At 44.1% G+C, this 288,358-nt stretch overlaps 3 protein-coding genes across 8 annotated transcripts; 2 read left to right on the plus strand and 1 right to left on the minus strand.

Annotated features, from left to right (window-relative positions):
• The first annotated feature begins 42,550 nt into the window (after window positions 1-42,550).
• Window positions 42,551-160,156, plus strand: ARHGEF4 (Rho guanine nucleotide exchange factor 4). 2 transcript variants are annotated; one of them, XM_084212488.1, is made up of 11 exons: window positions 42,551-42,585; window positions 107,643-107,782; window positions 145,193-145,372; window positions 148,896-149,078; window positions 150,021-150,200; window positions 150,758-150,990; window positions 154,024-154,153; window positions 154,982-155,113; window positions 156,028-156,271; window positions 156,865-156,942; window positions 158,590-160,156. In XM_084212488.1, exons 3-11 carry the CDS (start codon window positions 145,247-145,249, stop codon window positions 158,745-158,747), a joined length of 1,464 nt encoding a protein of 487 aa, XP_084068614.1. In that variant the 5' UTR covers window positions 42,551-42,585; window positions 107,643-107,782; window positions 145,193-145,246; the 3' UTR covers window positions 158,748-160,156. The 2 variants fall into 2 exon arrangements, with proteins under 2 accessions (XP_084068614.1, XP_084068613.1); XM_084212487.1 differs by lacking the exon at window positions 42,551-42,585 and adding an exon at window positions 50,357-50,634.
• Window positions 160,157-166,770: 6,614 nt separating this feature from the next.
• Window positions 166,771-191,800, minus strand: FAM168B (family with sequence similarity 168 member B). Its single transcript, XM_084212645.1, has 7 exons — window positions 191,656-191,800; window positions 185,079-185,159; window positions 181,058-181,141; window positions 175,910-176,052; window positions 174,801-174,978; window positions 172,957-173,086; window positions 166,771-171,709 (listed from the first exon to the last, which is right to left on the minus strand). Exons 2-6 carry the CDS (start codon window positions 185,146-185,148, stop codon window positions 172,974-172,976), a joined length of 588 nt encoding a protein of 195 aa, XP_084068771.1. The 5' UTR covers window positions 185,149-185,159; window positions 191,656-191,800; the 3' UTR covers window positions 166,771-171,709; window positions 172,957-172,973.
• A 25,777-nt stretch (window positions 191,801-217,577) lies between these two features.
• On the plus strand, window positions 217,578-231,306 carry PLEKHB2 (pleckstrin homology domain containing B2). Of its 5 annotated transcripts, none has more exons than XM_084212641.1 (8): window positions 217,578-217,638; window positions 220,820-220,867; window positions 221,487-221,639; window positions 222,356-222,458; window positions 223,343-223,382; window positions 225,499-225,588; window positions 226,679-226,793; window positions 228,804-231,306. In XM_084212641.1, the coding sequence occupies exons 2-8, from the start codon at window positions 220,831-220,833 to the stop codon at window positions 228,938-228,940; spliced, it is 675 nt and encodes a 224-aa protein (XP_084068767.1). In that variant the 5' UTR covers window positions 217,578-217,638; window positions 220,820-220,830; the 3' UTR covers window positions 228,941-231,306. The 5 variants fall into 5 exon arrangements, with proteins under 5 accessions (XP_084068767.1, XP_084068769.1, XP_084068768.1 ...); XM_084212643.1 differs by lacking the exon at window positions 217,578-217,638 and adding an exon at window positions 220,481-220,521; XM_084212642.1 differs by lacking the exon at window positions 217,578-217,638 and adding an exon at window positions 220,542-220,726.
• The last annotated feature ends 57,052 nt before the right edge of the window (window positions 231,307-288,358 follow it).

Raw genomic sequence — 288,358 nt, forward strand, 5'->3', positions numbered from 1 at the left:
GCTGAGTTCAGTTTATTTTGAAGCATCAGTGGTTTTAATTAGTGTTGTTAAATAGCGTTGGTCTTAATACTGCTGTAGTTCATTGCAAGTATTCTTCAGAAGTGCTCATAAAACACTTGGTTTTATGAGCACTTCTGAGCAAGGGACACCCTAAAGAGAAAAACAGGTAAAACCAATCATTCTTTTGCTAGCATGAATTTGCCAAGAAGGAAAAATGTCCTTAAATGTTAACTATTACTCCTTCTTAGGGAACTCAATGAAGCTTGCATTACAGTTCAGGCTTTGTGCCCACTCACATGAGATGGGCTTTCCATTTTGATTTCTTATCAACTTTTTCTTTTTCTGCTGTCTCTGCATGGAGTATCAGGACTCTGGATTATGAGAGTCTGGAAGCTACATAAACTAGATTGATGCATTGAGCAATAAATGCTATTTCAGACCACAAAGTGGCAGCAAAACCAATTTTATTCTCTCCCTCCCTTATTCAGTTTTCTTTATTATGCTACATTGTGCTTTTAATCATAATCAGAGTACTTAATGGTGGCAGACTGGGCTGTACACACCAGATCAGGTGCAGGCTGGACTGCTCACACGTAGCTCACGACTGAAATATTTTCAAAGCACTCACACTTGTTCTTCCAGTTCTGGGACTTGTTTGGGCAGAAATTTCTGCTTCAGTGCAGTTTTGGGTTCCTTTTTTTGAGGGCTGCAAGTGAACAGGATGAAATGCTCACATTTAGTTTTCTTTGAGAGGGACTTGGGCTTTGAATCCAGCTTTTAAGAAAGGAAGAGCTGGTGCATAAAACTCTTAAGTACACAACATCCTCAAATATTGTTTTTGAAGTGGAACATCCCCTCTCTTCCCCTCCACTCCCAAAACAGAGGATATGTGAAGTGGGAAAGGCTGAATCTACTTATCAATGGAGTTGACTTAGGTTCCTTTGCCTCATGCATTTTGTACCCACCAAATAACACATTCCAAAGCTGAGAATTAGGATATGACAGGTAGAATGGCAAACCATAAACATTCTTGTTTTCTTACTACTATCTGCTCCCAGTCCCCTTTTTATTTTTCTGCTTTCTGAAGTATGAGCTACTTGTCCCTTGTTAAAGGACTTTTCCTGTGTCTCCTGTGCTTTCACAGTGCATTCCAGTCTCTGCTGTGACCAAGTGCTACAGTGAAAGCTGTCCCTGGAGCTGAGGAGAGCCTGAGATGAATGAGTGGTTCTGGTTGTGAAGGGCATCAATCCCACCCCTAAGCTTAATCTCTATTTGCTGTTGAGAATTTTCCTTTCTCTCTTTTATCTTTTGATGCTTCAGCATATCCTCTTCAGGCCTTCTCATTATGTCCTGAAATTGCAGAGCTCAGACAGATAATCTTATTCCTTGTCCATGTCTCCAAGAGGAAAGGGAGCTCTGGGGCAGCCTGAACACTGTAGCACCCTGTTGGGAATGGTGGTGCAGCTGATCAAACACTACCACAGAAGGAATTTGGTTTTCTTTCCTGCTGCACTCATCTTACATTTCCATTTCTCAGCTGAATCTCTACACTTTATTTTATATTCTCCAGTCCAAACAAATATTTCAATTCAAGTGGTTTTAAAGTTTGGTTTCATTCCCTGAATAAATGAATATGGACAATTAATTATTATCATTTTAAAATAAACCACAGTTGGGGCTAGGATTGCTTTTTGTCCTTGACCAGCAAAACTGTGTTTCTATTAATTTTGAGCCCTTGCCAGTGTAATTCTGTCACCTAAGGAAACCTGACTTTCAGAAACCTGGCTTTGCATAAAGAAGTTATGCAAAGAGCAGCTTTGCAAAAACCCCATGTTAGGAGTTTATTAACCACAGGAATTATGAGTTATTGTTGCATTTTCATACAATCTCAAACTTGTGAAGCTTCTAAGGAACTGGGAAAATACCTTTAGGTACATACCTTTAGCTCAGCTCAAAAGTAAAATCACAGCTGCAGTTGTGGAGGATGAGAGCTGAAGGATGGCTGCACTTTGCTTCAGTTCAGTTCCTAGTTAGGAACAAAGGGGTGGCCAAGAGCAAAGAGTAACAAAGAGAGCAGTCCATAAAGGTGGAGAGCACAGTGTCCTTCTCACCAGCCTTGAGAACTTGCAAAAGCCCCATTTGGAGACAAACTTTCCATGGAAGCTGCTGCTGTGAATAGAGCAGATGACTCTGCTGTTTCTTGAGGATGTGTATCTGTACTAAGTGGGGTAAATCAGACTGAGGGGTGTTGGCCTTACTTGTTCAGTTGGATTCATGTAGATCTGGTCTGTGGGTACAGTTCTCCAGGGCCAAAAATAGTTCCTGGCCGGCCTCATTCCAGAGGGATGGGAGCAGGAAAATGCCATGAGCCTCCTCCAGGGGTGCCAGCTCACTGACAGCCCCGTGGGGCAAAGCAGGGCTGAGTTCAGAGCATGTCACCTCTTGTACCATGCCAAGTGATGAGTCTGTGTCTAAGCAGTTTCCTCTGATTCATCACTGCTTTTTGTTGTGGGCTAAAGATAGTCCTTCATATAGAAGCTCAATTTGAAGATAAAAAGTTGTTTGCCTTTCTCTCTGGTTCCTTTTTAGCTACTGCTGTTCATCTTCTAGCAGTTGTCACCAGTTGCTAGTTTCTCTCTTCTCCCCACCCTTATCACTTTTCCTCCTTGCCTTCTGAAGGGTTCCCCTGGGAGGACCTCCCTCAATTTCCTAGTGCTGATTACCCAGTGCTACTCACTGCCAAACACACCCCATACCTACTTGAAAATTACCATAGAGCACCCCCTCTGCATGTAAACATGAGGTACAAATGCAGGATTTTCTCTTTTAGCATTAAATCTCCCATTAATCATAGGTCTTCCTATGAAGAATCCCTGGTTCAGAGGTTCTGTTGTTCATGACTGGAAAGTGCATGATGAAACTCCTGAAGGGCACTTTCTGTGATTCAGGGCTGTGTGCATGAGTGATTGAGAGGCAGAGGCTTTGGGGAGAGCATTTGTGGGCTCCATGCATTTGTGTTGTGTTGTAAGAAATGGGTGGCTGTGCACATGGAATGTGGATAAAGCTGCTTAAAGGCAAGGGACAGGACACAGCTTTAGATGTTCAGGTTCCAGAGAAGCTATGGAAATTTGTAGTAGCAAAAAAATATGGCTTAGTGTGCCTTTATTTAAAGCAGTGGCAGCAAGCATGCAGAGGAACTTTTAGGAGAAATGTTGTTTGCCAGAAAGATGCACTCCAAGCCTTCCACATTTGTGCTCAGGATTGAATTATAATCTGAGGTTTCTTGAAACTGTTTCTGTCTGACAACAACCATTGTGTCTGAAGATCCTTTAAAAAATTCTGTCTTATGCAGTAAGGGTAAATCACTGTTCTAGTAGAAGAGAAACCAAGATGTAATAAATGCGCTCAAGCTCATTTTTCAATGATTCTATCAAAATTGGAAGCTGCATTTTGCATTGCAGACTTCAACCTGAAAAGTCTAAAATACAAGGACTTTACACAAAAACAAAAAATTAAGGACAGCTAACAAAGACTCATCAAGCATCTTTTGAAAAGGGGAAGTTATTTCAATTTTTTTTTGACAGGGATTCAAATCTTAGCATCCATGTTGGGATAAAATGCTTTTGAAGAGATTGAGGAGTAACTGTTGTGCCAATATCTGTAAACAAATCCTTAAGTAAATATATACTTAATATTGATTTAAGTAAATTTCTATAAGTGAATATGTCTAAAAGTGTACTGTGGCATGATTTATAAAGTTCATGTTGTGTTTGGTTAGCATTGTGGATTCATTGTGGTAATTCACCTTGGATTACTATACAAGGGCTATAAATAAGATGTGCTTCCCTCAATGAGCTGTCCTGATTAATTATTAGTAGGGCAGTAATTGATTTGGCAATGTTTCCTGTTATTGCTGACTACTATCCAGTTTTCCTTGTCTTTGCATTGTTGAGGCTTAAAATTTGTATGACACAGCTAGATGCCAAGTCAGCACATGCTTTCAGTCTGCCTTTATAAAGTTGTGCCAGGCTTCCTTTGCTTTTATAGGAAAGAAAAGAAATAATAGTTACATGGTTACTCACTGGGGTGGGAAGGTTCTCACACTCCTGTTTCTCAAGGGCTTTTTTCCCAAGGAGACACAACTTAAGGCACAATCCTGTCTTGCAATACTGATTTTGGTGGAGTTTTTAAGGCTGCTTGTGGAAGATAATTTTGTTCAGCTCCCAGTCTGTGAGGGTCCAATTTTCTCCTCTTCCTGTGCCGTGCCCTCCCCAGCAGCAGGAAACATTTCATCACTTACCAATGGATCCACTAAGCTTTCTGCAAGATTTTAGTCTTCTCAATACTCTGGAAGCAGAGATGTTCTTGAAGCCTTTCTAGCCTTGCCCCAGCCAGAGAAGTTAACCAGGTCCTCAAGTGTGGTGATTGAAGGAGTGAGCATTAATCCCTGGGCTTCTCTTGCACAATGGCATCGTTAGCCATGAAGAGGGAAAAGAAAGGTATCAGTCTCTGATCACTTTGGAGACACAAATCCCCATGCACACATCCATCATCAGCCTTTTCCAAGCCTGAACACTGCCCCTGGCCTCTGACTGCTCCTGGTTTGGGAATAGAAGGAATGTACTTGGATCTGGTGCTCTACAGGAAATGTGTTTCATCTCTCCAACTGTTGGCTTGGTGCACAGCTAAGATTTTTTTTTCCCCCTCAAATGAAAAGAATGACCCTATACATTTCAGATATGTGAAACTTCTGATACCAGAATTTTGAGAAGAAATGTTGCAGGGTACATGTCATATCTTCTTATCTTCTGTGAGTTCTAGCAAGAACTTTACAGCCAAGGACTTGTTAAAAAATCCAACATCTGTGGAAAAGAACTCTTTCAAGTTTCAGTTTTATCTTAATTCCTCATGCTTGTTTTACACCACATTAGATAAAGCTGACAGCACAAATTCTGCAGTTATATCTTAGATAGGGTGGGAGTCCAATGTACACTTGACCACACTGATCTCAGAATCAGCCCTGCACTAGGGACCAGCTGGGTTCAAGTGGCTGCTGATCTTGCCCTCAATCTGGTTACTTTTTATATTAATTTCTATGTTAATATAATTCTATTTTTGGGTTGAACTTATCTGTCACACACTACAACCTAGAGAATATCTCCTAGCTATACCTTACCCTCTCCCTCTTATCTTTTTTCATTTTTCTCATTCTCTTTTTCTTTCTCTCTCTTTTGACAATGGGAAAACATTTAATAAATTTTTGGCCTATAGAGTGTGAAAACAATACTGGTTTTTCTGTTTTCTATGATGGGACACCCAATAAGGCTGAACAGTGAAGCTCTTTTGTCTTTTTTTTACCTAATGAAAAAAACCAAACACTAAGATCTTCAGGTTTGCTCCCAAACCATTACCATTCATCAAAATACCAGCACAAGCACATCTAAAACATTTCCCTTCTATGAGCACCTTTTGCACTTGAATGTTAAAATCTTATCCCTTAATATACCAGTATTGCAGCCTTACTACAGCTGCTCTGAGGGCACCTACCATTCCTTCATGGTCAGGTTTTTTTTCAGCTTCTTGACACTTTGAGTCATACAGGAGAAACATGTACCTATGTACAGTGGAAGAAAGAGACAAGGATATCCAGGAGATCCTGGGAGCTCATCCAGTAATGGTGATGTCTTTATAAAAGCAATTCTATTTCTGCTGTCCTCTTATTTCAATGGATTACCAATGGATTTGCACTCACCCTGTGTTTGTGTTACAGATAGAAGCATTGTGTAGCAAGCCAAGGTAATGCAGGAAATCTGGCCAAGTCCAGCTGAATTTGTGTTCTTTAAATTGCCTTGGGTCCCAGAGGAGAGGTTAAATCAGAACATTGTTTATCTCAGCTTGGTACACAGAGTTGAGCAGTGAAGCAGACAGAGCATTCTGCTTTGGAAATAAGCCATATATTCCAGTGACTAATGAAAACCAAAGAGGGCAGGGGTAAAAGTAGCAATTAGGACATGGGAAAATGTGAGGCTTGTTTCAGAGTGTGAGGCTTCACTTGTACCTAGTTCAGTGCTGCAAGCTTGGTGCAAATTTCACTGTATAGTAACAAACATTTGCCTTACCTGAATTTGTGATCATATTCCTAACACCATACACATTTCAATTGACCTCCATAAAATTGTGCAAGGATCCTTGGTAAAAACAGGCCTCAAGCAATTTCCTCACACTTCTTTTTTGGTTTGTAGAAGTAAAAGAAGGGTCTTCTCCCAACCCAGGAGGTCTTTCAGCAGTGCCCAGCGCTGCAGACTCACACTTCTTGTAAGGTGTACTCACTTCAGAAACTGAGAAGCTCCTGATGAGTAATGAGCAGGATTTTCTCAAAGCTTCTAGGCAGGACTGTTGGAGCCACAATCTGCCTGCCTCATCAAAGAGCCTTTCTAGTGAGCAGCATGCTCATGGTGACAGCTCAGTGAAACCCAGCTGGTGACTGAGGAGTGCTTCTCTGGGGTACTCATTTGCATCCAGTGTGCCATTCTGTCTGTCTCTCTGAGGTGTCTAATGAGCACTTGGCACACTGGGCCCAGCAGCCACTGAAGAACTGGGACAATAATCTTCTTTATCAAGGAGGTAGGTAGAAATAGAATTAATACAACTCCTCCTCAGCAGTAATTAGTGGTATCAGCTCTCATGCTGCCTGGGCCTGATCCTTTATTTGCTTACTGTTAGCAAGGAGCAAAAGGAAGGTGCATTGCATGTGAAGGGTGGCTCCTGTCCCCTTTGTCTGATGCAGTGACACCAGGCTGAATTACTGCATTAGGTAAATAAGTCATTTAACAGATACAGATCTTCACAGCAATGTAACATTCCTGGGAGCCAGCTCCATGTATTTACAGCCTTAAAACTGAAGGAATTCTTGCAATTACAAATTAGGGGAGGCAGGTTTCCAGTTCAGACTGTTGAATTGATATGGTGCTGTAGCAGCTCCTGCATTTATAGCAAGGTAGGCATTTCTGAGGTGCAACCAACAGAACTGACCTCCTCTTGTGCTGTGCTTGGTTGCCAGCTGGGGTGAAACCATGACAGCTGTGAATGTGGGAATTGCTCTTTTCAGGAGGTTTAGATAATTAATATTAAATGCTTTGATATCTTACAAGAAAAGCTTTATGGGACTGCACTAACACATCCTACTGATGTCATGTTCTTAGTGGTACTGCTCCTCTAGTGAATCATTTTGTGATGAAAATAATTTTGTGATAAAAAAATAATTTTGAATAAAATTAACAAGAGCACATTTAGAGAAGGCTGCCATTGGACCTGGATCTAAATAAACACTGGGATCTGGAATAAACACCTGTCAAGCTCACAGAGACCAACTCCATGGTTTGCATTTTACCGATCCCTCCTATTGGTGACTACAGCTCACTAGGGACAAAGTTCAGCTCCTCCTGATAACACTGGGTTTAAAAAGGGAGGTCCTGACAAGATCTAGAGTGATATATGTGTACCTATAGAGAGTTATATGTATATTTCTAATTTAAAAACATAAATTGTGCATCTCAGCAAAGCAGGACTTGTTCTTCAAGCATACTGGGCATTGAAAACAATCTACAATCCCCTTGAGTTTGTCTGGTTTTTGGGCTAATCTGAGTGTTCTTGACTTTAAGTCATTGGTTTTTCCGGCTTATATTCCAATGCCACTGAGGTTTCACAGTTTACACCTGATTGAGGGTCTGTCTTTCTGTAGGAAACCTGCAGGTAGACTGCATATGTCATGGCTGGCTCAGGTAACCCAGTTCCTCTGTACCTTATTAAACCTGAAAGGACTGGATAAATGTTGCATTCTCAAAGTCTGGCAAGTACTTCACTCCTTGACTGCTGAATTCAGACATGCAATAAATGGGAAAAGCAGACAGTGAAAAATTAGTCTGTGCCATGAGCAGAGGAGTTACATACCTCAGAGATATTTTTTTATACTATTTAAAATGAAGAAAACCTTGATATTAGTCTGTAGATACTGTGTCATCCTTTCACCACAGAGACTGCAGTGCTTCTCAGAGAATTAAGTAATTTGGTAGGAGAGATCTGCTTGCTGAGAACCTTGGAATGAGCATCTCTGAAAACCAGCAGCTCTATTTCTGAAGGCTTAAATCTGTCACAAGGGAATATTTGTAATAATTTTGGTATGGAATCCAAAAGAAGCCTTATGCATTTTTCCACATCCCACAAATACAAGGGAGTTTTTGTCAAGCTGTGAAAGTAGCCAATATAGAAACAAACTTTGGGCTGGGCAGAACTTTTTTTGGTGCTCTCAAAGTACTTGGTCTCAAAGTTGCACTGATAGAAAAAGTTTATCTAATTGTAGATCCTGGTATAAATTGATACAACAGGCTGCCCAGCTCTCTGCCATCTGGAATGTTACTGGGAGCCACAATAAACTGCAGGGCAGTAATTCTTTCAGCTAATGTCCAATCAAGAGGGGATTTGGCCTCATGGCAAATCAGACTCTTAATTTTAGTCTGAGACTTCTTGACTGAGAAAGCTCTGCTGCTATTACAAGTCACATGGAATCCTAACACTATTTACAGCAATGATCTTTTTAATTCCTGAGCAGGAATACATGATATCAACAGGGTTGGTTGGGAATGGATCATAAGGGCAATGATCTTGCAAATGCTACTCATGTGCTGTGTCTTGGGACAAAAACCCATGAGAGCACAATCCCTTTCTCCATTGCTCTGAAATGTGCATGAGTTCTGGCTGGATGTGATGGCATTTGGTACCAAATCTGTCTTCCCTGAGGCTACCCAACACTGGGAGCAGAGGCACAGAGACATTTCTTAAAATAATAGGCTTAGCTGATGTGAAACCCATATTCTGGCTTCTATAATTATTGAGAGGCTGATGCAGCAAGCTAAGATGGGAAATGGCTCAGAGCCTGTCCTGCAGAAGACAAAAAGCCAGGGGGATGTGGTCAGGATTGTTTCAGTGGTGCATTGCTAAGCCATTGAGATCCAAATGTCCTTTGGTTGTTGGCAAAGTGAAGAGCATTCTCCACAGCCAAGCTGCTTGAGGGACAGGCTTCTGCAGTGGTGAGGCTGCATGAAATACCTGGGATTACTTGGCCAGAAGTGGAGAAATGCTGCTAACGCTACTGCCAGCCTGTGGAAATGTGCAATTTACAACCAAAGGGACTGCAGATACATCCTGGGACAACTCCAAATGGCCTTTAAATCCACCTCCCAAAATGAATTGGCTGAAATGGGAAAAGCAGGTGAAATAAAGAGGACAATGAAAGAGGACAAAATCAGATTGATTAAAAAATAAGTGCAGATTTTTTTGTGAAATGTGCTGTGATTAACCAATCCATGTGGAAATGTCCATGTCCAGGAAGTCCTGTTGATGCACAGTCTAGTGCAGGATTTTCAGCTAATATGACATCCAGTCAGTATGACTTGCCCTTGCCTGATCATGTTATAGTCATGTGCCTTGTTTAGTAAGGTGAGACACCATAGACCTGGAAATCTTTAAAAGGAAAGGTGTTCTTCAATTGTCTTTCACAAACTTATAAAATCCTAGCACCTTATTTCCAGGGAGGGCAAAGAACACTTCTGTGTGTTTCTGTTTTCTCTAGTCCAAGTGTGATGTCTGCTGGTAGGTGAGCAAGTGTGGAGTCACTCTTGGAAAAGGAACAGAACTGGGTCAGCAATGACAGAGAAAATACCTCTTTATGCAGGGCAGCTGTAATTAGTGTTGAAAACTTCATGTTCAGTCACCCCAGTGCAGGGCAAAGTAATGGTTACAGAAAGAAACTTGACTAAAATACCATGTTTGTCATTCAAGATGGGTTTTTTCCTTCTTTGTAATGTGTTTGTTTATATTGCCAAGCCAACAAGGGTAAGATGGAAAGCAGGAACATCTCATCTGCTTGCTTGGGTTTGTCATGTGGCATCCTGGTTTGTAGAGGAAAAGTATGAGAAAGGCAGCAGTGCAGTGTTTCTAATCTTACCCAAAGCTTTTTGCACGTGTCTGTCCATCAGGCTTGTTCCCATGCAGAGGCATGAGGTGGTTTAGCCACGTCTTAACAGTGAGGTCAGAGTCACTGAGGCTGAGAATGCAGCCAGCCCTTTGTACTTGGCCAGAGCTGTACTGCCTGTGAGCCCGTGTCCCAATGCCAGTGCCATCCCTCCTGGCTCCCAGAGCTGCTCCTGACACTGGGGAGCTCTTGGCAGTGGCAGCCTGTGTGAACTGTGGGCACTGTTGGCACTTGTTTCAGTGGTGTTGATCACATCACCAGGATGATCACATCACCAGGAGTCACACCCAGGGCAGGTGGCACATGACCCACTACAGTGCAGAGGGTGAGAACTCTTGGTTTGAAAAGCTGACACAAGGTCCCCCTGCAATGTCTTTATTTCCTCTTAACCCTGATTACTTTGCTTGACCTCCCATAGTTCACAGGGAAAAATTTTGAATATTCATATTTATAGGCAAGTTTTCCAAAGGAGGCAGCAAGCTTCAGGTCTCCATGTTTAAAAATCTTAAATTTCATAAAGAAAGTTGCTTTTTGGCATCATCCTATTTGAACTTATTTCCTCCTTTGTGAAGTTAGAAAAAAGCAGCTGCAGTGGACAGATGGATATGTATTGTGTTCCAGTTAGCTCAATATCCTGTCCAGGAAAAGGTACAAAATTATGGCAAGCATATTGTGAAGTTTCTCCTGAGCATTCTGTCTGCTCCTCTCCAGTCAGAGAGGCCTTTTAAATATGATTGTTATTAAATGTAGGGCTGGCTGTCAAGAGTTGACCTGGCAAGAGATTTGGGTTGCCTTTGGGCTGGAATTGTTTTCAGAAGCAGAGCTGAGGGAAGGCAATTGGGTTGACGAACTGCTGAAGAAAGGGGCAGGGGATGCTGAATCCCTAATTTCCTATCCTGGCTTTGTCTCATTAATTGTCAAAAGCAGATCCCATGGTGTCTCTGAGCTCCTTTTCTCTGTGTGAAATGGGGAGTACTGACCTAGGGTGGAAAGAAGCATGGTGTGAAGATGCTTTATATGTTAAAGAACATCTTGTTCAGTTCAGAAATGCATCTGTAACAGTAGAATTCAGAGTCCATCCCCTCTGCCTCCCCTCTACAGGATTATTCTTCTAGGCAATCTAATCTTTTAGGAAAGGAAACTTGTCTTCATATTCCTCCAATTGGCATGAACAGCAGTTTCCACTGAAAGAAAATCCTTAAAAATGTATCATGTTGTTAAAACTTCAAAATACTATTATTAATAGTATATTTTACTATTAATATACTATTAATAATATAATATTCATTATTATTACTGTTGAATATTAGTATTATAGAATAATATCAATGTATTTCACTGATAGTTTTATCCAGCTCTAATAAAGAGCTATTAAGAGTTCCACTTCACAGCATTTCAGACAAAAATCTTGTGACTACAACACAACTGTACACTGGAGTGTTCTGAGCAAAGCCATTAAGGCACTCTGGTATTTTAAATTTTGTGTAGCTTTTGGGGATGTTTACTTTCATCTCCTTTTTTTCATTTAGCTTACTACCTTCAAGTCACCTGACACCATAAAAACAGAGGCCACTGAAAATTCTGAGTGGCAGAGTTATGTCCATGGGGTAAAGTTTAGGGTTCTCTTATGAAAGTAACCAAAATCTGTGTAATTACAGAATCACAAAACAAGCTGAGTTTGAAGGGACCCTCAAGGGTCATTGGGTCCAACTCCTGGCCCTGCATAGCACCATCCCCCAGTCACAATTAATCTCTGTACAGTAAATCTTATTGCTAAAAATGGGTCTGAGACTCTCCAGATTAATTTGAACTTAAATCCTCCCATAATAAATTGCTGGGACTATACTTTTTAAACCTCTTAAAGTTCAAGTCTTTGAAAAATGCAAAAGCTTTTAAGTATTTCAGCATTCCACCTCCACCTAAGCTTGTTGTGTGACCAAGACTTTACTGGAAAAGTTAGTATGTTCCTGCTAAAGGGCATGGTGAGGCACTGGGCACATATAAATGGAGTTGGCTGGTTTGTTGAGAAAGGGTATCTTAAAGCTGTGATCAGCTTGGTCTGTGCAGGGATTTTCTGCAGAGAACCATTTATTCTCCCTGATTGCAGGATGGGGTGCATAGACCCCTCAGGTCTTTTTGGCTGGGATACACCAGGCACCCACAAAAATATGAAAGAAACCTAAAAATAGTTTCTTACTATCACACATATTCACAAACATGCAGGGCAACAAAGCCATCTTTCTCTTTCTCATTATCTGTTCTGAAATACATACTTAACAGTTGCAGTGTTTCCAGTTGTACCTCCTGTGTGATTTCTGAAATGAGCTGCAAAATGTAGGCAGCTGCAGACTCCATCCTGAGAAAGAATGGCTTTTTCAAAGGTCCTTCTAGGGTGGTGCTGCTCTTCCACACTGTGGGTCTGCTCTCATTGCTGCTCTGGTCCTGCACACTCCCCACCATGTCCTGGTGACATGAGGGATTGATTTGCTGTGAACATTGTGCTGTAAATTATTGCAAGCAATGTGTGTAAAACCATTAAACTGGGGTATATGTTTGATTTCCAGTAAATGTTTGACAAGCTTTAATTTTAGAGCATTCAGCAAACACTTCCTAGCAGGGGAGACAGTCTTTCCATATCATCTTCTTACTTCCTTCCCATTTAATTTTCTCTTTTACTCACCTGCCCCTACCCTTGCTGTCTACATGGGAGGAGCACTGTATTTCCTGCCCTGCCAGACAACCTGGGCTGGAAGGCAGGAGTCTTCTGCGTGGCCAGTTCAGAGGCAGTGGCAATACCAGTGGAACTTACACAGCTGTGGCATTGCAGACTGGGGAGTTCCCATTGCATCTTGCTGGCAGTTTTAAGTCCTGGAGCTGTGAGATCTCTCAGGTTCCCCATGTCAGTGGCTGATACAGAAGTCTGAAACCTGAAGGTTGTCCAAGAACTGTTCTTTCACTTTGGATGTAAAAGCTCAGAAGATTTTTTTACACCTTGATTTCAGCTACCTCCTTTGAAGAAAAAATGAAGAAGATTTCAGGGCACATTAAGCCCAGAGAGAGTGTGGTTTCACAGAGGTTCCAGTTCAGGCAGAGGGAACAAATGCCAGGTGAAACTCTCACAACCTTTGCTTCAGCACTGCAAGAATTGGCATCAGCCTGTGCTTTTGGCTGCTGGCAGGAAGAGCTGATCCTGCATCAGCTGATTGACAAAGCAGCAGACCAGCGAATTCAGGAGCAGCTCTTGATGGAACTTGATACATTGACTCTGACCCAGGCAGTGGAGAGAGTGTTGCAGAAAAATTGCCCTGGGTTTATTCCAGTTCTGACAAAGCAGTGGGAAAACTGCAGCAGCACTAGTAAAATTTGGAAGATAAGAAATTATAATTGCTGTAGTCAGTGGTACTGCTGGAGACAGAGAAAACCTCTTGCCCTCACAACAAAATACGATCAAGAGAAGCAAAATCACTTCATCCCATTTTGTCACAGCCCAATGCCACCTGCACCAGTTATGAGGAGGCAGCACCTGGCCTGGCAAGTGAGATGTCCTGCCACTACAAAAAGAACCCCCAGGAGAGTCAGGAGCACGCAGGTAGGCTGCTGATTGCAAAGGGCCTGGGACAGAGTGACAGAAAACTTAAATCCTGGGCACCTGGACAGAAAACTGTACCTGGGCACCTGGGAGCTGGCCATTCAACCTGTGGGTCTGCTGTTTGTGCAGAACCCAACTCTCAGCTAAGCTGCAGTCCTCCAGGTTATACTGCAGTACTTGAACACTTGTACATGCTTGACTTTTGCCTTTTCTCTTTTGCAAGACTTAAATCTTGCATGAAGGCTTTTGGTGGGGTGTTAGCAATTGTAAGAGCAGTGTCTGCTCTGGGTTTGGTGTATTGATGTGTTGGCTGGAGGCTTCTGCTAAAGGACCTGGCAGAGAAGTAATGTTATAAATGGAGTTTTCAGATTGGCTCTCCACTGCCTGAAGAAAATCTTCTTAACCTTTTATAACACGTAGGAATAGCACTCACTCCTGTAAAAGCTTAGATTGTAGAAACTTCCATTGCTCCATAGGCATTGCTCATAGCCATTTGAAATGGTTGTGTAATGGAGCATCAGATTTATACAGATATCTGTAAATAAAGATCAGAAAGACTGACATATAAGGAGGGGACAGGCCAGTGAACATCATAGAGTTGTATCTATATCTGAGGTACCTGTCAAATAAGATTGAGCCCAAACAAACTCTGCTGTAACATCTCTCTCTATACAGTATTCTGCTCTATTTTAATCTAAACTTCCTACCTCGATATAGTGGCAGAGGAAAGCAAGATCAGTTCCTATTTCTCTTTTTTCCTTTTAAAATCTCTTTTTTAAAATATGTGTTTGGCTTGGTTGGTTTTCTTTCTTTCTTTTTCATTAAAGAAATTATTTCATCATCTTTGATTCTGATAATCACACTCTATTTGGTTTCTCTTTGGTAGACCAGTGGAACTAACCATTTGTGTAAGATAATGTAACAGGGTTAGGAAGAAAGGAAACAATGAGAAGGAAACTTGATAGAGCCAGATCCAGTAAAAGACAAATGTGAGCAGAAATTATTGTAAAATAAGAGAATAAAAAGCACAGTCGATGTGGAATTAGGCTTTTTTAAAACAAGGTGATAATCTCTGGGCTGCACAGGAGCAAGACTAAGAGGAAATGTTTATGATTGGTTTGAAGACATTTCTCCCAGTCCTCACTTTGTCCTTGCTGAATTCTGCCAGGAGCTGAACAAACAAACTGCATCCCCTCACAGCTGCCCTGCCTTCCCTAAGGCAATTATTTGTGATTAGCTACCGTAATGTAATTAAATGTTTAGATTGTCCTGTACAATTGAATGTTGTGCCTCTAATGCATGTTATTAGTGCTATTCCTGACAGGTAATGAAAACATTATTGAGGCTAAAAATGTCTGGTACTCTTTGTGTATTCAGCACTGAAGCAGTGAAAAGGCTGACTGCAGGGAAATGAGCTGCAGTGAGAAGTACTCTGACCTGAGGCAGTGCCAGCAGGATCTTCAAAGACTTTAAAATGTATGATTTGCATCTTTTTGTTTCCTTTTAAATGTCACTTGATCTTTGTGGTTAAAAGCAAAACCGAGCTCTGTTTTGTTAACCAAAGTTTACAGCTTTTTGGATGTTCATGCAGGTCTGTGTGCCATTTCTCTTGGACTGGCCTTAAGAGAGTATGAAATGAGACACAACTTCTGCAAGACTTTTTGTGATCTTGTGATAGTTTTAAGCCAGTGCTGTGCCAAGCAAAATCATTAAGTAGGAGGCCATAGTTACTGTATTCCTGATTCTATGGTGCTGAAAGCTGAGTTTTGGCTTAAAAAGCATATTTCTCTGATCTGATAAGCTTTCAGATCTTTCTGTGCATTCATGTTGGCACTGGCTAGGTGAAGAATTGTGGTGTGGATTGAGTGACTGGATCTTGCTCACATCTCACTCTGCATTCCTTGCCCTGTGAAGTAATTTGCTGATTCCTGGGGAGATACCGGGGCAGTTTGGGGGCCTGGGGACAGCCAAGGAAGGAACAACTTGGTGTAACCATACCCACTCTGCTCATGATCTTGCTGCCCTGGATTTTCTTCTGCAAGAGCTTTTTCTCCTTTCTAAATGTTGCCAAGTTGGAGAAATTCTGTGTCACAATTTATAAGAGCTCCCCTCACATCCTCCAGCTGTCTCTCTAACCTTACAATGTGGGAAGCCAGGTCCTTCCCACTGACCCAAGGAATGACATGCTCTTGTAGTTAACCTTTCCAGGGCTGCATTTCTGCTGCTTGCATTTCAAAAAAATAAATTACTGCTTCATTGATAAAGTGTAGGGAAGCCAAAATGAACACTTGCTGCAATCCTAGAACCTCCATTGGTGGTACATGGGCCAAGGAGCAGTTTCTGCCTCCTGAGGAACAGGAGGACTAAAGGAACTAAATGGACATAATTTGTGTTACTGAGGGATGTGAAATGCTTTCTGTTAGTGGAACAATTTCCATCACAACATACATTTTCTGGGACCCAGAGACACAACTCCGAGTGTAAGGCAGATGTACCTAGGTGGATTGTGCCAAAGAATTTAGGAGATGGACAATTTCTGTCCCTTTGGATACCTTTTTTTTATCATCCTGCAGTTCCAACCCTTGAAATAAACACCTTAAGTTATGAGGACTGGGTGGGATGTGCCATTTTGCACTGTGAAGTTTTCTCTTGGCTTAGCGACAGGGGTTGCTAAGTCTTTTCTCATGTCACCTTTTCTAGACCTTTCCTCTCATCAGTGGACACTCTTGGGCCCTTTCTGAGCTCTGCACCTGATACAAGGGTTGCCTGTAAATCTGGATTGCTGCAGGAGTTCCTTTCTCAGGCCTGCTCTTCCATGTCATGTCTGTTACAGCAGTGTATCCCTGCCTGGTCTGTGTATCATGGTAAAATAGATTAATAAGCACGTACAAGACACTAATTACTGGATTAGAAGGTTACAAGGAGCCGAAAAAGGTCTTCTCACCTGTCCTGCCACTGGAGATCAGCTCTCTCTGAGTCACTCCTGTCAGGTGTGTCTAATCTGTTCTTAAAGACAAAAAGTGATGGTTCCATGCTATCCTCTAGGCAACCTGTCCCAGTTTTTCATTATCCATACTGTTGGTGGTTTATTGATTTTGTTTAATTTCGGTCTTGTCTACTTCAATTTAAATCCATTGAATCTTGTTTTATTTGTCATACACTCAGAGAGAAGATTGCTTCCTTGTATCAGCAGTTAGAGACTGTTTTCACACTGCACTCCCTCTCTCTGGGATGCACACTGTACTTTCAGGCTTTCCCCATGATTCATCCTAAATAATCCTTGTTCTTATTTTGACTATTGCCACTTGCTCCACCTATCCTGATGTAGGATGCACATCTTGAAGGTTCCAGCTGAGACCTCACCTGTGCCAAGCTCAGGTTCCCCATGCCCCTGTAACTACTCTAGCTATTGTTTCAGCCACCTGCACTGTTGGAAGTGCTGGAAGAGTCCTTACATGAATGAGACAGGAGCCTTGTGGCAAAAGCACAGCTGGAGTCACTATATCCAACCTAAATCAAACCAAGGGACATCACGTGAAGTCAGCAAAAGGATAAAGGGTTCCTGAGAAAAGGCGGGATCTTGTAGAGAGAAGGGGGCATTTTGGTCACAGATTCATACAACTCCTGTGGATTTTGAGAAATAAGGTCAAGCTTATGTGACCTCAGTTCATCTCATGAGTCAGGAGATTTCATTCCCCTGTGCCTTGTCACTTAATCTGGTATTAGAGTGCAGCTCAGAGGTCTGGAGGTGTTGCCATTGTTACAGAGAGAAGGAACAGGGGTGAAATCAGGTACCCAAGATCAAAGGAGAAGTAAGGCAGTAAGCTGGATACTGAGCAGCTGCACCTGAAAAAGGCACAGGAGCCACTCCCTGAGCCCCAGCAGCAGAAGGGCTTGATGCCACATGCACAGTGTGCAGCACACTTCAGCCTCAGTGTGTGTGTGCCTGCCACCCTGGCACCAAAGGCTTCCTCTGCCCTGTGCCACGTGGGCATGGAAAGCACTTCACCCTGCACAGGACCAGGGCACCCTGACCCCACAGACATCAGCTGCAGACCAGGCCTGGTGCTGATGCAGCTCTTGTGCCTCATTAAAATCCCTGTAAACAGCCCTTTTACTTCCTGTCATGGGAGAGGTGGAAACAGTGGACAAAAAAGGTCTTTGCAAATGGCACAGCTTCAGGCAGCTGAATGCATCTCTGCAACAGTGTTGCCAGATGAGTTTCCTTGAAAGTTGTTATTTTATATAAGCTGGCACGTTATTTGATCTCCTGCTTTGAAAAGCTCATTGAGAAGAATTTTCTATCACTCTGGAGAGAGGAGGAAGGGAGTGAGCAGACTGTTGCCACTGGAATATCCCCTGTCACCCAGCTAGGCTAAACTCAAATAAGGTGTGAGAATGCAAAGTTGTGCTGGATTCAATTCACTCCCTGAACTCATGAGCAGGACCTAGCCTGTCCTTGTCCCATGTCTGAAAATCATCCTTCTTCCCATGTTCCCCATTTTTTTGCTGGCTCCAGATCCCATGTTGTCAGTTTTTAGGAGCTGCCTTTGGCTGCTCAGCCTGTCCTCTGAGTTTCTGTTTGTGTAACACTTGCAGGAGGCCAGAGCCAAATGCAGGGCAAATGTGTAAGAAACAACCACTGAAGGTCAGTGGGGGCAGCTGAAGAGGGGAAGCTCTGTGTGTTTTATGGACACAGAGTGATTCAGACCAGGAGTCAACCTGAAGATGAAGCACATGACACCAAAAGGGGGAAAAAATCTTATCTGACTATCAAATCCCAGGCTGACTTTGTTAGCAAAGCTCTTACTTAAAGCTATCAAGACCATGCAGTAATGGAATATGTCTTAGATTGAGACATAAGAAAAAATAATGCTGCTGTTATTGATAGCTCATGGTAGGGTGCATGTTTCACTGAGGATCACTTGAAGCCCTGCTAAAATCACCTCAACAATGCAAAATATGGTACTATACTTCTCCTCCCTATTTGTTCTTTCTTTCTACCTTATTTTTCCCCATTCTCTGCTGCCTCCCTTTTGACATCATGCCTCCTTAAAATGCCATAGGGAAGTCTACAATTGTGTTAGAGGCATTTCTGTGCTGGCAATCCAGAGAGGCTCCAGCTGATGTGTATATGCACAGCTTTTAGCCACATCTCTTTCCTTATTGTCCTTGAGGTTTTCTCCCCTGTTTACACAGTATTCTGTGTGGGGAGATCTCAAACCTTCAGAGAGTGATTAGACCCAACAGAGAAATTAAAAGATACAATTAATGAGCAGGGACTGAGGTGGTTGAACGTCTGGCTCTGCTGCAAGTGCTCTGGTATGACTAGAGCAAATCATTTCCCCTGAACCAGTTAATGAACATAGTACTTCCTTCCTCTCCCCATTTCCCTCCCTCTATCTTACATAATTAAGCACCATGGGGCAGAAACTCTCGCCATGTTTATCCAGCACTATTGCTCATGGGCCTGGCAGCATCTAGGAGCTCAGCAGGATGTGCCAGAGGAAGGCTGTTTGGAGTAATCATAGTGCAGCAGGGCTGGTAAAAAGGACAAACACCACCACAGAAACATTATTTTAAAAGCAAACAACATAATGAAGAGGGAGCTGCTGTGGCTGAGTGTATTGGGCAATTTGTGGTGGTGTTTCCAGTGATGGCAGGAAAAAGTCAAGAAAGGCAGGATTTTGTATCAATCACAGCCTTGCATTTCCTGAGCTTCATGTAGGCCCTTTCCCTCTGAGTCCTCTTTAATTAACCCTCTGATTTATAATTCTGCAGATTGAAATCTTGACTAAACAAAGAAAGACTGGTTCTAAAAGTGGACTGAGTGGTTAGAGTGGTTATAAGGTAAACAAGCCATATATCTCATGACCTTCAGCTTCCAATTTCACTGCAGTCCCATTACTGAACACTGAACTGATGATAACTAAGGGAATATCAGTGGATGTCTTGTGGCTACTTCTGTATGCACATATACACTTGGGATTTCTTGAGCCATTGTCTTCAGTGGGGTCTTTTTTCTTTAGAGGAGTTTGCCCTGTCTATAAAATACTTGCTGTCTTTATATTCCTTTAAGTCAGTAATCTTTCTATAATTTCTCAACAGCACTCTGAAAAAAACCAAAAACCTAATTGAGTTTGAAAAAGGTAAATATGTCTGTTCTAAAGTGTAATCACAAAAATGTAGTTGCAGCAGAGTTACCATGGAAGGACACACCATCACAGTACTTGCTGTCTGGTCTTCTAGAGCAGGTGTCTCCATTTCTTTTCACCAGGAATCCTTAGGATTCCCACTCAGCTAAGGGGTCAAGCCTTTAAGCACTGTGAAGGGAAGCTAACTGTGGATGTTGTGCTCATTCAGTGCAGAGTAGCAGGCCAGAATGACCTTTCAGAGGGTATACAAACTTCCAGTGCTTGATGCATGTCAGTACTCGAGGCTCCTGAGCTGCAGAACACAAGAACTGAGCAGGGGCCCTGTCTTTGGAGGAGGATTCACACAGTTTCTAGGCAGGACTTCTGGTCTGTGCACAGCTGAGTGGTGCCTCTGCCAGACAGCTTCAATCTCCTGTAAGAGCACCTGCCTTGCAGAAATGTTCATGGTAAAATTCACAGAGACAGATGGACACTTGCTCCATGACTCTGAGGCAGGACTTTCCCTGTGGCCAGGTGTGTGAGATTTCCTTTTTAGTACAAAAAGTGAGGCTTAGTCCCCCATTTCATGGGAGCAGCCATGTTATCTGCTCATATCTTTATACTATCTCCTACATAAACTTGTGCTTATCTTTTGCTGGGACAGAACTGAGCTTTTCCCCATTAAAATAAAAATAGAGAAAGGGTGTGAGTGAGGAGGAATACTGCCCTGGTTTTATAAGGCAAGCAAAATAAGTCCCAATTTTCATGAAAAGATAACCAGCCATCTAACAGTATAAGCTTTCCATGTGTTGAAGGCAGAAGCACAATGAGGCAATAAGCAATATCTTCCCTTGAGATTTGCCAGCAGAGGGAGTGTTGCAGCAATGCCTGCAGATTGTGTCCTGGAGCAGGGAAATTGCTGGAGTCTGAATTTTAGCTGTGTTCCAAATTTTATTTGACATATTAGATTGCCATACTGACAAAAAAAGGATCTCTTAGTATTTCAGAATAGAAACAATATTAATTATTGATGCAGTCAATACATTTCAAGAGTGAAATGACACTACAGAGCTAGTGCCATGGCTAAAATGTGGGATTTCATTTGGTACAGATCAGCTGTCAATTTGTGAAAATAAATCTCCAAATAAATTCATAATAATTATGTCTCATATTGCTGCACTGATGAAAAAAAATGTATTTTTCTGATGCAAACAGCAGCTTGTAAACTGAATGGAAGAGATAAACCACAGATAAAAGACACAGAGAGCCATGAACTTTTCAGTGTTGTGCAATCATTTTGTACAAATAACCAATCTTGCACACTTCTGCTTAACACAGGAAAACTTTATGCTTCCTCACTGCCTCACCTTTTATCTGCTGGGCAGTTCCACAAGTCTGGAGCTAAAGCTGAGGGATTTGGTGATGAGGCACTGGAATGCAGTCTGTGTTTATCAGGGCAGTGTGTATTCGGCTGTGCAAAGTGCTCTGCCCAGGCGCCTCTGCACCTCTAGATGGCTCCCAGATCCCACACTCTGGAATCCCCCACATCTTGGCCAACATTTCTGCTAAGCTCTTGTGGCAGCAGGAGTGGCAGTGTCAAAGGGGAGGTGCTGGTTTTGGCTTTGGTTGGTTTGGGCTGTAAAAGTGATTTTTTAATAAAAACACTATAAAAATGGTTTTATAGTTTTCTCAACTTGTCATGGATAATGAGATGATTGGCTCTCACAATAAGAAGATAACTATTGTGTGAATATTCAGAAAACCTTTAGTGATGTACAGTTATGTTATTGTGGTTTAGATGTCCTCTGCTCTCCCCACAGTTCCCTTCCCCCTGTACTGCTGCCATCAGACAGCCTGGGCTGTCCAGGACAGGTAAAAGAAGCTGCACAGGTGTCCCTTGCCTGGGGCAGGTGGGAATGGAAAAGCTCAGGGGTGAGGCATGACAACACCTGCCCTCCAGTGCAGTGACAAGAAAGCAGTGTGCACTGATAAATGGCACAGCAGAGCTGCCTGACAGACTTTGGGAAGGGCCAGGGCTGGCTGATGCAGCCCCAGGGGTACAAAAGCCTGAGCATCCCCCTTGAAGGGAACTGGCCATGTGGTGTGCACGAGGGACAGCTCCCAGCGCTGCAGCTTCTTCCTTATGGAGTCCTTTGTTCTATTTTTGTTAAGGTTTAATAAACCTCTTTAAATTTTCAAAGTGAGCAGTTGTTTCTCACAGCTTTAAGTTGGGATTGGCTGTTGACAGAACTGGAGAAGCTGTGGAGTGCAGCAGATCCGCTGCTGGGGTGTTTGTTTGCTCTTGCACTCCTGCACTGATCAGGTGTCATACAACACCCCCATGGTGGAGGCCTAGGTCCCCTCTGGGGCCAGGATAATCAGGGCTCTGAGCAGAAACAGAGCACTCCAGCTGGTGGTGGGTGGGGGGAACACATTCACATTTGGAAATCATGGTGCTGTTATGGTGTTGAGATATTTCACTGATTCTGTGCCATGTTTTGCTATTGGATCCAAGCCCTCCCCCCTGCCTTCACCTGGCCCCACCACCTCGAGTGATGGTAGCTGCCAGAGCCTTGCTCACCTAGTCCTGCTGATTTTGGACTTGTTTAACCATTTGGAGGCTTCCCAGAGAAGGCACTAACTACAACTAGAGCAGGACATGCAGTGGATGTCCACGTGTTGTTTCCTCATGCCAAGAGTCATTAGCACAGTACAAGTTCTCACAAATCTACACAACTGGCTTTGAGAGATTTTTTTAACTGCACCTCTTGGGAACAATGAAAAATCCATCTTTTGTGGAAAAGGGAGATATGTTTTTTCATTGACTTCATGTATAAATGGTTCTGTATATAAAAATGTTGCCACTTTAGATTGAGAGCCCTGCAAACAGTGCTATTGCTGTGCATAGATGATTAACAAAACATCTGTGTCACCCAACTGCTTAGTGCCAAAATTACTTTTGGGTGCCTATACATATCTGCACTGGAGGAAGAACCTCCTGGGAAGTTGCTTTTCTCATCCATCTGTGAATTTTGTTTCCTCTTGTGCAGTTAAGATGCAAATGTTCCTGTCCCGCATCAAAAACTGAATATGTTTTGCAAGGAAAATGCCATCACTCAGTGGTTATAGAGCACTTTCCCCAGTACCTGCAGAGCCTTTCATTTCTAGTGCCTTTCAGAGTGCCTGTCAAATTGCCATTTTTACACAGAGCAGAATCAGTCTGAAGGTTCAGAACCTCTGCTGACAGCAGCATCCCTGCTCAGCAGTCCTCATCAAGGCACAGTGCTGCATCTGCTCTTCTTCATGCTGGTTTGCTCTTTATAAACATCTGTAGCACCTGTAATATCCACTGAAATGACAGGCAATTCAGAAAAAGTGGTTTTCTGCTGACTAAGAAACAAAAGTTCTGTTTGAAGTTAATGTCTTTCAATCTGCTTCTTTCTCATTAAGTGTAACAAGGTTTGTTTTTACAAGGCAGCAGTAAATAAAGGCAATTTAACAAAAGAGCTTGGGTATCTGGATTTGATCAGGAAGATAATTTGAGGCCTTGGGGACCTTCTGTGGCTATTTGACATGATGTTTTCTGTGGAGTTTCTAATTTGAATCTCTGCTGGGTCATTTTTCCAGCCACAGTTGATCAGTGCAGAGGGATTTGGGGTGGGTTGCAGCTACTGCACTGTACCCTGCACTGTCATCTCGTGTCTGAAGTCCCTTCCCAGAGGCAGCTTTTTGAGGGGTGGTTGTGTCATCATTAATTTAAGAGCATTTCTCAAGTTTTGTGCTTCTGTGTTACATAAACCCTGAAAAACACAACTCTGGCCATGTGGGAGGGCTCTCCCCCAAAGAATTTTGTTTACTCTTCATAGAATAAATCTTTACATGCCAATTCACTTGCCACACTAAGCTCCCCTGAGGTAGGCCTGCGTCTCTTTACACCATGTATAATCCAACCCCTGACTGGCATCCAATTTGCTTTAAGGATTTCTGGACAGGCTTTGGGTTTACTTAAGTCTGAAAAAGTGTAGGTAAGTTGAGGCCATTAATTCTGGCTCTGTATCTCTTCCCCAGATGTATGTGAGGAGTTTTTTTGTTAGAGCTCAGTGGTGACTGAGGTGGCGTGGCTGGTTCCTTGGGATGTGCTCCATCATTGCCAGGAACCACTCCTGACCTCTGTGACAAAACTTGGTGTGAAGGGAACACTTTTTGTGCCATGTGTGCTTTAAATCCAATAAGGTAATTTAGTTCATGAAAAGCCATTTCTGTGACTGTTCTTCTGGAAAGGCCTGGTGATCTTAGATCTTCTGAGGCATTTCTAACCTGGCAAACATCCAAGGAACATCCTAGAAGTAACATTATCTTGGGCAACCTTTGCCAGCCCAGCTGGAGAGACCAGGGCCCTGAGGCCAGAGTCCTCCCTCTCTCTCCAAGACTGCCCCTTTCAGAACAGAGGTGTATCAAAGTCACAAAAAGGAGAAACTGGGTATTTCAAACGAGGTTTCTGTCCTGGTACTGAACACAACTTTGTGTTTTTTTCCTCTGTGCCCTCAGCTCAGAATATCCATAATGACAATAACAGTTCCATGACCAGCACTGTTTAAACCCCAAGGCAGCCTAAGCGCCTACATGGCTGTAGAAAAATCTCAGCTTTTCACAGCTCTCATTACACAGAGGCTGGATGAGTTTCATGCCAACATGTTAGAATATTAACTGTTTAGCTATCATGGAAAATTAAGAATTTAACTGAGTCAGGATCCCTGGGAACAAGGAGGAGTTCCAGAGACTCAGTCATTTCAGTAATTCCATTGTTTTTCAAATGTACATGACACAAGTCAAAGCAATACAAGTGACCCCAGACAACATTACAGCTGAAACCTGAAGCAGCTGTATCAGCAATCCTGCAGTGAAGGGAGCACTTTCATTCACTAGTTTTGTCTATCTTTCTTTCCTTGCCTGCTTTTTAAGTGGCAGAGCTCAGAGCACAGAGCACTCTACAGGATGAGACCTCCTGTAAATGATTCCCTCCTCCCTGCCCTGGGAATTGCACATTTCCTTTCCCTGATATGCAAGCACTGAGCACAGAGCACTGGCTTGCTCTCACCTGTTTATGGGAACTGCATTTTAGTCTCATCCCATTGCAAATCAAAGACACTGGGCTGTGCCTTTCAGTCAAACAAGGTGTGAATGGAGATTTATGAAATGTGTATTGATAGCAACTCAAGAGTTGTTACCATCACCTGTGGAGAAAACAATTGTCTGGATCCTGTGAAATATCAACTGAAATGCTTTCATGTTGTCTTGACTTCAGGGGAAAACTGTTCCAATGTTCCTTGAGCTGGAAATGAGGTGATAACTAGGGTCAGGTCCAAGTTAGTGGGAAAGAAGTCAGACTTGCTCAGGGAACTTGCATCCAAAATAAAAGCAAAAGCCATCTAAATGGTCAGATCCTTTTTGTGGGTGTGAAAATTAAGGATAAAATCCTTCATTGAAAGACTAGTTGAAGTAAAACAATTTCCTGTTTAACCTCTCCTGCCAAGTGTTATGCAGAGAAAATTAGGGAGACACAATATCTGAGAAACTCACTATTGCTGTAATATAATATTCTGTGAGAAACTTATTCAAATCTCAAATCTAGAGAAAAAATGATACCTGACTTTCCTACCAAATGGAAAATGTTCAGAGGACAAGAGTGACTTGGCCCATGGGAGAAAATGTCACATATGAGGGCAACCTGGATGGGAGGTAGCTTATTTTGTGGAGATAAAGGTCTTCAATTCACACATCAAAGTCACAAGCTTTCTTTTTCTGGTGACTTTAGTCTGACTTGATTATATATGGCTACATGTAATAACAGATCTGTAACTTCAATTTCATCCTGTGTTCTTGGCACATTTCAGAGATGGTAAGAGACCTGCAAGAGAAAAGCAGCCAGGGGAGCTTTGCTGTGTTTTGTGTATTGTTTGTGAAGTGTGACAGCCTTATTTCAGTACTCATTTTTCACATTTATTCCAGGCTCTTGTCTTCCAATTGTTTATCTGCTCTGAGATTGAAGAGTTGTATAAACAAGAAACCCTGTCCATGGGTGCTGAAGGTTTTTTAAGAACTCTTCCCAGGAAAGAGCCATAATTGGAATTTGAAATTCTCAGTGTAATCTCATGGAAATTAAAGGCACAAGGGCTGTTGTCTAATGGGCAGCCTGGCTGAGAATCAGTACTGCACAAAGTCAGTCAGCTCCCAAACCTGTGATTGTGTTGGGAGCACAGGGCTACCTCAGAGACCATTGTAAATCTCCCCTTCTGCTGTGACTGAGTCCTTTAAACTCAATTTCTACAGAAAAACCACAGTAAAACACCATGAGAAGTAGTCCCAGAAACCCTAACAAAATACACACAGTATGGGTTGGGAGAAAATGAAACCACGTGCGACAGAGCACATGGTCAGAGCTCAGTCTGGGCTCCCACAGGCACAGGGACACCTGCAGGAGGTACAAAATGCAGGTTGCTGGCCCTGTAGGGATTTCTTCCCTGGGCATTAGGGAAGTTCAGTGGGCTCATGAATGTCAGTATTACCAAAGGTCAGCTCTAGGCTTCTCCCTTAGGCAGAGGACTTGGCTAGACTTGGTGGAAACTGAAACTTCCTCTCATTCCTCAGGGGAGCTCCATCCCAGGCTCCATCTGGCAGACTTGGCCCTGCCAGGCTCATCCTGGCACTGGCTCTCATCCTCAGCAGCATTGGGGCTTGTGTTCAGTCCTGGGCTCACTGCAGGACTGCTGCTTGGCATTACTTGATGCCCTTCATACCTAGAAGTTGTTTCCTTATTTCCCACAAGTTGTGGAAGCAATTGTGGGGGCCTCTGTTTCTGCTTTAAAGGCATAATTTTGTGTTACACCCATTAAAGATAATGAATTTGGGAGGGGTCACAGCATGGCTATCCTGACATGGCTATGTTTAGAATTATAGATGGAGCATAAGAGATTTCTGCCCTATTTTTTTTTGCAATTTAATTCATAATTATCCTTGAGTACAGTTGGGTATCCTCATTACTTTGCTTCTACTTGCCTGAATAGTTTTTATCTTAGTTTGTTGCCATCTGTAGGTTTGTGTTCAGAGCAGTGTTGAGGAGGCAGAGCTGGTGCTGCTGAGCAGCTGCTGCTGCACTCACTACTGTGAGAGCCAACTGCTCCCACTGTGAAATGCTGCTCTGAGCTGCTCCTGCTGGTCACTCCTGTCCTGGGGACGCTGGCATTTGCCATTACTGCAGGACCTCAATAACATGTGTCACTGATTGCACTCAGGAAAGGACACATTGCTCTGCTGGTTATGTGACTTGTGTTGCCACTGCAGTGCAATTTGATCAGGTTCAAAAGTGATTTTTGGACTTGTTTTGAAGTACTGAATTCTCCCCCTTGCCTCCTCTGTTCAATTTCTATTCTCCTTCTTCTGCCAAGAGAAAATTCTTCTTATTGAGAAATTCTCATTTGGAAATAACTTTTGTGTCTTTCTTTTTCCAATTTACATGTTATGTTTTGGAGTCTAAACTCAGAAACTCTGTGACACGTTCTTTGATGTGATTTGCAATTTGTCTTCCATTGAGGACTCACGTTCCTCTGTGACCAAGCACCCTGGTGAATGTGATGGGCAACTCAGGCTACAGGATCTTGTGTTCTGGTTTGATGGATGCCATTCATTTGTGGTGTTTTTTGGTTTTTGTTTGGTTTGCTTTGCTTTGGTTTGTGATTTTTAAATTATTTTTAGATAAGTCTTTCACTGTTCATTATCTCAGTTTTCAGATTATAAAATATGCCAATCATTCTTGTGAGGACTGTCCCCAAAACCTGTGTAAAGAGGCATCCAGCACTAGGGTTAAAGGCTGCCATTTATATTTATGTGGCATCTCATTCTAGATATGAAGGGACTGAAGCTGAAATCAACCAAGTATCTCAGCTGGGTGCATTTGTAGAACTTCTGACAATAACTGAACCTGCAGCTGACAGACAGCAAGTACTATTTTTACCTCAGGAAACTTTGAAGGCACTTTGCTGTGACTTCATTTTCTGCTTCAAAGTTGAGAAATGTCCAGACTTCTGTTGAAGAAGACTGAGGCTCTCCCAGGGTCAGATGCCTGTGACAAAAATATTTCCCAATACTGACAGTGTGGTTTTAATCCTTCTGCTCAGAGGAAATGATTTGGATGTGCTCTGATAATTGATCCATGTAGTGCTCCTGGTATAAGCCTTCTGGAAAATGACATTTAAGAGCTTTTCCACCTTTGGTTCAAGTTTTGGTATGGGTAATACCTGATTACTCAAGTGCAGTTATTCTGTATATATTTATGTCTCATTTCTGTAATGCAGACACTAATAATTCCTTCACAGGTTTTTCAGATAAACCTCCTCCCCAGGTTTGAAGATGTGTTCATCGGAGTTTCTACATCTACTGGCAAGGGATGATTTCCATTTGATGTATTTGAATGTGAAAAGTGTTTTGGTAGTGGGTTATGAAAAATCTGGCCAAAAGTAAAATTTTGGCCTCTGCATTATTACATGTGAAAAAGAAAAAAAGGATTAATTAAGAAACATTAAAGAAAAAAAAAAAGAAGCTAGAAATAGAAAGACCTCAGGATCATCAAGAAGAAAGACATAGAGTGTAACTTGCAAAGACATCAGTATGTATTGAATTAATTGTGTTCTGAAGTCCCTTTTCTAATAATAATTCATGTCACCCTGCTGCTGTGGGATATCATTGCTAAATCATTCTTTTTTGTTTATTCACAGACCCCACAGCCAGTTGAAAACTACATCAGTGAAGGAGAGTTTGAAGACGATCTGAGTTCTTCTACCCCGAGCACAACGGAGCTGGAGGTCCGTGGATCCAGCCAAGAAACAGATGAAGATTATTTTGAAACCGTGTCACATCAGAGTGGATCTTTGTCAGATGTAAAAACTGAGCCTTATGAGAGTGCATCAGACACAGAATCCCTCTCCAGTGACATAACTGGGAATGCTCGCTCAGATTCAAACTGCCTGTTTACTGAGAAAAGCCCCCTGTGCTGTAATCTTCCCAAAGAAAAGGCAGAAACCTCCCATGAACTGAAGTGCCCCAGGCAACCAGAGTCCACCCAGCCTGTACAGCTAGAATTGTCCTCCAAAATAAAAGAAACACCAAGCAAAACTGAATTTTGCATCCAGTTTGCAGAGTTAGGGGGTGAGGAAGTGGGTGAGGAAGAGCCAACATTATCCAGTGATATTTCCATCACAGAGAGCCAAGTCCATGAAGAGAACATTTTATCACAGGCAAAGAGAGAGTCTGTAACAGCACTGCAGAGTAAGGCAGAGTTAGAAAGCAGGGAAGTGCAGTGCTCTACCAACTCAGTCCTTACAAAAAATGATGTTGCAAGACTGAAGGAACATCCTGCAGTATTTAGCATTGCTTGTTTCAAAGCAAACTCAGAAAGTTGTTTGGTTTTTCCTGAGGTACAGCAGTTTTCCTTCCGGTCAGATGCAGCACCAAGCTGTAGTTTGCCTAATCTTCATTTTGAAACAAATGGGCCTAAGTGTAAAAGTGACACTGAGACACCTGACTGTAAGTGTGAATTAGAGTCTATGTCCAGTATAAAATGCAGCAGGAGGAATTCAGCTGACAGTGAGGACACTACAGGTAAAAGGATAAAACATGGAAGTACAGAGACCATGTTGACATCAGATTCACTCTTCTACCAGAGTTGCTTCAACTCAAGATCTTGGCTTCCACAAAAAAGATCAGAGATTACAGAAAGTAAAACATGGCACAGTGTACCTGAAAATATCAGTGCTCAAAGGGAGACAGAATGTGTGGTGAGCTGTATTCACCCAACAGACAAATTTAGATGGTCATGTTCCAGAATACATCTTCAACAGCTGGATTTTGAATACAGTTGGAAAAACTTAGGAAGGGTAACTGTAAGCCCTGAAAAGGCTGTAGAAATTGAGGACCAATTTGGCATAAAAACATCTTTTCTTGACACTGACACAGACTCAAAGGTGTGTCAGGTTTCTCAACCATTAGCCTCTCCCCAGTGCATTGATTATTTTTTGCACTCTGAATCAGAGACATGTGGCCTTAGCCCAGAGCCAACTGGTACTTGTGCTGACAGCTTAGCATGGAGTGATGCTTGTGAGGACAACCCAAACCAAAAGGAGACATCCTCTTCCCTGGATTGTGATCCAGGGATCATAGATGCTGAGGAACTTACACAAAACAATGAGTGCACACCTGAAAGAGATCTGGAAGAGAGCACATTCCCATGTGATATTGGTTTTGAATCAGACACTGGTGACACTGAGAGCCCTGCAGCTTCTCATGCAGATGTTCCTGCTGGTGTGGAAAGCAGAGACTGGGATTGTTCTGTAGACTGTGTTTCCAGTAGTGGAATACAGCACACACATTTGAAGGAGAACGGCCTTGAATCTGAGCTGTCAGATACGGAGATTGTGGCAGGAGAAAGATGGGCAGATGATTCTGCTGATCTTGGCTTTGGTTGGAAACTCCTGGAAGCTGCAACACAACCAGATGGCAGTGACAGAGGGGCAGAGCACGGAGAGTCAGTGCAGCAAGATGCAATGTGCAAAACCGGTGCCTTGAGGAGCCACTCGGAGCTAGGAACAAATGAACATCCTACTCATAAAGGAAAGGATGAAGAGAGCATCTTTGCTGTTGAAAGGACTCCCAGATCAGATTATATAAGTCAGGGAAGGGATTTAATGACTACTCCAGAATTAAAGCCAGCCCTAATTATAGTCTCTGTGGAAGAGGAAGGAGTGCAGTCCCAAACACTGAATGATAACTTTCCTGCTGAAGTGATAGCTGAAACATTGGATAACCTTCCTGCTGAAGTGATAGCTGAAACATTGGATAACCTTCCTCCTGAAGTGGAAGCTGAAATGTTGGATAACCTTCCTACTGAAGTGATAGCTGAAACATTGGGAAATATAGTGAACAAGGATTTGATGTCTCCTCATACAGTCAATATAGCTCATGGTGAGCCAGAGAGGGTTCTGAGTGAATGCTGTAACTGTGAAGAACTAATTCTGGCCACCCACCCCATTCCTGACAGTGCAGAGGTACTTTCTGGTAGGGATGCAGCTGAAGTAAAAACAGAAATTTCAGAAGAGAAAAGAGAGAAAACAGAAGCAGTTTCATCCTTAGGGCTCACCTGTAGTAATTCTGCAGTAGCAAGCACAAAATTGGACATCAGGAATGATTCTGTAGCACTAGGCAGTGATACACATACTGCAGAAAGTCAGACAGATCCGTGTGAAAAATCACTTGCAAAATCCCCCAGTGGAAGCAGTTTGAAGCTCTCTGAGGATGAGCACTGCAGAGCAAGGCCACTGGTGACTGAAGCAGTGACACTGGAATCCAGCAGCAGTGTAGGCAGTGTGGTGTGCCAGGGAGGTGGTGCTGGTGTCAGCCTTGAAGGGCCCAGCGCTGTAAAATCCCAGGGTAGAAGTGATGTGATGGCCTTTGAGGAAGAGCCCTGCAGAACAGAGAGGGGTTTTGAATTCGAGAGAGAACAGTTAGCAATGTCAGGCTTTAGAAACCTTGGAAGAAGCGGTGACCAGGTGTCTAAAGAAGAGGAATTCAAAGCACATGGAAGCACAGAGGAAGGTTTGAATATGACCAGGGCAGTGACACTGGAAATGAGCAGCAGTGTAAGCAGTTTGTGGCAGGGAGGTGGTGCTGGTGTCAGCCTTCATTGGCCCAGCATGGACCCTGAACAAGCAGTAGGCAGGCGAGGAAAGGAAAGCTGGAAGGGCTCAAAGGAAGAAACAGGTATTTGTGAAGAACCTTCTCCTAGGGAAGGAAAGGAGGGCTCTCCTGCAGAAGACACCTCTAGCCCCAGCAAAGACAGTGCACTCAGTCTGGATGTGTCTGATGTCTTTGATGAGTCTCTGAACAGGGAGACCCACAGCACTTTCATGCTGGGCCTGGACAATGTAAGTACCTGCAGCACTAACAGCGAGGAGCTGGATGAGAACTCATCCCACATCCTGGGGAGTAACAGCAGTCTTCATAAAGCTGTGCAAAAGCCAACAAAGAATGAGTATAGTGGGAAATCTTCCAGGTTTTTAGTATTCCCAAAAATGACATCTTTCAGGAAAACTAAGCCTAGCTCATGGGAAAATCACGGAAGCAGCAGTATCTTTGGCAACAAGGTAAAGATGGAAGAACTGGATGTTGGCAAAGATGATGACGACACTGCGAGTTTACTGTCTTTCAAAAGTTGTTCATCTGGTTTGGTCTTCCAAAGGAAGGAAAGCTATACCTCTGAGTACTCCGATGATGAGGATTTATTTTATGAGAGACCTGCAGGATTTTTCAGGTTGAGCCTGAGGAAGGCCTCTGGTTCTGGTCGGATACTGATGGAAGATGCAGATCGACAAGTTTCAGGTTCATCTGAAAATAATGACAGTGAACTTGTGGAGCATTCAGGGATTAGAAAATCATTCTCTGAAAACGAGCACAAGAGAAACAAAACCCCTGAGAGTAAGAAGTTCAGAACAAGGTTGGCCTTGGCACACAAATCCCTCTCAAGCTTATTTGAGTCCAAATGTCCAGAAAAGGAAAGCACTGAGCAAAGCTCAAAAGTGTCAGTGAAAAATGAAAAGGAGAAAGTCAAACTTCGCCAGAGCACCTGGAAAGCTTTTCTAAAGAGCAAGGAGGCAGATGGACTAAAAAGGCCTGTCTTAGTAAGTTTATCACCCACACAGGAGAGTCTCAGTGCAACCAGTGGCCATGTGTTAGCATCACTGGAGCGACAGTATAGCTCCAACAGACACACTTTTTTAAAAACAGAAACAGATAATGGCTCCTCAACAGACTCCAATTATTTTGACAGCTCTGTGGAGCCTGTTGATGTCTCTTTACCTGCACGTATGTGGAGAAGACGAATACAGTCCCATGACCTGGGTATCAGATACTCACAGAGTTCAGACTGCGATGAACAGCAGGAGGTTCTGAGCAACAGTTTAAATACTTCTCTAGAGGAATACTGGATTAAATCTCCATTTACCCCCCCTGACTTCCAGTTTGCATTTAGTCAGTCAAGTCCATCATGTCCCCAGCTCTCCAATTCTGATGGTAAAGACATGCCTTGCAGGCCCATGAGTCCCAAACCTCAGAGTTCACGATCCACTTCTCAGCACAAGAACTTCCGTTACCCCGGGCGCGTTTGCACCGCTTCCATGAGCTCTCTTGGGAACAGCTCTGGAGTGGAAAGCAGTCTGGAGGCTCCTGAGAGGCCAAAGACACTGAAACCCAGAGGAAGTCTCTTACACTCGTTGGACGACTTCCAGAGGGATGACAGTGGCATAAGCAGTCAATCCCAGATCAGCTTAAATACAGCTTCTTCCATTAGTGACATGCTCCGAGATGAGGTGAGTTGTTGTCAGGGGATAATCAGGGAGTGGTTGGGTTTGCTTTACTGTGGTTTAGGAATTCCAGTGGCTCAATGGCTCGTTGGTTAGATGAGTGCATAAATATTCCTCTCGGTCTAAGATAGGTAGCATTACTCATTCTCTCTGTTTCTGTTCAAGATTGTACGAATTGATGTGCTCTTAAAGGGAGGATTTGCTACAAAAACCCAAAGGAATGGAACAATCACAACACCATTAAAGATTGTACAGACATCACCCTGTGTTCCTCTCCAGTTTTAAACTGGCTTTTACCCCTCTTAAGGCAGAATTGAGCCTTGTAACTGGTGTAGAGTAAATAAGTTTCTCACAGTGAAAAGCAACAAAGATATCAAGTCCCATGGCCAGCAGTCATTTTTCAAGAAGTAAAATCACTTTCTTTAGACAATGAGTAGCTGTCTTTTGAAGTACCATGTGTCTTCTGCAGTCACCATAAGTGCCTTTTGGCACATAAGTCCTCTTTTGCCTTTTCTACATCAAACAGAAAAAAAACCCAAACTGCAGGCTCAGGCTCTCCTTTTCATGTTGTATTTTGTTCTAATCCAGGCAACACATTAAATCCTTTGCACAGGCTGAACTCATGGAACAGATTGGATCTTCATTAGGAATTTTGTGATTGGCTGAGACTTCTAAAAGCAGAGACTTCCTCTGTCAGCAGGTTTTTAATCCCAGAGAGGATTTCCCAAGTTGTCAGTGGCTGAGAGCTTAGGAATCTCTTTCAGTGGCTAAGCACAACCCCCAGAGTGACTGAGACTGAGCTGTAACTGAGATCCCAGAACATGCCTTGACCATGCTACTTTTTCACTATTATTGCTGATGAGTTCTGACATCAAGAAATGGGAGAATAATTTTTTTGAGCATATTGTCAGAAGTGGTACTTGAGAGAGTGCATGAACTTTTGCCTACCCCAAGCAGACAATTTTCAGAGGTTTCATTAATCTGGAGCTGCTTGATCAATTCATAACAGCTGAGGGCTGCTTGTGTTCAACTCAAATGAGCCTCACTCAGCTTTTGCTGCCGTTGCCTTTTGCCTCTCACATCTCAGCTTACATGAAGCCTTTAAGATACCCTCCAAGATGGTCTTATCCTGCCCTTTCCCCATACTTTTTTACAGAAACTCCCTATCTTTTGTATAGAAACAAAGATAGGCAAAAACATCTCTTTATCTAACCAAGTCTTGAAAACTTCCATTGCTGAAGGTTTCACTGCCTCTCTAAGAAAAATATTCCTTGAGAATTTTTTTTCCTAATGCCCAGCAAGAACTTTCCAAGCTGCAGTTTCTGGCCACTGTCTTGTGGTGTTGTCTGGCACTACTGAGAAGAGCTTGGTTCCATCATCCATGTAAATACAAAATTGTTGGTGACTGCTCTTACACTGCCTTTAGTGCCCTCTTATCAGCTTGAATAAACCCAGCTCTCTCAGCCTCTCCTCATATTCCCAAATGAAAGTGTTTGGTTGATTGGGGTTTTTCTCCAAAGCTGTCTGGAGTCCAAAGTGTCTGGGTGGCAGTATGAGAAGTGAGAGCTGTAGTATCAGAATTCCAGGGGGGAAAAGGGGAAGAGAATTAGCTTTATTCCCTTCTGTGCTTAGCTTCACTTGAAAATCTTTTGTTTCATGGGCACCAGGTTAACCTACAAACTTAATACTGCACACTGCATTCCAAACAAGAGACTGCAGCCTAGGAAAAAGCAAGAGACTTGGACTATACACACTGTCAACAGATGAAGCCTCTCAGAGGATGAATAAAATCATTGACCTGTAAATTACAGCTCAAAAGAACATCTAGAAAAGAGTGTAGAGATGAGGCATGTGTAAAGCCTTGAAAAGGCAAGTCTACATGCTATAATGTAAGCATTAGGAGCAAATAAATAATTACTTAAATTGATTGCTAGATTAAATTATGCAAAGAAAACCATAAAAAATTTAAATGGTATCTAACACATATAAAAACAGTTTCATTTTCCTGATTCTTCTGGAGGCTGCAGAATATGATATCTGAAATTGGACAAATGCAGCTGGAACCTAGAAATTAATGCAAATGTCCCAGATTTCAAAACACAACATCTAATCTATTAGAATAGATAGGGCTTTATTTATTTCCCTTTTCATGACATTGTGAAATGAAGTAGAATTGCACCCTGGATTTTTTAAGCAAAGCTGTATTCTCAGGAATCTCTGAAATTACAACAGACATTGGGCAAAGTACATTTGCAGTGTTAAATCTTTCCAAAATAATTATCATCTCTATGCTAAGGATGGCCTTCCTTATGTATGCTGCTTCCTAAAGAGATGATAAAATTCAGCTTATTGGTGAATTTGAAGAAAAATCTTTTTCTGTTCCACATGAGTAAAGGCATTAGTGCAAAACATACCTGTAATAGTGAAGCCCTTGAGCTCACTTCCCACTGTGCCCTCCAGGATGGGGATTTATATTTATTCCCCAGCCCCAGCCAGGTATTTTCATAGCTGTGTCAGCATTATCTGTGTTAGTGCTGTGCCAAACTGCCCTGGATCAGCTCACCCTGGACACCTCTGGCTACCACTCAGGTAAGTAACTCTTCTGAGCCTGCTGGAGCACACACCAGCCCCTCTCATTTCCTGCTATTGGTTAACGTTCTCCAGCTTTCATCCAAAGATTTCATGCTGCAAACAGCAAGCCAGAACCATTACCAGTTTGCCCATCTGCCAGGCCCTTCCCTACATGTTTAATTAATCTGTTCATGGCATGATTTTATTTGCATAAATTGTGTTACTCAGCAGGCAAGAGCAAACTGTCCTAAAATGTCCCATGTTTGGATTCACATGTTCTTCTCCTTGCTCCTGTCCAGTGAGGTGGGGTTAGGCACAAAACAATTTATTTTTCAGAATCTATTCTTTCTAGACTGTGACATGTATTACAAGGCGCAAAGAAGAATTGACCTGGAATTGTTGGTTAGTAGAAAATAGACAGGAAGTGCCTGCAGTGGTTTGAGGGTTGTTTTATTTGGGTTTTCAAGTGATCTGTGAGAAACTGGACTGATAATATTGTCAGATTTTTTTTGTCATGAAACTCCTGAGTTCATCATTCCCCAGAGATGCCATCTCCTACCTTAAATACTATTGATTTTCACAGTGATGCTACCTGGAGTAGTAGTTGGTTGCCTAAGGGCACACTTGATTTCAAGTTGTTCTAGTATAAAAACTGTAATTTTGTGCAACCACTCAAATAGAAGCTAAGGGCAAAGCTGTGCAATTCCTTACTCTTGGCCCAGCATCAAGCAAATAAAGTGGATAGTGTAAAGAGCACATCAGGAAGGACAGGGCTTAATACATCAAACCTGCAGGCATCTATGAAACCTTTTCACATTGTATAACTGAAGTACAGTTGGAAAACCAGAAACAGACAAGAGGTCATTTTTCTGTTTTCAGAGACATCGTCTGTATTTGTAAACAATGTTATACAGACAGAATGACCTAAATCCTGGTGGAATGTCAGTGATGGTGATATGCCATCTAAAATGAGGGTGAACAGGGTACTGTTCTGGGCACAGGGAGTGTGTATTGCACCCTCAAAGGACAGCAGAGATGCTGCTTCAGGGTGGAGCGCTCCTAAGTGTTTTCTTCTGAGTAGTTCTGTGGCTGAGTAACAGAAGTTTGCCATCTTCTGTTCAAACTGACTTGAAGCAAACCAAATTTCCATCCAACAAACCCTGTGTTTTCACCTGCAGTTTGTAAAACAGGAGTCTAAACAGCCATGCCAAACAGCAGCTGGAAAGAGGCCGAGTAAGAAATGGGTTCCCCACCGCAAAAGGAGGCCCCCCCGGGTGCCAGCCTGCCCTGTGTCCACCCTGGAGAGCAGAGCCCGCAGGCTCTCCTTCCCTGCTCCAGAGGAAAAAGCCAAGGAGGTGCCAGAGAGGAGGAGGAAGAGACCCAAAGCCCTCTATAAATGCTTCAGCTTCGATGATGTTTGGATGGAGAGGAGTCAAAAAAGGAAGCTAGAGAAGGAGACACAGCCAGAGGGAGGGGTTCAGTTGCAACATCTCCCACAGGACCCCTCAAAAGTAAGAAGCCGTACACCGAGCTCCTCTTTCTCTGGCATTGTCTTCCTCTCTGCTCCGGCTGTTTCTCTCTGCTGTCATCATATTCCTGTCCTGGCACTTTGTCTGGTACCACTTCTGTCAGCATTTCTGTGGGCCTGGGACTCTGTGGAGACTGCAGAAACACCCAACTCACCCCTAAGGGATAACCTCTGAAGGTGGTGGGTTCCTTAGCTTCTGAAATCGAACAGTTCCTGCCCTGTGAGGTGTTGGAAACAGAATGCAAGAGAATCAGGTTGCTTTGTGAGCTGAGTGATGGGGAGGGCAAGGAGCAAATCAAAGTTTCCTTAAATCAATATAAATTAAACTGATGAAATCTCATTCTGTGCCCTGTGGTGTTGCTGTATAACTTTAATAACAGACTTTAAATTAGACTTCCCTTGTATCTGATGCCAACTCCTACTGAAGCAAATTCCTGCTGTGAAACACTCAAGAGAACATTTCCATTGGATTTTTAGCTATTAATATTCTCCTCTCCACTGAGGGAGACTTTTAGTTCAGCATTATGATTGCTTGTGAAAAACTTTGTGGCTGTTGTGACTCACACTGATGGCATCTGTTACTTTTGGATCCAGAGCTAAGATCTGTTCCCTTCAGGGAGAGTCACAAATCTCTATCCAAGAGCCAAAATTAGCCTTACTACATACAAAAGGACTTCTGGGGAAAATAGACACGAGATCAAGGGATGCTCTATGAAGCCTCTCATGATAATATTGAGAAAGTTTCTGATCAAACTTGAAATCACGTAGCAGATACTCAAATAAAAGCTTTCCTCAGGGGGTTCTGTTTTAGTCTGTTATCTGTGCTTGTTTCCCTTTCTCTCTGTTGTCCTGGTTGCCTGTCTCTTGTTGTTATTACATTAAAATGACGATTTTGGAGAGGAGATGAGGCCTCAGTAGTCCTATCACCACTTCAGAATGTGCTTATGTGCACAGATAGTTCTGTGAATGGCAAAGGGGAAACATTGACCTGCCCATCATGGCTTGCCCAGAGCAAACCTGTCCACCTGGGACAGCAAGCCAGGCCAAGGCCAGAAACAGGTTCTGAAAAACTGCCCCCTGTTCTCCCCTTCTCAAGGAAAGAGATTAAAAATCTGGGCAATTTTGTATGTGCTGGGCTCTTCTACACAAAGTGTTGCCAGTTGCTGGATGAGTGCTGGATATGATTCTGTGATGTGTTTCCTACTCTCAGTTCAGTTCCCTACTACCTATGTGATGGAGACAATAAGTATTGCTCTTGAGGTTTGCGTATGTTAGGATAAAAAAAATTAAGAAATAAATGACTTGGGTTACTTCTCGACCTTTGTTAAGTTCTGAGTGCTTAGTGCTGTGCAGGGACGAGGCAGGCTAGTGAAAGTGAATGCCTGGCTTACACAGGGTCAGGGATTAACAGAAATCAGTGAAATGTACTAAAAATATTTCTCACAATTCCTGGACAAGCGTGGGTAGTGATGGGAATCTAGCTGGTGCTGCAGGGCAGGTGGGCCAGCACTGAGCCCATTAAGGCTGCTAAGAGGAGTGACCAGTTCCCTCAATAGCTTCCCCTGGAGCCATCAGATTACACAGCTTGAATGCTGTCTGCTTTGCTGATTGACTGCACATTTGGAGGCTGCCAGAAAACAGCTTCTCCTTTAAGCATTTCCACCCTTATTTTCTGGTGTAAACTTACCTCTAAATTGCAATCAGCTGCATGATGATTTGCAGCTGCCCCTGTGCCCACGAGGCCTCTCTGAACATCAACTGCCCAGGGGCTCTTGGGCCTCAGTCAGTTTTCTGGTTCATTCTTCTCTGGATAGAAGTGTGTAGGTAGGTTTGGGGTTTACTGTTTCTGTCTATTTGTGTTTTGTAGGTTACTGACACTTTAATCTTTGTAGGCAGGCCAAGAAAGCAAAATGCTGATTTAATGAGAGGACTGTGGGGATTCAAAGTCTCTTTTTTAATGCCCATATAGCTGAATTTCTTGGCCTGTGCTTTTTATTTATGATAGTAATCACACAGTTTCTTTTTCATATTATTTAATTTTGTCTTTGCAATGCTCTGGTCCTGTAGTAGTGCTGGTTTATTCATACTCCCAAGTGTCTTGGGAGTGCTGTCACAAGCTGCAGTGTTTGAGGGCAGTTTTAGAAGGATGCTGACTCCCTTTTAATAAGAAGGAACAAATTATCCCAAAAGCTCTGTAAGATGTTCATTGTCTGTTGTGGTTCTGTGACTGCAACAAGGGGACTGTATGGGGCTTTGGAGAGCTGAAATTACAAGTCTGATGTTTTCTGACATGGCTGCCTTGGGATGTGTGGCTTCTGTTGTGACAAGTCACATTGTGTTAAGTCAAGATCAGGTCAGCCCACAAGGTGATGTAATGCTGCAATATTGGGGGAACAACTCAATGGGGCAGAGCAGAGAGGAATTCTTGCTTATTCAAGTGCTGATTTCTGATACCACTCTGTCATTCAGATCAATGTACAGAGAGGAACAAAATGGAAATATAAGGCTACTCTGAGGGCTGGCAATTGGGACAGAGAGAAATGGACAAACAATCAAGAGACTACCTATAAGCTAAAAAAACCCCAACCAAAAACATTTAAAATGCCAGTTCCAAACAATTCTATATATTGTGGATTTCTTTTGCTTAGGTCCAGTAAACTGCTCTCCTTCCTTAAATAGTTACAGCCTGTGTGAATTCCCAGTCAAACTCAAAGCTTGACCCAGCTGTCCCTTATAATGAGATGCTGCCAGTAACAAGCTGAGCAGCTTCTGATCTCAGGCCTTAAAGTCCTGACACAACACCCCCCATGCTGGCTACCCCTGGGGGAAGAAGACAAACATAGCAGTGGATGAATCTGTATTCTTTTCCTTGTCCATGGGCTTTGCCCTTCAGATGATGGTGGGTTTCAGGCTGTAGCCTGGGGTCCTCTTGCTTGTTTTTAATGCAGGGGAAGTTCCCTCACTGGAGCAGAGACAATGCCCCAAACCCCTGACATATGGAATGCTGTAATGGCAATGGGCTCTGATTTGGGAATTTTTCTTGCTCTGATCTGCCTGTCTGTTGCCATCCACTGCTTTCCTGTTTTGACAAAAACTTAAACCCTGGCTTGTAAGCTTGATGCCTCTTGAGTGCACAGCAATAGAAGCACAGACATGGCTTCTACATGCATTTGTTTGAGCAGGGTTTGTGCACTGCCAAATTAGAGAGATTCCTAAAAGGCCCATCGGGGGCTATACCCAGAGGGGGTATCATGCAGAAAAAGCTCTTTTATTTTGAAAGAGAAATGAGAAGCAGTGAAAAATAGATATTTAGCTCATTGCTTGGGATATGACTTCTGCAAATCTGATTTTACTCCGTCCAAAAGAAGAGAAAATGAAGTTTTGTTGTGTAGTACCATGGTTTGAACACTGTGGATAACTCAGATAGATTTTAAGGGGGGAATGGATACATTTTGAGGAGGGCATTTAATGAGAAAAGTCTCCCCCCAGTGTGCACCTGACAAGACATGGATGTACAACAGAGACCCAGCCTCTGCCAGGGACTGAACTGCTGTGCACAGGAGCATAGAAATAACTCTGGCAGAAAATACAGGAGAGAGGACCTTTACTATGGTCTGCTCCCTCATTTCTCATCCTCTGCCTTGTAGGTTGTGCAATCCCTGCCCCACGTTACTAACACTGCTGAAAATGCTTCTTCTCCCGAGTTAGGGTTCTACAGGCCTGCCTTCCATGCCACAGGAAGCAAATGATGCCTGTACCAAAATTTGCTCTGATGTCCCATGAATTAATAAGAATGAAGCCTGTAGTTGGAACAGCCCTAGGCCAGGCTTCTGCTTTCTAGTCTTAAACAGAACAATAATACTTTCTATCACCTTCCATGTAAATAACCTAGACTTTACCCATGACATTTTCAGAGCTGTGGCCCAATAAGCTTGATTTTCATTGTCACCAGAAGAGTGTGTGCTCCCATTGAGCCTTTGCTGTGACTTTTCTAGAAAAACAGGCACTGCTCAGATTAATTGGAACAGGGTTTGTGCTATCCCTCAAGAGATAGTGATTTGTGCCAAAGTATTGGCAGTGTTCTCTTTGTTTTAGGAAAGTGAAGTCCAGGAATAGAAAACCAAACCAGGCATGGAGCAGCAGCACTCCCAGCTGTGAGAGCACTGTGTGCTGGTTACTTTGGGAAGGAGGGTTTGGCTAATGGCCATCATCAGGAGAGGTTTCAGCATCAAGGCTGGTCAGCAGACTTTCTGCTGATGGGACATGCTGTGGGCTGGCGGGGAGAGGGAAAGATCCTAGAGGGAATACTGGACCTCAATATTTCATGTCCTGGCTCACTGAAGGATGGATATGTTGTAACTCAATGTCAGTGGCAAAAGGAAGGGGCAATAGTGATAGAGATGAAAAACTGGCTGTGCCCATGGGAGCAGTGCTTACTGACCAGCTGATCTCGCAGCCACTGATGTTTTCTGCATGTGGCAGCCACGGGAGAGAAAAGAGAGAAAAGGAAAAAGGGATGAAAGCATACCTGCAGCATGTCTTAATTACTACATTCTGTATTAGAGGCCATGAGCTATGTGTATGTATCTCTATGTTTTCCCCTTTAAACCAGCAAAAGTTAGTAATTCAATGAGATCTGGCAGTGGTATAGAGTTTTCAAAGTTTAATTAAGTTCTATAAGTTTTATTAAATCAATCAGCCAGGTAGAGGAGTGTGAGCATTCTCACTTGTACATTTAGCTGAAGAGAAAAATGTTATCCACATTCTATATGGTTGGGGACTGGTACCAATAAATCTGAAGGGAAAAGCTTTATTTTCATGTTAAATACCAAAAGAGGACCTATTAGTCACAAAGCTTCAGGAACAGTTCTGCAGCTGAGGGGTTGATGATTCCATGTAGTGATATCAACCCCTCACCACCCCACTAGAAACACTTTAGAGGGAGGACTGAAACTCTCTGTGAATGGAGGTGTGTGTGGCTGTATGTGAAGTATGAATCTGTTTGTATCACCTTGCAGTTTTCCTGGCTTTCTCTTTGTTTTCTAACATTTCTAGCCACAATCATCCATGTGTGTCCACTAACATGCTGCTTACTTACACAGGCAGGGCTCAGAGGTGGGAAGAGGCGCTCTGGGATGAATGCTGCATTTTCTCCTACTGAATGTTTGTTGCCTGTGTTTTCCCTGTCCTGTTGCAGGCTGGAGTGAGTCCATCCATCACATCTCCTGTTGCCTTTGACATCCTGCCGCTGCAGCTGCATTCATTCTCCAAGAGCACCCCGACAGGCCTGGACTGCGTGGGCTGCAAGCGGCGCGTCTCCGCTCCCGGTGCGTACGCTGGGCTGGCTGGGGACAGGAGGGAGGGAAGCTCTGCTTTGCTGAGTGTGATAAACATTCTAACCTGTTCATGATGATTGCTGCATCCATGTCTGAGCAGAAATCTGCTTTAGAGTGGGATCTTTCACATGCTTTTCATATTCAGGTTTGTTTTCTCCCTGAGTGGATGAACAGGGTGCTGTTTAAAGGCATGGCAGGTTTTTAGTGAAGAAGAGATTACTCCTTGCAATGGTAGTGTGCTTGCTGGAGAATCATTGTGTTGTCTCATGAGAACTCTGTCTCACCTACAATGATGTCACCTCTATCACACTCTTCAATTAGATTTCTGCAGATGAAATAGACCCTGCCTTGTGTTTGCTGGAGAGCACTACAGTGGGTATGGTGAGATTCCTCTCAGGTTGCTAATTAGGCACTAAAGCAACTAAATGAGCCTCTAGAGACAGAAGTTTCCTGTTCTTTAAATCCCCCTAAAGAACAAGTATGCTGTGTTTTCATGAGGAATGCACATGAAGTATCATGTCTGCTTCATTTCTGATGACTGACACTTTCTCAGAATTAAAATGTAACTTGCAGAGATTATTAAACTGTGAGATGTATCTTTGCCAGGTTTTTAAATTCTCCATCTGACAGCGCCTGCCCAAACACTGCTGATATCTCTATCACAGCACTTTGGGCTGGAATAAGGAAAACAGAATGCAGAGGAGTTGTTTGGTGGTTAGGAACCTAGCCAGGAAAAGCCAGCCACAGTTGGGTGCCAAACTGCCATTTCTGCCTCAGAAGGTCTCTGTACCATCGATTAAACCCTGCTGGAGTTACCTAATTAAGGGACAATAACATTGTGCTAATTACATCAGAGTTGAATGGTCATAGTATTTTGTCAAGCAAAACTGGTTTGTTTTCTGACACTTTGTGCAGCTCTTGCACAGAGTCATGAGGCTTGATCTGGAAATAAGAAAACTATTTATTATTGTGGTATTGAGAGCCTTGCCTTTGGTCTCTCAGCACTGAGGGCTTTGATCACTTGCTGTCACAGGCATCTGGTGCTGCCCCAATGCTTAGGACCAGCTCCCTGGCTGAATTAAAAAAGCTGTGGCTTTACTCCTTGGAAATCCCAGATGGAAACCCATCATTGTCGAGTTGTCTGTGCATCTCTGACATCAGCTGAAATCCCTGAGCACTGCTGCCATAGAAGTACATTCTGAGTCACAGCTGAGACAAATTTCATGGTAGTTCCCAACTGGGACATGAAGGAGTTAAAAAATATGTATGAATTTCTGAGGGTGAATAGGGGAAATAAATGTATGCAGACTGACCAGCTGGCAGTGCTGTAGGTGTTTATATGCTGTCTAGAAATGGGGCTTGCAACCTGAATCATCTGTGATTCACACAATATTCCTGAGATAAGCCCAAGTGAGTTTCATACAATGACCTAAGAATTTCTGAGTAAATGCAGCAAAACAAATGAAATCGAGCAGAATCATTTTTCTACCACCAAAACCATGCTCCTGGGAAAGGAAAGTGATGGAGAGAGGAAGCAGGGGTTCTTCTGCCACAGCCATCTCTGTTAGCTGCTGCATGTGGGCTTCATTTGAAGCATTTTGGGGGAGATGAACGTGGGCATGTGTCCTGCCTGTGGTAGGATGGGGATGAGAAGAAAACTTCAAGTTACTGAAGTAATATTCTAAAGCTGGTGGATCAGTTTTAAGACTGGCTATGTCCTTGAGGCAGCAGCAGCACAGCAGAATGCCCTCTTTGGTTGTTGCACAGCTTTGTTGTGATACCTGTTGCTTTTGACAGAGCTGTAGGGCATGTAAATATAAAATAGTTCATTTAATCTCATTTTAAGATTTCTAACTCCAAAGCTGCATCTGCTTGTATTAATGGTTCCAGTCTATGCTTTAATCCTAAAGACAGTGGATATAAAAGTACTATGCAATATCCAGCGCTATTAGATACTTCCATGTTGAAAAACAGATAAATTTCCCACTCCTAAAGTCTGGACCTTGTCACCTTGTGCAGAGAATGCTGCAGAGACTGGGAGGGATGGGGGATGGAGACCTCTGTAGTTCTGCAGGTGTGAAATGATGGCTGCGATGGTCCCAGCCCAAAAGGTGCCGTGCACAGCTCTCACACCCTGTCATGCACCTACCCAGGGGCTGGGACAGGAGCTGGTGACAGCCCGGCTCTCCTAGGCTGGGCTGGGTGCATTTTGCAGGAACAGCGCGAGTGCAAAGTTTCATTTTAACGCTGGACCTGCTGTGCCCGTCTCTGCCCTCTCCGCAGTAGGAGCCCCCGCTCTCGCTGCTTTGTGCCCCGCTGGCAGGAAGGGACAGGCTGCCAGCTGTCCCCGCTGTCCCCGCAGCCGGACCGGCACTGCCGCTCTGCCTCGGGCCTGGAGGGTCTTGCGGAGCCGTGCGGCACCGGCAGGTGGCTCTGACCGCTGTGGAATCACAGAATCACACAATCACCAGGTTGGAAGAGACCTTTAAGATCATGGAGTCCAACCCAGCCCCAACCCCTCAACTCAACCCTGGCACCCAGTGCCACATCCAGGCTTTGTTAAACACACCCAGGGATGGGGACTGCACCACCTCCCTGGGCAGCCATTCCAGAACTTTATCACACTTTCTGTGAAAAACTCTTTCCTGATATCCAACCTGTATTTCCCTTGGCACAGCTTGAGACTGGGACCTCTGGTTCTGTCAGTGCTGCCTGGAGAGAAAGCCCAACCTCACCTGACTATAACTACCCTTCAGGGAGCTGTAGAGAGTGATAAGGTCAACTCAGAGTCTCCTTTTCTCCAGGCTAAACACCCCCAGCTCCCTCAGGGGTTCCTCATAGGGCTGCTGTTCCAAACCCCCAAAGATGGTGGGCTGGGCACAGCAGAGCCCCTGGTGGGAAGGGTGCAGCTGAACCCCCTCCAGCACACACAGGCACCCCCAAGGGCAGCAAGCTCTGCCATCCTGCTCAAACATGGGTTGGGAGCCTGAATGGTTTGGGAACAGCTTTCTTGGCTGCACACACGCTTCAGCAGGGAGTGTTGGTGAATATCGAGCGTCTTTCCCCTTTAGTTCACAGAATATTCTGGTTTGGAAGGGACCTAAAAGGATCATTAGGGACCAAAAGGATCATCAAGTTCAACTCCTGGCAGTCCCCAGGAGCCACACCATGTGCCTGAGGGCTTTGTCCAAATGCTTCTTGGACTCAGGCTGGCTTGGTGCTGGGACCACTGCCCTGGTGTCCAATCACCCTCTGAGTGCAACAGTGCAGGGGTTTTAGGATGAGGGAAGAGATGAGAAAGTTGCCTGTATGTTCAGAAGGCTTGGTTTATTATTTTATGATATATATATTATTAAAAACTATACTAAAAGAATAGAAGAAAAGATTTTATCAGAAAGCGAAGAATAGAAAAAAATTAATAACAAAAGTTTGTCTCTGACTGAGACAGTCTGGACAGCTAGACTGTGATTAGCTATTAATTAGAAACAACTACATAAGAGTAATCACAGATCTACCTATTGCATTCTACAGCAGGAAATAATAATTGTTTCACTTTGTTCTTGAAGCCTCTCAGCTTCTCAAGAAGAAAAATCCTAAAAAAAAATTCATAAAATACCATAACTACATCTGAGTGAGAAAAACTTTTCCTAATATCCAATCTAAACCTCCCCTGACACAACTTGAGGCTATTCCCTTGGGTCCTGTCACTGACTGTCAGAGAGGAGAGATTGTTGTCTGTCCCTCTGCCTCCCTGTGTGAGAAAGCCTGACTGCAGGGAGGTCCCCCTTCAGTCTCATCCTTTTCTGGTTGTCTGGGTACTCCCAGTCTTCATTTGTACCGTTCAGTCTGTTCCTTACTGCCAGGTTAGGAAGCAAGTCACTTCCTAAAGTAGATATGGGAATGCTTTTCTGCTTTTTAGCAGCCTCTGAAGACCTTTTGACACAGGTACTGTACCAGGAAAGGGTGGGAGGGAAGTGTCCAGTATGTGCTGGAGTGAGCAGTAGCCGGCTTTGGGTTAAAGCAGTGGACCAGCATGTTTGTCTTTTAGGCTATGAAACCAATCTCTCCTGAGTCTGATATTTCTTTATTTATAGACTGAAGACTGCCTAAAATTGGGGCTGTTGCTGGGAAGCTGTTTGGACAGTGGCTGCAGCTGTGAGAACATAGCTGCAACAAGGCTGAAGCCAGGGGAGGGACAGTTCTGGGTGTGAGAGCTACCAGCCCACGGGTCTAGAGCAGAAGGAACATTCAGGACAGATGCTGCTGTTTCTGAGCTTTTCCCTAGGGACTTTCCAGCAGGAAGCAATCACAAGGTGACACAGTGACAGACAGACACAGGTACCAGCCTGAGAACTGGAGTTTCTTGACATCCCTGCTCTCACTGCTATCCATGCCTCTCAGGCAGTGACTTTTCTACTCTTGTGCCAGCTTGTTACCCTTTCCCAGGTGTTTCCCTCAGTCTGCCTCTCACTCTGAAACTTTTGGACTGGGACAGGGACACACATGACAATAAACCTCCAGGGTTTGTCATATCCTCATAGAGGGAGGAACCTGAAACCTGTGTATTACAAGAATTGTTTGCAGCTGTTCTAGAACAAATCTCATACCTGTATTATTTTAAATTGTTATCTAAATGCAGACCAAATCTTTTGGGCAACTTTCCACATGTCTTGTCAGATTAGAAGAGCCTCGGATCTTTGAATTTTGTGTCAGATATCTACAAGAGATGCCCTGGAGTTAAAACACAGAGCTGTGGTTGGCTGTGCCAAGCAGAGAGGCATGAATTCCCTATGACTGATGTGTGCTGATGAGGAACATACTGGTGGCCTTGGAAATCCTGCAACAAGAATAGGCAAGCCAAGTTCTCAAGGGCTGAATCTTTTGTGGATAGTCTGGAAAACAGTGACCACTTAGTGATACTGAGTTATCCTCCAGCCTCCCTGGTGCAGTGGAAAGTATTTCTCAGAGGCAAAGGGACTGTTTGTTTACTCAACATCATGTGGACATCTTTCATCTTCTTTTCCCAGCTATAGATGTGCTGTTAAACTCACACTTGGCAACAGTTAATGTGAAGATGTTTGACAGCCACTGGAGAAATCTGTTCAAGAGGGAAAATATTAGCTCAATAACAGGACTTCATTATGTCTTATAAATATTTAGCAGTCCTGTAGTTCAGCAAAATAGCAAGCTGAGTTATTTATTCCATTTTTGTCATTTTAGCTCTTGAAGAAAGTGGCATGCAAGTTCCCAGAAGTGTATCATGGTAGCTGTAGCATGAAATGTCTGTTCCATCCCCATTAACTAGAGGAGTATAATTGAATTTAAGTGGCTAAAAAATAATCACATTGCCTACTGTATACTTTTCACTTTGTCTCTTAATCACAGGAAGATTAGACCCACTATGCCAATCTTGGTTCTGTTTAACCACAGCCACAAACATTTGCCCTCTGTGAGGTCTTTGATAATGTGCTCACTCAAAGGGTTTCATCCAGTCTTAAAAACAGGGTCTGGTAGTGGCTGAGTTCCTGAAAATTTGTCTTAGCAAGCTGAGTGGGATTGTCTGTATTTGCTACTGTGGTGAAAGATTTAGCATACCAATAAAAACCTTCTGTGGGACAAAGAGAGAAGAATAAAGTCCTAGGAAATCCTGAACGATTCTGGTAATTACTGTTCAATGCTACAAGATTATAGAAGAACCCAAGAGAGGCTAAAAAATCCAACAGATATTTAGGATCAGGTTGTCCAAAGTTAGCTTGGCTATCTTTACCAGGCTGTGCAGTGAGATTCTTAATCTTTAGTTGGAGTCAGCTACTGCTGCATCAACCTTAGATAACTTCTCTCTCTAATGTCACAGAAGAAAATCTTCCTGTGGATTTTACAACAAAATCTGTAGTTGGTGGAACCCCTCTATGATGGGTTCCAGTTCTTGAACTCTGACAAAATGTTTGCTTTCCACAATCTGGCTGTGTAGAATTTTTCTTCTTCCCATTCTAATAGAAAATTCCTCTCCAGTGCATTCCTACAACAGACATAAGGATAAGTAGGACTGAATTGTAGCCTCTCTTTAGCACCTTTGCTGTCTGAAGAGCTGCACTGTCTTTCTTCTTCTCAATGCCTTGTTCTCCAAATCTACAGAACAGCTGCATTTGTCTTTATTGACAATGTTTAATTTACCTTCCCCTGGTTATTGGGATCAAGAAGAGTTTCTCTCCAGTTGTACATGAATGCAGGCAGCTCTGGAAGAGCCAGATCAATGCAGAAGAGTGGTTCTACTGCAGTCAAATCAAGAACACATTTCCATTTCTCTGTTAGGAAGTATTAGATATTTTGCTCTAAGTAGCTACATTCAGAAGATAATTGAAAGAATTATTTCTTTACAGATCACTAGAAATACCATTTTTTTTTTACTGCTGCAGAGACCATTATTTTAAAGAACTTTTAAAGAATAGCTGAAATATTTAAGTTGGTTCAGCATTATTGGGTGCTTTGTGATATTCTCCAGTGATGGAGTGTGACATTTTTTTCCTTTTAGGAAATACTCAGTAAACCAGAAGGCTTACTGCACTGAAATAACTCTGCTGCTGTGTGAATAGTGATGCAAACTCAAAGGAGTCTCTATTGGAACAAGCTGTGATTGCCTTATTTACTTTGCAAAGGCCACCTTACATACAAATTGTAAAATAAGTATTTTCAGTTCTTGTGTGAAATTGGGCTCCTGGGTTTGGATTTGGGTGTCTGGGTTCACTCTCCATGTGACAGGAGCAGTGTGGGGTTTTCCTTTGTGGCTGTCCCTCTGCCATATGTGCTGGGGGAACTGATCTCCTCCTTTGGTCCAACCACTACTTGCAGTCTCACCTGGCTCAACTTTCCCCTGGCCTGGGTAATCCCACACTGAATCAAGCTAGTTCTGGTCTTACACTGTTTTCTGCTGCACAGGGTACAAACCATGTGGCTACTCTTAAATTATTTTGGTAGTTGGACAAATCTGCTGTCTCCAAGGTCTTTGAGCAGAGTGGCAGCCCAGGAATGTCCTTTATTACAAAATCTCTGTGGTGCCTCAAAGCTGTTGTTGAAGTGCACAGGTATTTCTGCATTCCCAGCAAACTGGGATTCTTTCAGGATCCTTCTTATACAGTGAATCTCCTGTTAGGTAGTGAGAATATAAAACTTTCTAGTAAATGGTAGTGATGCTGTTTCAGCTGGGACTGAGGTCTCTTACAAAGATTGCACATGGAACCAGAGATCATACCAGGTCTGCAGTCTGGGAGTGGATGCTAAATGATTTTTCAAAACTCCCAGCTGCAATCTCCCCAAATCTCAGTCTGTGTTTTCCTGGCTTTAATTTCATTTTGAATTCTTTTTCCGAGTACTTACAAAAATAGTTTTTTAATAGCAGCAGCCACAGCCAGTTCTAAACACGATTAGTTTATATGTTAAATCCTTTCTGAGTTCTCAGGGGAAGCAGATAACGCAAGGTCTCTCTCACTCGGGCATTTTTAAAACGCACGAAATTCTACTATTTCCACGTATTTATTTTTAACCTGCCAGACCTGCTAAATTAGGAGGAGAGATCTCCGTCTCACCCCTTGCTTCCTTAATGCCTTGAAATCGGCTTTAATAAAAAGCAGCGGCCGGGAGCTGCGGCTGGGCGCAGCGGAGCCGCCTCAGAGGGAGCCTCCTTAGCGGACCCCTATGATGTCAGGATGCATCGAGGCGAGCGGAGCGGAGCCTCGGGATCCAGCCCAGAGCTCCGCCGGCGCTGCCAGGTCCCGCTGCCCTGCCCGAGCTCCGCAGAGCGCTGCTCGCCTCCCGCAGCCCCCTGGAGCCCCCGGCTCCCCCTGGCAGCCGCCTGCATGAGGACCCAGCAGTGCCCCAGCGAGTCCAGCGGGGCACACAGTGCCGAGAACTGCAGCAGCAGTGGCAGCTCCGGGCTCTCGCCGGGCTCGGATTCAGACAGCAGCGGGGTGGTGTGTGGTGGTGGTGGCATGAGAGGCGTCCTGTCCAGGTACTGGAGCTTGGAGAGTCTGCACTCTGCCACAGGTAAGGGGCTCTTTTCTTCCTTTTTCTTTTTCTATTTTTTTTTTTTTAACCAGCTCTATGATATTGCACTGACCTTGAGAAACCAAACCTTATAAAGTATATAATTTGGAAATGCAGTATCTTCATCTGGAGAGATAACCAAAGCATGCAGTGTTTGCTGGCTGTACCCTCTGCAGACCTAAACCTAAACCAAAACAACACAGATCCTTGATAGACTTCTTAAGTCAGGAGGGAAGAAATAGGTCTTTAATGGCTTTGGAAACAGTGTGTGGGCTTCTACCTGATTACAGCTGTCCTTGTCTATTGGAACATTTCTCATTTCAGCTTAATCATATAGAGCTGAATGTTAGAGTTGATATTTCTCTGTGTAAATTCCAGTGGAGAGAGTATCACTGCCTCTAGAAAATGCCCAGGCAAGTGCTGTGCAGCAGATGAGAGCTAGGTAGGGTTGCACTGCTGTGCACTGAAGGAGGGAAAGGCAGTTCCCTGAACCAGCTGCTCAAGTTCAGGTTTTGCTTTCCCATCCATTCCTAAATGTCTTTCTGAACGAGAGATCTTGGAGGCATGTTCGTGTAGCTCAGCCTGTCTGGATCTGGCATTCTGGTTTTTAGTTACTGATGTGCCTGTTTAGGGTTTGAATGTTTGAACTGCAAGCATACTAAAGAAGCTTTCTCATTCCCAACTGATCCTAGCAAAGGATCCTGGCAATGATGTTGCTGGCCAATGACTGCTGAGCTGTTCAGCTGTTGCTGTTTAGAGAGATTTTTAATAGAGCTGCAGTAAATTAGTTCCTCTCTTAGATAAATTCAGACAAGTGCCTTCAAGGCCACCAGTGCCTGCCATTTCCTTAGTAAGAATACCCAGTGCTACCAGCTAGAATCAAGGCTTGGGAAGAATTTAGGGTGCAGTTCTGTGTAATCTGCTTTAGTTGTGTGTACTTTTAATTATTGAAAGGTTTTATCATTCCATCTGCTACTGTAGATTCAGAGCTGTTTAATAAAATCTCCATTGCAGCTCTGGAGTCTCTGCTGAAGTGTGAGTGACTGCACAACCATACAGGAAAGGGCTACAGCAGGGTGTCTGTTCTCCCTGGCTTTCTACCCTGCACACCCCACCTTCCAGGTGGCCAAAAGCACTAACCAGCTCCAGTACACCCTGAGAGTCCAGGGACAGGAAAAAAGCTGAGGGTGAGATCAAGCCCTTGGTGCTCTGTTTTGGGGGAAGATCTGGGCTGCAAGTCCAAGATGATGTGCTTTTGCATTCTCACATCTGCTGGCTGTTTTCTCTTGTAACTGGGAGTGCAAATTAACCCCAGCCATGCTCTGATGTTGGCATGAAGTCTGGCACAGGGTCTTTCTGCAAACTCTGCTCAGAGTTGTGTGGGGTTGCAGCAGTGGTTCCATCCCCTCTGTGTCACAGGGTTTGCTGTCAGCTTCCCTCCCTGGAAGCGTTCTTGGGTTTAATCAGGTCACTTGAAACAAACCGTGTACAGTGATACAAAAGAAGTGAGGGTGATGGCAGGAGCAGGCTCTGAAATTGTCTGTTTTTCTGAATGCTCTTTCATTTCCACAACAATCCTGCTCCCAAGGCTGTGAGGCATGGTGTCATTTTGTGGATGCTACATGCATTTAGCAGGAAATACAGAGATGTGAAGAAATGGAACAGAAAACGGTATGGAGACAGACTGAGGGCAGGGAAAAACCAAATTAAGTTTCATAAGCACAGTATTGACATATAAATACAATAATAAAAGCAGATCACTGCATTTCAGACTCCTTGCTGCCTGTGTGGTAGGTGTCCTCTCCTGTGCAAAAGATTTCTGAGTAGTTTGTCTCTAACTACTAACACAATTGAGGACAGAATTAGGATTAAACTTGAGAAAAATGGATCACTAGGGGGAATTTATTTTGTTTTGATTCTCCTCTGTCAGAATTTTTCTTTGGCTTAAAGTTAGGAAGTTGTGGTAGAACTGCTCCTCTCCACCAACGTCAATTGCCTGTCTGAGGAGTGAGGCAGGATTTCTTAAAAGCTTGTGCTGAATGACATTTTTGAATGGTAAAATTTAATACACTGTTTAAACCAACCAAAAAAAACCTAAACAGAAAAGCCAAGAAAAAAAAGACAAAACAAACCAGCAGGAGCAGTAGCAGCTGGCAATGCATGAGAGAAGGAGCAACTAAAACATGTGGCGATGTTCTCTCCTCGGAGGAGCAGGCAGCCTCCAGCATCTTTCCATGGGATACATCAAGGAGTTAGGGGGGAAAAAAGAATACAGACTGTATGGAAACACTAGGAAGTTTTATTAAAAAAGGTCTGAGGGATGAATCAGTCCCTCTCCCTGTTTGAAAGGGATTCTGCATTTCCTTAAGGCTGCATAGGTGACTTGGCAGAGGGTTTTGCTTTTTTCCCTGTGTGTACATCACCTTTTCTTTAGGGGTCTTTATCCTGAGTCTGTTGCTGTCTAAGACTTCAGGGAAGATTAGAAATGAACCAGATTTAAATGACTGAAATGTGGAGGTGAAAAGAAGGTGGGAGGTACGATTGGAATGCATCCATTGGAGTTTTTCTTTTAGATAATTTAGATTCCAAGGAAGTGAAGAGACAGAGATGTATGTGTGTTTATGTATGCATACATTTGACAGTGTGTGATTTCAGAAATACAAACTGACACCCCCTGTGTAGAAAAGACAGAGTTTTCTGAGGCTCACAGGAGCAAAAACTGTCTTTGGTTTGTTATCTTCCTCTGCAGTCAGTAATGAAGTATACAATTCCTTTTGGTTTGGGGTTGACCTTGTTGTAATATATTGATCAAGAGGGGAAGCTAAATATTGAAAACAGTTGAAAGAGAAAAGACCTGTTGTTACAGCATAAACTTCTGTGCAAATGCTGCTTGAAACACAACTATGCAAAAAAACCCCATGGTTCAGGCTTGTAGGAAGTGAAAAAAAAATTGAGTTTTTTAGTATCAGTGGCATTTTTGGTCTAAATGTCAATAAACACTACTTTACCAGAGAAGGCCCTTCTCCCTGAAGCTAAGCATAAACATGAAAATAAGGAATGAAATAAATAAAATGAAAATAAGGAAGGCTTTACTCCTCTACCAGGCTCTCCATCTTCTGAGGATGCCAGAGGACTTTGCAAGCATCAGTAATCCTCACAGAGGGCCCAAAAGACTTTCAAAGCATGATTTAGGATAGACAAAAAGGTATATTTGATACTTGGACAGTATCCTTGCTATTTTTAAATACTTATGAGCAGTGTCCAAGTCTGGTGCAGGTCTCCTGTGAGAAAAGGACTGGGAGCAGGGGGGGCTCAGTAATTCTGAAAATCAGGCTGTAAATATCTCAGCTGGCCAAAACCCCATAAGGCATCCAGATTAAAAGTCACTTTTAGTGCCAGTGATTCAGTGGCACTCTGGGTGCTCCAGCCCTGGTTTCCTAGGCAGGATTTTGTACCCCAGGGCTGCCTGCATCCCATTCATCACTGTTGTACAACTCCACTGCAAAGTTTTTCCTTCAGGATGTTTCCAGGTTGAAGCCTGTGAGCAGCTCTCTTTGCCTTTCCAGCTCCTTTGTTGCAGGTCCAATCCTAACCTCATTAACACTTCTGTTTATTCTTTTTCTTGTCCAAGTTGGGAAGGACTGGAAGAGCAAAGAAAGGTAGGGACAAAGGGGGAATCACAACCTGGAGGACTGGTGGTTGCCATAGTTTCCCTGGGATCCTCTGTGTATTTGTGCACATGTAGCAATTTAATTGTACAGGCTCCACTTCAGTGAGCCTCTGCACAGATTTGTGGCTCCTAATATGCAGATATGCTCATCTACAGCCCTTGGGAATATGGCCTTTAAACAAACAAGAAAACATGAAGCATGGGTGTGGAGGGTTTTTTTTTTCTTCATTCAGACCTTAAAAAGAAAATTGTGGGTTTTTTAGGAAGGTTTTTTCCAAGTTTTTCATTTCATTGTTGTGGCTGATGAGAGAGCCAGTAATAGAGCTGTGGCAAATGCTTTGAGTCTTTCTTGTTTGGCAAAAGATTTTCTTTTGAGCCTTTTCTTTTTCCTTTTTCTTCCTCTAGCCCTGTGTTTTTGGTACTGATGTCTTCAGCTGTGTTCATGGACTGCAGTGCATAATTCCACTGATCCTTCTTTCTCTAAGGTCACTCAGTCAGCAAGAGTTAGAGGTCACACCAGGGGAGATTAAGGTTCAAATTGCTTCAGAATGCATCCAAAGGAGAGCAGGGAGGAAAAAAAGTGAGTGCCTCAGAGCATCCAGTGCAGCTTCTCCAGGTTGTGTTGCACCATTACCTTGGCAAATCCTGAGCTGGATTCATTGCTTGCACTCTAACATGTCCCATGTGTTCCCTCATATATCTCCTGTCACCTGCCAGAATAACTCCCACTCATCCTCTGAACAAATAACTGATGGATTTAAGAACAAACAAATAACAATCCATGCTAAATTCACTTGGATTTTTTTTTTCTCTGTGTAGATTAATTTGTAATGGTGACTAATATAGTAAGGTTAAACCTAAGGGCAATCCTGAACTTTGGAGAAAGAATTACAAGATGCACATCTCTAGAATGAGCTAGTGAGCTGCCTTAAAGTTAAGTAAATACTTCTTAGTTGAAAACACATCTTCCAAATAGTGTTGAGTGTTGCTGAATGTGACTTGGCATCACATTCAGATAGTGAGGGCATCTATATTAGTAAGTGGTTGAGTTCATTCCAGTAAAGGGAATCTCAGTCAATGCTAACTGTGTGTAAACTTGGCCACTTCACACATTTAGTACACTTACAGAAATGGTTTTTTTCAGTGAAAAGTATCCTCTAGCATCGTGTGTTCCATTAAAGGGAATAAAAATAGTGTTAATATAGGTAGGAAGTCTAATTATGTTTCTGTACCTCTGTTTGTAGCAGAACCAGATTTTGTAAGTTCAGCTGCTTTGGAGTTCAATTATATGTTAATGTGTTGTGGGTGATTCTAGTTGATTTTCCCTTGAGATTTTTTTTGTGTTGTTTCAAAATGAGCAAACACTTATTCTCATGTCCCTGTGAGGCACGGATTAGCACCTGTGACTATCAGAAATAAACATTCCCATCTTTGCTGATGCTGTGTTTGAAGCAGGGAAAAGCTAAATCTTTGCAACACTGCCTGTGATACTTCCCCAGGTGTCACAGGTACACCATCCTCATCCTTTGCCTTCACAACCACTCCCATGAAGAACATTTAGATTGTGATCACTATTCTCTTTGCTGAGAAATATGACAACTTCTGAGGCTGTATTTTCTCAAAGATTCAGTTCCCTTTAGAGCAGTCTTTCAAACTAGCACTTCTCTGGGATATATCCCAGCTTCAATTGCTGTTATTTTTCTGCATAGATATGAAACAGCTTTAAGCCACCTGATTTCAGTGCTGCCAGCATCACAGCTCTTGCAGCAGGAAACTAGCATGGTCCAAGAGAGTAAAGGAAAGGGAAATGAAGAGGTGCCATGAAGCTTGCCTGACCCTTCCTTTCTTTTCCACCTTTAGGCAGACACCCAAAGGCTGGCAGAAACTTGACCATTCCTTTCCATTTGTGTTATCTGGGTCTAGTTCATGTAGGTATAAAAACCCAGCAAAAATAGATTAAAGCACAGGCTGGCAAATAGTGTCTGTGCCCAGTGGTCACAGGGAGTGTGTGTGCTTGCTGCCTACACCAGGTGCAGTTTTGCCATGGCTGCTTAGCAATTAGTTAAGTTAAACAATTTAGGGACACAGTCCTGCCTGTCCTTTGCCATTGGGATGTGGCCTTTAAATTATTAAGCTTGTCTGTAACTAAGCTTATTCCCTACTAAGGTCTTGTTCTGCAATTCTTCTGGACCATGAGAAATGTCTTTGAAGGATTAGAGACATATAGCCCTCTTCTGAGTGTCAGTAATTATCTGAGGAGGCTTCTAATTTAATTAGAATCCTGTCTCATCTCACAATCCTTTTGTGGCCTGGTGTTTGTTAAACCAACTAACTTGTTCAGTGATTTGTTTAAAAGTGCCAGGGACGAGCTGAGTGTGCTGGACTGCACAGGACATTGGTCTGAGCAGGCCCAAAGTCTCGAGATGAGCTGTGATGGATACTGAGTGCCTTCAGTGGCTGTGCCATTCTCAAAAAGCTGCTCCTAGAAGTGTGTGTCTGCACATGAAAGCGAGACAGTAGCCTGGATGTAAGCTGAGAGGAACATGGTTTGCACCTGGTTAATGTCTTGGATTACATTGTGTGAACATCCAAGTGTTGGCAGCTCTTACTACAAATATCCCTGGGGGTGTATTTGCCTAAACAGGTAGAGAGCTTTGCTGCTGTTATTCTCAGTCCCTGCTAGGCAAGGAGCAAGAGATTCCCTGGACTATGATGTTGGCTCATAAGAGCTCAAATAAACCTTTTTTTTTTTTCTTTTTGCCATGGAGTACAGAGTAATTGCTTTGCTGGAGTAATTGAGCCATTTCCAAGTTGTGCTGTATCCCAGGGAGTGCTTATGGATGCTCTAATGCATCACCCCACCTGCAGCTGATTCCTGCACTCTGTGCCTCCAGCAGGGTGAAGGCTGGCAAGTGGTCATAGAATAGGAGGGAAATCAAGTGCTAGAGGCAGCTGAGTTCACAATTGTTTTGAATATCCTCCTTGTTCTTACTGTGTTGAATTACATTTTATTTCATGTTTAAGTGGAAGTGTATACAAATATATGTGTATATACATGCACAGATATAAATATATACATATACATACACACAAGGTTATTCATTAGTTAAGTTTAGAACATTCTTCAGTGAGCTTTCTCAAAAAGAAGCATTTCTAGATGTGGGCTCTGCATTTTTTTTTTGTCTATCATTGGATAAGGTTTCTTTCAGAACCCTTCTAAAAGGATCTGATAAATCCCTAAATAATAATTTGCAATCCATTTCAAGTGTACTGTAAAGGTACATGGTACCATCCTTTTGCTTTGAAAGGTTAATTTCATGTGAGTAGTTATAAAATAACTTGAAAAAGAAGTTTTGTGTCAGGAACATGAGGTAAATGCAGAATTTTGATATTTTAAAAATTTTCTATAAAATACGAAAGTATCATTATGCTGGTATTGGAATGCTCCATGTTGAGAATAAAGGGAGATAAGACTAATGATGTTTTCAAAACAGCTGGCAGAGATTTATTTCTATGTGGGAGTGAAATTGCAAGATTTTCCCTTTTGGCTAATGGAAATACTTTCCACTAGGTAGTTTTGAATTAGGCACTTTTCTTTTTTCTTTTTTTTTTAATCGAAGTGTCCCTAAAAATGCAGGAAAAGGCAGTGAGCTGGGAGATTCAGTGTTAACACAAAATGATCTGTTGGAATGGGTAGGATTGAGCTGCTCTGCTCTCCCTTGGCCAATGGAAACTTTCCAGGCCAGGTGTGAGAAGCCCTCAGTTCTTTGTGAGCCACAATCACACCCAGCTGGGGTGTACATGCAAAAACACAGACTTGGCATTGGGAAACTGCAGCTCATGGAGTGTTCTAAGAGGCAAAGGAACACCACAAGCAGGGCCTGTGCACCCACTGGCTCCAGCTCCCTGTCCCTGGAGCTGCCATTAACATCATTCTGCTCCCTATAATGGGATTCTGCTCCCTATTGCAGGGATCTTTACAAATGCCAAGGCACATCTGAGCTCAAAGGAGGAGAAGCTGTCTACAGAATTACTGAATGCAAACAAACCCAGCCTGAGCTGTTTGGGAGCTCAGGCTCAGCAGGCAGTGAGAATCAGTCTTACCTGCTGAACCCAAGGGCTGCTGGAGCTGCTCCTCTGCTGTGACTTCCCTTGCTGGCCCTCAGGGTGACACCCTGGGATTTCAGTGTTTCTGTTCTGCTTTGGGGTGCAGCTCTTAGCTTTATATCAAGTGTCACTGGGATCTTTGCACAGGGTGCTGGAGACAGAACAATCCTGTTCCAGCTGGGGACTGAAAGACAATCAGGCCCAAAGCATGAACAATGTGAAAAGAGGAGGATGAAACTTCATCATTTGAAGCTCTTAATTGGGCAGTAAACTCCTGTATGCAAATGGAATAAAGCCTATAAAAATGTGAGATCTCATGACCAAGCTCTCTTTTGCTCCCACCTTGGAGCCCCCAGGGCAGAGTCAGGACTCTGGTGCTGCCAGGGTGTGGCCTCTGAAGGCACCTCAATAAATATCAATAAATCTCCACTTTATTGCTCTGAACTCCATCCAGCCCTGCTCCAGCCCCCTGAGCCATCAAGGGAAGTGACCATGCTCTGTGACACTGTCCCTGGTCTGGGACACAGTGCAGCTCTGGAGGATCACAGCAGCCCTGTGTGCTCAAGTGGCCAGGTCAGAGTTTGTCCAAAAATACACTCCTGCAGTGTTCAGAGGTGAGCTGGGTCCCAGCTGGGAGGTGTCACCAGCTGGGAGGTGACAGCAGGGGGCTGCAGGCAGGTGAACAGTCCCAGAGGGAGGCACTGGGCTGTTCCCAGCCCTACAGCAGGAATCTGCAGATTCTGCTGTGTGGCTGTGTTGAAACTGGCACAGTTTCTGGCAATACAGAGTGACCTGGATAAGAGAACATCAGTCTGGATGCTGGAGCTGTTGTTTGAAGCCCTGGCTTGGCTCAGCTCCTGCTGACTCTCTCAGGGCCCTCTCCCTGAGCAGAGCTGTGTGTCAGCTCGAGGTCACTGATGGTACATCCTGCTCAGGGCAAAAACCTACTCTGCATGCCTGAAAGAAGCTTTGACAATAAACCTTTTAAGAGAGTTTATTATGAAAACACAGCGTTACTAATACCCCCCAAACAGTGGATTTGGATCAATTTGAAATGTGGCATTCTTATCGGCCTTAAAAGCCTGAATAAATTAAAAATATGCAGAACCCATCTCTACTGAAACTTGTTGATTGGATATGTCATTTCTCTTTGGAGAGCACAAAATAATTTAATTTGGGCTATTTTTGGTCCCATTTCTGAGCTTCACCACAATCTCTATGCTGTCATAAGTCTAGGGCCTGGCAGTCCTATTTCACGCTGTCTTAGTGTCAGTTCTCTGCACAGGCTGAATTCTGGGGGTTGGTCAAGTTTTCTTCTGTGAATCTATAGTCACAGTTGGTGGCATAATGCTCACCTGTGCTCATGCTGCTTTTTCTGGCTCACTTGAGAGCACAAACTGCATGGCTGGGACTTCTGCTTGGCCCCCAAATGTCACTTGACCATCATTTTTGAGCCACTGGAGGGCATCTCCAAAGTAATAGTATGTAGGACAGCCTATGCATCTTTTAGGCAGCCACTTGTGATTGTCTAATCCAGGTAACTCCTCTGATCTGGAGAACTTAGCTTCCAGAAGGAGAAAAAAGTACTTCCAAGGGTAAGACAAAAGAAATGTCAGTGTTTCAAGCCTGTGACTTGACACTTGAACAGAATTATTTAAAAATACACTGAATTAATTATGGCCAGGTCATTAGTCTTTATTCATCTGAATCATTCTTGATGTCTCTGAAATCACAAATGCAGATGAGTGTGAACACTGCTGCATCCAAGTCCTGAAAGGCTGCTTGGCCAAATACATGGGGTTTTTTCTGAGTAAAGGTGGGACCTGCAACCTGGGATTCTGTCTTCCTCTCAGGTGCCACCTTTCTTTCTTTCTTTCAGTTTTCATTTTTGAAAAAGGCACTGGCAAAGGCTTTTCCAGTCGTAATAAGAAAAACCAGAAGATGATTCATGATTTTTTTGGGAGTATAGGGAAGAGGAGAACCATTCTGTTCACTTGTCAGAGGGCCAGACACCCATTCTTCTGCTTGACACTTCTCTTGAGGTGTTCACTGACTTGCAGTGGCACCAGTGCTTTAACTTTACAGCTGACTGAGACCCAATTCCTTTGTCATGCTAAGCAAAGAAGGGGCAGTTCAACAATTCCTGAGTGCTCAGAGAAAGGTGAGTCTTGGCTAGGTGCAAACTGGAGGCAGGGGAGAGCAGGAGTAACTTCTTTCTGTTACTTCCCAAACTTGTGACAAATAGTTTTAGTGGTAGCTTGGCTTGTGTGGTTTGCTGTGCTGGCTGGAGCATTGATCCTTTTCCTTCTCTGATCAGGCAGCAGGGAGGATGGAGGATTCCCCCTGCATGACTCTGCTTTGCAAGGAAGCTGAATTGCATGATTGACACTGATTTCCTTTAATCATGTTTGAATTTCCAGAGTCCTGGAGAGCTGAAACATCCTCTGCCCTGGGCTACTCCTGAAAATTTTACCTGCTGTAGAAGTTTCTAGTTTTGCTTCAGGGCTTCTAAACAGCCTGAATCTCAGAATGCTTTAGGCACCCCTGGAGGCTGTTTAATCCTACTCCAATGCTCTAACCAGAATCACCTGCAGGAGCAGTCAAGTTTGAATATCTCCAGGAATGGAGACTCTGCAACCTCTTTCAGGCTGTGGCTATCCTTAGAGTAAAAAAAGTTTATATTGGAATAGAATTTACTGTACTTGCTTTATATCTATTCCTTCTTGTCCTTTTATTGGCCACCAGATCAGAGTATAACTGTGTCTTCTACACCTCCCTCATGAGGTACACATTGTCCAGATTTCCCTGAGCCTTCTCTTGCCCAGGCTGAAGGGCCCAAGCTCTCTCAGCCTCTCTGTGTATGTCAGGTGCTGCAGTGCCTCAAACACCCCTGACCTTCAGCTGGACCCGCTCCAGGAACATCCATATGTTCCTTGCAGTGTCATTTGCACTGGAGTCCTGGCTGAGTTGAATGTGGTGTGTTTTCTGGACTCCTAACCACCTTCATGAAAACTGGTATCACATCTGAAGCTTTTTCTGTCAAGTGCTTTCTTTGGCAAGGCAGGTAGGGCAATTAAATTTTCTGAAAACACAAAGCAGAAGCAAATTTTTCCTGCCTTAATCCCAAGGGTTTGCTGACAGCTGGATCACTGCAGGATTCACAAGTTGCTTCCTATTGATCAGCTGAGCACATAGCTGGAGAGGAAGCTTTGAGGAGCCAAGACAGGTCAGAGTTCCTTGACTGTAGCTGATGGTTCATTAGTGCCTGTACAGGCAGTGTTTGGTGCATAAATCTCTGGAACAGCATTTAATTCTTTTAGGGTATTAAATGATGGTGTAGGATATTTTGTATGTTTGTGGTGGGGTTTTGTGGCCTCTTGCTGCATGTTTCTGCACTTACAAAGCTTGCCAGTGGGGCATGGGGTGTGAGCATCTGATCAGCACTGCTTTTGTTGTTCTGAGAGTAATGTCAGATACCAGCTGGACCATGGCCTCAGGCATATGTCAGGCCAGGCTTTGGTGCTCATGTGGGAGGGATCTGCTTGTACAAATACTGTACAAACTGTACAAATAGTTTATGCAAAGGTGGAGCCTTGTCTGGAGGATCCTTAGAAAGCACTGAGGCTGTGTGCTCTTCTGTCAAGCCTTGTATGTGGTTTCTGCACTGTGTACAGACTCATTCAGTCCCTCTATTTATAGCTCTTCATAAGTAACAAGACACAGTACAGAAGGGACCTGCCATATTGGGCACAACAGCCTACAGTTTTGTTCTGCAGTACTCTAATTATTAATCCCAGAAATCTGTGTGAGAGGCCATTGTGCTTGTTAGAATGAGCCCTTATGAGTAAATTCCCTGGATAACCTCATTTAAGCACAACATCCCTTGGTTGTGAATATCTTTTCTTGTTGCCTGTTGTGCTCAAAGGGTTTTGATCTAACAATTTTCTTGGACAATTTAAAGCATTGCCATTAGAACAGGGCTTTCTCCTTGGAAACACTGATCTCAGCTACTTTCTTCTTGACAAAGCACCTGAGGCAGCAAGACTTTGGGAGTACCTTGACACAGACTCTGGAAGTAGATAGGAATGCTGGGGGGAAAGGGGTTTTGGCAGTCACTCTGTGTGCTCTCTGTGGCAGGCAGGCACATTACCTACATTCCTGCTCTGTTCTCCTCTCCTATAAAACCTAAATACATGGGGGTTGTGTGGGTTGCTAGGTGCTGTCTGTAAGATAATCAAAAGGCAAACAGAGCTGGGCCGTAGACCAAAACATTGCTCCAAGTACCTTACAAGGGCCACAGAAAGAGTTTGAACTCTGCTGCAGGTTGGAATTTCCTGCTCCCTACATAGCTCTGATCCGGGATCTCAGAGCTCTGTGCTGGAAGGGTTTTAGTGGGTCTTTCACTAAGTCTCTATTTTAAATGGACTGATATTAAAATGCTGGGCAGTTCCACACTCCGTGGTTCTAGATCATCATTGTGCTGGAATGATGCCACAGTGCAGCAAGAAGAGCAAAGTTTTGTCTTGTAGCATGGAGTGTGTTCCAGGCCAGGCTGGATGGGGTCCTGGGCAGCCTGACCTAACTGGTGCCATCCCTGCCTGTGGCAGGAGGCTGAAGCTGGGGGGGCTTTAAGGTCCTTTCCATCCCCACCCATTCTGTGATGGTTCTGTGGTAAGGCAGCAGCTGCTACAAGGACCTCAGGTCATGTTCTGCACCTTGGTGGGGTTTCTGCAGTGAGAGAAGCTGCTTGTAGTGCTCTACAGGAGTCCTTCCTGCTGTGTGAACCTCACTTGGCTAGGAGAAGAAAAATGCTGCTGAAACCTTCTGGAGTGACTTAAGAAGTCATCTTTCTTTCTTTATGGCAGTCTTCTGTTTCTAGAGCAGAGCTGGTGAAATAAAATGAGCATATGAACCTCAGCTCTTTAAAAACAAGGGCGGGAAACAGAATTTAAAACTTTCTTCATCAGCATTTAATGATGGAGAACAACTCAGCTGTTGGGTTCTGTGTTGGAGAAGTTAGGGTGAAGCCAGGCAGCTGGTTCCCTGCCTTCTGCAGCTGGAGAGAGCAAAGGGGGCAGAAATGAGATTGAGAGAGCACTGCTATCCCAAAGGGCCCCCGTTAATTCTTCTCTCAGTGTTTACCCACAGCCATCAGGAAGGAATTGGGTTTAAATGCAGTGCAGCAGAACACCCTCTAGTCTTGTGTCTCTTCCTTCTCTGTTTGTTGAAGTCAAATGTCTATATTTGGCACATCCTAGGCTGTTGTCATGGAAATGGTTGTATTGACACATCCACAGCAGAGCAGCTTTGTTCTGTACTGAAGGATCAGGACGATGGGTGAGAAAGGAAGAGTCCTTTTCTCAGCACTCAGGCATACATAATATTTGTTCTTCAGCTTCTTCACTCCAGTTGGAAGGCACAGAGCTGTTGAATGAGTTGTTTTGAGCTAATATTGAAAGGATTGTGTAGGACAATACCCAATGCTTGGACACAAAGCATTACTGAACATTACAAAAGATAAGATCCCACGTAGCTGGGATCCCCAGCTGGATCCCCAGCTCCAATAGCTGCCTCCTGTATAGCTGTGTGCTACTGATTAGGATCAGTGCAGAGCACTAACATCTCTGTCCAGTCTTTTTTACCCTGTATTTCTAGTTCATGGGAGATCTTGAGTGTACCTGCTATTTTGAAAATGGTAGGAAAGAAGACATTCATTTGAACATTGTAGCTGGAAATGTCAGGGACTTAAGCCAGATATTCTCACTTATCACAGGGTAAAGAGGAATATTTGAAGATTTAATGAACTTAGGGAGAAGAAATGAGTAATATTGGCAGATTCCTGGTGTCCTTTCTGCTACTGCCAGGCCACCCTGCATTTTCCCTAAGATAGGTCCTCTGCTGTGAGAAGGGGAAAGAATAGAAGAAAGAATGTTGGATCTGTTTGCCTTAGATCAGAGTGTTTTCACAGCCTGTTGCTACAGGGAGCTTCTCAGCTTCATGCCAAGAAGAGTCAGAAGATAAGGAACTTCAGAGCAGCGAGGGAAGCCACATCTTGCATCTCGGAACTGAGCTCTGCAGGGTTCTTTCCTCCAGTGCCTGGATCTGTGGGAGGAGTTCCTCCCCCTCCTGTGCATCTTGAACGTGCTGGGAGATTATTTCAGTGCATTTCATCAGACACTTGGTGGGTTTTAGTTCTCTGTTAAACGTGCACGTGGAGGCTGCTACGTGCTTATTAAAAGCCATGCTGTTTGTAATGCAGCCTGTGTATCCAGCAGGATCCAAAAATCACCCCAGCCTGACCAAAAATCCAGCATGACCCAAAAATCACCCTGCAGATAGGGAAGGTCTTTTCTGGTGGCATTGACAAAAAAGCTGCACTTCTCACAATGGCCTGGACCGATGAGACAGAGCAAGCAAAGGGAGCTCCTGTCCTGCACTGGAGCACTGGGGTTTAGCTGGTGGTTGCTGCTCCCTGTATCTTATTCCCCAAAAAGAATCTCCTGTGGAAAGGCCACTTGGGTGAGCATTCAGGCAAAGCAGTCAAGTCCACACACACCCCACACTCACCAGGGCTAGCTCAGCCAAGAGAGGAAGAAGGGCTTTTGATATGGTCAGCTCCAGTGAGGTTTATTTCAGCAGGCTGAAGGGAAACCATCAAAAGATGAGACCACGTGCTGTGCACAAGGTTCAGTGTGGGAGGGCACAGGGGTGGCACAAAGGGCATTGCCCTGGCCACCAGGGGTACCACAGCCAATGGGGGAAAGGAGAAACCAGGAGAATTTGGGACATGTGGGAAAAGGAGCTGGAGTGGTGTGAAAGACTCCATGGGGAAATCTTTTCTGTCCGCCTAGGTGGAGAAAACTTGATGGTAAATTCTGCCAAGGCAATTCCCTGAGGGGAAGGGTTCCACAGCAGAGAAGGAAGGTCTTTTCTGGTTGCATTGACAAAAAGCTGCACTTCTCACAATGGCCTGAACAGATGAGACAGAGTGCAGGTAAAGGGAGCTCCTGTCCTGCACCACAACTGAACTGCAGATTCAGCTGCACTCAGGTGCCCCTGTAGGAAGGCAGAGCAGGACTTGCCCAGAATCCACTACTTTTAGGAGCTTTGATGGATTTAATCTTTGAGATTCCAAGAATGTTTATTCGTTTATCAACTTCCCAGATACTGTTGTATATGAGCAATACATGTAAGGGTCATAAATGTATTTTTAATTAGTGCTTCCCAAATTTCAAGCTCTCTAATTGTCCATTGCATATTTGAATTTTAAAAATATAGGTAAGGAGAACAAAAAAGGTTAATTTTCTTTTTTTAAGGTTTGAGGCAAACATCTGTTTCCTGGTGCTTTTATTTTGTACATGTAAGAAGGGAACCAGATGGGAAGGATTTTCATTTTGTGCAGAAATTTGCAATGTTAAGAACATCATCTTAATATTTTATCTGCTTATATCTGTGCCAGCTGTTCTGCCTGAGAAAGCTGCTGCTCCCTTCAGGGTTCTGTGGCCCTAGCACAAACTGGTCACCCTGTAAATACTGGCAGATTAGAACTACAGAACCTGTACTATTGCATTGACAATGCAGAACCATCAGCAACTGGTAACTTACTGTTTATCTCTGATTAAGCCAAATATTGAAAAATATTCTCTAAATTTGGCCTTTAATTGTGGCAAGTGAAAAGAAAGATGGTCAAGATTTATTATTAGATGCCATTATCTAATTACTATTAGGTGACATGATTTATTATCAGATACCACTTGTTAGATAAAGGGCATCCTAATTTCTCTCCTTCCCAGGAAGGGAGTTCTCTTGAAGAGTGATAACATATCTGTATTGCTGCTCTGGGCACAGTGGGTGAAAGCCTTGGATGGCTTTTGTCTGCAGGATGTGGTTCTGGTTGAATAATGGAATAAACAAAATATGGAGTATAATTAGAACAAGTTCCCAGACAGTTTTTCATGTTAGAAACTGGAGAAGACCTTAAAAAGAAATATTTTCTTTTAAAAGCCATCTTTACGTACATTTTCTTGGAACAAAGGGACTTTTGCAGATAACCCTAACCTGAGGTAATCTTTCCAGATCAAGGAACTTTAACCAAGGAAGAAGTGCTGGTTGCTTTCAGATCATCTCTCTGGTGAACTTTTTCTTTTTGTATCTCAGATTGGCAATATAGAGAAAACAAAAGTGTTCTTTTTTGATTGGGACCACCTCTGAGGCAAATGTCAAGCGACAGCACAGCAGAAAAGGTGAAGGAATCCCTGGAAACTTTGATATATATTCTGTTGAGCTGTACATTGCCTTTGGTAAAAAAATGAAGGCAGTTGGCAAGCTAACCTTTTTATAAAGATAACAAAGGTATAGAAATGCTGTCCTTATCTGGCTTCTTCCAGGGGAAGTAGAGAGAAATCTCTCCTGACACCATGGTGGAAAATTTGATGTGGTGCAGAAGCAGAAAATGCCAAATGCAAAAATGTCATCATCCCTATTTCAAGATGCCAACTTGGCTAATCCAGGAAGTCCAGTTCTGTTATTTAGCAGCATGGAGTATTTGACACACAAACTTCTGTGGGCAGGCAAAACCAGCTCAGTTCCACATTGCAGCTCCTCAGTCCCACACAGTGTGTTCCCCTGGCACCAGGTGTACCCAGCTGGCAGGTGGGGCATGGCTGCAGCATCCTGGGTTGTGCAGGAACATTTCCATCAGCCAGAGTTTCAGGGCAGCCTGTTCATGAGGAGCAATAGAAAGCTTTTTAATCAGATTCCCATAAGCAATTAGTTCTGGTTTAAACAGGCAGATGTTTTACTGTCTTGTTTTGGTGTGACCTCCCTGTCCCCTGGCTTCTGAGGAATAAAATGACATATTTTGCTTGTGACATGAGTGAGACAATGGGATTTGGTGTCTGGTTGGTATTTCTGATTGAGAAGTTAAATGTGCAGATGATGGTAGCAAATGCTGAAGGTGTTGGTGTTTTCAGGTGGGTGCTCTGGGTGTGGAAGAGCATGTCCTGGATCTGTGTCAGTGTCACGTTCTCCCCTGCACTGTCCAAAGTCTGCTCCTTCACTGGTGCTCCCACCTTTTCTGCTTGCATGGCCACTCTCCAGTGAGTGGATTTCCCAGCTTCTTGAACACAATGATTTCTTCATCCTGCCACCCATACATCACCAGCTTCAAACAGCTCTGTTCCCTCCAAAACTTGCTCCATTATTGCTTTCCTATTTCTAAGCATCATTTCATGTGCTCCTAATTCAACCTGTCATTTTGGTTTGGGTTTTTAAGATATGTGGGGAGAAATCATTGAATTTTACTGTACTCCCAAAAGCTTTTGACATAGAGATGTATTGTCCCTGCTCTCCAGAAACCTCCACCTCTGTTGAAGAACCTTAAACTCTGTATAGGTCACCCTATAACAAACCCATGGCTTGGCTGCAGGACTTGGGTCACCTTTCAGCACTCTGCCTCTGCTCCATGAACAGCCCAAGGCTGTACCCTCTGTGTCTGTGTAGCTGCTGCAGATTCAGGTTTAGCTGAACTGTCAATAAGGTAGAACTTTGCTGGATGGAGATCAGACCTTTGTCTCAAAGTGGATCCAATCCTTGTGTTTTACAGCTTTCAGGGTAACCTGCTCCTAGCTGACTTCAATTAGCTTCTGCTTTTCCAAAGGGAAACCTTAGAAGTGTGCCTGGAATTAAAATGTAGGTATTCCAGTGGGTCTTACTCTGCTTGGATTGCCATGAACTGAAAGCACCTCCTGCAGGAAAGAACAGTGTGCAGGTGAGAAGATGTTATCTCAAGGAAAAAGAAAGTTTCCAAACCAGTTGCATAATATAAAGTGACATTGAAAATTAAAAGCTAATTTGCCTGCAAAGTTAGCTCTGACTCACTAGACCTTGCTCTGCTCAACTCTTAAAACTATCTAAAACAGTGATTTTCACATCAGGTGTCTCAGCTGCATTCCAAGAGCCTCATGCTCTGGAAGGGGGCTGTATAATTAGCTCTTTTTATGACTGATTAAATCAATTTTCCTCTTTCAGCTGCTGAATACAGTTGTTGATAAGTAGCAGTTGTGATACACACAGCATGAACTGGGAGTGTCTCTTACCTGCACTCACTTCTTCCATATGCACTGTTACTTTCCTTAAAACTATTCATGCTATCTTTGATATCCTCCTTAGAATCCAATTTTAATGTCTTTGCCTTTATTTAGACTTAAAACCACAGGAAGTGAACCCAATTTAGCTGTTTGATGTATGGATCTCCTATGGATCTCCTGGCTTTCAAGGAAAAGCATTTGAAATTGGTGACTTGCTCTGTGAACAAGTAATTAGTGTGAGCTATCAGGAAGATAAATTAGCTGCATTTCAGTGCACAGAAATGAAGACTTTCTGTGGCATCAACAGGAAATACCAGTGGTTTACAGTGGGCAGCTTCTCAGTGTTATTTTAATGCAAATAGGCATGAGCTAATTGGTCAGGGATAGAGGGAGCTCCTAATTGGAATGTATAAAGAAGAGGCAAACATGCAGAAGAAAATTTCCAGTAGAGCACTTTTCCACTAGGGAGGAAACTGCAAGGTTAGCTGGGCTATACCTGCAGCACAGCTTGGTCTGCTTCCAGTGAAGAATTTTGTAATACACAGATTTGATAGACAATCAGTATTTCTGCAGTTAATGCCAATTTACGACTTAAAATAATCTTACCTCTGCTGTGTGACAGCTGTTGCTTGTGAGGCTGGGTCAAGTGAGGACAAACCAAGACAGGCAAGAGGTTTGTGTGACCCAGCAAGGGTTCTGGGACTAGGATGGGAATATCCCTCCATCACTGGAGGGGTTTCTCCATCCTGTGCCCCAGGTTGAGTGGACATGCTCGCTGCCAGGCTGGCAAAGCTGCCTTTATCCCTCCTACAGTCCTGCAGGCAGAGGCATTTCACTTCTGGCAGTGCTCATGCAGAAAGGAATTCAGGGAGTGGTGGGTATCCATTTCACACTTGACCAGGCAATAAATGCAGGAGGCAGCACACAAAGCTGTAAGTTCCTGAGGGAGCCTGTGCTTCATTTATATTGATGCTATTTTCTGATGTCAGACAAGAACTGTATCTCATGGCTAAAATGAAGTATCCACTTGTGGGTTGAATAAATGGTGGTTTATTAGTGATAACAGGAGATTCATGCACTGGGAATTCAGTTCTGCCCATTTGTCTCATATTCCTTTGCTGGACTTCTGCATTTTGTGCATTCTCTCAGCAGCAGAGTCTGTGAGATAGTGGAAAATATGGGGCTAGGTTTTGGGATTTTTTTTTTTTTTGTCTGAAAAGATAAGACTTCTCATGTCATATTTAATGTAATTGCTTCAAAATTGTCAATTAGCCCTTACAAATGATGGAATTAGCTACTGATTAGCTTTTCATGTTGCCAGAGGAAGGACACAGTTCAGCCCCTGGGGTCATGAGCCAGTGGATGGATGTCTTGGGTGCACTTCACTGCATCACAAAGACTACCAAAGACTGGCCATGGAAAATCCTCTGGTATTTCCTAGCAGCTGGCCACTAGTGAAGGCCTTGAGCTAGATAGCTTAGGAGCTTTAAGGAGAATGAAGTTGGATGAATCTGGGCCCTAATCCCTGTTTACCTCAATGTTTTCATCTGTGGTTTGGCAGCTTCAGTTGCTGGGCGTGCTAAGGCTGAGGTATTGCTCATTAATACTGAAAGAGATTGAGGACTGTTATTTTCCATGCATGGTTTTCCACAGGTTCCAGCAATCTGGAGACTAAAAGAATTTTGGTGCTCTTGCTGGGGTGTTGGATCTCTGTGTTGGGTTCTGTCTGGGCTGGGAGGAGGTTCTGTCACTCTTACTGGTTGTGCTGTATGACTTTGGTTGGTGGGAGATGTAAAGCCAGCTGCAGATGTGTAACCTTTCCTGTGAGGTTTGCCAGGAACAGAAATGGGGCTGGAGCTGCTGAGGGTAGCCCACATTTGGAGTGAAATCTGTTCACTCCAACAGATCAGACATCAGCACTTGGTTGTGTTCATGCTCTGCTTTGTTTGAGACCATGGGCTGCCTGGGCTCAGCCCTGGGAGAGTTCATGTTGGGACTCAGGTGTTTATTATCCCTTATCAGTAAAACAGTCTCAGTAAGTGCTGAACTGTAAGTTCAGCAGTTTTTCATCAGAAGGCACAAAATGCCCAACAGTCTCTTGGTACAAGGGCTCCTAAGACTAAACTATCCCATTAAGAGCTGACACCTGGATTATTTTCCCTTTTACCCCAATAACTGATCCCACAGAGCCACAGTGCAGACTTTTCTGCCCAGTTACAAAATGCCAGCCAAACCCATGGAGAAGGAGGAAGAAGCAGCATGAAGAAGGAACCCAGGACAACACCCTGTGCCCTCCATCCTGCTTCCATCCACAACATCCTAAAAACCCCAAACCCTCAATTTCTCCCCCAGTGACACACCCACACTGCTCTCTATAATCTATTGCACACTTCTGTGGGTTCCAGTCTATCTTGAAGTCTGGGGAACTTTCTCCATGAGTGAGGGTCAGAGTCAGTGCTGCCTGGGGGTCAGGGCACCCAGAGCAGACAGAGGAATATTCCCAGTGCCCTGGGTTTGCACATTGGAGAAGAGAGAGACAGACAGGAGGACTGCAAAGGGCACTTGGCCAATCAAAATGGGCATTAGCATTTTGTTGCAAATGGGATCTTTTGTATAAGCAAGAACAACAATCTTTGGTGCCTCTTTTTATAGATGCCAGCTGAACTCTTGAATAATTCTGTGCAGTTCTGCTTTCAGGGGAACAGGAATGTTTAATGATAATGACTCTTACCTGAGGAACTGAATTTAGAGCATCTCTAAAATCTTAGCTTGATGCCTAATATGGAATGCAGAAAAGGGCTGTAATTCCTGAGCCCAGAGCAGAGATGAAAGAAGCTGGAAGCATTATTCTCCTAAGCCTAGGTGACAGCCTTTTTCTATTTTATTAATGTTTACTTTAGAAAAAAAGATGCACTTGCTCAGTTTGCTCATTTTCTGAGACTAATTTATGATCTGAGTTCTGCCATACTATTTTCCTTACTGTTATGGAATTTGGTTGTATTTAGAATGAAAGAAAAATCCAGAGGATTGATCTAGAGAGTGGCATAATTTATGGAAGGAGGAGGCCCTGAGAGACATCTTACCATGCCAGTTTTCAGCAGTGGAAGTGAGCTCCTCAGCTCTTTTGTCCAGATGTCATGGTAGACAGACCTCCAGAACTCTGGATGCAACAGTTACAGAAAAAATTAATCACTTTGGCCCCTGGCAAGACAATTTACTACTTGACTCTGAAAAATAGCGAGCATGGGAATCTTAATGCAAAGTATAATGAGGAAGAAATAACTGTAATGAAGTAAAAACTAATCAGCTAACTCAAACCTGAACTAAATTAATATTTTGGAGCAAATACTACCAAAATGCATTGTTCAAACATTTCAGGAAGTTTAATATAAATAAAAGGCTCTTACTTTGAGGAAATTTCATTACTGCATTAAAAAATCCACATATCCCAAGGTGACAAATACCACTTCTGTTTTCCCCACTTTTTTGAAGAAACTGTTCACTATGAAAACACTTCATTTTTCATTACACTTTGTTGTGCTGTGACCTAAAAAGAGTTAAGGGCCCAAGAACATGAGAAGTTCTGGACCCAGTTTGTACATCACAGAGGGAGTTACTTTAAATTTAGAAATTGGACAAGCTGTGTAAACTACTTCTGCATTTTTAGTTTTGGTTATTTGGTAGGTTTGCTTGGATTGCACAAAAATTGTTCCAAGTTCTGTCCTGCTCCCATCTGTTCTTGGCTCTGGTCAGCTTCACTGGGAGCAGAGAAATGTGCAGTTAGATCCTGTTTGTGCAGAACACATCACCACAGAAAGCTTTGGGTTGGTTCTTATGCCTTTAAAGAAAAACACAAGATTCTCATGTTTGTATTTTACCCATGAGCCTGAAACACCTCTCAGTGCCATGTTTCAGGGTAAAGGACAGTTTTTATCTGCCCTGGGTCAGTGATCACCAAGTTTTTATTCGTGACAAGGTTGGCTAACTGGAAGAAGACAGCACTGCACACAATTTTAGGTTCAAACACTATTCATATAGTGTTTTATGGTCAAAGATTATTGTCAATAATTGATTATATAGTCAATAATTGATATAATAATTGATATAATTGATTATATAGTCAATTATTATTGTCTGTAATTGATATATCCAGGTATTGTAACATTACCACTACCCAAAATTAAGAGAAATCTGGTCTGAATAAAGATTGGAAGAATTTGGTGCTGGTAAGTGTGGTTTTACAGCAGGGCTTCTAAACATGATTAGACAAAGATAACTTCCAGTGTTTGAGGTGGCAGTGAAAGTTTGGAATGTGGATTTCTTTGTGTGTAATATGAATTAATCTGTGACCTATCAGTCCCATGACAGTGTTAAGTCTGTAAAATTAACCAGGAGAATATTATCTGCTAATTAAAACAATCAGACCTTTCTGACTGGAAGGGCTACAAGGATGCAGCTCTTAGGGCAGAGCAAGAGCAGGTGGTTTTGTTCTGTGCCTGCTGCAGGTCCCAGCTGGCTCTGGTACCATTTATGGAGCAGCCACTTGGCTCAGTAGTTCAGGTGGATAAGGAGCCTTTATTTAGCCATTGGTGTGGAGCCTGCTCACTGTCAGCCCTGCCCTCAGGAACAATGTCCACATCAAGATAAACACAAAGGGGGCTCTTCTTGTCAGACTCCAGAGGACATTTTTCAGTTCTTCCCAAGAGGTTCCTTCCTAAATAGGACTGGAGAGCTTCAGGCTCTTGTAGACAGCTCAGATGGCTTCTGCTTTTGCTCCACCTGCTCTCAAAATAGATGGGGAGCACTTTAAGGGATTTGGCAGCCCCTCAATGTTTCTCAAGTACTCACTTCCCATTGGAGCTGTGTGGGGACATGCTCTTACTAACCTTGAATTGAAGTGATCCCAGCAGGAACATGAACTAAGTCACTTGACTTCTTTGTGTTCTCTGTGAATTCCCTGTGCCTATGGCTAGGCAGCAGCTTGTTGGCTCTGTTTCCTGTCTTGTCTTTTATCTTTTCATCCAGACTCACCCTCTTTCAGTTTTTAGTATTTTGATTTCTGAAAAAGAAAGAAAGGCCTCTGATGAAAGAGGTGGGCATGACCATCTTTTTAAGAGAGGGAGAGAAAGAAAAAGTGAAGTATTGTGTAGCATGAGTGAGCATTTGCTGAACAACATATGATTCAGTGGCACCAAGTATTCATGGTTTTATTGTGAAGCAGAATGAAATTCCCAGTGGTCACAGTTCAGAGCAGCAGAAGCCCTGATAGGAATGTGGGTTTTTTTCCTGAGAATTTTTCTATGTGAATAAATTCAGTTTGCATAATGGAGTGAGGAATACCTCTTTTTTTTTTTTACTGACCTCTTTTTGGCTTCTCAGCTTCTTTCACTGTCTGCTAGCCAGAGACAAGTCCTATCAGAAATTCCCACAGTTCTTTGCCCCTTTCATTCTCCAGCCACCTAGAAATCACTTGCTATTTATGGATTAGTGCTGGGAAGAAGTTATCTGGGGAACTTGAGAGTAAGAGGGTGCATTTTAAACTTACCTCTGGATCATGCTGCATATGTGTCTGTTGTCCAAAACTCCCAAAATCTGTTCTTATATCCTGGGTAATGTGCAGAGAGCAAGAAACAGAGTTGGCAAACATAGTATAAACACAATATAATCAGATTTATGGCAATTCTGTTGGAATCCTGGGGTGAAATCAGAATTTCTACTTTAACATCTGTAGCTATACTAGAATGTGTGCTTGAGGAAGAAAGCAACCAGCCATTTTAAACTGCATTCTGATTCCTGCACTCATTCCTCAAGCTGGCAAGAACCATACCTGCTCTCTTTAAATAATGAGGGAGAGGATTATAGAACTATGCTGTGATCACTCTTCTACTATTGGTGTCCTGTCCCTCATCCTGTCTGTGTTTCCCCTGGCTCTGATCTTTTGGTGAGGAACAGAAACAGAGAGAAGCAGCATATGGTGTTTGAGACCATATTTAATTTTCTGAACATTTGATAAACGTTTAGTTTTCTTGTTTTGTTCTTTTTTTCCCCTCCAGAATGCCTATTAGTTGATCATGTTTGAATCCATTTGCCAAGACCAGTTCCTTGGCACATTTCAGATGTGCCAAAGAAAAACACATTGTCTCATCAGCCTTTGCTTAGTACCAATCTTTAATCTAGTGAGCAACCCTTTACTGCACAGCATTTTCCATGAGATGGTAATTTACTTTTTGAGTCACTTATTACTTTTTTTTTCCCTTGGAATGCATGCTTTGGCTCTTACCTTTGACAGTTTCAATCTGCAGTGTTGTTCTGTAGCCAGAAGGTTTTCATCCTCTGCTGGGTGACTGGTGCTTCTTGCTGAGTTTCTGGAGAGAAGTGCTTTAGGAACCAAGCTCACCTCTGTGTGCCCAAACCCAGGCACTGTCTGTGCCTCCTGAGCTGAGCAGCAAGTCCAGTCCAAACTCAAGGTGCTGCTTAGCATCTTTTCCTTGGGACTCACCAGATGAGGCAGCTCTGTAAGGCACACAATCACATTTGTGGTGAGGATTTGAGGTATTTTTGCTATTCTGGAAATTACACATGGAATGTAGGTCACGATTCCACAAAGAAAAAAAATAATTGTTTAAAAGTCTTGCTGAAGCAGTGAGGGTCCCCTGGTGCTGTGGGTGTGCAGAAGGGATCCTGTACATGCCTGTTGTGGGATTGCAGCTCTCATGCACACAGTGTGAGGATATTTGGGTTTCTAATTGGAAGCCCTGACCCTGTGCTGTCCATCCCCAACACTTGATGGCCTTAGGGGAAGTCTGTGATGCACAAGCAATGTGGGTTTGCTGCCAAGTGCTGTAAAATGCAGAGATGACAGCTCTGTTGCACAGAACACAGTCTAGGAAGATGCAGAGACATCTTTTACATGATGCTGGTGTCCTCCTTTTGGCAGAGACAACACAGACTAGGAAATAAAGTGCTAAAGGTGGCTGAAGGGTTTTACTGTCTTAAATATAAACTTGTATCTTGCCTTAAAAAAAAAAGTAAGCATGGTGTGTTTGTATGGTTTTCTGGTGGTTTGTTTCTGCCTTGGTGACTGAGGCTTTCTGCTAAATGGAGTTGTTGACTGTAACTTATCAAAAATCAATTAACATGATGTGTGAGTTCCATAACTCCCATCCCTTAGTTATGAGCACTCTTGCTTTTTTTTTTTACTTGTCAGTAACATGGCCTTCTCACCACAGATTGAGTTAAATTGATTAGGCTGTTAATAACTGAAGTGATTTTGAGTTGGAATAATTGGAATCAGTTTCCCAGACAGACTGCTTCATCACCAAGTCTTGAACAAAAATCCATTAATAACATAGGCTCTGGGAAAGCCTTCCTTGCCACTTCTCTCTTGATTAAAAAAAAATTTTGAGAGTTTGATGCATAGAATGGTTGGCAGTGGCAAACAGAATAGGGAGAGGGGTCTCACAAAACATTGAGGTTTTGGGTGGCTGTTACAGGCTGGTCAAACCTTTCAGCTGAAACAGAGCTCTTGGAAACACTGAGGCTAACATCGCTGGTTTTTCTTGGAGGACAAGTCACTGGGGAATAACTTTCAAGTCTGTCCAGCTATTTGTGAGCTTTGGGTTCTGGATTTTGTAGTGACTATGGAAGCAGCACACAGAGTTTTCCAGAGGGCTTATTCTGCAAAACCAAGCTTGGGTCTGGGATCCATCTTTCAACAAGATCCTGCTAGTGGTGGAAGCACTTCTGCTCACAGTTGTCATGAGTGGAATGAGCAATTCTGTTGGAGGCTGGATGCTGAGCAGGCAGACTTAGGGCTGCTTTTGGGACAGTGTGGCTGTGTATGCTTGGGTATCCTTCTCTCCATCCCCAGAACAATTGGCCTGAGCCAGTACCTCGAGTGTTTTTCCTGCACACATCACTAAAAACACAGTTCCAGAAGCTGACTGCACATCCCTTGTTTGCCTGTCAGATGCTAAAGGGAATTTGTGGAATATGAGCTTCCTCTGGGACAGACCTTCAGGCTGAGCATGCTAATTAGTACTGCAGAAAAGGGAAGTCTGAGGGGAGCTGCTCAGAAGGAGACTTTTGAACTAGGCTGGCTTTGTGTTTTGATTCTCTGGAAAAGAGCAGCTTTTCCATTTTATAACACTGTTAGTAGGGAGAAGTCATGCTTGTGCAAATGGCTGCTGTGACTCTGTTGGCAAGGATGTCTCTGCTCTGCTTCAGACAAAACCACCTTTTTGAAAGTGGTGTCTGACCCACTGCAGCATGTTAATAAGACTGATGGTGGGAATGGAAAATGTTCTGTTGTCTATAGAGGCTAAAAGATAGAGTCAGTTTGACTTCAGACTCTTCCTTTCTTTGCACTAAACAATACCTCAGCTTCACTGGCTGATTTCCACACATTGGCCATGAATCTGTCATTTTCTGTGCTGATCTAAAAGCAAAAAAAAAAAAAAATAGTTTTGAGCTGTCTTAAGGGTTAAAGATTAATTTACACAATCTCAAGGGAGTATTTGTGTGGCTGCTTTCCCACACTTTTGCCTGCATCACAGCAACAGACTGCTTCAGTAATTGGAGATATTCTTTGCTTTCTGGGACTGAAATGCTCTTGCAGGTTGATCTCTTTTGCCAGGTGGGGTGTGTGTGTGAGTAACTGGCAATTAGAAGTTGTGCATCAGTGTCTGCGCTGGCTTCATGGCACATCTCAGTACCACTCCAGCAGCACAGGATCCAGTCTTTGCAAGGCTGTGCACAGCTCCTGGGGTGGGGATAGAAATACCCCTCTTCTGTTTCAGAATACCTCTGTGCTGATTGGTTTGGTTTAGGCAACTAACAAGTCTCCTGACATAAATCTGAAAACTTGTTAACAGCTCAGCTTGTGCACCTGTTATCTTAAAATAGAAAGAAGAAAAAAAAAAAAAAAAGAATGCATTAAAACAAGAAAATGTCAAACTCTATAAGAAAATGTAAAGTTTGGCCTAATGGAAAAAACTATAAAAATTTGGACAGTGTAAACTTTTTTAAAAAATAAATTGAGAGAGCTTGCTTTGAGGTATTAGTAGTTAGTAAAGAGCCAATTCATAATGTGAAGACAAGCCCCATGCCAGACAGCTAAATTCAGGTTTTGTCCTTTTAATATGTCACAGCTACCTCACCCTGGAATTCACCATCTGAAAAGGGAACCTAGATATGCTCTGGCCCTAGGCCAGATTGCATTTCTTCCTCAACTAATCAAGGCTCTTTATGCTATGTGATCAAGTTTGCTACCTTGATTCATACCTTTGATTCCTGAATTATGGATCCATCAAAAACCTGTTGGTTTCAGCAAGAGCAGGGTAATGTCCCACAGAACATATCAGGGCAATAGCTGGTGGGGAAATACTGCTTACCTCAGTGAAACATTTGTGAATCAAACTTATTTCCTCTCCCCCTAGGTGGTGGTATCCAAGATGTCCACAGGGAACAATTTAGGAGTTCATCTGTAACTGACATGAACATTTTGTGCAAATAAGATGCCTAATCTGATAGCAGGCTGGCAAACAAATTTGAAGAGTAGGCTGGTCAGCAGGCAGAAATGAATACCAAATATTTTCCTTGCTGCCTCCCATATTTTTTGAAACTTTAGAAGCCAGAAATGTTCATTGGAAGTGTACATTAAAATGATCCCCAAAGTGGATTACTCAGCTATTTCTGGAAGAACACTGCAAATTCGCTTCTGTTGTGCTGTTGGCCTCCTTGAATCACTATTAATTAGGAAATTTAGCTCTTTAGCAGGCTGCTAATTAAATTGAGCTGCAGTGATACAGACAAGTAAAGGACCTCTTTCTATTCTCTGCCAACATAGTCATATATCCTGGGGTTGTCATGAGGAAAATCCAGCCAAGCTGCCAGTTTCCCTTCCTCTAGGGATGACGTGTCACATTTCATTTGACTACCTGTCTGTTCCAGTGGATCTCTCCCTCCTCTCCTTTTAATTTTAGAATTGTTTATCTCATCCTTTTTCAAGGCGAGAGTTCAGCCCAGCAGTGCCTTTTGACTTGGTTTGTGGGCTCTTAATCAGTCAAGTATGTAATTCAGTTCTGTCCTGAAGGCACTGCTGGCCATAGTGTGGAAACTGAAGGCAAGGGCAAGAAGTTACTAGCAGTAGCATCTCTGTAATCATAAGCACTGGCCCAGTTCTACAGATCTGCTGAACTTTGATGTTTTTCTCCTGTGAAACTTATTTAAGCTAAAGGTGCCTTACAAAGTGCTTCACTCTCTCCAGACACAGCCTCATTTCTCTGACCTCATTGTGGAGAGGTGAGGGTTTACTGCACTGTATTGATGCCTCAAGTTGTATCTTTTATATTTCTCAGATTCTGTGCTGCTTTAGTGTGTGGGTCTGAGCTTCACATTAGGGGATGCTGAGCTCTGTGCACAGAGCAGGGAGACAAAACAATTCCTGCTCCAGCTGGGCACCAAGGACAACCCCACAAATTTCAGGCCCAAGAGCATAAATAACAGTGGGCTGGAGAGAGAAAAACAAGAAGGATGGGACTTGATAACCTAAAGCTGGGATGGGACAATGAACTGCAAGGTGCAAATGGAGCAGAACTGATCCCAGGGAGAGACCCTGCGACCTATTGTCCATTTTGGGACCATTTTGGTTCATCTTGGGTGCAGCCCTGGCTGGGCTCTGGTGCTGCCCAAGGTGGATCCATGGAGGAGATCCTTGGAATAAATCCCTGCTTTATTCTTTAACTCTGTCTGATCTCTGTTCTAGGTCAGCCTGCACAAGGCATCAGTATGACCCAGTTTGCTGTTTGCTTTTTACGTAAAATTACATGATGATGGAGAAGGAGTTTTGTTCTGACACTTGACTCTGTCCTTTTTGATGATAAAAGATGCTAAAGGAAAAGAAAGTTCCAGAAGAGCAGTTTAGTGTCATCTTGGTGAATTTAGCTCCTGGCTGTTGGCTGAGGTGCAGCAGGAGAGGATTTGCACCCTGTTATGGGACTCTTTGTAGCTTTAAGTTAGGAAGTCCCTTCCATATTCCTTGCTGGCCTATTGCTAGGGAACTCTAGCACAGTAATTCTATGCCACTGCCTTTTCAGTTTATTCTCTGTGTGAAAGAGAACATTTAAGAAACACGCTCTGAAGCACAGAAACATCAGTTTAAGGCTTGTGTGATGTCTGGCTGCTCCACGTCCTCCTGAGCAGCAGGGGAAGGCTGTGTTGGAGAAGTGAGAAGGCAAACACAGGGCTGCAGTGAGCAAGGGGTTAAGTTTCATTTCCCACCTTCCAAGTGTTGAATTCCAAAGCTCTGTTGAACAGAAACTGCAACATGCTTGCATTTTTGCTAGCTAAGCTGTTCTGATATTGATCAAAATCTGTTCTTGCATTCACCATCTTACCTAAAGAGCTGATGTGCTACCTCTGAGATGGTAATCTCTTCTACCAAGAAAAATCCCCACAAAACCATTTAACTTTCCATGTTCTCTTGTTCTGATCTAGATCTATTTTTCCTGGAAATTTAAACCTCATCTAGCAAGCTCTGTAAGTAGGATTTTCCCCCTGAAGAATATCAAGGGTGTGGTGTGCGTGTGACCTCCTGGTCCAAATCACAATTTAAAGCAAATCAGGGGGATTTGAAATTTGGTTAGTACAAAAGGATTCTCACAGATTTGTGGCCTACTTTGTTTTCACCCTTACATTTGCATCATATTTACCATCAGTATATGAGAAGCATTAATAAATTAATATTGGTTTTCATTGAAAATGAAAATTAATTAAATTTAATATAATATTTTCTCTCCCAAATTCATTATTTGAGTTTTCTTGTGATTTTTAGCTTGGGATAACTTTGGGATTTTCTGTCAGATTTTCTTGTTTGACTTTCAGTCTTTGAGAGATATTGGTATTTTTCATTGCCAGACTGAAATACACATCTGAGATTGTTACAAACAGCTAATCAGGCACTGGAATTCTTGATAGTATAGGAAGCTGCAGTCCCAACAATAAATTGTGCTTTTCTTCTACAAGACTTACCAAGATATGAAAATGCCTACAATGGGATACTGAAACTAAACATAATGTGGATTAAAAATGCTGTGCATAAAAATCCTCTGTTTAAAAAACAAAAAGCCTTAAAATCTGTAGCATGAGGAAACTGCATAGCTGTCTTTAGAGAAATGCAGCCCTTCAGTGAGTTTATTATACTGAGATCACAAGGTTAGCCAGTGCTGAGCACATATGAATAAAATACAAGCTGACCAAAGAAAATACATAGGGTTTGCAATAAATTCCAAATTGCCAGCCTAAAAAAGCTAAAACTGTGAATTTTTCTGTAAATTTGGGACAAAAATGTCCCTGTGAACAAGGACACTGATTAATCAAGGCTATATAACATACCTAAGGAAGTAATGTGTAGTCATATTTTTTCCTGCTATATAACATACCTAAAGATGTAATGTGTAGCAATATTTTTTTCCCAAGCAAGTTTCAAATCTTTTCAGGCAGAGTGTTGTTTAGTCTTCCATACACTTCATTAATTCAGTAGAAGCTCACCCTATTCAAAAGGGAAATCTCCTTGAAAAATAGATTAGTGTGTCCAGTCCAGCCTCTACCATGAAGGTATCACAGCTGCTCTGTTTCACAGAAAGGTCTCTAAGACCTCTGCACATTTCATATGCATGAGAAGTTTCTGCAAAGCATCTCCTCACCAGCGTGGTTCCAGGTGAGCACAAGAGGAGGATCCTGGCAGATGGTGATGGTTCTCCTCAGACAGGGAGGCAGGAAGCTGTTTCATAGGGCTGATCTTTAAGTGAACAGAGGGATTTCTCTCCTGGTCCCAGAGCTGGGCTGTTGATCATTTGTATGGATGGGGCAGAAGGATCTCTTCAGCTGGTTCCTAACAATACCTGTGTAACACAGTGGGCTCAGTTCCAACAGGGAAAATTCTGAATATATTCTGCCCCCCCCTCCCCAGTTCTGCCTTTTGCTTTCACCCTAGCAGGGGGAGAAAACTAACATCAAACTACAGACAAGAAATCTTTCATAGCCTGGCCCTCCTGCTTCCTCCTGTTCATTGTTGAAATCCCAGAGTGGTGTTTGTTGCCTGCTGGCTGTGGTTGGCTGGCCCAAAGTTCTGGGGGTTACTTTGTGCACCTCCAAAACTCAGCATTGCATGGGTTTGCTACTCAGGGTAGCTTGGTGCTAAAAGATGATGCAGTTCTCTTGACCAAAGGATGCATAGCAAAACTCCTCAGTGACCCAGGCTAAGCTTTGGCTTTCCTTTATATTCATATTGTCAGTTCTTATCTGCTGTTTCTTCCTATTTCCCACTGTCATCAATCACCTGTTGTGCTCATCTGAATTTGTTCCTTGATATGTGAAGCTCCTGTCTTCAGCTCTGTGTTGTGATTCTGCTGTCCATTTTTGAGACCATATTTGGACACTGTCCAGGCTGCCTGCAGTAGGTGGGAGTGTTTGGTGCAGCTAACTCTGAGACAGGCTGCAGGCTCTGTTCATCACTCTGCTATCCAGATGCTTATCAGCTGCTCTCAAACTCCAGCCCTTGTTTGGCTGCCCAGCTGCAGTAATTGAGGCTCCATTGTTCCCAGAGCATTGCTGCAGCCCACGAGTGGGAGGGAGGCCCACAGCAGCCCAAATGTGCTTCTGTTTGCCAGTGCCCCCCACGCAGGCTTTGGAGACAAGCAACTCTTGTAGAGCTCAGGAAAAGTCTCCTCACTTTCTGCTCTGCTCTCTGGGGTGAGCTGGGATCCTCAGCCAGGAACCTCACAGGTAAAGGGCACCTACCCCAATGGAGCTTCAGGTAGAGAAGGGAAAGCCTTGCACAAGGGACAGGCAATTTCTTCTCTCTGGTGACCAGCAACAGGACCTGGGTGAACAGCATGGAGCTGTCAGGGGAGATTTAGATAGGATATTAGAAAAAGCCAGAGAGTGGCTGGGCACTGCAACAGCACCAAGCCTGACACAGCCAAGGAGTGTTTGGACATCACTCATGGCCACATGGGGGATGACTCTTGGGGTGTCCTGTGTGGGGCTGGCAGGTGGATTTATTGTGTGTCCCTTCCAACTCAGGTTATTCTATAACAATTGATGATTGGGACTTTCCCTTCTCCTCTCCTTTACAAGGTGGGGCTCATCCAGTTTCTTTGAGGGAAGCAAGACAGAACTTCTGGGTTTGAATCAAACCACAGAATGCTCGCAGCAAAACCATTTTGAGCAAAATGTTGTAGTGTAGGAAATGCTTCACAAACTTGCATGAAAAGCTGAGGAAGATTCCAGTCTTGCATCCCTTAATCAGCCAGAAATACTGTATCCTGGGTTGTGTTAAAGAATAGAGCTGTGCAGGTAGGAGTTAACAGCACTTCCCATAAGGAAATTTGATCAATTCAATTCAGACTAGAGAAACAAAATGACAAGACGCTTTTACTTCTTTCATCTTTATTAAATTCGAGAGTATACTTCTTTACAAGACTTAAGTGATTGGAACATTTCATTGCATTATATGCAGAGTAGTTAAAAATACTACTTTTAAAGAATCTGGAGCCCTACTCTGGCATTTGGGAGCATCCAGATTCCCCTACAGTTTAATGAAACTTTGCTGTACACTGCTCAATAGCCCCTGGCTGATAAGGGAGTTTATGTGCCTGTTATTTGGGGGTGCCAAGACAGGATTTGAATGTCTCACAGTTGGAAAGGCAGCCCAGGCACAACTGAGCACAGAGCACTCCTGGAACCCCCTGCCTGTTCACTCAGCTCCTCAACACTTCTTCCAGTGCATGTGAAGGTGATGGCTCAGGTTTGAGCTTCTCTATTTTTCAGATTCTGTGCTGCTTTAGTGTGTGGGTCTGGGCTTCACATTAGGGGATGGTGAGCACAGAGTAGGGAGACAAAACAATTCCTTTTCTAGCTGGGCACCAAGGACAAATTATCCAAATCTCAGCCCAAGAGCACAAACACTGTGGGCTGGAGAGAGAAAAACAAGCAGGATGAGACTTCACAACCTAAAGCTGTAACTGGACAATGAACTGCAAGATGCAAATGGAGCAGAACTGATCAAAGTGAGAGACCCTGTGACCAATTGTCCATTTTGTGACCATTTTGGTTCATCTTGGGTGCAGCCCTGGCTGGGCTCTGGTGCTGCCCAAGGTGGATCCATGGAGGAGATCCTTTGAATAATTCCCTGCTTTATTCTTTAGCTCTGTCTGATCTCTGCTCTAGGTCAGCCTTCTCAAGGCATCAGAGTTAACATCCTGACAGCTCTGTGCAATGTTCTGGAACGTGCAGCAGAGCAGAACCCATCTCCTCACAGTGTTCAGCTCAGGTGTAGGACTTGAGTTCTTTGTTCATGAAGGGTTTTTCTTGTTTAGTTTGTTTCAGTGCTGCCTGATCCTTCATTTGTCATCTTTAGTTAATTTTAAAATAACATACAGGACCGTCAGGGACTTGCTGAGTCTGAGAGTCTCCAATAAGAACAATCCTTTTTCTCTTATAACTGGCTCTGTACTGGGGCACTTCTATAACTTATTTTCCAGCAGTGTCTCTAAATTAACTAGATTGTCCTGCTTTTATCAGTCCTGTGTAGGAGGCTCTTCCAGGAGCTTACAGCTCTGAGAGTCACAAGCCTCCTGCAATGAAAATGTCTCCCCAGTCCTAAATTCCCTTACAGCAAGTTTGTACACGTTTGTCCTTGTGCCAGAGTTGTCCTTCCACTTGAAAAGCTTCTCCCTCCCCATGCCCCATTTGTGTAGGTGTTTCTCCTCAAGACACCCCTTTTACTCTGCTTATCACAGGGGGCCTTCTCTCAGCCAGGAGAGCTGAGCTTTGTCCTTAGAAGTTATTCCCTCAGAGGAGGATACTTGTGCTTTGTTTTATGCCTGCAGTTGAAAAGAACCTCAGCTCCTTCTGACCCATGGGAGCTCTCCTCACAGCTCTCCTTCTAGAATAAAAATCCTCCATGTGGGACTTCTCAGAGCCCTGTTAATGTTTGTGTAGCAAAGAGAATCCTCAGGTAACATACACACCAGATATTTCTAAGCAAAAAAGGCCTGAGTACCAGAGGTTGGGGATGTCACAGTCAAGCAATAATTAGAACTGCCATCATTTAATGATCCCTTTGCCCTGAAAAGACTCTTATCATTGCATTTATAGCATAAGCACAAATTCTTCCAGAAACACTGTGCACAAATGAGATATTTGTGTTAAAATATCTGGCATCCTCTATCTTGCCTGCTTTTCAGACAGTTAATGTCAAATTGAAGATTTGAAGCTTCTGGGCCCTGTATTAATGGCCTTGTCTAATTCTTTACATTCCTTTAAATTTGTTTATGTCTGTGGAGGCTAAACAGAGTTGATGATTAAAGAGACTATATTGTAGCTTCAGCTGTACAAGGAGAAAACTGAATTCCACCCTTCCTAAGCAGGGCTTTGGTTGCTTGTGCTGAGATCAGCATGGGACTAACCTTGCCTAAGAAGTCAAATTAGAACAAGTAGTTCTCACTCAGTGATCAAGATTTTGCTTATTATTGTTTCAGCCATCATGCTTAGGTGATTTATTTGAACACTGGCATTTAATTTTTGCTTTGATTTTTAAAAAATAATATTATTAATATGTGTGTTGTGATTGAAGCAGGAAATCCCCCTTAGCAAGAATGGGATGTTGAACTAATTGTTGGCCAATATGTTTGCATTCCTGTCAGATAACAGCTAGATTTACAGGGTCCTAGGTCTTGTGGACAGATTCCTCTCTTGAGACAAACTGTCTTGCATTTTGCTAAAAAACTTGAGGTTCTGCTGAAATGTAAAGCAAGTCTTCTGTGTCTTCCAAGGTAACATGATATTAAGTGTGACATGAATGTTACAGGCTCTATAAAATAACAGGGTCTGGCTCCTTTGTTTTGAATTTCCTTAGTGTGTGTATGCTATTGAAGGAAATCTCTCTCTTTGTTCTCACTCCCATGTTCCTCCTAAGAGGAATGTTTTTATAGCTGGGATCCTGAAGATCTGAAGCAATGTCAGAAAAACAGAAAGCACAGGCTAAAAAATCATCCCAGCCTCAGTGATGGCCTCAGCCTGCAGCTCTCTGCCACTGCTGCTCTCAGGTGCTCACTCTGTTTCTGGTTTCCAGGCTTGGTTTGCAGGAGAGGCACTGCTCCTTTCAGCAGCAAACACAGGGGGTGTCTCCTCCTCACCTGTGCAATCACATTATCTGTCCACAACAGGTACAAGGGGTCTGTGTTACATACACCAGGGATTGACACAGCAAAACCAGTCTGTTAAATTGCCTTGGAGGCTGCTGTTGTGAACCCAAATCTTTGCACATCTAGAGAGGCAGCTTTAAGACCAGACTTTCTAAGATAAATTTTGAGTTTCTTTCGTTGCCTCCCCTTCCCAAAAACCCATAGGTGAGACTTAAAATATAATTTAACAAAAACCCATAGGCAAGACTTATAGTCTAAAATACAATCTAAATAATTTAAAATATCATATAATTTAATTAAATGAATTATAATTTATTTGTTCTAGATGAGGATAATAAAGTCATTTAAGGTAAAACTTCCACAATTTTATGTTACTCTGAACTGGAATGTTTCTAAAGTCTCTTGGTGCATTTGCTAAGTCTAGAAAAGGGTTCCTCAGAATTATTTTTTTCTCTGTTGTGTTTTGTTTTCTGGTTCATCCAAAGTTGCCTAAATAGCTGGAGTTGTGGACAGCACAAGCTCAGAGATGCTGAAAGCATTTGGAGCTCCCCCCAGTGAATCCATAGCTGAGCATGGGATCACAGAGTTGGTGTTATGGTCTGGTGCTTGTTCAACATCTGTGAGGCCTCCAGGATGGAAGGATTTGCAAACTGGGAAGTATGAGATTCCAACTTTGAGAGCTTTCTGTGGGTTTGGGTGGAGAGAGGACTTCTTGCCAGCATGAGTCCATGAGAACAATAACATCCTGGCCTGCTGGAGGAGCAGCATGCCTGGTGTGCATCAGGAAGCTGCTGCTGCACATCCTGAGCCTGGCTGCTGGCATGGCCCTTGTGCTCCCCAGCAAAACCAGAGCAGCATCCTGCCATGAGTAGGGGTGGAAGGGATAATGTGCAGGCTGAATTAGAGAGTTGATTCCATGGGTATTTTGAAGCACAAATGTGTGTTCTTCTGTTATCCCACCACTTGATTTTGGGTATTGTCTTTTTCCCCTGCTATTTTCTTTCTCTGTTGTAATTACTGCTGGGAATGTGACCCAGCTTGCTGGCTTTGGTGCCATGCCCACTTCCTGTGCAGATTGTGGTGCAGGCAGCCATTCTGGGTGGCTGATGGTGATTTTGAACAAGAAAGCAAAGCTGAGCTATGCCCAGCAATGAAAGTACCATCAAATGCTGCAAGCACAGATTTTGCTTCCTTTATGCAAAGCTTAAGTTCAGGGGTTTGCTGCACCCTTTCATTTGGGCATACCATTGATATGGATTGTCCCTCATGTGGGCTTCCTTCTGCAGCTTGAAAAAGTGCAGCCAAAATAGCAAATTTTAGTCCATTGTAATGGTTGTATTGCAGCAGCAGTGGAGTCCTGCCAACCCTCAGCTCCATTCCAGCCTATGCAGGGCAGGCAGCAGAGGAAAGTCTGCCCTGAGAAGACAAACCTTTAAATAGTTGGGCTGTATAGCAGGAATGTGAGTCCTGCTGACCTGCTGCTGACCTGATCAGACAATAACCAGATCAATAATAATGTAATCCTTCTGGCCAGACTCCTTGCACAGTTGCCTTTTCATTTAATCTATAGCAATAAAGTCAAGTCTTTGCCTAGGTATTTTTATTAATAGTTTTACAAGCAGAAGAAGAGTAGCCTTAGGCAAGTCTTTGCTATCTGCATGTCTCAGGACATTATAATCTGAAAGGATGCTGTCATGGCTGATAGCAGTTGTGTAAGATGATTACAAAACCAAGGGAGCTTTCAGGCCTGTTTACAAAAGCTCTGCATGCTATTGTGTCTTCCTCCCAACAAGGAGAGCTCCAGGAGTCATTTTAATGTGGAGCACAGCAGGGAATTGGCAGAAATTAATATTTATTCCTATTTGGGTGTGATTGCAGGTAGTGACACGGGGGAGTTAGTGGTGCAGCAAAACCTGCAGAAATAAGAATGAGGAGATCTTCCTTCAGTTTCAGAGAGATTACCAGCAAATGGCTCTGCCTCTCTCTGCTTTCCTCTTGTTCCCTGGTGTACTCCCACCTAGCAGAGGGTCTGTGTGCCCAAACTGCCTGGCAGAGTGGTGGTGAGATCAGTCCCTTTGCATGCTAGTAACTCAAGGAGACATTCAAAGCTTTTTTTTTAGGAAAAAAAACCCCATAAAATCCCTGTTAGAGTTTTGGTACATGCTCATGCTGAGCACCTTGTGCAGCAAAAAGTAATTGTGTTCTTGGAGTAAGCAGACAGTAAAATTGTTTCCAAGGGCAGATTGTAGACAGTGACTAAGATGTGACTTGTGTGGAGCTTTGTTTAAATGACAACATATTGCTGCATATAAAACACATACCTGGAGGTAAATTCACAGCCTCTGGCACCAGCCTCTGAGAGGTTATTGCATGCTCAGGGTAACCAGACAGGCACAAACATTTTTATCTTGAGTTGGCCTCTAAGCAGCTTTGGAATTATATTGCAAAAAGCTCTGTGATGCCTGGATTTTATGCATTTACATTAAACCCCAACAATTCCAGGAAGCATCTGAGTTCTTGTGCTGCTGATCACTCGTCTTACTCCTCATTAAAGACTTTGTGGAAAAGAGAAAAGCTGCAGCAATGGCATAAATCATATGAACAAGTAGAAGAATATCTTCCTCAAATTATTTTTAAAATTAGTCTGCAGCTTTTCTAGCATGTAACTCCCATTTTTTCAAAACACAGCTTGCTTAAGCAGGAGCAAAACATTGTAAACTATCACATCCTCCAAGCTCACAGTCCCCTCTTGCTGTGCTTGGTTACACAGCCAGAGTGAAAATGGGAGTAAATTTCAGGATATTTAGCAAAAGAGGACAGCTGAGGTTGAGCTTCCAGGGGCTGGGGCTGACAGGCAGGCTGGATTTTGTCCTGGACTGTGCTGAGGCACAGTAAGAACTGGGATCCACTTACTTGGGCTGCTGAGCTCATACTCACTTATGACAGGTCACTGGTTTGCAACACACAACTGCAGAGAAGTTTTATATACTAAGGTGAGCAAAGGATTCACAATTTAGTCTTTGACATTGAATTTTGGTTTGTTCAGGGCCCTGATTTACAAGAACTTAAGATGGAGTTTGGCATTTCTTTCTTTTTCCTGGAAAAATCTGTGGATGGAAAGCTCAAAAGTTAGTTTCTACCTGTCAAAACTGAGCACTGTGAAGGACCTCCAAGGTATTTACACATGAGCAGAGATGCCTGGGTGGGTTAGATCCTCCCAGCCAGGTTGTAACAGGGACCTGTCACAGCCTGGCTAATCAACCTGGCTGAAGCACTCAATTGATGTGTCCTTGCTCCTTCTGGAGCTAGGTCATTGTGGGCTAATTTGGATATTGATCCTTCCAGCCTTGAATTAAAATTTTAAAATCCCCTTGTGCTTCCTGATGCATATTCTGTGACAGTAAGGTGAGCCTCTCCCCTGAATTAATAGCTTTGTTGCTGGCCCTGGCATCTTCTGTTCTGCTGGCCACAAGATATTTGGTGTGATACAGCCCCAAAAAGCATTTTGTTTGCTCTGCCCATCCTGGAATTGAGGAGAACATTAAAATGTGTGCATGCCCAACTGAGCTCTGAACTGGTCCCAGTTATCAGCCTCAGCTGAGTGCCTTGTATAGAGGTGGCTTCAGGCACTTGAATTCTCTGGTCTCTACAGACATGGTGCGGTCAGAGCAACAGCAGCAGGCAGGTTTATTGAGAGATGAAAATAAAAATTGCAAATTTTTAAGAGCAATTTCCTAATGGTGCTTGAGGTGAGGTTGGAAGTCACGCTCTGACTGCAAAGGGCAGCTCTCAGGACAGTTGGCTGGTGAGCAGCCACAAGCTAATTGGAGCAAGACAGAATTTCCCAGTGCAGCTGTTCTGTCCTTGTTTGCACAGATGAAAACCACTCAGAGCAAACCTTGCTGGCCAAAGTCTTTCAAAATCCAGTGAGAGCAGCAGGCTTGGGAGCGTGGTGAGCTGCTCTGGAGGCAGGCTGAGTGGGAGTATCTGCTCAGCATGAATTCCTGCCCTAAGCATTCCTCCCTCCCTGCTGTGCCCCAGCGATGCTGTGCTCCATCAGATTGTCCTAATCCCCTTCTTCCCATGTCCTCTTCCCTCTGGGGGCTGGGCAGCTCCCTGACAGCCCCTGCTGCAGCTTAACCCCGAGCATTAGTGCTCCTGTGATGGTATTTGACAGGCCTCATTTTTATCTAGAGGGGGAACTTTCACCAAGACAAATAATAACAGCTGAATTTTTGTTGCTGGTGACTGAGGGCAATTAAAAGCTAAATGTCACACAGCAGTGTAGGCTGCACTTTCCTAGTGAAAATATTACATGGTGATTTGGTGGCAGCAGTTAATTAGTTTGGGCAAATGATCTCTTGCTGTGGATGTTTATCAGTGCAATCACATTTATAGTCAGGCTAACGGGGTAGAAAGCAGGGAAGGGAATGCTCTGCCCTTTTGCATTAGGGAGAGCAGATTATTGGGCAGTGTGACTCTTGCAAGACAGGGACCTGGCTCTGTGCTTTTCCTCAGTTCTCTGCTGAACAAAATGCTCAGCAGCGAGACTGTCTCCTGAAGGTCACTGAGCTGCACACAACAAGAACTGACAGGTCTCTTTCCAGGATCTGGCTGAGCTGCAGTAAATAAAAGAAAATGAGAGATATCCAGGTTGAGCAGAGCTCTCGGGAGGAGTGTTCAAAGTTCAGACCCAAATGGGTACCAGAAATCGCTTCCTGTGCTCGGTGCACATCGAGTGGCTCACAGAGGACTCCCAAATCAGTGTGGCTGTGTCAGGACATGTTGTGCTGGGTTTGCAGGGCAGGGAACTGTCTGGCACTTTCCTCCTGGAATAGCACTGAACTTGTGTGAAGGCAGCAACAGCTCCTGGGGCCCAGAAACACACTGCCCTCAATTTAACTGGATTGGAGGGAGTTCACAGCAGATGCGTTCTTGTTGCCCGTTCTAGTCTAAAATGCACTACACCAATCTACTCTATAATTTAAAATAAAGCTGTTCTGAGCTCCTAACAACGTCATTTGAATGTGCTTAGCTTGAAGCATGAAACAGTGTGTAGGCTGACTTGTTAAGTGTGTGTGTAGTGGTTTAAAGGAGATACAGAGCATATTTTTGGGCACCACAATGAGAGTGCTGTGGGATGAGTTGGAGAGGATCCAGAAGAAAGTAATGAGAGTAATTCAGGGCACGTGATCTACAGAAGAAGTTTGGATTATTTTAGGAGTGTGCAGTAGAGGAGAATGGAGGAAGACATAAATCTTGAAATGCCTCGAAAGGCTGTCCTGAAGGTAACTATTTGATACTTATATATTGAGGATAGTGAGGAGGGAGAAATCTGTGGCAAAGATGTTTCTGATTGGATGCTAGGAAAAGCCCTGGAAAAAGATTACCTGAAGAGACTGTGAAGTCTCAGTCAGTAAAGGTCTTGAGGAGGAGATTGGGGAAACCTTTCTCAGAAACTACTACTGCTGTTGACTCAGGTTCAGAGCAAAGGACCTGGCAAGGAGATTTGGTGAGGGTCCCTTCCAGTCTTGCATTGTGCAGACAAGATCAGGATGAACACTGGACTACTACCCATGCTTTGACCTGCAATTCAAGTAATTGGCTTCACTGATCTTTTTATTTCATTACTGCACAGTAAATCACTTTGGCTCCATTCCAATATCCCTTTACTCTAGCAAAAGTTGGATTAAATCCTTTCTGCACAGTTAGGAGCACACTTATGTTTCCAAGATATTTATTCCCTACTAATTTATGTATTCAAAAGCCTCCTGTGTATTTGTATAGAATGAAGATGACTTCACAGTCTCCCTCTTTCCACTTTCATGCCATCTTGTGTGGCTGTTTGAGTTGTGACTATTCTAGACTCAGTGGGGTACCTGGAAGGTCCCACAGGTAATTCAAACTATGTGAGTCGTGTAGGAAGTATTAGATCAACTTTGATGTTCTAGGCAGCTCAGCACCCCCATCTTGGAGAACTCATTTGTGCTGACTCTCCATTCTGTTCCAGAAATGAACAAAAAATATCACCCAAGCATAATTTAGATATGATGGTGTTTAACTGTTTTACTGGCACGGTCAGTTCCTGGTTGGTGAGACCCAGAATGCAGATGCCAGACCTTGTCAGGGAGTGCTTGCAGCAGCAACATGCAGAATTCAGGCTCAGTGCTCAATGGTACATGCAGGTTTTGGGGTTGTCTCACACTCTTCTGCTTCTGTACTACATCTGTGTTTTCTTGCCTTTCTGAGCCCATTCTTTTGCTAACACAGGTCAGCAACTGCTAAAAATGGTATTGTATACCCACAGGGAATGAGAATTCCAGATTCTGCTGTGGTGCCTCCGGGGCCATCTCCATGTCCTTGTTAGCTCTAAGTAGCTGCATTTGCTTCACCCTTGGACATCTTGAGCAGAGATTACTGGGGAGGGATTGAAGGAGATGTAAATCAAATGCTGGACCAAGAGAAAATTGAAGCAGTCCTTCAACATCTTTCTCATCAGAACCCAGCAGAGGATGTTTGTGGGCCATGGGAATACAATTTACAAGTTGTTCTCTCAAGCCCAAATTTGCCTGTCACTCCTTGCTGGGCAAATGCAATCCATTAGTTAGAAGCTGAAGAGGTTTTTTCCACTGCTTTAATTGTTTCAACCTGTTTCTGAAACATATTTATGTGCTTTCATATGTTGGTTTTTAAAATCCAAATCCTCTCTTATTGCTGCAGTGGAGATGAATGAGGTGGAAGAGAGAATCTGCCCCTTCTACACAATCCTAATGGTGGCTCTGGGGCTGGGGATGTTTTCCTTCCTGGAATGGGGGTAGAGAAATAAGCAGAATGTCTTGCTGGTATCCTCTTGTACAGGGCTCTCTGCATTGCTCGTCCTCCTATCCATCTTGGTCTTGCTCAGCTTTTTCCACATCACTCAGAAAAGTGGGATTATTTGAGTGTAGGCTTATAAATTAATAACTGGGGGGAAAAATATTTTGCATCATGGTTTTTTTGGGCAAGATAGATGTGTTCATGAGATGAAGCAGCCTGCACCCTCCCTCCCCTTTGCTAATGTTAGATAAAGCTCTTGCTGCTCATGTTCTGCTGGAAGATGAGGTGCTCAGCCAAGCTCACTGAGCAGGCTTTCCTCTCTTGCTGCTGACTCCTGTGTGATCCCACCTTTATGGTACCTTAGGGATCGTGTCTGCTCACACTGTATAATTTTGGGATTAAAAAATTAACACTATGTAATTAACACTGTATAATTTTGGGATTTGTTGTCTTTTTGACTATTTGTGGAAATACCTGGAATTTCAATGTGAGAATTTTTTGCCTAAGACTCCTATTTCCACGTAACCATTTCTGTGAGCATGAGGAAGATACTGATTTTTGTGCTTAGCAAAATACTGTCAGGAGACTGAAGTAGGTGCAAATTTCTCCTTTTCCTGCAGGTTTTTCCCAGAGGTAGATCTAACTGAGATTATTCTCAGGGACAAAGTGGGTGCTTAGTTGAGGAAGTAGCACCAGTTGTGGTGAGATTGAGTTCACACTATTTGCATTCCGCAAAAGGGAGAGGAAAATATTTGTCAAGTCCAGAAGCTGTCTTCACACATACCAAACTCCTTTGGGTTTGACAGATTTCAGTGGTTCTGGCAATAGCCAAGGCCACAGGAATCCAATGTGTGCTGTACACAGTGATGCTGCAGTGCTGTCACCAGGAGAGCAGAAACCTTCTCATGATTTCCAGATCAGTTCTCCAGCTGGCATCATTTTGGAACTGAGAAAATCTATTGATTTCTTCATCATGCCCAGTCTCTTTTTTGAGTCCCAGACCCCATTGCTTGGAAATGTAACATCTTCACAATGTGCTTCTCTCCTCCCCAAAGGCTGGATGAGACAGGAGCTGGCTGAAATGTGAAGCTGTAGATTTAGTGGTGGAGTCATTGGAACTGTGATGACCCATTACTGTGGTACCTGAGTGCCAGCCATTCCAGCTGCCAGTGCCCAAGCCCTCTCCAAAGTGACAACTCAAACCTGTGGTGATCCCAACCACTGCAGAGCATGAGGAGAAATGATGGTTACAGGGGAAAACTTGTCTGTTGTGCCTACAGTATTGAGGAGGGCAACATGAAAGGATGCTCTTTTGTTGCTTTAGACTGGGAGTACTAATTAGAACGGAGGTATTAATGATATCTTTAATCATCTCTCTGCTACTCCCTTGTTTAGTTGTGAATTCCTCTGTTCTTTGTGTCCCTCCCATCTAGGATCAATCTGTTCCCCATTAAAAGGGGTCTGTGCATTTTTCTCTCACCTCTGAGGGAGCTCTCCAGCCTTTATCAGGCTGGAAATGCTGCTCTGCACTGAAACCAGGCAAGCACCATTGAGATTATGCAAAGAAGGATCTGTGCAGTGGGGTGAAAAGAATGAACCCAAACCTTTAAGGTTGCTCTGAGGTTAGTAATGAAAACTCTTGCAGCTCAGGAAATGTGCCTTGGTATCGACTGGAGGCAGTGCTGTGTACAGAGCAATTATTCCCAGGAATGACAATTTCCAGTTCAAACAAGCTCAGACTGTATTTACAGCAGAGGCATACTGGAGTCAAGGGGATTGTTTAACTTCTGATACACTTTGATGACATTTGCTACGTTTCCAGCAGCAAAGATAAGCAGACTCCAGGAACATGGTCTAGAAATGGCAATTTCCTGCCCTCAGTGGAACTGCACCTGCTGAGTTCAGACACGGGCTTGAGGGGAAGAATGTCCCACTTCTGGAGCCTGGCCCTTGCATTTGTGTTTGAAAGGAAAGAAGGCAGACAGAAGAGTAATTTATCAAGGTTTGAGGAAACAGGATTGTGAAAAGATTTATATCCCTCATCTGTATGTGTAATGGCTCTGTCAGCTCCTTGGAGGGGCTGCTCTCTGGTGGGGTGGGGTTTAGAGCTCTGCAATGCTGAGGGTAGGGAGGTTGCTACAGGGTGACACAGGTCCCTATTACCCATCTTTTGGTTTTATATTTAGAAGAAAAAAGGGAGAAGAGGTGGTCAACACAGTTTATTGGTACAAGCAAAAAGCGAATTTGTAAAGATTCCTGAGTTTGCTTTGGGGCAGTGGGTGAGTACAAGGTCACAGCCGAATGGCTGGAGTGAGTGTCCTCTGCACTGTGTGCCATGGTGCTCTGCAGGACTGCAGCTGGTGAGGGACAGGGACAGGGCTGTCCATCCTGTGTGCTCCAAAAGGGCTGCACTGCAGCATTGCCCCCAGGGCAGGTGCCAGGAGAGCTGCAGCTCAGAATGCAGCATGCCACACAGCTCAGGCATCCTGAGGGACAGCTGCCATTGCTGCACCCAAATGGCCTTGTGCACTCCATGGCTCAGGTTTGAGCTTTTGTATTTTTCAGATTCTCTGCTGCTTTAGTGTGTACTTCTGGGGTTCATTTTAGGGGATGCTGAGCTCTCTGCACAGAGCAGGGAGACAAAACAATTCCTGCTCCAGCTGGGCACCAAGGACAAATGACCCAAATCTCAGGCCAAGAGCACAAACCCCATGGGCTGGAGAGAGAAAAACAAGCAGGGTGGGACTGCAGGGCTAAAGCTGGGATGGGACAATGAACTGCAAGGTGCAAATGGAGCAGAGCTGATCCCAGGGAGAGTTCCCATGACATTGTGTCCATTTTGGGGCCATTTTGGTTCATCTTGGGTGCAGCCCTGGCTGGGCTCTGGTGCTGCCCAAGGTGGATCCATGGAGGAGATCCTTGGAATAAATCCCTGCTTTATTCTTTAGCTCTGTCTGATCTCTGTTCTGGATCAGCCTTCTCAAGGCATCAGACTAACAAAGCATTCTCAATTTTCTATGTATTTTACAGCATGCTAATCTCCCATGGTCCCCACTACATGCTACTTGCCTCACTCACTGATTTTCACTAAGTCTCTTTTCAGTAATTCTCTTTTAAACCTCCTTTAGAATAAATCAACAACACTCACTGTTCCTACCAGTTCTGAAGACAGGATTTTACAGAAACTGAGGAGCAGCAGAGCAGTATCTCCCCTAGCTGCTTTTGGGGAAATATCTGGGGCTGTTGAGGTGAGGCACAGCAGCCCTGTGCAGGGTGAGCCTTGTCCTGCTGCTGTTTCCCTCCTGTTGGGCTCTCCAGCTCACTCTCCACACTCCTTACTTGTCAAGTGAAACAAATGTTTTTGGTGCTGAGAGCACTGGTCACTGTCACAGCAAAGATGGATGGCTTTCCAGGATGGATGGACATCATCTGGGAATTTGTTTTAGAGGTTGGGGTAGGGTTTTTTTCATATCAGAGGAAGAAATTTATATCTTTTGACAGTAGTCTCCTGAGGGCCTCTTTCCTTTATTGATACTTCAGTGTTGTCCTTTGATGTAATAATCCTGCATTACATAGGCTGTCACTCAGAAATGATGAAGTTGGGCTTTTGGTGCAGGGGAATACCACCAAAGCTGAAGATAAAAATAATTATTTGAATTTATGAGACAGAGACAGCTATACCTTAACTTAAAGGAAGATGTTTCTGCACAGAACAAGTCATGATGAATATGAAAATTAGCCAGGAGCTTGGTCTTACAGAAATATGATCTAAACTGACAGATTTTGTGTTTACACTGCATCCAGGCCATGTGTCCAGCCAGCTTGAAATGCACAGATAGCATCCAATAGCAGTGGCACTGTGGAATTCAATGTTTTAAAATTTGGCTAAACACAGGAACGATCACATTTGACATACCTGCCCTTGAGTGAAAGGATTATTGTGCTTATTTCATAAATCCAAACAATTGATAAGGAATTGCAGGTTTGTTAACCAGGCAGTGCATTAGAACACACAGAGACTTGCTCTGAAGGGATGTCCTTGTTTTAGCCTGGGTGTATTTTGCAAGCAGGCTCCCCACTGGTGTCAGATTTGCAAGGATGACTTTGCTGCAGCCACGTCTCCAGGAGAATGTCCCTTATCTGACCAGTGCCTTTGGCTGTGCTTCATTCTTACCATCTCCAGCTGGGGATGGGCTCCACTTCTAAATTAGTTTCCAAAGCTCCAAAATATTCTGTATGGCATGCAATGATCTGGAAGTGGTAATGTGTCATTTGGAATTCACAGTTCAAAATGCATGCTTAGCATCTCAGGCTCACAATTTGCTGAAATGCTGATCTGCCCAATTCTGCTGCTCTGATTTCCTTCTCCAAGCCCACAGTAAATATCCTAAGTGATGAATTTAACTATGAAAGGCACCTTGGCCAATGTGACCTTGACAGAATTTTTTTTTTTTTTCTTTTAAAGGGGTTATTAATAATGGCTTTGAATGGAATACTTAATGTATTTCAAGGGGAATAATGTTTTCCTTGGAAGAGTTTTCTTGCTGTAGGGTGAGATTGCATCTGACACATCCAGCCACAGTTCAGACCTGGAGCTGAATGTTGTGGAACAACTCTGAAATGAGGCACCTTCTCACACCAGTTTCCTAGGAAACTTCATTTTACTGAAAGCAAAGGCTCCTTTTGTTCCTATGATATTAGAAAGTTTATTGAGATGCATCCATCAGTAGGTTCAGTATCTTGAGGATAATTCTTTAAATCTGATTTGCAGTTATCTATCATTTCTGCATCCCCAGACTCCCAGGGAACAAGTACTTCACAGTGGGCAATATCAAATGCATAAGGCAGTAAGGCCTGTCCTTGAGTTCTTCAATGCATTTAGTAAGAATATCACTGTCCATGTATCGTGATATTATTGATATTATTTGATTTGATTATTATTTGACATTATTTTGGTGCACATTCCTTCTCTTTCACACTGGCAGGAAGGTGTGGAGTCCCTGGGGAGGGGAGGTATTGGGGGCTGACAGGTGTGGGGTGCAGCTGGATCTGCTGTGAAGGGCACCCCCAGCCAAGCCCCAAGGGCAGGAGACTCATCCAGGGCACCTCTGGGCTCCAACCTTCTTGCCTTGGTTTGTACACCTGCTCTTGGTATTGGTGATTAAAACCAGCCAGCCCTGTGCTCTGGCAGCAATGCTTGCACTAACTAAAGTGTGAATATGCCATTTATGTCTGAGTGGGTTTGAATTTCCACCTTGTCTCTGTCCTTCAGGTCCCTGAGCTGATGTGGTGCCCTGCTGTTCTGCACCCATCTTCCAGTGGCAATGCTCTTGTGGCTTTTTCTACTCAAATATAAAAACTGGATTACATTTGGCCATGTTCAGCATCTGTTCTGTAGCTGGCTCAGAGCTGATCTCCCAAATCTGTTCTAAATAGCACCAAAGAATTCCCCTGACTAATTCAGAGCCTGGCTTTGACTCCTTTGTAGCAGCGTCTGATTCAAATGTATGCTGCAAAAAGCCTGATCCCTTAGCTATTGTGGCAGTTGTAGTTAAATAATATTAATCCTTGATTTTTCTGTTTTCCCCTCAGAAATATTTGGTAGCTTGATCTCAGGGATTTTCTTAGAACTCAGATTAAAATATAAACTGGGACAGAGGGATTTCCTATAGGTAAAGCAGTTTTTAAAGTATTTTTTAATGAGAATATTGTATCCCCAGCATGAAAGCAGATGAAGACTGGTCATGCAAAATAATGTCAACAAAACAATCTTGCTGCCCCTTGAGACTTGTACTTGATAATGCACGAGAGCAATTGAAAGTCTTCTCATGGCATTCATTTTTAATTACTTCTGTGGTCCAAGGTCATAGATATAAGCCACTTGTCAGCCTAGATAGCTTCACTGAGATAAAAACTAAATTTATGGCATTTATGCAGAATTCTGGGAAAAACCAAAGGTCACATTTTTCAAACTGAAGTGTTCCAAGCTAACCTCTTAAAGCAGTCCTCAGACACTTGGATAAACAGCCTGCCTTCCCCAAGTGCCAGCAGAGGCTCTTTGTGCTGCCTGTGCTGCAAACAGCCCCTGCCCAGTGCCTGAGCCACTCACCTGCCCAGGCTGGGGATTTCAGGCCTCCTCCAGGCTCTGCTGATAGTTTTGCCTTAGCCAAAGTGGCCACCTTGCCAAGGCTTTAAATTATTATGAAAACAATTCTTTATTTTTAATCAAGTTATAATGTGGATGATGCCATTATAAGAAAGACCTGTGTCTGTTTTGTTTCCATGCAAAGCTGGCATGACTAAGTGGAACATTTTAGAGAGTATTGTGATATGAATTGTTTCACATCCTAGTGGCAAATCTTCATCAAAATTACCTTAGCCATTCTTTACTGTGTTCTTTCATACTTTGTGTGTAGTGGAATTTTCTTGTTTCTAGACTGTGACTTCAGACTGATGAAAATTTTTTTGCTTTTTGGCAACAAAATCTTTAGCAAAGACTTAGCTTCCAAGCTCTTGGTCTCTTGAGGGTGCGCTTGAATGTAGAGACAGAATAAAAATGCAGAATCTTTGGAAATATGGGTTTCATTTTTTATTTTTTGATTGTTTGACAGCAACTTGTGTTCACTAATTGCTGGCACTTGGAATGTGTGAGGCAGGTCCATCCTTTGAGAGAGGAGCAGAGCACAGATGTGAGGAACTGCATGATCCACCCTAGGTGACACTAGTCTAAACTGAACTCTGGACTGCAGTTAACATTTGTTTTCTGAGACCTCCAGGAAATAAAAGTCAACCAGAATTTCCTACAGCAGGTCTGTGTTCTTTCCTTTGTTTAATAAAGCCCCAGGTACAAGAAAGGAGGCTCTGTGAGAGCCCAGGATAGCTGGGTTCTACCATACTCCTGTGAGTGCTCTTAGGAAGGTGCTTTAGAGGTGAAGCAAATCATCACCAAATCAATAAAATTGAAAGAGACAAGGGCAGTGTGAGATTTGCATGAAGAAATTTCCAATTAAGTCTTTGGAAAGTAGCTGCAGAGGCAGGAGGGACAACAATTCCTGAGAGAATGGGGCAACATTTTCTGCTGAAGGTCTTTATTTGAGGCCTGCTGATAACTAGAAATATTGGTTCTGTCTGAATTGTTTAAGGGCCTTTCATTTGCATTCTGGAAGAGAAAAAAAGGATTAAAACACAGATTTTGGGAATGCTTGAGTGTGCACCAGGGCTCTGGTTCAGATGAACACAGATTAGGTGAAGGCAGAGCAATAAGACTCAGTAGCAGTAAGATGAGTGTGGCTCCTGTGTTTGCACATTCCCACAGGCAAGTTTCATATATTTGTGCAAACAAAAGCTGAGAGAAGCCCAAAGGTGATTCCAGGGGTGATGCCACAGTAATAGTGGCACTGAAATAGTGGCAAGTGTTGAGATCCTGTAGGGGAGTCTGTGGGAATAATCCTTTAAATAAACAGCATGTCTCCTTTTGCCAGATTGCTGATCTTCCAACTTGTGGGATGTGCCTATAAGGTTTTGAAAATCTGGAGCTGATGCTCTTCTAAAAATAAACAGATAAAAACAAATAAATTCCTGGAACCTTATTGACAAAATCTCTTCCAGTCCGTTTTTGTCAGGCTTGACAGCTGTACTAACACTCTTTGATGCTGCTTTACCTCCCATGTTTGCTGAGGTAGGTGTTGCCCACTGTAAATAACTATTGTTCTGGTTTCCTGGCCCATTTGCTTGAATTTCCTCAGTTTTTGTTACACTTCTGGATAAGAATGGGTGGATATGGATACAGGGATGGAGCATTTTCAGCTTTGCAGGTGAGCTGGTGCCTCACTGAGGACCCTGCTGAGCTGAGCTGCCTCTGGTCATGCTCCAGCAGGAGTGTGCTGCTCCCCAGGCAGCAGCCTGGCAGCATTTTGGGATGCAGTGCTCTGAAGAAGGGGCAGCTTTGGTGCTGCTGGTGGTTTTCACATCAAGGGAGAGCAGTTTGGTCTGATTTTCACTCAAATGTAGCAGGCACAGGGCTAAGCAGCAGAGTGGAATGGACAGGTGAGAATTCCACATGAGTTTGGAGTGTCAGTGCTTGTTACCTGTTAGAAATGAGAAAAGCAATCCTTTCAGTCTTTCACAGAGGAAATGTTCAAAAACTGATGGCAGATTGTTTCACCCAGACACACACACGTCCAAACTCCTTTAAACTGCAGCCACTTCAATGAATAAAACTCCTTTTTGGGGCAGTAAATGACATGCCAGGTATTTAGTCCAACCTGCACACCCAGCCAGGGATATGGTAAAGAATGTGCCTGGACACTGGAAAGGATTTGTCTGCCAGCTTTGATTGCTGCCATTGACTTCATGCTCAGATTGTGATAGGGCTTAAAGGACTTGACTGGAATTGGCCCCTGTTGTGTTCAGGGCTGTCCAGACATAAAGTAAATAACGTTTGCAGAGACGTTCATCTGCAAAACCAGAGCAAACATCGCTCTGGATGAGTAATCAGACCTGAGCAAACAAACAACAAACACATGGAGGAGGAGGAGGAGGTGCCTGCTTTTTTCCAAGTCAGTAGCTGTGATGGGAACAAGGCCAGTGAATTAATAGTTTGTGTGCAGTACAACAGAGGCACTTTTCAACAAAGGATCAGGCTTTGCATGAAGAAAGTATATTTATGTGATTTCCTATCTGCTTTTCCCACTGTGTCCACTCCTCTTCAAAGCCAGTTAGATCACTGCCCCTCTCCCAGTTGTGCCATCACCCAAGAAGCCAGGAGGGGGCTGGGGGCAGCTCTGTGCCCTGTGGGTGCCAGGGCAGAGTGGGCCAAGCTGCAAGTGGTGACGTGGGAGTCAGAGCTGCAGAGCCATTCATAATCCACCTCTCTCTTCTCCATAATTATCTCTGCTACCCGAGAGAGCTGAGAACTCCCTGAAGCCTCCCTGCAAGTCATTTAGATTCTAATTGGGATTTAAAAACTCTTGAAACCTGAGTGGGTGGCTCAGTGCATTATTGCTGATGAATGGTACCCTGGGTGATGTGCCCAGCAGACCCACAGAGGATCTGTGCTTGGTTTCCCACTGAAGAGCTGTCCCTTTTTCTATTCAAGCACAGATTTGCTCTTTACCTCAGCTAATTAGGAACTGGCTTCATTCACAAAAGAAATTCTGTTTGTGGCACTATACCAAAATGTTAATTCAATTTTGTTATGTTGAATCCTTTCCCTTCTTAATGTTTCTTCAAAATGGAGGGGATGAAGCTTGCTTTCTCCTTAAATATTTTCTGTCTTTCCTTGCCAGTCTGTGATTTCTCCTTCAAAGATTGGCTTAATATGGTTTTGTATCCTACTCAGAAATGTCATCCTAATGACCTCATCTCTCTAGGCTTGGTTCTGAAGGACCAGGTTCCTGGTGATTTTCTGGTTTGTTTTGGTGTTTTGTCTTATTTAGGTTTTTTTCTCCTCATGAAGCTCATGCTAACTGGTCATTGTTCCCTTGTTGCTAATTCCCTGCCTGACTTCCCTCTCCCTGTTAACCTGGCCCACAAGCATGAGCAGAATGCTGAGAGAGGGTCCCTCAGCACAGTGAGAGCTGCAGAATTGCACTGCTGGGGCAGGGCTGGGATGACATCACTGATGGATTTCACTGTGGCAGCTGCAGAGGGACCCCTGTACCAAGCATCTGATAAATGAAGCACATAATTGAGAGCAGGACTGATGGAAACTGCAGCTCTATTTCCAAGGAGACAAGGGTTTAGCAATCCCAAATGATGAAGAGGAGGTAGAGAGGCTCTTCTCACCTGGGCCTTGTAGTCTGGGTGTGGTTCCCAACCCCATGCTTCACTTGTTTATCATCTTAAATCTCTTGAAGTGCTTCCTGCACAGCTGCACTGAGCTTTCCTGTGGGCTGCACACAACCACAGCAATCTCTGCTCAGTGAGGCAGAGGGGATGATGTTGTTAGCTCTGAATTAATTTGCTCTGTGAGTGTAAATCAGCCTCCTACCGTTGTTTTGGTGAATTATGTTAAATGTAAATGCTGCAGAGACAAATGAAATGGGTGGATGTGGAAAAAGCAAACTTGAAAGAGAGAATTCAAATACAGGAAAAATTGTTCCCTTTGTCAATATAATTTGCTTTTAATAAACTCTGGATGCTCTTGGCTTTCCAAGCTGTCTATAATCATCATGGATTCCTGTCCCAGTCTTACCCCTAAAAGCTGTAGACTGTAAGTCAAGTGAAAACAGATAACCAACATTTTGGGAAAGTGCCTGCAGCCCGTTTTCCTTCAGTCCTGGGTCATTGTTCAGGCCTGTGACCCAGACACACGTCTGGAGCTCCTTGCCACTGGGGAGCTGCTGGGGTTTATTCCAGCTGAGACATAAACCTCTGTGAGTTTGACAGAGCTCTGTTAGGCTGTGCTAAATGTGGGGCTGTAGTGTCCAGCTCCTCCAAGGAAACTATTCCAGAAATGTGAGAATAGTTTTCCACTGAGAAGGTGGGATTATATTCCTTTAATTTTATTTTTTTATATGTAGTGGTAGGTGTATGGAGGGTTTTGGCTGTTATTTTGGTTTGGGTTTTTGTTTGAGCTTTTTATTTTTTTGATTGTGTGACAGCAATTTGTGTTCACTAATTCCTGGTATTTGGAATGTGTGAGGCAGGTTCATCCTTTGAGAGAGGAGCAGAGCACAGATGTGTGGAACTGGTGACATTAGTCTCAACTGAACTCTGGACTGCAGTTAGCATTTGTTTTCTGAGACCTCCAGAAGATCATCTAATTCCAACCTCATCTTCCCATCAGTCTGATGAACAACACAAAACCTTTTCTCTGTTTTCCCCTCCCTGCCATCCCTGGTGGTGGTGAAGATCAAGGCTGTCCCAGTGCAGCCCCACTGGTTTGTTCTCCAGTGTCACCTAGGCTTGACTGTGCAAACCCCCCATGCAGGCAGGTAAATGATCCAATTTACCTCTGAGCAGGATGGCAGGGGGGCAGTGAATTGTTCACCTGTGGCTTGTCTCTCCATCTGGGCACTGAGTGCTTTTCTCTGTGAAGCCACAGAGCTGGTAACAGCTCCAGAGGCTTCCTGATGGCATGGAGAGCTCTGGAACTGCGTGCCAGTACCTCCTGGAGTTGCTTGGCATCACCTTTCAGCAAGGCAGGGGCACAAGCAGAGCCCAGGCAGGACCCTTCCCACTACTGCCTGCTTATACCTGCATTGCAAACCCTGTGGGGAGGTGTGAGCAGGGTGAGCCCTTCTCCTGGACCATCCTGAGCAAGCTTCCCCTGATTTGCACTGAACCCTTCCCTCCTGTCCCTGAGTGCAGCCCAAGCACTGCCTGCACAGGCACACAGAGCTCCTGTGCCACTCCCTGCTCCCACTGACACGTTTTTGAAGCTCCATATCCTCAAGATAATTCTTCATGTAGTCAAGGTTTGGACACTTTATCTGTGTGGATGCATTTAAAAAGAGTTTGTGGCATTCTTTTGTGAGCTGCTCTTGCTAGCGTTATCCATCTGCTTTTGTACTGGAATGACAGAAATCCCAAGCTTGGGCTAGGACTAACAGCAGCAGGAAATAGTTTTAGTTCTTGCACATATTGGCTGTAGTACTAAATGTTGGTTACTCCCCCTCCCTAAGTTCCAGTGTGTGGGATTTGTTGCCATATTTAGTGAAATTTATCAGGACAAGGTATAAATATGAAGAAATCTTCTGGAGTTCATTGATGTTTGGCTTTACTTTTTGACAGAACATCGTTCCTTGGTGTGGCCTGACTGCCAGGGAGGGGCAGGTCAGGTCAGTGTTGCAGAGAGGCCAGGCATGACTGTGCCACTGAATTTCAGTGTCAGACAGAGATGAGCACTTGGGGCTGGCAGGAATGAAGCACCTGAGTTAGCCCCTGTGCAGTTTCACAGTGCCCAGCCAGTGCTGTGCTCTGGGCAGGCTGAGAGGCTGTTCCAGCAATCTCTGCTAACTTGTCTTCTAAGATTTTTGTATAGTGCTTGCCTCTTTTCTACTTGACCTAGTTTATGCTTTGCACATTAAGTCAGTTCCTACACTAAAAGCCTTCATTCTCCTACTTCCTTGATGGTTTTCTAGTGCATTGGGTCACCATTCCAGACTACTATTTTATTTATTTGTGGTCATGTCTTTCATCTAACCTGCTTCAGAGCAAATTCTCATTTTTCATGAATTTAATTCTCCCCTGCAGCATTAGTTTGGGAAGATGTGCAATGGCTATCTTGGGCTACTCTTCCTCAAGGACTGAGAACTTTCTCATGCTTGTGAAGTACAGTTTTGGTGCAATTTGTCTTTTTTTTTTTTGCTAGGAAAACTAATCCCAAATGCAGTAGCAGGCCTTGAGACAGCAGAGAATTGATGAGCTTGGTAAGATCAGAGAGGAAAAACAGATCTCTAGTAAAAGCAAGCACAGCTTTCAAGGCACTTAGCAGAGGTATAGAGCATTTTAAGTAACACAGATAAATACCTCCCTGGAGCTTTTGCTTTTTCATCTAAGCACAGATCAGAGAACAAATAGGAAAATGTGGGGGCAAAAAACAAAAGCTTTAAAGATGCCAATAAACATTTTTCAAGCTGAAGGTTGCTGTTTAGCAGTGAAGATAGCAGAAGATGTGTAAGGGGAAAGCAATGAAGCCACGTGTAAAATAAGGGAAAAGAATGAGATCAGAGGGCTGCAGAAGAGTTTTGAATTAAGTGACTGCTGACTTGCTTCTTATAAATGATTTATTTTTATTTGTTCTTGAAAAACATTTTGAATTTGTTCCTGTGCTACACTAACACACTGGAAGTTGTTCATTACTATCAGACAAAGGTTTTTCAGACAGTGTATGAGCAAAAAGTGATATCTTTAATGCCCTTGAATTTAGTTTTAAAAGTTCCAACCACGGTAATTCTGCATTAAATTATTATATCAGTGGTATTCCAGCTGGTTTTGAGTTTTATATTAATGGACTAGGTCCTAACCCCAGAATTGCTTTGTATGCAATCTACACTACTGGCACACATTCAGTGCAGAATTTCTGTATAATGAACGATGTGAGGTGTCAGAGCAAAGCTAGGGGAATGCTTGATTTTTTTGTGAAATGTCACTTAAAGTTGAATGGTTGGGTAGTTCCAAACTCGCTCAGAAAATTCTGCTTTAATCACAAGCTCATATGCACCTCTGTGTCCTGAATTGCCATCAATACCAAGCACAGTCCCAGCTTCAGACGATCCTTGCTGTGTTGTGCCAATTTATTGAATTCAAAGCATAAACAAGCGAGTATTTAGTCTAAAAATAGCTCATACTCATCATTTTGATGTCAGGTCAGTGCATTGAACTGATAGCTGCTACACTGAATTTCCACCTCCCTGTTAATAGCAGAGATCAGGTGGTGCAGCCTTAACAAACCATCCCAAGTTCTGAGAGTGTTGATGGGGACAAACTCTGCAGGTCTGGCTGGAACTCTGTCAGCACTTCCTTCAGTGCTAATGTGGTGCAGCTTTGGTTTCAGGTAATTAATTAGCTAATAAATCATGGGGTGCTTTTTTTCACCCCATGGCACCATTATGTGCACAAGATGCATTATGAAGGGAAAGGAGGGCTCAAGTCCAGCTTTGTGAGTCTCTACAATATCAAGCTCAAAAGATTTTTTTCACCTGTTCTGCAATAATTTAGAGGGTGACATCATGTAACTTGCACAGCCAAGACTGTGGCCAGGTGTGCTGACAGTAATGTCTGTGTTTTCATTCTGTTTTACTCCTGTAGCTATGTCAAGGCCATTTACTGAAATTACAATTTCTGCACCATGGCTGTGTAGGTACTTGCTTCATGCACAGGAATCTTTGTCAAGCCACTGCTTTGTCATGGAAACTGTTGCCCTGGCAGTTGCTAATCCAGATGAATATGTCAGCAAGTGGTTTCTTTAATCACTGCCATTTTTCACAGATTTCAGAACAGAAGGTTCATGTTCAGTAACCAGTACAGGGATGGGATGAATGTCACACATGCACTGAAGGGTATTTGCTAATACCTCAAGGAGACTTTAGGAAAAAGATCCTGCCCATGAAACAGATGAAGTGACACTTTCTTCTGTGCAAGGAGTATAAATGCCACATTTTTGTTTCTCCCAGGCTTGAGATTTCAGTGTTTGCTGTAGCTGCAGACTGTGAACCCTCCTTTATCTGTAGCTTGTTTGGTGCTGTGCTGAGCAGGATGGCCTTTCTGTGGTAATAATGGATAATTCTGGAGCAAACACCCTCTTAGGCATCAAAAAGGATTCTCAAATAAGTGTGTGAAAACAAGGTGAAGGTTTTCCCAAAGGCTGAGACTTCCTTTGGCCAGATAGGAATTGGTAAATCAGAATCTTCAAGCTATGAGGTGGCAGACATGAGCTCTTGTTACCTAGTCCAGTTTCTAGCAAGATCCTAATAAAATCACATTTGTGCCATCATTGCCCTGTGCCTTTTTTCAGACCTTGTTTTGCTATTCTTGCTTGCTCTTTTCTTTGCAATATGCAGCAGCTGTCAATTTTTTAAAAATTGCATTTTCCAGTCTAGAAAAAGACACAATCATGTATGGGGGTTAAAACATGAGTGGAGAAAAATTCTCTGAAGAACAGGCATGCATGAGGGTGGAATTCTGAGCCAAAATTTCCTCTAGTTTCCTTGTCTTTTTTCCCTTTATCCTGCATTAAGGTGCTCCTTGCCCCAATGAGCTGCCATCCTGGTTCAGTGCTGCTGAGGCAGCACGGAATATCTTTTTTTTAAGTTTTAAGGTTTAAAGTTATTTTTATATTCTAATATAGATATATTTATATTTTGATTTATATTGATGGATAAATGATTTTTTATGCATTTTATATGGGTAATTATTTTAATATTAGGAGTTAATAATGTAAGTTTTTTAAAAAATTATATGGATTATTTTTAATGTTTGATGGAATAAGTTATGTTTTGGTTTTGTAAATGAAAAATATTTTTGTGGTAATTGAAGAGAAATAATTAAATGTAGATTAAATTTTAGAAGTGTAGTATTAAAAAAATGATTTTATATGTGGAGTGATGTGGAGAATTTTTTTTTTTTTTGAATGCTGTGCAGTGTGCCAATGTGTGCATTTTGCTGTTGCAGTGATCACTGATGGAGGCCTGGACAAGACAGCCCTGACAGACGATGTGGGCAGCGAGGAGGATCTGTACGAGGATTTCCGCAGCTCCACCCACCGCTACGGCCACCCCGGGGGCGGCGGCGAGCAGCTGGCCATCAACGAGGTGTGTGCTGCTGGGGGAGCACGGCCAGGCTGGGGGGCTGCAGGTGGAACCACAGCCAAGGTGCTGGGGCTGGCTCTGGAACCACAGCCAAGTGCTGGGTCAGGCTCTGGAACCACAGCCAAGTGCTGGGGCTGGTTCTGGTAACCACAGCCAAGGTGCTGGGGCTGGCTCTGGAACCACAGCCATGGAGCTGGGTCTGGTTCTGGAACCACAGCCAAGGTGCTGGGGCTGGCTCTGGAACCACAGCCAAGTGCTGGGTCTGGTTCTGGAACCACAGCCAAGGTGCTGGGTCTGGCACTGGAACCACAGCCAAGGTGCTGGGTCTGGTTCTGGAACCACAGCCAAGTGCTGGGTCTGGTTCTGGTAACCACAGGCAAGGTGCTGGGTCTGGTTCTGGCTCTGGAACCACAGCCAAGTGCTGGGTCTGGTTCTGGCTCTGGAACCACAGCCAAGGTGCTGGGTCTGGTTCTGGAACCACAGCCAGGCTGCTGGGTCTGGTTCTGCTTTTGGAAGCACAGCCAAGCTTCTGGTTCTGGTGATGGGACCATGGCCAGGCTGCTGGGTCAGGAACCACAGCCAAACTTCTGGGTCTGATTCTAGAACCACCACCAAGCTTCTGGGTCTTATTCTAGAACCACAGCCAGGCTGCTGGTGCTGGTTCTGTAACCACAGCCAAGCTGCTGGCTCTGCTTCTGGGACCATGACCAGGCTGATGGGTCTGGGTCTGGTTCTGGAACCACAGCCAGGCTGATGGCTCTGGTTCTGTAAGCACAGCCAAGCTGCTGGTTCTGCTTCTGGGACCATGGCCAAGCTGCTGGTTCTGGTTCTGTAAGCACAGCCAGGCTGCTGGTTCTGCTTAACCACAGCCAAGGTGCTGGGTCTGGCTCTGGAACCACAGCCAGGCTGCTGAGTCTGGTTCTGGGACCCAGTCATGCTACTGGGTCTGCTTAACCACAGTGAAGCTGCTGGTTCAGGTTCTGGTTCTGGAAGCACAGCCAAGCTGCTGGTTCTGATTCTAGAACCACAGCCAAGCTGCTGGTTCTGGTCCTGGTCCTGGTCCTGGTCCTGGTCCTAGTCCTGGTCCTGGTCCTGGTCCTGGAAGCACAGCCAAGCTGGTCCTGGCACAGCAGATGGGGTTTAAATGTCATTTACTGCGGGCACCATTTACAGCTGGGTGACAAAGGGACTGCTGCCTTGTCCCCAAGGCAATGCAGAGCCACAGGGCCTCTCCCCTTGGGTGTTGTTGATTGAGAAGTTTAAAAACACTAATGAACTTGTTAAAAGCATTAAAGAACAAGTTCAGGCTTGGAGTGTGATGTACTGGAGGCATAAGGGGAATGTTGAAAAAATCCCTGGTCTACCTGTTTCTTTTTCACAGGTAAGGAGAGTGCAAAGTTTGATACAGGTTTGGTCTTTGCTGTTTCTTCCTGTTCCCCAGTATATTCACTCTGGGGATGTGAAAGACCTGTCTATGGAAATAAATCTCACAGGACTCCATTTTCTTCATGGTGGATAAAGGCCAGTCTTTATTCACATATTCACTCCTTTTTATACAGTTTTACAGATGTTGTGTGAGACTCCAGTTGGTCAGTAACTTTCTTGCCAATTACTTTATTGGTTAGTAAAAGGTATTTTTCTTGTCCATCAGATCGTTCTACTCTTAAATACTTTACATGTTTTCTTTACTGGTTCTGGTGAGATAGATTTCATGTTTATGTAGGTGCTGGTTGTTTTTCACCTAGGGATAACTTGTGTTAAGGAACTGCTCACACCAGGATCGTTCTCACATGGGAATTTGTAACGTGCTAGTTTTGCTTAGAAGAAATGACAGGCTAGCTATCCATTTAACACAGCAGGGTTGATTTTATGAGGCCTTTCCTTTATAATTTTTCAACCTTACTGCAACACCTGTCTTTTAGCTATTTTCTTTTATAGTGCTGATCCTGATTAAGTTGACATCAGCAGTTTAAAAATATGCTACTTGCTCTAAGCAATGCCATGAGCACCACACTAACAGATCTAAGATGGTTTTTTCTGTAAAAGTACTATTTTTTACCTTGTGCATTAGAGCTGGCATCCTGCTACACACAAAATGCTTTTTCTGTGGGGTGAACTTGAAAGAGTGGAGCATGTTCACCACATGAGTGATCTCTTGAACTCCTACACCTTTTTCTCTCTTTCCTCTACTCACGTGGATTCCTACACATGACCTTCCCCCGATGAGAAGGCAGGGATGAAAGAAGTATTATATTTTCTTGTGCAATATCTTCTCTAACTGAAGCTACGTGGCTCTCAGTGTGTGTGTTTGATACACCCACTGATGGTGTTCCTGGGGTCTGAAAAAGCTCCAGAAAGCTGCACAGTGAGGGTAACAGCTTTTCTTCAAAAACAACAGCAGCAAATGCTCTTCCAGCAGGTCTGCTCCCACTGCTCAGAATCCCCACCTACAGCCCTGGGTGCCTGGGCTAAGGAAGGGAGTTGCTTTATTTTCTTTTCCTATTTCTTACATCCAGGGGTTAGCAAACCATGGTCAGAGCTTTTTAATTTAAACTCAGCGATCTTGGGCTGGCGTCACTGGCAAGAAAACATGAGCAGAACACCAGAAAATCTTGAGTTGTGTTCTTCCACTTTACCTGGTGTGTTTATGAGAGTCCAGGCACCACAGGGGTCAGTCCCAAAGCATGCACTGAGTCTGTGGGAGGGGGATTCTGCTTCCCTCCCACTCAGCTGCAAATAGAATATTCTCTGTCCCTTCCCTTCCCTTCCCTTCCCTTCCCTTCCCTTCCCTTCCCTTCCCTTCCCTTCCCTTCCCTTCCCTTCCCTTCCCTTCCCTTCCCTTCCCTTCCCTTCCCTTCCCTTCCCTTCCCTTCCCTTCCCTTCCCTTCCCTTCCCTTCCCTTCCCTTCCCTTCCCTTCCCTTCCCTTCCCTTCCCTTCCCTTCCCTTCCCTTCCCTTCCCTTCCCTTCCCTTCCCTTCCCTTCCCTTCCCTTCCCTTCCCTTCCCTTCCCTTCCCTTCCCTTCCCTTCCCTTCCCTTCCCTTCCCTTCCCCTCATTTTTAAAATCAAGGGAAAAAAATTTTGCCAGCAGGTCTCACCATTGTGCATGTGGTGGGTGTTTCTTTCTTTATTTGTTATTATTGAGAACAATTGCTTTTCTTTCATTTCTTAAAAGTTCCTTTTATTAGAGTAAAATCCCATCACTTGTAATCAGGAAGGCAAATGGATGTGTCCAAAGCAGGAGTAATTTGTATAATCTATGAAGTGTATGTGGGGTTTTGTTGGCCAGTTGACTTGAAAGAGGAAAGATTATTTTTGGCTTGTTCCCTAGAATCTTGCCTGTTCAGGAGCCAACAAAACTGTAAGAACAAACAGTTCATTATTTACTTTGTCAACTGGTTCCTAGCAGTAATTAATCCATCACTTGGTTCCAGTGAGCCTCAGCAAAGCTTCCCAGAACAAGAGATTACAGCAAAGTACAAAATCTCTGCAGTGAAACACTGAATCTGTGAGGTGGGAATTCCAAAGCAGCAGACATCCAAAGTGTTGGAATTTAAATATCTCAAATAGCTGGTAGCTGGACAGGCTTATCCTCACCTTCCCTGCTATTAAATGTGGCTATTGACTAGTCCTGAGTATTTTCCATGGTGCTAGGAGTGATGCAGGGTGAAGATTTCAGTGTTCACTCATTCAGTCACATTTTGTGTGTAGGCTCAGCTTTGTTTTATTGTATTCCAAGTTGCATTTTATTGGTTGTGGATAAGGAAACTATGGTAACCACATTATTCTTAGCCTTCTTGGAAGAAACAGCTTTCAAATAAACAGAGGAGGCTGAAATACATTTTCAAGGCTGTTGGCAGACCAAGTGTTGCATTAAAGAACAAAACACCCAACCACTGAGTTTTAGTTCATTTTGGATCAAGAGAAAATGATTATGAAATAAAAAAGAAACCTTTCATAAAACTAGAATAATTTATTGGCAAGAACACTAGAGGGATGAAAGAAAGCTGGGAAGGTTGTGTAGAGCCCACCTAAGAAGATCAGCATGAGAGTGTGTAAGAGCCAAAAAAAATCAATCAAAAAGTAATAATAAGGGTTTGGGATGAGAAAAGAGGCAAGGGAAGTAATTTTCTCGGGGCATCTGTTTGACATTCTTTCAAATGCTTTTGTGATGCTCAGGAAAAGGGATTTTTGTGTTTAGATTGTACTTGGTAGAGTTTACTTTGTGTTTGCTCCAGATAGATACCCCATCCTTGTATTTTATTGCATCCAGAATATCATTGGGTGAAAATGCAGCAAGAGAAAAATCTGTACTGCAAATACTTTGTGATTCTGTCCTTCCAGTTCTCCAGAAATGTTATGTATAGCGCAGATCCAGCTTCAAGCTTCATTAAATGTGTTGCATGCAGTGTGAAGTGAAGAACAGGAGGGATTAGGCACATAAAAACCTGGCTCTGGAGTGACCATGGATGATAAGCTGTCTAGTTTTCCCCACTAAGTAATTGGCCTGGGTGAGGAAGCTTGGGGCTCTTTGCTTGGTAAAATCTTTGTTTGGTCCTGAGGGTTTGTTGTGTCCTGCTGTGGGAAGGGTCTGTCACCATCATATTTTCTGAAAAATCCTCTTTGCCCAGGATTCTTCTCCTGGGAAGCTGAGAAGCCTCAGAGAAAAAGGAAAACAATATGATCTCATTTGCTTCTCCTGTGTTTTGCTGCTTTGGAATGTGGAGATTGTTTATCCAACAGGTGAATTGATGTGAGCTAATGACCAATCCCAGCCAGCTGTGTCAGACTCTGAAGAGAGTCACGAGTCTTTCATTATTATCTTTTAGCCCTCTGTCTGTATCCTTTCTCTATTCTCTAGTATAGTTTTAGTAGAGCATTCTTTTATATAATATAATATCATAAAATATTAAATTAGCCTTCTAAGAACATGGAGTCAGATTCTCAATTTTCTCCTCCATCTGGGGACCCTGAAAATACCACAGGGCCCATGCAGCTCCTGCTTTGCAAGAAATGCAATTGCAGCTCAGCACAGCCTTGCAGCCCTCCATGAAGAGCACCGTGCCCATCTTGTGAAAGCAAAGCTCTACATGTTCAGAAAATAACAGCAAACTCCCCATTTTTTTCTTATCTCCTATGGCTCTGTGCCTGATAAGTCTGGAATTTGGTATATGAAAAGGCACAATTCATTGCTACAGCAGGCCAGGATTTTATCTAAGACACGTAGCCACTGCTGCCTTGTGCTTTAAAGTGACCATATCATAGTGTCCTACAAATGTTTGAGCTAACCTGGGGTTGTTGACAAGATGTAATTAAGCTAATTGGTTCCATCATATATGTTTCTGATTTAACAAAGTAATTAATCCAGAAAAGTGTTCAAAGTAGCACAAACAATGCAGCTGCCATGCACCCAGGGCAGCAGGCACTGTGGCAGTACTCTCTCCATCTTACTGAGTCTCTCAGACATTGCTCTGGTGCTGAGCTCTTTGATCTGTGCTGGGTTCACCCAGTACTTGTCCCAGACCAGCCCATTTTAAACAAGACAGACTTATGAACTGTTGGGGTTTTTGAAAGAAATAAACCAAAACAAGACAGCAAAACCAAATCAAACCTCCAAACTCATAAAATCCTAATACTGATGAAATCAGAACAACAGATTTTTATTTTGTTAAACATGAATAATATCCTTCATAGCCTTTTTCACTGCATTTATCTTCATTCTAATTAATAGAAATCTCTTGTGTACTATATGAAGGCAAATTTCCTAAGACAGAAACATTTTAAAATAGTGCCACAAAATACTGCCATTCCTTTTCTTTAAAAGAGTGCAGAATGGATTGCAAAATCTGTGGTCACCACAGATTTCCAGACTGAAAACAGAATGATTGATCATATGGAAGCAATATATAACTTTCTCATTTAATCTAGGAGAAGAGATTTATTATCACTGTTGTATCTTAATGTGAGTATATTGCTAAAGCAAATAGAAACCAGTTAACAAACATCTGCCAGCACCCATTGAGTTGTTTTTTGGGGTTTTTTGCCCTTCTGGAGGATCTAATTCCTGCTTTTGTGTCCCATGTATTCCTGCAGCCAAGGTTGACAGCTGTGCTCCAGAAGCAGCAGATATGATTTATTTGCAGGATACAGTATAAAGCTCAGTGCTGTCAAGGACAAGAAATAATGTTCCCCTGAGGACATAAATCTTTACTGGATTCTGGTTTTTGGTCCCAAGTGCTTGTGTAACTTTGTGTAGGGTTTAAATGTGAGCGTTCAGAGTATGGAGCCAGAATTGTAACTTCTTTTACTGCCTGGTCGATTTAGTTTTTAGAGTTTTCTGGTCTGAAGACTTTGAAGGTTGTTTCAGAGGGCTTTTTGCAATGGATTTAAAGGAAATCAGTATATTCAAATGCTCCATGGCAATTATGTCTCATCAAACACCAGGATCAGTAGCTAAGTGCTCCCAGGGGTTTCCAGAGCCATATTTCTGCCTTCTACCATGGGCAGCTGGGGCTGCTCTGAGCCATTTTCTCACGTCCTCCTCAGCACTGGGACTTGGGCATCCCCTGAGGAAGGGATCCTCCCTCAGAGGCTGAAGAGGCAGAGAATGTGATGGAAGCCAGTGTAGCTCACTCAGCGCTGAGGAAAGGCTGTCTTGAGAGTGAATGTCAGGGTTTTTTGGAAAGGTGAGAGAAATGGGATGTGCTTTCACACCTGCAGTCATGCACTGAGCCCTGATCCATCCAAATGCTGCTCAGCCATGGGAGGTGAGGGCAGATAGCTCCCCTACCATGGGTCTGGTGTAGAGACTCCACCAGGAGTTCAATCCACACAGAAGCATCTCTAGAAAATATCTGGCTTTTTTGCTGGGCCATGCTTTCTCTGAACACCCCAATAAACTGATACCTATTAGGAAAAAATAAAAAACCTCCAGGGGCTTAGCTTGGTTTTTGGAGTAAGAATAATGGGGGGCTGTTAGAGTTCCAACTCCCAAACCAAAACTCTGTGGTGTGACAGTGCTGCAGGTGTGTGGTATTTTTGGGGTCCCCCATCGTGGGGAGGAAAGAGTGAATCTGACTCCATGTTATCAGAAGGCTAATTTATTCTTTTATGTTATTATATTATATTAAAGAATGCTATACTAAACTATGCTAAAGAATAGAGAAAGGATACAGACAGAAGGCTAAAAGATAATAATGAAAACTTGTGACTTTCTCCAGAGTCTGACACAGCTGGACTGAGATTGATCATTAAATAAAAACAATTCCCATGTTGGATAAACAATCTCCAACCACATTCCAAAGCAGCAAAACACAGGAGAAGCAAATCAGATAATTACTGTTTTCATTTTTCTCTGTGGCTTCTCAGCTTCCCAGAAGAAGAAATCATGGCAAGGGGATTTTACAGAAAATATGAGAGCGACACAGCTGCATTAGGGAATGTACCTTTTTCTCCAGGCAGCACTGACGGAACTAGAGCACACAGCCTCAAGCTGCACCAAGGGAAAATTAGGCTGGGTATTAGGAAAAAGTTTTTCATGGAAAGAGTGATAAAGTTCTGGAATATCTGCCCAGGGAGGTGGTGGAGTCACTGTCTCAACAAAGCCTGGATGTGGCACTGGGTGCCAGGGTTGAGTTGAGGAGTTGGGGCTGGGTTGGACTCAATGGTCTTGAAGGTCTCTTCCAACCTGGTCATTCTGGGAATTCTGTGAATTCTGTGAGTGGGTATGGGCTCAGTTTCTCAGGGAATCTAACTCCTTCCAGGAGCCAAGGTGGAGCAGCAGAACAGCAGAAAGCCTCTGGCTTTCACATCTTTGCGGGCACGGGTGTGCCCCACATGCACACAGACGTGTTTGAAGAGTGGGAGGGGCTGCCCAAACTTTCATCCCCAGCTGTAAACCAGAGCTAAATACATCACTCAGAGGAGATAACTGGAGACAGTGTGGTGGCTTTGGCACTCTTACATCAGCTCTGCCAGCTATGAGATTGTAAAGACTAACAGCTTCTGTTAACACTTGTTAATGATCTCTTGTGAGTATTAGGGGACTCCATAAAATGTCTGGGTTTTGTCTGCATTAAATGTGTTCCCAGTTACTGGGGTGGGAACAGGGGCTTGGCTCCACAAATGGTATTCCCTTTGGTGAAAAAATGATCCAAGAATGTTTGAACTCCTGAAGTAACTTGTGCCAAATCACCCCAAAGCCTGCCTGTGTTTTATGCAGCGTGTCCATGGGTTCCCAGAGCTCTGTCTGATGCTCCCCACCACTTAAAGACAACACATTGTGTTTACAAGAGATCTCTTTACCCTGAAGATAAATGCTTTGGCATCCCATTTAAAGGGCTCCTTTAACTTGTGGCACTGTGTCCTGTAGGGATAAGGGCTGTGGTGCAGAAGGTCTTGGCTTCCTGCCTGCCACTTTCAGCTCCTGAGGGCCATTTCCCACAGTGCCACTGAGATCTTCACATCCTCCCATGGGGCAAGGCAGGCTCCAAGCCCTCCAGGTCCTCATGGCTCTGCCTGCTGAGGGCTCTCACCTGCACCTCATCAGGGTCTGTGCCATGAAGCCAAGGAAGTGTGCAGGGGAAGGGGAGTGATTTCACCATCCATGGGTAAAGTGGAAACCTTTCAAACCTGCCCTCTCTGATGTAAAGGAGGGATTTACCCTGTCCTCAGGAGCTCCTTGTTTGGCTTTCAGGGATCTTGGCTTGGTACCTAACTCTCCAGTGCTGTTTTATGGGAGGAAGAGCAGTCGAAGCACTGTAATATTTGCAGCCCTACAAAGATTTTAGTTCAGAAGTGTAATAAACTACTGTTACCACTGCTTGAAACGGGAGCCTGACAGTGTGCAAAGACAAGTCTGCTTTGCAGAATCTTGGTCTTACAATTTGCTCTGCCAATGTCTTTATTTTACAAATAGGTTTGGAGATGTCCATACCCCGGTTTAGCAGTTCAAGAAACACCTGGGATGGATAACAGTGCAATAACCAAGTGGATATTGGAGTACAAAGATTTACTGAGAGCAGGGGATAAAGAAGGAATGTGAGAGAAGGAATGCTGGGTAGGGTAGAGTTTATTGCAGAGGTTATTCCAGGCTTAAGTGTTTGCATGGAGACAGGGAAGTGAATATCTCTCATTTTATACCCTACTTATCTCAGGTTCCTCTCAGCATGGTTTTGATATCAGAACATTTCTTGGATTTGTTCTCTTCTCCAAATCCTGATTTGCAGCAGCTTTTCTCTGCAAAGAATTTTCCTAATTCTCTGAAGACAATTGTTCCCAGTGGTGGAAAAATAAAATCCCTCCTGACTGTTTTGACCCTTCAAAGAGCACTGTTAATCTCTCAAGAGATCTTCCCCATCAAAGAGGGGACCAAGGCCCTTTGTCCTACACTTGGTAAGTTGGGGGCTGAGTTAGCAAAAAGTCTGGCCATGGTTTAACAGAGTGAAGGCACTGGCATATTCCTTGCAGTTTTATTTTCCCCCTCTGGTGAAAGCAGAAAGATCAGCAGCAATAACCAAGCTGCTCAAGTGCCAGCCCTGCTCCTCCTGAGGCTGCTGGGGAGGCTCCCCCTCCCTCTGGGGCCCTTGGGGCCAGCCCTCCTGGATGCCCTGGGACAGAGCCAGGTCACCGAGCCTCCCCTTGCAGCAAAAGGAGGAAATGTTCCTGCAGTGACCCCGGGAAGGCTCCAGGGGCAGGGAACAGAGCAGCCTTTGTCCCCAGCAGTGGGGCTGTCCCACACCCCCTGTGCCACTGGTCAGGCTGTCCCCAGGCCTCAGGGGACATTGAGCTCAGCTTCTTCCCTCAAGTTTTGGGTTACAGGGAACAGTGACCTAGAAAGGTGTTGTGGGGGTTGTTTTTTCAGTTCTCCTTCTAGCTGATGTTATCTGGGATCTCTAGAGAAGATCCTGTTTCTGGCTGTTCCACTGCCTGGCAAGTCTCTGTGTCAACAGGTTTTATGAAATGAAGGCAGGGTGTGGGAGCTATCCAAGACAGGCTGAATGCCCTGCTTTTTCCACATTCCTCTGTCCCTAATGCATGCTTTGCTAGTAAAGCAGAGGGGCACCTTGTTCATTTACTGCTGGGGCTTGATAACCCATACTCACCTTCCTGATTATCTTAACAGCCACTCACCATGTTTGCTTCTGAGCTGTGTCTTAGATTCTTACTAACTTTTGGAGTACAGCCCATCAAGGTTTGATCTTCAGGGTGCATTGTTCTGCTGCATTTTTTCAGCCTTCTGGCTAAAACAGAGGTACCAGGGGAGAAGTCACCTCAGAAGGCTGCTTGACCAATTAAAATTTCTGCCCTGCTTTTTTGTCATAGGAATGCCTAGGCTGATTCTTACACACAGCTTGTGTATGTCTTCTATCCTCTTGAGGCTTTTCTCATTCTCATGGGACTTGTTCTCATCTGTGGATGATAGATCTCTCCAGCCCTCCTGTGGCTCCTTTACTTACATCAGAAGGCAATGAAGGAGGACTCCCAAATTAACATTACTACAGACCAGCCTGGAAGAACTTCAGAGACCTGTCATTTGAAAGCAGTTTCCCTATTTTCTGCCAGCTCAAGACTGGTATACTCTGTAAGAGGTGAGGATGCTGAGCAGTAAGAGAAGGGTCAGAACGCTGTTCTGCAACTAAATGCATTATTTTAAAGGTGGCAGGTAAAGGAGCAGTGTACTTGTAATTTTATAATGTGTGGGCTCAACAGAATATCTGAGACAGCCCAAAATACATTGCTTTCTTGTAAACCTCTGTACAACCAGAAAGAAGGGGGTCTAGTGGTCTAGAAACAGCCAGAACAATAAAGCTTGGCCCTGTTCCCCCTCCCCTCTCCAGCCAGCTCTTGTAGAAACTCTTACAGGAATTATCTGTTAATGTTTTTCCAGCTTTGTACATAGGCATCTTCCTCTGCTCCATGTTCCCATACTCACCTTGTCCTGTGATTCATCCCCTTCTCATCCACTCTATCTGTTTCATGGCTTCCTGCAGCTCCTCTGACCTCACCTGCTTCAGGTCCCACAGCTCTGCCTGTGCCTGTTTCCTCTCTTCTTCCCTTCACTTTTCTAGGGGTATTTCTCTGACTGTTTTCCCCTTATTTCTCTCTTCCAGCCCACGTAGTGCCCAAATGACCATTCCTTGTTATTCTGTGCTATCTATGGCTGTTAAATTTTCAGCTCAAAACCAGGATACCACAAAACCTAAAGGCATTCAGGTAATTTCAGGAGCCCAAACACCTCCTCTCTCAGTCACTAAGGATGTCATTGCCAGCATGTCTGTTCCTCAGCCCTGTAACAAGAGTGGTGTGGTCATTTCTATTCTCACCCCTTTCTAGATATTGCATTCAGGCTCTTAATCTTGCTGGTCTCCAAGATGCAACATTTCCTTTCTTTCCATCTGCCTTACTACAAAGCCCATTCAGCCTGTGTTTATTTCAGAGCATCTTTAATACAATATCCTTTGTTCTGTGTCCAATTTATACTGAAAATACCCACCTTCCTAGGCCACTGCAGGGGCTGTGCCAACCTGTGTTTGCTTCTCCCTGCTCGTACCTTGCTCTGCCATATCTATCTTAACATGCTTGGTTTTGTTTCCCAGGCCATTGCTGCCTGTATCCCTCTCCTGCCATCCCAAAATCTCCAAAGCATGCCCAGTTCCACCCTGGAGCTCTCCTCAGCTCCCAGGGTGAGATGTGGGATGTGTTGTGTCAGCACCAACACCTTCCCTTGGCACTGCAGCTCCAGGTCATGCTGGTAATTCCCAGATGCTTCAAACATGTGAACAGTTGCTGTTGCTACTCTTGAAAATAAAACTTGTTTTAGAAAGATTTGGAAGATTTTCTAGATTTAGTTATGTCTGAAAGCAAAAGACTGGTTGCTAAGCAGATTGTCTCTTTTTCTTTTCTTCTTTTTTTTAATTTTTAATTACTTGTAGTCAGGGTGGCCAGTCTGAATGGCTGCTTTTCTTGCAGTCTCCCAGTGGGGTCATGCCTTAAAGTATGCACTCCATAAGGACATGGTCAGGGCCATTTTCTCTCCATTGAGAGTTATCTCGTGAGTCTTAGTACTCCAGCACAAGAGCAGCTTGTAAAGTTTTGGCAGCACTGCCTGAGGAATCTGCCCAGGGAAGAACTGGCTGTAAAAGCTGAGTGGGCTTAAACCATGCAGAGCTAGAGAAAGATGCAGTGGGAGTAACTGTGCTCTAGTAACACAGTGTTACACACTGTAAAAATTCAAAGCAAACTCTGACAGACTGTTTTCCATTTTAGAAATACATGATCATATGCAGCTGAAAAAGCTGTGCTTATTCTGATGTTTTCTGGCCCTGGCTCAAAAGGAATGCTGTCCTTTTGGGAGGTGTTATCTGCAGTGTTGCTGAGAGTTAACTCAATGCATAGCAGGGTTGAGAGTTGCTTGGTTTGGATGTTGGGAAAAGTGTAACTGTGGGAGTGAAGGAAACTTGGTTTCCTTGGAATGATTTGCAGGTACAAATGCTTGCCCCTCTCACAATTTCACTGTCAGCCTTTTCAGCTGCTGAGCTGTCATCCACTGAACATCCACTCATCCTGGATTCTTTTTTAAAAGATGCATTTCAAATGGTTCATCACACCAGTGTTAGAGATAGAAGTACTTTTATCACCCAATTAAAAAAAATAAAAATCAACAAAAGCTTCTTCCCTAAGAAGTTCTTCATCAGTTCTCTATAGTGGAAGGGGCAGTAATATTGAATGTTCCTGGATGTGCTGAACGTGATCTCTTCCTCTGCAGTTCTTTATGCCCAGAATTCCAACAGGCAGCAATGCCACCCAGAGGGACAGGAGAATTCACATTTGTGTCTGTGCCTTCAGTGGTGCAACAAGAGAGAGGAAAGCTGCCCCAGGTGTCCTCTTTAGGAGTGCCTTAGGGAAACTTGTAAGGAGTTCACATTTGCTGTGATTTGCACACACAGAGCCAGCAAACCCTGGGGCTGCCTGCCTGGTGTGTCCATGAGCTCTGCCTGAGCAGGCAGCTGGGGCAGGAGCTGTCTGTGTGTCAGCTGGGCCCAATCCAGGCTCACTTCTAGCAGTTCTGTCTTTGTTAATATTTAGATAGTATCCTTTTCACCTTGTTGGAGGCAGAGTGTTGATAAATGACCCAGTAAGAGCTCTTTTGCTGTCTATGGATATTCAGAGCATGGTTTATTAGTGCCTACAGTACTAATGTTGCTCTTGTACTTGCAGCAAGCACATTCCTATAGGTGACAAGCCAAGAATATGGAGTGCTGGAAATGTGCTCCAGCATGGTGTGCAATGTTCTACTTGGAGCTTTGCTTCCCAAGCCTGCTCAGCAGGAGAGAGGGGAAAGCTGCTGAAGGTGGAGCTGATCCCCCACAGCACAGCTCTTGGTGGCCTTGCTGTGGGACATGAGCTCTTTGCTTTCCCAGCATGAGGGATCCAGCTTCACTGCTTGTCTCCTCAGTTATCTATCCCTGCTACACCTGGTTCTACTGGTACACCTGTGCTGCTTATTGCAGTTCTTGTTTCTTCACATTTTTGTGTGTGCCTTGCAGTTCCCAGTACAGCTGTTATATTGGATTTGCTGGGATGTCCCAGCGAAGGCAGGAATGATGAATCTGACTCCATGTTCTCAGAAGGTGAATTTATTACTTTATGATACCATATTATATTAAAGAATAGTATATTAAACTATACTAAAGAATACAGCAAGGATACAGACAGAATGCTAAAAAGATAATAATGAAAACTCCTGACTCTCTCCAGAGCCCTGACACAGCTTGGCCCTGACTGGGCAATGAGTGAAAACAACTCCCAGCAGAATGCAATGGAACAATCACCTGTGGGTGAACAATCTCCAAACACATTCCACATGAGCACAGCACAGGAGAAGCAAATGAGAATTGTTTTCCTTTTCTCTGAGGCTTCTCAGCTTCCCGTGAGAAAAATCCTGGGCAAAGGGATTTTATCAGAGAATGTGAATGCCACACTGTTACAATATTGAAACACCCTTTTCACTGACAGACACTGGGTTTGTCTGTGTACTCCTGGCCTCCAAAAAATCACACCTAAAGCAGTCTTGAAAAGCTTAGGCCTTGTTTGCTGCATGGTGATGAGTAAGGACTGGGCAATATTTAGCATCATTTTGACGAAAAATGAAAGCATGTCTTTTGTTTTCTATTTTATCTAATATTAGACTGGGGTGTTCTTGAATAGCTCATTCCCTAAAGTCACTGAGCAGCTTGTGGGACTGCAGCAGGGCTTTGTGTGTGTCCAGGGTGTGCTCACTTCTTACTCTCTTTGAGTGGCAGCATTATTCCCAAGGTGCAGTCCTGGCTGAGCATGGCTCTTAGAAGAACGAGTCAAAGGAAATTATTACAATTACAAATTAGATTCCAGTGAAGATTGTGCAACAATTATTCGAAATATGCTCCCTCAGTGATAGTTATACAAAGTGAGCCCTGCTGTATTACAAGCCATGAGGTAAAACTTCCAGCTATTTCATCTCTTGCTGGTGCCACCTACCACAGAAGCCTGTCTGATCAATGAGGAATAAGAATGAGGCTTTATTTCCATGATGGAAAAATGCCAGATGATGTTTAGCAGAGTGCAAACACTTGGAGTTACCATGGAAGTGACTCCCCCATGCAGAGTCTCTGCCCTAGACCTTGTGAGGGGATTCCCTGTGTGGGGGTGGAAACAAAAGCCGGGTCACAGCTAGAGTCACTCTGAAGTTTTTGTCCTTGTCCAGTTTCTCTTCACTGAGGGGTCAGAAGGGTGAACAGCACTTAGCATTAATTGTGCAGTGCTCCAAGATGCACTTGAAGCAAATGTGTTATTTGTGCCCAGGCATTGCAGTGCAGGGGGGCACTTGGGTCTGCACATCAGAAGAGCAAAGGAACATACAGGGGCTTGGGGTGTTTGTTTCTTAGGTACCCCAGAATTGCATGAAAATGTACCTTCCACTACAATTTTGTACCTTTTTCCCCCCCTGCAGTTTCTTTCTGCCAAAAGTTTCCCCTGGACTTCTTTTCCCAGGCGGGCTCAGAGCAGTGTCCAAGAAGTGAACTGCTTTCCCCTTTCAGATGTCTTCAAACAAACTTTCTGTGCTTTCACCTCCAAATGTTTTAGCATGTTCATAAGTGGCAAAGATTCCAGGAGACTAGAGGAGAATTCCATCATGGATTTTAGAAACTACCCCATATCCTGCAATACCAACAGTGCAGCTCTGCCAGCCTTGTTGAATCACTGGAGTTTATCCATTTCTTTTCAGTGTAACTGCACTTTTCAGTGCTCACAGAAGATAGTAGTTGCTGTGCAGGTTTCAGAGAAGTGGGTGTGATCATGCTCTCCATTCACCATAATTAGCTTCTCCTGAAGATCTACATCCCACCCAAATCCTGCTTGGTGGCTTATGTCCAAACTCAGTCAGGCATAAAAAGCCTTCAAAGCCAGACAAGATTTGCAGAATGCCCAGGAGTTGAACAATGCAATGATGCAAGTCTACTGTAGACTTGAAGAATTTTCAGTAAATTGAAGTCTGCAAGCTTTGTAGTGTTCTGCTGTGGTGCACATGGCAGGGAGAAATAGTTTATTTAAGCTTATCAGCTTTAAAGCTGGTTATCAGTCACTGCAGGCCAAAAACTCAAGCATGGTGAGCTCGGGCAGCCTGTGAATCCCAGCAGTTTGTTCTGTTTGTGGGGTTTTCCTACAGGTCTTGAAGCTGCTTTGAGAGCACAAGACCTCATCCTACACATCATTGTCCTTGTTCTAATTTAGGCTAAAGATGAGGAGTTTGCAGGATCTTTGTGTTCAGGAACAAGAAACTGAAATAATTCTTGATTTGATTTTATTATGATTAAGAAAGACAGCTATCTTAAACATTGCAGAAGCACAAGGAGACAATGGAAGTTTTGACTGCCCTTTCTGTATGGCCCCTGCTGAGGTTGGTGCAATTTGGGGAAAAAACCTCCAAAATTAAAGGAAAGTACCAGTAGCCATAACTCTCAAACCTTTCCTCATTTAAATATCCTACCTGCTGTTGTTTCAGGAGCTGTACAGATCCCCAAGAAACATTAAAGGCATTGGTGTGCTGACACCTGAAAAATCCCAGCTTTTTTATTAGTTTGTTTCTCAGTTGTGAGAGAAGCTGAGAGCGTTCCACGTGTTCCATGCTCCCACACGGCCCTTCCCAGAGATGGAGGCCACCAGAGGTGCTCAGCAGTTGGGCTGTTTAGGGGGGACAACCTTGTGTTCTGGTCCCTGCTCCTAGGAATGTGTGTGGCCATGTTGGAAATGCGTGTGTAAAGTGCAGAGTCATCCTCTTGGAGAACTCCATCCTCCATCAGCTCCGGTCTCACCCAGCCCTAAATCCAAGGTCTGGATTGAGCCCATTTCGGTATCAGGATTGCTGGATTTGTATCCCTCACTTTCACGAGGGGGAATGTGTGGTGGAAGTGAGAACTGGAAGATGTGAAGCTGCCTCCTGTCAATGAAGGATCTGAATTCTCAGTCCTCCTCCTCCTCTCCTGGGAAGCAATTGCTGCTGGCTGTGGAGTGAGAGGTGGGCTCTGCTTTGCTGGCTAGAAGAAACAAAAGGGCTGCAGTGGACTCGATTTTGATGAAAAATGAGGCATGTCTTTTGTTTTCTGTTTTATCTAATATTAGATTGGGAGGTTCTTGAATAGCTCATTCCCTGAAGTCACTGAGCAGCTTGTGGGACTGCAGCAGGGCTTTGTGTGTGTCCAGGATGTGCTCACTTCTTACTCTCTTTGTGTGGCAGCATTATTCCCAAGCTCTCCAAGATCTATCCCTGATCCTTCCAAGGAGGAGTGAGTGCCTTTTCCCTGTTCCTGGCCCAGCATGGGTGGGAGATATGCTTAGCTGGGGCATCCATGAGCGCACCCGAGGCAGGGCAGCTTGGTGCTCGGTGAACTTTGCAGTCCAGCAGAAAAAGCTAAGTTCATAAAAGCACATTTAGGGCTCTGCAGAGCTGAATAGAGGTTCTGATTGCAGAGATGTTGAGATTTGCAGTGACTCAGGCCCACGGAGACGTTGGCAGAGGGAGCCAAGTCCTTTAGACTTTCTGGCTCCAGGATGCTGCTGGGAAGCGAAAGGCAGAGCCCAGCAGAAGGTGTTCTGCGGGGCAGAGGCAGGGCTGGATCTGCGGGGCAGAGGGACAGAGTCAGGGCTGGATCTGCGGGGCAGAGGGACAGAGTCAGGGCTGGATCTGCGGGGCAGAGGGACAGAGTCAGGGCTGGATCTGCGGGGCAGAGGGACAGAGGCAGGGCTGGATCTGCGGGGCAGAAGCAGGGCTGGATCTGAGGGGACGAGGCAGGGCTGGATCTGCGGGGCTGAGGGGCAGAGGCAGGGCTGGATCTGCGGGGCTGAGGGACAGAGGCAGGGCTGGATCTGCGGGGCAGAGGGACAGAGTCAGGGCTGGATCTGCGGGGCAGAGGGACAGAGTCAGGGCTGGATCTGCGGGGCAGAGGGACAGAGTCAGGGCTGGATCTGCGGGGCAGAGGGACAGAGGCAGGGCTGGATCTGCGGGGCAGAGGGACAGAGGCAGGGCTGGCTCTGCCATCCCCCTGCCACCACCCCGCACCTGTTGCTCGCTCAGGTGTGCGGGAAGCCGCCCGTGCCCTCACCTGTGCAGGGCCGGCCCCACCGAGCAGGGCATTCATTCCCTTCTGGCCGGACTCGCCTCTTGCTGGGCCGCTCTGAGGGCGGTGGGAGGATTTAGAAAAGCATTCCCTAATCCCTGGCTGACCCTCCTTAAGAGGCTCCGCGCAGCCCCGCGTTGCCAGGGCCCGGTGTATCCTGGAGACGGAGCGCAGCGAATCGCGGCGCCGCTCTCTGGGAAGCCGACACCGCCGCCGGATTGCGGAGCTCCGCCACCAGGAACCCGGGGTGCTCCTGCTGCTGCCGGAGATGGCGACGGCTCCGTGGGCACGGGGGACGCGGAACGCCGGGGATGTGCTGACGAGCCGGCCCTGAGCTGAGGGGGCGTTCGGCACACGTGCTGCCACTTCTGCTTCTGCCAGCCGCGAACAGCTTTCGCTCACAGCCCTCTGCCCTATCCTGCCCTTAGGCTTTTAGGCTTTTTTTATTTTATTTTTTTTTTCCTCTTGGGGGCTGAAGCCATGGCAAAGATCCCCGACAGAAGCAAGCACAAATGGAGTGCGCTTCACACTTTCCTCCGCTGCAACATGAACCCGGAGACCCAGCGGGTAGTGGTCTTTGTCATCCTGCTCTTCCTCATCATCGTCAACGTGGTGCTGATGTTTCTTTTGGCATTTCACTGAAGGAGGACTGTGGTGCATGGGGCTTTCCAGGACCGGGCAACAAATCAGCAGGTCAGCTTGTCGTTGTCTGCCTCTGGTCTGCTTGTCTGCTGTTACGGTGACTGTGTGTCTCAGAGTATTCCTCCCGTGTTTTTTAATCATCAGCTCCTTCCCCACCCTGCTCCCCTCCTGTCATCACTTGTGCCTTGCGCTTTGGATCCCAGGTAAACAAGAGAAAGGGAGAGAGCTAACAGAGCCAACTCGCTTAATCATAACCTCTCCGTGGCACTAATCAGCCTTGATTCCTAGCCATGACGATTCCGTGCCTGCACGTAGCACTTGTGAGCCCTGGAGGAGCCCAAAGCGGTGCTGCTTTGTTTGCAGAGGGACAGCCATCCTGTAAGGAGCCCTTGCACAAGGACCAGCTCCGTGTAAACACCTGCTGGAAAAGCTGAAGCCTGTAACGCCTCCGCTGCTCTGTCACTGTGAGCGCCGCGCTGTGCCGTGCCATGAGTAATGGCCAATTAGCCAAAGAGATTGATTAATTGAGTCCATCAGGAATTCAGGCTGAATAATCGCTGCAGCAGTGTGGAAGAAGGGTTTTGTTGGCTTTAATCCCATTTCCTTGATGATACCTCAGTGCTTATCAGCTGTATGTATCAAAATGGCTGGCACGGCCACGGCACAGGACACTGACTGCAGGCCACTGGTTCTCCACGGGCTGGGGCAGCAGCTCCAGGAGAGCTCCTGTGGAAGGGTAGGAGGGAAGGGCAGCGAGGCAGCCTGCCCCATGCAGGCCTGCTCACCTCTGTGATGTTCCCAGCACCCTGCCCATCCTCACTGGCACTGGCACCCCAATGGAGCAACCCTCGGCTGGATGGGGATGGAGGAGACCCGTCCCTGGAGGAAGACAGACTGGAGAGGAAGGCACAGTGCACTGTTCTTAATGACACTGCTTGCTTTTGTGCAGAAGATTGCAAAAGATGCAAGCCCTTAAAATTCAGCAGGATCCTTCATTTTGTGTGTTAGGTAATCTGCAATTTAAGTACAGCTTTCACAAGGGCAGTGTGTTTGCTGGCACTAATGGTTGAGGCTACTGCAGTTCTTTCAGACCTGAATATTTATGGCTCCTGGAGTCTGATCTGGTGTTGAGAAAGGCTGGATGGTGGTGTTGTCTCTGTCATCATGAGTGATGTACTCTGTATCAGTTATTTATGTGATTGTGTAATACATTAGTGTCATACAAAACCACGTCACTTTAGTATGGAATTTGTACCTGTGGAGCTCCTTTCTCTCACACCTAAAGTGCAGAACATCTTTTCCCTGAGAGAGAACTCTCTCTTGCAGTTCTGGGTGTGGGGCAGCAGCAGGCCCCAGTTCCCTGCAGTTCTCTGGGAATCTCTTATGCAGATGCACAGTTTTGAATTATTAAAAATCTCAAACAAGGCTATGAATTCTATTATCTAGCCATTGTGATAACAGCCTCCAAAGCCATCCAGTCTATGTAGTTTTCTGAAGTCACTATTAAAAAACCCCAAAAGCTAACTACAGCTCACAACTTGGCTTTCAAACAAATCTGTTTTCTCTTCCTCTACACTTTACTGAGGTCTTAGACAAATCCTGTACAAGGTTTGAGCAGGTTCTGAAAGTGCTTGAGGTTCAGAAGTTCCCAGCCCTTGTCAGTGGGAGCAGTCAGAGGCCTCAGCATCGTGGCAGCCCCTGCACAGAGCTTGGACTGCCAGTTAGTGCTGTTGTGCCTGCTCTGTGTCCTGAAACACTGCAAAAACCCCTGCTGTTAGATGAGAAGGGCAGTTATTCACAGGGCCTGCATGCATGTGTAGCTCTGAAAAGGAGCTGGAGATAGGCTCCATTCATAATCCCAGGGCTGGGCTCAGTGGGGCAGCTGGGGAGCTGAGCACACGTGTCTGCCAGCCTAGGCTGAGCCTCATGCTCTTCTTCAGCTCAGTGCCATGGCCCTGAAATGTTCCTTGGGTGGCTTCTGTCACTGAACTATTTCCTATTCCACTCTGCCTAGGAAGGGAATTCAGGGAAGTTTTTCAGGAACTTGTTTTTATGAAGTGTCCTGTAAAATTGGTTAGCACAGAGCTGGTCTAGTGGTGATGGAATAATTCACCCTCTGCTACTGCTGCGTGCTCAGTTTGGGGATGCCTTATTCCTGCTGCCTGCTGCAGGGCTCTGCTAGGTTGGGAATATCAAACCTGGGAAGGTCTAGGAATGCAAATGTGAGTTTGGTGCCTCTGAGGTGCAGGACTGCCCTGCTGCTTCCTGCAGGAAGCATTGCAGTTGCTGATGGAAAGTGCCCCAGCTTTCCCCAGCAGCAGAAGACTTGCTCCCTGCTAGAGAACTAAAGGGAAGAATTGTTTCTTTTAAGGATTGTTTCTTTTCTCTGGGGAGTGCAGGACAGTGAGGAAGAAAAGTATGTTATAGGAAAGGGTAATGTACCCTCTGGTGAAATTGCCTTCCCTGCTTGGGGCAATTTGCATTACTCCTGCTTAGGACAATTTTGTACCAGAACAGCAAAAAAAAAGTAGAATTTGTCTTGCATTTAAAAATTCTGATCAGAAAAATATCAAGATTACAGAGAACCCTGTGGAAATATGTGTTCCAATGCTGCCTGCCACAGGTGTTAGCTTGGGTTGCTATGAGCCTGGGAACACTTTTCCAGTTAATGTTTGGTGAGTTTTAATTTCCTCTTTCCAATGCTTGTCTAGATTCTTTATACCTGACTAATCCTGAAGTATCTGTGCCAAGTTTAGTTATGGGGACCTCAGTGTTTTCCTCCTCCCTACAGCTGTATGCATTCAGCTGGAAGCTGCAGTTGACCAGTAAGTGTTGATCAGCCTGGTGTTAGTTGTGACTCATTCAGTCCTGCCTCACATCTTGGTTGAAGAAGCTGCAATGGCCAATAAAGCCCAGGAAAAACAGAGCTGGTGAAGGACGCCTAAATCGTGTGCAGAAGCTGTAGGTGGTGATAGGATAGTGAGGAGGGAGGAGGCTCTGACATTTCTGGTGGGTTTTCTAGTTTGCTCTCAGCGCACTTATTTGCCAGGAGAGCTCTGCAGAAGGGCTGGGGTTGCCTTCCCCGAACACCAGGCCCTGCCCTGGCACTGGGGCCACAGCCCCAGGAGGGAGCAGCACTGCCAGGGCAGGGGGAAAAGGCAGCTGGGGAACCCTGTGCCCCCTGCTCCCTGTGCCCCCTCCTCCCTGGTGCCCACTGTTCCCGGTGCCCATGGCTCCCTGTGCCCCCTGCTCCCTGTTCCCCTGCTTCCTGTTCTCCCTGCTCCCTCCTCCCTGTGTTCCCTGCTCCTGCTGTGCAGCAGGGCATGGCAGCCAGGCCCTTGTGTGGCCACTGGACATCTCCTCCTTCTTCCTCCTTCTTCCTCCTTCTTCCTCCTTCTTCCTCCTTCTTCCTCCTTCTTCCTCCTTCTTCCTCCTTCTCCCTCCTTCTCTTCCTCCTTCTCCTCCTTCATCCCTGGGTGCAGTGAGGCTGTGCCTGCACTCTTCCCATGCCCTGTGGTGCTCTGTGAGACAGGGACAGGGATGTGCCCTGAGCCCTGCAGGGACAGAGACAGGGACATGCTGTGCCCCCTGCCTGGGACAAGTCCACCAGAACATTTACCAGGCAAGAGCTCTGCTTCTGCTCTGCTTTGAGCCTTGTGAGAGCAAAGAGCATCTGTGAACAGGAGGAGACCAAGACATCATTTCCAAAGGGAGATCTGGGCTTTAGATTGTATCTTTGCTTAATTTGTCCTCTCAGGCTAAACTCATTTCTGTGGTGATATGTGGTATCTGCTGTCTTTGTGATTTATTCTTGGAATCCAAGGCATGAGCTGGCCAGATAAGAAACACAGTAAGCACTTAGGATGATACCATCAACAATTACTTTTAATTACTCCTTCCAGTCTTTTGATTTAAAAGAAAATTAAAAAATTAACACACAACAAAAGAAGCCACATTACACAGGTTAAAGAAAGATTTCTAGAGGGAGAGTACTTGTTATTGATGCTGTCACTGGCTTTGTTAACTACAGAGTGTGCTGCAAACTGGAATAAAGTTATGTCTTATATGAACCTTTGTATGTGTTCTTCAGCCAGGATTACTCCAGGCATGGCTCTTGGTGTCACATACAGTGCACCCACTCTGTGTCTGCATTTGGCAGTGGCAGAATTGGAACTCAAAGAGGTGGTGTGGACCTGTCTCACACCACAGTGGCTCTCCCTGTCCTGTTGTGTGCATGCAAGCTTTCTGCATTTGTATTGATAAATGTGATAGCTCACTTGTGTTGGAGGTGCTAAAAGAAAAACGTCTCCCAAAGTACCAAGAGGGTGTTGGTCAACCTCTCAGCAGAGGAGTCAGCCAGGTGTGAAGGACCACAGAGAGGGAAATTGGGGAGTTTGCTCTTCCTTGCAACTACCCAGGAGCTCTGGTCCCTCTGGAGCAGGGGGCTGCTGCTGGGCTCTGCTCCCACCCATCCTCCTGCAGCACTCAGCTCCTGCCCTGTCTTCCCCTTCTCCCTCCCTGGAGAGAGACCCTAGTACAGCCCCTCCCAGCGTGTTCCCCCACCAGTTTCACTCTGCACACCTGAATCTCTGCTGTCCCTTGGTGCCAGAGCAGGTAGAGCCTCCCCCAGCTGGGGGAACAAGGGCTGCATTCACCCCTCTGTCCTTCCTGCAGCCCCTCCTGCCCAGAGCTGGCCAAAGCCACGGTGACACAGGGCATGGAGCAAACAGCACAGGGCCCACAGCTGGAAACCTTGTGCTGTGTCTGTTTGGGATATCAGCTCAGGAATGGGATCAGCTGCTGTCTCCTGCTGAGCTGGGCTGGTTTGTGGTACTCTGTACCTGAGTGTGTTGCAGCTCCACAGCCCGGCTCCGCTGCTTGTGCTTGTTCTCAACCCTGATCTGGTCCCTTCCTGGCATGCTGGGGATCTGAAGTGCTGTGGAAAATGTTATATGGAAATAAAAACACTGGATATAGGCCTTGGGTGAATCCAAGCAGCTACAGGGGGATCTCTCAGCTTTCCTCACCTCACCATTTCAGCAGATGAAATGGTTCCAGCAGGAGATTAGGGAAAGACAGGCTGCTGAGGAGTCATGGCTTGGTATTTTTAGCATCCCAGTTCACACCTGTAGTGCCCAGGAGCCAGCACTTGTTATAATAAGCATAATCTAATTACAGAGTGAGAAGATCTGCCCTGGATGCCAAGAGAGGAGTGCTGGGAATGGCAGGAGCCCATCACTGCCTGTCCTACCAGAATGTGCTCAGCTGAAACTGAGCTGCCTCTGCAAAACCACTTTGTCCTGCTGGAAAGCCGTGGCCAGGAGCACTCCAGGCATGACTCTTGGTGCCAGGGCTGCGAGGGAGTGACAGGAATGAGCACAGGAATGAGGTGTGGGATTTCCTACCTGGACTAAAGGCTGTGGGGGTGTTTGAGGGTCCCCAGGATGAGGATGAGGATGAGGGAAGAGATGAGAATCTTGACTCCATGATTCAGAAGGCTGATTTATTAGTTTATGATATTATTATATTAAAAGAAAGTGGTATACTAAAACTACACTAAAGAAAGAGAAAGGAGACATCAGAAAGCTAGAAAGGATAAAAAGGAATGAATAATAAAATCCTGTGGCTGACCAGAGAGTCTGACACAGCTGGCTGTGATTGGCCATTAATTAAAAACAATTCACATGCTGGGTAAACATTTCTGCAGCCCACATTCCAGAGGAGCAAAACATGGAGAAGCTGAAGCTTCCCAGGAGAAGAAATCCTGGCAAAGGGACTTTTCATAAAATATGTCAGTGACAAAAGGCCACGGTGGGAGGGTTGTGCAGGGAGTCAGGGTGCCAGGAATGAGCCCTGGGGCACACCAGGAGCTTTGGGATTTCCCACCTGGATTAAAGGAGGAGCAGCATCTGCTTTGGTCTGCTGTAGTTGGAGGACTTGTTTGCAATATGGTCTTGGAAACAGAAATGTGATTCTGGTTTGAGGCCTTAGCTTTGTTTAGGCCATTAAATCTCCTCATCCAAGTGGTGTGGATGGGAGACAAATGAAGAAAATGGATATATTCAAAAGCAGAATAGTACAGGGCCTCAGGAGATCCCAGGAAGCTGCTGCTTCCTGAACATCTCCTGTACCTAGCACAGAACACTTCCAATAGGAAAAGGTGGTTTGTTTTTATTTTTTCCCTAGGGTGTACATAACTTTAGGTACCTTCTGCAGGGACTACAAAAGAAATGACTCATTTTTATATTTACATATACTAACCAAAAACAAAGGCTCAGGCAGCCTCCTTTGCCTGACAGTGAAACATTATCAAGGTCTTTTTTTTTTGTTCTTCTCCTCTGTCTGTTACTCAGATTTTCCTCTGCCCCATTTTCAGACAATAGGACAGACATCAGTTCTTAGCTCTGTGAAGGAAGGATCTAGCACAGTGTGTGTACCATGGGAAAGAGATCACCAGACAGGGGATGGGTGGTGGTGGTACTGGTGGAAATGATCAGTTTTATGTCACCAAAACCCTGCAGGGTTTCTCTCTCTCAGGAAAAAGTGAAGAAGGAAAATGGATACTGAACTGTGCACAGTTCTTTGAGGCAGGGAGAACATAGAGCCACGTCATGGAAATTGATAAACAATCTGTGTTGGGCCAGCACTCCTGCCAGCACCTGCCAGTGCTGTGCAGACTTTGGCACAGTTTAATGCAAGGGAGCTGTTTTCACAGGAGACAGGAGCAATAAAAATGATTTCAGCATGTTTTCTGCAGTGTGTTCCACTGCAATTAACTCATGCACACACATGAAAAGGAAAGCCATGAACCCTGTTTGGGGCTTGATGCTGCTGCTTGGATGATTCAGAAGGGTTTCTTAGCAATGCAATTTGTATCTGCTTTTGAATGTTTTCTTTAACCTTATTTGTAAAACAAATTAAGATTAATTTGCCTTCAAGCTATAAATGATTCCATAGCTTGCTGTATCTTTTGGGGGAAGAGTCATCAGCAGGCAGAGAGCCTGTGGCCTGCATGGCTCCTTTTCCTTTCCTTCTTCAAGGAGCCAGGGTGCAGCATTTATCCTCAATAAATCTGTGTGGCAGAATAGCTACAGCTGAACCGGTTTGGATACATTATCCTGAGGGATCTGTGAAGTATAATCCTCATTTGTGCAAAGAAATAATGATGAAAGAGAAAGTAAAAGTGGAGGTGGATGGGAAAAAAAATCCAGAATTAATTCATGAGAGAAGTGGTGGAAGCAGAATCTGTCCTGCAGAGAGGGAAAAGGAGAGGAAATATCCCAGTGGGAGTGCATGGAGGAAGGGTAGTCCTGCAGCAAGAGGAGAATGGGGAAAGCATAAATGACAGAGAAATGTGTTCATGTAGCATTAAATACAATTTTCTGATGAAAATAGCTTCTACTTGGGTGTCTGAGAAATGGCAGTGTAAAAAAGATGCAACAACAATCACAATGTGTGAACAACCAAACAGAAACATTCTGGGCCATTTCCATTCCCAGGTTGCACAGTTAAAATCAGGGCATCAGAAAATGTAAAAAATTGTGGTAACCAGCTTGATTCATCCTCTGCAGTGAGTGTAGACTTCAAAACTCTTGGTGAGGTCAAGTGGGGAGTCAGGCAGTCTGACACAATTTTCATCTACAGCCAAACTGGAACCAGAAGCTGCAAACTTTGTAGATGTGTGAGCCCTAGGTCAGAGTCTTGTTCCAACCTGAGAGTTCAACCCCAGGCCTTGCTGCTCTCCAGTCTCTGAACCCAAGGAAAGCAGGAGAAGGGTACATGGACAATTTCCAGGTGTTGCTCTGGCAGCCTCTGGGCTGGCTGGGGTAACTGGGTGGGTTACTGGTGGCTGGGCTGGGGAGTCCCTGAGCCAAAAGTTAGAGATCTTAAACCACTTCTAAGCCTCAGGGTATTTCAAGCTCCTTAAGCCACTTTAAGGCTTTAGATGGGTTTAAAATGCTTAAAACACTGTAGGGCCTTAGATGAGTTTAAGCTGTTTAAGCTGATTTAGAGCTTTGGAATGACTTAAGTTTTGTGTCTTTAAGGAGGTTTTGAGGTCCTTTGAGCTCTTAATTGCAGAGGGCTTTTTGGACATTGTGAGTGAGGATGTGGCACGTGCCTGCTCCTGTGCCCTGTGCTCAGGGAGCCTTTCTGTCCCTGCACAGCCAGGTTTCCCTGGCTACACTCTCACCCTCCTCTCTGGAGGAAAGAAAAGCATGCCAGGAGTCAGACACACATCCGTGTGTAGGGATGGAGGGCTGCCCCAGGTGTGTGTCCCTGGGGAGGGTGGCAGGTGAGTGTGTGGGATCTGCTCCACTGAATGTGTGAAATGCTGAGGAGTCCCAGCCAGGAGAGGAGCAGCCCTGCCCCGGGGGACATCCTCATGTCCCTGTAATTACTGTGCTGGCAGCTGCTGAATTTCCACCTGAGTGCCGGTGTTGCTGCTCCTCACGGGATGGAGCTGTGCCTGCCAGCTTAGCAGTGCCAGGGCTGGCTGGTTTTTAGAATTATCTGTGGGTAATACAGATAATCAGCATTTCCTTCCTTCTGTGCTTTTCCCTCATGCCCTAATGCTCTGTGAGATAAATGTTGCCACCCTAATGCCCAGGTCTGTGGGGCCAGTGACACTTTTACCTGTGACTTTGGCATGGCTCTCTGCCTTGTCTGCTTTCCCAGGTGTGTTTAAGGTCCTTGGTGGGCTGTATCCAGACAGGATGTCTTTAAATGTCCTTGAAGGACTTACATTTACTTAATCTTTTTTAAAATCACAGCCTTGGGCTGTGGGGCTTCCTGTGGCACAGCTTAATTATGCACCACAGGTAAAAGGTCCTGCTTTTGTCCCCAGCTTCTTGCCTGGTGGTTTCACTGAGCGCCCAGCAGCCTGGATTAGAAATAACCTTTGTGTGAGCCTTCAGCTCATGGCCACCCTCCATCCACCTGTCTCTGGTGCAGCTTCAAGGTCTGTTTAGCTTGTGCTGGCCTAGAAACTCTTCCCACATTTGATTCCTGCTGCTCTTTGTGCCTTGCCTGCTTCTCCTCTCTCTTTCTGAGTCATTCCTGATATTTGGGCTTCTGACCCTGATGGAGAGGGCTGATGTTTTCCTAAGTGGGTCTGCAAAGACCTTCCTGAGGAGCAGCTCATTTAGTCAGCCACTTGTGTTTGACATTGTTTTACAGTTGAATTTCTGTTGCCATTTTGTCACCCTGTCACTCAGCGTTGTACCTACTTGTTTAGAAAGAGTGAAAATACATTTCACTTATACCAGAAAGTAAATGTGTTAGATACAGAATTTTCAACAAATGTCCTCTGGAAAATTCTTTGACAGGTTAAAATGTACAGCTTTGCTGACTGTACATGTTACCAGCCACTGCAGTGAGCAGCTATAAAATGTGACACACACAGAACATGTTGCAGTTACCTAAAGGCTTGAGAAGGGCTTTGCTCCTGGTTTTTCCTTATGCCAAACCTTAGGGATCTTAGTTCCCCAAACTGGCAGGCTCCCTGACAGACAGGCCATGGGAGAGTGATGGGGGCACTGCCAGGGTCGAGGTGATTTAGGTGTGTGGCATTCACATTCTGATAAAATCCCTTTGCCCAGGGTTTTTCTCCTGGGAAGCTGAGAAGCCTCAGAGAAAAGGAAAACAATTCTCATCTCATTTGCTTCTCCTGTGTTGTGCTCATGTGGAATGTGTTTGGAGATTGTTCACCCACAGGTGATTGTTCCATTGCATTCTGCTGGGAGTTGTTTTCACTCTTTGGCCAGTCAGGGCCAAGCTGTGTCAGGGCTCTGGAGAGAGTCAGGAGTTTTCATTATTATCTTTTTAGCATTCTGTAAATGTCCTTGCTGTATTCTTTAGTATAGTTTCATTTAGTATTCTTTAATATACTACAGTGTTATAAAGTAATAAATTCACCTTCTGAGAAGATGGAGTCAGATTCACCCTTCCCTGCAAATACAATATAGGCATCCTCCTCAGCTGCAGGTGACTGTCCCCTCTCCTTCAGAAGGACTTTCCTGAGTTATTTCAGCCAAAAGCAAAACGGTTGAAAGCAATTTTCAGGTTGTTTTCATTTGTGTTTTAATCATCAGCTCCCCCATTTTGGGGGAGAACTGGGAGGTTCTTGCATCGCTCTGGGGTTTGAAGGATCCCATTTGATGGCACCCAGGGGATGTGCACCCCTGGCAGGTTTTCTCAGGCCAGATTCTTCACACACAGGTTCACTCAGCACCAAGCCCAGCTCTGTCCCCTGCACTCCCCTGCCCCTGCAGATTTCACAGCCTCTCCTTGCCTGCTGCAGTAGGGACCCTCCTCCTCCTCCCATCTGTTTAAATCACTTCTGAGAGGGAATCAGGACTCAGATGATATCAATAAAAGGGAATAATGTAATTAATGCCAGTCATAATGGTTTTGTGGAAAATAGTTCTTACCAAATAAATGTGATGACAAATGTTGAATGTTTGGTAAATGGAGGCAGCTGTACTAGATGTCACATGAGGAGTTTAACTACAGGCACTGATTAAAAAAGCAGCACTGTGGAATATCAGTGTAGCACACTTAGCTGCATTAAGATCTTTGTTGACTGACATTTTAGATTTGTTAAGGAGAATCACTGTCAAATTAAAATATTTTGAATGGAGATCTGCAGTGCTTGGTAAATGCCTGAGAGTCCTCCAGTACCCTTAAATCAGTCTCAAAGATCTCTGCTGAAAAACACGCAGGCAAAGGGCAACAAATGCCAAGGGCATGGCTTGGCAGGGGCAGGGAGTGTGGGCTGTGAATGGAGCAGGGACACGAGCCCTGCCCACGAGGGGACACGGGCACAGAGGGCTCCTGGGGTGGGCAGAGGAGCAGCAGGAAGCACTGAGGTGTTTGCTGTGCCTGCCTGCAGAGCTGGCTCGCTGCTTCTGGCACCCTGCAGGCAGGCAGCAGCAAGCCCAGCCTAGCAGAGGCAGCCCAAATTCCTGCCTGGCAGTGAGGGGAGGCAGGAAGCCCAGGGGCTGGGTGAGCTCATCGTGCTGAGAGAGCTGCTGGAGGTGAGCCCTTCCCTGGGGAGATGCTCTGAGCAGCCAGTCCAGACTCAGGGCTGCTGCTGCTCTGATGACTGAAGCTCTGTGAGATAAATTTGATCTCCGTTGCTCATCATTAGACAGCGAAACTAAAAGTTTTGAGAGGAAGCAAGAGCAGGCTGCCAGGAGAGCTGTGTGCCCTGGTGGCTAAGGCGGCCAGTGGCATCCTGGCCTGGATCCAGGAGTGCTGTGGCCAGCAGGAGCAGGGAGGTCATTGTGCCCCTGCCCTGGGCACTGCTGAGGGCACACCTGCAGTGCTGTGCCCAGCTCTGGCCCCTCAGTTTGGGAAGGACATTGGGACACTGAGCACATCCAGAGGGGAAAACAAAGCTGGAGAGGGGCTGGGAACACAAACCCTGAGAGGAGCCCCTGAGGGAGCTGGGGGAGCTCAGCCTGGAGAAAAGGAGACTCAGGGCTGCCCTCATCACTCTCACAGCCCCTGAAAGGTGCCTGTGCTCAGCTGGGGCTGGGCTCTTTCTGCAGGAACTGACAGAACCAGAGCACACAGCCTCCAGCTGTGCCAAGGGAAATACAGGCTGGATATCAGGAAAAAGTTTTTCACTGAAAGAGTGATAAAGTTTGGAATGGCTGCCTGGGGAGGTGGTGGAGTCACTGTCTTAACAAAGCCTGGATGTGGCACTGGGTGCCAGGGCTGAGTTGAGCTGTTGGGGCTGGGTTGGACTCCATGGTCTTGAAGGTCTCTTCCAAGCTGGTCATTCTGTGATTCTGTGACAATTTCAAAACTATCCCATGGGAGTTCAAGGCAGTTCAAGGCAGAGGCCAGCTTTAGCTTCTGCTCATATTCAGAGAAAATAAGTATTTGTGTGAATGTAGCACAACTTTGGGGCATGTGTGTAAGTAATTTTTTTTTCACTCCTCAGCTGCACCTTGCACGAGAGAGGCAGAGGAGAAGCTCTGGAAGCAAAGTGACTACTGAAGGAGCTGGAGCTGTGGGAGGGCTTTGCCTCTGGGGTCAGGACTGCTGCAGAGCTTAAATGTTTGGTGTGCTGGAGCAGTTCAGCTTCAGTCTGTTACACGCAGGTTCAGGGGGCAGGCAATGAGCACAGGCTTCATGGCAACCATTTTAGCTCACCAGGAAGGGCTGGGTTCAGGTGCTCTTTGTGGAACATGACTGTTTTAGGGTCACAGAGCTGAAAAATAAATTCCATTCTATTGGTACCTTCTCCCTGATCTTCCCTTCTCCCGGTTCTTTTGATGCTCCTGGGTTTATTTTTTGGCTCTGCATGATCCAGTGTACTTTGCAGTGTCAAGAGAAAGCTATTCAAATTTTATTCAAATAGAAACAAGTAGCTCAAAGATAAATATTTCCTGAAGGCATCTTCATCCCTCCTTCTGTAAATTGCTGAGATCTTTTATCTCTGTTGATATTGCCTGGAGGTCCTGTCCAAACAAGACCAGGACATACAAGGTAATTATGTCAAGGTGTCCAGCCTGAGACAGACAGGACTGAGGAGCTGCAGTGCCAACAAGCCATGGCATGGGCCTTGGCATGCCAGGTCTGTGTGCCCACACATAATGGGCTTAATTTGGGGCAGCTCTGTGCCCCAGCCCTGGCTGTGCCTCCTCCTTGGCAGCCTCTGTGTAGACACTGCTCAGAGGAGCCATCCATCAATCCTCCCGTCCATCTGTGCCACGGGAGGAGCTGCCCTGATGCCTCAGGATTTCAGCTTTCATATTTTCAGATCCTGTGCTGCATCAGTGCATCACTCCAGACTCCATACAGAGTGTCAGTCACTGCCTTCACAGTTTGGTCAGACAAAACAATCCCTCTGGGCCTGGGACCCAAGGACACCCCACAGCCTGAGGCAATAAAATTATAAACACAAGTGAATTGGGGGGAGCAAACTGGGGGTGAATGACTTCATTAGTGAAGCTGTAATTGCAGAGTTAACCCCTGATATGTGAATGGACCAAAGTTATAATTGTCTGAAAAACTGGTGCCCATTGTCCAGCTTGGGTGTAGCCCCTGGGAGGCTGTGACTGCCCAAGGTGAACCTGTTTGAATGCCTTTAATAAATACCCACTTTATTCTCTAAATCTTGTCTGGCCTCTGCTCTAGGGAGCCACTCCAAGGCATCAGCTCCAGTGCCTTCCCCTTGCAGCAGGGAGGGCTGGAGCAGGAGCCTGGGGCTGGGGCACACAAAGGCCAGGGCAGGAATAGAGCTGCCCTCGATTTTCAGATTCAAGCATCTGGGCTAGTGCTGCCTTTGGGTCGCAAATGCTGCTGTCTACAAAGTTAGATGTTTTTATAAACAAAGAAAAAAGTTGATTTCTGATTGTTTTCCCCACTGCCAGCTGCAGGAGCAGCTGTAGGGTGGCTGGTTTGCATTCTCTAACTTTTCCCTGCTCTACACTTGTTTGGACCTCTTCAAGAGCATGTACCGAGTTGTCCTTGACATTACACAGCCAGTGCACATAAATGTTGTTTCATATGGAAATTAGCAGTTGTTTTCCAAACCTTGCTTTAATTGCAAAGATCAAAGTGTGGTGAGCTGAGCCCTTTGAGCTGAGGAGGTGCTTGGCAGGGCTGAGCATCCCCTTCCTTCCAGCTCCCTCAGCAGAGCTGGTTCATGGTGCCACCTCAAACACATTTTGCCAAAACCCTTTAACTTGCTGGTGTGTTTTATCCTTCCTGGGGTAAGAGAGTCCTATGGGAATAAATCACACAGGAATCCATTTTCTTCACGGTGGGAAAAAGGCTGTTCTTTATTCACACAATTCCTTTTTATACAGCGTTACAGACCTCGTGTGGGACTCCAATTGGTCACTAATTTTTTTGCCAATTACTTTATTGGTCAGTAACCAGTTGTTATCCTGTATTGATTGGTCACTCAAACTCTCAGAAAAGTTGTTTGTAAGAGATGGTTTTCATTTTTCTATCTAAAGGTGTAAAACCAGTTCATACAGGTGCTGGTTGTTTTTCACCCAGGAATAGATTGTTATATCAATGAACTGCTCACACCAGGATTGCTTAACATGGCAACTTGCAAGATGCTGGCTTTGGCAAGGCCAGCCACTGATTCCAGGAGAGCAGGCCTGATTTTATGAAGCCTTTCTCGATGACTTTTCTCCCTTTCTGGAGCAGAGTCCTGCCCCTCTTTGCCCGTGGCAGCTTGTCCCTGGGGAGGATGGGGCAGCTCTCCTTGCTGCAGTGCCCTGTGCCACCCTGGGTGCTCCTGTGCCATGGAAATGCCAGTCCTGGCTCTGAGCTCCCCACCTGGCAGAGGGGCTCTGGGGCTGGGTATTTCTGTATCAGCCCAGGAGCTGCCCTGGACACAGTGGGAAAGAACAGTGAGAGGCACAGCCTGAGCTGGGGCAGAGAGGAGCAGAGCCCTGAGCCCTGCCCAGCACCCAGGTGTGCCCTGCCCACGTCAGCCTGAGCACATGAAGGTGTATGGAGTGCTGCTGGATTACATTAATTGAGATAATGAACAGATTAAATATTTTTTTGCTCTTTATTTCATGCTTTATTCCATATAGATCATCCTCCCCAGAAACTTGGTGTTTGTTGTCAGTTAAACAAATCCTGGCCTGTTGTTCAGGTGTATTTATTTACTCCTTTGCAGTGTCTTGCCTGCCTGTTTGGCCAGGCTGGTGACCCCACAGTTGTGACTTTCTGTATTTTGCAAATCATACCTGCTGTTGAATAGAGAAAATGTAATGCATTAATGTTAATGCATTAATGGATGGATTAAAATACCAGCTGAGGGTTCCCTCCCCAGCCCTGTGGATTTCAGTGACTGTGAGCAGAACCATGTGGCTCTGTGAGCTGAGTGTGTCAGCCCTCAGTGCTGTGAATGCTGGGTCAGGCTTGGTCTCTTTTCTTCTCATCACATTACCAAGATGTGACAGTGTGGCACTGTGTGGCATTAATGCCCTCACATCACCAGTGGTGATGATCATCAGTTTGTGTGATCATCTCAGGGCTAGAGGGAGTCCCTTGGTCTCTCTCTGGACATGGCCACAGTGTGTGCCAGCCTGCACATCACACTCAGAGCACTGATCCAGCCTGCCAGGTTTAAACACATGAGAAGGTATTTTGTCTGAGAAAGAGCCATGTTCTCTCTGTGCTGGGCACAGTTTGGGTGTTGAAAATCCTGCTGGATGTCACTCTTCTGAAGGTTTAGCAGCTTCTGCCATCCCTCCCTGCAGGGGTGTGTAACTCAGCAGGGCGTTCAGCAGCTGCTGTCACCCCTGTGTGCCCAGCTCTGAGAGGGAGATCTGAGAGTTTAATCAGCTCCCCTCCATAGGGCTGGCCAGGAGCTGGGCTCCAGCAACCCCCTCACCCTGTTGCTGCTCTCCCTCCCTGTGGTGCTGTTCCCAGGGGTCCCAGGATGAGGGAAGAGATGAGAATCTTGACTCCATGTTTCAGAAGGTTGATTTATTATTTTATGATATATATTATATTAAAAGAAAATGATACACTAAAACTATACTAAAAGAATAGAAGAAGGGATTTCACCAGAAGGCTAGCAAGGAATAGACAGGGATGGAATGATAATAAAATCTTGTGACTGACCAGAGAGTCCCAGACAGCTGGACTGTCATTGACCATTAATTAAAAACAGCCACACAAGACCAATCCCAGCTCCACCTGTTGCATTCCAGAGCAGCAGATAATCATTGTTTACATTTTGTTTCTGAGGCCTCTCAGCTTCTCAGGAGAAAAGATCCTAACAAAAGGAGTTTTCATAAAATATCTGTGACACCTCCCTGCAGCAGGAGGAGCTGGGCTCAGCTTGTGATGTGCACAGGCACCAGTCAGTCCCTGCAGTCCCAGAGCAAAGGGATTGCCCAAAGCAGCAGCAGAGCCCTTTGTGAGAGTGGCTACACCACCTTCACCCACAGCCCAGCTGCCCTTCTGGAGCTGAAATCTGATAGCCAAGTCTGGAAAAATACACTTTTACATCCATTCTCTTCCCTACTCCAGTTGTCACTGTTTTATGTCAAAAAGCTTAGACTTCAAAATTACTGAGGGTGTACTCAATCCCCTCCTCCAGGTCATGGATAAATATACTGAGAGAACCATAGAGTATCCTGAGTTGGAAGGGACACACAAGGATCATCAAAGTCCAACTCCTGGCCCTGCACAGACACCCCAAGAATTCCCCCCTGTGTCTGACAGCGTTGTCCAAACATTCCCAGAGCTCTGGCAGCCTTGGGCTGTGATCCTGGGGAGCCTGTTGAGTGCCCCACCACCCTCTGGGGAAAGAACCTTTTCCTGATTTCCAGCCTAACCCTGCCCTGCCACAGCTCCAGGCCGCTCCTGTGGCTCCTGTCACTGGGCACCAGAGAGCAGAGAGGGGAGCACTCAACCCTGCCATCACCATCATCAAAACTCCCTCACATCCAGGCTTCCCCCACTGCCTCTCCTTCCATGCCTGTTCCTTCTTGAAGGATTTATGGCCACCCCTGCAGCACTCCAATTGTGAGAACCATCCCACCACGTTGCTGTGCTGGCAGCTGTATCCCAGTTTTCCTTCCACACCATAGCCCTGGGCTCCTCCTGTTTGTTTCCCATCCTGTGTGCATTAGTGGATGCACTTCACTTGGGCTGATCCCACCACCTTTTGGGGAAGGAGAGGCTTTAATTTCTACATGACCATTCTGTTGTTTTTAATTCATCAATAACCCTTTTGGTTTTGCTGCCACATGGATCCATCCCCTGTTTTCACAGAGATACAGCATCAGTGCATCCCACCTAGCTGTGCCTGCACACTGGCTGTGCAGATAAGTGGGAACCTCTCACCCTCTCCTTGCCCATCATGCTGTTATTTCTGTCAGAATGGAAACACTGCATTAAGCTCTTTCTGGTTCAGTGCAGGGCCATTTGCTATCCAAAGGCAGACTGCATTTCAATTTGCTTTCAAATGCCTCGTTAACCCTCTTCTGATTTACTCAGCTGAGGATTTGCTGAGCTCTTTTCCAACGTGCATCTCTCCTTTGTGAGAGGCAGCAGCAGTGACCCAGGGCAGGGGGGAGCTCTGGGTGACTGAGCAGCCAGGGGGTGTGGGTGGCCATGCCCTGTGTGCTCTGGTGTCACTGCTGGGAGACCTACCAGGGACAGTGGCTTTCCTACAGCTTCTCTCCTTCTCCTGTGTGCCTCCCATCCTGTCTTCCTGTTGTCTTCTCAGAATTCATCATTGCACCATTTTTCTGGAGAAAAACAGGCCTTCACTGCCACTCCAAATGGCCAAGTCCTTTTTGGCAGAACTCCAGTATGCACTCCATCTTCTTGGGGAAAGCTTTGGTGTCCGGGCAGTCCCAGGCACACTCAGGCCCTGGGAACTCTGTGAGTGTGCTCTGGAGTTGTTGAAATCCAAGAGAGACTCTGTCCTAATAAACCAGTGGCATCAGGCACTCCTGCTGTGGTGACCAGCAGGAAACAGAGACAGCACCACAGCTGAGGTGGGAATGGTCAGCAGGGCTCCAGGCATCACTGAGCTCAGAGCCCCTTGCAGCTTCCAGACACATGGCTTTGGCTTTGGTTTTTGAATTGTTGGGGATCCTGTTTTTCCTAGAGGGGAGTCTCTATGAGGTGTGTAGTAAATAACTGTTGTTCCTTAGTATAAATGCTTAAAACTCTCCTTATTTTAAGCAGCTTAAGTGCTATGTTAACCACCTTACAGGCTTCAGGCTCTTCCTAGTCCAGAGCAGCTCTGAGACTTCTGAATGTTTTTTCACAGAATGACCAGGTTGAAAGAGACCTTCAAGACTGAGTCCAACCCAGCCCCAACCCCTCCACTAAACCCTGGCACCCAGTGCCACATCCAGGCTTTGTTAAGCACACCCAGGGATGGGGACTCCACCACCTCCCTGGGCAGCCCTTCCAGAACTTTTTTGCTGTCTCTAAATATTGATGCTCAAGGTTTTATTTCAAAGCTTTCTAAAGCAGAGCTGCACTGGCAGCACCAGAGCATCCTCCACAAACAAGGCACCACTGAGCCTTTGTCATGGTTTGATGCTGGCACAATGCCAGTGCCCTCATGAAAATATATACTCCCTAGTGGCTGCTGGGGTGTGACCAGAAATAGAGCAAAGCAGGCTCCAGCTTAGGAATAAATGAAAGAACTTTATTAACTTACAATATGAAAAAAAAGAACACATAGAACTCAGAATGAAAACCTTCCAAAATCATTCCTCCTCCTCCCCCCAATTTCCACCACCACACGAAATAGAACCTTAGATTCTCAATGCAGTTACCACCCCTCAGATAATCAACTCTCAGTTCATCACCACCCCTCAGATAATCAACTCTCAGTTCATCAAGGAGAGAGGAGTCCCTCTTGTACCGTGGGCTTCCCCAGGAAACACAGTTGAAACCTCTTTCAATGATGGGAAACAGCTTTTTTTGCTGGCTGAGACAAAGCCAGCAGGATGAAATACCAGAATTTATGTTTTTATGGTGGTAAATATGGTGTGTGCCAGTGATTCTGAATAAATGCTGTTGATAATATCAGTTCAGTCCTTAAGAATAGTATTAATTTGATACAAAAAATGAGTTTGGGCTAAAACTAGGGATTTTTTTTTCCTGCCACACCTTCTAATTATTTAAGCATCTTATAAAATTTCCTTGAGGCTTAATTTTTTTAAAATAATTCTTGTGTACTTAGGTGACTCTGATAAGTGGATCATGATGATTCTCTATTACTGTAAGGATCAGCAGCAGCTGAAGATAACAGACTTTGGGGCACAAGATGCAATGGGTCATTATCAGTTCTACATAAATCTTATTTTTAAAAGAAAATGAAACTTCTGTGTATGCAGGTTCATACTCAGCCACAAAACTCCAACCAGTAATTCTGAAAGGAGAAAAAATGCAAGTGAGGGCAAAGCAGCTGCCAGCCCTGCAGCAGCTCCTCATTGCTCACGGGGCACAGAGGGAGCAGGGCTGTGCCAGGGCTGTGCCACGACAGCAGGACATGTGCCAGGGCTGTGCCAGGGCTGTGCCAGGACAGCAGGACATGTGCCAGGCTGGCAGTGGGTGCTGCTGGCACAAGAGACTGACAGTGTGCCTCTGTGCCCACAGCTCATCAGCGATGGCAGCGTGGTGTACGCCGAGGCGCTCTGGGACCACGTCACCATGGATGACCAGGAGCTGGGATTCAAGGCTGGAGATGTCATCGAAGTAATGGATGCCACCAACAAGGAGTGGTGGTGGGGCAGGATTCTGGACAGTGAAGGCTGGTTTCCAGCCAGCTTTGTTCGGGTAAGACCTTCATCTTTCTTTGTGTCCTCTCCGTGTTCGTTCTTCTCCAGGTTTAATGTTCTGTGGTGATTCCAGAGGACTTTAACTGCTAGGGATGCTTCAGCATGTCTTGCTAATATTCCTCTACAAGTACAGGGTGCCCTCCTGGCTGAGCAGCCACCAGTGTGGAGAACTCCCTCTGTGTGAGTAAATCAGGGCAAAAGGTTCAGCTCCAGAGCTGAGCTGAGCTGTGCCAGCTGGGGAGCTGCCCTGCTTGCTGGTTTGCAGCCTGGCCCCTGCTTACCCATCTGTACATTGGCTGATGTGTGCCCAAGCACGTGGCATCCACTTCCAGGAGCAAGCAGAGGTCTCCTGGAGAAATCCCTGATGCAGATGCCTGGATTCTTCACTCCAGTGTCCACTTGGACCATAGAGATGGGCATGGCACCAAAGGCACCTTGTGCAGCTGGTGCTGGTGCCAGTGCAGTGCCGTGGCCAAAGCATGAACCCACCTGACTCGCAGGCACCTCCTCAGCCTGCCAGGCTGCTGGCACTAAAAAATGGAGGAGAAAAACACAAGAAGTGTCTGGGCGGTGATCTGGGGCAATGTGAGACACTCAGAGCTCGTGGGCCAAGGCTGTCCCCTGGTGCCAGCTTCAAAGCCCACACAGAAGAGCTGTGCAGACCAGCCCAGACAGTGCCAACTGCACCCTGCAGAGCTTTCTGAAACACATCTGAACTCTCAGGGCAAGCAGGAGTGTGGGAGGTGGGAACTGCCGTGCTCGCTGTCCCGCTGGGAGGAGAAAGGCTTTTTTCCTTTCCCCGTGGGTGCCTGACAGCTTTCACCACCTCGGGGCAGGCTCCTCAGCGCTGCCAAGGCAGGGAGGTGCCTAAGGGCAGAGATTCTCAGCCCTTTAGCTCTTTATCCAGGTCACTTCAGATCACGAGTGACCCAGCACCAGGTGAAGCATGAAAGGAGGTGACACGAGGTCGTCTGGTGTCTGTAGCAAAAGTCCTTGCAGAAGTGGGGCGGTTTTGAAATGCTTTGTTAGAGGTTGCAGGAGATAGTCTCAGCTTCATAATTAATACAAACAGTGGAATGTTTTGCAAATAAGATTACTAAGACCTCAGCACTGCTTTTTCTTGCAATGAAAAGACAGAATTTTTTTCTCTCATGTTACTGATAAATTGAATTGTCCTGGCTGGCAAAAACTTGTCATCTTAGAGTAAAGCAGACTAGCACTAGGCATTAGGCATGCAGAGTAAGAAATTCTTTTAACAGAGGAATCCAACACTTATTCAAGCATCCAGCTGAAGATTTCCTGCTAATTACCACTGGCTCTCAAGCTCACTTCAGGGAGGGCTGGTATGTCTGGAGGCTTGGCTCAGACTGCAGGACTCTGTCACTCCACATTTGAGATTCAGGCCGAGGTCTGAGTTTAAGAGTTGCAGTGAAGGGTTGCACATCTTGAGGGCTTCAGCAGTGAGGAAATGTAAGTTCAGCAGTGAGGAAATGCAATCTGTGCCTGTGTTGGCAAGGGAGGGGATGCACTGTGTTTGATATGTAGGTGTGTTTGTATCGAGTGGTAAGTCATAGAGCTTAGAAGAAACTACATGAAAGTTTAAAGCAGTTCTGTGTCTCTGTATTAAAAATTCCTATAATTATGTGTGGTTTACATTCCTAACTTTCACTCCTTCTCTGTGCTGGGACGGATCCTTTGGGTCATGTACAGAGTATTGCCAGGGCACTCAGCAGTGCCAGGAGAGGGAGCCCAGAGTGGAAAGCTGCAGTGGGTGCCTGTGTGGCTCGGGGCTGTGGCAGTGTCCCTGTAGCTCGGGGCTGTGGCAGTGTCCCTGTAGCTCAGGGCTGTGGCAGTGTCACAGCTCAGGGCTGTGTGGCAGTGTCCCTGTAGCTCAGGGCTGTGTGACAGTGTCCCTGTAGCTCAGGGCTGTGGCAGTGTCCCTGTAGCTCGGGGCTGTGGCAGTGTCCCTGTAGCTCAGGGCTGTGTGACAGTGTCCCTGTAGCTCAGGACTGTGGCAGTGTCCCTGTAGCTCGGGGCTGTGGCAGTGTCACAGCTCGGGGCTGTGGCAGTGTCCCTGTAGCTCAGGGCTGTGGCAGTGTCCCTGTAGCTCAGGGCTGTGTGGCAGTGTCACAGCTCGGGGCTGTGGCAGTGTCCCTGTAGCTCAGGGCTGTGGCAGTGTCCCTGTAGCTCGGGGCTGTGGCAGTGTCCCTGTAGCTCAGGGCTGTGTGACAGTGTCCCTGTAGCTCAGGGCTGTGGCAGTGTCCCTGTAGCTCAGGGCTGTGTGGCAGTGTCCCTGTAGCCCAGGGCTGTGTGGCAGTGTCCCTGTAGCCCAGGGCTGTGTGGCAGTGTCCCTGTAGCTCAGGGCTGTGGCAGTGTCCCTGTAGCTCAGGGCTGTGTGGCAGTGTCCCTGTAGCTCAGGGCTGTGTGGCAGTGTCCCTGTAGCTCAGGGCTGTGTGGCAGTGTCCCTGTAGCTCAGGGCTGTGTGGCAGTGTCACAGCTCAGGGCTGTAGCAGTGTCCCTGTAGCTCAGGGCTGTGGCAGTGTCCCTGTAGCTCAGGGCTGTGTGGCAGTGTCCCTGTAGCTCGGAGCTGTGGCAGTGTCCCTGTAGCTCGGGGCTGTGGCAGTGTCCCTGTAGCTCAGGGCTGTGTGGCAGTGTCCCTGTAGCTCGGAGCTGTGGCAGTGTCCCTGTAGCTCAGGGCTGTGGCAGTGTCCCTGTAGCTCAGGGCTGTGTGGCAGTGTCACAGCTCAGGGCTGTAGCAGTGTCCCTGTAGCTCAGGGCTGTGTGGCAGTGTCCCTGTAGCTCGGAGCTGTGGCAGTGTCCCTGTAGCTCGGGGCTGTGGCAGTGTCCCTGTAGCTCAGGGCTGTGTGGCAGTGTCCCTGTAGCTCAGGGCTGTGGCAGTGTCCCTGTAGCTCGGGGCTGTGGCAGAGCAGAGCACAGCTCCCTGTACCCGTGCTGTGCTGCCATCTGATGGGGACACCCAGAGTCCCGCACCGCCCTGCCGGCTCTGCCCTTCTTTCCCACCTCGGTGCCCACGGGCAGCTGATCTGCCTCTGCTTTAGCAATGAACTCTTTAAATAATCCTGGGGAAGCAGATTCCGAGGGGCCATCTGTTCCTGACAGTGTGAGAACAATAAAGTAGATAAAAACCCAACCATTTACTGGTTTTCCCCTCCCTCCCAAAATGTTCCTTCAAATATTTAAGAAAATTTCACTCCATAAACCACTTCTGTCCTGATTTTATATGATTTTATATTTCTCATTCCTGAAGGACTCCATATTATTCCTGTAACTTCTGTCCACTAGAAATGCCTGCCTAAACCCACCCATGTCAGGGTGGGAGCAGCTGCCATGTGCCCTCCCCAAAGTCACTGTCTGGCCTCAGCCTCCCCGAGGGGAAAATATTTCCAGGCAATACACACCCCGTGCTGTCACCTTGTCCCAGCTCAGTGTGTGTCTGCCATGCAGCACTGCTTTGGCAGAGGTGTTCAGCAGTGGGAGCAGTGAACATCTTGTGCCTGCAGCTGCGGGTGAACCAGGATGAGCCCATGGAGGATTATCCCCTGAAGGTGGAGGGGGGCAGAGAGGAGGATTCCCGGCGCTTTGGGATGGGCCAGACCACCAAAGACCAGATGAGGACCAACGTCATCAATGAGATCATAAGCACAGAGAGAGACTACATCAAGCACCTGAAGGACATTTGTGAGGTAAGGAAGAAAGGGGGAAGGATAAAGGACTGTGTTCCATGCTTGCCCAGAAAGGGACCCTGAGCAGGTAACTGTTCTGAAAATGAGACTGGATTTTCATCAGTTCTGCTGAATGCCAGTATATGGTCAGAAAACAGAAGGCAATTCATTACAGCAAAATCCCAAATGCCTCTGCATTTGGAGCACTCACTTGTGCTCTGATTAAATGGAATTAATTGAATTTCCCAAGCCAGAGAAAAGTAAATGTCTAGCACTGCTGTCCTCTCTAATATATGTTCTGGGGTAATATAATCAGCAACTCCAGCCTTCAGGCAAGCCGTGCTCAGACCAAAACAACTGGGGGATGCTCAGCCAATTGGATCCTTTACTGTCAAATGTGCTGAATATTGTGACACCTCTTCTAAAAGAGATCCATCCTGTGTGCTGGGGGAGTGAAGGCAGGTGGAATTTTTGCAGGAACAGAATTCTCCACTGCAGTGGTACAAAAGTGGCTCCCAGCAGAGGCACTGGGGCAAAGAGCACACACTTAAAAACTTCCAAAGCCTCTCCTGCTGCAGTGTCCCCCTGGCCCTCGGAGCTCTCCTCTGCTGGAGTCAGCCGGGCAGCTCCTCACACAGACCCCAAACCAGGTCCACACCTGGACTTAACTGGTCTGAATCTATCAGTGCTGGGGTCAGAGCACCCCCTTGCAGACACACAGAGGCTTTTTCAGAAAGAGAGAAAGCAGCTCTCAGGTGTGGGCTGCAGCATCACCCTGTGGGCTGCCAGGAGTCTGTGGCAGCTTCTGTTTGTACCATGTTTAGGGTAAGATGAGAGGAAAGAATAGTTACAGGTGGGTACAGATCTGCAGGAAGGGAATGCAGGAACCTGAGTGCAGTCCTTGAGGCTTTCTGTGCCACAGAGCAGATGCCCAGGAAGGTTTCCAATCTGCTTTTCTCCCAGGGCTACATTAAGCAGTGCCGCAAGAGAGCCGACATGTTTACAGAGGAACAGCTGAAGACAATCTTTGGGAATATTGAGGACATCTACAGGTGCCAGAAGAAATTTGTTAAAGCACTAGAGAAGAAATTTAACAAAGACCACCCACATTTGAGTGAGGTTGGCTCATGCTTCTTGGAATATGTAAGTAAAGTTGACTTCATGGGAAAGGGGTAACTGAGGATGGGCTAAGCCAGAGGATTTAGCAATTGATCTGACAGAACTGAAGCTTTCTTTCAAAAGACCCATCCAGTCAAACTAAATGCCACCACCCTCCATCCCAGCCCTGTTCAACCATTTCCCAGAGAAATATCCTGTAGCTCTTATGGCTGTGGAAAGAGCATTTTCACAGCACCTTATCTTCTGAACACTGTAATCCCTGCCAGCCCTTGGTACCTCAGGGAAAATGTAGGAAGACTCCAAAATCTGGAGCAGGACTGAGTTTACAGCAAATGGTATTTTGGGGTCAGTGAAGGATCAGCTGTGGCTGGTGTGGGCACTAAAAGCATTCAGCTGAGCCCAGAGCAGGATGGGTGGGAATGCCTGGATCTCTCAGATGAAGCTGTGACACACCTTGCCAGCCCCCAGCTTTAGGTCTCGAGCCTTGAGAGCCTGGGGAGGACACAAATCCCCAAACAGTCTGTGGCAGGGCATGGCCTGAGGGACGTGGCAGTCACTCCCTCCCTGTGCCTTGCTTGCAGCAAACAGAGTTTCAGATCTACTCCGAGTACTGCAACAACCACCCCAACGCGTGCCTGGAGCTGTCGCGCCTCACCAAGGTCAACAAGTACGTGTACTTCTTCGAGGCCTGCCGCCTGCTGCAGAAGATGATTGACATCTCCCTGGATGGCTTCCTGCTCACCCCCGTGCAGAAAATCTGCAAGTACCCCCTGCAGCTGGCCGAGCTGCTCAAGTACACCAACCCCCAGCACAGGTAGGGCAGCCAGGGAGCCAGGATGCTCCCGTGGGAATGGAGAGCCCTGGCTAACTGCAGCCAGCTCAATTCTTACAGCTTACCTCATAGAAACCAGGAAAAAAGTGTATTTATATAATTGTATAAAGTATATTTACATAATATAAGTTATAAATAATGTAACTTATATAATATTTTAACAATATTAGCTTAAAATATAAGTTCGTGCATGGAGAGCTGTGGCTGACTGTGGCCAGCTCAATTCTTACAGCTTGCCTCTTAGAAACCAGGAAAAAAAGTATAAAGTGTATTTATATAATTTTATAAAGTATATTTACATGGTATAAGTTGTAGGTAATATAACTTATATAATATTATAACAATATTAGCTTAAAATATAAGTTCATGTATTGGAGAGCCGTGGCTGACTGTAGCCAGCTCAATTCTTACAGCTTGCCTCATAGAAACCAGGAAAAAAAGTATAAAGTGTATTTATATAATTTTATAAAGTATATTTACATGGTATAAGTTGTAGGTAATATAACTTATATAATATTATAACAATATTAGCTTAAAATATAAGTTCATGCATTGGGGAGCCGTGGCTAACTGCAGCCAGCTCAATTCTTACAGCTTACCTCTTAGAAACCAGGAAAAAAAGTATAAAGTGTATTTATATAATTTTATAAAGTATATTTACATAGTATATTATAAGTTATATATAACTTATTATATAAGAATATAACATATAATATTAAAACAATGTTAACTTAAAATATAAGTTCGTGCATGGAGAGCAGTGGCTAACTGCAGCCAGCTCAATTCTTACAGCTTGCCACTTAGAAACCAGGAAAAAAAAGTGTATTTATATAATTTTATAAAGTATATTTACATAATATAAGTTATATATTAATATAAGTTATATACATAATACAATACATAAAAACAAGGAAAAAAGTATAAAGTGTATTTATATAATGTTATAAAATATATTTATATAGGATATTATAAGTTATATATAATATAACTTATAATATTATATTATAATATAACTTATATAATATTAAAACAATATTAGCTTAAAATATAAGTTTGTGCATGGAGAGTCATGGCTAACTGCAGCCAGCTCAATTCTTACAGCTTGCCTCATAGAAACCAGGAAAAAAAGTGTATTTATATAATTTTATAAAGTATATTTACATAGTATAAGTATATTATGGTATATATACAATATAAATTAAAATATTACATAAGAATATAACTTAGATTATATTATAATAATATTAACTTAAAATATAACTTTGTGCATGGAGAGCAGTGGCTAACTGCAGCCAGCTCAATTCTTACAGGTTACCTCATAGAAACTAGGGAAAAAGTATATTTATATAATTTTATAAAATATATTTACATAATATAAGTATATTATAAGTTATATCTAATACAATTTATAATATACTTCTATACTTATATATCAGTACTTATGCTTATATAGCATAACATTATAATATTATAATATATAATAAAATTATTACTACATTTATTTGTAAGTATATATTATATAGTATTTTACAATTATAAATATATTATAATATATTATGAAAGTGTTATAATAATATGCTTATGCATTTATATTAATATATAATATAATAATATTAACTTATAACTTATTATAAGTATATGATAAAAGTATATTTAGATAATTTTCCACTACAGTAGCACTCAGCTTTCCTGTCACAGATCAAGATTTACAAGGTCCCCTTGATACTTTCAGGGTGGAAGGCACTGCCTTTGGCTCAAATAACTGTCACTTAATTAAGTACCTGAGAACATGAAAAATCTGTGTGAAAGTGTTGATACTGGTCCATTGTGGTTTGGCTTAATTTCACCATCCTAACTGCAGCCCTGGTGCTTCCCAGGATGGTTTTAAGCATGTTTTGAAGCTTAAGGAAGCACACAGATGTTTGGGAGTGCCTTAGAGCCAAGCTGTGCAGCCCAGCTCCTTCCCAGCCACTCTGAACTCAGCAGAAGTGGCTGGTGGCCACAGATGGTGGGAGGGGGAGGGCAGCTCAGCCTCTGTCCTACCCTGCCAGATAAACCACCAGCTCATGCTTGAACCAAGCCAGTCACTGCTGGACTGCTGCACCTCTGCACCACAGACCAGACCCTGCATGGGCACAGCAGCATTGGGAATGAGTTGTATTATGTTGCAGAAAGAAAATTAGACCCTGCAGGTTCTTCCAGCAATTCCTATTTACACCTCTGTAGCTAAATGGGATTACTTACCCCCTTCCCTTCCCCAGAGGTGGCCTAGATTTATTACCAGACTCAATAAACCCACACTGTCTCCCTGCCCAAGGATGTCAGGCTAAATTTTTAACTCCCTGCTTATGTGCCTCCTTTGCACATAAAGGGATGGGATGTCTGGGGTGGAGCAGCTTTCCTGAGCAGACTCCCTGAAAAAGGAGATTTTAAAAAATGTAACACAGTATTGTTCTAATCAACATCTAATCTGTGCCTCAAAACCAAGGAGTGTCTGAGAAGCTGCCACAGGAGCAGGGACAGAACAGCTGGCACAGACTGCAGGTGGAATTCCTGCTTCCATCCCCAGCTCTGTGCCAGGCTGCTCTCCTCTGGAGTGCAGGTACAACACCCCTGTGCCATTCTGCCAAGCCTAAGGCTGTGGGATTGAGAGGGCTTTAGGACAAGGTGGGAGATGAGAATTTGACTCCAAGTTCTCAGAAGGCTGATTTATTATTTTATATGATATTATATTAAAAGAAATGATATAATTAAACTATATTAAAGAAAGAGAAAGGAGACAGAAGGCTAGCAAAAAAGTGATCATGAAAGTTCATGACTGACTCCTGAGTCTGACACAGCTGGCTGTGATTGCTCATTAAAGTAAAACAATTCGCATGCCGAGTAAACAATTGTCCAAATCACATTCTAAAGCAGCAAAACAAGGAGAAGCTGAAGCTTCCCAAAAGAAAAAATCCTGGTGAAAGGATTTTTCAAAAAATACCATGGTAACATAAGGGCTGTGTCCCTGGCCAGGGATTTCAAGGACGTGGAGGCTGCCCTGAATGCCATGAAGAACGTGGCTCGGCTCATCAACGAGCGCAAGCGGCGCCTGGAGAACATCGACAAGATCGCCCAGTGGCAGAGCTCCATAGAGGACTGGGAGGTAGGGCACCTCCTGCCCAAGGAATTCCACATTGCTCCTCTTCTGCCCTTCCAACAGCTTCTCTCTACTGTGATACTTCACTGGCTAGCCCCACCTCAGCTCTCTGCCCATCTTTGAGGAGAGTCTGATTTTTATTCAAACACTTACAGTACAGCTGAGCAGGTCTGGCATATAACCCAGCTAGACCAGCTGCCTTTGCATGTTCCCTGGGATTCTTGTTTCCCTATTTTTCCTTGCAGAAGGAAATCAGCATGTAGGTTACTGGAATTTTATTATTTTTCTCTTGCTCCCCATTTTATCTTGAGTGACTGCAAACTTTCAAGATGAGCAGAATTGTTCCTTAATTCTTAACAAGCCAGGTTACTGTTGCAGAAAGGCAACTTCTGGCATAGTTACACAGGAAACCAAGGTAAACTCATAAACTCATAAAAAAAAATTGCTAAATAAAAGGAAAAACATGCTGATTTTCTAAATCCTAGACTCAATAAACCCACACTGTCTCCCTGCCCGAGGATGACAGGAGCAATTCTTAGCTCCCTGCTTATGTGCCTCCTTTGCACATGAAGGGATGGGATGTCTGGGGTGGAGCAGCTTTACTGAGCAGACTCCATGAAAAAGGAGATTTAAAAAAATGTAACACAGTATTGTTCTTATCAAATTCAGTTCCCAGCCCCTGGGTGCCACGGGCACAGTGTCTCCCTGATGTGCCAAGGACGGTGCTCCAGCACAGAGGCTCTCTCTCATTCCCACATGAGTTCTGTCAGCAGGAATTCAGGCTCCCACTTTCAGATGAGGCTGAGACCAACCTGTTCTTTGTGCTGTTCTCAGGGAGAAGATGTCCTGGTCAGAAGCTCAGAACTCATCTATTCTGGGGAATTAGCCAAAATCTCCCACCCTCAAGCCAAGAGCCAGCAGAGGATGTTCTTCCTCTTCGATCACCAGCTTGTCTGCTGCAAGAAGGTAACCTATGAAAGCTGACTACTGATGTCCAGATGGATTTAAGCAAACTCCCTCTCCACTCCTTTGTTTCCTTAATTCCTCCTGGCCTCATGCTCCTGGCACTCGGTGCATTCTTTCTTCTGAGGTCCTGGGGTGTTCTGTGCACCTAAGCACAGCAATCAGCCACTGGCCTAATTCTCACAGCAAAAGAGGAAAGCACTGCACAGCTTCTGGGGTTAGTGTGGGGTGATTCTATACAACTCAGTTATGAGTATTGTCACATACTGCCTTGTTCTTCATCTGAACTTCCATCTGAGTGTTGTATTCAGAAAGAACTGCAGGTCTGATGAGCAGCTGTGGGCCTTGGCAGTCAGCAAGGCCATGCTAACAGCACATGTAGGTCTGTAAGTACAGGTTTTTTTCATAAGCTGAGTAATAACAGAAATCTTCCCTCTTGGAGCCAATGAACAGTACCTTCCTCTGGAATTTCAGAACTGAATGTGCCAATTATTTTTTGCATATTCCACGGCACGCTGGTAGCTCCAGGTAACTTAGGTATGAAAAGCACTATTCTCAAAGTTACTTTTCATTGTCAACAAAAAACCAAGAGATAATTAATGCTTTTTTGCATTTTAACTGGAATTGAAGGATTCAAATAGTGTTTTCTGTCAGAGGCTATATGAGGATTTGGGATCATGTGTAACACCCAAGCTTCAGGGCAGCAGATAGGCCCTAACAAAGCCACCAGCCTGTCCTGACCCCACAGCCAGAACAAGCACTGTGGTTCCCTCCAGTGCCCACAGCAGCTCAGCACTCTGCAGTCCCACAGACTGAAACCCAGTGTTATTTCTTTGAGAGGACTGTAATGCTAGCAGGGAGGTTAAATTCCCCATCACATCCAAGAACAGCACCATGTGTTGTGATCTCTCTTACAGGACCTCCTGCGCAGGGACATCTTGTACTACAAGAGTCGGATCAGCATGGATGACATGGAAATACTGGATGTGGAAGATGGCAAAGACAAGGACTTCAATATCAGTGTGAAAAATGCATTTAAGCTGCACTGCAGAGACACTGAGGAAGTCCATTTATTCTGTGCAAAAAAGCCTGAGCAGAAACAGCGTTGGCTGAAGGCATTTGAGAATGAAAGGAGGCAGGTGCAGCTTGACCAGGAGACAGGTATGGAAGAAGCAATGCTGGGAGATTGTTTTTTTTAATCATTATTATTTCATCTTTTTTTAGCCATTTTTTTTACCCCAGGCTAATGCCTGAGGAGTGAAAGGGTGGGGAAGCCAGCCCATGCTCGAGGGCAGCTCTGGGCTGCTGAATCACACATTGTGAATGAATCTGTGCAATTAAAAAACTGCAAACCACCACAAGCCATCACTGCAGTTTGTCCTCAGGGAGGCTGACGTGTCTTAAGGAGTTCAAGCAGAGCTGACAAAATAGTCAAACATTACATACAGGGTCCAGAACTAGAACAGTCAAGGGTTCTCACTGTACAAGAGGGTTTGTGCTGTTTTGTCCAAATCCTTCTTAATTCAGCCTAGTGTGGTCTGAAAGTGGCCTGGAGTGGTTTCTCCCCCCAGTGCAGCATGGGCTGAGGGGCAGGCAGCAAACCCTGCAGGGGGGTTTGTGCAACCCAGCACAGGCTGTGCCCCCCAGCCTTGGCAGTAACTGTGGCCTCTCACCTCAGGCATCTGCCTCCTCCTGTCTTCTCCTGATGTACCAAATGATGACCTCTGCTGACAGAAATCTGCTTTATCTTGCAGGGTTTTCCATCACGGAGGTGCAGAAGAAGCAGGCAATGCTGAATGCCAGCAAGCAGCACCATGCTGGGAAGCCCAAGGGTGAGTCACACCTGAGCACAGGAGCACTGTGAGAGTGGGGGGTGGCTCTGTAGTTACTACATGGGAAAGGCCTCAATGAAGTGACATTAACAAACTCTTGAGGAGGCCAGATGGTGACAATTTGCACTACAATTTCTGGTAGATTCAGGTGGCTGGAGTCAGGAGACTATTCCTAGCTCCAGGAGAGCCACTTTGCACACAATCAGCACTCTGCCAAAACCCAGCAGCTTCTGCTCCTCGGCCAGTGCACAGCCTCTCCCTAGGAGCCAGGCTTTCCAGCAGTGTGGCATTCCCTGTGGCAAAAGCAAGGTTTGTAGTGATCCCCACGGTGCACAGAGGGCCACAGAGGTCTCTGCAGCAGGGCCTGTTCCTGCCTGTGGAAGATGCTCTGAAACCTGCACCTTGGGCAGGGTGCCAGGGGGAGGTACCATGCTTGGGCAGAGCTCCTCATTCAACCTGTCAGAGACAAGGACAATTAGCAGCACCCAGGGGAGGGTGAAGTCAAGCAAAAGAAAGGTTGCTGTGCCCACAGCACTGTTGGCTGAAGATAGTCCTGTTGCTGCCACCTTCCCCTTCTCTCTGCTCAGAGGAAGAGGTGTTGCTTGGTTCCTCTGAACCCACAGAGGAAACCACTTCCTCTTGGTGGCACCAGCCAGCACTTAAAGCCCAGCCACATCTCCTGAAAGCAAGCTTGGCTAAATGTCAAAAAGGGCCAGAAATAAGATTTGGCTGCAAACAGGGGGAAGTTTGGAAGGAAGCCAGACCGTGCCAACAGGGCAAAGCCCTTGGGGCACAGCACGAGAGGAGACTGCACAGACCAGCCTTGTCCTCCACCCAGGCACTGACCATTCCTAGTCAGAGATCCAGCTCAAGAGGCTGTAACAGGCACCAGCAGCACTTGCACAGCAGCTGCTTCTCCCAGCACAGCCAAAAGCACCAGCTAAGTTTGTCACCATGAGCTGCAGCTCTCTAGCCTGCTGTCATGCTGGCAGAACACCTGGCAGTTGTGCAGCACATTTCTGGGCCTTCCACATAAGCTCTAATCCACTGAAAGGAAGGATAAATTGAAGGAAAGGTTGCACTAAGACAAACCCAATTCACAGCCCTGCAGCTTTAACGGGGACTGGGGGAGGCAGTAGAGTGGGGGAAAGGAGCTGTGTTTGACTAATGAGACAGAGAAGAAATTTTCCAGAGTAGAAATCCATTTTGCTTTAGGTGAAATGTACACCTTTGAGTTCAGTCTGTAGTTTGAAAACAGAGCTGTTTAGTCTGACCACCTGTTCTCGTAAAAAGCCTAGGCTCAGAGAAAGGCTTCAGCGGACAGAGATGAGGGGGGGAGTCAGAGAGACTGCTGTGAGAGCAGGTCAACCTGACCCAGGAATTCTTTCTGATAAAGAAGCATTAGCAGCAAAAATTTGTAAAATGAAATATGTATGAACCTATTGTGAAATTGCATACATATGAATTTAAGAGAGAGATAAAAAAACCCCCTAGAGTTCCCAGAGATGTGCGTGTCTTTTAGAGAGGAATCTCCACACGCGTCCAGCGCTGTAATAAACATACCGGCTTTACAACTTTCACAAAGTTGTGGAGTTTTGTTTGTCTCTGCAAAACACTAACATGCTTCCCATCTCCTCTTCCTGCCAGCTGTCACCAGGCCCTACTACGAGTTCCTGCTGCGGCAGAAGCACCCCACGCTGCCCAGCACGCTCCCTCAGCAGCAGGTCTTCATGCTGGCAGAGCCCAAGCGCAAGCCCTCGAACTTCTGGCAGAACATCAGCAGGCTGACGCCCTTCCGGAAATAGGGGCAGCCCCTGTTTGTGCCTGAAGCCCTTCTGAGAAAGCACTTTATCCATCACTCCTGGCAGGTGGAGCCCAGGTTCAGCCAGCCCTGTGCTTACAGAGGATGGCACAGGTGCTCCTGCCTTCCCTATTTATTTTGCAGCCCGGCTGACCCGCTGGGCGAGGCCGCGGGCAGCGGTGCCACGGAGCCAGCCCTACCCTGCCCTGCCCAGCAGGCAAAGCCCCAGGAGCGTGCAGCAGGGAGCTGGACAGGCTGCAGCCCGAGAGATTTACCTGTCAGCTGTACTTGGACTCACTCCTTCCTGCTGTGCCCACCACTGCTGGCTGGCAGCTGCCACGGGCGAGGGCAGCCGATGGACCCGCTGGCCCCGTGGCCGCTGCCGTGCTCAGAGCAGCAGCTCAGAGTCCGTGGTGAGGAGGGATGAACCCTTCTGCTCTGCCCACCCCATGCCCTGCATTTCTCAGAGCTGTGATCCTCCTCCACGTGTCCAACTAACAGCAGCCTCTGCAGGCCCTCAGAGCACAGTGAGCAGTGCACTGTGACCTCCTCCCTCCCTTTAGTCCAGCAGCACCGGCGAACGGTGCCCTACATTAAACTGTGCCAACCTGCAGCATGAGTCAAGTCGAAGAATCTCTCTAGTGGGTTTGAGTTACATAAGTTAGAGAAAAATGTGCCTAATTAATCCCATACTCAATTCTTTAGATTCTCGTCTCTCCATCATTCTGCCATATTTCCTGGCCAATGAAAATGCTCATTGTTTGTAATGTGTTTATTTATGGTAAAAATCAGAACTGTGTATTTTGTAAGTCTGTAATTGTTCTTGTCAGATGTTGTTAACTTGATGACTGTTTTGTCTGTTTAATTTTTCTTTTCTTTTTTTTTTTTTTCTAAAGAAAGGTCAATATTTGCAAACCTAGCTCCCAGAAGTCAGAGTCTGCTGTTCAACTCTGCAACGTCATTGTTATGCAAACTCCCACAGACCCTCAAATTCAAGGAGTGTTACTGACACTTTTAAAAATGGAAAACCACTTGATAAAAGCCTAAATTTGGCATAAAGAGCCTCTCTTTAAGTACCCAAGTTTCAAATGGTGGCCAAAAAGAATGAATTTAAACCTTGGTTAGCAAAAAGAAAGATTTGCCTTACCATAGTGAGAGTTAGAAGCCATACTGACTGAATTCCCTAGATTAGGAGACATCCTGTGGCAGTGGAAGGAAGACACTGGCTCATTCCAACTCAAGTGTGAGTGAGCACTAACTGCAGAGCTCAGAAATCCAGTGTTTGTTGATGCTGTAGCTGACCAAAGTCTGGTCATCCAGGGATATCTGAATTCAGTAGCATGTACAAAGTCCTTCTTGCACTATATCTTCCCCCCAGACCAGGGGCAACATTTAATTTCATAAAGAAACTTGTAAAAGTGACTCTCAGCCTGTGTTTGTCTCCAGCCCGTCTATCTGTGTGAAGCTGTTTCTTTCCAAGTCACTGTGGGGATTGTGCTCTTGCAGCTCCACCAGGGGCTGCTCAGCCACAGGGGCCCTGCCAGAGGTGGCCTCAGAGCAGCCATCCCAGCTGTGGGGACACAGAGACCTGACCAGAGGGGTCACTCTCTGCTCTGGGGAGGACAAGGGTCAATGCTGGGCTGGTGGGGGAGGCAAAAGGAAAAAAAAAAATCACTCTCTAAAAAGCCACTGAGATGAGACAGTTACAGCAATATTAGCACAACATCCACACACAGACACCAAGAGACAGACATGGGGACACTGAAGGACACCCAGAGACACATGTGGCCCTGCAGACACACTGAGGCACTGCCAGGTGTGTACAGACACCCACAGGGGGAGATGGTGACCGAGAGACCCTGACACACACACACACACAGAGCCATGTCAGACAGCCAGCACAACTCAGTAACAGAAGGCAATTGTCATTTCTGTGTTTACCCTAAGTGTCTGCACCCTCCTTTCCTTATCCATGGCATGTTTGTTTTGATTGGCCAGGAAGAAAAGCTGTTGGCACTGAAATGATCAATTTTCTCAGCTTATCATCAGCTTTGTAGTAAGTGGAGGGGGTAGAGGGGCAGAGGACAGTCCCCTCCCCAGCACAGATACAGGATCACACCCCACACTGAGCATGGCCAGCTGTGACAGGTTGCTCATAGTCTTGTCCACTTGCTATCTGGATTCACTCAAGGATGGAGATTCTCCTAAAACCTCTTTATATCCCTCTCAAAACCACTCTGTCCCCAGTGTGAAGTGCTGACATCTATTCAAAGCTCCCCTTGCTGCAGTGTCTGATCTGGTCTTAGGCAGAATGTTGGTTAATATACACAGCTTTACATCTACAATGAAGTCACTCTGGTAGAAATTCTCACCTCTTCTCCCGAGGGAAATGGGGTGGCACAGGACCCTGGAGTGCAGCAGCTGTGAAGTACAACAACCCTGCCCTTCCTGCCCCCTGAAACACACACAAGAATTGGCTGTTATTACTTACCTGTATAGCAATACTCTGAACAGTAAATATGCATCAAGTGATTAAAATAATCACATCATTTATCAGCTCTTCCAGAACTGGCTGCATCTCTGACCAGTGTGCACAAAGGATTTACAGAGACACTTTTTTTTACAGACATTTCTGAAGTGCCAAACCAGACTTCTCTGGCCAGACAGCATCCCAGTCAATGGACAGTTAATTACTTCTGGAAGAATTCTACTCTCCACTTGACTATCAGTACTCTTTCTAAAAAGTGTCCTCAGTTGGGATTCTAGTCTTGCACACCACATTTGGAACTAGGATCCAATCCCCTATGCAAGACTGAGACCAGGTAAAAAAGCTGCTCACACAAAGTGGTGGAGTTACAGCAGCAGCACAGAAAACAGGTAAGGCTCAAACCCATAAACCCATTGTGCTCAACATGCCCACCCCACAGACTGCTCTGAAGAGGATTTCATCACAAAATACCATCCTCAGTTTAACAGCCAGCACCACCTCCCACCTCTCACCATAACCTTCAGTGTTTCCTGAACAAACTGTCACAGATCAGGTGTAACCTCCTTAGGTTTTAAGTGATTAGACACTCAAGAGTCATTTCAACCCCCAATTTACTCATTCAATGGCACCTGTGTGTGAGATGGAAACAGATTAACCCAGCCCAGATTTCCCTGCTGCATCTGGACTGGGGCTGGAGCAGCTCCCATTGCTCTGCCAATGGACAGAACTGGGGTGAAGCCATGTGCAGGCTGGGCTGGGCTGTGCACAGTGAGCAGATCCCAAGGGCATCAGCTAAACCTGTGAGAATGGGGTTCCTGGCTGGCCAAGAACAGCTCTGACAAGCTCTCTGAGCTAAATGGACAAGAAGTGCCAGTTCCACAAGAAGAACCATGAAGAATCAGAGCTGTGAGGCACCAGCAACCTTTTCTCTGGAGCTGAACCTTCAACAGGGACCAGAAATGCAGATTTGCATACAAAACAAACTGAAACTCCTGATGTGAGTCTGAACAGCACCAATCCTTCTGGATTTTAGGGTAGAACTAGCTGAACTCCACAGAAAAACAAGGACAAAGAGATTGAGTCAGGGGTGCTTTGGGATATTTTATAGGGTGTTGGCTCTATCTGTTCCTCTCCTTCTGTAGATATCCATTTAGGAAGCTTCTTGTGAAAACAGCCATGATTCTTAATTACCTAAATTTGCCCAGATTTCATTTGGTGAAGTAAAACACAGAATTATGTAAAGGATGTCAATCAAATGAAAGAATGATTTCCTGAAGCTACCAGTGGCTACTAAATAACATAGTCTCTGCTCTGACTCCCCAAAAAAAAGGACAAAAAAATCTCTATTTTAAACTATACGTTTAGAATATCTGATTCAGACACTGTGGGTGTATACACTGTTCAAGTTCTATCAGAACCAGCACAAACTGTCTTTGTGCTAACTCAGTAAGAACTAGGTCAGTTCCCATGGAGAGAAGAGCTGCCCCAAAGCAGCCTTTACTGTCTCTCCTGTTTTGTCCATTCCCTGAAGGACAGGGGCTGTCAGCTGGGGAGGAGCCCCCTCTGTGTCCAGCAGAGTCCTTGGCTCACCACGTACACTGCAGGAGATTCCCACTGTGCAGGACACTGCTCTGCAGAGCCAGCACAGTCTGTCATCCAGGAGCCAACCATGTGCCAACCATCTGCACCTGGGTGTCCCAACAACTTCCCAAAACACCTGAAAACCAGGCCTGTCACCAACAGAGATAACTCAGAATCCAGGCACCTGCCAGTAACAGAAGAATCTCAGCTCCACACTGAGAACACTTAATTTCTTGGGATGCCAGAATGACAGAAACTAGTTTTTTTTAAAAGAAAAGGCTTTTCACCTGATGTGTCAAAATATCAGGCTGTGCTCCTCCAGATTTATTGTAGTGGAAGCACACCTTCATGTAACAGCATCATTCAAGAAATCTGTGGCAAGACTGGTCTGCAACCATCAGTGTTTTGAACAAGACTCCCAGACTCTGAGCTGGCAGCACCTGGCAGGTGGGGCAGCACCCAGCAAGTGCTGATTCCTTCTTCATTGTTATTACTTCAGCTGTTTTAATTCTCCTGTCAAGTTCCACCATGTACCTGCTCCTGAGGGTTATGGGCATTGCAAAGCCCATCTGGACAGTGAACATGGTACAACAGCAACTCCTCAAGCTTTAAGGAGGGAACTACTCACACCTCATTCAAGTGCTGGAGCCTCAGCCTGTGCCTGCTGCTGCTGCTCACATTCTCTACCAAAGGGGGAGGACTCACCACTGCTCCTGACATCAGCAGTGCCACACTGGTACAACCCAAAACATCAACCACAATGTCCTGTACCAGCCTACAGAAGGAACTCCTGTCCCAGAGCTCCCAGCCTAAGCAAAGCTGAGGGTCAGGTCTTCAGGTAAGTAATGGGTTAAAGAATAAGAACTTTGATAGTGGATAAAAATTAACTGAAAAAACACAAGTGTTTTCAGCTGATTTTAAGCCCCTGAAGAAACAGTGGTGCTCTTTCAGCTGGACAGTGTGGGGAGGGAATCAATCTTCCAGGCTGCAGTGACCCATCAGTGCACTCCTGTCAGAGTGGGGCAGTGCAAGGTGCAGCCAGCAGTGTGACTTGGCACCAGACAGAAATGCCCCCAGGGGACCACAGCTCCAGGCAGCAGCATGGAGTCTCCTCCTTTCCTCTGCCAGGCACACAGCTGCAGGCTCTGCAGAAGCCAAAGGTGCTCCTTCCCAGCCACACAGCAGTCCCAGCTGCCCTGCCTTGCCATGAACACCTCACACCTTATTGCTCCCATGTGTCTCACACATGTCCTTAGCAAGCTACATGACTCAAATCCCATGGCTTTGGCAGTGCTGGCACTTCTAGGAAAAATGCAGGCTGCTTGTTCTTTTTGCTTAACACTCCTGTCATCTTTTCCCCTGCTACTACACCCCTCCTCTCCCCACGTCCTGAGCTTCTCTTTTGCACAAGTTTGCTACCAAAGCAGCTCCCTGTTTCACAGCCTGTGCAAATGAAATACCTGTGGTACTGACCCCAGAGCTGTGTACCTTTGTGTGTGACTGCCTACATTTACAGTTGTGAGATGGGAAATAAACAAGCTATCAACTTGAAGTCTTGTATCATTCTGTAATCCCCCCAAAAAGCATTAACTACTGATTATAGAGCAGCTATGGAACAGCATTCTGCTTACAAGTTCCTTCTATCCTTCCACACCTACCTCTTTCCCTTTTCTCCTAAGCAGCACCCACCCATTACCCAGGCTGGATAATAATTTTTTCTTTAACCTCCAGTAACCTGAAATAATATACTCACTATCTATATCACACCATCAAAAACCCCCTTATCCCCAAATACAGCCACGTGTTCACTGAAGCAGAGGGAGCTGCATTTGAGCTCACCTGGGCACTTCACATGGTTAAAATTCCTGCAAGGCTGGCAAAAGCAAAACTTGGGGAAGGTGTGTTTCCCTTCCCCTTTCTGAAGCATCAATTTGCCCACATACTTTACCTTTCTTGCCAGAAAAGAAAAAGCTATAGTAAAACACTACAAAGTACATTACTATAGCCCAAAAATGAAGGTGCAGCTGTGGTAATTTAAGCTGAGAGCTGAGCTGCTCGTTGTCAAGTTCCTTCTGTCACATTTGTGTTGGAAGGATCTCTTAGCCCAGCAAGGACTACAACTGGGGTCCCTGCACCCACGAGGCTCAACAGCCTCCCCTGTGCATCTGCAATTCTCCCTGTGACACAACCCAGCTTCCCACAGCTGCCAAAGACTTCTGGTTGTTGTTTAAAATAAACATTCAAAAACTAAAGTCTCATGGCCTCCCTTCTAGTCTGGATGATTAAGACAGGATAGCTAATAGCCTGATGAATACTAAAATAAAATTCTGGAGTGCACTTAGCCTCCTACACACGAGTCAGACATTTTATCCATGCAATTCAGCAACACTAACAATTCCTACACAAAAAAAATAAAATAATCCCATCTAAATAAATACATCATTCCTGATTCCAAGGGAACTCACCAATGAAACTTTCTGTTACCTGACTTTGTTTACAGCAAGCCATGGAGTTTAGAATCTAAAGCAAGATGTTAGAAACAGCAAGCTTTGGTTTTGTCCATAATTAGTTCCAGGAAAACTTCAAACTCAAAATTTCTTGCCTGATTTCTACCAATCACTAACAGAGCAGATACTTTCCTGGAAGGGGCTCTGGCTGTTCTCAGGAGTTCAGAGCTGCCTCTAAAAGAGGGAGTTCTTACCTCCACAGCAAGTGGAGCCACTGTCACTGAGGGGAGGGTAGCACACATTAATTACACTGCCACTGCAAAATCCGTCTGGCAAGAGGGAGAAGTCAAACCATTACTGACCCACCATTTTGGCAGTTCCATGGATACATTAGGAACCACCATGCAAGAAACTCTACCTAGAGACTTCAGAGCTCATGTCCTTGCAGGTGTTGAATACAGTACAAGGTCAGGTTTCACAGCAGCAGACTCCCAGGAGAACAGCTACATCAGAACCCTTCTAGCCTGAGAGTGATCAGCACCGTTCTGAAGAACAGCTTTTCCCTTTATAGCATCCCAGATTTTAGCAACCCACTAGTTGAGAATTATGAATTTTCATCAGCTGCAGTGTTCTGTAAAAAACACTCCCAAACCTATCTACCTGTAACATGAAAGCAATCCCAGGATAACTGACCAACAATTAGCTTGAGGAAAAACACACTGAAAAAAAAAAAAAATCTCTCCATGGCATCCCTCGTGCTCAGCTACAATTTTAAAAGCTTAACTACTTAAAACTACCTGTAGCAATAATCCTGACAATGAAACACTATTCCTGCAGATTGATGCAGTCACGTTGCACCTTCCTCTTCCACATGTGTTGCTTTTTTTCCAGAAGGTTATCAGGTAAGTTATTATTATTTTTGGAGACCTACAATAAATGAAAATAGCCAGTTAGTTCAAGCAGCGTAGTTGTTCCCCCAGAGCTTTAAACCACCCACACACTAAAGAAATAGGATAATTACCCACACTTCACACCTACTCAGCTCTTTTCCTTCTGGGGAACACTCAAGACACTGATTTCTAACAGCTTTCTGCTCAGGGCTGTCACCTCTCCAATCAAACAGCACGGCTTTGATATGAAGCAAATGCTCAAGTATTGTCAAATTTACATCTGTTCCATTTCCTTTGTTTTAAGCTATAAAATAAAATCTCTCAAACCCCAGAAATGTCTCAAAAGGGAACAAGGCAGGGTTGAACATCTTTACCACACTCTCAGACAGGACAACTTAGGGCAGCTTAATTCCCCACTGGGGAGCCTTTGCCACTGTGTTCTGTTAGGCATCAGGAAACCTTACTGATCACTCATCCCATTTCAGCATTTTGCTTTGCTTCCATCAATCACCAGATTCCATCAGCTCGAAGAGTTTAAATGCACCACGCTGTTCTCCAGCACAGAATGTTTTCTGGAAGGATGTCACCAAAGACAGCAGGAAAGAAACCACAATAAGCAACACAAGTCAATCTTTATTGAAAACTGAAGTATTAATACATAACAATTCTTGTTACAATAAACGTGCTTTTAAGAATTTAAACTTGAGCTCATCTACTCATTGAATTGCATAAAAAATAAAAAAAGTATGAATTTTCACAATTGAACTGGCTCAGAATGGAATCTCCACTCTTTGTGTTGATGCGATAGTTCAATGCAGGAGTGAGTGATGCCTTAAAACTTATTCTGGAAGACAACATTGACCTAAACTTAAAAAAAAAAGTACCAATACAACTGTTCCTAAGACAGTTTTAAAAAAAGTCATAAAAAGGAAACCTGTGTCTATTTCATAACAAACATGGGGAACTATTACTGGGGCCTCTTGTACTTCCATTGCATGCACTCACTTTTTTAGATCTTAAGACAGGAGGGCAGCCAATAATAGCATTACAATTAAAAAAACCCACTAACAAATCCCTTCTACTTAAAACAAGTCTGTACAGCAGCCAGCTAAAAAAGCTTTCCCAGTTTGCCTGCTAAGTGCCCAAAAGTCACAATCAGTTTAGAAAAGTCATGTTCATTGTCTTGATGTTGAAACTTCAGAGCCCATAAATCGTCCAGATGTGAAAGTCACAAATGGACCCTTACTACGTGTTAAATTCAGATGTTTCAGTGTTATATGCAACCTGCACAAGAAGAGGTTTCTTGTCCCCACTGTTCCTCTTCCCTCTCTGGTGCCTACAGGACACCTTGCCTGCCCTCAGCACCCTGGGCAGAGGCTGCAGAGTGCCCAGAGTCCTCCCAGCAGATGGGAACCAGCCCTGCACAAACTGCCCACCCTGCTGCAGGTGCTCCTGCCCCGAGGCGTTTCACCTCCTCGCGTGAGGGGCTCTGCAGGAAGCCTAGAGCTGACACAACACAGGATTAGAAACTGACACTTCTAATGAGAACGAGGTGAGTGAGCTGAAATGGCCATGTCTTTTACAGCCTTCCCAAAGGCTGGCTCCCAGGGCTGAGGAAGCTGGACTGACAAGAGCTGGGGCAGACAGGGGCTGTGTCCTAAGGAGCACTGCACAAACACAGCCCTGGAGCCACGGAGCAGGCACAGCCACAGTCTCTGTGCCACGCCTCCAGCTCCAGCTGGAGCATCACTATTGCTCACCTTCCTAAGATGGGAGGTTTCACACAAACAGGAGTGTGGTAACACACAGTTACCAGCCCTGGTATGAGTTTGACCCTAGAGTTAGGTGGTGGTGTCAGACTGATGTGCTTACCCATTTGAGCAAAGCCACATGAACAGCGTGGAACACTGCTGAAGCACTGGGGAGTGATTCCAAGTCAATGCTCTTGCCTTGCTAGCCAAGGAGCAGTGAAGGCAGGACCCTCCAGGAGAGCAGCCCATGCTGAGCACCCTGGAGCACAGCTCTGTACCATCAGCTCTCCTGACAACACCCAGACACGGTGGTACTGATGGGTGGTGGTTTGCTTGTTGTTTGGTTAGCTTTATCAGTGGATGGAGCAATACAAGGAAGAACTTCAACGAAAATAAAGGACTTTTTCACCTACAGCTGCATCTAAGCATTTAACTTGCATAGTACACTCAAAATGAAGCTTTCTTGAGCAGCAATCCTGCATGCCTCCTAGAAACTCCAAAGAGGAGAGGGTTACAACAAGCATAAGCAACATCTAGCAGTAGGTTGTCTCTTCTCCTTCCTGGTGTTTAGTAAACCACCACCACACTGACTAGGGCTATGTGGTTTTGGTGCCAATTATTAGCCATTTTTCTTTCGCTGCTGCTACATTTAAAAGACATTTTCATCAGCTGTTACTGACATAGGGAATACCTTGGTTTTTAAAAAATACTTTATCTAGACGCAACACTTGAAATTTGAATTAAAAAAAAATTTCTTGGACTTCTCTTTGTTATTGCTGCAACAGTTATTTTCAGTTCCAGGTTTATAGTAGTACTTTTTTTTTTTTTTAATCATATAAAGCTGCCATAAAAGTTTTCTTTTTTTTAAGAGAAGCTTGATCTGAAATGTCTCTACTGCACTAGCTCTTTTAATTTGCTGAGGAGCTTTAGTGCAAACACATACTGAGTTTTCATTTATAAAGGAATTCTAAATAGGGAATGTTATATAAAAAGCAGGAGAGAATGTTTCGTAAGACCCTCGCTGTGTAAACGCCTATTTAATGATGTACAGTTTCCCCCACTGCAGTTTTATATCCATGCTTTCTACTATTTGCAACAAAATACCATTGAGATAGTTATATATACACATATTCCCCCATCCCCCTGCACTGTGCTTTTGGTTACTTTTCAGAAGAACTCCTGGAGACAAGCTCCAGCCTCCCAGCAGGATCAGAATCGCTCAGGACTGGAAGGTGCAGTACCTTTGGATAAGGTACACTTTCTCCCTCCTGGATGAATCCCATAATGCAACTTAGAAAAAAAAGTGCTCAAGTAAGTGAGACTGCCTAAGTGTTATGGAATACTACATGGAGACCAATTCCAAGATGACATTTAGGAATCTGAAGTTAGAGCGAATATATAAGAAGTTATATTCATTCCTTGCCTATTTCTCTATTGCAGCATTCACAGAAGTTCTCTCCTATGACTTTAGTTCATGGTGATGAGACAGGAGACAGCCAAACTTCCAGCCTGGCCCTCACAGCTCCTCCCCAACACAGCACTGCTCCAGCCCTCAGCTCCTGGTCAGGACGAGCGCCCTGCGTTGGTGCTCACTGTGCTCTGCCACACCTGACTGATCACAGCTGCAAATCTAACACACACATGGAATTGTTACACACACTGAACAAAGCAGTACACATCCAACTAAATTTGTCTTGGATCATTTTCTGCTCCATATAAAAACATATGGAAATCCCTAAGCTGCAGTAAGTGCTCATGAGTAAGGTTGAAAGTACTTATTCCAACAACATAGTTATGTTCAAGGCATTAGAAATAAGGGGGCCATCCACTGACAGTGATTCATGCAAAATAAACCTAAACTTTATTTAAAAAAAAAAAAGGGTACAAAATACAGAGAGTGCTTACTGTAAAAAATAAAGTTACTGAAGGCGCTAACCACCAATGGGGTATGAAGGTACACAAGCCTCTCACCGGGGCAGAGTACTGGGATGGCAGCACTAGATCAGCACTGATGCTACCCCAAATCAGCTGCCAAACCTGTACAGGAGCAGAACACCCCAAAACAAAGCATAACTAAGATACACAACTTCAAAAAACTTAATTCTGAATGGAAGTTAACCTACGAGAACAAGACAGCCTGATATACCTCTGTGTAAATGCTTAAAAGGGAACAACATTTTATATCCATTTACTGCATAATTTATTGCAGGCAGAATGTATATATAAAAAAAAAATTGCATCTTTCTGGAATTGTAAATCAAGCAGGTTTAAGAAGAACCTCAGTTTTAATGTGCAATATTCAAATTTAAAAATTTAAAATCTCTCCCATAACAATTTTGGTATACAAATGGGTTCCAAGGCTAGCCCTTTATCCCCACAGCATTTGCTTTGAGGTACTTTAAAAATTGAAGTTGCAAGAAAGAATATCACAAATGACTCATTGCAATGAAATGCTAATCTGCAGTCGAGTCTTATTTTACGTGCTTCCAAGTGCAATTTAGGAAGTAAAAAAAAAAAAGAAAAATACTAAGAAAACACATCAAAAGGCTGTAACCAACAAATGGTTCCTACTTCAATTACAAATATTTTCATGAAAAAAAAACCAAAACGAAACTGCTATTGAAATCCTCTATATTCTGGCAGCCCTACTACAGAGTATCCATAGTCCATACTGCAAGTAGATAATAAGGAAATTGTGTTAAAATGATTTGTTCCCCTTTAACATACTCATCAGGCACACAAGCTTTCCTCAGAATAACATGCAGCTGAACTCTGTTGCAGAAAGCCCTTGCACCTCTTAAGTTTCTGGAAAGCAAGCTGGATCAACTGCACATATGTTTTCAACTGACTACAACATTCTTTAGGAAAAACAGCATGAATTTGCTCAACTGAGAACTAAAAGGAAGTGTTTTTCTATCAGTCTGTGTGGCAGTCTCACTTTGACACATCTTGCATTATCTGAAAGATAGTACTGGATAGAAATCTCCTCAGGACATGCTATTCATTCTGCAGGTGATACCACCTCCTACTATTCCTAAGAGCCAGTTTTGCCTCAAGGAAGTTTGCCTTATTTACTGGCACACACAGCATTACCTTTGTCATTTAATTCTGATCCTTAAGAGCATCTGTATAACACTGATTCCATACAATGAAAATGAAAAGGTATGAAATAAACTAATGGTGTGCGGGATGTCTACAGCTTGTCTGACTCATTTTCCAGTCACTCCAATTTATTAGCTGAATTTGAAAAGAACACATCACTTAAACAAAAATATGCCCCTTTGAAACTGGCAACTCCATCAACCTGAAACAGGCTGAAGCACTCATCTAATGTATGTTATGGCATTCTAGAAAGAAACTCACTTTCATGATTCTACCTTGTCAGACCCTGCATACATTACAACAGTGCATTAGTGATACAAGTTGTAAAATACTTCTCGGTTCCTTTGGATTTGCATATGATGGTTTTTGCATCAGTCACTGCAGGTAGATTGAGCAAGCTTTGTTTTTGTGTTTTAACATGCATTCAACTAGATATGGATCAGAATAAATTTATACTCCCTTTTTATCATTATAATTAGCTAAAAAATTGCAAGACAGTCCACAAAACAGGATTTGCTTTAAGACTAACTGCTGGAGTTCCAAGATGTAAGATATGCAGCACTGGAAAATCTTCAGTGATCAGGAATTAGTAGTGTTTAGCCAAGTGTTGAAAGCATTCAGAAGGAAAGTCCTGGTTGGAGGCATGAGGGCTTCAGCACCAACTTTTAAACCTCAATTTCTTGATTGCATATCTCCCATCTTTAAACCTACATTAACAAGGGGAAAAGAGTGGGAAATACTCTCAATTAGGTGAAATACCATTTGAGTGTGGCAGAACACACTGACATTGCATGCACCACATACACCAACAAATGCCAAGTGTTAAATAATGTTGCCCTAGCAGTTATCCTGCCATGTTTTGAGGTAAGAGCACTACATGGACTTGCTCTTCATGTCCTGTCCAGTTTTCTGTCAACACCATTGTTTTAAAGGTAGAAGATGGAATATTAAGAAGGTATTTCTTGCCAAATTTAATTACCAGCAGTCATGAGTTTATTAGCAGCATAATTTTCACTTCTTGTACTTGTGTGGTGTGAGACTCCTGGCTGAAATACTTCATGAGAAGCATTTCAGATCTGCAGACAGCTGTGTACCATCACAGCAAAATGAGAAATGGCTGTTGCATTACTAACTCAAAGGGAACGGTCCCCTGCAATCTCAGAACTCTGCACTTCTAACTGCTGAAACAGGAATCTAGAAAAAGTTAACTCTTGTCATAAACTAAATGGACTAAAAGTGAAAATTTCAAGTCATTAATTCAAATGAAGCTGGTTTCAACTTATGCTAAAAATAACCAAACAAACTAGAAATGAGGTGGGTATCACAAAAATATTAGTCCTTGTGTCAGTTTGACACAGATTACACCCCCAAAATCCATCCCACTTTACAGCAGATTTCATAATGAAACTCCTTTTCTTGAAACCCACAATCTAAATTTTGGTTCACACTAAAATTGCTTTTTCCATGCTGACTGCATGAAGTATGAACTGATACTTACCTGAAACAGAGTAAATATATGAAATTATCTCAAAGTTATCTCAAATCATCTCATGGTTTCAGCAGCTTGTGACAAATATTCACCCTCTGAGCAAGGCAAAACACCTTGCCTACGTATTTATCCAATCACAGATAATTTGACTACAAAGTCAAATATATTCAATTCAGGAATCACAGTACTGCTGAATTGAACAATTACCAATGATTCCAAAACACTGCATATATTTAATTCCAGATGTATTTTAATAAGGCCAACTTAAGGCATATTTGACAATCATGCATCATGAAAATGATTCATGACTTCTGAAGACACAGACCACTCAAAAAACCCCAGCAGGATTTTTGAGCATTCCTGCTCAATTAGAACACTGCAGAAACTCCCCCCATTGCAAAATGTTCCCCAAAGAGCCTGAAATGCTGTTTCTAAGAAAGGTTAACTGCTTTCAATGCAACTTACACTGACTGCCAGGATGATCACCACTGTGGGGGCACATAACTATAGGTTGGTGTTCCTGGAGCCCGATACGTGGGCATAGTGACTGGATGAGGGGCTACTGGAGTTGGGGAATGAGTTGTCAACAAAGTACCTGGAAGGAAGAGAACACTTTTTCAGTAAGCAAAAAATTTACTAGAGAGGAAAGAAAAAAAAAAAACAATGAGGGGAGAAAAATTAAAGTAATTTTAAAGACAATTCAACTCACTCATCTTCAAAATTACCAGTATTGTTTTGCATTCCAGTCCCAATCCTCTTCAAACCTTTATGCCAGGGGGCCATTTTAGCCCAGTGGATGTTTAGGCCCGTGCATACAAAGATACTCACTACTCAAAAATAGCTCTAGCAGAAACCCTGCAACATAAGCAACTCTTCCCACAGCAGGCTTTACATGCCATTAAGAATATTTGATGGTAGAGATAACTTGACTGATAAATCAGAATAAATTAGTTCTTGTTTGCATTATTACAGATAGGCTTCTTCCCCACTAATGAAGCTCTGTTAGCTCACTTTGTGACACCTAACTCCTCTAGTTTTGAAGTTTCTCAAATTAAATTATAACTTTGACAGGATAGAAACCAGAATCTCAAAACAAACTTATGGCTCTTGCTTATTAGATTTTTAAATTAGCATCCCTTGAGTGAATGTGGAGTTTCCTTTGTGAGCTAACACCCAGTGAGTAACAAAGCATGACACCCCCTCAGCAAACACGCAGAGATGACACTGAATTATTGATTATCCAGAACACTACCACCAAAAGACTGTGGCAATAGGAAGATGACATCCCCAAACATTTCCCATGACACAGAGGACCTGAAGGTAGTACAAACACACAAAGTGTTGTATCTCAAGACAAGGAAGGTTTGTGATAGGAGGGGTGAGCCCAGAACATTTTCCTCAGCTCTAAGAGGCTGCCTCTTTCAACTGGCACAGAGTAATGCAGTGGGAAGAGGAAGTCACACTCTTGACACTGGTATGAGGAGAAACAAAGGGTGCAAGAATAAGTGATATTCTATACAGACACATGGAAAAACTGCTGTTCCATAATAGTAACTCTGGAAAGAGGATGTGGTACCTCCATCCTTAGAGGTGGTAAGTTCTACTGAACAAGAACAAACCCTGATTTGGCTGGACTCACTCAGAAGTGCACTGGTGAGGGCACACCTCCAGTGCTGTGCCCAGCTCTGGCCCCTCAGTTTGGGAAGGACATTGGGACACTGAGCACATCCAGAGGGGGCAGCGAGGCTGGAGAGGGGCTGGGAACACAAACCCTGAGAGGAACCCCTGAGGGAGCTGGGGGTGCTCAGCCTGGAGAAAAGGAGACTCAGGGGTGCCCTCATCACTCTGCACAGCTCCTGAAAGGTGCCTGTGCTCAGCTGGGGCTGGGCTCTGTCTGCAGCAGCACCAACACAACCAGAGCACACAGCCTCCAGCTGTGCCAAGGGAAATACAGGTTGGATATTAGGAAAGAGTTTTTACTGAAAAGAGTGATAAAGTTCTGGAATATCTGCCCAGGGAGGTGGTGCAGTCACCATCCCTGTGTGTGTTTAACAAAGCCTGGATGTGGCACTGGGTGAGCTGTTGGGGCTGGGTTGGACTCCATGATCTTCCTGAAGGTCTCTTCCAAGCTGGTCATTCTGTGGTTCTGTGAAGACACACAACCTGCACAAGCCCTTCTGAACAGACACTCGTATGACTTTGCCAAGTGTACCTGTGGGTGGCATCACATTTTGTAAAGTAGCTGGGCTGCCCCCCTGGGCTCAAAGGAGAGCTGCACTGAGAAGAAGGCCTGGTGTGAGTGCACCCACCTGCTGACATTGCCATGGTGGTCCCAGCCACCATGCCCATGGTGACCCCGTTCCCTCGGGGCGGCGGGATCGGAGCAGGGTACATGGTTGCTGGCATTCCATTGGGCTGCACGACTGTGGTGTGGTGGATTACGTGGGGTGGTGCTGCATACAAAGGCTGTGTGTAGTAAGTGCCTTGCTGTTGGAGAAAAAAAGTACAAAAAAACCAGTGAAGTAATTACAGTGTATCTGTAGATAAATGATAGCTTCTTTCACAAATGTATCATGAAATAAAAGTATTACTCTAAATGCAACGAATTTACAGAGCATAAGCTGAAACATTTATTGTAACTATTACAATTGTTTCACTTGCAATTTAACATTTTATCCCTTTTTAAGGCATTTAGGTAACATGTGAAGTAGGGACCTTAGTAGTTCAACCATAAGGGCTCACGCATCATTCATTCCCTTCCTTTTGATCCCCTTCTTATATTGATCCATAATAGAACTTCTCATTATTTCACAATATTCAGTTGTTTTTAGTAAACAACTTGTTCAGTTGTTTTTAGTAAAAGAATCCAATGTTTTTGGCAAATCCAAGTACACTAAGCAGACTGAATAAAACTTGTTACATGCTTATTAATCCTCTTCAGCTACTGTTTATGTGCCAAGTGAGTTCCCACTGCACAAAGAAGGCCAACTTTTCCCTAAAATATCATATTAAGTGTCTTAATTCTATCCTTTGTAATAGTTTTCAACAGCTTCCCTAGAACGTGACTTGGTAAATCTGTGAAATTACAACAGAAACTTTGTAACAAAAATTATGACAATTTTTACAAACAAAAAAGCAGGATACTGGTAGTTACAGGATCCAGCAGGTTCTGATTAACTGCTGAATTTAGTGTCTCTTCAAAGAGTGAACACATAACCAGTAAGTGTAACTGTCAGGCAAGAGGGGATGCAAAATTGCACACACACTAAATCATTGTATTAAGAATTCTTACATCAGGCAGCTACAAATTCTCTCAATGCACAAAGAAATGAATGAGAAGAAAAGTGAGGAGTTCCCAGAGATAGGACAGGGAGCACAGAGGTGCCCCCAGAGGCACGGTGTGGCTCTGCCCACGTACCTGTGCATATGGGTTCTGCTGGGGGTAGGCACTTCGGACTGGGTACACAGCAGTCTGGTAGGGGTTGGGTGATGATGAGTAGGGTGGCACTGCCCCACTGGTGGGTGAACAGGACACCTTGTACGGGGTGCCTGGCGTGTAACCTGCAACAAAGGAAACCTGCATTCACACACTCTGAGCACGCTGCAAGCATTTTCTAACTCCCCAACTCCAGGAGATTCATGGGTCTCACAATCTCTGCTGGTCACAGTGACTCTGAGATATGTACAAGTCTCTTTTCCCAGCCTGGCAGCCAAAGGAGGAGTCAGGATTCTTCTGTTCTTGTTCTCAAGGTTGTTTATTATTTCTTATCTCTAGCATTCTTTCTCTGACCCTCTGCAGGTTTGTCTGGCAGGTCAGACAGAGACACACTGCCCACCTCAGAGGCAGTGCTGTATTTATACTAAAAACTATGTGTACAATATTTACCATACTTCCCAATACTATTACCTATGTTAGACAGTGAGCTTCTACTCTAAACCAATCTAAAAGTGCCACCATCAGAGCAGAAGATGGAGGCCAAGAAGAAGAAGGGGAAAGACTGGACATGCCCAGATCCCTCCATCTTGCCTCCTGAGCCCCCATTCTAAAACCCCCCAAAAAATCTATTTTTCACCCTGATAAATTCACTATGGTTCTACTTAAACTTTCGTGGCTTGTAAATCCTCATATAAGGTTGGTAATTTTTTCCATGGGTCAAGAGCAAAGGCACAGGGGTCTTGGGCTTTGTGCCAAGGTCTCCGAGCCCCCTGACAGGATCTTGAGTCCTCCAGGGCAGTCAGAGGAATTTCTTGGGTTCTGACACATGGGAGTATTTCATTGTAGCTGTTGGTTTGAGGGGATCCCCTGGTAGCAGCAGGCAGGAAAGGAGATTCCACACAGCTTCTGAGGGTGCTGATTAGAAGAGTTTACTGGGGGTCCCACCCCTGGGAGCAGCATGGTTTCTGAGGGAGAAGAGGGGAAGGGGAAGGAGGGGGAGAGCCTTGGGGGAAAAGGGCCAAGAGAGAATCTGTGGTCTTCCCCCAGAGCTTAACAGGGAGATTCAAAGTGGGTGCTGAATAAGCCTTGGGCCAATGGGATTACAGATCCATGATACTTCAGGGGAGGATCACAGGCTTGGAATAAACTGTACATTTTCGAGGGGTGAGACAGAGCATACTATTTAAATAAAATGTAACACCACACTTCATTTAGTCCCAATATCCAAGCACAAGGTCTATCATTTGCTTAATACTGGCAAAAGCCTAGAAATAGTATTTGGCTGTGTCAACTAAGCATGAAAAGGTAACTGTATACTTGCAAAATTTATTTTTCAAGTCTATGGGTATGGGGCAAAAAAGCAAAAAAGTGCATTTTCACAGTAACACATTAAAGACCAGGATCTGGCATATTAGGGAGCACCCCTACAGAGGGGGACTTGGCACATGTGTCAGTCAATTCTCCACACACCCCAAATCATTCTGGCTAAACACAGTAGCAGTCACCTAACCTGCTGTAGGAGATGATATAGCACAAGAGTAAGAATTTCAAAAGCCAAAATAATCTAAAAGCCTCCAGATGGATTTTCAGAGAACAGAGACAAAATCTGCAACCTTTACTTCAACTTACCTTTATTTCTATTTGTTTTCTGGCATTTTCTGAGCTGGCTAAAATAAACATGAAATGCTGTACCTTTAAAACACAAATACTGCAAAGTTCAGTTGCAACTGCAAATTCAACTTGGAAGGCACTAAGATCCTTAAATCTTCTTTCTGAGTATTATACATGTAGACATATCCTTAAACATCACTTAAGAATTGTTTTTATACTACAGTAAGACTTCAGATGCCATCAGAATGTGGTTGGCATTCCTATTACAAGGCCCCCAAAATCAGCCTGCCTTTGTAAACGTTTGGAACTGTGGAATTTTTAGAGGGATAACTGGCAACTGCAGGTTCATACCCTGACCAAAGACAGCTTTTCCTTAATTTCTCCAGCTCTCATCAGACAAGGTGTTAGGGTCAGAACAAGGGCTTGAAGAGGCAGGGAGGAAATTGTAATATACTTATATATATATCTATCTATAATATATATATAATGTTTCTGCATGCTACATTCCCAAGATTATTCCATGGCCAGAGTGGGAATATGAACACCTCAGCAGCAGCACCCAACAGCTTTGACCTTCAGGGTAGCACACAACAGGCAGGACCTAGTCAAGGCCTGTGCTGCTGTGAAAAGATCTTGGATCTCCTGCAGATCTACCACACTGGGAGACACAACATCCACAGGTACAATTTGTAATTAGTTGGAATTGAATAAACTAATACCAGGGCAGTGCAAGAAAGTACTGACACTTGGTAATTATAGAAAAAATAAGACTATCAGAGTAGAGATTGTCTGGAATGAGCTGACTTCAATACAGAGAACAGATCTGAAGTTGTACAGCAGAGAGAATTTGTGGCATTTGTGCTGTCAAAAACCAGTCTGTGCAAACAGCATGATGACACATGACCTTCATTCTTCTTGAAGAAGTCTGGGCTCCTCTGCAATTTCATGACACCCTTCAAACTAAAAGTTGCTTAGCTAACAAAGAAATAGGTTGACTGTTTCTTTTTAATAGAATTTTTACCTTTAAAAAAGCTGTAGCACAGCACTTACTCTGAACTCCTGCTTTTAGAGATCCTAAGTATTTCACAGATCCAGCATGCTGAGGAAGTAACTTCTATTAGTATGGAGGGCTATTTGTGGTGAAAACCCCAGCTACAAAATGCTGAACATGAAGAATCACTGCAACCATGTCCTCAGTGAAGCCCACTTTCATTCTAAAAACCCACTGATGCAGCTGCACAGGCAATTTCTCTTTCATTCTTACAAAGTGGTAAATTTGCACAAGAGGTATTCTGCCATTGCATTCATTTTTTCTTCTCCATAATATGGAACAAAGACCTTAACAGTAAATGACAGGAGATTTAAGACAGTTACCTGTAAAAAAGCACCCTTTTGTAACAGCAGTGGCACAGCACATTCAAATACTGCTGTGTAGCATGAATTTACAAAAGCTTTGATTCTACAAACAAGCTGTTACATCAGAAAGGTTAAAAAAAGATATAAAAACATCCCAGCTGTTAGGACAAAGTACTCCAAGTTGTTATCTGCCTGAATTAGAGGTCTGTACATTTTGAACTTTTGTTCACAGCTTGAAGAGCAGCTAAAAATGAAAGCTATTCTTAGTTCTGAAATAAAATTGCACTTCCTATTCAACAGCAATAAAGACTAACAGTAGAAGTTTTTAAGAAATTAATGATATTCAATGACAGTATATGATTTTTATGCATCTCTATTTCTTTTTCTTAGAAGTGAAAAGGATATTTCTTTGCCTTTGGTATATAGCATGAGATATATTCCAAGATTAAACAATGCAAACTAATATTACAACACGACTAAGTCTAACAGGTCCAGACTCTTTGCCAAAATTCCCATGATTTGTTAAATTGATTCCATGCAGCTTCTCCTCAGCTTCCTGCAGCAGGATTTGCAAACTGCAACCTGTACTAAGACTGGAGCTACCTTCAGTTCCCTGCTCCTAGGAGCAAAGCCTACAGCTCCTGCTCAGCACAGCTGCAGGATATATGCAGGGCAGCTCAGAAGTCAGTGAAACTGAAGAGCCTGACAGAAATAAAGCCAATGATAAAAACCCACATGGGGCTCTGGCACCTGAGTTAAGGGATCCCCCCTGATGGGAACTGCTCTCCCTTGAACATGGCTCTCAGGGTAAGTTCTGGAGCAATCCAGTGCAGATGCAAGCTGGCATCCCCTGATATGATACTGGCACAGTGGCAATACCCAGCCATGGGACTGTTTTTTTTTTTTAGTTTCTGGAATCTCTAACATTAATCTGTCTCCTGACTTTAAATTCAAGGCCAAAAACAAGACAAAGTGTGAGTCTGCACTCACTCTGCCTCTAAGCAGCAAACTGAACAGTGACAGAGGTTGTACCAACCAGAATCCCACACAATTCCAAGGAAAGCTACACACTTTTAACAGGTTCTGCAGGCAAACATTTTAGATGAGTCTTTTGTCTCAGTAATTGCTGCCACACCCTGAAGAGTCTCCTGGTAGTTAATGAAGGCCATCCATGACAAACACTGAACTTCAATACCAAGCCAGCTCCCACAGCATAAGCTTCCCAATTTCAAGCAGTATCCTTTCCTACTGCCAGAAATTACACAAGGGCATTCAGGGACAAACTTGGTTATGTGCCACATGTAGCTCTGCAAAACTGGCACGATACATGGAAGTGGAAGGGTTCTGAGGATGCCCAGCTCTGCATTACCAAAGCAATGTAAGGAATTCCTTCCTGTACAAAATAACCACAGGGAGAATACTGTTGTATCAGCATGTTCCTGCTTTAAGTGGAAATTAAACACTACCAGCTTCTGTTTTGTTTTGAGGATTAGCACATTAAAATCGTGTTCTACTAATGAAAGCAGAACTACACAAAAATAACTTTGGTGAGTGCCTTCTTTTTCATGTCTGTTTTCCCACTGCCCTTTTCCTAGGCTCATCCCATTCCCTTCCTTAAATGACACACATGAAAGTGCAGTAACCTGAATCCTTGCCCTGCATCCACAATGGTGAATCAGCTTTACCCAGCAACCAGGCTTTTCAGACCATCAGCTTGTTCAAGACAATCCTAAAGGCAGAGAGAAGCCAGCAAACTGAATTTGGAAAGATACAATTTAAGAAAGGGATAAAATAGAAAAATTTTGAGGATAACAGACAGAAGAAAAAAACAGGAATCTGGAAATGACCAGAAGGATGCAAAACAAGCAGAGCCATGAAGGAAGCAGCGAAGAGAAATGCAATGCAAACCTCAAGGATCATCTGGAAATATAGAAAAAAAAGCTAAAACCTCAGCTGTTCCCTTCTTGAAAGGTGCATGCAGTGCGACTTAACATTATATTATTTTTAATTTATCAGATGATTCCTTATGAGTCATGTTCAAGGCAATATAAAACTTATTCCGCAGTACAAGCGCTCTTCTGAGCTCCTACAGCTTTTCCTCATTCTTGCTTCTACCCACTTGCAAAGGTGAGGTCCCTGCTGTGAGCCCCCAGTTGCACATACCTGTCTGGAAGGTAGGGTTTGCTCCAGGATACATGTTGGGGGAATAGGCAGGAGCAGCCGCTGCATAGCCCATTGGGAAGCCAGCTAGGAGAAAGAACACACCACAGTTACCTTCTAGAATGACTTTACTTTCAAAGCTCTCATTGCACATGCTTTAACTGAGGCAAGCAAACAGCCTTCAACCACATCTCCTCAAATAAAACACTGCAATCCTCCTCTGCCAAGCCCCCTGGAGATGAATGCTAAGAGAAGAGCTATGGTTTCACAAGTCCATTCTCTCTTACATCCCTCTTCAGCCATCTCCACTGGCCAAGTAACTCAAGTTAGTTGCAAAACCAAGTTTTGTGTACCTGTCCTGCACTCCTCCCCCTGGTGTGACATACAAATAATGCTTTAAGATTTTAGCTTTTGTGTTTTTCAATTATTTGTAATCCTGCAGTTCTTTACTTTCTAACTCTAAGCTCCATATAGAGTATTAGCTACTGTTTTCCCATTTTGGGCAGACACAACAATTCCTCTCCAGGCCTGGTAGTCAAGGACACCTCACTGCCTCAGGCCCCAGAGATAGAAACAAAAGTGAGGCTGGGGGGAGCAAACTGGGGGTACATGACTTCATTACCTGAAGCTGGAATTGGAAGATGAACCCCCAATATGCAAATGGACCAAACTTATAAAAGTGTGAAAACCTGTGAGCCATGGTCCATTTTTGGGTGTAGCCCCTGGGGGGCTTCATCTGCCTGAAACGCACCTGAAGGCCCTTCAAGAAACAGAATTGCTTTTTATTCCCTTAACAGTCTTGCCTCTGTTTTTAGGTAGCCCCCAAAAAGGAGCATGAAGGGGCCCCCAAAAGCACATACAGTACTTATTTGAATGGACTTTTTCACAGAAATAAATCCCTAGAAGTTAGAGTGACTCTGACTCTCCTGATCAGAGGTACCTCAAGTAGAAAGTACAAAGCAGTACAAAGCCCAAATTGCTTGCTTGCTGAATCTGACACATATTTGCTACTACACCGGGTATTAAACAAGCTCCCCAGTTTCAGACACACACTGTGACAGCAGTAACAAGTGATTCACAGAGGAACTGGCACAATGACAGTGAAACACTTCTGCACCAGAGAACACTGTGATATACTCCTGTGTAAGGCACAACACAGCATTAGCAAATGCTTGTTACCTGAAAGACACAAAGCTTGTTCAGATTAAATGAAATCTCTGAATTAATCAGAGCTATTAGTTTTCCCAAGAACCTATTTACATTATTCAAATCTGCAAAGCCAAATAATATCCGTATTCAGAAAGATGGAGTTCCTACCACATTCTGCTCTCTACCTATAAAGATTTCAGCTCCTTCAGATAAAAGGCAATTAATATTTGCACACCCACTGTCAGACTCAGAGCTTAGTCTTAAACTGCTGTTCAGATTTGAAGGGTTTTTATTTCACTATGAATCCCAGTATCTCCAGCAATTACTCCCAACAATAAGAATGACTTAGCTCAGGACTATATAAGCTAACCCAGTTTTGTAAAGCACTCTGTAAACATATCAAGTGACATACACTTGGCACTACTTAGGTGGTCAGCATGGAGAAGACTAAGAAAAGCCTTAGCCTTGAAAATCAAAGTTAAAAATAACATCTCCAAGTCGTAACAACTTTTCAGAGTGTAAATAGCTCTTCAGTTTTCAAACTCACAAGCTGCTGGTGGAAAGCTTTAGTACAGCTTAACCTTACTCAAACACACTACACATCTGCAACAGTGTGTGTGGGAAACATTTTCAGCCCTTTCTTTCTTTGTTCACAGATTTAGCTGCACTGAGGAGCACTGAGCTACACAAGAAACAGGTCATTTGTGGGAAATATAACTACAACAAGCAGCAGTTTTAGCTTCTACAAGGAACTTCCATCCATGTGAGAACACTTGAATATTGATTTCTTGCTGCTGTAAAACTATCCAACAGCCTAAAATAGGTGTAGTATAATATAAACAGTTATTAAATATGCAGCAGCTTTAGAAACACATTGCCTTTCAGTAATGCATTCCACCTACTGCTGTGTTCTTCACTTCTATCACCATGCAACCCATGTAAATGCAATGATTTGGAGTGGAGAATCTGCAGCTTTTAAATTAGGAGAAGCAGAGAAGAGGGACTTAGTCATGCAACATTTAAAAAAAAATCTTAAAATGCAAGTCTACTTTTCATTCTAAAGAATGTGCTTTGTATTTATTTTGTATTTATCCCACAATCTTAAAGCCTGGACCAGGCTCTCAGCAAACTATCTAATGGTGTAACACATCATTGACTAAGCTGAATTTAGGGGTCAAAATTTCATGAACTGACCAACCAACTGCTGCAAGGGAAAATTCTAAGTAACCACCTTGTAGCATGACATTTAAGGCACTTCTGCAACAATTCTATTTCAATTCCATATATTTTAGTTATACAAACTGCCAAAGAAAGTACTTACATAATTAAATATACAGTCTAGTATATATAATAGTAGAATAAAAGACAGAGATTGCAATGTTGTTTAAACTGCTATTTATGAGTCTATACTAGTATTTGTCCTAAATAAATTAAGGTACAACTTAGTTTAGTATAGACAAAAGCCTCAGTGCAATATGTAGATGTTTGTAAGTACAAATCTAAACCTGGCTAATATAAATCTGAGTTTAGAAAATGAATAGAGCTAAAGATATGAAGTTATATTCAAATAATCCATAATAATCTTTATCTAAAGCAAAAGAAAGGCAGGAAAAAGCAATCCATTATAAATACAGAAATAATTGTCCCATACATTATATTAATTAGTAAGCCTCTGCTGCTTGCCTTAATATAAGCTTTATAACTAAGACAGTTACAGAGAGTAAAACCATCCTGCAACACTTATGGTTACATAGTGCCAATTTTACAATTTATTACTGCACCATTCCAGTCACTCAACAGACCTAAAAATATTTAAACAAATTTTGTGTTTCCCTTATAAATACTGTAGAAATCAAGGAAGGTACACTAGTTTGAGGAACATGAAAAGCAAAAAACAAAATTAAAATGCTTTTGAGACAATCAAGCCAATAAACAGAATTCATTCATGCACCACTGTTTAGAAGGAGGAACAGAGAAAAGTAGAACAGGAAAACGAATTTTAGTGCATTACCCAAGGTGAAAAACAGATTTAAGAATGGTAAATACCAGTAGAAAAATATAGTACAGCTACCAAGAATATAAACAGTAGCAGCACAGAATAATTTCTGCCTCCTAACACAGACACCAACTCACAAAACTGCCTCCCAGTAAAAGCTAAAGAAGTTTGACTTCTTATGAAATACAAAGCTGAGCAGAAAAGACCCTGCAGCCTCTCCCAGGATGGAAACTCCCTTCTGTCAGAGATAACAGGAAAAAAAAGACAGCATCAAGACATGCTGCTTGAAATGTCTCCCAGAGGCATATAGGCTTCTCTTCAGCCTTCCTGGAAAGTTCTGTCCAAATCTAATTTTGCCTCATCCAACTTTTAGACTATAGAGACACCAGAAATGAAGCCTCCTTGCACATACATTAGGAGATGGGGGGAAAAAACCTTATGAAAAACTGTAAGCCAATGAAAAGCAGATAAAACAAGAAATTATATGTATTTCCGTTTCAAAACATTTCTGGCCATTTTCTTGGTGCCACCTTTGATGCCATGCTTTGGGCAGTGAGAGAACAGACAGCATGAACAGGAATTAGAGGATAGAAAGGTTAACAGTGCCAGTCAACTGGCAGCAGAAATAGATTGCCTCCTCTTCTTGCAGGGCGTAATTATTAGAACTCCTAAAATAAGCTGCATTGGAAGAGATACTGAAGTTAGAAATATAACAGAAGAAATAACATCACTCTTGAAATGTCACTTTTTAAATTTAAAAGCAGCCTCATCCCAATCCCAAACCAGATTTACATGAAGGCATTCATAAGTGACTGTTTCTTCTTGACCATGAGCACAGAACAGTGTAACTGGAACTCATCAGAAAACAGAGCTGCTTACCTGGATAACCAATTCCTTTGGCATTTGCATAGGGAACCCCAGAAGATCCAGGGCTATACACAGGATTCATGATTTCAGTGACTGGATCAGGAAATAAAGAAAAAGAAAACCAGTATTTACTTAAGTATAGGGAAAGCTTGAAATTGCAACAATTAATGTGAAACTGGAAACAAGGAAACGTATTGGAAGAAAATGTAACAAATGAAAAAGCAGCAATCCCACCACTTCCCAACATTAAAACTGTAGCTACAGGCAGGAAAGAATCACTGCAGGAAGAAGTTTCAAAGCATCCCGACCCTCAATCAGCCAGAGAATGTCTCAGGAATGAAACATTCCCTGTTGTGGAGCACGCTTTCAAAATATTTCCATAGCCCAGAGCTCCCCCGTGGTGTGCAGATCCAAACCCACTGCAGGGGTTCTCCTGTGCTGGACTCCTCTCCTCCTGCCACCTGCCAATCACTCAGCACCTCCCCACCATTTATCAATCACTCAGCTCCTCTCTACCATTCATCAATCATTCAGCATCTCTCTGCCATCTACCACCCCTGCTTTCTTCCCAGTTCTTTCCTGAAGCCTCCAGCCAAGGGATGCAAATAAATACTCATGGCCTATTCTTACTGGCACTTGGAGCCTTGGAATTCCAGTCCTTTGCCAGCACTGAACTACCAAACACCCAACTGCTACAGAAGCAAGTGGCAAAAGGCTCTGTGCATTTAGAGACCAGCCCACATCTGTCTTTGTTTACTTCCTGCCAAGTCCTTCAGAGCCTATGACAAGCCAACAGTCGTGTCCACTCATTTCTGAATGATGCACTCACACAAAAACCAGGCTCCTACAGCCAGCATCACCCACAGGAAGAAACCCAAATCCTGCTTTAAAAAGAACCTTGTATGCAAACACAAAGGAAAATAAAACTGCATTGAAGATGCTTCTACAGGTGTCTCATACAGGAATACTATTTGCAACCACTACTCCTGTAATTTAGAAAAATTTCTTCATATTTAAAGCTCAGTATCTTCAATCATCTGATTTTCTGCACATATAGGTAGATAGATATACACAGATCTCCCACATCACAGGGGAGGTTTACACTGATATTTGAAAAAGGTTCTTCCCCCACAGGGTGGCTGGGCACTGAACAGGCTCCCCAGGGCAGTGCTCACAGCACCAGGCCTGACACAGCTCAAGGAATCTTTGGACAATGCTCTCAGGACATGGTGGAATTCTTGGGGTGCTGTGCAGAGCCAGGGGCTGGACTGATTGTCCCTGTGTGTCCCTTCCAACTCACGACATTCTATGATTCTTCCTGCAAGCACCCAAGACAGAAAGGCACTCTATGAAACCACTTTCTTATTAACTGCTAATAGCTGACACCTGAACATCCTCTTCTACATCTCCAGATGCTGTCTTGCTTAAACCAACTGGGTGTTAAGCAGTTAAACACAGTTTAAGGAAATTTTGTAAATAAAATTTATGAAACAAGGAAGTTTAATTACACATGCACTACCTTAGTTACAGGATATGTTATGGCAGGAATCCAAGTGGAGTTTATCAGTATAGCTGCCCTGATAAACCTAGGGTAAGTAACTCTATAAAGCATAAATAGTTTGCTTTTTAAAGGAACACTAAAACCAGCTCTGTGCCAAGAGAATTAGCAGCACCTGGTACACAACCGATATAAAACTGCCATTTGTGCAAAATTAGGAATCAGTAAGTGCTGTCAGAAAGTTTATAACCAGGTTTCACAAACGCTCCAAGTCAATATAAGATAATTACAAGATTCATCAGTTTCTTGGGCTTCCTCCTCTCACTTTCCAACAACACTAACTGACACAGAATTGCCTTTTTCATTCAGATTTATACGTAATTACACATCAAGAAAACAGAATCCACTGAGTTACAAAGCAAACAAGCTGCATTTACATCACTTAGTTCCCCAGAGCAGCATGTTTTAACCACCTGACCCACACCTAGAGCCATTTGAAGCAAATCTCTTTGAAAATGTTCTACAGCAAGCTATACTTCAAGAATAAAAAAAGTGCTTATACTGTTATATATAGTGCTTTAAGTGCTGTATTCCACTGAAGCCCTGTGGAGTTTTAGCAGCATTAACTCTGTATCACAATCAACAGGTGTATTTTGCTGGACTAGCATTTTTTCTTTTAGCAAGGCTGCTCTTTTCTCCCATATTTTCTTCAATGTATCCTTCTCCCTCAAGTACAACTCTCACTGACTTGAAAACTTTAAATTTGTTCCCTTTATATCTCTCTGCACTTTCTCCTCATGTGCATTTCTGCTCCTCTTTCAATGTTGATTTTGTCTCTAAATTTACAAAATCCTTAGGGGCTCAAGCTTCACTTTGGTTTCAGCATTTCCCAGTTATGGGGTTAAAGTCTTAAGGAGATGGATAAACCTTTCCACTGAAATAACACAGCGCTGTCCCACACCCTCATATCCCACAAATGTGCAGCTCCTCCTTGCAGTCCCTACAGCAATTAGGAGAAAAGACTCTGGAACCCTCTCACCATTCTGAATGGCAGTGAACAAAAAGAACTCTCAGGTGGAAAAACAGCAAGGGCCTCCTGTGAATATTTAGGCAAAATACACACACACACACAAAAATCACAACTATTAGAAATATCAGTAGACAAGGACTGCAGAACAACACATGGACATACACTATGCGAGATGGCTTAAAGAGAAGCCACACAAATATGAAGAGGAGGAGGAAATGGATAGAAAGTGTCAGACAACACAGACCTGATCTCAAAGGAAGTACAGATTGACAGAGAGGAACTCCACTTAAGCAAAGGGAAAGAAACCCCTATAACACTGGTAGCCTCAAGCTGTTCACTTCCACTACAAATGAATCCATGCTTCCAACTTCAAACACAAATTAATTCAACTTTGGTGGGACAGGGATGTACTTTCACCACTGGCAGACAAGTCAGAGCCACCAGCCTACACAAAGTGCTCACAGTCTGTAATGCAGACAAAATGTCAGACCACTTCTAATTAAAAATAATTATTTTCAGGTCTTCTCTGAAGGACCTAACATGTGTAAGTATAATTATGTAGTATTACCCAGTGGTTGCAATCATCCCACTCTTACCATAATTTTACTTGGAAGGGCATCTGTTACACTGAGATGTGGAACCTTGCAGTCCACTTCCCTGGAATGCTCCAAGTCCACATCAAACACTAGGGAGGATTGGTATAAAGGGAACCCAAAGAATTCGTGTCTTTCAACTGCTTTGCTGGCATTCCCTCCAAAGCATTCTCATGTTAATGAATATGCAAATAAGTGTCTACAGTGCATCATCTGTATATAAATTGCACAGAGCTAACTGTATATGAATTACTCTTTCAGCTGAAATGAAGGCAATCATACTTATTAAAGATGCTCTGATTAAAGAGTGCACAAGGATGCTGGGAAGTGCAAACCTTCACCTTTCACTCTTGCTAAAGCCAGGCAATCAAACTCAATTTTCATCAGGCCTGTTAGATCTCATCTTGGTGCAGATACCAGGACAACCATCCTCCTCTCAAAACCAGGTTTTGGGAAGCTGAGCACAAAGGCCAACCACTGCTAATGCTGAAGCTCTAGCATTCCCAGTTGGATCTGTTTTGCACACAGCTTTTCCTGCTAGACCCAGGACAAGCCTGCTTTTAGGAAACTCTGCTTTTAAAAATAATTTCACAGAGATGAATATAGGAACCTACAGATCAATGCAAACACTGTGAGACAAACTGGACATTCCTTTGCAACACATGCATTTTCTTACTCCCGATTTTCACAGTACCAGAATAAGATCTACCAAATGCCATTTAATGTTCTTTTGATGACAATTCCACCACAAGAGCCGGGGAGGAATCTCCAAATACCTTGGCTAAAAGCACACTCCTGTGGCCCAGTAATGCTTTCCTTCTAGGATCTCAAGCAGACTCACACGCACCAAGTCACTGCAGTGTTTAACATCGATCCATTCTGGAACACTTTCAGAATTCCATTTGCCATGAAATTGTACAAATGACCCAATTTGCACTTGCTAAGTTACTTACCATCTTAATAACACACTACATTTTACCCGTTTGACTTGCAGTCAAAGCATAATACAAGTGAAATACATAAGTGCCTGGTAATGTAAAAGAAGTAATTTCCACTGCTAAGTAACAAAGAAAATAGTTCATGACACTTCAGCTCTTCAAATAACTGACAATTAAAGTCTCAGTTACACTATGTTCTGTTAAACTTTCAGTCACCAAACAGGCCATCTGATGCAAAACCAAGGCCAAATAACAGGTACTTTTCTCAGAATTGGTTAAAAAAGGGAGCTTATGTTATAAAGACCAAGACAAGGCACCCCATGCTGTACTGGTACTGGTAGGTAGCACTTAATTCCATCCATTCATCCAAAGACCTCAAAAAAGTCACTGAATTTTCCCAGGAAGGAGGAGAAGCCTGTTCAGAGGAGAGCAGAAGTTCATGGTAGCCCAGGAGTGCAGGCAGCTGGAATCAGTGCTCACAGAGCTGCCATGCAGCAGACAAGCAATCCCTGCACTGGGACCCTTCACCAGGCTGGAGCAGATAAGCTGGCTGCCAGGATTCTGGATAAAGGACTGCTAGTTTCCATCTACCAGCTTGAGAGAACCGAGACACACCCCCAGATGGCCAAGACCAGTTCCAGTGCAGGGAAGGGAGCAGGACTGGACAGTGACAGCACAGACTGAGGTTGCAGAAACACAGCCTAGGAAAGGACAGTTAACAACTTTGCTCAAAGCTCACACATAACGTAAAATACAAAGCTGGAACTCTCATTCCCATGCAAGTCTTCCTCCCCTGCTTGAGTTACAAGATGCTGTTTCAGAGAAAGAATAAGACACCTCCAAGCATTCTGTTTTGTGTGCATGCCTTCTTTTTTCCTAAGGCTAAACCAGGAATGGAGCAGTTTAGGCTTTTTAATCCTTTCTAGTGAATACAACTCTCACCTGCAAGCCTGATCCACCAAGGGTTTGTTAGGGGTTTTTCCCTACGTAAGATACACCTACACTAACACCAACACTACTTGTGCTCAGTGTCAGTAAGGATGGAAACAACACGATCAGATGTGAAAGACTCAACAGTTTCATATGTCATTCACACAAAGAAAACCTACACAAAAAACATAACACCAAGATCCTGCTTGTGATCCAACTTCATTTGTATGTTGTGGCACTGCTCTAGTCTTCAAAACATCCCAGAACATGACCAAAACCATATTTTCTTCAAAAAACCTTTCTAACTTATGGAGACATTAAACAAACTGCACAGTATTTCTCAAAGTCTATAATTTCTGTTGTTGCTATGGCACAAGGGGATAGAAGTTGCCAGCTCCAATCCCTGCATCTCCTGTATAACTTTGAATTCGTGGGTATTCTCATCTCAAACAGGGCCTCAAATCACCAAGCCCTTACTGTAAGAATCATAGAAGCCTGTCTATTGCCAAATTTAGGGGAAGTTCATCAACTATGAGAAACAGAGGAAAAAAAATCAAATTGGAAGAGTACAGCTTCACTACATAAAGGAATTGTATTTAGAAGTTGTATTTAGCCCCAGAGCTCTGATTCTTCCTAAAATCCTACAAAAGCATTTTTTCATTACATTAATTTTCAATTTATTCCCTACTACTTTCTGAAATAACACGAAACTGTCACAAACGGCAGGGAATGCAGAATTTCCAAAAGCCTCCCGAGCTCTCCTCCGTTCCAACCTCAGAGTTAAAACTGTGTAATTACCGCCCCAAACGCGCAGGAAAGGCTGCGTTCTACCAGCCCGCAACTTTTATGACACTGACAATTACACATCTTGCAGCAAAATCGCATCGGAGCAGACAGAAAGTCTGCTCGCAGGAGGGAACACGCACACGGAGATTCGGCGTTCAGGAACAAATCAAGTTTCAGAGAGATGAATGCAAAAACCCACGGACCAATGCAAACACCGTGAGACAAACTGCGCATTCCTTTGCAACGCGTGCATTTTCTTCCTCCTGATTTTCACAGTTGTGCAGAAACGCTATTAGAATAAGACCTCCCGAACGCCCTGAGAGCTGGCTGGCTGCCCTCATCGGATCCCTGACTTTTTACCTTTCTCGCAGCACCGATTTCACCATTTGGCCGCTGCTCCGAAGGCTCCGAACGATGCAGAAAAGCACGGCAAGCCCCGTTTGTACCTCCCCCCTTTCCGCCGCACCAGAGACCGCCGAGGGCCGAGCCGGGATCGCTGCCGGCAGCTCCCAAAGCTGCGGGCACACACGGCCCCCGCACCGCTCCCGCACGCAGCCGCAGCCTCGGAGCCCTCATGACGACGCGCTCCATTTCCACCCAGTTCGCACCCGGACGATGCCGCGCCGCCGCCAGCGCCCGGCCCCGCCGTGCCCCGAGCGCGGGGGCCGGCCCGGGGAGGCCGCGGGCCCTGCGCAGGTACCTGTTACGGCCGGAGCCGGCTCCCCTCCGCCGGGCGGGACGCGGCCGTGCCGGGATGGCGCGGCGGGCCCGGCGTGGCTCCCCGCGTCCCCCCCGGCCCCGGGCCCGCACTCACCGTGAGCGGCGGCGCTGCGTGCGGGCGGCGCGGCGGGCGCTGGCTGAGCCGTGCGTGCGGGTGCCCGCGCCTGCGTGCGTGAGAGCGTGCGCGGCCCCGCGGGCACGGCGCGGCACGGGACGGGAGGGGGCGGCCGCTCCGCGCCGGCCGCACCGCACAACTGCGCACCGACCGCCCTGACGTCACTTCCGCCCGGGCGGGGCGGGGCGGCGGTCACGTGCGCGGAAAGGGCCGGGCGCGTGAGGGCGCGGCCCGGCGCCATGGCGGGCGGGGCCTGCTCGGCCCGGCCCCTCCGCCCTCAGGGAACCGGATCGGTCTGCGCGGCGCCGCGCCCGCTCTGGGACACAAATGTGCCGCAAAGAGGTCACCGGAGCGGTTTAAGTGCTGGTTCAGTGTCCCAGAGAGGCTAAAGGCCTGCTGCGTAATTCCGTTGAAGCACCTTGCAGCGCAGCTCGCTGGCTCTTCCCTCAGCCTTGGTTAGATGCGTAAAACCAATCGCCGTGGGGCACAGCAACTTGTGGTGCAAAACTGAGGCTGGCTGGCACGGTTCTGGAAGTGCCATCTAGTTTTCATGTCTGTTTTTTGAAAAAAATCCAGCTTCCATGGAAGCGTCTCCAAGTCGTGTGGAAAATGGGGTGCAGGAGCTGTACAGAGCTCCTTGTGAGCCGCTCCTTGCAGGGGATGCAGCGTCCCAAGGATCTGGGAGCCTCTGCTGAGGGAAGAGGCAGAGCTGGAGTGTGAAGGTCTGTGTGAATTGAAGATTAAGGAAAAGAAGGTTTAATCCTGAAACCAGGATTAATCAGCTCCTCCAAGAGTGCGGGCAGCCCAGTCAGGCACTCCTGCTGAGACATGGGGTCAGGGCCTTACTGGGCTTCTGGGCACACTTCATGACTTTTGCAAGCCGTGGAGTTTTTTTTCCTGCAAATCACTGCCACGATGGGGACACCTCCTTAAAATCTCTGCTTTCCCCACAGTTTTTGTTTGCTCAGCAGGCAAACCCAGGAAACTTCTCTAGAGGTTTGAACTGCACCATGCTGTGTACAAAACTGAAACAGAAGGGCATGGTGAATTAAAATTAAAACAGGTAGGATTTATAAGAGATTTATGATTTATATTTCTAACTAATTCTCCAGGTGATGGATGCAAGCCAGCCCTACAAGTGTTTTACCTGCCTGGCTCTGTCAAGGTGTGATCCTCAGACAAAGCACTCAGAGCTCTCATGCCAAGAGTTCTAAAATTGACCTTTTAAGCACCTGCTGAGAATGGGCCAAGGCAGCAGTTGAGTGGCAGGTGAATTTAGCCCAGAGCCTGTGGGCATTGCTGAACATGGCAGCACTAGAGAGCCCAGGGACAGCTGGGCAGGATTGACACTGGTGCCCCTCCAAAACTTGAGTGTGTCCAGAGGAGGCTGGAGAGGGGCTGGGAACACAAACCCTGAGAGGAAGCCCTGAGGGAGCTGGGGGTGCCCAGCCTGGAGAAAAGGAGACTCAGGGGTGCCCTCATCACTCTCACAGCTCCTGAAAGGTGCCTGTGCTCAGCTGGGCTGGGCTCTGTCTGCAGGGGCTGACACAACCAGAGCACACAGCCTCCAGCTGCACCAAGGGAAATACAGGCTGGATATCAGGAATAAGTTTTTTACAGAAAGAGTGATAAAGCTCTGGAATGGCTGCCCGGGGAGGTGGTGGAGTCACTGTCTTAACAAAGCCTGGATGTGGCACTGGGTGCCAGGGGTGAGTTGAGGTTTAGGGCATGGGCTGGACTGGATGATCTTGAAGGTCTCTTCCAAGCTGGTCATTCTGTGGTTCTGTGAAACACACACCTGTGGGAAGGGCCCAACCAAGCCAACACTCACAGTGCCCAGAAGCTGGTAAAGAAACAAGACTTTGTAATGTCTGAGCAGAGGGGATTTGTCCTGAAGTCAGTGCAGACAGCACCCCTGGGTCTGGGGTGCTCCTGGCAAGCACCACGACTGACAGCACCAAAGAGGGGCTGCTGGCAGGACAGAAATCCAGCATTGCTGCACAGGAGCACAGAAACCAGGGCGAGTCACACTGGCAGCAGGCACACACAGCTGGTGACAGCTGAGAGCTGAGTGTCCCTGCTGAGCCCCACTGATGTCCCTGGGCTGCTGGAGCAAACCACAAATGTGCATAAATCAACACCTTCAACCCCAAGGGGAGACAGTGAAAGATTCCAGGCCATGCTTCGCTTACAGAAGGTCCCAGTACCACCAGTGGAGCCCTGGGCAGCCCACACAGGTGAGCCTGGCACCCAGAGGGATGTGACACCCCTGGGGCTACAGGGGGCTCGGGAATCAGGGGGGCTCAGGTTGCACTGGTGTTTCCTGTGCTGTTTGTGAGGGTTCCCAGGACGAGGTGAGAGATGAGAATCTGACTCCATGTTCTCAGAAGGCTCCTATCCTATCCTATCCTATCCTATCCTATCCTATCCTATCCTATCCTATCCTATCCTATCCTATCCTATCCTATCCTATCCTATCCTATCCTATCCTAATCCTAATCCTAATCCTAATCCTATCCATGCCATACTAAAACTATACCAAAGAAAGAGAAAGGAGACATCAGAAGGCTTCACAAGAATGAATAATAAAAACCTGTGACTCCTCAGAGCCTCGACACAGCTGGACTATGATTGGTCATTAAATTAAAACAATTCACATGCCGGGTAAACAATCTCCAAATCCCATTCCAAAGCAGCAAAAGAGGGAGAAGATGAAGCTTCCCAGCTTCCCAGGAGAAGAAATCCTGGCAAAGGGAATTTTCAGAAAATATCATGGTGACAGTTTCCCTCACTTAGGGGTGTGCAGCACCATTAACACCCCCACCAGTTACCCCACTATGAAAACCACAGGGCTGCTGGTCTTTGTGCCAGACAGAATTCTGCAAACTGTTGTAAATTCAACTGTACGTTCCAGCTTGTCTCCTGGTGTAATTCCATCCATCACAACAGGAAATACTCCAGCCCAAACAAAAACCTGATACCAAAGAGATGACAAAGCAGCACTCTGAGCTCTTACACCCTGGCAGCACATTCAGAAGGCAATCTCTGTCTGGTTTCTGCAATTATTAGTCCAACCTATTAACTATAGATCAGTTGCATGGTGCACAACCCCTGACAACCAGGCAAATACACACATATAAATGTGGTTGGAAAAATTAACAGTAAAATGGATACTATTGTTAAAAATTAATAAAACTGGAGATTTTCTGATACTTCCCTTGTGCAGTGTTGTATTTTCAGTAGTACAATGTAGAAGTGATAATGTTCTCTGTAGGAGAAATGCAAATTGATTCTCAGCTTGCTGACATTTATGACAGGTAGGGCAGCTTGCACTTTTCTAATTATCCTCAAATGTCTCCCTCTCATTGTAACACACTTCCCAGAAATGTGAGCTGACATTCATCCCTCGTGCTGGTCACCTGCAGGGGAATCTTGCAGTAAATGGCAGCTACAGGACAAGAAGTGTGGTAGTGTTCCCAGAATGAGGAAAGAAATGAGAATCTTGACTCCATATTTCAGAAGGCTGATTTATTCTTTTATGATATATATTATATTAAAAGAAAATTATTTATTAAAACTACACTAAAAGAATAGAAGAAAGGATTTCATCAGAGGGCTATCAAAGGAAAGGAATGGAATGATAATAAAATCTTGTGACTGACCAGAGAGTCCAAGACAGCTGGGCTGTGATTGGTCATCAAGCAGAAACAATCCACATGGACCAATCACAGATGCACCTGTTGCATTCCACAGCAGCAGATAATGTTTTTCTTTTCCTCTGAAGCTTCTCAGGAGAAATAATCCTAGCAAAAGGATTTTTCAGAAAATATGTCCGTGACAAAGAAGAACGGTACCATTAATAGCTCAGCAGGAATGAGCAGGAAGGGGACTCAGAAAGTGCCCAGCACTTCCATGCAACCCTTCTGAGTGGGGTTGGTTTGTGGAAGAGGAGAGGAACCTGTCTGGGAGCTCACCTGAGGGGTCATCACTGCTGCAGTGGCACCAAAACCTGCTTGCAGAGGTGTGGGTGTGGACCCTGCAGTCTGTCGTTTGGGGGTGTGAAAAACGCCAATCACTTGTTTTTAAAATTTTAAAAGTTTAATGATAATAAAATGGTTGTAAAAATAGTAATATAATTAGAGTAATAAAAATTTGGACAATTTGGATTAGGACAATATGAGACAATAAGGACAAAGAGTTACAGACAGTCCAGGTACCTCTTTCTGGGCAAAAGAAGCCCAAAAAAGGACCCACGTTAACAGAGGATGAACCCTTAAAACAACAGCCTGTTGCATATTCATACACCTCATACCTGATGCATCAATTCCATTCACACACAGGATTCTGGCTGGGCAGTGTCAGCTTCTTCCTCAGAATCCTGACCGTGTCTTCAGACCCGAGCAAGGCAGGAAGAAGTTCATTTCTCCTGATAATGGAGCAACAAATTCTTTTTCTCCGAAAGATTTAGGTGTCCTGTAGCTGCTATCTCGGTGGGAGTACCTCATTCCTCTCTTTAAAAAAAGTATCTTACATAGCATACTTTCTATTTTAACATTATGTTATAACCTAAAACTATATTTAACACACTACTTAAGAGAATTAATGCAGCATAGCTTCCTAACATAACACATATAACATTCATTTGAATATTTGTGAAAATTCAATCATAAAATACACATTTTTCACAGGGGGACTCAATTTGCAGTAATGAGGATGTGAAAACAAAGGCACTGCAGGGAATTGTGCCATCACTGAGGTGATACTTGCTCCAAAATGATTCCCTGTGTTTTGTGGAATTTTCCAGAGTATTTCAAGCACCCAACATCCCACTGTTCTGCACTGCTAAGAGTCTCGCTCCCTTGGAATTTCTTGGATTGCCCGAGAAACCTGTGCATTTCCAGTCCCCTGGGGGCTGCCTGGAGAGGCAGATCCCTGCCTTGGATCCCCCACCCAGTGCCAATAAAACCTACTGCAACACTCTGACATTTTTATCCAGGTAACAGTCTTGTATGAAACAAATAGTTACTTACTTACTGTCTTCTTAGTGCTTTGCGTGGTGCTTTTAGTGGTTTTTGTGAAAAACACTTTCACTTCCTTGTGAAAATTTAACAAGTTTAATAAAGGACAGTAGGAGACAGAAATAAGGGGTTAAAAATGGCTGGGTGTTGGGTATTTATTTAAGAGTACACTTGTTATTTTTGAAATACTTTTAATATATTATTTTTACTACATCAGTTTATTATATATTTATCAATAATTATGATATATAGTAAACTTTTATATAGTAATTTTATATAGTAAAGTTTTTTCCTAAATCAGTTTACATATTCTAAGAACTGTTTTGTATGCCTCTTTTTTGGTTTTATTTTCTTAGAGTCTTCTTTGGTTGTGTTTTTAGTTTATTTTTATCACTTTTAGCTTTTGTGTCTTGGTCTACACTGTTTTTAGATGGTTGATAGTTGGTATATCTGTAGCAGGTATTTTCTTTATATGCTTATTGGATGTGATTTCATTTAAGTAGGTATTTTAATATAAGTAAACTTATATCAGCTATTGTATCAAGTTTAACAATAGAAACAAAAACTATATTTTTATAGTAAAGTTATTTTAACATTACATGCATAGAATCTATTTTAATATTTGCCAAAAGCCTCTATTATAATAATGTGTATCTATAATAATTTTGAATTGTACTATCTGTGTATTTTAAACCCATTATACAAGCTCTAAAGGAAGCAAAACTTGCAATTAAGAACATGAAATGGAGATGTGTGGAGACTCATGTTAATTCAGAGTACATTTTTATTGCTGATTGTTTAGCACTCTCAAGTGGCCCTGCATTTAAAAAAACATCCCTAAGAACTGGCAAAAAGGGAATTGAAAAGTAGATTTTAGGCAGTTTTGATTGTCCTCAATAAGACTGGTGAATGCTATAAAAGTATTCACTAGCATTTCTCATTTTTAGCTTCTCCCATTCCTACCCCTTTCTTCACCATCCAGGAGTTCCCATGCTTTTCCTTCTTATTTTTTTTCCACAAGCTCAAAATGCCATCTCTTTAGGCTTTATCACTCTCCTTGATTCAAAATCTTCAAAAATACATGTTTTTGATCAAATGCTTTGGGTGGCAAACACATTTCAAAGGGTGGCATACAGTAAAGGAAATGTGCAAACTCATTCTGATTCTTTGAGAAGCTCACTGACCCATCAGCCACATGAAATTCCTCGGGGTGTTCTTATCCCTCAAACTTGCCCCTTCTCAGGAGTGGACACATTCCCTTTTTGTACAAGTTTAATTTCTGTATGGGACACATGCTTTCCTCTAATGCAGTCCCTCACAGGTATCTTTGTCAGGTGCACAAAAGCCTCTGAAAATAGCAGTCCATGTGGCCACCAGCTGTGGCACAATTCTAACTCACATCAGACAGGATTTATTACTCACCAGAACCATTTCTTTTGATTCTGTTTTATGGGCATCAGAAGTATTTTCACTCAGCATCCCCCCTTCATGCACAGGGGCTGTTAACAGGCACTCAGGCTGGCTCTTAATTCCCAAACACAACATAAGTTATTCACCAGACCAGTTCCATCATACTGAGGATTGAAATTGTGGGACAGAACGCAGGGTAAGGACTTCATCATGATCCTTAACTCCCAAAAGCCAGGAATTACAAAATTAAAGACAGAAAATGAAACAGATTTTGGAGTGTATGTAGAACATTACTGTGTCACAAATAGCTCAACTCTACAGTGTTACTACTCAGATAAATGAATCTATGAGGTAAAATCCTTGATTTCCTGGTTAGATTTCTTTTGCCCTAATTGGAAACATTTAATCTTTCAAATAAAATTGGAACGATTTTAAGCCATTGTGTCCTACTGATAAAAGTGGGGACAACTTTTGCAGACAAACCATATATCTGCTTAAAGGTTGAGGAAATAATAAGGAAACAGATATTTCCTATGTGTCTATTGTGAGAGGTTAAAGTAAGGACCAGTGCCTTGTGGCATTTAGTGAGGCTTTACAAATGTTTCTTACTGTTGTGACTTATTTTAACGATGCAAATCTTCAGCTACATCTTTGCTGAGTATTGTTGACAGCACTGTAATAATCTGCTTTAGTTTCAAAAGCAGAGACCCTTCCCTGAACAGCAGTTCTGGCAGAGAGAACACCTGCTCTGTTTTTATGGAGCTCTGAGCCACCCCAAACCTCTACAAACAAAACTGACAAATTCTTTTGCTGGAATTTAACAATAAAAATCCAACATGGAACTGTTGTAACTAACAACTAGTTAGCTCCACCTCCAAATTTAATATAAGTAAACTGCAATAGATAAATGTTTAACATCATTCAGTCTGGTATCAGTAGAGTGACAATTCCCAGAGAGTGTTATGGAATACTACATTCAATTCTCCCCTGTATTTGCTAGAATCAGGAGGAAGAACCCTAGCACTTACAAAAGGAAGCTAATTTGTATTCCCTGTCACTGACCTATTGCTGTTTATTTGATGCCAACACTTTGCAAAAGACAAGAGAAGCAAGGTTAATTCAGTGCTGTGAAGAAAAACAACGTTATAATTTTCATATATTAAACAAACAAAAAAAAATCTGCAATTTACACCTCCTTTTTCATTTGTTCACTACTAAAGTGAATGAGTATATTTAATCTTACTTGTTATTAAAGTAACCAAGCCTCTTTTCTGTGTATTTCTCCAGACACCTCAACATAAATGACTTAAAGCAGGAGGAAGTTAGGAGCACTACAGAATCTGGTGCAAACAGATCCCAGCTTCTATTGTTACCTGATTCCCTGTGTTCCAGCCCCCAGGGAAGCAGGTAACAGAACTCCTGCAGGAATCACCCAAAATTAATGTGCTTCACTTCAGGTGTCTGTCTGCAAAAATCAGGATTATTTTCTAGAATGTGGAAGGGAAAAAAGAAAACGGGAATATTTTTCTAGTATTTCTAAGTTTTAAGCATGTTTCAAATAACTGGCATTTCTTATTAATTCATTTTTGCACAGTGGAATTGTTTAACTTTGGTTAAACAAACCTGCAAGGGCTTTTCTGTTGGTATTTTTTCTTTAAAATGATGCCCTGTTGTGAGTGAGGGCTGTGTTCCAGAGTTCATGGGTATAACCAGTGACCTTTGAGGGAGGATAAATGTAGGAAAGACAGGTTTCTCTGTGGAACAGCTTTAGGATCATGGCCAGAATGAACTTCTCTGGCCAAGTGCAAATGGGAGGGACTAGATACTGAGTAAAGCAACTCTTTGTTTAATTCCTCCTGTGCCCAAGGAAATTGTGTTTTCTTTGGAAAAGAACAGGGCTGCATCAAAGTAATTCCCCACTTGATTCTCCATTTCTCCTAATGGAAAACAACTGACAAGATTCCAATACAGACCACTGAGTCAGATCAAACCCAAAAGCTGAATTCTTGGTGTTCAATTCCCCAGGAACAGGTGTTCTGGGGATGTAAGGTGGGTGGGGTAGAAATGGGAAAGAGGCTTAAGTTTGCAAGGGGTGAGATTTGAGATATTCAGGGAAATGGCTTTGTTAAAAATGCTTTGTGTCCTTACTCTGGAAAGCCTTTAAATACCTGGTTAATGTAAACCAGATGTGCAGGTCTCACAGGAGAGTCCTTCTGCTGCTCTCTTGCCCTCTGTCCCCAGTCTGCCCTGGAGCCAAGCAGAGGCAGGAAAGCACCAAGTGTCATTCCATGCTGGAGCAGCATGTTGGAGTTCTCATGGACCAAACTGTGCTAAGAGCAGATAGAAACCCCAGCAAATTCCAGCTATGAATTATAGGATATCTAGGTTGTGTCTATGAGAGATGAAAGTTCTCACAAGATTAAAAGTTGGCCCAGTTTGGGATAATTCTTAGTAGGATAAGAAAAAGCTGTGTCTGTGACAGCAAGATATCATCCAAGGTATCATGATATCATCCATGGTATCATGGTATCATCCAAGGTATCATCCATGGTATCATCCATGGTATCAGCCATGGTATCATGATATCATCCATGGTATCATCCAAGGTATCATCCATGGTATCAGGATATCATCCAGGGTATCATCCATGGTATCATGGTATCATCCAAGGAATCATGATATCATCCAGGGTATCATCCATGGTATCATGATATCATCCAAGGTATCATCCATGGTATCATGATATCATCCAAGGTATCATCCATGGTATCATGATATCATCCAAGGTATCATCCAAGGTATCATGGTATCATCCAAGGTATCATCCATGGTATCATGATATCATCCATGGTATCATCCATGGTATCATGATATCATCCATGGTATCATGGTATCATCCAAGGTATCATCCATGGTATCATGATATCATCCAGGGTATCATCCATGGTATCATGATGTCATCCATGGTATCATCCAAGGTATCATGATATCATCCAAGGTATCATCCATGGTATCATGATATCATCCATGGTATCATCCATGGTATCATGATATCATCCATGGTATCATCCATGCCCTGTTCCCAGACTTGCTGAAAAAGCTGTAAGGATCCTGTCTATGAAGGCAAACTGTTCTTTTCTTCCATAGCCACATTTTTGGCCACAACTGAAAAAAAGTTGGTTGAAACTCCAGAGGAAATCTCTGGAATGTGAATTGGGCTGAATGGCATTCAACCTGAATGGCCTGGACTTGGCAATGTTGTAAGAAATTGAAAAATAAAGATTTATAATGGGGTGGGCCATTGCCAGAGGATGTTCATTATGTGTCTGTGCACGTACAGACCCCCACACATCTGTATTATATACAGATGTGCTACTGCATCACTGAAGATTTCTTACACAGAAATATCCCCAAATAATTATCTATGCTGACATAAAGATAAGAAGATAAGAGTTGGACATTTCAAGGATGTTAAAATTGTAGCAAAAAATGTTCAGAGTGGCTGTGATGTTAAATGGGTAGTTGCTATTTACAAATATGATGATTACATACTGTTACCATGGAAACTTGAGATGGAAAATAAAAAGTGACTTTAGCTTCATCTCGAAACTGCCCTGATTGGGAGGAGAACAATAGCTGACATTCCTCCAGCAGGAGGCTAATCACCCCTCTTGAAGAATGTACAGCATGTTTTTCTGTATTTTTAGCTGCTATGCAAAGTTTTAAACCTGCAGCCAACTGAAGCTAAGGCTTGGATAAGAGACACATCTGTTATTAGAATCACAGCACAGTATGATTTATTCTTTTTCCTACTCTATTTACTGAAACACTCACTGTTCAACGTTTTCTCTTCTAAGACTACTTCAAGTGATTTTGGGTCTCATCTAAGCCCATGGCCTGGTAATTATCCCTAAGTACATTTTTTCATTATCTGTGTTTCCGCTTTGACAAGATAATGAGTGAAGCGTGCTCTAAGGATGTGACTCATTTCCATCAGAATGGGCTTCCTGAGAACCACCAAAGAGGCAGGGACAGGACAACTGGCCCTGGACATTTTTAGGACAATTCCAAATCTGAATCAATTGCTGGTCAATAAAATAATATATATAACAATAACTGAACAGGTTATTCGTAAGTAAAATTGGTACCCGGTGAGATGGCAGCGAGCACTAAGGCTGGAAGTCAGGATTCTGCACAGGTGGTACCATCTGTCTGTCTCTTGGGGATCATTGTGGTGCTGAAGAAGCCCTTCTGAGACAGCTGCTCAGAGCCAGGGAGGTGTTTGCTGGCAGCCACCCAGCTGCACCTGGCAGAGCTGTGTGGTTGGGAGTGAAGCCAGGTATCTGGAACCAGTGGGGCTGGCATGGTCAGTGTGCCACACATGGAAATCAGAGAGTGCCAGGTCTGCTTACCACAGGTGGGAAGTGCCATTAAAAATGGAATTCAAAGAAGGGCAACAGACCAGGAGCTGCAGGAATGTGGATGGACGCAGAAACTTCAGGATGAGTCTTTCAATTTCTCTGATATTACCTTTTATTGTATTTGCACGGTGCCTCCGGCAGGGAGGAATGATGAATCTGACTCCACGTTCTCAAAAGGCTAAATTATTACTTTATAACACTATATTATATTAAAGAATAGTATACTAAACTACACTAAAGAATACAGCAAGGATACAGACAGAAGGCTAAAAAGATAATAATGAAAACTCCTGACTCTCTCCAGAGCCCTGACACAGCTTGGCCCTGACTGGCCAAAGAGTGAAAACAACTCCCAGCAGAATGCAATGGAACAATCACCTGTGGGTGAACAATCTCCAAACACATTCCACATGGGCACAACACAGGAGAAGCAAATGAGATAAGAATTGTTTTCCTTTTCTCTGAGGCTTCTCAGGTTTCCAGGAGAAAAATCCTGGGTGAAGGGATTATTTCAGTGAATGGGAATGTGACAACCTTTTCTTTGTTATACACAAAGTTTGTTCCTTTTGTTATCTACACCACTTACAGGCCAGTAGTTCATTTTATATGGACACACAGACTTTAATTTACATCAGTTGCAATTCTTGCCTATTTAATTGTAAGTGTTGTTCTTGCTACATGGAAACAACATTTGCACAGCTGCTGAACTTGTATTTTTCTTCTTTTGGGGGATGAACACCTTTCCAAAAGCAGTGCTGTGTGACAACTGAACTCCTTTGGCTTTTTCACTTTTCACAGTGTTTTTAGAATTCTTCCAAATTACTAAAATTAACAACAATGAGACACTTTCAGATGGCAATGATTGTACACTTCTGCTCTGATGGGCACCTGTCTCACTCCAATACACATTTGAAGCACTTTAATGCAGAAACATCCACTAAGATTAATAAACTCAGCTTTGTGAATTTCTAGTCCAAGTACATGTAATGGGAGAGATGGAAGTCTTGAGTAGTTATTGTAGAAAAGCAAATGACAATTATCTGCCAGACATTTCCATGACATTTTCAAGAGAAAGTGAACATTCAGTGTTCTTTGCACCTCCTCTGTGCAGTGATTTCCATTTGCTGGTCAATACACTCCACTTGGAAAGTTCAGGCAATCCACTTAAGTGCTGACACTTCCATGACAGTAATAAGTGTTTTCTTCCAAAACTACTGCCAGAACTTTATTAGAATTAGGAGAACATGATTGCCACTAAAGTGACTAAACAGCTCTTGTGTTCCATCCCTGTCAACCTTGTACCTAAAACTCTCCTTGGTCCCCCGTGCTGCCAGGCCTGGTGGCTTGCAGGGACAATTCTCTGTTCCTGTAGCACCATTCCCAGCAGCAGGGATCAGGTCATGGCCCCAGGGCAGAGATGGAGCAAGCACAGGGAAACTGAATTTAGCTATGTCTGCCTTGGCCAATATTGAATGTATTTCCCTTCTCAGTGCAAAGCCTGAGACACTACATTAGTGACCTTCCTCTCCTTTTTAATTACCAATCTCAAGTTCCCCAATCTAAATGCAGCCTTTATCAGGTGAGCATATTTCCCACACCACATTCTGCAATGCTTTGTTCTTACTGTTGAGCAATATCCAGGCAAGTACTAGATACTGAAACTCCATTCATTAGGGATATTCTTCATTATTTATTCAGGTCCAAAAACATTTTTTATGATGAAGTTAGGCTACCCTTAATGAAATAGCTCATGTTTATAGCCCTCTACCACAGGAAAATGCAGTTCTCACTTGATGTCTTTGTTTACCACGTGCTATTTTGCATTGTTTAATGAATAAACAGAGGGACACTTCACTGAGACTGATCCAGAAGACATTAATTACATAAAAATACTGCATTGCTTGTCTTGATATGAGCAATGTTTCCAACTGCATTCTCTGATCCTCGACGTTAAACTACCACACAGAACTAATTCCAGTCTTCATGGTGCCTTGGATTTTACACTGCAATTTCTGAACTTGCTAACAGACACGTTAAACATCTCAGGCAGAAACTCTTCCTACAGCTATGGAGCTAAGTAGTGCCTAGAGTACAATTGGTTGTACCAAGTAAAATATGTCACATTTCAAGATAAAAACAGAACATTCCTGCTTTTCCAGAGGCTTCATGTGAATAACTAATGTGTAAGGTCTGCAATTACAACAGGAAAGCTTCTGTATCAACCAAGGGGTTTTATGCCTTTTCAGACCTCTGGGGTACATAATGCTGATATCAGCTCTCCTCTCCTCTCCTCTCCTCTCCTCTCCTCTCCTCTCCTCTCCTCTCCTCTCCTCTCCTCTCCTCTCCTCTCCTCTCCTCTCCTCTCCTCCTTCTCTTCCTGCTGTTTTCAGCACCCTTCTGCAGGAAGGTGTAACCCTTCACACCTGTGTGAAATGCTGGCTGCTCTCAAGTGTAACACTGTCTGTCAGTAAGTGCTGCTTTCTGTGGGGGCCTTGACCTTGTTGAATTCTTTGTGACTTTCTGAAACTCGTGGGTTTTTTTCTGGGATATCCAGACTTTGTACATCGGTCTTGGCATGAAAGTAGTACCTGACTTCCATAAATTGAATTCTGGACTAGGTGACTCTTTGGTGGCTCTATCAGAGTTGCTTTGCTGGTGGGCTAATGGTACATGTTCAACCCTGCCTGTCTCTAATAAAATTTTACTTTTCAGCATATGTAGTTTACAGGATTTAACAGCTGCTCTCTTTCTATAAAGTCAGCTTTATAAAATTATAAGGTCGGGTGATGAACTTTAGATGAACTGATTTCACTTGCTTTTCTTGCTATCAGCCTAAGAAGGTATCTAGTCACAAAAAAAAAAATACAAATATTAACTGCATCATACCACAGTAAGACTTAAATTTCTTTTGATATACAGAAAAGTAATCAAATAAAGACAATTCTGTAGCACACATATTGATGGAATGTGGCTTCTAAATATCATTAACCTTCTGTAAACAGTTTACTAAGAAATTGAAGCAGTCAATCCAATGCAAATGGATACAATAAGCTATTCATAGCTCTGTATTGCCTTGCCCTTCAGAGCCTTGCACTTGGGCACAAGGACAATGCTTGGAGTGGAAGCTGTGTTACCTGATGTTTCTTAATGGCTATATAAAGCTCTTCTAAACTGGATTATGTTTGGTATTCTTTCTAACATCCTTCTTCCCTCATGTAACCCATACCTGAGAGGGGACATAGGACAAAGCTCTGAAACATCTCTGAGAAACTTCAATTTTGTTTGAAAAGGGGAAAAAAAAAAAAGCCAGAACAAATTCACAACTCTGAGTATCATGAGCTCCCTGCATTTCTGCAAGTACCCAGAAAATACCAGATACACCCTTTCTAAACAAGCTCTGGGTTTGTGACCTCGTGGTGCAAGTCTGATCAGTTCCATGGAATTTCCCCTGCACTTTCCTCCCAGTTCAGCTGGCTGACCTCAGCCTCACAGGTTTTTCTCTCTGTCAGTGCAGAAGCTTTCCACAGCAAAGATTCAGAACAAAACAAACCCTTCAAAAGTGAGATCCTGATGACAGACACAGAGGCTGCAGCCCCTTGGCTGGTGCTTCAATGCAGCCCCTGTTCAGCAGCCTGCAGCTGCACTCCTGTGCCCACATCTGCAGCCCTGAGAGCCAGCTCCAGGCCATGGCAGGGCACAGGGAGAAGAGAGAATGCAAACCCCCAGATGCTGCAGGCACCTTGCAGGACTTTAATGACCCAGAGCCTGAGGCAGGTACAGGTTTTAAAGTGAACCAAAAGACAAGGCTATATAGTCAATTATCCCCCTGTACATTTAAATAACTTTGAAAGAAATCCAAAGCAAATATGGACAAGCTACTGATAAGCACATATTGGTATGCTGCATATCCTCTGGGGGTTGTATTTCCACCAGTTTTCTATTTATATAGGCAGGCAAGGCACTTCTGAAGCCTTGCTGCCTCATAACAGCCACGTCTCAGCAGAGTAACAGCTCCAGCAGTGAGAGCCTTTCTCTGCACAAACCAGTTGTGATGGGCTCTGTTAGGCTGGATCTGTTCTTCCCAGGAAACTGAGTTTTTAAAGGAACCAGGAATGCCTCAGCTGCAGCAAGCAGCTTCCATATCCACGCCGTTTTCACAGCGCTGCATGTGACGAGTGCTGGAGGATGTAAATCAAAAGAGAATTCTCTCTCCTCAGCTGTCCCCATCCCCTTGAAAGCTCTGTTTATCCCTGGTGAACTGAGTGCACTCAGTGTATCATGGACATGAGAATAATTAGGCTTCTGTCTCCATCCCTGCAGCGTGTACCTCGCTCCGTGCCAGTCCTGTCAGCTGAGGCTGCAGAGATGATTCCAGCAGTGATGTTGTTTCCTTCAGCTTGCTGGTATAAAGAGTGACACCAGGAACCAGATACTCCCTTCTTCCCTATCTGGCAGTCTTTTGATCCAAGAACAAATGGGAGTCCTATTACAACTTGGCATCGTTTTTGCCTCCATTTTGTGTGAAACCAAAGAGCTCCCAGGAGGTCAATGAAGGTTTCTGATGAGAGCAAGTGCATGGAGGCAAACAGAAAAAACCCACTTGCAAGTAATGGGCATGTCTGTTCTGTATTTCTGTTACAGTTGCATTAGCTGTGGAGATGATGTGTTTTATTCCCACACAAGCTCCGTGAATGAAATATAAAAGAAAACTGACAAGTTCCTAAGTAAATTGTTGGGAATGCTTTCTATTTTCTCATTAGGAAAAGGCTTTGCTGTGGCTCCTCTAAGCAGCTCATTCTGTCATCATTGCCTCTTGAATTCAGAGCACAAGGGCTGGTGGTGAAAGCATTAGTGCCACAGAGGTGAGGGCATCATTGCCATGCAGAGGTTAGACTGGTACAAACAGAAGGAGGATGCAGAGCACTTGGCCCTTAGCTGGGCAATGGCAGCAGCCAGCCCTCAGATGGAAGCCTCCAGGAATGATGATTACAGTGCACAAGTGCTACAGAGTTCAACTCAGCAAAAGGAAAGCACGTGAGACTCAAAGATAATTATGTTCATTTAAAGTATTAAAGCCTTCCAGCATTTTTTCTGTAGCTAGGCTTTTCCTGGGAACAAGCATTATTGGGCAGAGCTCTGTGCAATACAATATTAATGAGTAGAATGCACAGTTCTCAACCCTTCCCTCTCCCCCAAGGAAAGAGCAGGCAGATCTTTAGCCAAGCTTTGAGAAATGACACAGTGGTGAGGGTTGGAGGCACACTTCAGGCTGAAGCCAAGGCTGTCTTTGAGTCAGAGTGACTGCATGAACCCCATGCTCAGCAATCATCTTGAGCTACATTTCCCAAACATTCCAAGATACTGTGGCAAACCCTGGGTCCAGGATGTTTCTACTCAGTGGTAAACTCCTCACATACCTACATCTGGAGAAAGACCACTTTAGGGTTTCTGTTTATTCAGTGGCACCCCTGAAAAGTGAAGTTGAAAAGAAGACACTCCCAAAGAACTGAAGCTGAGATGGGTGGAAGAAATCTCTGGAAATCCCTTTCTGTCTTCTAGAGGAAATCTGAAAAAAGTACTCTGTCCCAGTGCCTAAATGAAGTGTCTGAAGTTTGATGGGATGAATTAGTACCATGTAAGTGTTTGAGAAGTGCCTCAGAAAGTGAAGAAGCAGGATGATGCACCTCCCTGGATTATTTATAACATTCATTCCTAACTGCTTCTTTAGGCACCTAATAAATTGGCAAGTCTGCACTTCCAGCTACACAAATAGGGACAGCCTGAGGAAGCTTCCAGGAAATCCTATTACACATTATAACTTGGCTGGCTTCATTTAGGCTCTGTCAGCAGTGGAATTACCACATTACAGGGGCTCACTGGCTGGCAAAGGAAAGGGCACCATGAAGGGACTCAGAAATGAAATGTTTCCAGATTAGTGATTTTTGTGGATTTATTGAATTTGAAACCAAAAGCCCACTCAGTGCCAGACTGAGAGTAGTGGCTGGCTGAGCCCAGACCCCAGTGTGTAGGGGACCACACAAAACACAGCAGAAAAAATTCAAGTCCCACAGATGTTACATTTTTCTGAAGGCTTGTAACTCTTCTAGAGTCGAGTGGGACTTGAACAAGGAATGTTTGAAATATGCCCTTCATTCTTCTGTCTTTGGCTGAAATAATTTCTTTGAAGACATGGGTGTTGGCTGAATGTTATGGTGGTTGGAAACCAGACAGTGCACCTTGAAATACAGACAGAGCTGACAATAAAACCACAGTGAAACCACAGTTCCTGAAATCACTCTAACTGCTTTTCTTGCTTGCATGGTTTTGGAACACAGCTTTCTGCTTTGGAGCCAACTTATTAACCTGCTCCAAGTAAATAAACAGCACCTTATCTGGTGAGCTGGTGTCAGAGATGGGTTGCATTAACCCTTTCTGTACAGCTCTGTTAAATCAGTGACTGGAGGAAGGGCTGCCTCTCTGTGCACACACACAGACACACCCGAGCTCTGTCCTTACTGGGACACAAACAACAGCAGAACTTTCCATTTCTGGTCCTTGTTAGATCATGGGTCAAGTCATGCAAAGAGCTTTTGGTGTGTGCTCAGAAGCCTTTTCTGTACAGATGAGGTTTGCAGCAATTGACCCACACACTGTTAAAATCAGTTGGCTCTGTGCCTGCAGCTTAATTGTTCCCATCACTGTTATCTGCCGAATGCTTTCTGCAAGGTACACAGGAATTGTCAAGTAATTGTCTCCCAAGCTCTTGTATATGCAAAGAACATATGATATGGAGACTATTATCCTCCTAGACTGACAAACTTCTGCAGAAACTGGCATTCCATAGTATTTTTCACTACATTCTAATGCTGGTCTGACACATTAACATAGGAGGAATACCTTCATGTGTTTCAAATGGAAATCTTCACCATTTTCATTTTGCTTTACCTGCAAACACTTCCACACCTGACACAGTAAGGAAGTGAGAGAGAACATTTCTGCTCTGATTCAAATCCAATCTTAGCAAAGTTTAGACTTCCAGACACTGTGCTGTCATGTTAGTGGTGAGGAAGAGAAGGGATGTTTCTTAGCTCAGCCCAGGCATTTCCTCCCATCCTTTGTGCATTTGTAGAAAAGGCAAACCTAGGTGCAGGCTGGAAGGGAGCTACCATGCAGGCAGATTTATGTATGGAACATTGCAGCTTGATATGCAATCTGCAGTTGTGCTCAGATGAGTAAATTCTCCTGATTGCTTCCTCAGGTGCCCATCTCCTTTTAACCAGCTGAATGCTGGTGCTAAATGTTGAATTCTCTGCTTTAACTCTTGCAGCCATAGGTCTAGAAGGTCATTGCTTCAATATCTGTGTATGTGCCAAATATGCAGTCCCAGAAGTGACAGAGTGGAAGTTCAAAAAGAACAAGAATAAATGAGAATGATCATTCAGAAGACCTAAATAAAAAGGGTAGGTGAAGAGAGTCACCTGTGAGACATATTTCCATGCTGGCCCTTTCCTTGGCTGCCAGGACATGATTTGCTCCTGGCTTGTCTTAGCAGCAACAACAACTGGCACTATGCTGCAATGTGGTCAGAGGGCCTCAGTGGGAATACACAGCTTGGCAGAAATTATTCCTAGCAAAGAATTCTGAGTACCTGGGTTTGGGCATGTGGAATGCACTGGCTCTCTTACAGGGCCCTGGTTCTGAAAAATAACTGTGGGATTTCCTGTGGTCACTTGGAAAAAACCAGAATACCTCAGCAGATCTCAGCTGTAAAATAAAATTCCATCAGTCAAGCAGCTCTACCCCTAGCCAGAGCTCCTGCTGCTTAATCAAAAGGCATGCAGAGGCTTCTGGGAGAGGCAGGAATTGGAGCCTGTCCCTAGGAAAAGCAGAAACCAAACACAAGCACGTCCCACACGTGTCAGTGTAGCTCAGCAAGCTAATTCCCAAGAGGTAATGGATATTCCTCTTCCACTTTGTGTCAGTGTTTTAGTGTCTGACTACTGGAAGAGAAGGGGGCCTAATGCAAAAGCCTCTGAAGATATGGTGGTTTCTACTGATTCCAGTGCTGGCAGGTTGGCTTTAAGAGTTAAGAATTCAATATGCATTTGAAGACAAATAGAACCAGGTCTTCAGAGTAAGAGAATTGACTTTTAACTCACCAGTTCCAGCAAGCTTCAAGAATGAAATCAGGCAAAACAGATGCCCCCTCACTGACAGTTCTTCCAAAGTCCAGATCACAAGCAGCAGGAAACTGAAGATAAGGTTAAAAAAATAGTCCTAGACCAAAATATAGATTGGGAGCTTCTCTGCTGGTGGCCATTGGACTGTGGCAGTCTGATGAGGGAACACAAATATTTGACAGTTTGGCAAGGGGGAGTGTAAATCTGTTTCACCACAGTGGCACAGATTTTCCAGGTGACTGCATCTAATTCTTACTGTCCCTGTGCTTTAGTCCCTCAGTGAAAATGAAGGGTAATTATTCTTTTGATCTCTGCTTTCCTTGACATGTCTTTCTTTTGGCTATGACTGTAGATCTTTGTGCATGTAGCACTCTTTATATGCTAATGGAGTAGTACAGCCAATGTAAAGTAAAGGTGAGAGTCAAAGCTCAGATAATTCAGGGGAAATGCTCCCACTGATGCTGGCTGGCTGTCAGACCCAAACACAGATAATACTGGGAACAGAAATGTTTTGGTTTTTCTAGGTTTTTCTTCTCTTGCTCTTCAGAATGGCTGCAAAGAGACAGGAACTTTTCTGCAAGTTGCAAAGGATCTAACCCATCCCTGATAATGCCATGCCTTTCAAAACTGCCTACAAATAAAAGTGAGATCCAAAGCTCTGCTCCTGCCAAAGAGGCCACATCAGTGACAGTGAAATGGCTTTCCAGTGGTGTGACCTGCAGGGATGTCTGATAAGCATGTGGCCTTTCTCCTGCCAGTTTGTTTTTAATCAGATCTGAACAATGGAAGCTGACAATGAAATCCCAGAGTCTCACCCAGAAAGTTCCTCAGCTTTTGGCTGGGCTTTTTGTTTGTCTGCTGTTCTCAGTGTCCTCTGCAATCTGCTTCCAGAGAGCTGCACTGGTCACCATGAAGCTGCAGATGCCTCTTATTTGAAGGTACCTCTCTGTGCTGTTTCCTCTGTGATAAGTGTCTCAAGAGATCACTTCATAGCAGAAATGACCTGTCTGGAGTGCTGCACAAACTGCAGGCCAGGAGGAGGCAAAGGGGAACAAGAATGGTTTCTGTTAAGGTCAAGGAGCTCCTCTGCCTTTGCCACAGCCTTCTCATGCCCTTGGGCAAGTCTCTCGCTCCTGCTGTCAGTGTGCAAGAGCTAATCCTTCTCAAGCCCTAGCTCACAGATTTTTTAAAGAAAATACACTTTTCCTAAGGCATTTGAGTCCTTGAGTTGCTCTGAAACTGTTTCTCAGTTCTGTCAACACATCCGTTGCTCACATCACCTTTAGCAAAATCCAATTCTTAAGTTAATGGCAGCTGGGGAGACAAGAGGCACAGCCCTTCCTGTGTGTCTGCAGTCACAGTGTGTCTGTGATCCCTGCTCCAGCAGGGTCATCCCAGGGCACCTGTGTCACTGTCAGATTCTCTGAAAAATCCCTTCACCAGGATTTCGCTCCTGGGAAGCTGAGGAGCCTCAGAGAAAAAGGAAAACAAACATTATCTCATTTGCTTCTCCCTGTTTTGCTGCTTTGGAATGTGGTTGGAGATTGTTTATCCAACAGGTGCATGTTTGATTGGGTTCATTGAATTGAATTGAATTGATTTTACTTAATGACCAATTACAGCCCAGCTGTGTCAGACTCTGAGGAGTCAGTCATGGGTTTTTCATTACTATCTTGTTAAGCCTTCTGTCTGTACCCTTTCTCTATTTTTAGCATAGTTTTAGTATAGCATTCTTTAATATAATATCATACCATAAAACAGTAAATTCGCCTTCTAAGAACATGGAGTCAGATTCATTTCCCTTCATCTTGGGGACCCAGAAAATACTACACACCTGGCATGGGACTGTGTCCAGAGGGGTCTGGATGATCCCCGGGGAGGGAAACTCTGCACCAGCTCTGGGCAGTCTGTTCCAGTGAGCCAGGACTGCACAGGCAGAAAGCTCTTCCTCTTGTTCAGGTGGAACTCCTGTGCATCACTTTCTGCCTATTTCCTCTTGTGCTGTTGCTTGGCACCACTGAGAAGAGCCTGGTTCCATCTTCTTGGCACCTCCCTTTAAATGTTTTTGCACAATACTGAGGGTCCTTCCCAGGGGTCTTTTCTTGAGGCTGAACTTCCTCAACCTGTCCATGTAGGAGAGATGCTCCAGTTGATGCCATCTTGGGCTACCTAAAAAAAGAGGCCAGACAAAATTAAGGGAATAAAAGCAGTTCTATTTATTGAAGGGCCTTCAGGTACATTTAGGGCAGATGAAGCCCCCCAGGGGCTACACCCAAAAATGGACCATGGGTTTTCACACTTTTATAAATTTGATCCATTTGCACATTGGGGGTTCATCTGACAATTCCAGCTTCAGGTAATGAAGCCATGTACCCCCAGTTTGCTCCCCCCAACTCACTTTTGTTTCCATCTCTGGGGCCTGAGGCAGTGAGGTGTCCTTGACTGCCAGGCCTGGAGAGGAATTGTTGTGTCTGCCCAAAATGGGAAAGCAGCAGCTCACACTGTGTGTGGAGTTTAGAGTTAGACACTCAAGAACTGCAGGATTACAAATATATGAAAATATATTAAATATATTTAAATAAAGAAATAATAATACAATTATAAATACTACTAATAAATAAAACAATAATACAATATAAAAATATAGAATACATATAAGAAAATATATGAAAAAGAGAAAAGCTAAAATCCCAAGGCCTCACAGTGCCCAGATTATTAGCACATGCTGCAGTCTGTGGTGCTGGGGTGTGAGCACTGGCCAGGTTCTGCTGGGGCAGAGCATTTGTGCAGCCTGGAAGCTCACTGTCCATTCCACATGCATTTATACACATGCTGTGCTTAGCAGTTCTGCATTGTTTTGCGGCATAGATACATTATATTTTGCAAATTTGAGCAGAAAAAGACCCAAATCAATTTAAAACATCTGTGCCCTTCACTTCAGCTCCTGGTGTGTAAGACAATAGTCCTGCTAGGAGACCCGTCTGTGCTCAGGAGGGAAAGCTGTGCTCTGCATCCTGTCCAGGACCTCCCCAGGAACCCCTTCAGCTGGGTACAGCACCACACAAACTGATCACACTGGGTAACATCTGCCAAGGAATTTCAGTCATGGGTGCAGGTGAATTACCCACAGAAATAGCAGGAACTGGAAGCCAGGAGCCTTTTCCACTGGAGACATGGAAGGGTGTTAAGGCAGTCTGCAGAAAGGTGTTTCCAAGTCTGTGATTTACCTTTCTGCTCAGGACTATTATGCACACAGTTAAGACACTACAGCCTTCTGGAAAAACAGAAATATGTTCTTTTCCATCTCTCTTTCATCAGGGAAGCTTTATAGGCTATGTACAAACTATTGCAACCTGGCCCAGTTTCCCAAACAGTTAATCAAGCTTGCCTTATTCCTGGACCTATCTTCTGCTCTGCTATTCTCACCTAATGCCTAAATACTTTCAGATTGCCCATAAGCTTCATATTAAAGCTTTGAAACACTAATAAATAATAACCACATAACACTTTTGGAGTCCTAGTTCTTTGAATTCCTTATTCAGGTGTTCTCCAGCAGCAGCTCTCCTGATCTTTTTGGTGCAAGTAGGGATCTTTGGTTGAATAATAGTTTTCTTGATTTTACTACTTTTCATTTCATTACCTTGTAAGCAATACTGATTCTGAAAAAAAAAAAAAAATTTCCTGATTGAGCATGTGTTAGTTGTAGTAATATTAATAGCATTAATTATAATGCTTAATAATGCTGGCATGTATTTTGTTTGAAATGCTTTTTCTTAATGCAAATGTATATTCTGCTTGGTTTAGAGTCTAATTATATTTTATGAATCAAAGTATGAAATTTTAAATTCAAATTTCAGCTGAAGACCTTCAAATGGCTGTGAGAATTCAAATACTTATGTTGGTGGCAATCAAAATTTAGCATGTATGGAAGAGATGTATTATGTCAGCTGCATTATGACAAAGAATTAGAAGTCACATATGGCTGAATGTTTCCAAATCCATTTTCCCAAACAGCAATTTCTTAGGTGTTTAGAAATTTAATTTGCCAATTCAATTTTAACTGGTATGTGGTAACTATGATGGGGAAGTTGAACTTCAGCCTTGGTTGCTTTGATTCAGGACAAGAATGGGAGTAAAAAAAGTCAGGGCTTGGTAAGTCTTTAATATTCCAAAGGTTTTTTTCAAAATTATTAGCGAGGGATGAATCTTGCATCATGCTTTGGAAGTTACCAGACTGACAGTGCAATTATGAACAGGCTGAACATTTGAACAAAAGCCTTCACTTTCACACTTCACTGGCAAGTGGCTTGAAAAGAAATCCCCAGTTGCAATAGCATTCACCTAAATATTCTAGTTCTTTTGCTCAGGGTATTAATACTCAGGCCTTCAGCTCTGCAGCACAGCTAATTAGAAACTCACTGATCAAAGTTTCCTCGGCAAATGAGGAGCCCAACCTGTTTAATTCAAAAGATCTCAGAATGATAAGCCTGAGAGATGTTTGCATGTGTTTCCAGCATATGCTTGGGTTGCTGGCACACTGAAGATCTGATCTTTCCTGGATTTGTGCCTCTGTCCTGCTGCCTCAGATGGGATTTGTGTGGCACTCACTTGTGTGGCTGGGCTCAGAGCCCTGCCCAGCTTTCCAGGACAGGACATGGTCCCAGACAGCTCCAAAACAAAGCCTTGATGCTCTGCACCCATGGACATAATTCATCCAGGAAACACCTGACAGTTGCCTGAGGAAGTTTAAAATGGTTTTAAACTTAATATGAAAACTAAAGTTTTACATGAACCCAGACAGCCAATGCTTTGAACACGTGCCAAAAAGGCAGCTGTCCCCTCGTGACTGTTCATCCAGGGCAGGAGCTGCTGAATTCCCAAATCCTTGAGAGGAGAATCTTTCATTGCAGAAGAAAACTGCTCCCTCCCCCTGTGTAAAGGTTGTCTTGCCTTCCACTACCAACCTCTTACCTCCATTTCTGAAAATGCTTTTACAGCAATGAAAGGTGACGGTTTTAGCCTCTGAGAAAGGACCCTACATAAATAGAATTTGACCTACACAAATCTTGTTTACTGGTGGTTTCTGAAATGTGTTCTATTCACAGAATCTTTTTATCCCTCCTGTTCTGCCTACACCACTTTTCTGGCCCTTCAGAGATACATGAAAGCAAAGGCCACGCTACAGCCTTGAAGTACAGGGCCACAGGCTTTCTGTGTAATTTCTAGTTAGAACTGCTCTTGTGCTCAAGAAGAGATAATAGATGGGTAGGAGGAATTTGAGGAGCTTGTTGACAGATTAAGCCAAATTGTATCTATGATGAATATTATTTCTGTATTATCTAGGCTTAAAGAGATTGATGCAAACAAATTAATGATTTTTTTTCTTTTTACTTACAGTTGTTATAATAGTGATATTCTGTAATATAGTATAGAACAATATAGTATAATAAAGTAATTAATTAGCCTTCTGATAAGATGGAGTCCTCCTCATTATTCCTCCCGGCTGTCTGGGGCAAAAATATCCACTATAGTATTCCCTCCTAGACTGCTAGAATGAGCCTGGGAAAAGTTCTAATAGGAAATCCCATCAATCAGGGAAAATATTACATCTCCATAAGAGGTTGTTTTCATTTTCCAGAATAACCATCTCACACATTTTGCATTACAAATGGAAACACAATTTGAACGATGGAGTTAATTAGCCAGTGTGAAAAATGCCAATCACTTGTTTTTAAAATTATAAAAGTTTAATGATAATAAAATGGTTCTAAAAATAATATAATTAGAGGAATAATTTGGAGAATTTGGATTAGGACAATATGAGACAAAAAAACCAAAGAGTTACGGACGTCCAGGTACCTTTTTCTTGGCAAAATAAGCCTGAAAAGGGACCCACGTTAACAGAGGATGAACCCTTAAAAACAACAGCCTGTTGCATATTCATCCACCTCAAACATGATGCATCAATTCCATTCACACACAGGATTCTGGCTGGGCAGTGTCAGCTTCTTCCTCTGAATCCTGACGGCGTCGTCAGGGCTGAGCGAGGCAGGAAGAAGTTAATTTCTTCTGATAATGGGGCAATAAATTCCCTTTCTCTGAAAGATTTCAGTGTTCTGTGACTGCTATCTCGGTGGGAGTCCTTTCCTTAGAAAAAAAGCATCCTACATAGCGTAGTTTCTATTTTAACATTTTGTTATAACCTAAAACTACATTTAACACACCACTTAAGAAAATTAACACAGCATAACTTCCTAACACAACACATATAACATCCATTTTAATATTTGCGAAGAGCCAATCATAAACCAGGCATTTTTCACACAGAGTAACTATCTCATACATGTTGCGCTAGCAGTGGAAGCGCGGTTCGAGCTGTGCAGTCGCTCAGCCGGTGACCGGAGCGCCGCCCGTGGGTGCCGGCGTGCGGGCAGCACCGAGCCCGGCCAGCTGCGCTGCACTGCACGCCCGGCCCGGCACGGCCGCCGCCGCCTTATGTAACAGCTGGTCCCGGAGCAGCCGGCCTCTCCCGGCCTCCGCTACTGCCGGGAACTGCCTGAACAGAGCCCCTGCCACTCTCTGTTGCGGTTCCACGGCGTGAGATCGAGAGCCGTGGAAGAAAAGAAAAAGCCTGTGTTAAGAACCGCTTAGTGCCATGAGGCCGCCCCTGTGCCAGCCGCCGGCCCGGGCGGCAGGCGATGGGTTTAAAGCGCCGGCAACGCGCGTGTGGGGCCGGGGAAGGCATTAGCGGGATGGGGTCGGCGTCCCGGCTCAGCCTTCCCCAGCGGACGGAGCCTGGCCGGGCTGGGCGCTCCCCCCGGCTCGATGCGGGCCCGGTGCGGGCCGGGCGGCGCGGCTGACGTCAGGGCGGGGCCGGCGCTGCCCGCGGGCGGAGCGGGGCCGGCGGCGGGCGGCGGGCGCGGGGAGCGGCAGGTACGGCCGGCGGCCGGGCTGGGGCAGGGCCGGGCCGGCGGGGAAGGGGCCAAGGGGGCCGGCTCCCGGGGGCGGCCTCACCATCGCCAGCCCCGCCAAGGTCAGCGGGGCGCAAACCCGGCCGGGAGCCGTGCCGGGACCCGGCTGTCGGCGGCGGGGAGGGCGAGACGCGGCTCTGGGGGCAGCCCAGGCCGCGCCCCGGCGGGCAGAGGCGCGGAGGGCCGGGGCTGCCGCGGGGCTGTCCCGGGGGCAGCGAGCACCGCCCGGCAGGGCTGGGACGGAGCCGCGGCCCCCGAGCGCCGGGAGCTGGCTCGGAGATCACGGACAGCTCCTGGGGAAAGGGCCTGCGCAGCTGGGCCGGAGCCAGGCAGCTCCAGGAATAGAAAACTTGCGCTGTTGGGAGCGGGAGGGGCCGGGCAGGGTTACGTTTGAGCGCTGTACTTCCTGTACTCTGCCCAAGTACGGAGAGTAAAGTAACCTGGGGAGGCTGCGGGCACTGCTGCTCGCCGCCGGCTCTGCTCCGGAGCTGCCGCTGCTGTCTCAGCCCTCTCCATCGACACGGAGTGCCGGATCGGGCCCACGGCTAGCTCAGCTAGGGATTACAAGCTGCAGGGAGAAACACTTGTTTTATTTTAAAGGGTGTTTTATCAAGAAGGGGACTGGAACAGACTGTTGGATATTCCACGTTATATTCCGTGCAGAAAACTGCTGTTCCAGGGAGTAGAAAGGAATCGTCCCACTCCTTTGCTGCATCTATTCCTAACTCAAGTTCAGTTTACAGTGCTACTATTCTTAGATTTCGGTCACCAAAGCACTTTTATTCATATTGGTTATAAATTAATTTATCTTTGGTTAAATCCCATTTTTCGTGTCGGTGGCACTGGGCTGGTTTAACGAGCAAATACTCTTCAGATGCCGCTGATCTTGCTAGGCTATCTTGTAGCTCTGCAAATACACTTTTAAACATCATGTGGGTGGACTGTGAATACTGTATAGGACTTCAAATGAGCCCTTCTGCTTAAAAGGACAAGGAAGAGTATCTAATTGTTTTTGCACCTCCCACTTTAAGTGCTGACAGATTTTTCTCTGTGATTCCTTGTTCTCCAGAACTGAAGTTTTAGGCACTTAAACTCTGAATTGGGAAATTGATTTGTACTATAAATAAACTGATTTATTTGCTGCCTCTGAGGTTACATGCAAGGTGCTGTACAGCTGCTGAAGCCCCATTTGCTGTTGTAGCTTTAGACAGCTCTCAAACATTCTGAATGTGAGACTTTGTGAGCTGTTCTGTAATCACAGGCAAAACTCAATTTGTCAAGAGAGAGGTTTTCTTTTTTGGTTCTTCCCCTTTTTGTGTCCAAGTTAAATCTAATTATGCTATTGTGTAACAGAATTGGTTTAAAGGTAGCAACAACATTCCATGGCCTAGTCTAACACTTGCAGCAGAACTGAAGTTCATGCAAATTCTTTTTTGGCCTCCAGAAATAGTGATTTCACCTTATTGGGCAAACTGAAAGACATGGAAACGCCATTAGAGACATTCATTGCTGTGAAAATGAAAAGCAAGTCGACTGTTTCCTTGTAAAGGAGAATCAAGGGGAGAGAAGCCTGTGTTGGGGGGGTGGCAGAATGAGCCTCAGGTCCTTTGTAGTGCTTTGTTCCTTTGGAAGAGTTAACTGGCCTCTATTTCTGGAGCTCTCTGTATAGGAGTGACAAGAGCATGCTCAGACCAGGAGAGCAGGACCACAATTAAAGCAGGACAGGAGTCTGACACTCCCTTTCAGAAGTGGGCTCTCAGCAGAATCTTTCTTTTCCCAGCAAGCTGGTACAAAAGTCCAGCTTTTGACTGGAATAAGAGGTTTATCCTGGAGTTCAGACTTTACCTGCAGATGGTTCTCACCATCATATCCAAGCCTGTGCAGGGTGTGGCATTCCTTAAATATGAAATCCTGATGGTTCTAATCTTGTGTGCTACAGTATTTGCCCAGTAGTGTGAAGAAGACACAGCTACGAGTAATATCCATTAGATCAGGAAACATGGATGCTTAGTAACTTCATATTTTATAAGAAGATTACAAAACTCTTCTTTTTCTCCCTTCTCCTCAGCTTTAAACACATTCTGCTGAAGTTTGTCTGGGAGGAGTTCCTCTGTTTATCAAATCTACTGTGCCACCTTTCACCCCCTCATCCCCCCCCTTTATGCTGCTACAAGTCAAATGTTTTTTGTTAGGTTTCAGTATTGTGTCTATCTCTTATATTGTCTCTCATATCTGTCTCTCTTACAGGCCCCACAAATAATTTCAAAAAAGCAGCCTTCTTAGGGGAGGCTTAAAATGCTTCTCTTCTTCCTTTTCTAATTCAATTGCATCTGGATAGTTGAGTTTTTATAATCTCTTTTAAAACAATAATCAGAACACCATTAGGCTGTAAAATACAACCTCATTTTCCAATATATCCCATGTTTGATGTCTTTTTTCAGCATGCTCATAAACCAGAATGCAGTGGCCGAGTACTTAATGTCACATGTGATGACTTGAATTTAACACAGAGTCCTTGCCATGCTATTTCAAGCTTCATTTAAAAGCTGAGGAGAACTGAGAATCTTACTGTATGTGCTCATCTTTTACTTTCTTTAATTCTTAGAGTGAGCAAGTGATGATTTGAAAGAAATACAAGTCATAAAAACAGCTTTCTCCTTCCTGTTTAAGATTAAACTGTTTCAGCTTTTGTTTTGATTGGACTTTGAGCCAGTGGATGAAAAACACAGAAGAGGAAGTACAGAAAAAAAAAGAAAGAAAAGAGGCAGGTAGAAGTGCTTGGTAACTTGAGACTGCAGAGTACAGGATGTACACGTATGCAGAGAGGACTTTAAAGGAACTGCTGGTGAGTCAGAAAGGAGTCATTGCAGTTTGTCTCTTCCCTATTTTCTAAGAGCAGCAGCTGTAAGGGTTTTTTTTGCCAGTTAAACACCAAGGTGGTCTCTGACAGTCACGCTGGATCGCAGCACATTCGTTACGTCCTGCACCACCAGTTGTGCTTACTGAGTGTCTTCAGCTGGGATCTGCTGCGTCTCTGCTACGTGAGCTGGGTACATGCAGCTCTAATAGATGGTATTGAGTTGCCTCTTGAAGTACTGAAAACTGCTTTTCTCCCCCCTCCCCCTTGCTCTTCTGCCCACCAGATTAAGCAGCAATGGCATTTGTGAAGAGCGGATGGCTGCTCCGGCAAAGTAAGTCACGGGTCTTTCTCTTCCTTCTCTCCCTGCTCACTGGGATTTCTTCAGAAAACATCACAGCAGCTGATGTTGGAGTAATTCCCAGGTTTTCTTAAAACAAGTAGTTCTGTGGGTTGTTTTTGTAGGGTTTTTTCCCTTTTTACTTTAAGGACACGTCACATAATGACGTGTCATGATGGCATTCCCATGTGACCTTTGGGTGCTCTAGTGGGAAACAGGATATAAACATATCTGAGGTGTCTGACTGGCATTCAGCTTCAAATGCTGCTCTCTAATCAGTGCTGTGTAAGTGGGGACTTGAAAACTTTACCTGACACCTCAACTTAATGTCTTTCAATTAATCATGCCCTCTGCTTGTTCCTGCAGCAAATTAGATCTCAAGCATCAGGACATGCACTTAAAATAAAAACAGTTTTGCTTTGAATTCTAGATGAAATATGGCACCCAGTTCTCTGATGTTCCCTAGTGGGGATGTTGTAATACAGGATTTTGCTTGGCACTTTGGAATGTTGTTTGGGGCAACTGGGAAGGATTTCTTGGTTTATTTTTATTAACTTCAGGACAGAAGTATTTCCCGATATGTACCCTCAAAAGTGACTGTGTGATTTTTAAGGTACTATTTTACGGCGTTGGAAGAAGAACTGGTTTGATCTGTGGTCTGATGGCCGCTTAATATTCTATGATGATCAAAGTCGCCGTGATCTAGAAGATAAAATCCACATGAGAATCCACTGCATCAACCTCAGGGTGGGGAATGAATGTCGAGGTAATAATGAAACCTTCAGGACTTGTGTGTCCAGAGATTCTTTACAATGGTGTGCCTGCCCAGCATACCACATACAGCACTACTGCAGATGTAAACATGTCCAAAGTGTGTGAACCTTCACTGGTCTTGAATCCCCCACCTTCCAAAAAACTCAACCCCACCAACTCCTAAGTTGGTTTGGAGATACCCAGGGTGTGGGATCACCGTGTGGTAGGTTAGGTTAGGGTTTGATACTTCCTGTTAAAACTCAGGGAGGACAGTGTACCATGCATGCAGGAGGATGGGATGTTCCCAGCAGGACTGTGTGTCTGATACAGAGCACTCCTGGTATAATCACAGTGCTGGCTGGACAGAGAGGCAGGGCTAGAAATGGGAAACCTCAGCAGATGTTTTTGTTAAGTTCACTTCTAGCATTTGTTAGTGCTCCATTTGGTGCTGACACAAGTGCTGGATGGTACCATTGCTAAGGATGGATTGGTTCTGCTGTGAGACACTTGCATTTCATAGGGAAGGTGTTCAGAGCTGCTTACTTGCAGGATACTCTGAGGAGTAAGAACAGGTTATTTCCTTCTGGGGCTCATTCTGATGCCATGGAAGGCAGCTACAACTGGCCCTGGTTTATTTTGTCCAGACTTGCTTAAACTGACTCCCTTCTTGTACATGTGCTCATGTAGTGCTGTTTATACTCATAACTCATGTCTGTTTTTCTCACTCAGATTTCCAGCCTCCAGAGGGGAAGCAGAGAGACTGTCTACTGCAGATTGTTTGCCGTGATGGGAAGACAGTCAACCTCTGTGCAGAGAGTGCAGATGACTGCTTGTAAGAGAGCCAAAGAATAATGGTTTTGCTGCTTCTCCCTCTTTTATCCCTCTTTATCTCCCTCCCTAGTTCTTTTCCTTCCTTCTAACTTTCAGAGAAATGTTTTAAGAAAGTTTTCAAGCAAATAAAAGCAGGTTTTCAGTGACAAAACCCCCAGTATCTCTCCTAGAAGTTGTCTGGCTCATGCAAACTAACTGCAAGTTAAGTCAATGAAAACATTGAAGGGTGAGGAGGAGTAGAAGAATCTGATTAATACGAGATTTGTTAAACAGATTTTTTTAAAGTTTTGCCATTCTTCAAGAGCACATGGCATTAGCCCAGGGACATCCCAGTAGCAATAGGAGGAATATTCCACTCTTGTGAACTCTCAGCTGAGCTGGGCTGTGTAGAATTAGATAACTCTGTGACCGCTGTTTGCCAAGAATTGTTCCATGGAGCATGCTCCCAGCCCTGTGGCAGGGCAGGAGCTGGGTGAGGTGTTCCTGCCTCCTGGGAACAGCAGCAGCAGCAGCAAGGCCCCTGCTCTAATCAGCACAGATGTGCTGTTCTGCTGGGGTGCATCCCTTCCCATTACCTCATCCTAAGCATGACTGCATATTTCCTACCAGTTGTGCTTGCAGCAAGGACCTCCAAAACTGCACCCATTCCTCCTCTTGTTCCTCCTTGTTCTTTCTCAGCTCTGCAAAGAAAGTAATTTTTTCTTAGTCTTGGTGTAACACTTTTGTGCATTCGAGTGTCTCATTAGGCTTTGACACATGCAGTACCTAAAACTCTGCTCCTGCAGTACCTCTACTTGCTAACCTTGTTTGTTTCATTGACCTGAAAGAAAAAGGTGGCTTTAATTTTTGTCAGTGTTCCACTAACTAATGGGGATTTTTTTGCAGGGCATGGAAAATTGCTCTCCAGGATGCCAGAACAAACACAGTGAGTGTTCTACTTAGACTTTATAGTGATAGAGAAGCAGCACATCAGTGTTCTGTGTGGTCCAGCAGTTGAGTTCTGAAATCATCTTCCATCTTTCTCTGCTAGAGAAAAACAGGGTCATGATCATGATAGTAAAGCTTGTGGGTGGGGAGAAGAATGATTCTCTGCATCACAAAAACGTCCTAGCAGCCAAGTCCAGGCACATACATGCTGTGTGGAAAATAATTATTTTAAGGAATGATTCCTCTGGGTGGAAGTGAATGTTTGGAAAGCTGGTCTGTGGGCACTGAGGCTGTGGGCAATAAGCAAATCTTCTGCAACCAGCAGAAATGAACTTTTCACTCCTAGTGTTTGTTGCTTCCCAGGTGGGTGCAGTGTTAAAAAGGAAGCTTGCTACACAGCAGCTGTTTGTTAATGTAGATCCATCCCACTGTGGGATGCTTCTTGGCAGAGACATGGGGAAGAGTGAGATGCTTGGAGGGGAGTGCAGGCATGCTGAGGAGGAGTGTATTACCTCTGCATTTTCTGCAATTGGATTTTCCTTTAGACTGCCTTCCAGAGTACTCTGCAGCACTAGCTTTCCTTGGATGACTAGGCTGAACCAACCCAGGGGAAATGCTGTGTTTTGTAGAAGCTTATCTCAGTTTCTGATGGGTCACATTAACATTGCCACTGTACTGAGGCATCTGTCAGGTGATATAACTTAGATTTGTAGATACCCAAAGCAAACACTTGTCATGGCAAAACTACCCCAGACACGACTGCCTCTGACTGCAGCCATGACTGCCTGTGCTTCTTAATGAGAAGTGAGGGATTTGTCCTCATGCAGGGGACACAACACTCATGGTCTGTCTGCTCTAGTTTTAGGGGATTTATCTCACCTGTGTGTGAGATGGTGGCTTGTGGTTTCAGGAAACAGGAGCTGCTGTTTTCATGCCTCTGACACTGCTGCCAGCCTTGATAGATGGCTCAGAACGCGGCAGTGCTGACCTTGGTCAGCCAAGGCAGACCCCAAGGCTACTCAAAGTAGAGCAGGTAGCCCTCTACACAAGTAGGTACAGAAATTAACATCTTCCAAAGCTATTAAAGGTGTCCAATGAAGACTCAGACTAACTGGAGGTGTGTGACACACTTCTCAAAAATTCCAAGCATCCAGCAGTGCCTCCTAATTTCCCTGGAACAGCAGGGTGATCACCTTAGCTTTGAGAACTGTATCATTTACAGGTGTTTGCAGGCTTGTGCATGGCTTGTACAGAGATCCCTGTGGCAGGGCAGAACACATTTACTGCTAAGATCTGAGCAGATTTCTCAGGTGATGGAAATACCACTTCATACAGTATTTTAGTAGTGTTTCAAGCAGTCCTTAGAATCTTCACCATGAGTTTGACTTGGGATATAACCATATTATGTCCTCAAATGGCATATTTCATCAGTCCAAGAGATAATACAACATTTGCTGTTAATTTATTAAAATGTTCCCTTGTGAATTAAAGAATGGGAGCTGGCTTTTGCCTTGGAAAAGGGAATAAGAACATCACTGTAGATTTTGGAAATTAGGGGCAAGAATACAAAGGTAGTGTAAGAAATCTTAATTGTCTTTGAGAACTTTAAATGGACTCAAGTGTTACCACCTCTGCCTCAGGTAGCACTTTGGCTACTGCATTTGTTTCCTTTACCTGCTTCTGCAGAACGTGGTGATACCAAGTCACTACTTGGTGATAAAATAACTCTAGGGTGCCAGGAAGCAGCCAGCTTAGTTGTGAAGATTTCTTTGTCTGAAGACAGAAAATGAACAGGAGGGTAATTTCTAAATCTGAGGGTCTGGCATGGTGGGAGGAGCCAGGGTGCTTGTATGTACACATTTCCATGTCTGTGGCACACACAGGGAAAAATTTGATGGCTCCTTTCTGTGGCTGATCAGGAATTTGTATTCTCCCAGGTCTAGTCTCCAGGTACTTTCTTTCTGCAGCCTTTACAAGGAACTCACTGCTTTCTTAACACACAGTGTGGTTAAAGGTTACTTTCTCTTTGGGGTCATTAAGCTTTAATCCTTAGACTGCTCTAACTGTCTGTCTGTAGGAGCAGGTGATAACTGCTCTCTCTCCTTGGTGTTTAGGGCTACGTGGGATCTGATGTGATGTATGATGAGACAGCCATTTCCTCAGCCCCTCCTCCCTACACAGCTTATGCCACACCATCACCTGAGGTAAGAGTTGCAGTCAGGAAGCATCAACTGAGCGAGGCAGCAGGAGCAGCCTCCTTCAAGCACTCACCAAGTGCTGCATTGTACTCTTACACCCAGCTGTAAAGCTTTTACAACAGCAGAGAGTAAGGCACTATCAGCCTGTTGCTGCTCTTATTTGAGATGGATTTTCTTTGAAAAGGATGAGGCACATTTTGTTGGAAGGTGTATAAAGAGGTGGCTGCTCAGTGAACTTGAAAAATAAAGCTTCTGAGAGACAGGGCAGAATTTATTTGGCTGATCTTCGAGTATAGTGGTAGTGCAGCTTCTAACATGAGGAGGTGTAAGTACACTTTGATGTTGTGCAAGCACTGGAAAGGTGTAAGATCGGGAGTTTTAGAAATGGGTTGTAGTGACTGGAGCTGCCACTTTTAGCAGGATTTTGTGTACCAAGATGTCACAGCAACACAACAACTCCAGTTCCTGGATACACAGTTCTTTAGCAGTGAAGGAACAGCTTTGGGACCAAACCAGGATATGCTGAGGATTTCTGGATATGCTTAGTGGTGTGCAGTAATATGTGAGGGGATAGTTTGGAGTACTATTACTTGTTGCACTATCTGCTCCAGCCTCTCACTCTTGTTAAAAATGAGTTGTGGTACTGGGAGCTTCCTCTATGCAGCCTCCTCTGCACAGGAGGAGAAAAAAAATTCTTCTAAAGCATACAGCTCTAGAGCATTTGTCTTTAATCTGACATTTGCTTGCAGCGTACCCTCTCGGAGTTTTTTGGGATTGGCTGCTGCCTTCCTGGCACTTCTGAGTTCCCCAGAGAGCTGTTGTTGGCATGAGGGCAGAGAGGAGAAGCTGGCAGGGCTGCTGTGCCTCTGCCTGATGATCCAGTCCCTGCCTCTGCCGTTGCCTATTGAGGAAAGGAAGAGAGCAAATGCTGCTTAGCTTTTTTCCAAGCTGTTCTGAGTCCATTCCAGGGAGTAGATTGGCTGTAGCAGGACATCCTGGATGCTTTAGTGAAAGAAATGAAGGAACACTGAACAGTGTGCTTGATTGGATCCCTAGCAGAGTGTACCTGTGTAACAGCCCTTTTTAATTTCCCCAGGTTTATGGCTATGGCTATGATCAGTACAATGGAGCGTACCCCCCGGTCGGCCCCCAGATCTTCTATGCCTCCAATGGACAAGCTTATGCTGTGCCCTATCAGTATCCATACCAAGGTAATCAGCACATCCTCACCTTCCCTCAGAAGCTATTTGAGTCAATCTTTCTGGCTTTAGCTCTATTACTCACCATCCTTTACCAGCCACCACTCCTGCACACAGAGAAAGAAACCTGACCTGGAACTGGCACCCAGTCCACTCACACTTTCACAACAAAGGCAGTGCAGTGAAATTGGTAGTAAGGGATTTAACCTTTCCAATGGGATCTCAGCATAGTTACACTGCTTTATAAACTCCTTTTGAACCACACAGAACTCTAACTACAGCATGTTTCCTAAGGAATGTTACAAGAGCCCGAAGAAGATGTGATTTTGTGATTCAATACTCCATATTGGGCAATGATGTAGCTTTTCATTCATCTGCTCCTCTTAAACATAATTTAGTTATTTAAATGCAAGTTTCAAAGGTAAATCCATTCCCAGAACAAGGTTGTAGCTGGTTCCTTCCCCATGTGCTGGAATTGCTGTACTTGCAGCATTTCAGCCACATGAAATCTCCTGTTGCTCTGTTCAGATTTGTATAGCTTTCAATCTCAAAAACAGGAAGGAAAGAGTAAAATTGTCAGGACTTTTAATCATAGTCCCCTTAATTTAGGGTTAGTTTTGCACAGAAAAACTACAGTCCTACAGAACTGGGGCTTTAGTGTTGTACAGTAATAAAAATGAGAAAACTAATTGTTCATTATCTGACTCTGCAAACAAGATTCTCTACTGAGAATTTTTTATTTCAGTTTTGAGGGAGATTTTGTTTTCCATTTGGCATTTTTCAGGTTATTTCACTTACCTTTTCCATTTTTTGTTATAAGGGAGGTGCATCAGCTTTTAAAGCTTTTGAAATTTTCTTCATATAAGTTACTGAAGTCTTAAGATAGAGATGATATATATTCAAACACAGAGGAAAGTGTATTCTGTTGGTTCTGAAAAGCAGTAGCTTTTTAAAAACCCAAGAACTGTTTTTAAAAACTTCCAGCAGGCCAAACCCACATGATAACAATGCAGCAACAAACTCCCCTGAGCAGTTTGCAAGTGTGTTAAGATACTGGTTACTGGTTGGGCATAGTAACCAAGGCTCAATGTTTTCCTTCACCAGAGTCACTGCAACTAAACCTTAGGGTTCAGATTCACCACAGCACCTCACTTAACCCCTGTACCTTCAGCTCTGCTGCTCCTTCTCTGCAGTGACATAGTCCTTCTCAGGGCAGAGAGCCATGCATTGTTCAGAGTCAGTGAAAGCCTTTCCTAGTTGTATTTAGTTGGAATACTTAAGAATCTGTTACAAAACACACTGTAAGATTTTTAAGGATATTTAATCTCCCTGAAATGTCTGGAAGGGAAATGAGTATTGTTATGTTTGCTTTGCAGCTAGCAGCTGAATCAGAAAAGAAAACATGACAGGTGAAGCTGTTACAAGTCTGTTACAGAGCAGGGGTCAGTCAGTGGCTTATTGAGTCCAAGGTTAATTTCTTACTACTGGGCAATCTTCATCTGAACCAAAATGTAGCAGCTGTCCCCACCCCACAGATCAATCCAGGATGTGGAGGCTGAATTGCAGTAGGCAGTAAATGTAAATAACTCATTCACAGTTTCAGACAAATGACTGGCTTGAGAGCTGCCAAAGATTTTTTCAGGGAGAGGGGGTAAGGGGGAAGAACTAAACGATTTGCCTTAACTTCAAGGCTGAATCATTTTTTAGACCCATTTCTTACATTAAATCCACAAAGTGAATACAATTGTTTGCAGAACAATGTTCACCTTTACATTTGTGATGAGTTTTCCTCAGAGATATTAAGCTGTTACAGGGCTAGAAGTGTTGCTAGGATTGCCCTTGGATTTAATTAATGTGGAGGCTGAGTCCAAAGCAGAAATGTATTATACCGGTGCAGCTGACAAAATATTAGTATTCATTTGATAGAAGAAGGTGAAAGAACAGCCTGTTTTGAAATTGCAGTGTATGGTATTAAGATACACATTTCTTCTGCCCTTTTCCCAACACCCTCTTATTTCCTAGGACCTTATGGGCAGCCCCCTGCAAACCACGTCATCATCCGAGAGCGTTACCGTGACAGCGATGGAGATCTTGCACTGGGCATGCTGGCTGGAGCAGCAACTGGAATGGCTCTGGGATCACTCTTTTGGGTCTTCTAGATTACCCTTTCCTTATCTCTGTAGTTCCAAACCCCTGTACTGTGTGCAATAATATATTGGCAATGTTGTTTACTGTTAAACTTTGAAAAATGCAATAGTTATTTTTCAGTAGTGACATCTTAATAACTGATTCTTAACTGTCTTAATGAGAGTTTAAAGGCACCATTTAGTTAAGTGGTTGGAAATGGCATGTGCTGCTCTTGAATTCTGGTCTGATGTTCAGAATTATAAGGATCAATATCAGCACCAGTGTCACATGGTAGCAGTCACCTGCTTTATGAACAGACTGTTACTGTAAACACCACAGGAAAAAAGATTGGTTTTTTTGGGGAAGGGTCTAGGATCTAGGTCAAATAAGAGGTTAACAGGAATCCTGCATTAGTGTACAGATACTACTGGCTTTAAACATTCCCTGGAAATACATAAAGCTCAGCAGAGATTCCTTGGCATTAGACAGTCTGCCATGCTTGAGGTTTTTTTTTTTTCAGACTTGCCTGCAGATGGTAGTGTGTTTTCTTAGGTGCAGCCCTGTACCTGCTTCTCACACCATCCAGGTGAAGTTGTCTCTGAGAATGTATGAGCAAACCACTAGGAAGCAGCAGCACTCCTCAATTCTTTTATTCTCCCAGAAATGTGAATGACTAGGGGCAAGGAAGAGCAGTGTTTATTGTTCTAGCTCCCTCTTTATCCTGGATAACTCTTCTGTGGTCATGGTCAGATGGAAGTACCTGATCTTTAGCTTTGCAGGTGTCTGCAGAGCAGCAGCCTCAGACACTGCAGCAGCTGCATTGTTAGGAGCCAGCCATGGTCTCTGCTCCTTACTGCCATGGCTCTACAGAGGCTGCAGGAGGAGAAGGAACTTGAACAGCCCTTGCTCTGTTGGGCCTGCCAGCCTCTCTGCAGCAGGAACAGGAGGGGAGAGAAAGCAACACAAGGAGACTTTGCACACAGGCACTTTGATATCAGCTGCCTTGCTGATCCTGTCAGGGCTAGGATAAGATGCCTGCCTCTTAGCCAACAAGGTTTGCTGAACCAGGTTCCATATTTACAATCAATATTGAGCACAGCTGAGCCTGGGTTTGTTTGTACATTTTCACCTCACATTTAGCAGGTCTCCTCTTCCTTCCATGACTTGTTGAGAAAAACACTCCAAGGAATCTGTCTGGCTTTGCTTGTATGTGTGGTTTCTCTACACAGTGTGCTGTCCCCTGGAGTGCAGCTGTTTTGTGTGTTACATGGCCTGTTCTAATCCATGCTGAGCTGTGCTTGGCAGAGAAAGGAAGCTGTGAAGAAATGCATGGGCTTTTTTGTTCAGGAAAATGAGGCAGGGTGCCTAAGTTGAGTTCTTATAGTAAGAGGACTTATTTTTATACTTCCACTCTTAGATTCCTGTATTCGCATACTGTTTTAATGTTAAGTCTTACTTTTGCTTCCATTTAGAAGAAGGTTAATTTCCTTATGGTTCACAGGGTTTCATGTCAGAAAAGATGAAAATAGATGAGAACTTGCACCTATATAAATTTAGCTGAAGTCCCAATCTTCTCCATTTCATCCTAAAATTCTCTTGGCTCTGTCCTACTTAAGCAATAGAGGTCCTGGACAAGAGTTTGGGTAGCAGCCAGTGGAAGCACTAGGCTTTCATGAGCCTTAGGACTAACTCAAGCAAGTGGAATCGCTGGAAGTAAACAGACAGATGTCATTGTGGCTGCTTTACTAAGAGTGGCCTAATCCAGGGAAGATAAACTGCTTTCAGGAGGCTGGCTCTGAGCTGTACACCAATGTGCAAACATGTCCTTTCACAGGTTAACAAAGCTGCACGTGTTCAGCCAGTCAGATGGACTGAAAGGACATTCTGGAAGTGCAAAAGAGGACTAAAGTGAAAGTTTCCTATTGCTAGTCCAAACCAAAAGAAATTGCAGTACACTACTGAAGCTCTCTTAGAGACCTTGAGGTCAGAAAGGGATGGAATGTAAGTGGACAAACATGTCTGCCCTTTTAAAAAGCCCTTTAAGAGGTGAATTTGATTACAGGTCTATGCTGCTGTCTGGTTTGTGCTTTGCAATAGTGAGTTCTGCAGAATGCCTTCATCTCCTCTTCTTCCTCTGTGATTCTTAACTTGTAAGGAGTAGGGGAGAATAAAACCAATGGGCATCATATGATTTTTTTGAATTTCCTAATGATTGGGAAAGGATAACAAAAAGTGAATCAGCTGGGTTTTTTGTTTTGGTTTGGGCTTTCTTTTTTTTCCAGAAGACCTGTTAGTCACAGCAGGGGAACATGTCTTTTGTGTTTTCAGGAGATAACTGTCTAGGTCCCTAGTTTCTTCAAGTGAAGTATATAAAATAAAGATTGTTGATTGCAAAACATTCCTGGGTTGAAATTCAAAAGAAATTATCTTTTTAAAAGTTCAAATTGAAGTAATTCTCCATTAAGAAGATAATCTTTCACTTCTCAATGGAAAAACACACTTGAAATTGAAGCCAAAGATTTTAGTTTCAGCTTGGAAACAATAGGCTGCTTTTGTACAAAAATCATGAACTATTTTCTGTCTCTGAAGCACAGGCATTTAGAACCCAGAAAGCAAGTGTACAAACTTGTGTTAGAGCCTGAAATCAAGAGCACAGTTATCTCCCTGCAGGTGCTTGTAGCCTTTCTGATCTCACTGCAGGGACAGAAGTGACAACATCCTGGTGCACAAAGCAGCAACACGGAGATTGCCACCTGAAGTCCCTGGCTGTTGAAGCTCAACTTGCTTCCTGAAGACATGCCTGTGTCTCCTGTTGCTCAGAACAGAGCAGAGCTTTGGTCAGATGCACAGGAATGTCTGTTTGGATGCACAGTGGGGACTCAGGGGCCTTTCTCTGCACTTCATGTGGTTGGTGCAGTTGGTGTGGGTGCTGCTATGAGCTGAAGGAGATGGGATCTGGGGCTTGGAGGGACAGCCATGCCAGATTCTGCAGACCACTGATACCACAGTGATGGGAAGAGGCAGCAGGTGGCAAGATAATTTTCCAAGCAGATTGAAATGATTGTTTCTGAATGGTGCTATTCATGTCTGTAATTCCAGTTCTATTTGCATAGTACTCAAGCACACATTCCTGCTTTGGGCCCAATACTGAAGCCCCCTAAAGCTCTGGGAGGTTCACAGGTATCACAGTAGCACTGTTTTTGTGCAGTGTACATTGTCAGGGAAGGATAAATCTGTTGTACAGCAGTGCCAGTCTGTTCAGAATTGAGTAGGTCACGAGTCCAGATATTCATCTGGGACTTGTTACTTTTGGGCTCGCAGCTGGACAGAGCCAGGCTTCTTGAGAGCAGGGTGGGAATGCTCAGCTCTCTGAAAAGTCTGACCACATTAAAGAGGTCAACCAGGGTTATTCTTAGTTCCATGTGAAAACATAGCTGTTGGCTCCTTTTGCATGAATTTGAGGGAGAGCCAGTCTCTTCCAGTGAGTGGGTAAAGGCTTATGGACTAGGGAGGAGGGGGTGGGCACAGTTTCTGTACAGAACAACTGCACTGACTGCCAGCAAAGACACACCTACCCCAGTGCTGAAGCACATTCTGAGCAGTGTCCAGATGGAGCTACCCTGCATGCCATCCAGCCCTGGCTTACTTTGTTCTTCAGTGAAGATTCAGTAGGTGATGGAACCAGCTAAAAAAGTGGAGTGGAGGAGAAAATTCACACCCATGTTCCTCAGATGTGTTTGTGCTTTTCCTCCTCAGCATAAGACTGTGTAAGTCATGGAGGGTAGCATGCAACAAGTTTCCCCTCCAGAATCTTTATGTTCTTGTGCACTCCTTGTCTTTACTGCAGCTTTTACTGTATGTTCTCATTCTTATTATTAATTTATAGCAAAATAACCATAGCAATAAAAGTCATATTTAGTGTAATTATTTTGTCTTGACATGTTTACTAGCCTTTATTCAACACTTCTCATTTAGTTGGAGTGCACACAGCTCAGGCTGACATACCTTGGGCATCTCAGTTACAATTTAATAAGCGTGATGTAAGGTCTGTGAAATCAGCAAAGTAACTCCACACTAACACCACTACACCAACATTAGAATTAAGACCTATTTCTTTCTAATGGAGTTGAAGGCTTTGACTCAGAAGTGCTTAATCTTGGATATATGCAACACTGATCCAGATTTACCATTTGACATTGTGTTATCAACAGATTTGTACTGTTTAGTGTTAGACTAAGCTGCTTGGAGCACAGATGTTGCTCTGGGCAAAATGCTACTGGTTGCTGTATTGGTATTTCCTGTTTATTAATTGCTTCACAGCAGTTGGGTACAATCAATAAGTTTGGTTTGACAGAGACACTAAATGACCACAGCTAGCTCTGCCTCCTAAAGGCAGACAATCTTGCATGTTTGCAGGGAATTAAACTTCTAGTCTGAAGGAGCACAGTACATTTTGTAAAACAGTATCCCTGCTTTGTGCACATTTTGTTTTTACTGCTAAGGGATGGTGGGTTTTTAGCCTTCAAACTGGGGAAGGAATGAAAACAAAACTGCTATTTCAACCCATCAGCTGATGTCAGAGGATGCAGTGCTTTTCTCCACAGCACACTATGTTGACTGTGCCTGTTTTGTCAGTCAGCAGTTCCATATGATGGTTTTATTAGCACATCATGTATACCTAACTCTACCTGCCCAAGCCCACTTGTACTGAAATTCTCTGCACCAGAACAAGTTAGGGAACTAGATTTGCTGTGCAAGGCTTAGCAGCTCCACACCTTCCTGAGCTTCCAACAGCTTGGAGAATGGGCTTTGCCTCTGCTCCTGCATTCCCTCTCCTCTTTGTGGTTGCAAAATGCCACTGCCATAATTAAATTGGGTTGCATTCCTAAAAGTACCTGTATTTGTCTCTTTCTCCTGTTGCAGTTCTACTGCACTGCATTGCAGTGAACTCAACGTTCCCTGAATTTCAGTGGAGCTGAGAGTGTTCCCCCACACCGTATGCTGTGAGCAGTCCCTAACCACAAACCAGAGCTGGTCCCAGCTGGCTGGCACAGACCCAGCTGGTTTGGAGCCTCCCAGGTGCCACAGAGCACCTTACTGGGTTTCAGAGTTTTTGAGGCATCTCTAAAAGGCTTCAGAACTCACAGGGCACATTAAAAACTCCAGTGTATCTGCATTAATAACTTCAAGTTTAAGAGCCATGTGCAGAAAACTTGGGAAAGTTACAGACCAACAAACTTGGTTGTTGAGCTGAGCTGAGCTTAACTCAACTGACTATGGTGGATGTAATACTGATTCTACCCAGTTCTCCATGTACTTTATGTACCAAGATTAGCCATGTATTTTGCAAAGCATGACAGGTAAAGTCAAAAAGAGTGACCCCTGATAAGCCCCCTGAGCTTTCTGGGGCCAGGTGCATGGGGGCTGAGGTGAGCTTACCCCAAGCAGCAGCTGTATCTCCTGCCAGCCATCAGCCATGCCCCAGCCAGCAAGCCACAGCCAAGTCCCAGCTCTGGAGGCCAGCAGAAAGTCCTGTACCTAACTGAGTCCACCCTTCCTGAGCTCATGGATGACACCAAGCTGATTGGGACTGTTGCTCTGCTGGAGGGCAGGAAGGCTCTGGAGAGGAATGTGGACAGGTTAGATTCATGGACTGAGACCAGCTGTATGAGGTTCAATAAGGTGAAGTGCCAAGTTCTGCTCTTACCCCCTGCAGCACTACAGGCTGGGGACAGAGTGGCTGGAAAGCAGCTCAGAAGAAAAGGCCCTGGGGGTGCTGGTCAATAATGGGCTGAACATGAGCCCAGATGTGCCCAGGTGGCCAAGAAGGCCAAAGGCACCTGGCCCGTGTCAGCGATGGTGTGGCTGGCTTACTTTGTTCTTCAGTGAAGATTCAGTGGGTGATGGAACCAGCTACACAAGTGGAGTAAGGAGAAGATTCACACCCACGTTCCAGGGCACGATTATCCCCCTGTGCCCAACAGTGGTGAGGCCACACCTGGTGTGCTGTGTCCCATTCTGGGCCCCTCCATTCAGGAAGAACATTGAGGGGCTGGAACCGTCCAGAGAGGGGAATGGAGCTGGGGAAGGGGCTGGAGCACAAATCCTGTGAGGAGTGGCTGAAGGAGCTGGGGGTGTTTAGCCTGGAGAAAAGGAGGCTCAGGGGGGACCTTATGGCTCTCCATGAGGTTGTAGCCAGGTAGGGGCCGGTCCTCCTCTCAGGGAACAAGGGGCAGGATGAGAGGACATTGCCTTAAGCCGTGCTGGAGGTTCAGACTGGACATTAGGGTGAATTTCCTTCCAGAAAGGCGCCTTAGCCATAGGAACGGGTTTCGCAGGGAGGCGGCGGAGAGCCGGTCCCGGGGCTGTGTGAGGGCAGCCTCACGGGCGGCTCCGGCCGCCGCGCTCCCCTCACGGGCAGGTCCGGCCGCCGCGCTTCCCTCACACGGCTCCGGCCACCGCGCTCCCCTCACACGGCTCCGGCCGCCGCGCTCCCCTCACGAGCGGCTCCTGCCGCCCCATTCCCATCACGGACGGCTGCGGCCGCCGCGCTCCCCTCACACGGCTCCGCCCGTAGATGGCGCCGCGGCCCCGGCGATGGCGGCGCTGGGCCCGGCCCTGCCCGGCGAGGCTCCGCAAACGGGGAGGGCCACGGGCAGCACAACCCGCGGGGCTGCGCCGCCTTCCCAAGCCGCCTGCTGATCAAAAGCAGTTTTTCATGGAAATGCTCAGGCACACGAGTGTAATGAAAGGCATTTCCATGCCAGATTTCCGTGCTCAAATCCTTAGCTGCTTCAGCTGAAGAGCTGTTGATGATAAAGTGGCGGCGTTTTTCTCGTGCTCGAGGTGAAGGGGTATTTGGGCTGTCCTGCCTGTTCTGCCAGGCCAGCAGATGACAGGTCCGAGTTTTAGGCAGCCCCCAGGCTCGGAGCCCCCCAGAGCAGCCCCCCAAAAAACAAGAGCTGCCCCCCAAAAAAACAGGAGCAGCCCTCAAACAAACAGGAGCATCCCCAAAGAGGAGCAGCCCCAGACAAACAGGAGCAACCCCAAAGAGGACCAGCCCCAGACAAATATGAGCAACCCTCGAACAAAGAGGAGCAGTCCCAAACAGGAGCAGCCCCCAATAAACAAGAGCAGCCCCCAAACAAACAGGAGCCGCCCTCAAACAAACAGGAACAGCCCCCAAACAGGAGCAGCCCCCCAAAAAACAGGAGCAGCCCTCAAACAAACAGGAGCAGCCCCCAAATAGGAGCAGCCCTCAAACAAACAGGAGCAGCCCCCAAACAGGAGCAGCCCCCCAAAAAACAGGAGTAGCCCCCCAAAAAAACAGGAGCAGCCCTCAAACAAACAGGAGCAGTCCTCAAACAGGAGCATCCCAAAACAGGAGCAGCCCCAAACAAACAGAAGCAGCCCCCCAAAGAGGAGCAGCCCCAGACAAATAGGAGCAACCCTCGAACAAAGAGGAGCAGCCCCCTGACAAACAGGAGCAGTTGCCAAACAAACATCAGCAGCCTCCAAAGAGGAGCAGCCCCTAAAAAACAGGAGCAGTCCCCAAATAAACAGGAGCAAACCCCAAACAGGAGCAGCCCCCAAACAGGAACAGCCCCAAAGAGGAGCAGCCCCCAAAGAGGAACAGCCCCCAGACAAACAGGAGCAGCCCCAAACAAACAGGAGCAGCACGGCAGCACCGGGCAGATGCCAGCAGGCCTTGAGCAGCCTGGCAGGGGCTGCTGGCAGAGCGCAGGAGGTGAAGGAAAGCTTTAGAAAAGGTGATCGATGATTAGGGATCTGGCTTTTTCCTACCTGTGTTTAACAGGGGAAGATGGGCTAGGAGCCCTGGCCTGGGGTTAGGATGCTCTGGGTGAGTTTTCCCAGCTCTGTCACAGGCTGTTTGTGTGATGTTGGGAAGAGCCACTTTACGTTGTCACATCTCACTTCTCACTTCCCCAAAAGAGAGACAGCGATGCAAAAGGAACAGACAAGTTCATGAAAAGCTGTAAAGCTGTTCCACTCTGTGCATGCACTGAGGACACAGCAATATCAGCCTGGGCTGACATTTTCAGAGGCCTTTGACATGATCATGAAGAACAACAATTAACAGTGTTTAAATTAGAAACAGCCTAGAATACAGAGGGCAAGGGCTGGCAATTCAATAACAGCACCATGTTTCTTTGCACACAGAATATATGACACGAGAGCTGGAAGAGATTTTAACCCTTCCTGATCTAAAGCAGACTGAGCTCCATCACCTTGCAGCACATGTAGGAAACCCAGGATGGTCCCTGGTGCACAACCTCCCCATGATGCAGGCAGACAGGGCCAGCAAGCCTGAGCATTATTCCAAAGCAGGGAAGGAAAAGTAAATAAACAGAATTGTCCTTAGACAGATATTTTTAAAAGGAAATGCTAAATTTCAATCCATGTTTCAAGCTCACTTTATCTATCTAGACAGGAAGGATCAATTTAGAAAGTGCCTCCCTTCAATTCACAGCAGCATAAGCAACATCAGCATTTCACTTATGTTGCCATCCTTCAAACTGCTGCCGAGCACAGCAGATGGAGATGCAATTGTGTCGTTCACATCAGACCATGCATGACTCTGAGTACGTTAATTGATTGTCTGGAACTTGAGTCTTTACAGTGCTTTATGTGCTTTTGCAATGACTGGCTGACAAGGAAGGGGAAAAGGGAGACAGAGTTGTTCTTTAACTATTCTGAAAAATACTAAGGTCGCCATTTCACGACCAGAAATTTCTCCTGATGTGCAGGTTCAGTATAATGCCGTGGGATGGCATGGCTTGTACTGAATGAGTACAGTGAGGCAGCTGATAATGAGAGCCTGAAGAAAACACATCCAGGAAAAGACCTCTCTCACCAGCGTAGGACAGTTTGGAACAAATCCTAGTCCTGATTTCCCAATCAGCTGCTCAGTGTCACAAACCACGTGCAATTTCTGTGTGCCTCAGTTTGTAAATGTGACTTAGCCATCTCCCAGTCCCAATAAAGTTCTGTTCCCAGGAGCATGATGTGTGTATGGTCTTTCCAGACTGGTTCTGGCCCTTTTTACATCTTCCTCATTAAATCTCGGCAATGCTTTCTATCTCATATTTGGATGGCTGACAAATAATCAGGAAAAGAGCCCTATACTACTCCATAACTTTTCTTAAAGATGTTCAATCAACCCAGCATCATTTTTCTCCCCAAAACTTTCTTAAAAGATTATTCCCAAAGTTCACACCGTAGCACCCTGCTGAGTTAAAGCAAAATTGTACATGTACAGACCAGAAGAATCCTCTTGAATCAATCAATAGCTATATTTCTGACTGTTTTAAAACCGATTGTTTCAGATGTCACTATTCTAAACCAACTTTTGTCCTGATCAATACCTCTGACAGCTGTTCAGATAACCTACCAGTGGAACTAATTGCTGATAAAGCTATGCACCTATGCTCAGTCAGGCTAAGATGTGTTTTCCTTATGTAATTATAATAGAAAACCTCACAATCGACCCATGCATGCAAAGCACAGCTCCTTTCTGGGATGGGCATATTTCAGTTTAGCAGAAAAATCATACTTTGGTGCTTTCTTTGTCCTCACCACAAAAACAAAATCGAGAAATATTTCCATTATTTCAGCTCTGTCAGTGTGCTAAATTGCAGGCATGGAAATAACTGTATTGACTTGAGTGGCATGTACTGTGCATGCTGAAATTCTTGTGTTGTTGGACAGGACAACAGTTTTCTAAAAACACAAAGCTCCCAAGAATACATTAGTAATTTGTGGGGGAAGTGGGGGAACCCTTCTGAATGCTGGGTTTGTCAGTACGTGGTGCAAAAGAGGCCAAAATCTGCACCAGTATAAATAAGCAGAACACTAATGAACCCCCATGCCAGCCTACTCCCTGGTTTTACAGCTAATGAAGGCTCCCAAAGAGCCATTTTAACTTAAGGAAATGCCTGTGCCATTAACAAAACAGTCTGCTGCCCCTTTAATCAGAATTATTACCAAATGCTTCAGAAGTGACCCCATCTTGTGTTTTGCAGAGGCATCAATATCCTCCTGCATGCACAGAATTCCCCCCAGATGCTGCAGCACACTGCACCATATTTTAGTGGCACAGGGGGAAAGAAAGAAGTTCAGAGCTGTGCTAGATTGTTATAGACACTGTGGGCAGGAAGGAGAGATCTTGGATATGATCATATTCCCAATGCCTTAGGATTTTAGCTTTTATATTTTTCAAGTGTATAAGTCTAAAACTGTCTAAAACTATTAACTGTCTTCACATTTTGGTCAGACAAAAACATCTCTCTAGGCCTGAAGCTCAAGGACACCCTACAGCCTCAGGCACCAAAAATATAAACAAAAGTGAATTGGGAGGGAGCAAACTGGGAGTAAATGATTTCATTACCTGAAGCTGTAATTGAAGCATTAACCCCTGATATGTGAATGGACCAAACTTATAATTGTCTGAAAAACTGGTGCCCATTGTCCAGCTTGGGTGTAGCCTCTGGGAGGCTGTGACTGCCCAAGGTGAACCTGTTTGAATGCCTTTAATAAATACCCATTCTATTCTCTGGATCTTGTCTGGCCTCTGCTCTAGGGAGCCACTCCAAGGCATCATCCCAGTAAACCTGAGTAAATGAGACATGGTGGAGCAGTTCCAGGAAAGGGAAGTGTCCTGTCCCAGCACTGAAGCAACTGTGAGGTTCCAAATATTGCTGGTATAAGTACTTGAAAGAGCATTTTAGTTGAGATCTCACTGCAGATGAAAGCCTACTTTGTTTACTAAAACTGATCACATTAATATTCAGACCAGAGCAGATTTGTTTCTCTGTGGATACTTCTCAAAGGACAGCTCTCATGAGGACCTTGCCTGCATTTCCAAGCAGGAGCCTTCACTCTTCTGCTGAGAATTTACCACTAATACAGCAATTCCTTTCCTCTCCTCACACCCCAGAACTGGAAACACCACTCTTCAGTACAAAGTAGACAAAGATGAGACTTGAATGCACCTATGTGAAACAACAGAGCACTTCAAGCTGCAGGGACTACAGCCAGCACCTCGGAAGAGGGAGCAATTTTAATCTTGCAGAGTCAGTATTAATGAGATTGCTATTTGTATAAAATAGCTCATTTCCCACCCTGAATAAAACAGAGGCAGGAGCAGCCCCAAAGCTTGGTGGAGCCCATGTCTAAGTCAGGTATGACACAGGTGAGCATGTTCAGGGAAATCAGATACTGTCCACAAGCTCTCCAACTGGAGCTCAAGTACTGGCTCAAGCCCCTGACACATGCACCTTGCAGTTATGGTTTTACAAAATGTATTAATTAGTTTGAAACCTTTCTGCATCCCACTCCTTGCAGAGGTCATATATTTATAGTTATAGTTATAGGTATAGTTATCTATACTTATTTTTATGTTTATAATGTCTACCTATCCTATATAAAAATGTAGGTAGTTGGGTTAATACTGCAGTAACAACAACAACATAACAACAAGAACAACAACAACAACAATAATAATAATAATAATAATAATAATAATAATAATAATAATAATAATAATAATAATGTAATAATAATAATGTATTAAACCAGCTGTCTATATCCAAAATCTGATCCTATTTCTGTGGCATCCAAGTCTTACACTGACATATCATGAGCAGCACACCAAGTGCTTTACTTTGCACAGAAGTGGCTGCATTGGTATGCTACCAAGGTTTGCAAAACTGCAATTACATCAGCCTTTAAATCGAGAACAACGCTTTACATTAAGTGGTACCAATTACAGAGTAAGTACCTGATGCTAAGAAAAGTGACTGTTATATTTATGTGCTTATATAACTAACAGATTGAGCTAGCTCTTGCCCTTTGCTTATCTGTTGGGCTCTTATCATTTCAGGAAATGAGAATCTACCTCCACGGGTGATCTCATAAGCCAGGAAATGCAGATTTTAAAGTTAGATTGCTGATAGGCCTCTTGGAATAGGAGCAGAGTGGAGTTCTGTCGTTGTGCTACAGGCAGTGCTCAAACTACTGTGACCTGCACTGAACCCTTTTTCAAGGAATCTGGAGGAGTTCTGAAGGGAATCTGAAGGGGATCATAAAGGGCTGAGGTTGGAAGGCACCTCTGGAGATCGTCTGATCTAATGCCCTGCTCAAAGCAGGGTCAGTTAAGGAAGGTTCCTCAGGACTGTGGCCAGTCAGGTTTTGAATATTTGAAGCTGGAGGCCCTACAGCCTCTCTAGGCAATCCTACTTCAGGATTTAATTATCCTCACATTAAGAGAGCTGTGTCTGTGTTTAAAGAGCTCCTAAAATCAGCAACACAAGCACCCGTGCTGTGCCACCACCCTGGAAAAGCTACCTGAGCTACTGTGTTATGTCAGTGACAGTGGCACTTGTCAGTGAGGGTGGCCTTTACCAGTGCAGCAGAATTACAGCCCCAGCACAGACTGTTTGTAACCCTGGGCCTGTTTTACTTTGTGCACTGAATGAAAACAAATGGCTTCCAGAGACAAGTAATGCGTTCTGGCAATGTTTTAGACCAGTGGTAGTTCAGCAGAGCTATAAAGGCCTCCAGACTATACAGAGTTCTCAGATTTTAAGTACTGGTGGTCAACTCTCAAACCACCAGAGCTTCAACCCATCCCTCTTTCCAAAAGATGCTGCAGGGGCTGGATTAGTCTCTTGCAGAAGGGATTGAAGCAGTACAGAAGCAACTAATGTTGTAAAAGCTCTTTAAGTATAGCTAGGAGCTAGGGACCTTAAAATGCCACTCTGATTAACCCATGCCAGCTCAGGGACACTTTCCCAGGCCCTGCTCCATCACAGGAGTACGACAAGCAACAGCAGCCACTCCCTCCCCTCAGCTCTGCTACAAGACAAATCTTGTTTGTTCTGCAGCTCTTTATGACCACTGGGTATATGACTTTGATACTGAGGTTTTAAATCCTTTTATTTCTGAAGATTATTTGAAGCAGAAAGATGGTTCAAAGAAAGAGGAAACAGAAGCTTATGTGCCTTGTTGGTTGCATGCCAAGAGTTGGGATATTCCTCAGCAGAGGCCAGCCAGTGTTTGTGTTATTGTCAGCAAGTTTTCTGCAAATTGCTGTGCAACTACTCAAAGTCACAAGGCACTGAAGCACCAGGACCAACTCAGTGGTCAGGTCTGTGGCCATGATTATGTCAGTTCTTTGGAGATGATGGGCAGGCTTTCAAAACAGAGCAGGAGTCCCTGCCTCTGTGTGGTAGGTTACAATGGGAGATGTCACCAAAAGTCTGTATTCTGTCACCATCTCCCTAAGCTGTTAAAACCAGGTGGGGCAGTGTTCTTTGTCTCTTCCATCACTCATCCCTGACACCTCCCTCTGGGGGGATATCTTCTGCTAATGGGCTGTCAAATCTGACTGCATGACTGATAAACTTACAACATCCCACTACGAGATGCTCTGCCCAGGGGAAGGAACCAAGCATTCCTACTTAGCTATAAGCTGAGGTTTTTAACACCGCAGCCAGCCCTCACCTACTGCATTCCCAGGGAACAAGAGCTACATAACCACCACTGGACCTTCAGAGGAATACCAGACCCTTCTACAGGATCACCACTTCAACAGAACCACATCTATCCCTCCAACAGGGCTGCAGCCACCATTTAATGGGACTGCTACCACCACCCTGACCAACAGGGTGTATCCTGCTTGTATCCTGACTCTATAAGTTTAAGCCAGTGTTTTCTGCCTTTATTTGAATTATCCTATTAAACTGTACTGACTTGGAATCTCCCACTGGTTTGTTTTCAAACTAGTACACTCAGCTACAGCAGGGGTTGAGAGGATCCAAAAACCACCAGGAAAGTTCTGAACACCAGTGTGACACCCACAGATCACCCCCAGCAGTGGGGCATCCTACAGGAGTGACCTGTCCCTGTTTTGGGAGGGCTGTGCTGGATGCAGGAGGCATGATGCTGGCAGGAGATGAGGTACAAAAGCTGCAGGTGTGCCACTGACACAGGAGGGGCCTCTGGAGCTGCAGAGGTGGGCCAGGCACACACAGGCAGTTTGTACTGTCCTGGGGGGCTCCTGAGGAAGGGACACTGTTCTCATTGGAGCTTTAACTTCACTGGGCACAGCTTTTCCTCACAAACATTAGAGTTGTGTCAGTGATTTGTGTTGGGGTTTCAGTTTCCTGGACTATGACACGCATCAAAGCCACAACCAGGCATCCTGGGGCCATCAGTCAGAGCTCTGAACCACACGTAGTTTAAGCTGAGACATAAGGAGACGGGAAATATCCCTGATGGTTTGTAAAACCAAAATCAAAACAGAATAATAATGAGCCCAGAACACAGAAGAGCAAGAACAAAAGGAGACTAGAAAACAGAAATCATCAGTGCTCTCAGAAACAAAAGCACCAGGGACAAAGGCAACCAGCCTGGTGTTGGTCTGTTTGGGCTGTGGTCAAGGAAATGAGTCAGCCTCACAGCTCTGCATTTCTCATGGCTGGGAAAAACTTTCTTGGACCCTTGGTAATCTCACTCAGCTTCTTCATGCAGGAAACAATCTAACCATCTCCCTCTGCTTGGTTTTTGATTCTTTTTTTTGCCTTTCCACACACGTAACTCATTAAAAATAAGAAAATACGAGGTTTGACTGCGGTGGGTGAAGGGAACAGCTGGAGTGCATGTGAAATAGCAGGTCTCTTCTGATCCAGAATGCTGCACCACAGGAGAGCAACATAATGGGAGCTACTAATACAGTACTTTAATGATGAGAACCCCCATGCAACATCTGACTCTGTGTATATCCATACTTTATATGCTTTGTCAATTCTTGCTTAAAATCCCACCTACAGCTGACACTGTGCTGATACTTTGGTTATAGACTGGAAAAACACAAACCTCATTTGAAATGAAAGGAAGAAAATAATTACTTTGCATAACAAAGTAATTCTACACTGAAGGGGAAATCTGCTTTACTACTGGGTCCCAAATTACAGAAAAATTACTAGGCCAGATAGCACTGTGGTAGGTGATTAATGGTAGAGTTGCTGCTGTCCTCCAATTACCTGCTGCCCAAACTGCTGAGGATCTCAAAGAAGTCAGAATGCTCTGTCCCTAGAAGCCATGTCATTAATGTCAGTTTTAGAAAAAGACTACAATCAAGAGATTCTCGTAAGACCAAATTATTTATCCTGTCAAGCAGAGGAACATGACTCTATCACAGGATAAGTAATGTAACTAATATATTTTTAAATTCAGTCTACAAGTCTAGAGGTCCATTTGCAACTCCTAATTCAACAGTCCATTATAAACAAGCTCAGCGTGTTCAGTGTTCAGGGCTACAGCAAAGCGGCAGCAGTGTCCAAGTTGGGGCAGGCAGACCAAAACCAACTTCAATGCCAGTTCAGACAGTAAAGAGAGAGCAGTGGGAAGTGCCCTTTCCCCCCAGTGCTAGCCCATTCCTCATCCTAACAGGATATCAGGAGCAGCAGTGCTCACCTTCTACTAGCTCCCTCCGTGTGTGTTACAACACCAGAATTAAAATACAGCTTACAATAGAAGGCAGTGTTCAGTTGTTTCTTTGTGCGAGAAACTCACTTATCCATTCCTGAGGCTGGCTGGTGGACTTGGGTGCTGTTAGCCTGAAGACTTCCATGCTGATTCTCAGGAGTGCAGATCCTGCATGGGTTAGCTGCAAACAAGTTTCTACCAGGGCTACTGTAGGAAATGCAAAACAGCTTTGCCCCAGAATCCAGTGTGGGGAAGACTGGATCCCCCTCAGTCTATGCAGTGGGAAAGCCTTGAGTGAGTGCTTCACTAAACCACTGCCTTTCATGAGCAGCAGACACTGCCATATGTTTTCCTGAAATAGTGGCCCAGAAAGCTGTGCTTCCTGGTGCCTCACTCAAAACACAGATTGGTGGATGCTGACATCCCTGCTGGGACCCAGTGGCTGCCTCTGTTGGAGTGATGATAGAGCAAAGCTATTTGGCTTATTTCCCTTGGAAAGGATTTTCTTGAGCCTATTACCAGCAGGAATTTCAGTAATGACCCCTGTAAAGTGTATACACATGCATATGACTCATTTGAGCATGAGCTATAGGATGAACCAGATTATCTTATTTTTATGGTTTGGTTGATTAGCAAGATGAAGATTTACATCCTCTATTACATTTGCCACATGAAGTTTAAATCATCAGGCAGGACTGCATGCAGACAAACAATCAGTGAAAATTCATGCATGTCCAAAAAACAGCCCTGTATATTTAGCCCATGCTCTGACACTGCTCCCCTATGAAATAAGTGAAGTGGAAGATCATTCACAGGATCAGTTCTGCAGAACTGCACAGCAAATATTCTCAGCTTGCAGCAGCTCTCACCGTGAGGCCAAGGCCAGCCTCACATTCCCTGAGAGGAGGGGAAGTTTGAGTGGGTCCAGCCTGGGTTTGGCAGGCTGCAGACCTTTCCCACAGTTCATACTGTGCTATTCACAATCCCACAGTCACTCCCAGGGAAGGCAAGTTAATAAAAGAACACTTTCTTTATGATCACAGTTTTACTTTTAAAGGTTTTCAGGAAAGCTCTCAATGTCCATTATTTACATGCTTTAGAGCCTGTACTGCTGTTGCACAGCTGTCAGCAACAGAATATACTCCAAAACTGCTTTTAGTAATTCCAGTGTCAGTAGCAGCCCAAGGAAGAGTCAGTTCCTGGTTCCTGGCCATAATTTGCAATACACTGGCATTTATCAGTGAGCCCTTTGGTGGTCTTACAGCCCCACACCTGTGCCATCACCTCCACAGCAGAGTCTGAACTGCCTCCATACCATCTGGTAGAAATTTGCTTTTTTCTTGCTGCCAGGAATTGTGGGGAGAGAGAAGCCATGTCACAAAAGAAGTTTTTTCATATATATGTATATAGAGTAAATCAATACAAGCAATTTCTTTCATGATAATTCAATTCCTGAAAGCTCTTTATTAATCATGTTTCCAGAACATGTGATGTTGCAGTAAAGGTTTTGCTATGAATACTTTCCAAGTGAAAGGAAAAAAAAAGGCAGCTGTAAAATAAAATAAGTAATACTGCAAAACTTATCCAGGTGTGAGTGTTGGGCCTGAGCACATTCAGGCATTGATTCCTGCCCCTGCTTCCTCCTTTGAGCTGTGAGGTAAGGACTTAGGAAAGGCTTTACTTAGGTAAAGACTTAGGAAAGGAAGAAGTAACTTTTAGGGGAAAAAAACCTGGAAGAAGGTTTTTTTGTTTTTTAAAGAAAACCTCAAAACCCCAAAAAGAGCTGCAAAGAGGAGTCAATTTGTCCGGAAGAACTGTGGCCCAAAGAGCTAAACCAGCATCTTGGGAATGATCTTTAGTTAACATCTGTCTTTTCTCCTTAGATTTTTCTAAGCATTTTAGAAAAGATTTAAAGAGAATTCCTATGTTAACATAAGAAGATGGTTACTCTGATATTTCCAGCACAAATGGAATAAAAAAGGCCCATGAAAGACTCCATGAAGACAGAGCAGCCCTGAGCTAAGGACTGCAGTACATGAGCCTGTGTGCTCTGCTGACATTGCTGGTTAAGAGCAATCCAGCAGAGCAGCCTGTTCAGCCTGGGTAAAACATTTCTTTTTTTCTATTTCTGAGGCCCTAGGAATTAATGCTTGAACACAATGCAATTCCCACCTTGTGCTGCAGCACCTTCAGAGGGACTGGTGAGCACAGTCACCCAGATGCACCTGCAAACTTGGGGACAGACCAGCTCTGCCCATTCCACAGCTATAAATTTCATTTCAGAGCTGCAATGCTCTGGAAGGCGTGCACAGAACCCCGGTGTTACATCCAAATAAATCACTATTTAATAAATACTGATTTATATTTAATAAATAAATAAACCAGCCTCCAGACCTGAGGCTATTCCCAGCACCAGCTTGCTTTACACACCTGCCTGCACCATGGAATGTGTTTTTACTTGGTCTGAGTACAAAGGGAGGTGGCCAGTAGGAAGGTTAGCTACTCTGAGACCAAATAAACAGGTATCTACAGCAATACTTTCTCTGAAGTTTAAGGAAAGGTAAATAAGTGTTAAGAACAAGATTAGGAAAACACCACTTTAATCAATACATTGTGTTCAGTAAAGTTCATAGCTCATTAGCAGTCCAATAGCTACCACTAAGCCATTTCCCAGCTTCAGAGTCTCAGCTCAGTTTTCCCAACTTTCATTTAAAAAATAAAATCTTATTTTATGTGGAACAATCCCATGATTTTCAGCTCTCCTTCTCCCTCATCTTGAGAGATTTCCAGTCAGTCACAGGCCCTATTCCAGACACTCTTTCCTGTGTTAGATCAGCTGTATCATACTTGAAGGCAAATATTTCTCTGAGCATTTCAAAGTTCAGCTGAATGGTGTAACCACACTGCAAGCACAGTCTAGCTCACCAAATGCTCCCTCCCTACCTGAGCTTTATTACTCTTCCTGTAATTCTGCAGAGACTACTTATTTGCTCAGGTTTACAGTGGGTCAGTGGGTTGAGGTTCAGGTGTGGTCAGTCCTACTTTACTAATGCTTCAAATAACTGTCTCGAAAGAAAATTTTCTATGCCCTAGCTCTGGAGAAGCAGTTTTGACACTTTGCTAATATCTACCAACAGAAAAAAAAAAAAAAGAAAAAAAAAAATTCCCCTTTTTACCTTGGCTCCTTGACATGAAAGCCAGATTTCTGAACAATAATTTGCAACATTCATTTGCCTTCCTTTTAAATACAAAGCAACACAGCCATTGACTGATACTTGATGCCACACAGAGCCAAAAGTTCATCCATACAGAGCAGAAGCTTCCCAGGGAGCACTGACCACCCAGGGCACTTCCTTCACCTCCACTCAGAGCAAATATTCTGCAAGTTTTCACAGCAGAAAAGCATTTCTCACATGAAAGAAGCTCAAATCTCTGTGTTAAAACACTTGGAAACCCAAAAAGAGAAAGTATTTTAGGAACCCATCCAGCAACCAAGGAATACAGTTTGAAAGTAATTCTTAAAACATGTTATTTTCCTTGCTGATGAATTTCTAACTGAATCATACAAAAAGTCTCAAGAAACATAAGAGAAAGGGCACAAACAAATCAGTAGACTTCAGGAGACATAGGTTAAGGGGGTTTTAGCTTGGAGGAGCTACTTTTATCAGAACAACTGGCAGAATAGGAACACACACAGCCTTTCCTACTTTGAGTGGTGTGTGAGACAGCTTGGCCCTGCTTCTTCCTCTGTCCTTGGGTGGAATTTCCTGGTGTTCATATGCAAACCTCAACAGTGCAGCATTAAATGGGAGGGGGGAGGCCAGGGCAGGCACCTAAAACAATACAGGAGCTGTCAGCCCTGCTGGTTTGTTCCAGTCTGAGTGCTCACTCCAGGCTGATGTCCCATCTTCCTCCAGGAATAATCTCTACCTCAAAGATCTGAGTGCAGTTACCAAAACCAGCACTTCCCACAGCTTCCTTCTGGAACAAGACAACAGCACAGGGAGATAATATGTAACACAGTGTCAAGAATTCCTCTGAACAAAAACATTCCATCTGACAATGGAGGAGGCGTAAAGAAACCAATGCTATAATAAATACAGTCTTCAGCCTGACTTCCTATATGCTGCAAGGATTTTCCAACCCCCTGTCCAGACAGTGGGATCAAATATGCAGCAACCAAAGCAAGCTGACAGTCCTTCACCTTTCCAGGCTGGAAATGTACCCCTGGCAGCAATTGATGCCTTAGGATTTTAGCTTTTATTTTCCATATATTTGTAATCCTGCAGTTCTTTAGAGTGCATAACTCCAAACTCCACACACAGTGTGAGCTGCTGTTCTCCCATTTTGGGCAGACACAACAATTCCTCTCTAGGCCTGGGAACCAAGGACACCTCAATGCCTCAGGCCAGAGAGAGGGAAACAAAAGTGAGTTGGGGGGAGCAAACTGGGGGTACATGGCTTCATTACCTGAAGCTGTAATTGTCAGAATAACCCCTAATATGCAAATGGACCAAACTAATAAAAGTGCACAAACTTGTGAGCCATGGTCCATTTTTGGGTGTAGCCCCTGGGGGGCTTCATCTGCCCAAAATGTACCCAAAGGCCCTTCAATAAATAGAACTGCTTTTTATTCCCTATTTATTTTATTTGTTTATTCCCTATAAAATTCCCTATTTATTCCCTATTTTATTTTCCTATTCCCTATTTTATTCCCTATAAAATTTATTCAGATTTTGTCTGGCCTCTGTTTTTAGGTAGCCCAACAAGACATCACACTGACAGCCAGGTGAAGGTAGTCAGGAAACCAAAGTCTACTGAATCCCCTGCTCCCACCTGCTGGAGCCTCCTGCTCAGTTCATTATCCACCTCTGCCCCAGGTGTGGATCTGGATCTGTCCCCAGTGCTGAGGCACCTGTGACCCAGCTCAATTCCAGGTGCCAGAATTCAGCTTCATGCTGTTCTCACTGCTTGCTACATCCTTGAGCAGCCTCCCTGCTCTGCTCCCTCTCTGGGGGTGACAAAGGGACTCTGGGCTGCTTGGGGGGACACTGGATGCTGCCAGTGTCGTTGTTGGACACTGTGCCCTGCCTGCCCTGCCTGCAGGGGTTAAAGCCTTGAGCAAGGGACATGCTCAAACCGAGCAAAGCACTCAGGCTGCTGAGCAGGGGCCAGCCATGAGGAAAGAAACACCTCCCTGCAGTGGCAGCCAGAGGCTGTGGGGGTGGCAGGAGGCACAGCTGAGGCTGGGGGCGGTGTGGCATGAGCTCCATGGCCAAGGAGTGCCATCTCCAAAAGGGAAAGTGGGACAGGTGTGCTGTAGCCATTCAGTGCAATCACAGCAGCCCTGTGCTGCCCCAAACATTGGCTGGGCACTGAAAGTGGCACCTCTCATTTGGCATTGAGGGGGGCTCTTTGCTGTCCTGCACTGTGGCACCAAGGCAGTGTCCAAGGGGGTGACAAGGACCTGCTTGCTTGTTGGTTTTCCCAGCTTTTACAGAGATGGGGTAACTGAGAGGCATTTAAAAAGATTTTATTCCATCATCAGTCTCTATGAAGAGTGACACATAACAGATGTAAAACTCAACACCATTTTATCAGAAGCCAACCCATTTCCTGGTTACAATCCCTTATAAATATTTTTCAGCTTTTGCCACACAATGCTACTATTACTTACAATACTAATGACTTATATTTTTACCCCACGTAATTTTACTCCATCTTTCACAATTTTGTCTAAAACATTTAGTCTTCTTACAAAGCCATATTTTAAAACTTGTTCAAACTTATTTCTTGTTCAGTTTCTCTTGCAACAATTTCATCTCTATTTCCCAAATCAACACACCTTACCTCAGTATTTACACACAAATATACTAAATGATGTAAACTTTCTATTGAATGTTAAGAATTCTTTACAAATTCATTTCTTACATTTGCTGTCCTGCACTGTGGCACCAAGGCAGTGTCCAAGGGGGTGACAAGGACCTGCTTGCTTGTTGGTTTTCCCAGCTTTTATAGAGATGGGGAAACTGAGAGGCATTTAAAAAGATTTTATTCCATTATCAGTCTCCATGAAGAGTGACACAACAGATGTAAAACTCAACACCATTTTATCAGAAGCCAACCCATTTCCTGGTTACAATCCCTTATAAATATTTTTCAGCTTTTGCCACACAATGCTACTATTACTTACAATACTAATGACTTATATTTTTACCCCACGTAATTTTACTCCATCTTTCACAATTTTGTCTAAAACATTTAGTCTTCTTACAAAGCCATATTTTAAAACTTGTTCAAACTTATTTCTTGTTCAGTTTCTCTTGCAACAATTTCATCTCTATTTCCCAAATCAACACACCTTACCTCAGTATTTACACACAAATATACAAAACGATGTAAACTTTCTATTGAATGTTAAGAATTCTTTACAAATTCATTTCTTACATTTGCTGTCCTGCACTGTGGCACCAAGGCAGTGTCCAGGGGGGTGACAGGGGCTGCTGTGCTGCCCTGTTGTGCACCTGGGAGACAACTCTGGCTAAAGTCTGGGTGAGGATGGGCAGACAAAGCCCCAGTTTAAAGACTGGTGTAATAAATTACCAACCCTCAGGTCAGGGTTGAAGGGGCTGATTATGTCTGATTGTTTCTCTCTGCACATGCTCTTTAAAATAAAGCATTTCTGAATAGGCCTTGTGTATTCTGGGGGTGAGGGATGGAAGAGAGGAGGGAAACCAGGTGGAAGAGAAAAATGCCTCAGCTGACAGTGACTGAGAGGGAGAGAATTGCACAGTAACGTGCCATCCATCTACTGGGAAAGATTCATTATTCACAGCTCAGTCATCTGCTTCTAAATTTTAAATGTCATCTAAAGTGCTTTTTGAATTCATCAGTTTAAAAGATATTTACTAAGAAGCAAAACGTTGTGCTATTGCTCAGAGGCACTGGTGGCTGTGGGACGACAGGCAGTGTTGGGTGGTGGAGAGAGCAGCCAGCTAAGCTGGAAATCTCTCATCTGCCATCTGAGGTGGCCCTGCAGGCACGGTGCTGCCCATGGCTCCATCCCACAAGGTGCTCCTGGTCCTTTCTGGAAGGTATCTCCCACATTTTGTATAGGCATGAGTGAAGAAGGACCATACACCTCATTTGCAGCCTCTGCACCATCACTGCCAGAACCACCAGTGCCCCCAGGACACACCCCACACACCCCCTGCCATGAACTGATGAGCAGATTTTTACATCTGCAGGGCTCTCTTAGGCAATAATAAAATCTCAGCCAGAGAATGTGGTTAGCAATTAGAAATCAGGCCTGAAAGAAGACACAGTACTGTTACCTACCCCCAAATGGTGAGGCTCCTCTTGCTGCCCCTCACACAAGCCTGGCACAGTGCCCTTAGCATGATCACTCCCAGTCTAATGTCTTCTACTCTCACAGTCCTTTCTTCACTGGCAAACCCATGCATATCCTCAGGATATTCAAGTTATGCATTGAGTGCTAATAGCTTTGTAATGGTGTTCATCTATCACCCATTTTAAATATCCTTGCTCTGCCCGCTGACCCATCTCCAGTGGCTGCATTGCTCCACAAACAAACACTGCTGAGAAGTTTCAGAGAGACACACTTGGGAAGAAAAAGGAGTGCAGGGAAAGAAGCAAAATGAAAACTTCCCAGCCAGACCTTCACAGCTCATGCTCAGGGCCACGTGGCTCAGGTGAAATTTGAGCTGAGATGCAATGCCTAGCTCAGAGAATAGCATCAGTTCTTTTGTGGGAATTGCGTTATTCCCTTCCCATGTCCATGGAGATTGGCAAATACAAAAAATAGCAAGAAGCTTTAAAGAAACCTGGGCGTAATGAACACTGTGTTGGAGAATTGGAATTAGCATCCTAGGGATTCCTCCTCCATTTTGTCTGGCTTTTCTGTCTCTACTGAACCCATCTAAAGCACACTAGCATAAAGATCCTCACACACTTTGCATGACTCAAAACCCCCAACAAACTGAGCTTATCCACTATCTACAGATACAAAATTTTGGTTCTGCTTTGGCTCTGGGTCAGCATAAAAGATCCTTCCAATTTTATTTGCATCACTTCAGTCATGGAATAATAGAATTATAAGGATCATAAAGCAATAATCCTCAGCACTCCATGAGATCAAAGCAGTTTTGAAATATTAAGCAACACTCACAGAAGATAGGTCAGGTATTATTATCCTCATTTTCCAGAGGAAAGATGGGAAGACACGACTTTTAAGCACAGGACTTCTTCCCAGGAGGATTTATGTTGGGAATCATGAGCCCCATGCCAGCTGGAGGTGTCCCTCCCTCCTGAATGCTGTGCTCAGAGCCTCAGCCCTGCCTGCTCCCTCCTCACCTCCAGGGCACTGCTCCTTAGAGCTCTTCCTTCCCTGCCAGCTGCAGCATTCACCAGTGCTCCTGCCTGTGATAGATGAGTGATGCCATGGGTGACTCTCACAATTAAAAGGCAAATATCATGTATATAAGTTTGATGAGTGATGCCATGGGTGACTCTCACAATTAAAAGGCAAATATCATGTATATAAGTTTGATGAGTCTCACAGATATGTGTGCTTAGCAGAAAGATTTTTGAATGTAGAATCTGAAGAAGGAATAGAAATGAAAGCAAGTTTTGATATAGAAGAAAAGAATTGCTGAGCCAGTCTTACTGGATAACCAAGGAGGCAAAGGGTGTGTGAGTTAGAAGGGGTTTTATGGCTTAGAGCAAAGGATAAACCCACCCCAAACAAGAAGATGTTTTTACCAAGCAGGAAGAGAGCACAGGCAAATAAGTCATCAGATGTGGCAAGTAGAAAAAAGGTCTCAGAATTTTCCACTGCAAGAAAACTGAAAAACAACTTCTAGCTTAAATTGTAATGTACTGACTTTAGTGATTGGAAAGCAGTAACATGAATATGGCAATGACAGCACTTATGATGGGCTAGAGATAAAAATTAAGAGATAGATTGGTTCTACTGTATGAAGATGCTCAGCAAAGAAAAGTCTAGAATGCACTGTGACCAAAACCAAAGGGTCTCCAGGCCTGCCTGCAGCTGGAGCTGACAGCTGTGGGCACAGCTCTGTCACCCACGGCCCTGGACAGCTGTGACATCTTGGATGGAATAAACTGCATTTTGTATGCAATAAACTGCATTTTGTACACAATAAGCTGTATTTTGGAGAGCTGCCTGGAGCCCCACATCCCTCATTCAGGCTCTTACAACTTTGTCACGGTTTTAATGAGTTCTGTGTGCCCAGGGCACCTGCACAGGAGCCCCAGGCTGCTGCTCAGGGGCCTCTGGTGATGCTGCTGAAGTAAACAAGCGATGATCACAAGGAGGAGGGAGAAAATAGAATGCTGCCACGGTGCTGCACTGTGTTTACTTAAATAGCACTCTTGAATAAACAAGTTCCAGGAACCAGAGAGCAAGGACTATCCAATTTTCTGCACTGAAGTGCACAAGATCATATGCATTAAGGAAGATAAAGAAATATAGCTGAAAGCCAAATACAGGTTACAGTGGCTGGAGATCATCTTCAGGAGAAGAAATATTCCTTAAATGATGAAGACAATAATTCACAAGAATGAGACTCTCCAGTGAATTATGGGAGTCCTCTTCCAGTAAGTTAGAAAAAATGCAATTCTAAGATTTAAACACACTCATCCATCACTGATTGTGCTTAAATAGATTTATGGAGATATACATATTTTACCATTTTTTATATTTTTATATGTGTAATATTTTAGTTCATCTGTAGGTGATACTGGGGTGTGAAATGCACCAAAAACTTCCCTCCACCCTTCATGTATTATAGGCATGGAGAACATTTTTAAGCTCAAGGACCACTAGAGCTGACAAAACCATAAAACAAGCTACAAAAGAGGTTTGAAGTTCTTGTGTCGCTTTGGGGATGAGAGAAAAGAAAGGCACTGGCAGATTAACCTTGGAGCCCTATAAAAACTTTCTGTGACCAATCCAAGCAGCAGTCTTTTGGAGAAGTTGACACAATGGACTCCAATTGAGCAAGGTACCTAAAATCCAATCTCTTTTTAAAAAAGCAGTATCTTTTACTTAAGTGGTGAAAATTCGTGTGCACAAAGTTACAAGGTCTTACTAAAGCACTTCATTGACTAATGCACTTCTTGTTACACTGGATAAATCCCTGGCTTTAACAGTTTCCTCAGATATAAATACACATCAGATGCCCAAATATTCAGTCTTTTGACCTAAATTTAGGGCACCTTTTCTGTTTTTTCTAATATTTTCTCTGATTTGCCTTTTTATCTTATCCAGTGATTATATGTAATATTTAGTTTGCAAGGAAAAGGAAGGAAGGCAGCAAACCAAGCCTGGAATGGCAGCCTGGCTCCCGGAGCACAGCCATCTGTGTTGGTACCTGCACCTGCACAGGGAATAACTCACTGTGCACCAGTGGCCAGAGATGGTATTTCACAGGTGAGTAAGAATCTCAGAGCATTGCTGTTTCTGTAATTTGAGGCTAGGGAATTGCTGGGATAGAGAGCCCATGTCAGTGTACAGAAGGCTGCCACATGACTTTGTGCTCCATTTGACACTGGAGCTGTATTCCCTGTCTAGGCTACAGCTCTGGATTTCACTGCAGCCAGTCTAGCTGGCTGAGAAAAGAGGGGCTGCTCTCCCTTCTCTCCTGCTTTGGCAGCCTCCCTCACCCTAGGTTGTGAAGTGTGTGGTGCATGATCCATCTCACTGAGCTCACAGAAAGCTCACCAAAATTAAAATGACATTTTCTCCTGGATCAGCAGGCTGACTCCTGTGTGTGTGGTCACAGCACTGCTGGACAGGGCAGATGCAGAGCATGGAGTGGGAGGCTCACACCACTCTTCCCCCTCACCTGCTGCAGCTTTCTTCAGATCTGATCCACCCTAACAAATGTCAAATGCCCCAAAGCAGGGAGACCTTTGTCCAGAAATCGCACTCCTGACACACAAACATCAAACCTATCAGCCACTTACAGAGCACTGAGCATATTACTTAATATCTGGGTGCTTAAGTTCATAACTGTTCCAGATTGCAAGGCAAGACATATTCTGTTACCATCTGTATGGCAGTTGCCTTGTGTCAAGGGGACAATTCTCCTTATCTCTCTCTGAGTGATCACAATCACTCCTCCCTCGGCAGGGGACATCTGCTGATAACAGGCTATGGAATGTCCCTGCATGGCTGATAAGAACAGCATCCCATTGGGAGATGTGAGCCCAGAGGGAGGAGCCAAGCATTCATACCTGGATATACTCTGGAGGTTCTGGAACACCAGCACAGCTTCTCCACTGGATTTCCCAGAGGAACAGCAGCTGCTTCTTCTTCCACGGATTTGCAGAGGAAGAATTCACCCCTTTCCTACAGGACCCCCCTGCTCCAACAGAACCACACCTGACACTCCAGGAGGACTGCAGCCATCTTTCCAATTGGACTGCTACCAACACCCTGACCAACATGGTGTCAGTTGAGTTCTGACTCTGTCAGTGTTGTTCTAGTGTATTGCATTGTTTTATTTTATCCTTTTTTTTTTCCTTCCCTATTAAAGAACTGTTATTTCCTGCTCCCATATCTTTTGCCTGAGTGCCCCTTAATTTAAAATTCATAGCAATTCGGAGGGGTGGGGAGGTTTGCATTCTCCATTTCAGGGGAGGCTCCTGCCTTCCTTAGAAGGCACCTGTCTTTCCAAACCAAGACAATAACCTTCACAAAATCCTTGGGGTTTCTTTTCCAGTTCAGGTGGTTTACACATGGACTCAGCCACCTGTGGGTCTGTGGGCATGGGCTCATAGCACTTTTACACCCCCCCACACCCCTTAGAAAAAGCTGGTACATCTTCCAGTGCAGGCCAGTACCTCCCTCCACTCTTTCTCACCAAAGAATTACCCCTAACCCATGCAAACAAACCTGCAACTGCCCAAATTGTGCCACCAGTCACATCAAAACCCTGTATCCATCACTGCTTTCCACTGACAACCTTTACTGCTAGAGGCATGCTCAGCTAGAGCTCACAATCACAAGAAGATTTGTTTAGCTGTATCTGTATTGATATTTATGGAGTTTGAGGCACATTCTAAACCAGAACAAATGTATTATTTTATTCTTTATTGAGTAGTTACTGGTAATGCAAGTTGTCAGGAGAATACATTGCCAAAAAAAAAAAAAAAAGGCTCTCTTAATGTTAAATCAATGATTCATTTACTAACTTCATGATTAATTGCAAAGTATTTGGAACTCTAATGACTTTTGTGGATGCAATATCATTTAATCTAAAGGAAAAAAGATCCAATCTGCATGGCCATACTGATTTTTCTCCTATGCCAGTAAAACAAGGAACTATTTACTTCCACTGCTCCAGGTGCTAGGGAAAGCTGTCAGAATCAATATGGAAGCCTCATATGGATGGCTCAGTATGGGAAATTCAAAGCTGTTTTTCTTTTGGAAAGGTGGATCTGTGCCTTTGATGCTGCACAGGTTACACATGACCAAAACAATGGACTGATTCACACTAATGTGCTCGACAGAGCTGGAATCACAGATATTTAGCCAGGTAAAAACCAGACCACAATCCAGCATGTGATATCCCTGTCCTCCAAGGTGCAAGTGGAGCAGAACTGATCCCAGGGAGAGACCCCGTGCCCGGCCGTGCATTTTGGGACCATTTTGGTTCATCTTGGGTGCAGCCCTGGCTGGGCTCTGGTGCTGCCCAAGGTGGATCCATGGAGGAGATCCTTGGAATAAATCCCTGCTTTATTCTGTGACTCTGTCCAGCCTCTGTTCTAGGTCAGCCTGCACAAGGCACTACCAGGGTGGATCCTGTCCTTTGCGCTGCAGCAAGCACACCTGGGGGAGGCTGCCATAGCATGGGTACATGAGCACAGGAGACCAGATTCCTTCCCAGCCTTGCAGCCTCCTGAAGCTCTGGGGCTCTCCAGGACACAGCTCAGAACTCTGCCTGCTGTGCTTAACCAGAATAGTCCCCACACACATTGCAGATTGCTTCCAGGAAGGCATGAAATGAGCAATGTTCTGTTTATAAATAGCTCTGTCCCATGTTTGCCCACTGCCAGCCCATGCTGGCAGGTGAGAGGAGCAGCGAGTGAGGACTTCATCTGCTGCTGGAGCCCTGAGCTTGGCGCTGCACCCTCTGGCAGTGTGGTGCCACTTGCAAAAAGCAACTGAAAAAATGCCAGACATCTGTGCCCTCACAGTGTGAACTAAAATGGAAAAGAATCAAATACTTTTCTTCACACTGTGATTTATAAAAAGCCCCTGTGTGATCTAAACTGACGCACAAAATGACTGTCTCCTACTGATTATTTTTGACCTAATTTAGCTGACACTAATTGTACTGGACCTCTATTATTGTGCACAGCCCTTGGATAGAATTATCATCAGCTTCATGGGGCTGATGTTATGCCAATATCATATTTGACCCATGTTTCCAAGACAGTCAGGCATTCACTGAGTATCAGAATATAGACATTTCCTTTTCTTGGGAGCTGATTTTTTCCTTTCCTTTCACATTTCCTTCCACTTTGGATATACCACACACAACTGAAAGTATCACAGGTTTTCCCTGCCCACCTGGCAGCTCTTCCCCAGAGCAGTGATCCCATCAGCTTTGGTCAGCTGTCCCCCACACTCAGGTTCTGCTCCAGGTAGCCTTGACCAAGCTCACCCCATCCCTTCTCCAGACATGTAATAAGGGAAGAGGGTTTTCTTATGCCAGGAGGGTGAAAACACTGAATTTTTGATTTGAGAGAGGGCAGAATCTCTTACTCCTCATAGCAGGTTGACCACAGAAGTCTCAGTAACTTCTGGAACGTGGCACTGTGTGGCATTCACATTCTCTGAACATGATCCCTCGGCCCAGGGTTTTCTCCTAGGAAGCTGAGAGGTCTCAGAGAAAAGGAAAACAATTCTCATCTCATTTGCTTCTCCTGTGCTGTGCTCATGTGGAATGTGTTTGGAGATTGTTCACCCACAGGTGATTGTTCCATTGCATTCTGCTGGGAGTTGTTTTCACTCTTGGGCCAGTCAGGGCCAAGCTGTGTCAGGGCTCTGGAGAGAGTCAGGAGTTTTCATTATTATCTTTTTAGCATTCACTAAGTATCCTTGCTGTATTCTTTAGTATACTATAGCATTCTTTAATATAATATAGTAAAGTAATAAATTCACCTTCTGATAAGACGGAGTCCTCCTCATCATTCTCTCCCCTTGTCAGGGTTGTCTGAATTTACAATAGCACTGAGGTCTCACGTGCCTCATGATGGTACCACAAGGCAGGGTAGTCAAACATTGCCCAAACATTTAGGGCTTAATGAAGCAGAGTTAAACTCCATCTGGCAAGCACCAGGAGGAGAGCAGAGACCAGTGAGTCCGAGTGGAAAAGCAGCACTAAATAAATGATGGATACACTGTGCTGGAGCTGAGGGGTACAGATGGTGGTCCCAGGTTGGACTCCTTGTTAGGAGCCATGCATTGCTCTAAAAGCATCAAATCATCAAAAACCACAGAAACAGGGCTGCCCCTCTGCATTTTGGTACATTTCTAATTAGAAAGAATTATCTTAGCTATATCTGCTGTTTCCACAGATAACTGTGGTGTTGTGAGGTCTCCAGGACGAGGTGAGAGATGAGAATTTGACTCCAAGTTCTCAGAAAGCTATTCTATTCTATTCTATTCTATTCTATTCTATTCTATTCTATTCTATTCTATTCTATTCTATTCTATTCTATTCTATTCCATTCCATTCCATTCCATTCCATTCCATTCCATTCCATACTAAAACTATACTAAAGAAAGAGGAAGGATACAGACAGAAATCTAGACAAGAATGAATAATAAAAACCCCGTGACTGACCAGAGTCCTGACACAGCTGGACCGGGATTGGTCATTAAATTAAAACAATTCACATGCTGGGTGAGCAATTCTCCCAATCACATTCCAGAGAAGCAAAACATGGAGAAGCTGAGGCTTCTCATCTTCCCAGGAGAAGAAATCCTGGTGCAGGGATTTTTCAGAAAACATCACGGTGACACCTAACATGTCTCTGCACTGTGAAGTGGAATAACAAGCACCAAGTGCTTGCCCTTACCAACAGACCTGTGTAACCTCCATCACCTCTCCCAGCCAATTCTCCCAGTTCACCCAGCACTCTCCTCCTCTCCAGGACCACTTCAAAGAGCTCAATCTTCTCCTTCCCCCAGCAGCCCAGACTTCTCTGTTACAACTGTGCTCAACAAGCTAGACTGCAATGTATCTTAAGGCCCTTAACTCAATTTCTTACACTGTGAAGTTACAAAATATGAGGAAACACAGGAAGGGAAAAGTCTCTATATCAGTGATTCTTTCAGCCCTGGGTGCTGGGTACTTTTTCACTCCAGTGTTTTAAATAGATCTATCTGTTGCAGGCACCTCTGAATTGCCATTTATAGGCATACAGCGAGGGAAACCAGTGACTGCTGCTCAGAGTGAGCGTGGGGAAGCTTTATTTGGGCAGCTTGACCACTTCTCACTGCATGGCCTGCCATAGGAGAGCTCCTTTATTCAATTTAACTCTGCACCACCAGCATATTTCTCTAGGATTCTTGCAAATAGGATCAGTTATATTTTTAGGAAAAAAAAAACCCAAAACCCCAAAAAATCCCAAAGACAAAACCACCATAAAATAAAATAAAACAAAATCACAAAAAAAAAAAAAAAACCCAAAAAACAAAACCCAAGGAAAGAAATAAAGTAAACAAACAAACAAAAAACCTAAATAAAACAAAACCCACAAAACCTCCAAGCTTTTAAATTGACTCAATCTTAAAAATGTGAAGAAGTGAATCTTGTGCTGTGCCAGAACTTGGTGTGGGGGTCCTGAGCAAGGGCTTTGCTGCCTGTGGGCATCACTACACAAGGGACTGACTGAGGGTCTCCAGGAGCACTGGAATTCAAATTCATCACCAGGTCACACACCAGTAGTGGCAGAATGTCCAGAAGGGCAGAGCCAGGAAGAGAGAAAGATGCCCACTTACCATTACTCTTCCCCATTTAATATAAATTATTTATTTTCATTAGAGACTTCTTTTGAGGACCGCATGTTATGCTTCACAGAACCCTCTAAACTCAGTTTTTAATCCAAGTCTTTGCCATCAGAGCAGGAGATCACCTTGCCAGGGGCTGCAAAGCCTGCAGGGTGAGGCCTTTGGTGGGCTGGGGAGGGGGCACTCTAACCCTGGACTCTCACAAATAGCTTGTTAATGAAAATTTAATTGCTTGCTACATTTAGTGAACCTAAGATTCTGGATTAGAGGAGCAGGATTTATGCAAAAAGTATTATTAGCCCTCAGAAAGCTGAAGTTAACGACACATCCATCCAGCTGACCACTTCTGGACTATCTTTGCACTTTGGCAGGAGTTGTGTGTCTCCTCTTCATGAGATTATGGCCATTAAAGGATAATTACAGGAAAAAAAATGAACCACATCACATCACAAAATGCATGTTCTCACGATGCTGCATGAAACCTTGTCAGGCCCTCTGCAATGAGAGCCTTTCCAGTTCTCCTTTCTGGAAATAAAAATAAAAATATTTTCTTTTTAATCATATTTTCTTTTAGTTTGATATTAAAGGATAAATTTTTGATATAATTTCCATCCTCTGCAAAGTAGTGAAGAACCATTTCACTGGCTATGGAAACCAGCCTGTGAATATAGAAGTATTTAATGAAAATGTGACAATCCTTTTGTAAGGACAACCTCAGCTGATGCTCCTGCATTCTGGTTGGTGGAAGCAAGGCCTGCATTTGACTGCAAGAATGATATAAAGGAATTTTAAAGAGAGCAAATAAATTAAGTGATATTTATGTTAGTATTTACTTAAGTCCTGAAGATGATTTACTCAGAATGTATTCACATAAATTTTTTGAGAAGGTAGCAAAGATTAATTGAAATATTAAATCAATTTTATGACTATAGGGGAGAATGCAGTTCACCCCCATTTGTCACTGTATTCAATAAAGAACTACAGCTTAAGACTTTGATTTACAAATAGTGGAGCAAAAAACCTGAACACTAGAATACTTCTGGGTGTCTCTAAATTAAAGGATCTGTGTAAAAAAAAGAAGCAATTCTTATCTACTGCTCTTAGACTGGCACTGTATGATATATGTAGAAGATGTAAATAATAAAAAGGACATACATAATGAGATTTTTAGGAACTTTCAGCCTCAGCCTGACTCTGAGCTAAGCAGAACTAAGTCATGCTCACCACATTTCTACAACTCCCATTTTATTTTCCTGCAGCTCTCCTGTTTTCTCCTGCTCATCTGCTGCCCTCTGGAATTACCTGAGCCAGGCTGAGCCCTGGCTGCAGCTGTGTGCCCTCCTTTGCAGGGAGCTGAGGAATCATTTCCAGGATGTGAAGGCAAGGCTCATGCTGAACTCAGCCTTCACACAGATGGCAGAATGGTTTAAACAATAAGCTGTGGGCACACTTGTGTTTTATTGTGTTTTATACACTGTGTTCTGTATGTGTTGATGGTGTCTCAGTGCCACCCTACAGAGCAGTTTGGTGTGAAACCACTGCAAAAACCTTCAGTGACTTTGGGGCCAACCTGTGGCTCCAGTTTATTTGCTCTTCCCCTGGGCCTTTCCCCTCATCCTTCCCCATTTTGCTAAATGTGTATTTAGCTGCTTTACTTGAGCCTTGGTGCAATCCATGAGTTTTCCTGGCACATAACAAATAATAAGATTTGTATTGCTATGGATCCTAGCACAGAAATAATGCATCCAACACCAGTGGCAAAAGCACATAAATCAAGGTCAGAGATAAAATCTACCTGATATTACAAACAGCTGTTAACTTTTATTAATTTGGATGCTCTTTAATAAAACACAGTTGTGCAGTGTGTCACTGACTGACCTCACATTCAGTAGAGCTGTTTAAGATATACTGAACATACTGAAACACAGCCAGGGATGAAATTTGTGATAAAACAATAAAGTTTCCCAAGACCAACACAGCACAAATGCCTTGGCAGAGAACACTGACTTGAATCTGGATATTTTCCAGCTTTTCAGACAAAATAGAAGCACCCTGACACAGAAATGGATCTTATTTATCAAACACATATTTCCCTGCTCTTGCCACATTTTCCTAATAAATGTTTCTAATTCTGGCCTTGGTGGGCAATGTTTCTTTTGAAGGATTGGGCAGAGCAATGGGTGCAGTTTTTCAAAAGTTTTTCAAAGTTTTTCAGCCAAGGTGCTTTAAGCTAAGCAGAGGTGTGTGCTTAGCTTGAAGCACCTTGGCTGAGCCTGACCTTGCCCCAGTGGGGCAGTCTGCAGCTGGGCTGGATCCATGCAGCTCCATGGATTCCAGGCTTTGTTGCAGGAATGGACCTGGGCCTTGATTATCTTCATGGTTTAAGCTCTAAATGCCTGACAGCATTGAGAAAGTCAGGGGAAATCTTGGGTTTTCTGTGCTGAAATGACCCCTGAGGTATCAGAAAGTCTCTTTTTTCCCAGCCCCACGACCGAAGAAGAAGTTGAGATTCCTCAGCTCTGCTTTTCAAGGCTGTTTATTTTCTCTTATCTATTCCATTCCTTCTCTGACCTGCTGAGATCTGTCCAGCAGGTCTGGTTGTGGCACAGTCCCTTGCCCTTGGGGTGGTGTTGGCTTTTTATACTAAGAACTACATGTACTTTATTCTATGTTAACAGTATTTCAACTAAAAATGGAGTAGAAATTTTCATGGAGCGGGTCCAGCAGAGTTAGAAAGAGAAATGAAAATCTCTTCACTGTCTTTGGCTTAAAGCAGCTCCAACTACATTTTAAAATAATAGCTTGAGATGTAATGCATGGAGAGTATGAGAAATGCTCCTCAGTGAGGTGATCTATCAGAGGGAAACCTTGAATGAAAAGCAGGGAAAACAATAAATCCCCAGAATAAATATTGAAAGGGGAGAAAGAAGGAAAGAGATTTCATTTTATTACATCATTTGATGTCATGAGCATGAACTGGGGAAAAGATTTATTCATTTATGTTTCCCTGAGGGTCTGGTTCTGTAAACAGATGGAAGAAGGGCTGGAAAATCCAAATTCCAAACAGAAAAGGTCAAGGCACAACGGAGCTGTATTTTGAGATACAGTGATAGAGTGGCCATAGCTGACAGTGAGCTTGATTCCTTACTAGATCTGCAGGGGTTTATGGATGGGCTATGCAAATCTCCAATCCCCTGGAAATGTGCATGCAAAGTTTGCTGCAAAGCGCTCCCCTGGCACAGTGGCACAGCTGCAGTTACAGTGCAGATCTGGCACCTGCACTTGAAATCCCCATGTTCAGTCACCTACAGGTCCCTCAAGAGAGAGAAGAGTCCAGAATCTGGACTTTTAGATTTAAAGAAAAACATATCTGCTAATCCAACTGTTAATATGATATTATACACAATTCTGTTTCTGGAATTGGGATGCCAGAGTGGATCCATCCATGTTCTTTTAACTGTCCCATATCAGCTTTTCACTTCAGAAGCCCACTGCAGCAAAATGTGATTTTGAAATGCAGACATATCTTTCCCCAGAAGAGATGGGCACAGGGTGTGTTCAGTTAGAGCACCAGGCTCTGCTCAGGGCACAGAGCTTTTACAGCTTCTGAATTTGTTGCAGCAGCACCTGGAGATGCAATCAAGCACCACCCACCCTGCTGCAGTGGAATTGTCTCTTCAACACCAGTGACACAGAGACTGCTTTGCCATTTTCCCAGCTTTGCTTTGTTTTTTCACTTATTTTAAGCCTGGTTACCTGGCATCTCCTCTATTTAAATATTAAATTCCTTTCAGGAATCTCTCAGTTGAGTAAAATGCTAATTACAGCAGAGCCATGGTGTCAGCCAGCATTATCCATGATGCTAAATGATAAAGAGTGAGCATTCACAGTGCTGGGTTAATGTGGGGATTGTGAGGGTCCCCAGGACGAGGTAAGAGATGAGAATCTCACTCCAAGTTCTCAGAAGGCTGAATATATTCTATTCTATTCTATTCTATTCTATTCTATTCTATTCTATTCTATTCTATTCTATTCTATTCTATTCTATTCTATTCTATTCTATTCTTACTAAAACTATACTGAAGAAATAGAGAAAGGATACATCAGAGAATTAACAAGAATAAATAATAAAAACTCGTGACTGATTCCTCAGTCTGACACAACTGGGCTGTGATTGGTCATTAATTAAAAACAATTCACATGAAACCAATCTCAAACATTCACCTGGTGGTAAAAAATGTCCAAGCCACATTCCAAAGCAGCAAACACAGGAGCAGCAATCAGATAATTATTGTTTTCATTCTTTTCTCAGGCTTCTCAGGAGAAAAATCCTGGGCAAAGAGGATTTTTCAGAAAATATCATGGTGACAGGTTAATCCACGGACACTGAACCATCCCATCAGTTTTGAGGATGTTGCATGATCAGAACATAAGCACAAGGGTACATTAATTCTGTTCTGCTGTGGGCATATCTGAAGTCTCACAGTCCAAATCAAACCACAGTGAAAATGTTTATTAACAGCTGTTTTCTCTGGTCCTCTGCAATGCTATTGTGAAGTGGTTCTATTACTAAAATAGATAATAAAGGACATAGTGTATAAGAATATACAATGCCAATAGATAACACTTCCATTTGTTAGATTTTTAGTCATCCTGGTGTCTCATATCAGAGGATATTTTTGGTCTCTTGGTGAGTTATTACTGAAGCTCTTCTTGAGAATATCCTGGAGTTTCAACAACCTGTGCTCTCAGAGCTGCCTGTTGAATTTCTGCTATTATTTTTGTACAGAATGCTATGTAAGGGTCCCTCACTTTAATTACACAGCTAATAAAGCAGGCACATTGCCCTGGGTTAGCCCAGTGGAAAAGCAATGCTCTGGAAAAGGCTCCAAGGCAATCCATCACCTTCTGCTGGGCTGCCCAGGGAGGAGCTGAGCAGGCTCTGAAGGACTTGAGGAGAGCAGGAGGATGGGGCAGCTGCTCCTCTGTGCAGGGGGAAGAGAGCAGAGCACCTGGGAACAGCCCCAGGACCCCAGAGCAGCAAAAAATTAATATGTCTGTATGTAAACGTGCTGGAGAAGACAACATGGATGGTGGAGCTTTGTCTGCTGCTCTCTCGTGCCCTGAGTGATGGGAACCCCAAAATGGTCACAGAATGGACACAAGATCACAAGGTCTCTCACTTTGATCAGTTCTGCTCCATTTGCACCTTGCAGTCCATTGTCCCATTCCAGCTTCAGCCCCTGCAGTCCCACCCTTCTCATTTTTCTCTCTCCAGCCCACGTTGTTTGTGCTCTTGGGGCTGCACATCTTGGCTCCCAGCTCCCAGCTCCCTGCCTGCTCTCACATTTTCAGGGGTTTTTTCAGTCCAAGGCTTAACTGCTGAGGCTTCAGGAGTTTCAAAGGCCTCCAGACTTGGAGAGCTGCTGCCAGCCTCGTTAGGCCTTATTTATTAGTAGGGAAGTATCCAAGGGCTTGATCCAAAGCATTCTGTGTTCAATGGAAGGCTCTCAACGTGGCTTTCAGCAACCGTGGGCTCTCTGCACTAAAAATTGAGTAGTAATAAAAGGAGGAAATGGCTTTTGCTATTACTACACCAGTCACATAGACACAGATCATCTTTCACAGTGCTGTCAGGTAAAGTCAAACTACTTCTCTGGGAGATTAGGGATTGATTAAAGTCCTTGCACTCAGGGATATATATCTGTATTAATCCTGGAATTATTTGTCAAACACCCGAGATCTCTGCTCTGATTTGTGGAATATATTCTGAAAGTCAACACTTCAAATGAGTCAAGATTTTTAAAATTATTTTTATGTTTTTAAAGGAAATGCAGGAGCTGCTCCCTTGCTCTGAAAGCACGCACTGCTATTTTTAACATGGTGCTCTTTTTGGTTTGAAATGTGTTGCTGATAGTATGGAATGCGGCAGGGAAGCTGGAAAGCAGGAGCTAATACAATCTCAGACAAGTCCATAAAGCATGAGCCACTGCCTCAAACCACGAGGTTTGAGGTCTGACAGGTTAGCACTGACAGCTTCTGCTGTCCAGCCAAGAAAGTCAGGGGTGATGATGAAGCCAGCACTAAATCCACTTCTCCAGCTTCTCCCACTGCAGTGAGACAGTTGATCCTGCTTGGAGAGGCTTTTAAAATGCAACCTTGGGTTGTATCAGAAGCACCAAAATTTGGCTTGTGCCTGGAGTCTGGTATTCAGAGGGTGCTCCACACACCATTCCCCAGCCCTTTGGGGATTCTGTGTGTTCTGGGCTCTGGAGCAGGGACTGTTTGTGCCATTTTGTCCTGGATTGAAAGATCTGTGTGCATTTTATTTGCCATCTGTCAGAGCTGGGCAGTTCTCTGCTGTTCACTGGGCAGTTTTTCATTATCTCTCCCACAGCCAACCCTCCCTCCAGCAGATCTCTGCTGTCCATGGCCACTGAGTGTCCCTGCAGGGCTGATCAAATTCCATCATCCCATGGGGAGATGCTGTGCCCAGGGCAGGAGCCAAGCATTCCTACCTGGATCCAATCTGCCCTGGAACAGCACAGCAGCCTTTGCCCCCTGCATTCCCAGAGGAGCAGCTTTCTCCTGCCCTGCATTCCCAGAGGGAGAGCAGGCCCAGCTCCAGCAGCCCTGGAGCTGCAGAGGAAAACTCCCCCCTTGTGCAGGATCCTGCTGCAGCAGAGCCACAGCTGGCACTGCAGGAGGGCTGAGCCCCCCTGGGATGGGGCTGTGCCCCCACCCTGACACACAGGGGACAGGGACTGCTCTGACTCTAGCAGTGTTTTTTTGGTTGTTGTTGTTTGTACTATTACATTTATATTTTTAGTTTTCCTGATAAAGAACTCCTTTCTGTCCAGGATTGCCAATCAAATTGTGTTCTATTTGCCACCTGTACGGCAGTTGTGTTCGGTTCAGTGGGCAGTTTTCCTTTTCTCTTCCACACCCACTCCTGCCTCAGGGGGAATATCTGCTGATAACAGGCTACTGAATGTCCCTGCATGGCTGATAAGAACTACAGCATCCCACTGGGAGATGTGAGCCCAGGGGGAGGAGCCAAGCATTCCTACCCAGATATAATCTGGAGATTCTGGAACACCAGCACAGCCTCTCCACTGCATTCCCAGAGGAACAGCAGCTGCCTCTGCCCCTGGATCTTCAGAGGCTTCTGCACCCTTCTACAGGATCCCTGCTCCAGCAGAACCACCCCTGGCACTGCAGGAGAGCTGCAGCCACAATTCCAATGGCCCTGCTGCCAACACCCTGACCCACAGCATGTGTGCTTTGACTCTGTCAGTGCTGTTTTAGTTTACTGCATTGTTTATTCTTTTTTTTTATTTTCTTCCCTAATAAAGAACTGTTATTCCTGCACCCCTATCTTTGCCCGAGAGCCCCTTAATTTCAAATCTATAGCAATTCAGAGGGAGGGGGTTTACTTTTCCCATTTCTGGGGAGGCTCCTGCCTTCCTTAGCAGACACCTGGTTTTGCAAACCAAGACATATTCCTATTCCCATATCTTTGCCCGAGAGCCTCTTCATTTCAGAATTATGACAATTCAGAGGCAGGAGGTTTACATTTTCCATTTCAAGGAGGCTCCTGCCTTCCTTGGCAGACCCCTGTCTTTTTCAAACCAGGACACCTCTGCATTGCAGCAGGCAGTGAGGAGATGCAGGGGGTACAGCTGGGCATCCCACAGCACAGCCCCTCAGAAGGAAGCAGAACTGGAAGGGTCTGGAATCACAGCATGCAGACCTCACCAAGCCCTCCCTAATAACAGAGGTCAGATTTAATTTGGCCTCAGCCTCTATCTGAGATGAGATAAAGAACCACACTATGATTATTTTTCCCAACTTGCCGTGCCTGAGGGCAGTCATTCTCTCTCACATATAGCAGAAAAATGTTCTGGATAAACTGGCTGCAGCTCAGTAAATAAGTTGTGATACACGCTTTCATTTGAGAGATCCAAATTTTCTGGTTTAGCAACCCCTGGCAGAACAATCAATAACTTACACTCTGAGAGTGATGGGAAGAGGGAAACAATGAAGATAACAGACTGTAGCAGTGCATCAGGACCTGCAGGGGCTCTGCTAACTTGCTGGGATAAGGATGTTCTGGCCTTTTGCCATTAGAAAATCAGGGCCCATTGGCAAGGCAGGAAACGTTTGGGGGGAGTTTGCTGAGACAGGGAAAATCAGCAGCACACAGCTCAGCACAGCTTTCAGTCTGGTCAGGAAAAACCTCAGATCTGGAGCACCAAGTAGTGATTGGGTTCAGCCTGACTCCAATCCAATCCTGTGCAGGAGTGAAGACAGTGTGAGCCCTTCAGAAATGATAAATTACATCCCAGATGAGAACCACAGACCAGAAAGCCCCAGCACGGGGGGAGCTGGCTGAAAAAAGAAAAGGAAAATTCACAGAGCCTTGTCATCAGCCACAACTGCCCAATTTCCCCCCAGGGTTTCCACCTTGCTGGATGAATTAGGACAGTTGTGTTTAATAAGCAGGGGAAGAAGGCTCCATAACAGCATCTCCAGCTGTTAGGTGTTCTCCAGGCTGTGGGACTGAGGCTGGGAGGATTCAGGCTCTGCTTGGGGTTGGGGTCACACTGAAGAGACAGCCAGTGAAGAGGCCAGGGGAAAGTCAAGGTGGTTTGTTTTTCATTGTGTCTCCCAAACCATAATTCAGAGTAAGTTTGAAAGCAATTACTTTTAATATCTTTTCTACAATTCCACACTGGCTAATAGCCCATACAGCCTCCCAGCCAAATTCTGTGAGCTGCTGAGACCCTGCAACTCAAGCAGAAGTGATCTGGGGGCACAGACACAGAAGAATTGGTATTTATGATCTTGCCTTAAGGTTCACAGCAGGGCTGAACGTGGCCTGCTGACTCAGACTGTCCAACTGTAAACTAAAGGAGAGCCTGAGGAGCAATAATGGAAAAGCCAATTAGTTGATACACTAGGTAATGGACTGCCTGGAAATAACTTTCTTTAAAAGAAAAGAAGAAATAAATCTGGGGCAAACTGATGCCTTGTGAAGGCTGGCCTAGAACAGAGGCTGGACAGAGCTAAAGAATAAAGCAGGGATTTATTCAAAGGATCTCCTCCATGGATCCACCTTGGGCAGCACCAGAGCCCAGCCAGGGCTGCACCCAAGATGACCCAAAATGTCCCCAAAATGGACACAATGTCATGGGAACTCTCCCTGGGATCAGTTCTGCTCCATTTGCACCTTGCAGTTCATTGTCCCATCCCAGCTTTAGCCCCTGCACTCCCACCCTGCTTGTTTTTCTCTCTCCAGCCCACGGGGTTTGTGCTCCTGGGCTGAGATTTGGGTCATTTGTCCTTGGTGCCCAGCTGGAGCAGGAATTGTTTTGTCTCCCTGCTCTGTGCAGAGAGCTCAGCATCCCCTGATGTGAACCCAGACCCACACACTAAAGCAGCACAGAACCTGAAAAAATAGAAAAGCTAAACCTGGGGCATGAAAAGCAGGAAGTTCCTAATTTCACCAGTCACTAAGTTAAAACAATATATATGCAGAATCTTCTATAGGAGACTGTGATCAGCAGCCCTGATGTGAACAGGGAAGGGTGAGGATGTGCAGGGAGCCTGGCTGGTGTTTGGGAGAAGCCAGTGGAGCCCCAGCCTTCCCCTGGCCCTGCTCCATCTGTGCCTGCCCACAGGAGCTGTGAGCCTGAAAACATTTCTGTCTTGCTGAAACAGAGGAGATCATCAGGGAGCTTGGCTCTTGTGCATGAGCCACATTTAACCAGGCTGATTTCCCTGAAGTTACAGAATCCTGACAGAAAACAGCAGTTTAAATTACTGAGTTCTTGTTATTTACTCAGATTAGCTACATGGTTGGGTTATGCATCTTGTGCTTTCCAGAAGGGCTGATGGCTGCTACAGAAAACAAGGAATTTCCACAAGATGTTGATAAATTATTAAAACACCAGCAACTCCACTCGCTCTCAGGTTTAGAAGGCTTGAAAAATGTTTCCTTCCTGATCAGTTTAAACTGCAGCAATTGTTTTTAATGAAGTGATACAACCACAGGCCCAGAATTTTACTGAGCAGAAGGGGAATTGTTCCAGCCCCTCTACACCAGGTAAAAAGCTGAAAGGCTCCTTGTCACACAAACCTTTTTTTAGCAAAGGCTTCTCATGTTCATCCAAGGTGTTAGCTGCCATTGCATGCTAAAACTGTTGTAAACTCCCTGCAACTCCTTCAATTTGTAAAAATTAAGATGTGTGTATGTAAACATGCTGGAGAAGAGAACGTGGATGGTGGAGCTCTATCTGCTGCCCTCTCCTGCCATGAGTGATGGGAACCCAGTGCAATTCCACAGCACCACAGTGTAATTCCACAGTTCCCTGACCTGATGCTGCTGCCACAGGGAAACACCCAAAGTCAAATCAGTTTAGCAGAAAACAGAACAAGTCCTTTATCACCAACAGAAAATAAGAATCCTATAGACTTGTCTTAGTGCCTGTTTGTTCTGGGGGAATTCAAGCCCCCAATTATGGATGATTCCTTAATTGTAAGGAATACTTTTTCTTTAATTGCTTGTAAAATTCATGGATATTGTTAAGGAGTATAATTTTTCAGGCTTCTTTTGGACATTATTTTTACTAGGTATTATTGTATTGTTAGTGCCACCAAAAAGCCAGTGGTGTCTTGGAAATGGGCTGGATTCCTCTGGCCAGCAGAAGGCATCCAAGACAAGCTGGACTGCAGAGGAGCTTTCTGCAGCACAGGAGTCTTCAGTCTTAGGCTAATGAGCTTAACTAACCATGCAGTAATTTGCTGGAAAAACATAAATAGTCCTATAATACAATAACACCTGATAGTGTCCAAAAGCAGTCTGAAAAATTATACCCCTTAACAATATCCATGAATTTCACAAGCAATTAAAGAAAAAGCAATGTAATTTTCAAATCATGAATCTTTACAATTTACAAAGGTATTTTGGATCAGTTTCACTGCCATGCCCTTCCTGAGAAAACCTTGGCTTCAAAGGAGAGATCCCTTACAGTGGGAGATGGCTCCAGGTGCCACTGCTGGACAGGAGCCTGGCAAGGACAGCAGGACAGTGACCAGCTCCTTCCCCCAGCCTTGCTCACTCCCTGCCCACCTGCTACTGGGTGTGAAGCCTGGGTCTCACCTGTTTTCAGCTGCAAAAATTGCTCCAAACATTCAGAATCTCCAAACATTCAGAATCTCCAAACATGCAGAATCTCCAAACATACAAGAATCTCCAAATATGCAGGAATCTCTGTCACCACTGAGGAAGAAGACACTATCTGGACAGCTCTGCAAGGCACAGGAAAGCTGATTTTTTTGCAGGCTCCTTGCAAGTGTCTGGCTTGTAATTGATATTTTATTGTTTGCTTTGCAGGCCCGCGTTTATCAATGACACTTTGCTGCATGAAACAGCTGGAAGGCTTCTGCCTCCTTTTCCAAATCCTGGGGCAAACTGTGGTGATAAATGAGCCCTGAAACAGCATGATTTATGGCTCTGTAGCCTCAAGGTGCACTGCAGATCCTTTTGTACAAATTAGATCCTGCTTAAGTCTCCTTAAATTTTTCAGGGTGACCTCTCTTCTTCCCTGTCACAATTCTTGTTATGAATCACTGAAAGCCTACCTTCCTTTTTAAAATGTTATTTTAACTAAGGGTCATATATTTCCATTTATTTTCCCTTCAAGTTGCATTGGGCCTCAACCACTGTCAGCTCAAGTGGACAGGCAATGTCTGCTCGAGGAAAACCCTGCTTGTAAAGAGGAGAAGGCTGGTGCCCTGCTGGCAAGTGCATCCCCAGAGACCCTGATCCATGTGGTGATGGGCTGCTCTCATTGCTCCCTCATTTGCAGGAGCTGCCAGTTAAATCCCACATATTAAATGGACACATATTAAATCTGACTTTCTGACTTGCCAGAATGCAGCGTCTTTGGTACCTCTGATGCCTTTTTGGCATCTAAAATATCTTTTTGGTACCTAAAAACAGAGGCCAGACAAAATTAAGGGAATAAAAAGCAGTTCTATTTATTGAAGGGACTTCAGGTACATTTAGGGCAGATGAAGCCCTCCAGGGGCTACACCCAAAAATGGTTGATGGGTCATGGGTCTCACACTTTTGTAAGTTTGGGCCATTTGCACATTGGGGTTCATCTGACAATTACAGCTTCAGGTAGTGAAGCCATGTACCCCCAGTTTGCTCCCCCCAACTCACTTTTGTTTCCATCTCTCAGAACCTGAGGCAGTGAGGTGTCCTTGGTTCCCAGGCCTGGAGAGGAATTGTTGTGTCTGCCCAAAATGGGAAAGCAGCAGCTCCCACTGTGTGTGGAGTTTGGAGTTATGCACTAAAGAACTGCAGGGTTACAAATACTTGGAAAATATAAAAGCCAAAATCCCAAGGCATCAGCTGTGGTCAGGGAAGGTAACAGTGGGGTATTCCAGAGGAAAAGGTGGAAAGGGAGATGAAAGAGAAACAAGGTTTTTGAGGCTGCCAGTTCCCCAGTTTCTGTGTGAGGCTGAAGATGACAAATAGAAGTTTGGCTGATACCCTTTGTACAAGTTCTGTGCATTTAATGCAAAGCTGGCTCTGCAACTCAGGACCTCTGGCCATGGGATGTTACCAGGATCAGAGGGGTCCCAGGATGAGGGAAGAGATGAGAAAGTTGATTCCATGTCCAGAAGGCTGATTTATTATTTTATGATATATATTATATTAAAACTATACTAGAATAGAAGAAAGGATTTCATCAGAAGGCTGGCTAAGAATAGAAAAGGAATGATAACAAAGGTTTGTGTCTGACTGAGACAGTCTGGACAGCTGGGCTGGGATTGGCCATTAATTGGAAACAACCACATGAGACCAATCCCAGCTCCACCTGTTGCATCCCACAGCAGCAGACAATCATTGTTTGCATTTTGTTCCTGAGGCCTCTCAGCTTCTCAGGAGGAAAAATCCTAAGGAAAGGATTTTTCATAAAATATCATGGCTACAATGGGATGTGGGAAAAAGAAGATGATGAGTGAAACAGCCCAGTGAAATCAGGAGCCACCTTGTCAGCAGGACTTGGACACTCAGCAAGAATGAAGCTGAAGGATGCTGTAATGTCTGTTTTAAAGGAAGATCCACAAGAATGAAGCTGAAGGATGCTGTAATGTCTGTTTTAAAGGAAGATCCACAAGTCTTGGCTGTTGTAAACATAAAGGATGCTCAGTAGTATCAGGATTTGGCCCATGGGAAAAAAAGTGATGCTTTAAGATCAATCAAAAATGCAGAGAATCTCAGTCAAGGAGAACTAGACATTCCATAGTGAGATGTAACACTGGGAGAGTCCTAACTAGAACAAGCACAGATGGAGCACATGATGGGAACCCCAGACTTCAGGAGGAACTCACCAGAGTTCTCAGACATTTGAGATACACATGTAACACTCTGAAAAGAGATTTTGAGGTAGAGGAAAAAACTGTTGAAGAGTCATTAGGCTTGATGTCCTTATAAAATTCTCTTTGCACTGTATGCTTTGCTTTTCTCACATGGGAAGCGTTTGGTTTCTTTCCCATAAGCAAAGTTTATTACTGATGAGCAGCAGAAGTAAAGGGCTTATTCCAAATTTAAATCAAAGCAATCCCATTAGCAGGTGTTTAACAGGACACTGGTGAGTTATGGGCAGCAGCAGTGCATGACTGTGCTGTGGCACTCCTGAAGATAAGGTGCTGAACTGCAATATATTGCAATATTAGAATAATAACATTACCAGGAAAGATAGATGGGAAGCACTGGGATGCAGTGGCCAAATTCTCATCTAATTTCCACTGGGTACCCATGGTGCAAGTCATGATAAATGCTGCAGGCCTGCATTTCCCAAGGGAAGATTCTGGCCCAGCTCTGCAGACAGCTCAGAAGAGTGAATCCTCTAAGAGGAGGGAAGGGCATCCTTCTTTCCATGGTGCTGTTCCCATGTCCTTCTCAGCCTAGAAAGTAAAGAGACAAATAAATGATGAACCCTTTCAGTGGATAATAGGTGAAATAAATCATACAGCGTTCTAGGCCATAAATATGCCATCAGGGAATTTTGAATATTTAGCATTTTTGCCAGCAGTCTGCAACACATCCTTCTGACAGCATAAAATCTTCAACAGAAAGAGAGGAATGGGGCATTTATAGAATAGATGAGAACAACATCCAAAAAATGCTGCTGCTGAGTCTTAATATATGACAAAAAGGCTTTTAAAATAATAATAGTAATAGTAATAGTAATAGTAATAGTAATAGTAATAGTAATAGTAATAATAATAGTAATAATAATAGTAATAATAATAATAATAATAATAATAATAATAATAATAATAATAATAATAATAATAACATGTTATTATTAATACTATTAATATTGTTATTATTACTACAGCATCAAATCTTCAACAGAAAGAGAGGAATGGGGTATTTATAGAAGGATGAGAACAACATCCAAAAATGCTGCTGCTGAGTCTTAATAGATGACAAAAAGGCTTTTAAAATAATAATAGTAATAGTAATAGTAATAGTAATAGTAATAATAATAATAATAATAATAGTAATAATATGTTGTTATTATTAATACTATTAATATTGTTATTATTACTACAGCATCAAATCTTCAACACAAAGAGAGGAATGGGGTATTTATAGAAGGATGAGAACAACATCCAAAAATGCTGCTGCTGAGTCTTAATATATGACAAAAAGGCAATAATAATAATAATAATAATAATAATAATAATAATAATAATAATAATAATAATAATAATAACAATAATAATAATAATAATAATATTACTACAGCATCAAATCTTCAACACAAAGAGAGGAATGGGGTATTTATAGAAGGATAAGAACAACACCCAGTTGAACTTACCCATTTGGTTAGTTAGGTACCTAATTATTTGCTTTAGAAATAATGCCATTTTGATGACTTGGAGGACATGGAATCTTTGATGGCTTGGAATTAGGGTGGCTTTTCTCCTGGCACATTGCTCCCAGTGCCATGGCTGCTGGGTTTACAATGACATGCAGCTTTAGCCCCTTCAGGAGCTTGGGAGGATGTGCTGTGTCTAATGAGTTCCTGTTCTCTGGAGGGGGCTGAACTCCAGGGTGATCTTGACCTTTCCCATTCCTGTTTTTTATTTTATGCACTGTGTTCAGGTCCAAGCCAGTTTGCATGCTGACAGAAATTTCCAGAGCTCCACAGCATGTTACAGGGTCCTTTTTCCATTTAACTCTGCTCTTGAGAGAACCCTTGGCTTGTGTGTGCCAAGTGTAGAGCTGTTCTCCAAAGCCAGCCCTTCCAAATTTGGGCTTCCCATCCTCTGCCTCCCTCCACCCATGACACAAACTTGTGCCTGCAGCCTCACAGAGCCAGCAGGGTTAAAATCTGGTGTAAATATTTGACAACCAGCAGTGACTGCAGGGTGAGTTCTGCCCTCCTGGAATAATGCACTGCCACGAAACCTTTCCTGAGATGAATGTCTGGACATGCTCCTCGGGGAAGCAGGAGCCAGAATACAAAAATGCAAAGCAGGGAGAGCTCCAAGGTCTCCTTTTGTCTTAGGGTATTTTTGCAAAAAACAAAAAAATAAAAAAGAACTGTCAGAATGAATTTCTTGGGTAGTTACATGCACATCACACGGACATTCACTCCAGCCCAGTGCAATTTGGCATGAGTTAAATGTACCATTAAAGCAAAGCCTTAGCTAAAAAGCTCCTCAGTAACTCTCCACCCTTGAAAAGCATTTACCAAACCCATATTATGGTCTTGATTGCCTTCACTGTGTTTTCTGGGGTGTTTTTTTTTTTCTTTCAGCTGATTGGAATTCTGAGATGTAACAAAACCTTCTTTGGAGTGTGACCTTGAGAGTCGAGCTCTTGTATGCTATAAATAATGGAAAATTAGCTTTATAGGCTAAAACAGTGAGCAAAGTATTTTATGTGATTTTCAAGGGCTGTAAGCCCAAGAAGAGCTGATGTCTATCAGAGTGTTATATAAATAGTCTTGTAATGAGGAAGAGCATATAAGATCCAAGATAGATTTCTGCTTTTTAATGAGATGGGAGAATATATTACTTCAAAATTTAAAGGCTATTTTTCTTTTTGAAATTCAGATCTGGCTTTATGAATATTTTATTTTAAAAATCCAGATGATGGTAATAAGTTTTCTAATGCTAAGACATTTCTCTTTAACATGTAAGTATATTGTTGACAAGCCTAATTTTTCTAGAAAAATCACTTTAAAGTTACTAATATACATTTTAAAACTAAATTCAATTTCAGCCCATCCTCCAGTTTTTCCAGTACTGAAGCTTTCTGCCACTGTGAGGAGTTACAGTAGAAATTACTAACAGCTCTAAAAGAATAATTGTTCCTACAGGCTCTGCTGGAAACTTGTCACAAGGATAACCTTGCACCAGACCTGTATTTTTGAAATAAGCTTGCATCTGACTTGGCACTGGAGTTTCTGCAAAGAGGAAACACTAATTCATTTAAAAATCCGTTCCATGACTGAGATAACATTTTATTGCATTATCAAGTAAGTTTTGCACTGTAAACTTGCTAGAGCAGTAAGTTTTACTGCTTCATTGGAATTTCATTTCAAAAGGATTTCTCTGGTTAGAGCCTGATCAATAGCTGCATTTTGCAGAACGTGGAGATTTCCTTTTTATTTGGAAATAGGAGGAATTGCCTCAAGATTGATTTCAGCTGCAGTGGAAGGAGGATGTTGGAACACAGAGGTGCAGGATCAGCACCAGCCACTGTTTTGCCAGATGTAAGAGAAGGAACATATTGAAGATATTGAAGATATTGAAGATATTGAAGATATTGAAGATATTTCCCCACTCCAGTGGGGATATTTACCCCAGATCAGTAAAAATGTTCTCAACTGGGAGATGCACAGCTCAGAAATGATTGAGGACAGACCCAAGCACAGTGACACACACATAATCAGCCATTTTTCAGGATGTTCTTCCCCAGGAAGCCAGGCTCTAAATCCTGTGATTTTGCTAAAAGCTGCAACCTCTTTTCAAAGCAAATTAGAAGTCCCAGTTTTCATTTCAATATGCTGTCTCACCAAGTTCCCACACAAAGTAAATGAGATGTTTTGTTTCAGGTCAAATATTTCATAAGGGATAATTTGCTTGGTCCCCTTTAGAAATGTCAATGTCATAAGGGAAAAAGAATAATGAAAAATTTATCTGAAAATTATTAGCACTTTCCCTAAACAAATAGGAAAAAAACCCCCAGATGTTCTAATTGCTAAGCTGTTATTTTCCAACTCTGGTTCTGGCCAGAGTTGGAATCAAAACTCACACTCTAACCCCCCTTCATCCACTGATTCATTATTTGCACTTGGAAAATTGCTTTTTTGTAAGCCTCTCTTTCCTCATCTAAGAAAGAGGGAGGATGTGATAAATCCTTGTGCAAAGCCTTGTAATTGCTATATGACAAAAAGACTTTATTATTATTAGTATTATAAGTATTATTTAATATTATTATTAGTAGTATTATTATTACTCCCACATAATATTTTCTGCCTTTTCAGCCATTCACTACAACATATGACATTTGAGGCCATTTACCCACATTCTGGAGAAGCTGTAGAGGTCCTCTCTCCAAAACCACAGAGATTAAAAACTCCTTCAGAAATCTTGGATTTGTGTGATACAACAACACTGCTGCACTGCACCATCAACAATACAGAAGGGAAGATAAAAAACCCTATATTTTTAGGCTTTCAGCAATGCTAACTAGACAAATTTGAGGTATAAATTACATTCTGTATCCCTGAAAATCTTCTGAGAGGACAATCCCAGATTTTCCCTGTTCCCCATGGGAAGAGGGTGTGCTCCTCTCTCTCTGCAGATGTGACACAGGGACTGGGGATGTTTTACTGCCCCTCAGGAAAATCAACTTTCTACCCATCCCTGCTGGGCTGACCTGCTCCACCTCCAAAACCTTTCTGTCTGGCCTTTCTGTCAGGCTTGCCTTAAGTCAACCCATTAATGCTTCTCAGAGTGAAAAAAGTGCTTAATAACCTCTGTTCCAAGTCTGCTCTTCTTTCATTTCCACTTGTGCTCCTGCTCCTATCATCTGGTAGAAATTATCTACAACAAATTAAGAATTTATGTACTTGAGGAAAATGTTGGAAGCTCATTGGGGGAGGCATTTTCATGGCTTTTTGAAAGGGGGCTTTTTTCATTAAACTCTTTCATTTCACCTAAAGATTGAAAAATGCATGAAGCAGCTTCTCTGGGGAAGAGAAATTTCTTAGAGAAATTTCTAACTCTTTAATAAGTGCTATTTATCAAAGACAGAACAATGTGAACTGCCTGCCAGCTGTGGAGGGCATGGTCTGTCCTAAATGTACCTGAAGGCCCTGCAATAAATAGAACTGCTTTTTATTCCCTTAATTTAGTCTGGCCTCTGTTTTTAGGGACTGAAAAAGGTATCTTAGATGCAAAAAAGGCATCAGAGGTACCACAGTTACTGCATTCTGGCAAGTCAGAAAGTCAGATTTAATATGTGCCCAGAGATGGAAACAAAAGTGAGTTGGAGGGAGCAAACTGGGGGTAAATGACTTCATTACCTGAAGCTGGAATTGTCAGATTAATCTCCAATATGCAAATGGACCAAACTTATAAAAGTGTGCAAACCTGTGAGCCATGGTCCATTTTTGGGTGTAACCCTTGGGGGGCTTCATCTGCCCAAAATGTACCTGAAGGCCCTTCAATAAATAGAACTGGTTTTTATTGCCTTAATTTAGTTTGTCCTCTGCTTTTAGGGAGTGAAAAAAGGTATCTTAGATGCAAAAAAGGCATCAGAGGTACCACAGTTACTGCATTCTGGCAAGTCAGAAAGTCAGATTTAATATGTGCCCAGAGATGGAAACAAAAGTGAGTTGGGGGGAGCAAACTGGGGGTACATGGCTTCATTACCTGAAGATGTAATTGGAAGATGAACCCCCAATATGCAAATGGACCAAACTTATAAAACTGTGCAAACCCATGAGCCATGGTCCATTTTTGGGAGTAGCCCCTGTGGGGCTTCATCTGCCCAAAATGTACCTGAAGGCTCTTCAATAAATAGAACTGCTTTTTATTCCCTTAATTTTGTCTCTGTTTTTCAGTAGTCCCAAAAAGGCATCACCATGACTAAAAATCACAAACATAAGGACACTGGATTGAGTCAACTCTGGTTTTAAGCCTAGTTTTCATTTAAATTTTCATTTCTACTGGCTTTAGAAATCTGTTTATATCTTTACAGCAGATATATTCATAGAGTTGACTTACAGCAGAGGAATGTAACTTTTCAGTATCTAGCCATGGTAAATATTTGTATAGCTCACTTATAATTAAATTGATCCATAAAAGTTTCATTATATTTTGAGAGTCAAGGTCTCACTGTAATGGAAAGCTCCTTCCATGACTATTACATTCTAATCAGATTATTTATCTAATCCCTCTAATTTATCAAGTGCATCAGAATTGATCTGCACCATACAGGAGCTGTTAGTAATTTCTGAGTTTTTTGGGGGGAGTATTTCTGCCTGCTCTTCCCCAGTTCTTTATTTACTGAGACACAGAAAGAGCACTGGCTCTGTACAAATCTCTGATACCCACTGAAAGGGACTATCAGGCAGAATCACTCTTAAGCACCAGTGTCTTTCTAGACATTAAAGTTGGAAAATGGAACAATTATTTTTGCATTAGCCAGTCACACTGACAAATTCCCTCTGCACCCTCTTCCTGCCATGCCAAAATGAATCATCAGCATCTTATTAAGGTGCCCAGGCTATTCCATAACAGTAATAAAGTGTAAATGTATCCCAATTATTCATTTAATGACTTCATGAATATTCAGTATTAAGAAGCAGTAGCTGAGCTCACTAGAGTAGGTTATTAAGGACACATGCTGCATATCCCTTATTATTTCTGAGATGTCTTAAGGTTTATTTTATTCAGATCTGTCCAGTGTTCATAAATGATAATCCACTGGGACAGCACCAATTCTGTGACAGGCACCAATCCCGTACAGTTTTAGTCCTCTCATTTACATATTTATTGGGAGTGGGTCTGATCTGATAATAAAAGCAGATTTCAGGGAAAATCCAATTTAAGCAATGGATCATGGACCAGAATGACATGAAGTTGGATGTTCACAGTGTTTTTCACCTGGATATCAAAGCAGCAGGTACCAAACACTTCCCTACACCAACTGGTGGTGCAGGGTCAAGTTTTGAAGAATGAGTTGACACAGAAAATGCTCAGAAATTCAGTTACCATTCAGCTGCTATGAAGGAGATGCTCCTCTTTAGGAATGCTTGCCAGTGCAGGTGTGCACAGTGACTGCGCACTGATGCATTGCTGTCAGTCTGCAGTGCTTGGAGCTGCACTTTGCCCTGTGCCTGGTTGTCCTTGAGAGCAAAACCTTCTCCACATCTCCCCCAGAACCTCTTAAGTCAACCCATTAATGCTTCTCATGGGGAAAAAGTGCTTAATAACCTCTGTTCCAAGTCTGCTGTTCTTTCATTTTCCCTTGTGCTCCTGCTATTATCATCTGGTAGAAATTATCTGCAACAAATTAAGAATTTATGTACTTGAGGAAAACCCCTCTATCAGTGATATTTTATCCAGGAGGAATGACGAGGAGGACTCCATCTTATCAGAAGGATAATTAATTACTTTATTATACTTTATTATTCTATATTATATCCCATTTATATTACATAACATCTAAACTGAATCTGCCCAAGCACCCAACTCAACTCCACTGCCCACAATCTCACACACCTGGATTCACACACAATTGGTCAAGGAATCAAAACACTCACACCAGAATCCAATCACCAATAATTCCCTTCAGGTAAACAATCTTCCACAGTGCATCCCAGTTGTGAACACCTTTCTCTGAGGCTCAGAGAATGTGAATCCCAGAAATATCCTTGGGAAGTCTGCCTTGCTTTTCTCTGTGAAACCTAAAATTAAACCTAAAATTAAACCTGAAGGCTTCAAGAGCAGGAGTGCTTGTGCTCTGGGCAGTCCTGGAGAGCTGAAAAGCCCAGGGTCTCCCAGGTATGGCAAAGCTCAGTTGTTTGCCACCAAACCAGCCACAGAACAGAGAATGCAAAGATGAGGAAACATTTATAAGCTGATTTATGGTTATTTATTAGTTTGACTTTGTCAGTCCTACAGATGCACAAAAAGTAATGCTTCTGTAATGCTCCTTCCAAACACATAAGTTGTCATCCTGTGAAATTGATGCTGGCTTTGGACGGATTGTCCTTGGGTTTCTATTTTCTGGTTAACTGGAGAAAATGTTATTTTTACTAGGCATGCTCCCATGAGGATGCCTGAGAGTCTTTGAAAGCAAGGAGCAACAGGCCCTGGATGCTCAGTTTGACTGCATTAGCTTTTATGAAATAATCTTGTAACTTGAGACATGCCAAGGAAGACTTCAAAGAAAAAATTTATTTTTAACTTAACTAAATCAGGGAAAAAGGCTTTCCCTACCCCAGCCACACATTCAAAGCACATAAAGTTCAATTTCTGCTTTCCTTCTCTTCGTGAGAAGTGATTTCCTTTGCTTTAGGCCTCTGTGGTGAGGATTGACCCCAGCTAAAGAGCCCCTGGTATGCTTTGGGGGCAGTCTAAGTGCATCAAGGTTGCACTGACAGTGATTCCATCATTCCCTTCCCTGGGGCTCTTTTGTTGAGTGGGGAAAAATTGTTAATTACCCTGTGGGAATCATCACAACATCACCAGTGTGAAGGGGTTCAAGATGAGAAACTAAACTTTAGGGCCACGTCTTTGCCACATGGATGTTGTGTATCCACAAATGGGGGTTGTTTTTCTGGGATTTATGTTGCACAGGGATCAATGACAGCTTGGGGATGTAAGGAAGCTGGAAAATCTGCTGTAGGCATTTAGGTGCTTAACTGCCATTGTCTTGTTATGCAAATCCAGCTCTGAGGAGTGAATCATCCCACCTAAATTTAGCCATGTAAAAGCAAGCACTTAGTCTAAGTAGTTCTTTAGGTTTATGATATTGTCAGAGAATGATAATTCAAGAATCTGATGGCTTTTCCTGTTGGAGGCATTAGAGTTCCAGTGAAGAAGGCATTTTCATGTTAATTCTTTTATATAAATGCATGTGTGCATATGTATTTTTATATGTTTTAAGCACAAAATCTATGTTTTACTCTCCAGTTTTAATTAGGGATGTGCAAAAAAAAAGCAGGATTAAATCTTGAGAAAGTCACCTACTTGCTTGGATGCCATGATACACTGGCATTCAAGAAGCTGCTCATTTCTAACCATCCCATCCATGACATCTTTCTCTTTTTAAATGATTATGAAGACTGAAGGATTCTGTTCTCTGAGGATGTGCTCTAGTTTTTCGGTAGTTGGGATGTTTGTCATGAGCAAGCTTAAAAGTCAAAGGGTTTAGGTTTTACTGAAAATACTTTATGCTCCTATAAGCTTTCCCTGTAATTTATGTGCAAGTGGCTCCAAACACACAGCTGAGGATGTCGTCTGGGAATAGAGTGAAATGTTATTTCTGGGATATTGCATCAATGACTTCAGTCTTGACCTACGGGAAAAGGGATGAAGAAAGAGCATGATAAAAGCTATCACTGTGATCAGTTTGGAGACTCTGCTCCTACCAGAGATATTTCTTATCTTTCTGTGCCATTGCAACTGAGCCCTGTTTGCTCCCCGATATATTTGTGCACAACACCAAGCAACAGCGTGAGGGGCGTAATTCAAATGAAACATTTCCTAATTATTGCTCCATCCCAGTAATAAATATGTATAGCTGGCTTTTGTGCACACACAGATGCCCTGGGAAAAGGCTGGGATGTAAAAGTCACTAAATTTACCCCCCAAAATTTACACAAATAGTTTTTCAACCTCATTGCAAACCATGGAAGTGCCTCAAATGTATCCTGCAGGAAATGATGGGGCAGAATTATTCCAGCAGAACCTCCTGGACCTGGTGCTGATGACAAGAGCAGAAACACAGAATCCATTCTCCTATTTGGCTTCTGTTTGTCACAGAAAGTTATGAATAGTTTAGATGCATTTATTACTGAGCTGTTGTCTTAGGATGGAAATGGGGGTGTGTGTTCTATCCCCATCTGTCAGAGCTGGGGCAGTTCTCTGCTGTCCATGGGGCAGTTTTTTCTTTATCTCTCCCACAGCCCATCCTCCCTCCAGCAGATCTCTGCTGTCCATGGCCAGTGAGTGTCCCTGCAGGGCTGATCAAATTCCACCATCCCATGGGGAGATGCTGCGCCCAGGGCAGGAGCCAAGCATTCCTACCTGGATACAATCTGCCCTGGAACAGCACAGCAGCCTTTGCCCCCTGCATTCCCAGAGGAGCAGCTTTCTCCTGCCCTGCATTCCCAGAGGGAGAGCAGGCCCATCTCCAGCAGCCCTGGAGCTGCAGAGGAAAACTCCCCCCTTGTGCAGGATCCTGCTGCAGCAGAGCCACAGCTGGCACTGCAGGAGGGCTGAGCCCCCCTGGGATGGGGCTGTGCCCCCACCCTGACACACAGGGGACAGGGACTGCTCTCACTCTGGCAGTGTGTGGTTTTTTTATTTGTACTATTGCATTTGTATTTTCAGTTTTCCTAATAAAGAACTGTTATTCCTGCTCCCATATCTGCCTGCTGATGAAAGAACATGGTGCTTCAAAGCAGGGCTCTTTAATCACTTTCAGCATCTTCTGTGTCTTGGCTCCAAGGAGCAGTGCAAGCCCTCCTTATAAATAACCCAGACAGGGCAGTTCAGAATGCTGTAAATTAAAAATCTTTAGCCACACTAATGTCCTTCAGCACCACAGAACCCTGCCCAGAGCCCACCCAGGACATTCCAGGTTCTTTGCATCCGAACTCCATACCAAACCTTGTCATTTCCCACCAACCTCTGCAGGCAAATATCACCAAATTTAAAACTGGAAATGCTGTAAATGTGATGTGCCTCTCCATAGCAGCTTTAGGACACATACTGGGGCCACGTGGGTGTCAAGTTTTGGAAGATGGGTCATAGAAAATTAAACAAATCTAATTATTAGAGAGGGCTAGGAGCACTGCAGTGCACATGAAAGCAAAACCCAGCTCGGTCTGAGACTCAAGGCACCCAGGCAGGAGTTCCTTCAGGTATTACAGCAAGTTTCAAAAAAATCCATCATCACAAACAGTTTTAATTATTTCCAGCCAAATGCCTGTAACCTTGGCAAAAAACAATTATTGAGCAGGCTATTGATCTAGTCAGTAAATAAATACACTTTTTGTCACCAGTAAGCTAGAATACTCCTGGGTATAAAACCAAAATCTTAAGGACGACTAGTTATCTGACATATGATTTTAATTAGGATTTATTGATTAAGGGTTTTTAAAAACAAATGGGCTTTCTTGATAAAAGTCCTAGCACAGGATTTTCTGCAAAGTGAAATAATGTCTGACTTGCTTTATAACAACCTGTGACCCACATCCTAATTACTTTACTAGGGAAATTTGCTTTTTATTTCAACAGAAGGATGCAGGCAGCATTCATTCCATACACCATGAAAGCTGAATGCAGAGGGAGAAAGCCTCAGCCATCAGAGCCACACAGGGAGCTGTTCTCAGCGCCTGGTCCTTGCCTGCTAACCAGGGGTGCTGCAGTCAGGTAGAAAAGAGTGAAAGAAAAGAGAAGAAAAACACAAGAAGCTCTTAAATGCTCGTTCTTCCAACGAGCTGGACATGAGATCAACCATAACAACTCCTTGGACCTACCAGAGTGCAGTGCTTGAGGACTCTCCAGGAAGCCCCACCATTCCCAGGAGTGAAGCTGAAGGTTCCAGGTTGTTCTGTCTGGGGGCTGAAGTCAGTCTGGGATTGATTTTCCATTCTCAAGGTCACCCTGAACCCTTGAGCAGACTCATTTCAGCCCTGGTGCTCCTGTGGGTGACAAAAACACCTCTGGATCCTGCAGGGGGCAAGGACAACTGCCCAAGGAGGAGCAGCTCCATCAGAAGAAGTTCCATTATATCATTTATTAATAATTCATAATTGTTAATAATGATACAATTATAACATCAAGATGCCAATATATTAATGCAGTATACTAGTATAATATATATAATATACAACAATAGGTTTATAATAATGATAATAACAACAACAACAAGAACTATAGTAGTAGTAGTAATAATGATGATGATGATGATGATGATGATGATGATGATGATAATAATAATAATAAAATAATAATAATAATAATAATAATAATAATAATAATAATAATAATAATAATAATAATAATAATAATAATAATAATAATAATAATAATTCCATTCTTTTCCATAAAATGATTGTTCAAATCAAAGTCCAGCACATGGTAAACCATATGCACTCCCATTCCTCCTACTGTAAGCTGTAACCAGCACATTTGTGCAGCCAAGAGCCTGGCCCTCTTCACCAGCAGCTGAGGCAATTTTCCACACCTCAGGTGAAAGCCACAGCATCCCTCCCCTGCTCTCCCTGAGCAGCACACAACATGATGTGCAAACAGCTCTCCCCATCTAAGGAACAGATTGTTAATTTGTTAGTGTTACATTAAAGATTGATCCCCTGTGGAGGAGATATTTTCTTTGAAAGTAACCACTTGTGTAATAATCTTTTATCCACCCCAGTCAGGAAGAATCAGCGTTTCCTGAGATGCCTGTGGGGAGCCTCATGACTCTGCCTTCCAGGTAAAACTAATCCTGTTTCTTTGTGTCACACAAAAAGCATGGGGACACCCAAATCTCTCTGCCGCTCTATTAGAACCATTTAGTCCAGAAAATGTCACTGATATTTTATTTTTTTTAAAGTATTTAAGGAAAGAAGAAAAAAAAAAGAACAAAACTCCAAACCCCTCCAGAGGTCTCCTGATGCTTGAGTGACATAAATACTCACTAGACCATAGGAGACTGCAGTCTAGTTTGTTTAAATCCAATTATGTCATTGTCTGCAGCAGGATGACAGGGGACTAATAAAACACAGGGCATACCTGGCTGAGGGAGAAGAGGGGCTGGCTGCCTCCCTGGCAGGGCTCTGAGCGTGAAATGGGCTCTGTGAGGCTGAGTCCTTGCCTGATTCCTGTGCCTTCACCAAGGGCAACCCCACTAAATGTCTGAATGTCACCAGGAGAGAGTGAACACTTCACTGCTGTCACTTTAATTTCCTTCCCACTGGGTAATTATAAATGAGACTGTAGGCTGGTTTATTGTCCTTTCCTCAGTTCAGCTGAGGGTGTGTAAACATTCCTGACAGTCTCTGGCAGGGGTGGCTCCATCCCCCTGCACTGGGGAGCAGAAATGTGGAGCAGCATCAGAGCAGGGCAGCGAGCTCGCTGCAGCTCCAGAGAGGATCAGCCAGCTGGCTGGAAGCAGCAATGTCTCTTCAGTGTGAAGCCAAAACTGCTTTGAAACCAGAAAAATTATTTTCTTTCAGAACAAGCCAGGAGCTTTGATCTCTCCCCCAGCAGAGAAAACCCAATAAATTTCACTTCCAGACCAATTTTTCAATTCTGAAAATGAAAGTACATCCCAAGACTTACCTGAGACCTGATGTCTGGATGTCAGAATCTGGGACAGGTCCAGCAGAAGAGCAGCTCCAATGCTTGATGGAAATCAGTCCAAGGGTGGGTTTGGGGTTTCAGAGGTTGGGGACAGCCAGCACAGCCCTCCCTGGGGTCACAGAGCCCCTAGAGCATCAGTCCTGGCCAGGGGGGCTGGCAGGGTGTGGGGACCACCAGGGACCCCCAGGAGAGTCCCTGATGGGGATGCACACCCAGGGAACTGTGGAAGAGGTTTTACAGTGACTTCTGTGAGCCAGAGAGAAGTTTGAGAAGAGGATCCATGCTCACCCCTGAAAGAATTCTCTACCAAGGTCACTGACATAGAAACCAAGAAAGAAAGAAGGGTAAACTAGAGAAACCTGCAGCTGCCTGTTCCAATGAGCACTTTGTTTATCTCTCCTGACCAATGAGTAAACTTATGAGCTTTGTAAGAATGTATAAAAAGCATGCATAAATAGAATAAAACCAGTTTGAAGCCTTCTGAAAATGGAGTGTGTTGCTCTGTATTGTCTCTGCCTCTACTCTGGCAGAGAACAAGCCCAGTTTAGACAAACCTGTGCTCTCAAGGTCAAATTCTATTTCATGGAACAGCTCCCACCTCTGGCCCTTCCCACTCCAACCTGCAGGCAGGGAGGGTCACCTAAAGTCCCAGCAGTGACAGTGGCACCTCCAAAATAAACAATCTGACAATTCCCAGCCTGGCCCAGAGCCCTCTGCCTTTCCAGGAGACCACAGTGATGGCTGGCAGCTGCAAGGTTTAAAAATTACATTTACCCTGGTCATGGCAATAGTGTCTCCTTTACTGCTGGTGCTTTTCTCTCCAACAGGTTTGCCCTTTTAAACAATTTATATCTGTTTGCTTCAGAGAGAAAACAAACAGCAAATGATCATGCTAGGGAATGTTTGCTAATTCCCCACACCAATGAAATACAGCTTTGAATGGTGTTGGCTTCCAAACCAGTACATAAACCAACTTATTTATTATCTCTGAAAAGGAGCTGAGCATGAAAACTGAATGATTATTTTATTCATTCTCCAGGGCTGGCTGCTGTGCAGGTGCTGAAAGATATTAAACACACTCCTGAACTAGAAATAGGGATGGGGTTGGGAAGGAATGGCCCTAAACCCAGCCCTAAACAGATTAAATTTAGCCCCCAAAATTTACACAAATAGTTTATCAGCCTTATTGCAAACCACAGAATGTATCCTGCAGGAAATG

Source organism: Fringilla coelebs (genome assembly GCF_963513975.1).
Source record: "Fringilla coelebs genome assembly, chromosome: 10".
Lineage (NCBI taxonomy): Eukaryota > Metazoa > Chordata > Aves > Passeriformes > Fringillidae > Fringilla > Fringilla coelebs.

What these genes read in the sequence shown, in the direction of transcription:
- ARHGEF4 (XM_084212487.1), top strand. Translation starts at nt 50,448, where the DNA reads ATGAGGACCCAGCAGTGCCCCAGCGAGTCCAGCGGGGCACACAGTGCC. An exon ending in AGCTTGTCTGCTGCAAGAAG is followed by an intron (nt 155,114 to 156,027) that starts GTAACCTATGAA and finishes TCTCTCTTACAG; the next exon opens with GACCTCCTGCGCAGGGACAT. An exon ending in CCATGCTGGGAAGCCCAAGG is followed by an intron (nt 156,943 to 158,589) that starts GTGAGTCACACC and finishes TCTTCCTGCCAG; the next exon opens with CTGTCACCAGGCCCTACTAC.
- FAM168B (XM_084212645.1), bottom strand. Translation starts at nt 185,148, where the DNA reads ATGAATCCTGTGTATAGCCCTGGATCTTCTGGGGTTCCCTATGCAAAT. An exon ending in CAAAGGAATTGGTTATCCAG is followed by an intron (nt 181,142 to 185,078) that starts GTAAGCAGCTCT and finishes TCTTTCTCCTAG; the next exon opens with CTGGCTTCCCAATGGGCTAT. An exon ending in AAACCCTACCTTCCAGACAG is followed by an intron (nt 176,053 to 181,057) that starts GTATGTGCAACT and finishes CCTTTGTTGCAG; the next exon opens with GTTACACGCCAGGCACCCCG.
- PLEKHB2 (XM_084212641.1), top strand. Translation starts at nt 220,831, where the DNA reads ATGGCATTTGTGAAGAGCGGATGGCTGCTCCGGCAAA. An exon ending in AGGATGCCAGAACAAACACA is followed by an intron (nt 223,383 to 225,498) that starts GTGAGTGTTCTA and finishes CTTGGTGTTTAG; the next exon opens with GGCTACGTGGGATCTGATGT. An exon ending in CTATCAGTATCCATACCAAG is followed by an intron (nt 226,794 to 228,803) that starts GTAATCAGCACA and finishes CTTATTTCCTAG; the next exon opens with GACCTTATGGGCAGCCCCCT.